Source organism: Archocentrus centrarchus, chromosome 14 (genome assembly GCF_007364275.1).
Source record: "Archocentrus centrarchus isolate MPI-CPG fArcCen1 chromosome 14, fArcCen1, whole genome shotgun sequence".
NCBI classification, from domain to species: Eukaryota; Metazoa; Chordata; class Actinopteri; order Cichliformes; family Cichlidae; genus Archocentrus; species Archocentrus centrarchus.
The window spans coordinates 14,740,640-15,028,997 of record NC_044359.1 but is presented as its reverse complement, the minus strand read 5'-3'; the positions used below and the strand labels follow the sequence as shown (position 1 = coordinate 15,028,997).

General features: G+C 39.9%; 4 protein-coding genes across 11 annotated transcripts; 1 reads left to right on the top strand and 3 right to left on the bottom strand.

Annotated features, from left to right (window-relative positions):
* Positions 1-24,538: 24,538 nt before the first annotated feature.
* Positions 24,539-29,444, bottom strand: spry4 (sprouty homolog 4 (Drosophila)). The gene is made up of 2 exons (XM_030747232.1): positions 29,200-29,444; positions 24,539-26,915 (listed from the first exon to the last, which is right to left on the bottom strand). Exon 2 carries the CDS (start codon positions 26,866-26,868, stop codon positions 25,720-25,722), a length of 1,149 nt encoding a protein of 382 aa, XP_030603092.1. The 5' UTR covers positions 26,869-26,915; positions 29,200-29,444; the 3' UTR covers positions 24,539-25,719.
* Positions 29,445-88,549: 59,105 nt separating this feature from the next.
* Positions 88,550-92,231, bottom strand: LOC115792305 (putative fibroblast growth factor 1). Of its 6 annotated transcripts, none has more exons than XM_030746781.1 (4): positions 92,097-92,231; positions 90,517-90,733; positions 89,920-90,023; positions 88,550-89,448 (listed from the first exon to the last, which is right to left on the bottom strand). In XM_030746781.1, the coding sequence occupies exons 1-4, from the start codon at positions 92,136-92,138 to the stop codon at positions 89,263-89,265; spliced, it is 549 nt and encodes a 182-aa protein (XP_030602641.1). In that variant the 5' UTR covers positions 92,139-92,231; the 3' UTR covers positions 88,550-89,262. The 6 variants fall into 6 exon arrangements, with proteins under 6 accessions (XP_030602641.1, XP_030602642.1, XP_030602645.1 ...); XM_030746782.1 differs by having other exon boundaries at positions 90,517-90,788; positions 92,097-92,210; XM_030746785.1 differs by lacking the exon at positions 92,097-92,231 and adding an exon at positions 91,749-91,832.
* Positions 92,232-96,848: 4,617 nt separating this feature from the next.
* On the top strand, positions 96,849-178,412 carry LOC115791739 (rho GTPase-activating protein 26). 2 transcript variants are annotated; one of them, XM_030745968.1, is made up of 24 exons: positions 96,849-97,553; positions 139,937-140,032; positions 142,866-142,927; positions 143,198-143,269; positions 147,075-147,176; positions 147,291-147,401; positions 147,959-148,063; positions 148,741-148,870; positions 149,314-149,414; positions 151,147-151,241; positions 153,078-153,156; positions 154,088-154,124; positions 154,350-154,415; positions 156,822-156,896; positions 157,043-157,127; positions 158,207-158,265; positions 163,584-163,689; positions 165,080-165,239; positions 166,204-166,342; positions 166,541-166,724; positions 174,776-174,811; positions 174,989-175,099; positions 176,145-176,236; positions 178,079-178,412. In XM_030745968.1, the coding sequence occupies exons 1-24, from the start codon at positions 97,400-97,402 to the stop codon at positions 178,165-178,167; spliced, it is 2,346 nt and encodes a 781-aa protein (XP_030601828.1). In that variant the 5' UTR covers positions 96,849-97,399; the 3' UTR covers positions 178,168-178,412. The 2 variants fall into 2 exon arrangements, with proteins under 2 accessions (XP_030601828.1, XP_030601829.1); XM_030745969.1 differs by lacking the exons at positions 174,776-174,811; positions 174,989-175,099 and having other exon boundaries at positions 97,400-97,553.
* Positions 178,413-182,641: 4,229 nt separating this feature from the next.
* Positions 182,642-261,718, bottom strand: LOC115792458 (glucocorticoid receptor). Of its 2 annotated transcripts, XM_030746992.1 has the most exons (10): positions 261,250-261,718; positions 258,190-259,439; positions 216,263-216,432; positions 214,418-214,444; positions 209,937-210,053; positions 202,698-202,973; positions 200,166-200,310; positions 193,902-194,032; positions 187,895-188,052; positions 182,642-187,550 (listed from the first exon to the last, which is right to left on the bottom strand). In XM_030746992.1, the coding sequence occupies exons 2-10, from the start codon at positions 259,428-259,430 to the stop codon at positions 187,398-187,400; spliced, it is 2,418 nt and encodes an 805-aa protein (XP_030602852.1). In that variant the 5' UTR covers positions 259,431-259,439; positions 261,250-261,718; the 3' UTR covers positions 182,642-187,397. The 2 variants fall into 2 exon arrangements, with proteins under 2 accessions (XP_030602852.1, XP_030602853.1); XM_030746993.1 differs by lacking the exon at positions 214,418-214,444.
* Positions 261,719-288,358: the final 26,640 nt, after the last annotated feature.

Genomic DNA, 288,358 nt, shown 5'->3' with positions numbered 1-288,358 from the left:
CATCATTATTTATCTGATGGTTTTTTTTTGGATCAAGTTTATGACATCAATGTATATATAATACATTCACTGATGACTTCATTAGGTGCACCTTACTGGTACATGGTTGGCAGCATAAGCATGATATGAATCTCCTGTTCCACCACACAACCAGTTGGAGATGATTTCAGCTTTGTGACATGACACATTATCCAGCTGGAAGCAGCCATCAGAAAATGGGTACACTGTGGGAATAAAGGGATCAGCAACAGTACTCAGTACAGTACACCCCCCCCCCCCCCCCCCACACACACACACACCATTGCACTGGCACCAGCAGCCCGAACCATCAATACAAGGCAGGATGGGTCTATGCTTTCATGTTGTTTACATCAAACTCTGACCCTACCAGAGGAGCTAAAATGACTTGAAATGACCTGAGGGTGTATACTGAGGCCCAGTAAAAGATAAATAAGGATGATTTTGAATGTTAAATCCTGGAAAGCTACTCCAGTAGGCCTCCTTTAAGAAAACATTGTGGTCTACATTAAGTTTATAAATTGTTCAGAGAGTCTTGAAGCTCAGTACTTGAAGTGGTTACTTCATTAACATTTGACCCAGCTAAAAGTTTTTAATTAAGTTAAAGCGCCATAATGATGTAATTTTTATTTATGTAAATAAATGCAGCGCAAGCAACGATGGACTTTTCCCTTATTAAACCAGAGCACATGCTGTGAGTGTTTGAGCATAAACCCAAAAAAGCATAAACCCAAAAAAAGTTGCGGTCATATTGCTGCCACTATAGATATAACTAGTACAGTCAACATAACTGTGATATGAAAAACAAGGAAGATGTTTAAGTCTTACATTGTATGTAATTTTTCTAGTTGATAGCGATACAAATAAGAATGATTTATATTAATAACATTTATTTTATGTTATACATCATACAACAACAATCCTCACCCGTTTAATAATAGATCCTCATGAATATGACCAATGAATTGTTTAGAGACACAACTTTAGACACAACTAAGATTTGTTGATTAAAAGTATTTTTTTAAGTGTTCCCATTGGGTAGTCCTTTTGCCGTCCGTACAGTTCAATTTACAAAACTGTATCAAGACCAAGGCGCAGTCATCAGAAGTCTGTTTTGTTTTTGCATTTGAACAATGAAACAGCACGCTTCACAACGAAACCCTCCATTTGGGAGCTGCAGGCAGTTTTTTTTTCTCTGTTCCAGCAGTGAATTGTAAAGCACAGGGTTAGGTTAGGTTAGAGGAGGTCAGGGAACACAAGGACAAATTGTTAAATGAAATGTTTCTTCTTCTTTATGTCCTGGGCTTAAGGAAAGACAGCCAGAGGGTGACAGCCTTTACTTTCTCCAGCATGTCTGCTTGGAGAAACTAATGTTCTATGTCGCTGTGGTCATTTTACTTTTTCAATATTCTCCTTAAGTCCCCTGCTCTATCCTTGCACTTTTGTTGCCTCATTTTGCGTTCTTTTTGCCCCCACTCCTCCACCCCTCGCTCTCTTGGTCCTTCTTTCCCACTGGGATGACAGCCATGTGCTTTGGAGGCCCTCAGAGATGAAACCACACATTGAAGCTGTAGCAGGGGGTAGAAAAAGAAGAAGAAGGCTCCAGAAAAAGCTATGCCAGTGCTCCTGGCCAAGACACCGGCCAGAAACCAAACTGGATGTGGTGAAACTGTCAAATTACTTAAGGAAACTGCAGCAAAACCTCAAGAGGCAAAAAACAGAGAGGGAGAGAAGTTCTTTGGTGTGTTGTGAAACAAGCAAAGCAAATTGTATTTTTTTTTTTTTTTTTAGATAATTTAAAACGATGAATTAAAAGTTGTTATGGAAACCAAATTATTGCACCTTGGCACTGGTTGGTCACACAGAAGAGATGCAGGGAGTGTTTGCATGCTGTTGAGTTTACAGAAAACATATATTTTTCCTGTATTATGCAGAGTTCTGTTTCATGCTTTCGCTTTCAAGTCTTTTAATGAGTAAAATTTGATCCAAAAAATGGTTATCTTCTTTATGATACTGCTACATGATAGTTACAGGGCCTTGGTGATGACCATGAACCACAATGTTCAAGTCAAAGCCAGCAGGAGTTCTTTGTGTGATGCATTCCTTATATCTCTGTTCCCTCATTTCCTGTAAGCTCCTAAATCCAATTCCCCCCAAAATACTTTAAAAATAATTGACCGCAGCACTTTTGACCACAGAAAACAAAACAAAACAAAAAGATGCTTCCCAAAGATGAGAGATTTAAAAGGAAAAGGACTTTCTGTGCATTTTTCTTTAATTCTGTGACCCAAAAGATCCAAATCCTGTCACTGAGTTCATCAGTAAAATGTTAAAAAATGGCATAAATGAATGAAAATGTGACTTCAACACCCATTTCTTATCTGCATTTATCAACATTAGTGGAACAGAAACGATAAATTTTTACTTTAAAATTTTTAATTTTAAAACTGCTGCAAAACTGTCTTATTAAAAGAGTAAACCAAACTTATGAGGAGAAAAACGCAAGACCACATTTGCTCCATTTGCAGTCCTGCTCTTAGCGGTTATAATTATATAATGCAGATCTGATTTTGAAAGAGACATAATTAATGAGTCTGTTTATTGGCAGGATTTCTTTGAATGCACTCTAATGCTATGTTTTTGCACTGCACGGCAGTCGTAGGGAGTTGCCTGGTGTAGATGGAAAGCTTACAAAGACCTTTCAAATGTACTTTGGTAAAAGTTAAGGGACGATGAGGGTTTCCTCATTAAAAATAAACTTTCTGCAATGTGCTTTTGACTTCTTAGTGCTCATCTGGATCAGTGTTTACCTAAACCTCGGCGCTTATGAAATAATCCTGTAACATTTCATTTAAAAACAGGGTTGCCTCTGAAAGCAATCTGAAACTGTGGCTTTCAAAATTTCACAACACTGATCGCTAATTGTTTGCTCATAGGCACACAAAAATGAATTCGCCATATTGCTCCACACAGCAGTGAGACATCCAGTGTTATGTGAAATGTGCATTAGTGTTTCTTTCTTTTGCAGCTGTCAGTGGCATTATTCTCATCCAAATATGCTGCTTGTGGGGTCCCTTCATGGCATGCTCTTACTCTCATAGTGCTACAGCTTGTTTCTTTTTAATTTCCACTTCTGGAAAGTGTACTAACAAAAAAACAAAAAAACAAAAAAAAAAAAAAAGAAAGAAAGAAAAAAGTGGTCTTAAGATCCCATTTGTATAACCTGAGGTGGAGCACTTGGCTTATTTACTGTTTTACGCTGCTGCTGAAATATGCATCATCCCCCTTGACAAAAAGAAGGCTTTTATTTTGACATTACTGCCTGCTGAACTGATGCAGGATTCCACTTTCATGTCATTTATGAGGAAGATGCAACATGAAAACACTGTAAGAGTTGACATAAGGGATGAATCAGCTCAAGGCCTGAGTGGATCATTAGGCTGCTATAAATCACTGGTATATGTTTCAAATAAAGTGTTACCATTTGTGACTCTGCAAGTGTGTGTGTCTATGTGTGTGTGTGTGTGTGTGTGTGTGTGTGTGTGTGTGTGTGTGTGTGTGTGTGTGTGTGTGTGTGTGTGTGTGTGTGTGTGTGTGCACACTTGCACCGTGCTCTGGCTCCACTGAGACTCCATGCCCAGCAGTTACAGACAGCAGAGACGGCTATAACTTCCACTGCGCCTCGCTCTCGCTCTCTCTCTCTCTCTCTCTCTCTCTCTGTCACACGTACACACTCTCTACCTCCTCCATAACAAACAGCAAGAGCCCGGGCCCCCAAGGCTTCCTGTGTCCTACACGCAGCCAGCAAGTAAACACAATCACATTCATTTACCCCTGTACACAAACACACACACACAGAACCACACAAAGGCATTCATTCGTGCACAACCATGCTGCAAACATACCCGAGGACCCACATAAGCATTCAGGCATGTGCAGACACACAAACCGAAAGCCCGAAAGAGGACTTAGACCGAATGGGTAACCACTGCTATTTCTTCCCTCATTAAGCAGCAATATTATGAGCTGACACTCTGAGAGGCCTGTGGGCTTGGACTCAGTGTCCCGAGGTTTCCACTGTTGAGGGGTGAATGTCTCCTTCCGTTACAGGATGAGGGAAGAGAGGAATCGGAGGCGATAACCAGCAATTCCACAAAGATTTAATGCCCATATTTTAGAGGTTAAGTCAAGGAAATTGTCCACTCTGTGATTAGGGTCTCAGAGGAGCAGATGACTTCCTCTTTGAATAACGTTTCCACTCTCTGCAAGTTTTCCTATGTTTCAGTTAAGAGTAGAAACATTTTCAATCAAAATGGATTTATCAAGAAAGTATTTCTTATTTTAAAAAGCTAGCAATTCTTTATAAATCTGTAATTCTATTCCCATCCAACTGTTTGGACATTCCAAGAGTCATAGACTCAAAGCTGACAATTTGCTATGACACCATCTATTTTATATTGTTTATAAACATACAAGTAGCTGGAATATTCTTGCTTGCCAGAGTCAGTCATGGATCACTGAAACTAATTTCAGAAACAAAAGGAAAGTGAGCTACACTAAGATGTGAAAGACCAACAAGAAAACAAATTTTAAGACAGTGATTGCAAACCAAATATTAAGGGTGATTAATCATAAATAAATGATTTGGTAAAATAAATATAGTTTCCCCCTTGCTCATTAAACAAGCCCTGGCAGCTGTACCACTTCGATCTTAGAAAAGTGAATTTAGAAGGATAAAATTATTGTTATTTATTATTTATTTATTTTTTGCTGCAATTAAATTAAACAGTGTTTTAAAGTACTCAAAGTTACTGTGCAATTCTTTTCTTGTGAATAAAAAAACACCACTGCTGTAGTTTAATATATAATTCAATGTATAGGAGCACAGAGAAAAACAAAATACATGTCACTGTCTAACTACTTTTTGGTTTCACTGTATCTATTAAGGGCTTAAAAAAAAAATTCAGCCTAATTTACCACCAGTGAAAAAGCTAAGATTTAATAGGTCTGTGTTGGCTTTAGACTGAAATTGCACAGATAGATGTGATGATTTCTGAGTTTGGATGGTCAGAAGTGGTTTTCTGGTCTCACCATCGCGCGTGCACTCAGCCAAGCTGCAAACCTAGAATATGTCAACTATTCGTTGTGCAAATCTGAGGGTTTTTCATATATATATATATATATATATATATATATATATATATATATAAAAATAAATAAATTAGGATTTGTTAAGGATGGAAAAAGATTGTGTGGTATGACTGATAGTGTACCAACACTGAACATAGAAAAACAACGAAAAAAAAAACCCCAAACAGTACAAATAGAGAGATTCGTCTCTCTCTCTCTCTATGTGTGTGTATGTGTGTGTGTGTGTGTACAGCTGTACATTTTAATTTGATAAAACGGTAAATATCCTGTTAATGTCATCTTAACACCATTTATAAACTGTATTAAATAGGTGGGATGCTTTTACAACCTGGCAACCTAAAAATATGTTCTTGGGCTCATAACTGATCTACAAAATAGAAGAAAATTCATTAAATATTAACCCAAGGAAGAAATATACATTTCATATTTTGTTAGTTTTCACTTGCTTGCACTTTAAGTGTTATTGCTTCATTTTTCTGTAACCTTTCTCTCAGTGCTGCATAGGAAGTGATCAAGCAATAACTCTTAAAGCCAGCAGGTTTCAACAGCGATTAAGGTGTTTGTATTCATCTACACAAACATCACACCAAAGTGTTTGCTACTTCTTTCCAAACTCATGAACGATAGCTAATTTTTAGTCCCGTCAGTCATATATTTTTGACTCCATGTGTACATACAACATGTGTTTATAGTATCCCTTCCTCTCGCCTCATCCTTCTCTTGAGCGTGTGAAAGGAAGATACCAGGGTAGCAACAGAGGAAACATAGCAACCACATAATTGGTGGCCACTATCAAACTTTAATCACACTGTCCCATCGGTGAGGTTTTGTACCCTGTTCTTTTCCCATATATCTTGAGCCATAATGACAGTGACAGTGCTCTGCTACTACAGGGTTTGGTTTGGTTTGGTTGGAATGTATGTAATCGGTTTACAACAGTTACATTAAAAACACGGTTGTAAATGGAATCACAGGCATGTTTCAAAAGTCGTTTTACTTGCCTTTTAGTGGAGCATATTTGTTGTAACATAAATAATTTGCATTTAGTGTTCAATACATCACACACACACTCCTGTCCATTAATCTGGAAGAATCTGAATGAGTTGGCTGCATGAATGCTTTGGTCACTAATATGGAAAAATTGTGATGCAGTCTTACTTTTAATAGTGTAAAACTCTAAAATGCATTCAGTTGCATCAAGGGATAGAACAGAATAGGATAAAGGCACAAGATTATGAGTCCACTTATTAAAAAGTAACCTATGTCTGAATGATAGAATTCTGAACTTTAATAGACTGATGGAGCCAATAATGCTAAGCCTGAAAAGAGCTTAGTTATAGTTACAGCACACAAAAGCGTTGTTTAGATTGCTTTGCTTTCTGTAAAATACACTGACCTAGCATAACATTATGACCACCTGCTTAATACTGTGTTGGTCCCGCTTTTGCTGCCAAATCAGCCCTGACCCACTAGTTGAGTGGACTCCATTGGAGTGGACTCCACTAAACCCCTGAAGGTGTGCTGTGGTATCTGGGACCAAGATGTTAGGAATAGATCCTTCAACTCCTGTAAGTTGCGAGGTGGAGCCTCCATGGATCGGACTTGTTTGTCCTTCACATCCCACAGATGCTTGATTGGATTGAGATCTGGGGAATTTAAAGGCCAAGTTAACACCTCATTGTTATTCTCCTCAAATGATTCCTGAACCATTTCCGCTTTGTGACAGGGCACATTATCCTGCTGAAAGAGGCCACAGCCTATGTGGTTGTTATGTTTCCTCTGTTGCTACCGTGGTATCTATTGTTTCCACGAAAAGGTGTACATGGTCTGCAACAGAGCTTAGGTAGATGGTACATGTAAAAGAAACATCCACATGGATGGCAGGACCCAAGGTTTCCCCGGAGAACATTGCCCAAAGAATCGCACTACCTCCACTGGCTTGCCTTTTTCTCATAGTGTATCCCAGTACCAGGTGTTCCCCAGGTAAACGATACACATGACCCAGACATGTAAAAGAAAACTTGATTCATCAGCCCAGGCCACCTTCTACCATTGCTCTGTGCTCATGCGCTCATGGTTGGAGCTTTGGGTGGTGGACAGAGGTCATGCAGCCCCATACCCAACAAACTGTGATGCACTGTGTATTCTTTTTTGGGCACATGGCAGATAGCCTCTGTGTTTATTTAGTTTGAGGTGACAGCAGGAAGGAAGGAAGGTTAACGAGCTGCCGGCTCCAGGCACCCAGGGACATGGTGATTACGCAACCTCAGTCAACTCCTCTTTCACAAACATACACACACACACTTAAACACACAGATATAATGCGCTCACCTGTGTGAGGAAAGAGGTTGGATTTCTTTGGCTTGTCTGTTAGGTTGGACCACACGGGCCAGCCTTCACTCCCCATGTACATCAGAAAGCCATGACCCTGTCGCTGGTTCACCACTGCTTCCTGTTTCCTTGGACCACTTTTGAGAGATACTGACCACCGCAGACCGGGAACACCCCACAGGAGTTGCAGTTTTGTAGATGCTCTGACACAGACTTCTAGCCATCACAATTTACACATTAACTTTGAGCACAAACTTGGTCTCTAATGTATATCCCAGTTACCAACAGGTGCCACGATGAAGCGATAATCAGTGTTATTCACATTACCAGTCAGGGGTCGTAATGTTATGGTTGATCGGCCATATTTTATGCACCTATTTTTAATGTAGTGTATGTTTCCATTGCTTATAAAAGTTTTACTGTTTAGCTTGTAGCAAGGGAAGTGGATTGGATTAATGTGCTGATGTGAAGCTCACAAATAAACCCAGGCATCATTTGTGGATGACAAATATCACTTACATATGGTTAAAAAATTACTGTACAAAGGAATAAAACTATTGGTTTACTCACAGGAAACTGTAGGCGAATTTATAAATTAGTTAAATCTGTGGGTGCTGCAGTTACAAAAACTGCGATATATACATTTTAGTGTCTAAAAAAACAATTTTATGCCTTGATTTCCTTTAACTGTGCAACACTCCCAAAACTCCTTTTATCAAAATCGCTACTGGCTCTATGATAAAAGGAGGCAGCGGACAATTATGTAACACTGCGTGTCATGGACCTGTTGCTGAGCTGAAATTTGAGGCCAAAGAAAAGAATGAAATGAAAGGAAAATAAATCCACGGATGTCAGCTTTAATGGAATGTCCCACTTTTGCAGCTTTTTCCTTTTTCTCTCATTTTGACCTCGTACTGGTAACTTGCTGAATTTCAGAAGTTTAGCATCCAATGTTCAGCCCACCCTGGGGAGGGGAGGGGAGGGGGGTGGTGGTGGTGGTTAATGTTTCTGGCACATAATAAATCTAATGTATTAGTTCAGTCCATTAAAAGTACAAACAGGAACCAACAAACTGATCACCTTATTAATTGCTATCAGCTAGGAAACACTTTTTCTTCTGCATGCAGACGACAATGATTTTTTTGTTTTGAGCCCTTTTCCTTGCTTTGTCATTAATTAGATGAAGTTGTCTTGACATTATAATTTAATCTACATTCCTGTTTGAATTCACTACAGACTAAAATCCACGGAGAACCATTTTTGTAATTGAACATGGCTTTTGAGGGTGATTGCTGCCTACTGTGTGTGCGTGCACGTGTGAAAAGTATCAGTCTGCGCAAACAGCTAGCTTGCTGTGCTGTTTGGTCGTCCCACCAGAAGCAGGAAGTCGCAGTGTCCCGGACATCATTGTATTGTGGGACAGAAGTGTCTTTGTCTGGGCCAAGTTTGCAGAGCAGGTGCTCCCTCTCTGTTCCCTCACTGTCTCTTGGTCACGCTGTCTTTTCTTTGCATTTCTGTCAGCCTTTCTCTAACTTACCTTCCATAAAAAATCTCTAACTGCTGCCCCTTTAGAGATTATGCATACTGTACACTTAAAACAGGTAAGGATATCTTATCTGAGCTATGAAGCTCATGAAGTGTACATTTAAGTTCTTAAGTAAACAGCATGAACCTTGAATAATGCTAAAAGGCAATGTTGATGATTCAGATACATAATGTGGAAGTAACACAACAGCATTGGAATTTTTATTCGTGTTAAAATATGGACTGATTGGCTTTTGGCTACAGTTTTAGTGATGACAGTGGGCATATTTACAATGTAGTTAAGCCACTCTTTGTAATTCTGCTAACTTTCGCAAGCACTTTTATATGTCCAACAGCAGTTATAAGCAACAGTGAAACATCCTGCTGTAAACTTTGTGGATGTTTATGCTGTCCACACTCATAATCCAGATCATATTCAGGCTCAAACATGCACAGATGGATTTGAGAAACTGGCCTTTCCAGTAAAAAAAGAGAGAGATTATGTGTTTTTAGTAAATTTTCTTTTTTTGTTTTCAGACTCTTCAAGCGAAGGCAATGCTCAGTAATGCTGGGTACTGTTTTTTGAAGGGGCAGCCAATCAAAAGAAAGTGGGTTTTTAGGAAAATTGGCTTAATACAGAGCTGGACAAGCCAGCTGAATCACTGCAAATTGTTATGATAACAGTGTATTAATTCTAGACATTATTGATTTACAGTATAATCCAGGTTTTACCATTTTTCCCAATTCCGTTGCTGCTCAAAGAAAATGATGAGAATGAAATGAGTACAGAAAGATGCACAGGTCCCCATGACAAAACAACAACCGGGGTGCCACTTGGTTTAACTATTCCTGTAAAACTCATCAATAGTCTTTTAAACTTGCTAGTTTATGTGGCTTAAAACATGCATTGTTTGCTACTGCCTGTCCTGCTGTGATTAAAACCACAAAGTTATGGTACCTCAGCAGGAGGCTTCTTGAGTTTGTTGGTTGCCCTTAAATCATAACTACTGATCAAAGTGATGAAACACTGCCATCCTTTCCTAAAATCCTAAAGCAAGTTACACAAAACAGTGTTTAGAAAGACTCTGTTTTCTAACAACATATTTAAGCTTTTTCTCTAACACATGGCAGCCTGTAGGAGAAAACACTGCATGGAAATATCAAAGATGAAAAGCCCCGTAAGATCAGGCACTCTAACATCAGAAAAGTGCCATAATTAATGGTACAGATCAGAAGATACTTTTAACTACATGGGCTTAGCATAAATGTCAGTTTTTACACTTCAGAACCAAAGCTATTATTTCACTACAGCTATTATACAGAGTATTTTTTTTATCAAGTTATAATAAACTTATACTGAAGAAAATTGCTAAATTCTGATAACAAAAATGCCTACTTCTGGGTTTTACACTGATTTTTTACTGGTTCCGATAACCTTGTGACATTTTCAGTCTATAAATGAAAATATATTTTAATAAAAAAAGTATTGTGTTGGATGTCAAATGTCCCTAATTTTTTTAATGCATTCTATCCATGCCCGCTTCTGCTTACCCGATTCAGGATACATCCTGAACGGGTTGCATATTGAAGGGCTAACATAGAGACAGACCACCATTCTCACTCACATTCACACCTACAACCAATTTAGAATTATGGGAGTAAGCCAGAATACTGGACAAACTCCACACAGAAAGAACCCCAGCTGGCCAGTGGATTCAAACTCAGGACCCTCTTGCTGTGAGACAACAGCGCTAACCACTGCACCTATACATACCTGCAGCTGCAGCAACACAAGAAACCTCACCTGGTCTGGATATTGAAAGTAGTGACTGATTGATAGCTCATCCTTGATTTTGTGGGTGGTGCATGTCCAACCTTAGCAGGTGGAGCCATTTGTTTGTTATACATGCTAAAATAAAAAATATATTTAAAAAAATTGAATTGAAAAAAACAAACGAACAGATATTGTAGTTGCTGTCTTGCAAAAAAAAAAAAAGTGTTTATGTGACCAAAGGATGCACTCACAAAAATGTTTACACTGGCTTTTGTTCTCTTATGTACAGATTCACAGGCCATGAGCAGTAAAGGAAAGAAAGAAGCAGGAAGATGTATGCAACCACACAAAAACACAAACGTTAGGAAAGAGGAACACTGAGAAAAGAACGAGGGGGGGGTGTGTTAACACACTAATCCAATGTCCTATGGTCCTGGAAGGAGGAGCAGCTGGGGAGGGGCAGCTGTTGAATGATGCCCCTTTTCCTCTTTTTTGACAAGCACACACTCACACGTGCAACAAGACACGCATGCAGCATACTATAGATGGGACTCTAAATGATTCGTCTTGTAAGCTTTTCACTGAGCTCAACCACATCCTTGGCTGAGCCACAGACTCAAACACACAGCCACAAGAATAGTATTCATGGCCAGAGGGCTTCACAGGCCAGACCACCTCTCAGACACAGAAAATTTACAGGGCTTGCTTCTAATATTCATTTCTATGACTGTGCATGAACATGTACACATGTGTAAGTATGTGGCTCAGCTAAGCTAGTTTCTGCAGTTCTTAGAGACTCCCTTTCTTGGAAACCATTAACCACATCACTTTTCACAGTGGCTGGCAGGAAGAGAATCCAGAGGATTTATAATTAATTTCCTCATCATCATGCTTTCAGAGGTTCTGTCCTGTGAGACCCATCGACTGGCAGCTGGATTCAGTGCTGTATAGAATAAGATGAAAATTGCGTTCAGGCAGTTTAATATTGAACATAAAACCTTGGCAGTCACAACATGCAAGCTATAACAACCAAGATTCAAAATTTACCTTGTTTTCAGTGATACACATCTCCTTAATAGTGGTGGTCTATCCATCCATCCATCTATTTTAACTGCTTATTCAATTCAAGGTCTCCAGGTAGAGTCTTTCCCAGTTGTCACAGGGCAAGAGGCAGGGTGCACTCTGGACAGGCTGACAATTTATTTTTTATTTTTATTTACAGAGTCATGTGAAGAGGGAAGAGTTCACAAGACTATATGCAGTTTTGTGAAAAACCAAGTACATCCTTGATGTACAGGAATTAAGCCAGATGCTGCTAATCAAATGCACTTGATTTATAGATCATCAGTAAGTATGAGCACCTCAATAAAATGAAAAATTTAGCAGTTTGCTGGTCTGGAACATTCAGGTGTGTGTTATAACACAATGCCACAATCATCCTGGGAATGGACATCCCGATCACCTCAAGGTCAGACTGTGCAATTCCCAGAGAAACTGCAGAAAACCCAAGAGCTACAACTCAGACCCTACAGGCCTCAGTTAGCATGTTGAATTTTAAAGTTCATGACAGCACAGTTAGAAAAAGACTGAACAATCAAGGCTTGTTTGGAAGGGTTGCCAGGAGAAAACCTCTTCTCTCTAAAAAGAACATGGCAGCGTGGCATGGCATGGCATCTGAATGAATCACACTGAACAATGTCCTTTGAACAGACAAGACCAAAGAGGAGATATTTGACCATTATGCACAGTGCCATGTTTGGGAAAACCAAACATCTCATACCAACTGTCAATCACAGTGGTGGAGGGGCAATGATTTGAGCTTGTTTTGCAGCCACAGGACCTGGGCACCTTGCAGTCATTGAGACAGCTGTGAACTCCTCAGTACACCAAAGAGTTCTAGAGTCAAATGTTAGGCCAACTATCCAAGCACAGCAGCAAATCTACAACAGAATAGCTGGAAAAGAAAATAATCAAGGTGTTTCAATGGCCCAAAGTCCAGACCTCAACTTGACTGAAATGCTGTGATTGGACCTTAACAAAGCTGTGCATAAACAAATGCCTGCAAACCTCGATGAACTGAAACAACACTGTATAGAAGAGCGGGCCAAGATTCTTCAATGAGGTGAGGGACTGAAAAAGTCAGACAGAAAACAATTACTTCAAATTATTGCTGGTAAAAGTGGTTCTGCAACCTACTGAAACAGGAAGTGTACTGTGAAATAGAGTCCTGTGAAAACTTTTATTTTTTGCATGACTGAATATTCCATTGTGGCCCACTACATATTGATTTATTGATTTGTACCCATTTCTTTTAAAATATCTCTGCTCATACACTGGCCTCCTGTGCTACTCAGGAGAGAGGGAATTCCTAAATGACTCATGCACAAAACCAATGTTTTTTTCATTCAAACATTCAAATTAGTAAGAAAAGTGACAGTCCTTTTATTTTTTTTCTTCCCACTTTCACCTTGTTGGAATTCAAGAAATACTGATGGGAGCGCTTACAGCAGTTTAAGCCTTGCGGAGCACTGAATGTTTTTGTGCTTCTGTGAATGTGACTGCTGTTTTTGTGCTGTGCTAATATCATAGCTTGCTTAAGCCTGTACGACATCTGAAATGTCAGTGTACCAAGTTTTCTCTGCATGTTGCAGTTTACAACTGAGCAACAGCTGCTGTGGCTATAGAGATGTGGAAATATTGTGGTAGCACTGGGATTCTCTTTTTTCCTCCTGCATTGCTGTGTGACAGGAGTGTGCACTACTCTGAAAACTAGGCTCATGATATTTCAAACATATGCAACAAACTGCAACAATGAGCTTATATAAGCTTATTTATACCCTGTTAGAGGCACCACATGAGGCGGGCATTCAGAAGGCTTGACTTAAGTTAAGTATAGGCACCTGCTTTATGGTATTTATGTACTGTAAATTAGAGATTAGATTAGATTAGATAAAATTTTATTAAACCTTTTAGGAAGGTTCCATTAGTGTCTGTGGTGGCACAGCGCTGGGCCTTTGTATTGGTATGTATATCTGTCTATGGTACACCATGGTATTTTTTGTGGGAATTTAGGATTTTTAAGGTGTAGTGTGCATTTCTATAGTGTATGAAGTTGATTGTACATTTAATTTGCTGTTTCTCAAAGTCTTCTGGTGAGATGGGGTGCTAACTCTGTTGACTTCATTGATTATGTGTCTTGTGGACATTCTATGTTTTTGTTATGTTATAATGTTTTTGCTTAGGATTACATTTTAATCCATTTTTGTAATAAAAAATGAGAAACATTTGCACTAAATAAGCCTCTGGTACATTGGGAAGCAGTAAAGTTGGTCACACAAGATACTGATGAAAACTAATGTTCAGAGGCTCCTCCTGCCATCATCACATGAGGTGGCACTGTCAGACAAACTATAGATATTCTCTGCACTGGTTACTTCTTTTATAAAATCATTTACCCTGTTATAATCTTTATTTAAATAGAACAGACTAATGTGTGTTGCACCAGCCTATGTAAATATATAATATGGAGTAGAATTTTTTCCACTACAATGAATCTTTTTTTTTTTTTAGCTCGTTACTATTAGGTGCAAAAACCTCAGGAATGCCAGTTAACTAAATGCAGCAGTATACACCGACCATGTGTACTAAATATTAAAAAAATAGCCTCTGTTCATGGGATAGTAGAGCTAATATAGCTTTCTTCTGAAGTATATTGTATGGAACAATTGGTTTCACCTTAAAGATCTGTGACCTTCGACTGCAAATGCATGACAGGAACTTCACAGGAAGCGAAAAGGTCAGCCAACAGGAGCTCAACAGTGCCAGCTGAGCTAAAAGGAAACATTAAACTGTGGTGAGACATGCCAAGATACTCCACCCTGAGGTTGAAAACATGCACATGCAAGCACACACACACACACACACACACACATGCACTCTGCCTTGCACGAATGCACAAAACTCTCACTTATCTGAGAAGACATGACTTGACCTCTTTATCTCTGTGTGCTAGTGTGAGAGGTAGCGAGTCTGCTTGTTTCTGATGGGTTGCTCTGGTGATTTTCCTTGTTGTTCATGATATTAGCTAAACAGATGTATGTTAACAGGAAGGTGGGAGGGCATTTCAGGTGAAAACGATGTTAGCAGTTGACTGCAGGAGAAAACTTGACTGTGTTAGATTTACAGTGGGATAGTTTCACAAGAGTGCGGTCCTCTCCTTTCCTCTGCCAGAGAGTGAGTTGGCTGATTCCATGGAGTAACAGATTTGTTACTCCAGTAACTGGCATAACCACTGTTAGATTTGTAATACAACGCTGCCGCAAGTTTATTGGTACACGTCCAGCCTTCACAGCTGAACTCGACAAATCTGCTAGCCTGTGTGCAAATGCAAACATTTCTCTAATAATGTGAGGAATCTCTGTGTGTCTGACTGATGTGCAACCTGGACCTGGTGTCATGTTTGCTGACAGCAGGTTAATCTAGCAAAGTGACTGTGTTGCTGTTTGAACATAAATTTAAAGGCTGAGCACGGACAATTTAGACATATTTCCCTTTATGCTCATAAGCAAATCAAACTGTGTTGGTTGTATGTAAATCCATAAATGAAAACGACATTTTAACCAACAAAAATAATTTCGGGCTAGTAAAGAAGCACAGATGGACAAGAATAATCTTTAATATATTAGTGGAAACCTAAAAATGAGAAAAACACCATGCACGTGGGATTTGGATATGACTTCTGATCAGTCTAACAGTTCCCACACAGAACTGAAATCCAAGTGCCAAAGCGGACACTGAGTAGTCCTCCTGTGTCCTCCCCACTTCACTGTGGACCATGAAGCTAGCGCGCGCGCGCGCACACACACACACACACACACACACACACACACACACACACACACACACACACTCTTTGTCGTTGACTTCCTGTGAAGTCATGCTTGTTACATAAGAGTGTGTTTGGCTCCTTTTGTGTTTGTCCTGACAGAGCAGATACTGCAAACACAGACGGACAAGCAGACACATGAATAAAGCAGATTGAACCATGTGAATCACAATGAATAATGGAGGGGGGGGCTAATGCAAGCCATTGATGTATGTAAATACTGTATATGCACTGAGAGTTTTATTTAGTAATTTATTTATTCAACATTATGTTGATTATTTTTTGATTATACTTTTTTGTTGATTTTAATTGAGGCAGCAAAATTTATTTCCCTTTGGGACAATAAAATCCTATAATCATAATCCATCTCAGAAATTCAAGCTTTAGTTGAAGTTTGATTTGAATCCAGCCAGTTTTGTGACTTAACTTCACTTGAGCAAAACTTCCAGACATTTGCTGATTAAACATGTGACTGCTCCTTGGTGTTTGACTTACATTGAGGATAACAGATTTCCCTCTTTTACTGACAAAGAAATGAACTGATTAATGAGGAAAATAGTTGAGGAAGTTAATTAACTTCTCCTGTTTTTGCTTGCATTTTTGCTACAAGCAATAAGCCAAATGTCAAACATTTCCTTGGAAAGAGTTGCTGGAAAGAGTCAAGAGTTATTTTTTAACTTAAAAAAAATCAAACGATGCAACAATCCTACTTTGCTTTTTTTTTTTTTTAATATTTCAAAAGTTTTGGGAGTCTGTGTAAAGAGACCTATGAGTCTATAGAGGATAGAATATCAGCTCTATCCCATAACATTTGGAGGTCAGGATGAGGACGATGTTATTTGCAATCTGGTGAATATCATACAAGGAAAGAGTCAGTGCAGCAGCTTAGAAAAAGAAAAAGGTTAGAAAAAGAACATAGATAGGAACACTTGGACTGAGAGGAGGAAAGGGAGTGATATGGGAGCAAAGATAGGAATCAAAACAGTGTTTTGCAATACTGTCGTACATCATACATGCATGTGCACACACATCCTTTCTTGTGTGTGTGTGTGTGTGTGTGTGTGTGTGTGTGTGTGTGTGTGTGTGTGTGTGTGTGTGTGCATGTTGTTTGTGACTCAAGCCAGCAAATAAATGTATAAAATGTTATTGTGGTGGGGCTGGCCATTCTCCAGAGGAAGTGCTTGTCTTTGACAATGCTCTCACCAGGAATGCACTGCAGGCATCCGCCAAGTGGGCGTGTCGCTGCTCCGGGGTTGGAAGCCAAGTTTGGTCGGTTCAGTTTTGGCCCCTCTGACACCTCGGGGGACCGTCTTGCTCTGCTGTTGTTCAGAAAGAGAGGGAAAGGAGAACGAAAAAGGGGAGAGAAGGAGTGGGTTTGTGTGTTCTTGTAAGCTTAGTTTGTATAAATCTGAATGTGTGTGTATGTGTTTTCCCTTTGAGAGAAGGATCTGAAAGGAATGCAACTGTTCCTTTACACATGTCGACCTCCCCTTAGGCAGCCACAGGGCCTGTTGAAAACAGACACGCACCCATGACACACACACACACACACACACACACACACACACACACACACACACACACACACACACACACACACACACACACACACAGAGGTTGAGGAGTGGAAGGAAGTATCAAACTACACCGGCAGAATACTTATCAAGACAGAGGAGCAAAGCTGCCCATTAAGATTCCAGACTTTCACTCCTTAACTTCTGCAATAAGAAAATAATAGGATCACAGTACAGACCAGTCTAGAACACAATGGAAAGGAATGGAACGGGATAAAAAATAAAAATCAAAAATAAAAGAGACTAGAAGAGAATAAGAAAACAACTTTTCTTCTGCTGTGGTAAATCATGCAATCAGTGCTGCTGTCTTAAAGTCAGAGTCCAGTGATGGGATGAAATCTGACTTTTGCGTTCCCTGTTGCTCATCTAAACTCCACAAACACCATGCAGCATCACTTGTTATATTCTTACAACTGCAAAGTGATGCATGTTCCTGAAGAGGAAAACGTGAAGCACAGGCCACATGAAATTCAGTTAATACTGTTGCTCGATGGGTTTAATTTGTTTTTCTTTTTATGTGCTGCCCCTTTCGCTGACACTCTTGAAAGCTGAAATCAAACCCTCCCCTTGGGTACAGGGTTAGTATAATGGGAGAAGGCTGTAAGAGAAAGCGGTAAAGAGGCCGGTGTGGTGGAGGCCTTGGTGTGCTTTAGAGTGGCAGTGCCTGGTGATAAGAGGCTGCAGCCTGGTTGGCCTCTCTGAGGGGAAGTGATGCAAGACAGTAGCTCTTTGTTTAGTGACATTACTTGGTCCCATGCCAGTGGTCCCACTGAATGAAATGGACCGGTTGGCTTGTTTGCTGGCTGGGTAACTGGCTTCATGGTGGACAGGCTGACTGCCTGGTTGACTTGCTGGTAGGCAGGCAACTGCGGCATTAAAAATTGTGGCTAATCTCTCTTTTCTCTTCTTCTTTCTCTCTTTTTTTCCCCCTCTGTCATTGGCCTATTTTGGGCTCAAAAGAACACTTAAGCCATGAATCTGGAAATTTTCCATTAAAAAAAAAGCATCACAACCACTTTGGGTTTTTGGCACACTAGAATTAAAAACTATTTTGTTTTTTTACAATATCTGTCAAGTTGGAGGATGCTATTAAAAATCAGTGTTTTTTAAATTTATTATATTATATCTTGCAAGGCCTTTATTGAGCATTTTGGTCAAGTGGACATTAAGTCAGGCAAGCTTCTCAGAATCTTAAATAACCTTTTTTTCCCTGTTCTCCTCCTAAGTCTCTCCCATCAGTTCCCAATCCCTATCCCTATCCCTGTCCCTGTCCCTATCTCTATCCCTGCTACTTCCCAAGGTTAGAAATGTGTGTTTTTCTTCAGCTGCAGTCACACTTAAGATAATTTTATTATCAAATTCCACAAAAGAAAGAAAAAAAATGGAGTGGATGGGACAGAGGAATCCACACGGTGTGTGTTTGATAGGGGAAACATCATTTTGCTGTTTAAAATGTTTCTGTTTTCGGACAGAAATGCACTTGTCATTTCTGCAATCTCCTAAATTTTCCATAGCAACACATAAATAAAACCTTATGAATAATGATCTAAAAGTGGCTGAAAAAACAACTAACAATACTACAAGTTCCCACTCACTCACTTGATTGTCCTGCATTAACTTGGATGAGAAATCAATCACTGCAAAGTGAGGTGACAGAAAACTCAGTGCCACAGAGTCATGGAGAACACTTGTTTTTGTGCCTTGAGACCCATACAGTGCAAGCTATTTTCCACAATGAACTACTGCTCGGGATATAATGACCATTGTGTCTGATGATCTCATCATCAAAACTCTGAATGCTCCTCCTGGGTCATTTCTTGACTGACAATGATACAGGTTTTAGCATCAATTTTGTTGCACAAGGAGGCTATCCCATGGTATACACCAAAACAGCATTAAATACATAAAAGATTATAACAATTTCTTTTTGTGTTTAAAGACTTTATTTTATAAAACAGAAAATGAGGGGAGGGAAGAAACAGGCTGTATGGAAGAGAAAGAGAGGAATGTGTGTATCTGGGGGTTGTCAGTGGTGCGAGGGGGTCTGCTTGAGCGCTACACCAGATGTGAAAATGGCTTTTGCAATATGTCATCTAAACAGCAAACTGCAGGGGATTTACTTGAGGTAACTTGAAGCACATAAGTGCAGGAGAGTCAAAATTACAGCTAGCTTCTTGAAAATCTCAAACAGATTCGGAGACCAGCTGAGGGGAAACATCATTCATAGCAGGAAACTGGCATGTGGTTTTCCCCACGGCCTTAAATAATTAGTCTAACATATGTTACCTAAATGCAGATTCACACTGAAAAAAAAAAAAAAAAGTTGGTTTATCCCTTTAAGTGGTATCTCAGGTCACATCAATGTATGCTGATACAATGACTTAGCAAGTTCTGCCGGTTGTGAAATGCAGCAGATAAGAAGACAAACGCGGGATTGTTCAAGTCAGATTATACCGCTTGGATGTTACACCTGATGATCCCTTTGTCCTGTGTTATTGCAGCGCAGCTTCTCCTTTCAGTGATGGTCTAAACCAGCACACACACACTTGATCATGTGACTAGCTGGAACAAAGTCCCTTGCAGCCTGAGGGCCATGAGCACATTTTTTGCAGAATTAAAAAAAAAAAAAAAAAGAAAAAGAAAAGAAAAAACAAATAGAATCCCTCTGTTACAATTTACTCTTCTTTTATTTAATAACAAGAATTACATTTGGCAATGAAATGTATTTTCTGTTTTAGTACACTGTCATATTTTGATTAGTCTGCATGTGTAAGAAATTAGCCACACAACAGAACTACTTCACCAGATGATGTGTTTGTGCGTGCTGGGTGTGACGGCCTTATTCTTGACATTGAACAATAATATTGCGAATGAGGCAGAGCACAAGGACTTGACTGTCATACTTGTTTCTCAGACTTGCATGGCTTCGCAACTTTAAAAAAAAAAAAAAATGCAGTGTAAACATTCAAAAACTCAAAAAAAATATTAGTTTCAACCAGTTTCTGGCTGCTGTCCTTGCATTGTCTACTGTGGTAAACCCAACCTTTTTGCAGCACAGCAAGCCAAACCGCAGCACAAATAATTATTTGCATGCACAGTTTCTGACCCGGGACTGGTTCCTCAGTGAATCCAGGCTGTCATAGTACTAGCTGATAATAAATGCTTTCTTTTCCACTTGCCTGTGCTGAAGCTTCCTGTGTTGATAATATGTGTGTGACCTGGTGGGGTGGAGATGACAATGTAGGTGTGGAGGAAGTCAAATGCAGGTGTTTGCGAGTGTGTGTGCGTGTGTGCTGTCCCAGGTGGGTGCTGACAGACCGGCAGGTAAACAGGCAGTTTGGTCTCTGATCTCACCTGTTGGAGCAGACACAGCAGCGCCTGCAGGGCTTTCCCAGAAACATGTTCTTTATGTGATGCTGGAAGGCCAGGCCTCCTCTTCTCTTCTCTTCTCTTCTCTTCTCTTCTCTTCTCTTCTCTTCTCTTCTCTTCTCTTCTCTTCTCTTCTCTTCTCTTCTCTTCTCATGGGTGCACCCAGGTGAACACCCAGCATACACAGAGAAGAAATGGTGGGGGTTGGGGGTGCATAAAGGAAGAACACTTAAAGGTAACAGCAGCACAGGTGGGCTGGGGGTGGGGGATGACAACAATCTTTGTGTGTGCATATGTGTGCGTGTGTGTGTGTGTGTGTGTGGCAGGAAGAAGCTGTCTGTGCTCTGGCTTTATAAGGTGGTGCTTTTGAGAGAAAGGAATGTTACACATCCAGATTATAACAGACCACCCCTTCAAACTAAAAGGAAGTGAGTTTAACCTACAAGTCAAACACACACACACACACACACACACACACACACACACACACACACACACACACACACACACGCACACACACACACACACACACACACACACTGCAGTCATCAGCTTTAAGCTCTGATATGAATTAAGCATCTGACTGGTTCCTGTCTCGTGTTACGTCATCCAGAAGGGTCTGTGGATTATTTCCTGTTCTTTATGTAATGGTTTCTTTCTGTTTAAGGTCACACAGATTTATTCGGCCTTTGCTGCCCTACCAGTGTTTTATAGAGAGCAGCCCACTCAGGCACAGGAAGGGGGACCTCGGGAATTTGAAGTGTTGCTATAAAGCAACTGAAGCACCTAGCTGTTCTTTTACAGAATGATTGATGTTAAACTATCTTCAAGCTTATAAGTGAGTGGCCGCTATTGTAAGGTGTTAAAAACACATGCAAACATATTTTCTTTCTAGAAATCTCTATCAAAAGATATTTGCATATGAATATACAGGTGTCTGTATTCAAGCACCAAGCTGTCTGGTAGCAGATACTTTCTGGTTTTATTTGTAGTCCACTTGTAGCTTGAGTTCTGTTGACTAGTGACATTTGAGCAGACTTTGGTTGTAATCTGACTGCATTTGTTGAAATGCTAACAGATATGCCAAACCAATGACTATCTCCTGATTTAGAGTTTCATAGCTTTTTAAAATTCATCTTAAGTTTGTTTGGGTGGAAGGCTTTTGGCCTGCACAAGCAGAAGTCCCAAAATTTTGTCCACTGCCCCAAAGCCTAAATCAACAGATGAACAAACTGGTTCCCAGATTGTAATGTGATGCACATATGCAGCGTTACTCACAACTGAAGGTCATACTCAGCATGATGGGACTTTTTAATCAATACTAACTTTGAGTAATAGGGTTGGTGTGATAGAGGAGGATGCTAGGGATAGGGTGAGATGGAGCCAGATGATCTGCTGCGGCGACCCCTGAAGGGAGCAACCAAAAGAAGAAGATTCATTTTGACTTGCAGAAACTTTGGGGCATGTGTGAAGAAATACATTTTTACATTAAGTTAAAGTAGTAGGTCTCAAACTGTGGGGCAGACCCCATTGAAGGGGACTGGAGCAACTGAATGAAGGGGGCAGATAAAATGAGAGTTTGCTGACCTTTATTTCATCATAACTTTGATCTTTTTTAAATGGTAATAATTCATATAAGTTGTGGGCTGTGGACTTCTTTTTGCCTTTTTAAGAGGGACATGCTCTTGCCTTGAATTCGACTTGATGTCCCTCTAGGCTTATGGTCATTATAAAGGAATGATATATAAGTATGTGTCTGTGTTATGTAGTTGACAATGCAAAAGTAACAACACAAACAGCTCAGTATATTTAACAATATATATTTCCATTGTCAATGTACATTCCATTTCGACATAAGCTTTCTTCACAAACAAAAAGTTGGCATCTAAATAAATACTATATAAAATAGAACTTCAAAATAAATATATCTATAAAGGGAACCTTTTATATGAGATTTTTGTCTTTTGTTATATCTACACAAAACAAAAGCACAGATCTTGTTTCTTAATACCCAGCAATGACATTGCAAAGGTATAAAGGAATGGAGTAGCATCACCCAACTGTGTGAGATGTTTCCTCTTGTTTGGGATTAAATAAAAAAAAAAACAAAACAAAACAAAATTTTTTAAAATGTGTTCACAAATGAGTGGCACACAGGGGTATTGGTGTGTAAAAGTCACAGCGTTGCAGTAAAAATAGAAGAATACAAAATAACGTAATGAAAAGGTTTTAATGTTTGAGATGTTGGTGATTATTCCACACCTTAAACAGGATAGCGAGCATGTGATCGTATAAAGCTAACGTGAAGTTAGGAACATTAGCAACAAAGAGAGAGAGAGAGAGAGCAACTATTGAAAATAGATGCCCACTGGTGAAAAGCGATGGAACACAACTAAAGAGAAAACCAAAGATGGGAGGGAAAACTGAGAAAAGGAGAGAAAGAGAGACCGACATATCTTTCCATGTCTCTGTGGTGTGACAAGTTTATGCACGGCAGCTGTGTTTGTCAATCAAGGAAGGTCAGGGATGTTTGTTGGGCGATTTCTCGGGGCAGGAAAGAGGGGAGCGAGGAAGGAAGAAAAGCAAGAAATAGAAAAAGAGGGAGCTGAAACACCGAGGAGTAACAGCAGGAAATGGGCTGATGGGGGTGGATTGTGTTCCCTGTGTGGATTCAATGAGTCCACAGTCTTTAGGACTCGGAGAGGAACCAGGGAATTAGCTTAGCCTCTCGACTGCTAATGAGCCATGGATAGCATAAACAGCAGGAGTTTTTTTCTTCTTCTTTTTTAATTTATTGCCGGGCACACTTTTCCAAATCAAGTGCTAGTAATAGAAATGTCTGCTATTTCTGTTACCCCTTCCCCAACCTTCTTCTTCAAACTCTCCTTTTTCTTTTTCCTCACAACCTCAAAAACATCTTATTCTTACCCTCAAAATATATATCTAATATATTCTCTATATATTTTGTACTGAATTATAGTTATAATGTACCATGCAATCTTTCAAGGACATTTAAAAGTCTCTTCTAAAGAACACAAATGTTGTGAAACTATTTACAGCAAATAACATTTCACCTGCATAGCTCTATTACTAAATATATTGTCAAAACATTTGTGATTTTTGCTGCCCACCTAGAGTGAATAGGCCTTTGCCCAGTCACACAATCAATCCCATTTTGGCACCTTTCTCTCAGGCTGAATTGCTAGGTTTTTGAAAATATTGCCTCATACATTCAAAACTAAGGACCATGTGTGTCCCCCCCACCCCCACCCCCCATAGCTTTGTGCAATGAGACAAGTACAAGTATAAGCACCCTAATGAAAGTTAAGGGTCCGACATGAAGTAGAGGTGTGTGTTATGGAGCCACAAAGACCATGTGCCCTTATGCCAAATGGAAATGGCCATCCGCATTAAAGGGCAGCCCACCTTTAATTACCGCTGCTGTCAACACCATTTGGCAAGAGTGCACGACAACTGTGATCGTTCTGACTGGAAAAGCATGCTACTGTATAATAGCTTCCTTTGGCAAAGTCCTAAAAATGTCATGCAAGCCACAAAAATAGATTTCAAAAATAAAAAAGAGATTATTCGATGTATGCAGCTATGCAGCATAATGATCTGAATTTAATGAAGACAACGTGTGTGTGTGTGTGGGGGGGGGGGGGGGGGGGGGGGGGGGGGGGGGGGACTAAATGTAGTGTACACCAACATAATGTGAGATAGGTGAGGTGGTTAATACTGTGCTTTAGTACATCCTTTAAGGGGTTTGCTCCTTCCTAAAAAGGTTGTGCAAGTGGCAGGTTGATTCGACAAAGGCTGACTGCATACATACACAACAATGCCTTTGCTATGCCTTCTCTTCCCCTCTTTGCTCTTCATCACTTGCACCCCCCCCACCCCACCCCCTCCCCCACCTCTCCTCTGGAAACATTATTTTCTAGCCAGTTTGTCTTTAGGTTAGCTTACTTGTTTTAAATGATTCACTCTTGGCTTTTTGCCCCTAAATATTTCTTTGCCTTTTTTTTTTTCGCTTTTTGTGCAAAGAAGAAGTAGACCAGTTTAGTAACCAACATGCAGTATAGGCCAAGTTCTAGAGAGGATTACTGCAACTGTCCCTGAGAAGGTTGAGTGTACTTTACTTTTTTTTAAACACATTTCTCTACTACAAATCGACTTCTAGTACAGTGGGTATCCATTAGACTAGAGCATGCAAGTCATGACATGCAGTATGTCAAAGGTGACTGGTGAACAGCATTCAAAATATTTTAGAATGTCTAGGCTTCACCACCTCATAAGAGAAAACACACTGTAAAGTGATTATCTCAACTGCTTATGCACACTACGGAGTGAGAATTAAGGGAAATTACTATTATTTTAAAGTCTAGAAAGGTTTGTTTTTACAGCTCCACTGTGGACATAAAAACTCAAAGGAGATAAAAAGTCAGCAATACCAAGGTAGCATCTTTTAGTTGTAAGAGAAAAAGGGGAAACACTGAAAGATGGCGGCCGTTATAACCTTGGAGAGAGTGAGTAGTTTAAGTGTTAGTTACACTCTTGCAAGTCGTGAACCCACGCTATAATCACTTGTTTTCATGTTTAACACTGGGATGTGCTTTTGGGGGTGGGGGTGGAGGACGGGATAAGTATAGATATTTATCTCCATCAGTAATTTCTATGCATTCTGTGGATCACCAACCAGCTTCTGTTTAGTAAGCATTACAAAATTAGCTGAGAAATATTGAGCAGCAGAGAGGTACAATGACTTTGTGCCTACAGCCATCTTCACGAAACACAAACACCAGTCCCACAAGCTCGTCTCTTGTTCCTTTCTCACTCTTACAAAGAACAAAAACATCTCGGAGGGCCTGTTAGCTATTCCTACTACCCTTGTTTCTCTCATATAAGGCCCATTTTTGATCATCCACCATATTAAACATCTTTGTACCTTTGTTTTACATAAGTCATCTTCCAGCAGTTTAATGGGATAGTTTAATGGGTTGGTGTTGGATTGACTTATCCATCAAGAGCAAACAAGTATGGTGTGGTCCAGTCCACTTTTCAGCAAGGCCACTGCCACACAGTTTGGTCCAGTATCATGACCCCTGCTGCTGCTTGTCTAGAGTGCCAGCTTTTGCTTCTGTGGCTCCATTTTTACACACGGGGACACTCAGGCCGCCCTGTGAGTTCTTGCAGCGGCAGCCAGGTCTGCTAATATTGTCATAACATTTCTGTCCCAGTTTGGCCAGACCCATTGCTGGTAGATAGCAGACCAGGCAAGGCAGGACAAAAGAAAGGGCAGCCATGAAGGACCAGCGTGCACAGCAGTTGGCCTGCGAGCACGAGCAGGGCTTGTCAGCGCAGGAGCCCTCGTCATCCTCGTCTTCGGTGCAATGGTAGAAGATCCCTTTGACCAGGCACATGCAGGTGGCGGTATCTACCATGCTCTGAGCAGAGCACAGGCACTCCTGGTTGCAGACCCAGCAAGAAGGAAGGGTTCGGGGAAGTGTGCACTCTGTGCATCGGCACTTCCCGCAATTCTCGCAAAGAAGGAGATGCTTCTTTTCGGTTGGAGATGAAGGAATCATTGCCAACCCTTGCTGACCTCCAGTGGAGCATACACCTCCTGCAGGCATCTTTGCAGATTTGAGATCAAGGGATTTAGAGGAGGAGGAGCAGGATGAAGCAGAGGAAGAAGATGTAAGGACCTTAGATTCAGAGGAACTGAAGCAGCCTGGAGTTCGGGTAGTGATTGTATTGACAGGGCCCTGGTGAGGGTGCAACTTTATGTGGTGATCCACCGTTGGAGTGGGTGCAGCGTGTTCCAGCAGCCTCTGGTCAGATGAGGTACTGCTGCTGCTGCTGATAGAGCTGGGCCTTCCACTGAAGGAGATCCAAGGGTGGGTGGTGGTGTCCTGATGAAGGTGGGGCTCGCACCTGCTCTGCTGGGGAGGCTGATGTTGGTGATTGTGATGATGGTTGTGGTTTGCTCCAAGGAAGGCTTCTTGATTCTGACCTAGCCAGGTGATTCTTCGGTTCAAAGATTTCTGGCTTGGAGGCTGCTGAGAAACAGCGGCGGGGCTGTCGATGTAGTCGTTCTCCACGTGTGATGACTTTATCTGGTCGATGGGGTAAATGGTGACAGGGTGCTGAAGACGACCGTAGGGCACACGACTGTCCAGCAGGGGCTGCGATATGAGGGAGGAGGACACTCCGGGGATGTGGTGGGGAACCCTGGACTCCATGTGTAGGCTGGTGCCTCGACTTCTCTCTAAAGCAGCATTTAGCAGTACTGCAGAAACAGATACAAAAAGAGACCGTTAAGGCCAGCTGTGGTGGCTGATTTCATCTTAAAACATGAAAAAAAAAAAAAAATAGCACTTTGATTGCTTCATAAAAACATACTATATCACAAAACTGTCAGGTTTAAAGAGTATGTATCCCCACATGACATCATTTTCTGTGTAACTGTAATAAACTGGAGGACCGGGAATGGGTAGCTGTCAACTCAACACCTCTAACAGCCTGGAAACCTGACATCTGATATTAGTAGCTTACTTCACTGAAGACAATCATTAAATCTTTTAAACCAACACATTTAAGACTCTCCACAGAAATCTTTTTTCCAGGCTGGATTTTTTGCAATTATTTGAATGTAGAGTTTCTAAACCATGGTGATTTTTAGACTGAATACCAACAGGGTATTCAGTCTAAGTCTCCTCCATTCTAACTTTGACATCAGAACAATAGAAGTTGGGCACTCTCTGCCTCCTCTCCAAAGAGCAGGGAGCACCAGAGAGCAGGGTTTGCATGCAAAAGACTCAAAGATGCAAAACAAGGCAAAGCAAAGTAATAAGAAGGTTGCCAGAAAAGGGACTTCAACAGTGACTAAATGAATGCAAGAGGCAAAGAAAATTAGGTCTTTGTACAGAATCCCAGCTACTTCATGTAATACAAGCTGACCTAATGTGTTTTTATATTTTATCTGTCCATATGCAACCTACATGAACACACATTTGAATAGGAGCTCAGGCCAAGGCTTGGATTTGTGAATGGGGCTGATTTTATGAACTGCAGTTTTTTTGTGAATGAGGCACTGGCTGCACTCGGTGTTGCAAGCATGAATCGAGACGCTCCAATCATGGTGAGACTGAAAGAAATCGGTTTCATCTGTTTCATCAATGAGTGCTCCGCAGATTTATTTTACAGAAAAAGATTATTGGCGACAAGCAGCTTGCCACAAAGATATTTCCACCGACCTACATCTACTGCATCCGTTTGCTTATAGCAACAATATACCAAAAAAAAAAAGCAGTATTCAGACTACAAAAATCATTTTCGTTTGCTTATTATATAATTCAGGATCTATCTAAATGTTCGTGTTGTGATTTATTAGGCTCCCGCACATTAACCTGCTGATTAATGAACGATTTATTTCCCCCGAAAATCAGTCAGCGCTCGACACAGCCCCTGTAATTCTCCTTTTCCTCAGATTTTCAGAAGCCCGGTTGAGACAAAAAACCTGTTGCGACATTGCTGGCATCGACACAAGCGCTTGTGATCGTCAAATCTAGACTATTATAAGCTCCAAGCCGGAACTATGTGTGTGCAAGTGCGAATGTGTGCGTTTGTGTCTCTGCGTGTGCGCGTCCCTCCCTTCATGTGAATGACTGAGTCATAAAAAACCGGAGGCGGGCGCTCGACATACTCAAATAGCATGTTTATATAGGCGTTATAAGCACGTATTTAACACACAACCCGCAATATCTGTAAAATGTCGAAAAAAACATAACGTTAATAAAGGAAATGGTACATTGCGTGCCACCAGACAAGGATGTCGGGTCGTTTTGGTAGGCGGCAGTTCGGTGCGTAGTTGTACGTGTAAAGCTGGACATTATACGTTCGTGGCAATCAAAAAACTGATTGCAGAAAATTAATAGAAGATTTGTAGGAGCTAGTGGGATAAAATGAAGAAGCCAGTGGCATAAACACCTGACACCATCGACAGTGTGCCTGCCAGGCAGTCGCTGCAGAGCAAGAAGGACACACGCCACCGAACCGCCCGAAAGATAAATGTTCCTACAGATTTTGGATAGGAGACGGAAAATTAGGTAAAGACTGAAAGTTGCGTCTGCTCCACTGCCTTTTATCGTGTCTTAAAATAAATACGTAAATAAATAATAATAATAATGATGATAATAAACCCTACATAGCGATGCGACAGTTGCTGAAATGCGTATTTGCTGTCAAAAAAAAAAAAGAAAAAAAAAAAGAAAGAAAAAAAGGTGGAAAAAAGCGGCTGTACGGACAAAACGTACCTTAACCTTGCTTTTGGTTCCAAATCGCTTGTTAAATATTGACCTAACCTGCAAAAACTCGGAAACAGCTTGTTGCAAAATAGAGTTTGCAGGAGCGTTTTCGTGCACGCGATCGAGTGGACTGAGAGGACCAGTCAAGTGAAGGCAACACAGGCACTGAACAGTTGCTTTGTACAGTGACACACTTACTAGTCACAAACATTTAGCGAGGAAAAAAAGAGAAAAAAAAAAAAAAAAACACGAGAGGTGATCACTTACTGTTGTTTCAGGATATAATTTTCATCTCCTCGTTGCGCACGACGTTTACGCACAGGCTTTAGTCCAAAGCAGCGAGTAGCTCCACGAATATTGGATAACGATAAGTCCAAACTTTAGAGGATAATATGAACGAGGTAGGCGGACAGCGAACTGGTCCCCCGCACTATTCTCCACTCGCTGGTGCATAAAAGGCGACTGCGGTTGTGGACGCAGAGCTTTGGATATGATGTTGCAACCACCGAGGGGGAGGGAAGTGAGTTTTTATGAATGGGAGGGTAGAGGAAAGGAAAGGGACGGCACTGCGCAGATGCCTCAGTTTTTTTCTCTGTTTTTTTGTGAATGGCAGGGCAGAGCGACTGGGGAGGGCTGAAATGCGGAGGTTACATTTTTATGAATGGGGAGGACTCCGAATAGCATTGCGCAGGCGCCATACCTACATTTTTATGAATGGGAAGAAATGGCGAATGAGGCGTGTGTGTAAAAAAAAAAAAAAAAAAAGGAGGGGGGCGAGGAAATGAGAAGGAGGTGGGTTTTTTTTTTTGGTCACAAGGGCAATGTCAGGCCTGATTTACATAGAGTCGGGTATGATGCCCTCTTTTTTAACCTGCTAGTTTATTTATATACGAACCCAGCGGTGCTACATGCTATTATGATTATAATATGTAACAGATAGGGGGCAAAGGGAAATGTGAGTGGGCTAAATCTGCAATGTATTAATTATTTTTTTTTATTGCTGGTAGATCTGATCTCGGATATTGATTCTGATGAATGGATGACGAAGTGTGTCTAATGGAAAACATGCAGATCCAGTCATAAAAGAACAATACAGCCTAGAATCAGCGAGAATATAAAACTTGATGGTTTAATAAATATAGTGGAAGTCTGAGGCTTATTTTTCACCTCATTCAGTGGATTCTCAACAAGGATATCAAGATACCGGAGGTCACATGTCTCTGCTCGATTAGACTTAATAATAGCCGCTCCCCTTGTGTTCCTGTTCCAACTAAAGACATTTATTGCGAACAAGGACGTGCCCTTCCTTCCTCGGCAACAATGTGAGGTATGACTACAGCCTCTATGGCAATGTTTAAAAAAAAAAAAAAACAGGAGAAGATGAGGAGGAGAAGGAGGAGGGGTAGGAGAACGGTGGGGGGTTTAACGCCTACTCTGAAACACAAACCAGCATGAGGGCAGGCAGGATTCACAAAAGGACAGGATGTTGTTGATTTGTACCGAAACCACACGGAGGAAATGAGTGCGAATTTCCTTTCTCACTGTCATCTGTGTGTGTGTGTGTGTGTGTGTGTGTGTGTGTGTGTGTGTGTGTGTGTGTGTGTTTCCTTGCAACCTCCCCACCACCATCCTACCTCCCCTCCCTCAGCTTGGGGCTTTTAACCAGTCAAAGGTTAACAGTTGCCCCATTATTCATTTGCACCCATCTCCATGGAAACCACTACATCTCCAAATTGGGATTATTGTTTTGAATAGAAAGAGGGAAGAAAAAAAAAAAGGAGAATGAAGTAAGCATTACATTTTTGAATTTTTGTTTGGATGGACTGGCATGTTAGTGTGACGTCATTTCAAATGTCATTTCAAATGTTCGGGTATGACAGTAGAAAACATACAAAAATAATCACATTTGCACAGAACACCTTATTAGTTAATTTACGTTGCATAAACAAATAAGTTTAAGTGAACTTTCATAGTGTGCCACCTCCTGTTGTTCTGCTGTATTCCTCTGTCTGTAACATTTATAGGCCTTTATAAATTTAAAGTACAATTTCATGAGATTAACATACTTGGACCACGAGTTTTGTAGTTTTGTCTCTTGAATTAAAGTTGAAAGTCTGCATTTCATTCACATCTTTTTTTTTTTTTTTCACATATTGATTTAAAATCCACTGTCATGGTTTACGAAATTACAAAAAATGTGCCACTGTCCAAATACTTATGGATCTAACCATATAAATGAGTCCATAAATCCATGAATTGCCACCTTATTGTGGTGAAGGTGTTTGCAAGCCCGTGTGATCACAGGATTTATGCTGTTGGGAGCATTTTACCTCTGGTAGGGCCTCCCAAGGCAAGAGGTAGGGTCCCTAGGTGAGATGCTAGCTAGACTAAGTGCAATTCACAAGACCCCTATGAAAAAGAAAACAATGGTCCTCTGTACCTCTCGGGGAAAAGGTTGTTGGGACCACACTCTGGATCCACATCCAGAGGAGGGGCTTATCCCATGTGATCTAGCCCAAATGAGGCACATGGGCCAACACTCATGTGGGCAGAAAAGGCCACGGGGGTCTGTGCTACGTGGACTGGACAGCAGTCAGAGGTAGAGGCCATGGGGGTCTGAGCCCCAGTTGCCAAAACTGGTTCTGGTGGGGAAAGAGCCCAAGCTAGTACATGAGGTTGAGAAATACCAGCTAAATATAGCTGGGCTTAGCCAATAAACAGCTTGGGTTCTGAAACCAGACTCTTTAAGCTGGACTCTGTTCCATGAGTTGCCCTTGGTACACTGGGGTTTTCACCAGTTGATGACAGTGTTGCTTTCCTGTGCCTTTGGGTAAAGGAATTGGCCCTGACTGCTGGTTGTGCTTATGTGCCAAATGGTGGAGCGCTCTAGGGTGCCTTATTTGGAAATACCATTGCCCTGCTAGGGGACTTCAACACTCCTGTGGGACATGAAAAGGGGATGATTGGCCTGCGCAATCTCAGTCTGGCTGGTATTATGTTAATGGACCTCTGCTGGTCACAGGTTATTCATAATGAGCATAAAGGTGTTCATAAGTGCACTTGGCACCAAGAGCTACACTTGGCACCAAGAGCTGAACAGTCAACTTGGTATTAGGTGATGAGGGAGAATGGCAGACAGGCCAAGCATGTTGGTGAGAGAGTACTGGGGCTGTCTGGCAGAGACCCCGGAATCTTCAATTCACACTTCACACACACTTCTGGCATAATTTTGACAGAGAGGGAAGGGGCTTGGTTTGCTTGTGGAACTTTGGAAGAGTGTGGATGTGACAGTAGCTGAAGTAAAAACTTGGGTGTGATAGGAGTTTACTGAGACTATGGAGCGAGACTTCTGGTTGGTGTCGAGGTGATTCTGGCAAACTATCAGGTGACTCAGGAGTGGGAACCAGTTTCCTACCCATCTATGATGGAGATCAGGTGCTGCTGACCTCAACCTAGGATATAGTCAGATGGTGGAAAGAATAATTTGAGGGGCTCCTGAACCCCACTGGCACACCTTCCAAAGGGGTCATAAATTGCCCATCACTGTAGCTGAGGTCACCAAGATAATTAAAAACTCCTCAGTGGCCAGGCCACTGGGGTGGGTCTGATTCACCTGCACTGGATGTTTTGCAGTTGTCCTGTTTGTAGCGCAGTGGCTCAGCTCTTTAACCTCTGAAGGATATTAAAGGGTGCATGGGAGTTTGCCATGTGTTTTGTGGACTTTGAAGGTTCATTCATGTTATGTGGGCGGTGCTTTGGAAGTATAGAGTATGAGACCCATTGTTATGGGCTATTCAGCCCCTGTACAACTGCAGTGAGAGCTTGTTTTGCATTGCTGGCAATAAAACAGACTTATTCCCAGTGGCAGCTAGACTCCGCCAGGATTATCCTTTATCACCAATTCTGTTCAGGAGCTAGTTTAGGTGATTAAGGCATCTGATTAGGATGCAACCTGGGTGAGTTTTTAAGATCATGACTGGCTAGTAGGAGGCCTCAGAGTAGACCTAGGATATGCTGAAATGACTTTTAGCTGGCTTGGGAATACTCCTCCAGAAAATCTGGAGGAGGTGGCTGAGGAGAGGGAAGTCTAGGCATCCTGTCTGGAGTGCTCCCTCCTCTGACCCAGACCTGAACAAGAGCTATGAAATGAAATGGATGGATCATGACAATGTACTGGTTTGTTAGTTTGCAGGGACATTTTCAGTGTAAATCTTTCTTAAACAAGTATTGTGAAAGAATGGAAGCATAAAACAATAGGAAATGGCATCGTCTCTTTTCTTTTGCTCACATTTCTGTGCCCTTCTTCTTGTCTCTATCTTGCGCACACAGATGTGCTGAGATGCACAAAGACACACACTGTGGATACTTGCAGATTTCTGTCTGCAGCTGTGTGGTTTCCAGGCATGGCCCACATGAAGTGCTCGTTGAATTGTAGATTTCTCATCGGTGTGATCATCCAGGCATACATGCACAGAAGGAAAGGCCCAGATTTCTCTCCAGAGTCTTCCCTCCCTGCTTTTCTTCCTGCCACATCTGCTGGCTACTGCTGTGAGTTTGAGATTATAATGGACAGCCCCATCTGCTTCACGAGCAGTTTGACATACTTAATGTTAAAAGTATTTTCTATCATGCCATTTAGCAAACTTAGGAAAGTCTTCATTATTTGGAATGTAAAATACTTCTATTTATTTATTTATTGTGTGGACCGTTATCCTCAGCTCTGTTTTAGATGCGCTCCAATCACCAGATAGCTCAGTCTAAATCAAATTACAGCATCAGTACCCCTTTGATTTATCACTTAGGTCTGTCTGTGTTTGTTTTTCACTAATCTGTTCCTGTTTGTCTGCCTAATATTTCCTGATTCTGTCTGTCTTTGTCAGTCTTAGCATGTTAGCAGTGTTAGGTGACAGTCCTTCAATGCAAATCACAGTGACAGCTCTACAGAGTATTCACAGCTTAAATCTAAAGCTTCCTCTCACAGGTAAGCCACCATTTATTGTTGCAACCCTCCCCTCCCCAGCTTCACATTTCAAAATCTCTCACCAATTAACACCAGTTGTGTGGGGCTCGGGCAGAGCACAAACTAAAGCGTTTAAATGCCTTTCACACCAGGTCACCGTGTCTGTGTGCTCACAGCTTTCCCAGGGGGGAAAAAAAAAATCATCCTTTGAAAATAGATTTTTAACCAGTTGCCCAAAATGTACCCATCAGAAGTTTGAAGTAGATTACACAATACCAGCAGGAAAAAGGCTGCATTTTAAAATTACATAGAAATGTCAATAAAAACTGCAGCTCCACATAAATCCCCAGCTCACTTTAGAATTCTGTCACTTAGTTGGCAACTTTCCTCTGGCTACTTCCTGTAAATATTTGAGTTGTTAAGGAGCACTCAGCAGTTCCTAGTTGTAAGCAGGGGGGGGCCTCTGGTGCATTCAGAAAGGTGACTGTTTCTTACATATCACAGCAACTCTGTTTGCTCATTATGGTATTGTGCCTGGTTGTGGAGCAGAATGTTTGTTAGTCAAATTTACAAAATCCTGTTGATGCAAAAATACTCTGTCCACAGATCTTCATGTTAACTAAAGTCTGTATGTGATTTTTAAATGTTTGCATCAATACCTGAGTGTTGCCAGGAGTAATCCTGCTTTATAGAAAGCTCAATATTAAGATATTCTTATAGCTTAGCACAGCTAAGACTGGCAAAACACACTGAATGACCAATTTAAAAAAAAGGAAAAGACAGAGTAATAAATAAACAGATTCAATAAATAAAAAAATAAAATGTATACAATTTAGACACTGAGGTAAATCAAAAAACAAACAACTTAGCCAATGGACAGGCTTAATAGTGACAATACTGACTTGTGAGCCTTGTACACATTAAACTTTTTAATAGATTTAAGATATTTAGAAAATATTGGGTGGTGTCAGTAATGGTGCATTTGAAGGTGCTGTGTGGGAATGCCAGGCAAAAAAAGACTGGAAATCCCTGCCGCAGAGTACATAACCAGTATGTGTTTTTGTAAAGTCTTACTGTGAGGGTGGATTTCTCTTAAACAGTAAGGCAGCATTCGGGCCAAGGCTGACAGAATTAGCAAATATAACGACGCGTTAACCTACAGTAACACTCGAGCCGAGAAAGCCGAGAGCTGCATTGTAGGAAACTCTATAGTTTGCCCACAGTCAGATCTTGACCATGAGGCCAGGTAGCCCAACTCCTCAAATATTGACTTCCTTCCTCGCTGCCCGCCTGCTCAGGAGGTGTGTTTGTGTGCTTTGGAGTCAGGAGAGGTGTGTGGTAAGAGAGGTAGGAAAGGGTGGTGAAGGAGCATGTATGCATGGTTGTGTGAGTCTGTGTGTCCACATCCATCAAAATAAAGAGTCTGATGACTTTGGCCTGCCCTCATTGCACCATAATAGGATACATTAGACCTAATTCACTTAGTGCCATTAGAGAGCTCAAAAATTCCTGTAAAGGAAAAACAACACACAGGCCAAATGAGCTGCACTGGGTCCACTGCCTCAGGAATTTTACAACAGGTTGATTTGTAACGGCATCCTATTGTATTACCTTTAATCAAATGTATTTGTAGAGTAATGCTCTTGTTCATTTTTACACTTGTTTTTGCTTCACTAGCTTATGTATTATAAGTCTAAATCTTCCTTAATTCCAATTTACACTAAATAAATTGATAGTAAAACAGCTGACCAGGTGAATCATGTTGCAAAAATTATTAATTCATTTCTGCTTTTGCCTCCTTCCGTATGACACCTGGACTATTTTCACTTGTAACATCTTGTTCATGTTATTACATAATATTGTTTAACTTTGGAATATTTAATCTAACATTGCACCATGAGCACTTTAGTCTGACTTATTTTTACTTTAAAAAATATATTTTCTGTCTTTCGTAGTTATATTTCAATTAGACATCTGTAACAAAACCATTAGACCCTATGCTATGATCAGTTAATTTATGCTATCATGTGAAGAATTGGACACCAAATAAATGGAAGTTTAAAATCAGCCAGCCTCATTTTGCTGATGACTCTCAGCAACCCTTGACGATCCCTGACCTTGAGGTCGGGTAGACTGTATTTTTACTGACTTGGTTTCCATATTGACAAGCACCTCCTCTTCCGAAATGCTCACATACAAGACCCTGATTTCATGTCAGCTGCAGGGGGACTGTACTTTTGCTGACCCCAACCTGTGAACTTCCTGGGCTGGTGGAAAAGCAATAAAAATTCTCTATAGGGATCAATGAAACCATCTAATTAAAACACTGTGATACATTTGTAGCATGGATTTCTGCAAGGATTTCCATATCATCAGTTTGCATTCTAATAAACAAGGGCAATAGGTGAAACCAGCAGTGTCAACCCACAGCATTTAAAGGCAAACAATGATACAAGTAATTTAAGACTACATTAAAAATATTTGAGCATCTTCTTATCTTCTTATGACCCTTCTGGACATACAGAGAAAGTGAAATTACTGATGTGCTCCATTTGAACTGGGAAGTTGGAATATGTGAGTTCCCAGTAGGAAATATCCAATTGGAAAACCCAAGTCAGAATTATTATTTAGGAAGTCAGAAGAACCATCCGAGATCTTAAACTCCATAAACAACGGTGAGCCAACTGAGCCATAACATCATATAGTTCTGTCCATAATTTGTTGCACAAAGACACATTTTGTGTACTTTTGCCTCTGCACATGACCACAGTTTATGGTGATTAAGTAAAACAACTTCACAACATCTAACCAAGTCAAGAACACCTATGAGGAGGCAGGTGTATCATTGTTAAGGTCTACAGTCAAGCGATGCATTCATGAATGTAAATCGATCAAATGATGATCTTAAGTTAGCGGAGTGGATTTTTAATCAGTTTCACATGTCTCTAAAATGAAAATGTGATTTTTGCTTCCTTGTTCTGTATGGAACGCCTTTCATTGTTGGGTTTGAAAACAAAGTGTTCACATCCTTTCCACACTTTCCTGCCTCAGCCCTGCACTATAACAAACACTGGAGAAGCTGTTTTTGAACAGGGGCATCATTTAAGCCATTGTAATAATTTTTAACCCTTTTGTATTATTGAAGAAAAAATGCAACAGACAATGTGACATCACCGACCAACGTCTGCGTTAAGCCAACTAGAATATTATTTTTAGCACTTTTTGACCTGCTTTCGTCCGACCCTGCTGTTTCTACATTTGATTCCTGAAACACAACAACGTCCTTTACATAGTGTGTTTTCTGCATATCTAAACATTGTAGCCATCCATGAAACTCTATGAAAAGCGAGTACAAGCAGAAATCACACACACATGAACCCACATCCTTGACTTGGCCCTCCAACACTGTTTCCACAGTCAACTGTTTGACTGATATTATGTCTAATTTCAGGCATGTAATTAGTGTGTAGCCTGCTTTGGTTCTGTCTGGGTTAGTGTCGAGACTGTGTGTGTGTGTGTGTGTGTGTGTGTGTGTGTGTGTGTGTGTGTGTGTGTGTGTGTGTGTAAGGGTGGTGTGCGCTTGTACTATATATGTGTATGAGTGGTGTGTGTGTGTGTATAAATCTGATGTTAGCCAACACCACTACACCGCTTAAAGCTGAAAAAACACTTTACTGAGCTGAATGCGCGCGCACACACACACACACACACACACACACACACACACACACACACACACACACACACACACACGCACACACATGCACACACGCATCAATCCTTGGTACCCTTGTGCCAGGGATATGCAAGTAGTAATACACAAATAGCAAAGAACAACCAAATAGAGTGATGTGTTTTACCAGACAGCCACAAAACATCCTCATATTAAACTCATGAATCTGCCAAACAAGGGGCAGACAGTGGAAACGTCTTACTCTTATCAGACTTGTTCTCACAAATTTGAGAGAGTGTTTCGAAATTAAAGGTTTTGTCATGCCCCTTGGTGTCATGCTCTGTGGGTTTTTTTATGGAATTTTGAGGTTTTTGGGGGGGGGGTATTGATATTGATATCCTCAGTGCTTTTTTTTTTTTTCTTCTTCTTCATTTTTGGCCACAGCGGCTTTTTGTGACAGTGGAGAGAGACAGGAAATGGGGGAAAGATACAGGGAAGACACGCGGGCAAATCGGCGCCGGGCCGGGATGCGGACCCGCGCCGCCCGCACCGCAACGCGGCGTGTGTATGTGGTCGCCGGCTTCACCACTAAGCCACCCAGGCGCCGATATCCTCACTTCTGTGTATTGTTTGGTTTTGGCATCCCATTTGTTCCTAGCATCCTGATTCTTCTCATTTTGGTATTCTTTGTGTTTGTCCCTTCAGTGTTTCCTGTCTCCTCCTGTGTCACAAACTCAGCGTTAAGTTTATTATTTATTATTTAATAATTATGTGTCTGCATTTGCTTGCATGGTTACTTGCCTGCATGGAGTCTTACTTCCTGCTTTATTTTGGTAGTCATTTGTCTACCGTGCATTGTGTTTAGTTTTACTTCCCCTCCTGAGTCTTTGTTTTAACTCATCATCACCTGCATCTTGTTACCCTCCTATGTCCAATTCCCTGATTGCCCCTAGCCCTGTCTTTCTGTCTGACTTTGTCATGGTGTTTGCTAACTCTAACTCTCCTGTGTGTTCCCTAGTTTCACTGTGTGTGTGTGTGCGCGTGTGTGTGTGTGTGTGTGTGTGTGTGTGTGTGTGTGTGTGTGTGTGTGTGTGTGTGTGTGTGTGTGTGTGTGTGTGTGAGCGTATGGGTTAACAGCAACTTTTAGTAACTTAGTCATTATTTGATGTTTTTTAGGTTATAAACTCATTTCAGTTTTGCAATGTGAAATTCAAAACAAGAACATTTGACTTGTGGACTGAGTTTTTTATTTGTAAAGGTCTATTTTCATAAACTGATAACCAACTGATAAATCATAAAATAAATGCAGTTGGGTATGACTGTGTGTGGTATATGTATGTATGTGTGTAAATGACCTCAGGGTGCCTGGATGATATGTGTATACACTGACACTTGGAATGTCCAGAATGTGAGGTGTGGTGAGGAGGAAGCCCCGCCCCTGACGGCAGGTCATGCTACAGTAATTGGTTGGTCCCCAGGGGTCAGAGTGCAGTTGGGGTCCTGTCGCTCCATTGAAGAAAGGTTGAAGGTCACTTTCCACTGGAGCTCTCCTTTGCTCCTCTCGCTCAGCAGGGCTCTTCCAGCTCAAAGCTGAACTGTTTTCAGAACTTTTAAAAAGAACCGAATGAAAGCCTTTCTCTGCATGCAGGCAAGGAGCTGATAATCATTAGTGTAAAAATATCACTGTTGTTTGACTTTAAGGCTTAAAAAATTATGAATAAAAACGTCCTTTATTCTGGCAGGATGAAATTATTTTTGTATAGTCATTTGATTAGTATGGTTTTAGTGCCATATTCCCACGGAGTAGGTCTTACTGAAGCACGCATACTTTTAAGGAAAGGTGGAAAATTAGTACATGGCCACAGCTGACAAAATAAACAACTAATGAGAAAACACTGAATCTTTTAAGCAACTTTATAACAACTTGTGTAAGACAGACTAGTGACTGCCAAGGGCAGGATATGTTTGTTAATCCAGAATGTTTTCTGAGAAATTACATATATTACTTATGTGATTTACCAGTTACATGGTTGCAATTAATGTTATTATTGGCTCAGTTATGATTTGGATTAATGAAGTGTTCTACATGAAAGAAGCTCAAGCAGAACCCATTTTTCCCCATAATGGATATCATGGTAAAGGGTAATTGAAATGCTTTCCATCCAACCTCTGTTTTTGCTCATTAACTACTTCAAACTAATGCAGAGTTTACAGTTTCACTTTTCTAATTGATCTCGCAACTCTGCCACTGATATTTCAAAGTCTCAATGTCTCATGACTAACAGCTACCATCTGCTTAATTTGTAAAACAGGTGACTCACACTATTATACATAATTACATAATACAAAATTCCATTTATTTTCCAACAGCTTCCCCCATCGCCGGCATGTCACATTAATTTTCTTGCAGTCTTAATTGAAAGAAAGTACACCCTCTTTAAATTCTAAGGTTTTACACATCAGGACATGATAAAAAATAATTTGGTCCATATCCGGTCTTAAAATTAGGTACAGTAAATACAACCTCGGATGAACTACAAAACATGACATATTACACAGGGTCATTTTTTATTTTTTATTTTATTTAGTTTTTTCTATTTGAATTTTATTTATTTATTTTTACAAAAATTGTCTGTGAAAAATTAAGTACGCCTGTACTCCTTCCACAGGAGTTAAGAGGGATCAAATGTGCCAGATTAAATTGATCAACAGCAGGTGTGAGCGCCAAAATAAAAGCAGGGGTTTTGGCAGTTTGCTGGACTGGAGCATTCATGAGCGTGTTAACAAAATGCCAGGAAGGAAAGACATCAACAATGATCTTAGAGAAGAAATTGCTGCTGCCCATCAATCTGGCAAAGGTTTTAAGGCCATTTCCAAACAAACTGAAATCCATCATTCTACAGTGAGATCATTCACAAGAGGAAAACATTCAAGATAGATGCCCATCTTCCCAGGAGTGGATATCCCAGGAAATTCACCCCAAGGTCAGTGCAATGCTCAGAGAAACTATAAAAAAATCCAAGTGTTATATCTCAGATCCTGCATGCCTTAGTGCTCTTGTTAAATGGTAAAGTTAATTTCAGTACAGTTAGAAAAGACTGAACATTACAGCTTGTTTGCCAGGAGAAATCCTCTCCTCTCTAAAAAGAACATGGATGCACAGATTAGGTTTGCAAAGTTGCATCTGAATAAACCACAAGACTTTTGGAACAATGTCCTTTGGAGAGTCAAGACCATAACAGAGATGTTTGGTCCTACTGCAGAGTGCCACGTTGGAAGAAAACTGAGCACAGCATCAGCACAAATACCTCACACCAACGGTCAAGCATGGCGGTGGAGGGGTGAAGATTGCGCTTGTTTTGCAGTCACAAGATCTGGGCACCTTGCAGTGATTGAGTCAACCATGAACTCCTTTGGATACCAAAATATTCTAGAGTCAAATGTGAGGCTGTTTGTGCAACAGCTAAAGCTCGGCTGAAACTGGGTTATGCAACAGGACATTTGCACAGGAGCAAATCTACAATAAAATGACTGAAAAAGAGATCATAACCTGATAATCTAGGCCTGCATGTCCTGATATGTAAAATTTGGAACTGAGAAAGAGGGCGCACTTTATTTTTTTTTTACAATGACTGTACTTAATGACTTAACAAAAAAAATTTTTGTGGGAAGTCAAAAGCCACTGGTCTTTCACAGTTACTCACACGATGTCTTTTGGTGTTGGTGCAGTGACTAACCAACTTACAGCAATAGTGAAACACACTGGGTAAACAGCACTTTCTGGGCAGTGGAGTATTTTGGTCCAAGCCACCCCATTCTACTGACATAAAAACAAAAAAATCAAATGCAGTTATACTGGAAAACAGGATAAATATAGACAAAAAAATAACACCAGGCTTCTTCTAAGGCCAGACACACACATGCACGCACGCACCTGAAACTCATAAAACCTACAACCTTTCCTGTAAAACTGTGCGTTAACCACATTCATTTTAGCTTCTCTTTTCCTTTTCCTTTACATTTACTCACTTGAGATGAGTTTTTCATGTTACACAGCCAGGAATGGACACCAAACTTTTGGCAGAAGAATCAGCAGTATCCAACCTCAGCTCACACACATACACTCTGACAAGCTTAAATTAAGTCGTCAGACGAGAAACAGGAAGACAAGAGGAGACCAAAGGAGTGGTGGAGAGAAGGAAAGACAAGAGGACCAGATGAGTGGAGAAGGAAGCAAATAGGAGCGTACAGGAGAATGGATGAGAGAGAAAAGAAAAGCGGAAAGTTAAAAGGGATTAGGAGATCAAAGGAAAGGAAAAAGTGAAGGAGGTGAGAGGACGATAAGGAGGAGATGAGTATAAAATGATCACAGGGGAAAACATGTGTTTGGAAGAAGGGAGAGCAGGAGGAGAGGAGATGGTGAACAGTAACTTCCTGTGAGCCATCAGTCTGGAGAGGAACATGAAGCAAATGAAGTGGGCGGCAGACAAAGGAAAATTAGTTCCATGTTAAGAACATACCAGTAAAGATTTCCCAGTCTGGAATGCTGTAAACTGCAGATGAAGGCCTATAAATGAAGGGAACAGGATAACATTTGACACACCGGGGCAGTGTTGGGATTTTGTTGAATACCTGATGACTCTTGAGTAGATCTTGATAGATGTTGGTATAAAAGAGAAATGATAAAAAAGATATAAAAAAGAAATGATAGTGACCTTTTTCTGTCACCTTTGTTTAGAAAAGGTCACATTATGTTCAAGTAGTCTAAACAAGCTACCTGCTGCACTGTAAACCCAGATTTTGATTCGACTTAGTAGTAGACTGTACTTTTTGATTGTCTATCTTATTGTAATTATGTGTTTGAGTTCAAACAAGTTAATATCGTCAGGTTTTGCACCTGCTAAAAATATAGTCGATACCAGTTTTATACAGCCTCTCGCTGTGTGGAGTTTGAAAGAGTAGATATTTGGTATTTTTGTTTGTTTTCTGTTCACCCTCTGGTTCCGGTTAGTACTGCTGGGTTCAAATAATCTGGGTTCAAATCCGCCTTGGCCCGGGCCTCTTGCTGTGTGGAGTTTGCATGTTCTCGCCATGTCTGTGTGGGTTTCCTCCCACAATCTGAAGACATGCAATTACTGGGATTAGGTTAATTGCTCACAGGTGTGAATTGTTTCTCTCTCTGTGTTAGCCCTGCAACAGGCTGGTGACCTGTATGAGGTGTACCCTGCATCTTACTGCCTTGTCAGCTGGGATAGCCCCCCCCCCCCCCACCCCCCCCACCCCCCATGACCATGAAGGATGACCAAGGATAGGGGGATTGAGTAAAAGACATTTTAATTTTTCACAAACTATAAAAGATAAGTTTGGTCAATTAGAACATACAATTTAGTTCAATTGGTAATGGAGTAGTGCTTACTTAAGAAGCTGAGTTAAATAAATGGGTGGTGAATGGTGATGAAACTAAGTATCTTCAGTTACTGAAACTCTGTTATTAGTACATTCAACTTAGATCTTCCATTCCAAAAGGGCCTCAAGTACATTGAACATAGTCCACTGCACTTATTCAACTGTTTCATTACTTAAAAAATTTAAGGCAAAGAGTTACTTTGTTTTTTTTTAAGTAGATTCAACTTATCCAGGTTTACAGTGTGCTTTTAATAGTACTCAATAGGAAAGCATTTTTCTGAAATCTATAACTATTCTGTTTTAGAAGCTTCACCTCTTTAATTGGACTGCCAGAAGCTTTGAAACCAAAAGAAAATCAAACAATCTGTTAAATCAGTATAGGAAATATTTAATAAAAATCTTCTTTACCCGAGATCTCATTCTGTGTGTGTGTGTGTGTGTTAGGGTTGACTGTCCAGACCAAATGAATGCTGGCGGGTGTCTGCCCAGCACATAGTCAGAATTAAAGATGGACGTAGCTTCTTGGTCTGAAAAGTTTTGTCTATATGGAAATGCCCTAAACCTGCATTCTTTTAATGACCACCAGGGGGCAATACCTGTAGTTGCAAGAACAGGCTTCCAGTCCTTTAGAAGTCTATGGGAAAATGTCTTTCCTTCTCGCCCTCTGGAAACACTTTCTTGATCAGTCTATGGTCTCAGTCACTCAAGGCTTCAAAATGGGACTTCAGAAACCTGTAGGTGACATCACTGTAGCTACGTCTATTGTTTATAATGAAGTTTATGCATAACTTCAATGAGGAAGATCTGTAATCACTCATCTGCCAGCTTTCCTGGATATTTGGCTGCTAGTCTCTTCTTTACATCACTTCCACTTTCCCACGCTGTCAAACTCACTGCTGACATCATTGGTCTAGTCCAATCATCTTCTTTTCCTCCTTCTCTGAGCCATTCAGCCTCCATTCTGCGTGTTTTAAATCTCAGCGCTCTTCTGTCATTTTGCCTTTCAGGCTCTCATTCGTGCAACCCACCTCGGGGAGTCCATTCTGCTTTGATGGTTCCCAGGAGTCAACCACCAAATAACTTAATTGACTTCTATATCCATTAAATCATATTCAATTCTTCCAGATGATCTCTCCTTATTGAATTGCCTATGGTACAGCTGTAAAGTGGGAGGAGCTACAGAACTCCTCTTTACAACAGAAGACCTGTTCATATTTTCCTGTAGGCAAAATGAGTTGACTGATGCTTGGAGCACCTTTACAGTTTGAATCAGCATTAAACTGGCCCAGCTCAGTCATTTGTCTAGATTATTACCAAATCCAGCAACTATTGTCCCACACTTTCTGAGCAAGAGCAGCAATGTTGACTGATGCTCATGGGTATCGAAGAATTTAGACCTGTCCTGACCCCACCTGCTCAAGTAACAAAAAAAAAAAAAAAAAAAAATCTAGTCGTCATAAACTTCTGCGCCTTTATGTTCAATGAGATTAAAGAAAAACTGATAACAGTGCACCCTCAAATATCACAGCACAGTATCCTCTCTCTTGGGTTTTATCAGTTTACCATCTACAAGGTGTATGTAAATCAGATAGAAGTCCTCACAGCTGGTGTGCGTTTGTGTGTATCATGTGCATAGTGAATGTGTTTCACAAGACTCTGATTAAAATAACAAGATCTCCTCCTGAGCTGAGAGGATGTGGCTCAAGAGGGATGCTTTGACTCATCAGCTCTTTTGTTGTGATGGATGATGAGGTGGTCAATTTCTGAACGCAGCCCCAGTCAATACAGGATATGAATCAGGATCAGTTTCAATATGAAAAGAAAATAAACAGCAGCTTTTCACTATGAGGTCTATTTTTACAGTTCTCACTAAAATGAATCATTCCAACTTCAGGAGCTGAGTCAGTGGCAATGATTATATCTTAACAGTAGCTAACTTCCACCATAGGTTACAAAGAACATGTGTTTGCCTTGGATGAAAATGTCACTTGGTGCATTTACCTGTAATAAAGTAATCTGGTTACTATCAGCTGTCACAAGTAACCTTATGGCGCTGCCCAGGGTTTTAAGTTTTGGATTACTGTCTTGATTTCATTATAATTCTAGCAATGTTTAGCTTCAGTATGCATTTGATTTTTGAGTTCTGATTGTTTGCTCCTCCCTGTTTTCACCTGCCCTTAATTTACTTTTCCTGTTCTGTCCTTATATGTGTCCTGTTTCTCAATTATGCCTGGCTTATGGTCATCTCATTGGTTGTGTTGCATGCCGAATGTAATAGCACCACGGACAAATCATCATTTATACTGATAATTAAGGGTATGTGAACTCAATGCAGTATTTCTGACTGACGATAGGTTCCATCAGTCAGACGAAGCCTCCTCATCAGCGCTGGCACAGAGACAGAAAACGTTGAAGTAGGAAGCAAAGAAATCACTGAGTTTTCTCCTTATGGAAAGCTTTGCAAACATCTGCAAAAATTTCATACATATTACAATTGTTTTTAAAAAATACACTTACTAAACAGTTTATAACAGAGCAAAATGTAGTTGCTTTTTATGATGCTTGCACTTCCGTGACCTTTGTAAAAGCAAACTCACTGATAAACTTGCAAGACTGATGTAAGTGGCCTTTTCCTTTTTCCTCTTTCCACCCCTCTCTTCGTTACCACACCTTCATTACCTTAATTGATCTCTGCATCCTGCATATCAGGCCGATTAGCCTTGGATTAGCCAGGTAAACACAGCAGTGTGTGTGTGTGTGTGTGTGTGTGTGTGTGCATGTGTTAAACCTGAGGGGAAGTGGAGTCTTTGATCAGGCTAATGAGCTGCCAGAGTCCCTTCAGGGCCTGCTGGTTGTCTGGGGGTGTATGGACACCTGAAACAACATGGAGACCTTGCATAGCCTCAGGTGCCACTCACACACACTTAGACGCGAACACACTCTCAGCACACACCTTTGTCAATGCAGCACACCCGCATCCTGCCACCATTATTCTCTCCCTGGCACCTCCTACCACCGCCTGCTATTCATCTCTATCCATGTGTCAGTCACACCCACACTTCACTTCCCATCTTGTCTGCAGCTCCCACGTGACTAAACAGTATCTTAACCTTTCACACCTCCGACCCATTGCCTTGCTCCCCACCTGTCCTCTGTTCTTCAATCTAGCACTCTTTCCCCGCTGGTCACCATCCCGTCATTCACCTTCATACAGTTCTTCCTTTAATGAAGCTAAAGAGCCCGTTTACTTTGTCTTGTGTAACAGCTTCAGAGACCCCCACCCACATACTAACTAGACTTTTCTGTCCTTTTTCCTTATTCTGAAACAATGTTTACACACAACTGCTAACAAGTCTACCTCATTTCTTCTTGTATCCACCCATCAGTGCTGACCAGCTGAATCTAAAACTTTTTCCATGTCCTTTAGTTCACTGCTATTCCACTACATTTTTATAGCATTGTTATAGCATAGGCTCCTGAGCTGGACCAATATATTTTCCATTTAAATTAAAAAAACAAATTAAAATGATAAACTCGTGGAAATTTACAATGTTACCACCTTAAAATGGGAATGAATAGTAGGAATGACTCAATTACAGTAATTTATCCTATTCACTACTACAAAACTAACATTTTTTTTTTAAAGAAAGAAGTTCAGGCACTGTTTTGTGGTGCTCAAAAATTGGGTTTAAAAAAACAAAATAGACTGTAGGACAACAAGACATTTGTGGACGTCATGTCCTGAGTAACCATCTTTGTGTGACCGTATTTAGACTAGAGGAAAGAACTGGTGTGTTATTAGTCAACACTATTGCTGGCCAGCTGTCTAGCAAAGCACACTTTTGGCTCTTTACACACACACACATCACAGTTCCTCAACCCTGCTGACCCCTCAACCCTGATGTGTGTCACTCAAGGTGGTGACAGCCAGAGATGGTGCTGCCGACACAAAAGGCATTCAAGCGATAAGCAATTGGCTTTGCCCTCCTGCTTTTTCTTGTGTGTGTGTGTGTGTGTGTGTGTGTGTCTTTTCCTCTGTGGCATTTGCAGCATTTTGCTATGTGACCCAGCAGGTCTTGATGTATTTGGTCTTTTGAAAGCCACCCAAGCACTTTGTTCTTTCACAGTGAGAGCTACAGGGGAATATAATGTAAGTTTAAAATACTTAGAATACTTAGAATATCTAAGTTCCAACTAAAGAGTAGTGTGGTATTTTGACTTCATTTGGGCCTCTAAAGCTATAACTTCAGAATTATTTTCATGCTCCCATTATGTACTTTTCTCTGTGTTTGTTATGTTATATGGCCAACAAAATTTCTTAATCCATCATAACTCAAATTACAGGTATATAATGATCGGTAGCAGAAACTTAATATTAAGGTTCAAAATTCCTGAACTTTCAGTCCAGTGCTTCTTCAAATAAAGCCATGTCCCCTGAATATACTTAACTCACTCACTAACCTCTTTATAAGCCATCTTACACTAGCTGCAAAGCTCACATTTTCACAGCCAACCTCTCTCCAAAGCGCTTATCTGCATGATTTAAAAACCCGTCCCACCACAGATGTCTCTGTGTTATATTTAGCTCTCTAGGGCAGCAGCGCTTTTAGCTCTCTGACACACAAAAAAAAGTTTCCGAGGTGAGAAAAATGGAAACAGACCGCTGATCCGCCGCTTCTGTGACCAGATTTGCTGGTGAAATATGGTGTCATGACATGGGCAGATGCAAAGATGTTAGGATAAGCTGAATCTTAAAGGTTATCTGTCTATTTTCATTTTAGTTGTGGTTTGCTGATGCGTACTTTGCCATGCTGACAAAACATGAGAAGTACCGTTTGACTCATCCATTCACTGCATGCACATCTAGATTGACTGGACAGATATACAGTGCATGTTGAAAAGGAAATACATATATAGTTATATGTATGTTTATTTATAAATGTTTTGCTTCTCTTATGACATCAGCTGAGTTATTACTCACCTCATATAAACACTTCTTGTATTTTTGAGTGTGTTTGTGTCAGCACGTGCTCGGGGTGTTTTCACAGCATTCACTTTTGACAGGGTGATTTACATCCTCTTAAACATTCTTACTGAGGAGGCAATAGACACACACACACACACACACACACACACACACACACACACACACACACACACACACACACACACACACACACACACACAGAATTACTCCAACCTTGACCACAACTACATCATGCCTAACCCTCACCTTACCCCAACCTTAGCTTTTACCATAAAAATTTAATGGCTAAAAATATGGCAACTTGTTTTTCACCCCCATTTTGCCTTTCCCATAAATGTGACTGTATAAATTGTGTTAGGTCCCACAACAGGAGTAACGCACACACAAAGACACGCACAAAAGCCGCATTGCACAGGCCAAAGAGCAGAAGACGTGCTCAGCAAGAAAACAGGTTGATGATCAAACTGGTTTAACAGAGGCCTCAAGATGTTTGTATAGAGCTATTGTCCCACAAAATCTGTTTCACATACTCAACCCTGACAGCATTTCCGCTGAACTCTGAATGTGAGCGTGATGGATATTTCAGAAGTGAGCAGAGTCCTGTCACACATACATTCTGTTTCTTTAAAGACTGGATTCTTGGCACAGGTTTAAGACTGGGCCTGAAGCCATAATTCACTTTGAGAGTGTTTTTAAGTAACACCTTCTATCATGAGTAATAAACTGCTGAGTTCTTTTGGTTTGTTTCAGCAGCATTTCACCATGACAGATGCAAATGTTAATGCTTAATAAGTTAATTGACTGAGCAAGTTTTATATGTTGTAATTTCCTCCTCCAGTTCAACTGCTGACAGGAAACAGTAGGCAGTATGTATACAAAGAAGGTAATAAGTGTCGCTAAGATTAATTCATACATTAAATGCCTCTGGCCTATCAACACATTTTCAAGCTAAATCAAATAGTGAACTGTGAAGTGGTCATATGAATCAGTCATGTTGCAGCATTGTGTTTTCAGTGACACTGAGGGGAGCACTTGATGCATTTTAATTAAAATTTGTAATGAAAAATTTTCAAATGTGTTATTTTATGCACATACCTGTATGATTGATTAAAATATACTAAAACATTGTTAAAATACACCATTTTGTAAATTTTCTATTCGATTAAGTTGAGAAGCACTGATTACAGAACTGACACATTTTTAGAAAGATTTTTAAAAGTCTGTGGTGAAACATGTAGGTTTTAATCATAATCAATGCTACATTTACTTTTAATGTAAATGTTGCAGTATGATTGTAGATACCAAAGGCTGATTTATACTCTCTCGTTTGCCTTAATTATACTTTCTACATCCATGAGTCCACTGGGGTCCGCTCAGGTCTGCTTAGGTCCGAGCAGAGGTGGACAGTAACGAAGTACAAATACTTCGTTACTGTACTTAAGTAGATTTTTCAGGTATCTGTACTTTACTTGAGTATTTACTTTTCTGACAACTTTTTACTTTTACTCCAGACATTTTTACACAAGTATCTGTACTTTCTACTTCTTACATTTTCAAAACAAGCTCGTTACTTTAGGTTTAATGTGTCTGAGAAATGTTTGCATTTCCGGTCAGTGCGTAAAGGACAAAAAAAAGTGTGTGCAGTTTGTCACACAGTGTGTCTGCTAGCTAAAAGAACAGCTGCTGTATTTTAAGGGAGGGCAAAGAATGAGCAATAACTTCACTCAGATGGAGGAAGATGTAAAAAAGAGGTAGAAACGTCCTCCAAGGAGCTACTTTTACTTTCTTGCTTTGAGTAGATTTCAGAGCCTGTACTTTTTTACTTTTACTTGAGTACAGAAGTTGAACCGGTACTTCAACTTTTACCAGAGTAGTTTTTAACACAAGTACTTGTACTTCTACTTAAGTACAGAATCTCAGTACTTTGGCCACCTCTGGGTCCGAGTGTCATCAGACGGTGAGCGCGAGGGTCCGTGTGGACGCCCATGTGAATGCCTGTTTTATGTGACCACATGAACTTGTCCACAGAGAATTTACACTACCCAAATATGCATGCACCCCAGGCAGTGAACTTCAAAGAAGTATAACAGGAGCAACTATTCAGCAGCTTCCTGTAGACTGAGAGCACTGAGATCTCAGTTGGCGCTGTCACTTGGTGTTGGCTCTCACTGCGGTATTGTATCACTTTCTGTTCCTGTTTCGGAGCACAGTGTTTTGCTGTCTATTAGCTGTTATATCTGTATAACTCGATTTATCTGTATAATAACATATTTTAGTGTAATCTTCACCTTTAAATAGCATACTCTTTGCTGAATCACCTGTATTCACATTACTCACTTTATTTGTTTTTAGAAATTCGCTAGCTTAGCTCAGCTAGTAGCTTAGCCCTTAGCCGACTCACTACCAGCATGGCTTCTTCTCCTGTCTCTCCTGCACTTTCCTGCTCTGGGTGTCACATGTTTAGTTACTCCTCGGCCTCCTTTAGCAGTAACGGTACTTGTAATAAATGTAGTCTGTTTGTAGCTCTGGAGGCCAGGCTTTCTGAATTGGAGACTCGGCTCCGCACCCTGGAAAATCCTGCATCTAGCCAGGCCCCTGTAGCGGGTGCGGACCATGGTAGCTTAGCCGCCGTTAGCTCCCCCCCAGCAGATCCCGAGCAGCAGGGAAAACAGGCCGGCTGGGTGACGGTGAGGAGGAAGCGTAGTCCTAAGCAGAAGCCCCGGGTACACCACCAACCTGTTCACGTCTCTAACCATTTTTCTCCACTCGGCGACACACCCGCCGAGGAACAAACTCTGGTTATTGGCGACTCTGTTTTGAGAAACGTGAAGCTAGAGACACCGGCGACCATAGTCAAATGTCTTCCAGGGGCCAGAGCAGGCGACATTCATGGAAATTTGAAACTGCTGGCTAAGGCTAATCGTAGATTTGGTAAGATCGTTATTCACGTCGGCAGTAATGACACCCGGTTACGCCAATCGGAGGTCACTAAAATTAATATTGACTCGGTGTGTAACTTTGCAAAAACCATGTCGGACTCTATAGTTTTCTCTGGGCCCCTCCCCAATCAGACCAGGAGCGACATGTTTAGCCGCATGTTCTCCTTGAATCGCTGGCTGTCTGAGTGGTGTCCAAAAAATGACGTGGGCTTCATAGATAATTGGCAAAGTTTCTGGGGAAAACCTGGTCTTGTTAGGAGAGACGGCATCCATCCCACTTTGGATGGAGCAGCTCTCATTTCTAGAAATCTGGCCAAATTTATTAACCCTCCTAAAACCTGACTACCCAGGGTTGAGACCAGGAAGCAGAGTTGCAGTCTTACACTCCTCTCTGCAGCTTCTCTCCTCCTGCCATCCCCCCAAAACCCCATCCCCATAGAGTCGGTGCCTGCTCCCAGACCACCAAAAACCAAAGCTAAAATCAGCAAAAAGCTATTTAAGCATAAAAATTCAAAAACGATAAATAATACAGCTTCATCAACTGCACCAAAAAATAAAACAATTAAATGTGGATTGTTAAACATTAGGTCTCTCTCTTCCAAGTCCCTATTAGTAAATGATTTAATAATTGATCAACGTATTGATTTATTCTGCCTTACAGAAACCTGGTTACAGAAGGATGAATATGTTAGTTTAAATGAATCAACACCCCCGAGTCACAGTAACTGTCAGAATGCTCGAAGCACAGGTCGAGGAGGAGGATTAGCTGCAATCTTCAATTCCAGCTTATTAATTAATCAAAGTTTCCATTCTTTTGAAAGCCTGACTCTTAGTCTTGTCCATCCTAATTGGGAAAATCAAATCTCTCCCTTAGAGATAAGGTGAGGAGTGCGGCCATCCAGGAGGGGCTCAGAGTAGAGCCGCTGCTCCTCCACATCGAAAGGAGCCAGTTGAGGTGGCTCGGGCATCTGATTAGGATGCCTCCTGGCCGCCTCCTGGGTGAGGTGTTCCGGGCATGTCCCACCGGGAAGAGGCCCCGTGGTAGACCCAGGACACGCTGGAGAGATTATGTATCTCGGCTGGCCTGGGAACGCCTTGGGGTCCCTCCGGATGAGCTGGAGGAGGTGGCTGGGGAGAGGGAAGCCTGGGCTTCTCTGCTTAGGCTTCTGCCCCCGCGACCCGGCCCCGGATAAGAAAATGGATGGATGGATGGAGGAAGTCTTTCTGAAAGTGCTGTAACTAAGTTTAAGGATCTAATTCCTTCATTGTTATGCTCTTCAGTGCCATGTGCCAACACAGTGCAGAGCAGCTACCTAAACTCTGCTCCCAGTGAGGTCGATTATCTCGTCAATAGTTTTACATCCTCACTGCGTATAACTTTGGATACTGTGGCTCCCCTGAAAAGGAAAGCTTCAAATCAGAAGTGCCTGACTCCGTGGTATAATTCACAAACGCACAGCTTAAAGCAGATAACCCGAAAGCTGGAGAGGGAATGGCGTCTCACTAAATTAGAAGATGCTCATTTAGCCTGGAAAAAGAGTTTGTTGCTCTATAAAAAAGCCCTCCGTAAAGCTAGGACATCTTACTATTCATCATTAATTGAAGAAAATAAGAACAACCCCAGGTTTCTTTTCAGCACTGTAGCCAGGCTGACAAAAAGTCAGAGCTCTGTAGAGCCGAGTATTCCTTTCATTTTAACTAGTAGTGACTTCATGGATTTCTTTACAAATTAAATTTTAGACATTAGAGAAGAAATTATTCATAACCATCTCAAAGATTATTCTTCATATTCGGCTGCTTTCAGCACTGCTGGTATTTGTTTAGACTCTTTTGCTCCAGTTGATCTTTCAGAGTTAACTTCAATAGTTACTTCCTCCAAACCAGCAACATGTTTGTTAGATCCCATTCCTACTAGACTGTTCAAAGAAGTCTTTCCAATTATTGATGCTTCAATCTTAAAAATGATCAATCAGTCTTTATTAGTTGGCTATGTACCACAGACCTTCAAGGTGGCTGTAATTAAACCTCTACTTAAAAAGCCATCACTGACCCAGCTGTCTTAGCTAATTATAGGCCAATCTCCAACCTTCCTTTTCTCTCAAAGATTCTTGAAAGAGTAGTTGTAAAACAGCTAACTGATCATCTGCAGAGGAACGGTTTATTTGAAGAGTTTCAGTCAGGTTTCAGAATTCATCACAGTACAGAAACAGCATTAGTGAAGGTTACAAATGATCTTCTTAGAGCCTCTGACAGTGGACTCATCTCTGTTCTTGTCCTGTTGGACCTCAGTGCAGCTTTTGATACTGTTGACCATAACATTCTATTACAGAGATTAGAGCTTGCTATAGGTATTAAAGGTACTGCACTGCAGTGGTTTGAATCATATTTATCTCATAGACTCCAATTTGTTAATGTAAATGGGGAGTCTTCTTCACACACTAAGGTTAATTATGGAGTTCCACAGGATTCTGTGCTAGGACCAATTTTATTTACATTATACATGCTTCCCTTAGGCAGTATTATTAGAAAGCACTGCATCAATTTTCATTGTTATGCAGATGATACTCAGCTTTACCTATCAATGAAGCCAGATGACACACATCAATTAGTTAAACTGCAGGAATGTCTTAAAGATATTAAGGCCTGGATGACCTCTAATTTCCTGCTTCTAAATTCAGATAAAACTGAAATTCTTGTTCTCGGCCCCACAAATCTTAGAAACATGGTGTCTAACCAGATACTTACTCTGGATGGCATTACTTTGGCCTCCAGTAACACTGTGAGAAATCTTGGAGTCATTTTTGACCATGATATGTCCTTCAATGCACATATTAAACAAATATGCAGGACCGCTTTTTTGCATTTGCGCAATATTTCTAAAATTAGAAACATCCTTTCTCAGGTGCCGTTTACACGAAGCCGTTTTCACTGGAAACGGTGTCGTTTTGATGCGTTTCAGCCTTTCGTTTACACGATGGCGTTTCAGAAACGATCCGCGTTTACACGAGGACATGTGAAACGATGAAAACGATGTAGTTCCCATGCCAGGCCACAAGTTGGCGTTGGTTTTCTCTTTGCAGTTTGTTTACGCAAGACGCGCATGCGTGGAGTGACACAGTAGGTAGTGCGGCAAATTGTTCATTACTTACAAAACGGCCAATGTGAGAGGTTTTGTGTGGACCGATGATGAGGTTGGATCGCTGCTGCACACAACGCTGAATTACAAAACGGTAAAAACACAGGGAAAGCATAAGAAGCACTCGTGAATCCGCGAGTACTGTTTATCAGTTTGCGCGTGCGCGAAAAACTGGCCGTTGCAACCATAGTGCGCATGTGCGAGTCGAGCGTTTTCAAATCACCCCGGTTTCAAGTGTTTACACGAAAACACAAGCCGGTGCGTTTCTGAAACGCTCCACTCTGGACCCCGTTTCTGAAACACATCGTTTTCACTCTGTTGTCGTGTAAACAGAAGGGCGAAACGCATCAAAACGACACCGTTGTCGTGTAAACGCAAGGCCGAAACGCATCAAAACGACACCGTTTCAAAATGAAAACGGTCTCGTGTAAACGGCACCTCAGAGTGATGCTGAAAAGCTAATTCATGCATTTATTACTTCTAGGGTGGACTATTGTAATTCATTATTATCAGGCTGTCCTAAAAGCTCCCTGAAAAGCCTTCAGCTGATTCAAAATGCTGCAGCTAGAGTACTGACAGGGACTAGAAAGAGAGAGCATATTTCTCCCATATTGGCTTCTCTTCATTGGCTCCCTGTTAAATCTAGAATAGAATTTAAAATTCTTCTCCTCACACACAAGGTCTTGAATAATCAGGCCCCATATTATCTCAAAGACCTCATAGTAACATATCACCCCAACAGAGCACTTCGCTCTCAGACTGCTGGCTTACTTGTGGTTCCTAGGATACTTAAGAGTAGAATGGGAGGCAGAGCCTTCAGCTTTCAGGCGCCTCTTCTGTGGAACGAGCTTCCAGCTTGGATTCGGGAGACAGACACCTTCTCTATTTTTAAGATTAGGCTTAAAACTTTCCTTAATGATAAAGCTTATAGTTAGGGCTGGATCAGGTGACCCTGAACCATCCCTTGGTTATGCTGCTATAGGCCTAGTCTGCTGGGGGGATCACATAATGCACTGTTTCTCATTCACCTTATTTACTTTGTTTATGCTCCACTCTGCATTTAATCATTAATTGATATTAATCTCTCGCTCTCTTCCACAGCATGTCTTTCTCTCCCCTCAGCCCAACCGGTCGCGGCAGATGACTGCCCCTCCCTGAGCCTGGTTCTGCTGGAGGTTTCTTCCTGTAAAAAGGGAGTTTTTCCTTTCCACTGTCGCCAAGTGCTTGCTCATAGGGGGTCGTTTTGACTGTTGGGTTTTCTCTGTATTATTGTAGGGTCTTTACCCACAATACAAAGCGCCTTGAGGCGACAGTTTGTTGTGATTTGGCGCTATATAAATAAAATTGAATTGAATTGAATTGAATAGACCCATCACCCACAGGAGGCACTGTAGAGGTCGGGTGCAATGTGCGGAGGCCCTGGTGAATCGAGCTGCAGGTATCAAGGCTGGTGACTGAGACATGGAACATCAGCTCTCTGGCGGGGAAGGAGCCCGAATAGTGTGTGAGGTAGAGAGATACTGGCTGGATATAGTTCAGCTCAACTCAATGCACAGCCTGGGCTCTGGAACTAGTCTCCTGAAGAGGGGCTGGACCCTCTTCCAGTCTGGAGTTGCACTCAGTGAGAGGCAGTGGGCTGTATCCCCCTGTATCCCCTTGTGTTGCTGCCTATATGTTGACATTTTCACCAGTTAATGAGAGGATCACTTCCCTGTGTGAAGGCGCAGGGAATGCATCCTGACTGTCATTTGCACTCATGCGCGGAACAGCAGTTCTGAATACCAAGCCTTTTTGTAGTCGCTATAGGGAAGGGTGCTTGAGGGTGCTCCATCCGGTGACTCCATTGTCTTATTGGGAGACTTGAACACTTGTGTGGGCAACGACACTGAGACCTGGAGGAATGTGACTGGGAGAAGTGGCCTGTCTGAGCTGACCCCAAGTGGTATTCTGTTATTGGACTTCCATGCAAATCACAGTTTGCCCATAATGAACACCATATTTGAACATAAGGATGTCTGTAAGTGTATGTAGCACCAGGACAGCAGGTAGATCCAATCTCATTGTACATCCTGTATAATGACAATAAAGGCATTCTATTCTATTCTGTGATGATCGATTTTGTAATCGTATCCTTACTTCTGCAGCTGTATGTTCTGGACACTCAAGCAAAGAGAGGAGCTGACTTGTCGCTGGAAAGGGGAGTTCGTCTATTAGAGAAGTTCAGATTCTGAAGTAACAATCCAGTTTTTGTCCTGGTCTTGGAACGCTGGACCAGCTCTTTATCCTCTCAAGGATATTCGAGTGTGCGTGGGAGTTTGCACACCCAGTCTACATGTGTTTTGTGGACCTGGAGAAGACATTTGACAGTGTTCTTTGGAATATCCTGTGGGGGGGTGCTGTGGGAGTATGGGGTGTCTGGCCCGTTGTTATGGGCCATTCAGTCCCTGTACAACTGCAGTGAGAACTTGGTTCTCTTTGCTGGCAATAAGTTGGACTTGTTTCTGGTGGATGTTGGACTCTGCCAGGGATGTCCTTTGTCACTGACTCTGTTCATAAAAAAAAAAATCTGGGGCCATGGTTCTCAGCCAGAAAAGGGTGGAGTGCCCATAATGGAGCAGGGAGGAGTTGCTGCCCCAAGTGGAGGAATTTAAGTAGTCTTGTTCACGAGTGAGAGAAGAGGGGACTGGAAGATTGACAGATGTATTGGGGCTGCAGCTGTAGTGATGCCTCCTGTGCGCCTCCTGAGCAAGATGTTCTATCATGCTTTAGCAAGTCCTTCCAGGAGGAGGCTCAGGGCAGACCCAGGAAATGCTGGAGAGATCGTATCTCTTGGCTGGCCTGAGATTGCCTTGGTGTTCCCCTGGATAAGCTAGAGGAGGCAGCTGAGGAGAGGGAAGTCTGGTTTTCTCTACTCAGGCTGTTGCCCTCGTGACATGGCCCTGAATAAGCAGAAGAAAATGGGTGGATAAACGGAACCACTCAGCAGTCAGGTCTCCAGCTGTCTGTGTCCATGTCCACAACAGAGCATAATCAAGGTATTAGTTTGCTCTCCACTATAAAAGATTGTTGTGTTCATGAGTGATGATGTCAGGAATCAATGATGGTCAAAATGAATGGTGATAAGTCATCAAGGTGATTTTTTGCAATTTTTATGCATTAAACTAAGATCATTATTATCAGGTTCATAATAAACTCAACCTGCCTTGCTATAATTTAATGTTGCATCACCAGATATAACCGACATTTGTAAAATAGATGTATCTGGGCCTGCACAGGTATAAATAAAAGTATAGTAGAACTATATTTTTAAGGTAAATAAGTAAAGAGCTAGCAGGTGTTATGACTTAATAACATTTTTGGCTGTGCATCTGATGCCTGTCCACTTATATTAACTAATTATGGTAAGTAACAGCATTCACTGTTGTATGTGAATGTATGAATGTTTCTTAATGCTGAAAGTGAGAAATGAACTCCCAGTGTGTGTTTCTCTGTCAGCATGTGCCATATGCCTAATAAATATGTTTTCTTGTTTTGATGACAGGTGGTATAAAAAATTGTTAGACCACTGTATATTTGAATCCTGATTGTTTTAAAAGTTAACTTGAATTAAAAAGGAATGACTACAGCAGAGTTAACCACAAAGAAGAAGAAGAAGAAGCACAAAAAACCACCAAGAGCAGAGAAAGACAGTGGCACAATGGACAATTTTAATCATTTCCAGACTTCCAGACAGATGTCAGCAAAAATATTTTGTTATGTTTGTCAAGGAAAAGCTGCTATGCTGTGAAAAAGTATCAACCCCCTTCCTGATTCCTTAGTTGTTTTTAGTTAGTTGTATAAGCGCTTTGAGTGCTCATACTGAGTAGAAAAGCGCTATATAAGAACTAGTCCATTTACCATTTAGTCCATTTTTGTTTTGTTTTTTTTACATTTCTCACACTTAAATGTTTCAGATCATTAAACACATTCTAATATTAGACAAAAATACAGTAAATACAGAATGCAGTTTTTAAGTTATGATTTATCAGGGGAAAAACAGACACAGATGCAACACAACACTAGGAACAGTGACTCAGTATAAATAAATATAACTAATAACAGGACCTATAACCTATAATGAACTAAGAATCAAGACCATAAGAAAATTTTAACTTAACAACCAACACTCCAAACAATGACCAAACTTAGAAACACAATGAAAACAGAACCTAAAAGGAAAAACACAAAATGCTGGGCATGAGGCCCAGGACCATGACATATACAAAAACCTAAGAAATCAGGAAGGAGGCAGAAAACTTTTCAGACACTGCATAGCTCCTCCCTCTTCCGGACATTTTGAGGGCTTTTTAGGACATTTCTTATCACTGCTATGCAGATGATGTTTAGTTCTATATCTTGTTTAAGCCCGAAGTTATTTCAAAATTACAGATCTTGCATAGGTGGTTAGACTCTGGATGGCTGACAATTTTCTCCTAACTAATGTGAAAACAGAAGTCTGTGTTTGTTCTCCTGGCAGATTTGTGCCTATGGCAATGGAAACTTTAGGTCCCTTTGCAATATTTACTAAATCTTCTCTCAGAAATAACTTTTGACTCAGCTATCACTCTGTCTGCTCCCATTAAATCTCTGGTTTGCTCTCGCTTTTATCACTTAAGAAATATTGCCAAATTGAGTTACTACAGTGTCATGCTCTGCATTGGAAATTGTTATTCATGCATTTATTTCATCACACTGAGATTGCCATTCATTATTCACTTGTCTTAAAGCTTCCTTGGAATGCATGCAACTTGGTCAGAATGTCTCTGCAAGGCTTCTAACTAAGACTTCTGAGTATTCACATGCCACACTGTTGATGATCCAGTTGCACTGGCTCCCCATTAACTTCAGAGGCCACTTTAAGATTCTGGTACAGACGTTTAGAGCCCAGCATGGACAAGCACCAGTGTATATCAGTGAACTTTTACATACATTTCTATCAGGTCCCTGAGGTCATGTGATCAGGACCTGCTGACTGTGCATCATATAAGGCTGAGTAAAGGATACAGGGCTTTTGCAACAGTGGCCCCCAGACTCTGGAACTTTCTCCCACTTGGCCTGAGAACTGTGGACTCAGTGGTCTCTTTTCAAAGCAGCTAAAAAACCTTTGCTTTTATATTCTAGCATTTTTGTTGTATCACAGTGTGATATTTATCTTCAAAGATGCCATTGGAAGAAAAAGATTTGGAACCAGTATTGACTAATCTTTGCAACAAGTTCAGGTGTAATACTGTGTCTGTATGTATGTGTCTATTCACATGTACTCCTGCCCTCAAACAGCTTCCTCTCTGTGTTGCCCCTTTCCCCCCTGTTGTTCTTCTTCTCAGGTGAAAGGGATCCTGGGAACAGCCAGGTTCCAGCTTCCCAAAAGCCTCTCAGTGCTCACATTTTACAATGGAACAAAGATTGTCTCAGTGTTGTAATGCTTCTGGGAAACCAAACCCAAACTATAATGGGCACAGTTTGACAACTGGGAACTAAGAAGAGAATGAATGGAAGCCTGGATCTACTGTATAAGCCTGGGAAATTAGATTTTTACACTTTACTAGTGTTTTAATATCATACATAAATAGTGTGATGGTCAATTTACAAACAGTGCTAAAATTAGAAAAGAAAATACAATTCTATAAATTATGTAACACTATTATTCTTCCTAGTATTAATATTATTGTTGTGATACTTGATATCTGTCTGTGTTATGGTTATTCCCAACATATGTGGCAGTGCTCTAAGCAAGTTCATATAATGCTTCTGTTCAGTAAAATAATTAACATGATCAGATAACATGTTGAAGACATTGAGTCAGGAGATTAGTCTGTGGTTTCCTAGAACTAATTTGTAAAATCTGCCACACTGGAAATCAAGTCCTGTCATTTAGACATGGGAATAAAAGGGCAATCAGTTCCTTTGGGTTTCTTACAACCATCATAAGAAACAAAAAGTTGTTGAGGAGAAGAATCCTTTGCTCTTTTCTCACTAATTATAATGTGAAGTCATTATAGGCACGGGCCCAGTATGAGTCCAAAAGAGGGCAGGGAGCAGATGAGTGGTGACCCAGAGCTACAGTATCAGTCAAAAGTTTGGACACGCTCTCCCATTCATATGAATGGGAGAGCGTGTTCAGTTAAATGCTGAGACAGAAGACTATTTCAGGAGATACTTGTGCCTTTTATTGGAGAGGTAATGGAGAATGACGTGGAGTAAAGGTCTATCTTGCCAGGGATCAAAGTGGTGTTTCACAGTCATGATATGTACCATAACTGCATGGTTACAGTAGCATCCTGAGACTTGCAAGAGAGCCGTGGCACCAAACTATTTTTCCTTTTTTTTTTTTTTTGAAAAGAAACCCTACAATATCAAAGATCATGTGAAGAGAAAACAGATGGCAAAAGTGAACAGGAGACATGGGTGAAAAAAAAACAAACATCCATCCATTTTCTTTCCGCTAAACAGGTGATGAATGATTGAAAGTGCATTATTCGTCGAGTGTGACACCACAACAGAGATTCCAATGGTAAACATGTGTGGTGGTTTGGGGTCTAGTGGCTGCCTCAACTCCCAAACAGGCTAGCTACTTTGGGTTCGAAGCTAGAGGCTTGGCCTGTCTCTCTGTACTCTGTGAGTGGTATGCTCAAAGATTTGAATGTTTTAGTCAATTACCTATTAATGATGTGTATTCCAATCTAAAGTATTGCCACAGGGCTTTTGAGTTTCTGCTTTCAGGCTGTTACTGTTTTCAGCACATTCACATCTAAAATTTGGTTGAACATCTGTAAGAGATGTTGCAGTAACACCCCCCCCCCCCCCCCCCCGCCGCCCCAATGAGAAATGTAAACCTGTTTCATCAAAACCAATCTGCATACTTCAGAATTATTTTTTTAGTTTTTGTGTTTCTTCAAAAATTTGAGTTTGTATGCATAAGATATTTGTCTCTATATATATCTGTATAACTGGGGAAAGCTTTTCACTTTTTTCAGTCAAAACAGAAAATTCTTTGCTCATGGTGCAGTGTTACCTCACAGCAAGAGGGTTGTGGGATCAAACCTCCTGGGCAGCTGGGGCCTTTCTGTGTGGAGTTTCTATGTTTCCTCCCCCACCTGTGTCCAAAAGACATGCAAGTTAGGTTAATTGGTGAATTTAAACTGGCCATAGGTGTCACTGTGAACAATTGCCTGTGATATCCTAACCAGAGTGTACCCTGCCTCTTGTCCTGTCTTGGACAGTAGAAGATACCCACTCTGCAAACCCTGAGCTGGATAAGTGGTTAAGAAAATGGATGGATGGCCAGACCAATCAGTTTAGTGATAAAAGATAATGTTAGCTGCACTGAACAATAAAGAGTTAGAGCTTTAAAATTAGCCTGCAGATAAATTTATGTTTTGGACTCCTCTGAAATGAAACATTATTAGAGCAGCCACATTCTCTGCCAAGTCCAACCTTTATGCTGGCACATTGGACTCAGTGTATTCAGAGGGATGCATTTTTCCTGTTCCAAATGACTTGTACTGGTAAAATACTGGATTTCCAAAACTTGTCACTGGCCATTTATAAATGCATGAAGTACTGGCAGTTTTAGCAAGTTACAATCTAAATCTACAGAGAGAGAGAGAGAGAGAGAGAGAGAGAGAGAGAGAGAGAGAGAGAGAGAGAGAGAGAGAGAGAAAATAAGAGTAAAATCTATGCAGAAGCCCCAAACCTGACAGTCTGCCAGTCATTCATGGGGTCTACCTGCCAGTCTGCCTCGGCGTCTGTGTGGGTGTGGTCATGCCTGTCTGAAGTTTCTGAAGTTCAGAGCAGAGCATTGTACAAAGTGACAACCCCATCAAAGAGACTGGGCCTGCATAAAAGGACATTTTATGACTCTGCCCTTCAAAAGAACAGTTTGAAGAGTTCAAAGCACACACACAGGGAGAGGCAGGCTGTGGATGGAAAGTTCAGGGCAAAACCAACAGTGAGACAGTGAGACAGTGGAAGAGAGAGAGAGAGAGAGAGAGGGGAAAAGTGAGAATGAAACATAAAAGGCAAAGAGAGGAAAACCCTCAAAAGCTATTTGATATCTCTCATCAAAGAACAATACCTGCCTCGCTCTGCATTTCTAGCTTGATGCTAAATCTCCAACATGAGGTTGTCATTCTCCCCGCAGCCGATGCACATCAATCCCAGCCGTGGTGTTTGATCAACCTCACCAGTTTGCACGTGTGCTTTTAGGGCACACACCTTCAAGCCATATGCCAGGGATTTCTTCAGAAGACAGGAAATGTCATTTTGTGATTTACAGTGAGGTATTGATGTTTGGTTGAAGCAGGAACAATGGCCAGTGCTGATGGTTAGCCCTTTGGTACACCTTTCCACTATAGTGCAAAGATTTAAAGCCTCAGCTGAATCATCTGGCACAAAGGCAGACACCTACTGTGCTTTTAATTAATGGCTGCAAATCAAAGGTGGCGAGCCACATTTTCTTTCCAAAATGTTGTAAAACCATGGAGTAATACATAACATAGCCAAGCCTGGATATTAAAAGATAAAGGAAAAAAAATAAATCTGATAAAATGTTTATTTTTTGTAAGTCACACTGAAACAGATGATTTTTGTTCATGAGTTCAATTTTCAGGCGCATTCACCTACTTTCTGGAATTTGGCTTGGGTCCCTTACCAGAGGCCTGGGAGCTTGAGGGTCCTGCGCAGTATCTTAGCTGTTCCTAGGACTGCACCCTTCTGGACAGAGATCTTGGAATCTGCTGGAGCCATTCTCCCAGTTTTGGGGGTCACTGCCCTGAGTGTTCCGATTACCACACGGACCACTGTTACCTTCACCTTTCAGGCCTATGCAGAACAGCAGTGGGGACAGAACATCTCCTTGATAAATCCCACAATTAATGATGACTTGTGCAATGGGCTTGAAGTTGGCCTCTAGTGTTGTTCTCCACATTCCCATTGAGTTCTTGATGAAGGCTCTTAGGGTCCTGTTGATCTTGTATAGTTCTAAGCATTCCAGGATCCATGTGTGTGGCATCGAGTCATAGGCTTTCCTGTTGTCAATCCAGTATCGCGTGACTGCTCTATCAGTAGCTGGTGTTTTGCTCCCCTGGTATCTCTGCCAATTCCTTTCTGGGTCTTTCTGTATTGAGCCATATATTATATATATATATATATATGTCATGTTCAATATGAACATGACAGTGAATTTGCTGTACAGAAATTGCCTCGACAGCCACCAGATCTCAGTCCACTAGAGTCTATATATCATTACAAAGGTGAATCCTCATGTTATACATGTAAAGAATATGGAGTTGGCAGTGGCTGCTGTACTTCACCTTGGTTCTGGTGTTCTTTTCAACAGCTCAGTTGAGTTACTGAAGTTTATCAGTGTATTGTTAGCCTTGTAGTGCCAAGCATTCCAATATCCACTGAGCTGTAGGATTTCTTGTAGTCAGTCCAGGCAGTGATTGGGTTTCCTTCCAAATGTTAAACACAAATGTTTCTCAGTTAACTTTAACAATAACACTGTAGAGAGCCACAATGAGCAACTAAACCAACAAATCAAACCAAGTAAACATGAGTGGGTTTAACATGAAAGTGATATTTGCAAGTGCTAAACTTAAAAATAAAGCCTAGTTCACATCTGTGTGGACATGGCAATTTTTTTTTTTTGTCATTCCAGGTATGTGTGGAGCTGGGTGTGCACTGTTCTGATGCTGATGATTAGTGTGGAGGTGTGGGAAGTATGTTGTTGGAGGTGGCAACCCCACCCTCACCACCTTAACTAATCCCCCCAATAACAAAGGCTTGCTTCTCTGCTCTGCTTGACACTGAACCCTGCTGGACTCTGCCTCAGCCTCCAGGCCTAAAAACCTGCTGTTTACAATTTCCCTGCTCTTGCTTTAAATGTGGCTTTACTTTGAAAAAAAAAAAAGGGTGTGGTGGGGGGCTAGTGAGATGGTTAGAGAAGCAGAGGAGGACACAAAGGTGCTGTTTTGTCCGTCAGAAACAAGGGAGCTATTACATGAGAGATGCAGGGAGGAAGGAAGGGAGAATCTGGGAGGGGGGACGGCTGGAAGAGGAGGAGGAGAAGCAGAAGGGGGAGAAGGCTCCATCAGGGATTAACCAGCCAGCTGCTCCCTCGGGGATCAGACATGAGCGACACTTTTATTCTGAGAGGAAGAGCAACTTGAGAGCAGTGAAGAAGAAACAGGTAGAATAACTGACAAAAATAGAGGAATAACAAAAGGACAAATGGGATGGGATAAAATATAATTTAAGGTGTTCATTTTGCTATATGACTCTTGCAAATAAACTGTGATGTAAAGACTGATTATCAATGTCAGATGAACTACACACCACTATTTGCAGCAAAAAAAGGCACACTATTTTCAAAACAGAAGGACTTTGTGGAGTACGTCCTCCTTCAAAGTCAGTCAGCCTGAGCTAACAATTTTAAAGCTAGTGATGTGAATTCACATCAGATTTCAATAGGCTCTTTCGCCTCACCTTCCTTCTAAATTTCATGAAATTTGGCTTGGTAGTATCTGTAATCTTGCTGACAGACAAGTAGACAAATAAACAAGATTTATGTGCAACCCACAAACACCCAACAACGTGCAAAAATCATACAAATAATCACTTCGCAGCTGTAAAAAGAGACAGTTTCTTACATTTGGATAAGTTTAAAGACTGTATACATAAATATCTAAATATATAATTAAGTTCTTTTGCATTTATTTACAAGTTATTAAATGTGCTTGCACTGATTGCCTGTCGTGGCTGCATCAGGTTTATGTGTGGGAGACTTGTTTTCCCATAAATTGATAAGCATTTATAAATCCTTTAATTAAATTTAGATCATGAAAGATGCATTTGGGACCACTACTGAAACTACAGCCTCTCCGTACAACACTTTATCTCTAACTTTATGTACTATGTTTAGTTTTACTGAAAGTTTCACGTGTGGTGGAGAAACGTGTCCCTATGGCCCACGGAGACAGACTGAATGTGGTCGTGGTTTACAGCCCACAGAAGCTGTACATCTCTTTACAAGGAGCCACTCGTACTGATATCTCCATCAGCTTGATAAGACAGCAGGCAGCTCAGATGCACCCCCCTTTACATGGCACAAGACATGAACCAATGCAACATGAAATATTAACACAGCCCACATAGTGTTGTCAAAAAAAAAAAAAAAAAGAAATTTTAAAACCCTTGAAGAAAACCTTTTTGCAAGACCATAGAATATGAAGTTGCAGCAGAGAGATTTTTTCCTCCCTTCCTTCTTCTCTGCCTTTCTGTCTTTCTTTCTCCATATGGCAGCCATTTGTCTGGAGGAGGTCTGTCAGACATAAATAATAGGTTATGAAAAAACAGACGGAGGGAGGGGGACGCTTGCTTTCTTCCTGAGGGACGGGATCTCTAGAGGCCTGGTGTCCTTCATAGGAAAACAAGGAAAAAAATGAGACAGAGGGAGAGTGAGAGATGGATTGAAGGAGAAACCGAAAGAGACGGAGAAAAAAAGCAAACTTTGGGCAAGGAAAGTGATCAGCGTGCTGACCAGAGAAGTCTTGCATATTTGATGAAAATGAGAGACAGCAGCAGAAGAGCAGAGTGCTTCCCACTTTTCATGTTTACACGAACTGTCTCAAGCTATGAGTTGCTGCAATAAAACACGATGAAGTTTGATTAATTGACCAATCAGTACAGCAGGAAGGAAGACGAAGAGCCAGGAAGAGAGAGAACATGAGGGAAAGACAGAGGAGAGGACGGTGAAAGGGAGATGAAGTGCAAGGCAAAGAACATTAAGGCCTTCTCAAGTTTGTGTGCGCTGATTTTCATCTGAAACCAATTAGTTCCAAACCACGAAGACAACACCAAGCCTAGTTTTTAAAAACATCCTCTCTCTCTCTCCTCATCTTCCCCCTCCTGTCCATTCATGTGTCAGGCTCTGCAGCTCTCTGCTGGGTCTAGACTCCTTTGTGTGTATGCATGCAAGCATATGAGTGTGCGTGCATGAGTGTGTGTGTGTGCGTGCATGAGTGTGTGTGTGTGTGTGTGTGTGTGTGTGTGCACTTAGAGGCATTGTGATTAACATTCGCCCCAATTCGCTGAGGGACACGCATTCTAAGCCCTTCCTTCCTGCTCCGAGTGGAATTCTCATTAGCTGATAACTACTTTTCAAGAGACTGCTGCATTCCTCTGCTTGATACCAGGGGCCTTACAGGACTCCAGAACACACACATACACATGCATGCATACACACACACACACACACACACGCAACAATGAATGTACACCCAAAAATACTGACAAAAATGCACAAGCAAAATCATAGATACAAACAAGCATTCTCACTGACAGGCAAAAACACAAATGGATGCGCTCTGATTTTGGGCTTTTTCTGTTTTCATCTTGAAAAGTTTCATGGCTGCAACAACTCTCATAACTTCACTTGCAGCCCAAAAGTTTCCACAACCACAGACAGGTAGACAGGCAATAAAAATTGCTGATACCTTCCTTCCTGTATTATTCCGTCTTCCTGAGACTGAGAACGAGAGTACTTTCCTTATTAGATTCTAACCAGAAGTTTATGGTATCTGTTACCAAATGTTCTCAAGCATCTTTCATTCACTTCCCAGGACAATGAGGTTGCCAAGCAGACCAGGTGGGGGAAGAGCGAAATATATAAAGAGAGGTGAAAGTGTCTGTTTTTAAGTGGGGGCAGACAGAGGAGAGAGACGGGGACACCTGGTGCTCCGTTTTCTCATCATCATCACACCTCATTTGGATTCATCCTATTGTGAACTTTTGGCAGAGTTGTAGATATTGACTACAGCGGAGGAATCTGACATTTATAGTGCCTTTGGGGGTATGAAACCTGTTAATGGGGAAAAGAAATATTGTTATATGTCATAAGGATATAAAAAATAAACATAATAGAAAGGATGTCTGACCACATCCACGAAAAAAGAGCAAAAAAAAAAAAAGTTATCTGGTCCGCCATGTCTGGCAATACTGTTACTGTGCAAAAGCTAGTCTGTGAGAGATTAGTCAACAAATGACCAGCTGTCTCATATTCTTTTATATCTAAACTCACCTCCTTTGCCTCTCCATCTGCCTCTCTGCTTACATGAACTGGTTTGCTTTACGACATTCAATTCCCTCTGAAAACCTCGCAAATTCTTGTGTGCTTAAAATGCACCGCAAGCTTGATTTTTCACAGGGTTATTAATTTATAATGTGTAATGCAAAGGAGGAGTGTGTATCAGAAGTAATGGAGAAAAAGAGACCCAAGGGAAACGAGAAGAAAATTGCTAAAAAAAAAAAAAAATTAGCGTCAGATCACTGTGGCAACAGTGAACACTATTTAAACATGATGCAAACACGGCAGGGTGCAAGTTCGCAGCAGAAAAAAGACACAAGTGGCACGATATGCTGTGAATCTGAGCATGTTTGTGCTCTCCAGTTCCACATAGATTTAGAAAACCAGATTTTTATTATCACACTTTTAGTTCAAAACTGTTTTATCCTTGAAAATATCTTCTTGTATTTCTTGAGGATTCTGGAGGATGGTCCCTTGTTTCTGAGGATGTGTTGCAAATAGTTTGTTTTGATGCCCCCCTGACTGTTGTCTTGTACCTGCTTGTAACTCCTCTTTTCTGCTTGACAGGTAGATGAAATGTAAAGTTGCAGCATTTATCCTTTTAGTATTTCATCACTTGCAAGTTACAGTTTATCTCTGTGGTTCTTCTTGTCTACCTATTGGACCAGTCTCTGTTATAGGCAAGTGTTGCCACCTACTTAGTCACTCAGCCATTTGTCTGTCTCCTTCCCCTCCCCAGGAACACTTCCCCTTAGCCTGTAAAATGATCACCGGATGGCTACTTGATTTGCCTCTCTTTCTCTCTGTCTGCACTCCTTTCTCCCCCTTCCTCTCATCTCCTCTTATTTTCACTCTCTCTATTGCCCTCCAGCTCACCCACCCCCTATAACCTTAAGTCTCTTAGTCCTTCCTCTCATTTCTCTTCCTCTATCATTTTGTTCTTCTTCCGTTGCTCTTTTCCGCCCTAAAATGGATGCTGTTCCCCAGGGGGTGGTCAGCAGAGAACAGAGGAAGTAGGAGGAACTTACTGTAGAGATAAACACTGATGGTCCTTAAATGGAGGCTGTTAATTCAAGGAGGTATTATGCATTAGCAGTTAGGGATGATGAGACAGGCACTCAAAAGGTCCTAAAAGGATTTCCCGTCTCTTAATTAAAACTGATTAACACGGCTTGTCATATCCAGCTTGATTATCACACTTGGAAAGCTAGATCCCATGTTTCCTTCATTCTTGATTTCTTTTCTTTCTTTAATTTATTTTGCCTTTTCCCTTAACATTACAGACTTATTGTGCAAACAAGTCGGTCTATTTTCAGCTAAAAAATGGAAGAGCATTGAGTTTGTCACCCCGCTGTTGTTGCGTGATCAGACAGTTTCAGAGGCCCCTGGTTGCACTGGCTGACTCCGCTCCTTTTCAATGGGATCTTCCGCTGTCATGGTCACAGCCATGGCCCTGAATTCCCATTCCCGTACACACATACACAGTCCCTAAGACTCCACCCATATGTGCACACATTCTCACAGACATCAGGGGTGGTGGAGGCTGGAGCCGGAGGTGGGGAGCACATGGGGATAGCCCCGACCGGAGGCACGCTTCTAGACTTGTGGATGAGGCAGAAAAGCTATTATGAACTGTTATGGTTGGCTGATCGCTCCCTTTCAGCTGCTGAGCTGCAAACAAAAGCGCCAGGCAGCAGCTAAAATAATGGATCTCTTTTCGGCACGCCCCCTCCGGAGCATATCTGACTTTGTGTGATCACAGATGCATGTTGGGAGGTGGAGGGGAGTGTGCGCTTGTTTGAATTTATAAGTGCATGTTCTCGGAGAAAGCATAAGAAAGTAGAAATGTCATTTTTAGTGATCTATTCAAAGACTGGGGTGTATTTTTGAAAGGGTTCAAAAATAAGACTCTTTCACTGACCATGATCATGAGGGGTGATGTTCAAAAGGTATTAGTATGATTCTCAGGTGTTACCAGGGAAACAAAGTTATTTTTAGTAAAACACAGACACACATGCTGAAACACACAAATACATGCATGCATAAGTGTGGATACAAACTCCCACACAGACATGAAAAGAACCACATCATAATGAATAAGACAGTGTACAACCTTGCTTGCTTCAGTTACAGTTGTGACATTAAATATCATCAGCTACATAAAGAACAAGCTCATCAGTGATGGCTGAACTTCTTGTCACGCTGTTCTTTTACTACCAGGAAGAAATGTGGATTAGAAGATTGTGCAGCTTGTGTGATTTACAGGCAATCCTCAAAAAACATGTTAGCAGTTATCACTGTGTAAACAGCCAGCCTATTTTAAAAGGGTATTACTAACAACACAATGGCTGTGGCACATCAGCTCCTGTTATGTCACTGCCTTCGGTGACATTGAGGGGAGTTACAGCTATCTATTCATCCACTGATCTATAAATAGACTTGGAGCCATTTATACACCAATGCCACACTGTGATGCCTTAATGCTGCCTTTTTGCAACAGGATTATGCCTCAGTGCTGTTCTTTTATGTTTCTTTACATAACCCTTTTACAGAGATATACAAGATTAGTATTTTATTTACATTTTTTTTGGCAAAAGCAGGTGACACCAGCACTCAGAGTCACATTGTACCATATAGTGACTATGAGTTTTTTTCAAATTGTAGGCACATGTTGAAGCACCGTCACCCATTGTTTTCTTCATGGATGTCATCTTGCTGGAATATGGTCGTATTCTGTTTTCCTGAGTGCGCGCAAGTCAGCTCTCTGTGAGCGGAGAAAACACATGACTTCTCAACTCAGACTTGATGCATGTGAAATTCTGTGTGTTGCACAATTACTAAGCAAACAGCTGCTTCCTGAGTGAGGTTTGAACCAAAACATTCAAACACTAAAAAAAAAAGGGAAGTCAGAGAATGGACTCTTCACCACAGCCAGTCCCCAATATTTAAGTGATTTGGAGCTGTACTGAAGTTTAATCTGATCTTTCCTTGCACATACTCTACCTCACCAACAAAATTTCATGAAATTTGGCCTGTTGGTTGTTGTATTGTCTTGCTGACACACAGACAGGTGGATTGATGGAATGACTGCATATTTTTACACAGTATATTGTCTGCAGACTGGATTTATAGTAGCATGAAAGAGCCAATCTACTGTATAGTGATTACAAGTGTTGGCTACACTTCATTACTGCATTATGGGTTATATCTGCACATGGGTGCAATGCAGTCTGACTTCACCTGGACTTTGTATTAGGGAGCTGGCAGGTTAAAGGCCATTTAATGTCTGATCTGACTCCACTGGAGATTTTCTATGTAGAAATGTCCAGGGGGCCAAGTTCAGTAGTGAAACGCTTTTTCTTTGCAACTGATTCTCCCAATCAAAAAGTGCTTGTCTTAATCAGGTATGACATTTAGTTTGGTCGATGTCATGTTATATGTGCAAAATTTCCCAGTTTCAAGAAATGATGTATGTTGTGTGAGTGTAAGTAGGCATTCCTTCCCCTCTTTTATGCATTAACATAACCATTTGTTTAATTTCCAAAAAGATGCTTAAGTATCACAACTTTTATCTTAATGGAAACATCAGAGGTGTTGTTGGTACTGTTTATGATTACACCACAGTTACAGAACACAGTGAATCAAACCCATAAATCTATGTGGTTTCTAAAACTTTCCTGTCAGCTAGATTTCTTTTTACTCACACGATAAACTGAATTTCAACAATGAGATCACAATGGTCGAGGTTTTTTGTTTGTTTGTTTGTTTTTTGTGAAATTACAGCTGAATAACATTTTGTTACATTTAAAACACAAATTTCAGGGTAGAGTTGACAGACGCCTTTGTTATCTGGGTTGTTTGGACTTGGGTGATATTATAGCACAGACTAAGCTCTTCAACTTTTTCCCACCCAGTATGATAAGAAAGCTGCACTGACTCAGTGTTCAAACTGTTATTTCCTCTCATTGTGTCTGATTCAAACAGAGTCACTCACACACAATTGACTGTTTCTGATGAATTTTCCAGTGATCTATTTCTACCCAAATGACGTTAATCAAAGATATTTTTATCCTTTTAATGTTTTCCGAGGGTTAGGTGTGTATATACAGTACCAGTCAAAAATCTGGACCCACTCACCCATTCATATGAATGGGTCATATGAATTGTTCATTTATCCTCAGGAATCTGCTTATCTAAAAAATGGTAAATAAGATGAGGTGTCTTTACACTTTCCATAGTTTGTCACTCTTAATTTTTCCTTATTGCTTTCTTAAAGCTTTTTGTTTTTGTATTTATTTACTGTTTAACCTCTGTTTAACCTGTTTAACCTCTACTAGAGATGTCCACAGCAGTATGAAAATACAAAAAATATCTTTTCAACAAAAAAAAAAAATTCAAATTTCTCTGCTTTGAGGAAAAAAATTTGAACTGTCTAAAAGAAATCTTTTTCAGGTTGAAGGCAAAGGGAAATGCTAAAAATCTGTTTTTACAGGACTTACAAGACTGGCAGTAAAGACAGATCCTGTTGACACACAGCACAGGGAAATCTGCTGCAGTATTTGTCGACATTAGGCAACGTAACGACACATCATACTGGGAATTAAACACAGCAAGCTGAGCAGTTCTATGTTATACTGTTCTCACTCTTAACCACACTCAAAAACCTCAAAAATATTTCATCCTTTTCTGTCCAGTTGCATACTGGATCATAACCCAATTTTTTAAATTTTTTTCTTTTTTTTGTATCGTGAGGAAAACGCTGAAAAGCTGTAGCGAGAATATTTGGAGCAAGGTTGAGGATTCAGTAAAGTCAAGACTGCAGTTATTTTTGAGGCGCAGCTGTAGTCTGAGGTGCCATATTTGGGTGGCCTTTTGGACTATTTGGGTGGGCAAAAACAAAAATGTTGGCTATTTGGGCATGAGGCCTAGTATGAGTTTGAGAAAGGAGGAAAGGGATGGGTGAGGGATGGGAAGAAAGAATACAATTACAGCTTCTGATCTTAGAAGGCAGATCCGGATCCATTAGTTCACTAATCACTAAATCAATAACCACCAAAGGAGCTGGTAGTTCACTTAACCACGTCTGAATCACATGTGTAAGTGTTGCAGCTTTCAAGAGGAGCACTGACTAAGCACACCCACATCTTCAACATGGCCAATGGGAAAACAATACACTTTTGATGGCCATAATAGAATAAAATAGCTATGGAGATTGTTCTGTAGATGGGCAAAATATTCCTTTTGCCCACCCATAGAAATGCCCCTTGCATTTGTCTTGTTGCAATGCATACAAAATTAATACATGAAAATGCTGAAACTTTGTTGACCTTTTGTTTTTAAAAAGACTATGCAAGAAAAGATTATGCTAATAAGATATATATTAACTAAATATAGAGGGTGATGAAAAAAAATATAATTATAGGAGAAGAGAAAAATAGTTGAATGTGTAAGATGCTGCCATCCACTGGACACAGTGACATATTCTGATTGCCCAAGGGTAGAGTTAGGGTTAGGGTTAAAGCTGAGGTTGTCACCAATGATGTCTTAGAGCTCAGAAGGTTCAACAGTAGGAGAAGATGAGCTCAAACATGGTCCAGTTAGCATTTAAGGAATCTAACATAAATGTTATAGGGAGTAACATCAGTAATATTTTAACTGGTCTCCATGATATTTCTTCTTCTTTTCACATATTTACGAGGGTCAAACCTGACGCACCAGAAAAAGAGAGAGAAATTGGCTTCCAGGCTTAAGACCAACAGCCAGCTTAGCATTCCCACTTCCATTTAATAAAAAAGCAGCCAGTTGTGATCCTGACTTGACAAATTCAAGTCAGGATCACAGTTACTAAGAATGCAAAGTTATCACTTTGCATTCTCACATGCACTTCTGTTGATTAATGCCTTCAAACGTTTTGAGAGCTTCAGTGTATTTATGAAAACAGCTAAAAGGACACGGGCTTTTTAGAAAAGCTCACAAATTATGCAAAGTTTTTTTGTCTATGTTTTGAAACAGATAAACAAGATAAACAATTTCTCTGAAATTTGGTAAAAGTCTAATAGATGAGGGATAAACTACATTTTATGCATAATATTAATAATAGTAATAATATCAATATAGTTTCATAATAAAATACTACACATAATGTATCCCCAAATGGTTATTTTTAATTTTTTTTGTAAAAGGAAAGCACTGGCTCCCAGTGTGCTGTCAGTCCTTATAATGAGTGATTCTTGGTCATGTGTGAGTAATAAAGCTCAGCACACTATTTCCTCAACTTGACCTCTTTTCAGAACATTCATAACAAGGATTATTACTTTTATTACAACTACAGTGACTGATTTCAATGGTTTCAGTTTTAACATAGCAAGTATAAGGTAAGTGCGTGTGTGTGTGTGTGTGTGTGTGTGTGTGTGTGTGTGTGTGTGTGTGTGTGTGTGTGTGTGAGAGATAGAGAGAGAGACTTAATGGTTTTAATGCAGAATTCATATGAGAGGAAAACAGTCCATTCATCATATTTTGCTGCATTTGACACATCAACAAACATTTCACTTCTTTTTGCTGTTTAACCCTTTCCCCTCCCCTCCACTCCCCTCCCCCCTCTTATCTCTCTTACTCTGCTTCCATTTGACTATTCTGCTCTCCCCCTCTCTCTCTAAGTCTCTTCCCCCTCCGGTCTTCCCATGGGCCCACAGGAGATGATAAGGTGATGTCATACCTCCGCTTCCTGGCGATGTGAGTAACTGTACACTGTGTGCCTTGGGCCATGGCTGTGTGTGCGTGTGTGTGTGTGTGTGTGTGTGTGTGTGTGTGTGTGTGTGTGTGTGTGTGTGTGTGTGTGTGTGTGTGTGTGTGTGTGTGTGTGCATGCTTGCAAATAACAAGTAGGTTGTCTTTTTGAATGAGAGACACAAATGGAAAGAAGAGGAGGAGAGAGACAGTAATGGAATGATTGTGAAAGCTGCACACACAAAGTTTAATTTAAAGTGTAATGTATCAACAAGACCCCCAGCCTAATCATCCATATACTGACCTGTAGAACTCTTTCCTGTCCTTTGCTGTATCTGTACAGAAGGCGTAGCTTAAACAGCATTTTAGTAGCACAGTTACAGAATCAGCTCTCCCCCTCAGTACTGAGCCATAGGACACCTTTGTTTTGGCAGTGCTCAGTCTAATCACTTATATATAGATATACCTTAGCACTGAAAATAGACCTGAAGAATGAAAATCCACTATGACTAACATTTAATTTGGGCATATAGCATTAGTAAATTCCTGTGCCATCAGCAGTAATTTGAACATACATACCTTATATATGTTTGGTTTGGTTTCGCCACAAAGCATTTGGTTAGGTTCAAGGAAAGATCAGAGTTTGCCTTAAAAAAGAAAAAAACTGTAGTCATGGTTTCCATTAATACATACAAATGATCAGAATTACTGACTCTCATTTAAAGAAATGCTGACTCTCAGTTTGGAACCTCCCATGTTCAAATCTAATATTTTTTCAACCCATCCATCTACCCTGACCTCCTCCGTTTGCAGCTGAACATCTTCACCTACATCTTTATTATAATTTACTAAGACCACTCAGAAGATTTTATTGGATCTATTCTATTCTATTCTATTCTATTCTATTCTATTCTATTCTATTCTATTCTACAGGGCACTTAGAGTTTTCTCATAGATGTGATATGTGGTCAACATGAGTAGAGATCAGCCTAATTTAAATCTGAGAATGTAAAGCTGTATAAATGACATTAAAGTACATAGTGTAGTTACATGTATTTATCTATCATTATGGCATTGCTCGTTCAGGAAGCAGCTTATTAAATGTTATTATTTTTTGGGGCACGTTGGGAATGCCAAAACTTAGTACAGTTAGTGTGCCCTGTATGCACCAATATGTTGTAATTGTCTATTATCTTCTGTTGCAGAAAAGAACTCACTATTACTATTTTATAATTGCCTATTCCTGTCCAAACCTGCTGCCATGCTAAAATAATATTTTTTTTTGTGTGCTGATTTTTCTTTATTGTCCCTAGGGGACAAATCGCACAGACTCCATAATGACTTTGATTTACTCACAAGTTTTTCTCACTGGTTTTTATGCTTACATGTACAACACAGCATCTCATTAGAATTTCCAGTGCTTTCAACAGCTGCAACTTATTATTATTTGAATGTTATTTGCAATAATGAAGATTTTGGTGGCTGAATGTCTCTTTTAGATGTCCAGTAAGCCAGTTTGTTCCTGGTTATTTCCCAAAATAATGGGGGAAAATGCATTTTATTACAAGATTTAAGTTTGTGTAAACTGATTTCTGTACAAAACTGACATGAATGGAAATTGTTAATAAACAATACTTTATGTTTTTAACTGGATATGTTTAATTATAAAGACATATAAACAGCTTTCTGATGTTACTGAGCTCTTACTAAAAGTACGTAACCATAACTGATTTTCTTGTGACTTTGACAACTTTTACTTTAAATTACACAAATCCTCAAGGTACTTGTGTTATGTAGAGCAACAAGTTCTTGGTATTTATTTTAAACAAAATTATACTGTAAAAATCTCCGAGACAAGAGCAGAGAGAAAAGACTGGATCAAAGGGACTCTGACAATAACTAAAGCACTGAGAAAAGTGAGATCCCCCCCTCCTTTTACCTGTAAGCTCTACTTGTGCCCTGAGCCTAGGGCAATAACACTGGATAGCAGCATGAAGCTGTAAAACAATGTTGAGATTGTGCCTGAAGCAGTTCCCTTATAAATCAAACATAAAACCATGCTGGCGCTGCAGTCCACCTTGGCCCACAGCAGTACTTTGAACAGACATCACGTGGTGCTTTCACCTAAGCAAGAATTGCTCGCAGCTCCAATGCACTTACAGTAAATGGATAGTACCATTTAAAAAAAACAAAACAAAAAAAAACGTTGTTCTATTATTGCTTAAACTCTTACCCACTTTCAGCTGGGATGAGGGAGATGTTTTCAGGCATTTTTCACCAAGTTCTGCAGATTCGACAACGGTAAAAGATAATTCTGACATGTCTTTTGAAATAGTGGGCAAAGGCTGAAAGTCTGACAGCACTAGCTGCATTTAAAGGTATAGCTGTAACTCACACCATCAAGGACGCATTGGAACAGTCCCAGATTCAACTAGAAACATACTGAGGCACCCTGTTTAATGTGCTCCATACCAGTGTTGCATTTTTCATGAGTTTCTAAGGGTCTGGTTGGGTTAGAGTGAAATCTCGTCATCTGTGCGAACATGAGGCAGACGTGTGGACAAAGCAGTAAATGCATACATGCAGAGGGTTACCTACACAGCTGGAGCGTGGAATGTCTACTAGTTACTGATTGTCAGCTAAGCAATGTGAAACAAGTGAATTGCTCCGTATATGGACAGGACCTTAATCTGCTCTCTGCCTGTTATAGTTTTTGTGACTACCTAGCTTTGTCACTGAGGCACTACTCTGTAATGCAACAACTATACAAGCGTCCTTCAGGTAGACTCCGCCTATTGAATCCTTGTCCATTGTGTCCATAGCTTTCAAGAAGTGCTTCTGCAAGCGAGCTTCAGTTTGCACATAGGTGATGTTGAATCTAAAAGCTACCCAAGTTAAATGTAGGGTAATAACAAAACCGTCAACCTGTTCAACTGCTTGTTAAAACAAATATCTAATCACTCACATGGCAGCAACTCAAACAATTTAAGCATCTAGACATGGTCAAGATAACCTGCTGAAGTTCAAGGTGGTCACCAGAAGGGGGATGAACGTCAGTTTAAACTACCTACCATAGAACAAGCCTGCCAGACCTTATCTTTACATTTTTACATGCTGTGGTGCCATTTTTTTTTAGAATATTTCAACTTGCTATATATCAATACAATCTTTATAGCCCAGATTTAAATAATATGTAATAATATGTATGTAAAAGGCCCATAGTAACTAAAGACAGTAGCTAAAAGTGCACTAACCCACATATTTTTTTTTCATATTTTTCTAGAGCCAGAAATGCAATAGCTGTATCCCTCAAAATTGTTAATGATAAAAAGTTGCGCAAAAGCCTTTCAAACCACAGAAAATGTATTTTGAGTGTGTTTATAACTTCATTTTTGAGATACACTAATTTCTATAAACTGTAGGAAAAATGAAAAATGCCTGTTGTGCATTTCAGAAACTGCTGATCTACTGGGATTTTCCCCACACAGCCATCTCTCGGCTTTACAGAGGAAGGATCCAAAAAACTGAAAATATCCAGGGGCAGTGGTGCTGGTGGTGTGATGATGTGGAGGACATTTTCTTGGCACACTTTGGGCCCCTTATCAACTGAGTATTGTTTAAAGGCCACAGCCTCCCTGAGTACTGTTGCTGACCATTTCCATCCCTTTATGACCACAGTGTACCCGTCTTCTAATGGCTGCTCCCAGCTGGATAACGAACCACGTGAACTAAGTTCAAACTGGTTTCTTGAACATGACACTGAGTTCATTGCACTCAAATGGCCTCCACAGTCACCAGATCTCAACCCAGCAGAGCACCTTTGGGGTGTGGTGTAGTTGGAGATTGGCCTCATGGATATGTAGCTGACAATTCTGAGGCAACTGTGTGAACTGTGTGCCATGTCAAAATGGACCAAAGTCTCTGAGAAATGTTTCCAGCACCTTGTTGAATATATGCTATGAAGAATTAAGGTAGTTCTTAAGGCAAAAGGGGGTCTGGTGAGTGTATTTAAGTTGTTCTCAGTGTGACATATGAAACAGTTATATTTTAATGTCATATTTAAGCCACTCAGAGCACAGTTTACTTTTCAATATTCAATAAAGTCTCCCTTAACTTGAACCAGTATAATGCAATTACAGCGCAGACTGCTAATAATGTGTATTTTCTAACTCAGTCTTTCCTTCCCTTCTACTTCTGTCCTACTTGTTCATCTTTCCAATAATCCCCTCTTCCCACCTCCCCCTCATTCCCCACCCCTTCTCCACCTCTTCACCTACTGAAGTCAGCAGACAATGAACCACTTCAAAAGGCTGGTTTGCTTTAGACATTCCTTTTTGGAGAATGAGAGAACAATTATAGCTACTCCTCTGGTCTGGGAACACGCAAAAGGGATGTTACCTAAAAACAGAAAGGAAAGGAAGTGGCAACAGGATAAAATAGGGAGTGAGTAAGACATAAAGAAAGAGAGAGAGGAAGCCACAGTATCCTGCAATGACATGGTCGCAGCCGCAGCCAAAGCACTGTGAGTTATCTGGGATGTGTGGTATTTAAGATATTTGCCATAAATAGGGCCCAGCTGTTTGTTCAGAACTCTATTTTTCCTTTAGTCTGACAAGTTTTTTTCCCCCTTTTTTATTTTTGTGTCCTGAATGAAAGGAAAGGGAAGAGGAAAAGATAAGAGGTTAAACTCGGACATTTCTTTCCCAGACAGGAGACTGGGCAGCAGCGCAGAGAAGAGTGGGAGTAATGGCTTTGCTTACGCATTTAGTGCCAGAATAAGAACTATTCCATGACGACTTCCAGGGAAATGAAAAGAGGATACTGTAATGGCTTTTTCATCATGTTCTTGACATTTGTGAAGTCATGGCTTTACTTAGAGGAGTAGGCTTTCTGTTCCCATTGGTACATAAAAAAAAACATAATAGATACTATACTTGCTTGAAAAAACAAATTCACTAATTAAAAAAGGAACAAAAAAAAAATCATAATTTTATTACTACAGAAGGTTTCTTAGAGTGGTTCTCGCTGGTTCCTGATGTTCAGGTTTCCATTTTGAATTTTGAATGGGTTGGAAGTGAATAATGCATAAACAATTGAATAGCAAGCCCTTTCCTATGTTCTGAACCATGAATCATTAGACGTCACTCATACTTGGAAAAAATGCAGTAATAAAAGCTGTTTTCAGTGGAAGGGACCTTAACTCAGTTTCCTGTATAGGATACTGAGTGGCAGGCTGCAGGCAGCGACTTGAGGAAGCGTCAGTGGTGTAAAATGTCCGGGTGTTAAAAAGATTCAAGAAAACAAAAAGCAATGTGACTTTACTGCTAATTATTTCATTCAGGATATTTTTGATCATTCGCAGGCGTCATCGCTGCAGTTGGTCTAAGTGTGACTGTATTTGTGTATTTGAGACAACACAGATGAGAAGACAGGCCAGCTTCCGGTCTTGATAAAATGTGTGCATGCGTGTGTGTGTGTGTATGTGTGTGTCCGCGTGCATGCGTGCGTGTGTGTGTACGCGCGCGTGTGTGTGTGTGTGCGTGCGTGCGTGTGTACGCGCGCGCGTGTGTGTGTGTGTGTGTCTATACAAGTCATGCTGAGTGCAGGTATGAGAGAGTAAACAATCAGCTATTAAATTTCTCACTATTTTTAGGAAATTTGCAGGATATTATTGAATCTTTAAAAAGCATTGATTTGCAATATCTGTTAATTGTGGTTATGTTACAGTTTTGTCTGCACTTGATTTTGGAGATATTGTTCATATCCATCCATTCATTCATCCATCCAGTTTCTTCCACTTATCCTTTTCAGGATCATGGTGCGTTGGTGTGAGTATGTGTGTGCGTGCTACCCCAGCTGTCACTGGGCGAGGGGCGAGGTACACGAAGCGAGAGAAAGACAATTCATCATTGTATCTTACGTTAAAAAAAATTGCGGGGGGGGTTCGACTTTCTAATAAATTAGAAGAGAGCAGCGCTACATGATGTTAATTTCTAAGACACCGCTTCAAAAATTGCCCAACTGCCTCTACTCCCTTGTTACACAGTGCTTACTATGTCAGATTACAGGACATTTTAACATTAACTGTTCTGCTTATTCACACTGAACTCATTAAAAGTGGATTTAAATACTGCTGCTGCCTACTGTGAAGTTACATTCCCTTATTTCATTGGAACCCTTTAAAAGGTTACATCATCTTCTTTCAGCAGCTCCCTTTAGTGGTCGTCGCAGTGGCTCATCTGCCTTTTTAAAAGGTTATATCGGTATATCACTATTCACTCTTGCATGCATTTTTAAAAAAAATTTATGAGCATACTATATAATGTATATGTTATATATATATACTGTGTTTTCATATTGAATGTCTGTAAGATTGTCTGCATTGTTGTATACATTTTTTGCACATAGGTATCTCATGAAAATACCAATCAAGACCTCAATGAGGGTACCTAAATAAAAAAAGATTAAATAATAAAAATAATGCTAAAGGTTATGATGAATGATTATGATTAATTAATAGTGAGCAATCATAACTTGCAAGTTTGTAATTGTGAATTAACAGTGAGAAATCAATCTCTTTAATAGGGGCAATGTGTCAAAAATACAAATAGTTCAAGTCATGCAGATACACCAACAATGCCATGCTGTCCGCGTTGCCTTCATCAGGGTCATGAAAAGAAAAATTAATAACTAATATACTATAATAGTTTTGCACCTCTGTAGCACACTTTGCATGCAGTGATCAGTAGTTGTGCTTTTGATTTATTACATGAAAATTTACCTCAACATACAGTATATTACAATGAAGGTTAAAAATTCCTGTTTTTCCTGTTTTATTTACAGCAGCGGTCCCCAGCTCTGGGATAAATTGAGCATCCTCTGCGCGTCGTGTGTGCTTCGTTAACTCTTCATGTACTGTAGATTTTACAACTGCTAAAAACTCTGACTTGAGCAATTTGGACTTTTGCTCGAGCTTGAGTACTGAGGACTTCACTAACTATTTTATATCTACTTGCACTGCTTTACTGGACTGTATTGCCCCTTTTACAACCAAACGCACCAAACCTTCCTCCCAGCCCTGGCCGGATGAGACAACCCGCGCTCTCAGACGTGAGTGCAGACATGCTGAGGGAAAGTGGAAAAATGATAAGCTCCATGTCTCCTTGTTTGTTGAAATATCAGAAAGCAGTCAAATATGAAAAGTCTGCTTACTTCACTAACATTATTTCAAGTAACAGTCACAGGCCTCATTTTCTTTTTACTGTTTTTAATTCACTAGCTAATCCCCACTGTGATGTAAACCAAGCAAAGGTCTGTCCTGCGCTGTGCGAAAACTTTAAGAAATTTTTTGTGGAAAAAAATTTCTGCTCTCAGACCTTCATCACCTCAGGCCGAAACAGACCCATCTGTACCTCCATCCAGCAGAGCTGTCTTTGAGCAGTTTGAGCCTATCAGACTCTCCACACTAAAGGAGGTGATTCAAAATATGAGACCTGTAAACTCTCCCACAGACTTTGCTCCCTCTCGCCTTTTTAAAGAGGTTTTTGATTCAGTGTGACCAACCAACCTCGCTCTGAATAACAGTTCTCTTGCATCTGGTTGTGTTCCAGCTGCCTTTACATGCAGTTGTACAGCCTCTAATCAAGAAGAAGAAGAACCTTGACCCTCATGTTCTCTCAAACTACAGGCCAATATCTAAATTGCCATTTTTATCCAAGGTTCTTGAAAAAGATGTTTTAAAGCAACTTCAGGCATTTTTAAGTGGACATGGAATGTGGGAAAAGTTTCAGTCAGGTTTTAGATTGTGTCACAGCACAGAGACGGCTCTTTTAAAAGTTTTTAATGATCTGCTTTTAACTGTTGACTCTGGTAGCCCCGCAGTTTTAGTACTTCTAGATCTGTCAGCTGCCTTTGACACTGTGGACCACGAGATCCTTCTATCTCGCCTAGAACATGAAATCGGAGGCACGGTTCTGACTTGGTTCAGATCTTCTCTTACTGATAGGAGTTTCTCTGTCCATCTAAGAGACTGTTTTTCTACTGCAGCAAAGCTTTCTTGTGGAGTGCCTCAAGGGTCCATTCTGGGCCCAATTCTTTTCTCATTGTATATGTAGGGTCTATTTTTAGGAAACACAATATTTCTTTTCACTGTTTTGCTGATGACATCCAGGTGTATATGCCCATCAAACTGAACAGCAGAGATCCATGGGAGCCCTGTTGTTTTAAATGTGCTATATAAATAAACTTGACTTGACTTGACTTAAATATTCAATTTAATATTTGGATGGAGAAAATAAAGCAGGACCATCTTGCTTGAATTAGAAGGTTCACTCCAAGCCTGAGACCTAGCATATATGAGCTTTGTACTTCGGTGTCAGCATGTCAACTAAGGTGTTATTGGAATTTGCACAACTAACTATTTCAAAACCTCTGCATATAAAAAAATCTGCAGTGATACCAGAAGAAGTAACATTTTTGAATACTGCAGTTCATACAGTTACTTACATATCCTACAACAAAAATAACTTCATACCTTTGAAAGAAGACTGCAGCAATGGGCTGCTCTGTTGTGTAGAAGTGAGAGCTGAGTGTGAAAGCAAAGCTGTTGATTTATTGGTTGAGCCTTGTTCCCACCCTCACCTGTGGCCACCAGCTGTGGGTAGTGACTGAAAGAATGGCATTACTGATAACAGCAGTGGAAATGAGCTTCCTCCAAAAGTGCTGGGTTCTCCGTTTGCAATAAGGTGAGAAGTTCAGTCATTCGGGAGGGCTCAGACTGCAGCCCCTACTCATCCATATTGAGAGGTGCCAGTTGGGGTGGTTGGGAATCTGACTAAGATGCCTCCTCGACACCTCTTAGGTGAGGTGTTTCAGGCATGTCCAACTGGTGAAGAGCCCAGGGTAAACCCAGGGCACGCTGGAGAGATTATGACTCTCACCTGGCTTGGAAAGGCCTCTGTGTACCACCAGAAGAACTAAAGGAGGCAGTCTGAGCATCCTTGCATAGACTGTTGCCCCAACCCCGACCCAGATAAGCTTCAGAAAATGGGTGGATGGGAAATACGCTCATTTGCTTTCTTTTCAGTAGTTAAACTGAAAGATTAATACTACTCTTGTGGTTGTATGGCTGTTTTTACACATGAACTTGATAAACTTGATGCTGGATAATGTTGCGAGAATAAAGTCTGGATATTGTTCTTTCTAGCGGAAAGACAGTTCAGTTTAGGGCTGGGTGCTGCCTTGGGAGTGCGAGCAGGAGGCAGGACAAAATGCCAACTCGTGAATTCTCCCACTGGAAATTCTCCAGGCAGTTAGCTGCACTGTTCTCACATGTGCCCAGTCAGGCATTATAAGGACTTTGCAGTAGGGAGCTGGCATTTTTGTTCTCATATGCAGTTCTGCTGTGTAATGTATAGCAAAGTTTAGCATACTATTTCATGTGTGAAAACAGCCTTTTTGATAGGAGGTTAGATCCACTCAGGCTTAGCATAAAACTGGGAACAGGAGGTAACAACAAGCCTCACTTTGTCCAAAGAGAATAAAAAGGAATAGCCACGTGTCAGCACATGTTAAGCTAAGCAAGGTAAGCTAAGACATTTAATATGCTTTTATTAACCATTCCTTCCCCTGAAAAGTTAAGCAACCAAAGAATATTAGCAGTTACGCTAGTTTATGATACAGTGTTAGCAAATATTATGACTGACCTAATAAAACCTTTCATTGTGTTGGTGTTACATCTGCAGGTAGGGTCTGCACTTGCTTTTATATTTAAAAAGGGTCTTTGATTATATCATTCAAGTCAAGTATTATAAAAAAAACCCCACAAGTACATCCATAAGTATATCCAGTACTTGAGTTACATGTACAGCTCTGGCCACCAGTGTGCAGCTTTGATAATCTTATCTTGTATTCATGTAGGGAGCTTAAAACTCTGCTGAACATGCATCTAGTTGCTTTTAGCTCATTGCTTTGTTTTGCTTTGTTTATCCAAGATTGTGCAAGAGCTCCCAGCTTATATGAGGGCTGAAAAGTTCATAGGCTGACCACGATGCAATGGTCGAACTTGACCAAATGTGTTTTATTTGTCGACATCGTCTCCCCTGCAGTCCACGCACTTCTTCCATCTGTGTTGCAGCACATGGATTCCCGTGATATAGAAACTCTCATCCTGACGCTCAAAGAAGTCCTCAACAGCAGAGATGACCTCATCATCGGTCCGATACTGCTTCTCAGCCAAGTGCTTTTTCATGTTGGGGAACATTAGCATTATGGTGTCAGAGGCATTGCGCTCAACTGGTTCAGAAGCTATCTATTTGAAAGTGAGCACTACGTACAAATACACAGTAGCAAATCACAACTAAAAACAATTAAATGTGGTGTACCACAGGGAATATATCTATATATGTATATATATATATATATATATATATATATATATATATATATATATATATATATATATATATATATATATATATATATATATATATATATACCTATATTAGGTTCTCTTCTTTTTATTATTTACTTTAATGACTTAACAAATTCATCAGATATACTACACAAAATTATTTTTGCAGATGACACAAACTTTTTCTCATAAAAATCTGGATTATCCCTAAAATATAATTAATGAAGAATTAACTAAAGTAGATATCTGGCTTAAATGCAATAAATTATCTTTAAACATTAATAAAACCCACTGCATTATATTCCATTCTATAAAAAATCTTAAAAATGTATGTATCAAGATCAATCAGCATATGCTATAAATTAATGTAAATCCATTATCATTTAATAATTATATCTAATATAATGTCTTCATAATATCTGGATAGAAAGTATAAGGATGAATTTGTCAGTTTGAATAATCTGATTTTTTTTTTTTGTTGGTGCTTTGTGAATATGGCTGTAAAAAGTATGAAACTAATCAATGTGAAAAGGTTTGATAAGTGCAATATCATGTTCAAACAATAACAATGTGTGATACTAGGTAAGGGAATGTACGAGTGTATGTGGAAGATGTGAAATAAGAATAATGTTTTGACTAGATGTTGGTTTGGGGGGTATGAATTAACTGTATTGTTCTTGTAAATGTTATGGGGTTTTTTTGTTTGTTTTTGGGGTCCCAGTATAAGCTAAAGCAGCTTCTTGGGAGTTCTCCCCTTTTTACAAAATCTTACAAAAGTAATGTACCTGTCTTAAAATATTTTTTAAATTCTGTAAAATTTTGTAAATAAAGAGGTAAAGAAAAAATAGTCAGATGGTGCCAAATCAGGAGAATATGGAGGGTAATCAACCGGCTCAAAGCCACAGTCACACAAAGCAGCCATTGCAACTACAGAGTTGTGTGCAGGAGCATTGTCCTGGTGAAACAGTCAGTTTTCCAGGGTGTTTTGACTTGATTGCCTTTTGCAACTGCCTCAGCAAGTTGGCATAGTATTCTCTATTGATAGTATGGCTTTTTTGAAGGTAGTCAATGAACATGATGCCCTTTGTATCCCAGAAGACTGAGACCAGCACCTTCCCTGCCGATGACACCACCTTGGCCTTCTTTGGTGGGGAGAAGACGAGTGTTTCCACTGCATGGACTGCCGTTTGGTCTCTGGCTCAAAGTGGAACCCAACATTCATCTTAGGTGAGGAAACGTTCAATAAAACTGTCTGGATTTGCTTCAAAAAGTGCCAAGTTTGCCTGCAACATGACCAGCCTGGTGTGCTTTTGATCAGGCGTCAAAAGTCGTGGCACCCACTGAGCGGAAACCTTTGACATGCCAAGTTTGTTATGCAGAATGTTCTCAACTCATTCATGTGAGACGCCTACAGCATTAGCTATTTGATTAACAGCTAAACGTCTGTCATCCATCACCATATGGTGAACACAGTCAATGTTTTCTTGGGTGGTGGCTGTGGCAGGATGTCCAGACTATATCTGGAAAGAGAACCTGCCATTAGCATCAGTAGAGGTTGAATTTAAGGCATGTCAAATTTAATTACTGTATGATAACTCCTTCTTAGCCAGCCTATGAACTTTTCAGCCCACCCTCGTACTTTGAAGGATGTCGTATGCCACCTTGAACTGTCAGTGAGACAATCTAAATCAGTGCCATGTTAAAAAAACAAACAAAAAAACACGTAGCACACTATGGAGGCATGTTTAGAACTTCTCAGAATTTTTTCTTTTCTTTTCTTTTCTTTTCTTTTCTTTTCTTTTCTTTTCTTTTCTTTTCTTTTCTTTTCTTTTCTTTTCTTTTCTTTTCTTTTCTTTTCAGATGTATGTTTGCAGCCCTGCAGAAAGGATCTATCCAGCAGAAATCATCTGTTAGGAAAACAGTTGCAGTAGGGCAAACCACAATCATCCGGGTGATTCTGTGAGTTGTCAAAATGCTCCTTCTTGCTTTCTCTGCCCCCCCCCCCCCCCCCCCCCCCCCCCGTCTCCCTTCCTCCCCCTTTGTCTCAGAGTGCAGTAACAGATGGGGAGACAAGTGTCAGCATTTCCAGTTGGATCAGCTGACGGATATACATCCCCTGCTTCCGTTCCTGTTAGTGTGTCAATGTTTGCTTGTGTGGAGGAGAAAGGTGAAGGGAGAAGCATGCACGCAGTTATTATGAATTATTATTGCCTTGGCATCCCTTAAAAAAACATTAGGCCGTTTATTGGGATTGATTATTAAGATAGCGGTTTGTCCAAATCTACATCTGTCTAATAAGAAAATGCAATGCAAACATTCTGGAGTTTTCTTAACAAGCATCATCTTTCCTTTGAAAACTTTGGAAACTTATCTAAAAGGAGGGAGGGCACAACCTAAAGAAAGAAAAGACAAAAGAGAACCAGGTGAAGTAAATAAGGAAGAAAATGATGAGGGAATGTATTAAGATAGAGAAGGAGATTAAAGGAGGCTGGAAACTGAGAGACAGGCAGGAAGGGAGAGTAAAAAAAGATGGAATTGAGGAAAGAGAGACGAGTAACAGATGAGAGAATGTGTCCCAGTTCCAGGGTGTGTACGTGCTGATTGCTGTGTGTGTGTGTGTGTGTGTGTGTGTGTGTGTGTGTGTGTGTGTGCGTGCGTGTGTGTGTGTGTGCACTTGCGTGCGTGCGTGTGCATGCGTGTGTGTGTGTGTGCGTGTGTGTGTGTGTCTGCTAGAGTGGTTTGTGTTGCAGAGATCTTGGCTGCTGTCAGGCTAGGGGACTCCCAGAGGAAGCCAGTCCTTGTTCAGTTTACAGTGAATGATTCCCTTCCTGCCCTGCACAGCCCTGCAGGCCAATGGCCAACCAGGTTTGTGTTTATACTGTATGTGTGTGCCTGTGTGTGTGTGTGTGTGTGTGTGTGTGTGTGTGTGTGTGTGTGTGTGTGTGTGTGTGTGTGTGTGTGTGTGTGTGTGTACTGAGCTGCTTCATAGGGTGCAAGTTGTGTAACAGTCAGTGTTTGTCCACAAACAGCCATTCGTCTGATCAGGGTCATCAAGTAAGACAGGCCTACCTGGTATTTCTTTTTCCTTCTGCCCAACAAATGTCTTTAAAACACTTTTGTGAAAGAAAAATTATACAGGATAAAATCAAATGTTCTCAATTTACTTTAAGTCAGAAGGTTATATATTGTAGTTAGTGATAAGTGACTCATACAAAAAGCAAAGGCACTTGTTATTCAGAATTGCCCTTTACAGAGAGCTTTCCATCTAAATCTACTTGGAGAATGGACTGCTGTTATATTATTATCATTTTGTTTTAGTTTTATTTAGCGGAAACTGATAATTCCAGTAGGAAATCACAGACCTATTGCTCAACTTGAAACAGTAATTTGTCACACTCATGGTGCTTGGATAAGTAATAATCCTACTGTAACGTTCCTTGCCAACTCTGTTTAAATCCCACAATAATATGGGACTTGTTGGAGACATGAATCAGCTCCAGTCCTCCCAAACATTTTAAACCACGTTCCAGTGTTTCCTCCAGGATCTTTTTCCTGGCACGGTCGCCTCTGAAACAGCGTTTCAGGCCATGTTCTGTTTCAGCCGTTACACATTAAGTGTGGATTAGATGAAGAATGCCACTGCTTCCAAAAATGTGGTGAAAAATACTTGATCGGGGTGAATGGAGGTCTTTCTGTGTCTTGAGCTGGTAACATCTGTCACAGCTTTGCGGTTACAATTATTTCAACTGGAGTGGAGAAAGTCTTCACTAAAACTAGTGCAGATGGGGTTTCCTTTAAGAAGAGCACAGTTTTCAGAAATTAGCTGAAAGTGCTCGTTGTGAAATGTGTACATGGCGCACATATTGTGTCTAAGAATGAAACTCTATCAACAGCAGGAAATTGGCACTGAATGTTTGACATCTGAAGGGAAGTTCAGCTTTTTCACATATTTTAGTGGCGGAATAACATTTTAAGAGCATGAAGTTATTTTAGGTAAACATTTAAACAATTGTGCTACTTCAAATCTTAGATTTTTTATATAAACAGTTGCCTAACACATGCTATTGCCTGTCATATACATGAATTATTTTTCCTTGGATTCAGTGGGACTTGCATGTGTATGGATTATAAACCTGTGTAGGGACGTTTAGACAATGCCTCCATCTTGTGGCCAAACCTTTTTCTTTTTTTTTATGTTGGAGTCACAAAAAGTAAAAATCTGCAAGAGTGTAATTTTTTTTAATAAAAACACAGGTGTTCACATTGGATGGCAGAGACAGAGATTAGATTAGAAACAGACTGAATACAAAATTACTGAACATGAGATACATGAATGTTAAAAATGTGTTTTTACACTTTCTTGAAACTTTTGTAAATCACAGCTACAATAACTATCATAAATAGAGCAAATCAAAGATAGTATTTATTTATTCACGTATAATAACATAGGTTTATTTATTAGAATTAAATAGACTGAATACAATATGTATTACTTTGTGAAAAGGTGATCAACCTTTTTACGCCTTCGCTGTAAGCATAAATTATTTTGAAAATGTCTGTTACAGACCCGTCCAGGGTGTACCCCGCCTCTCGCCCTGTGGCAGCTGTGATAGGCCCACATAAACACACACCTATTTACACACATATTTAACACAAAACAAAGAATACAAGTATTTAATCTGTTATTTCAGACTAATTATATAAGACATTTTAAGATTGTTATCCATATGATGCTCATGAATAAACTGTTTAGTCAGATTCCTAGTATAAAAAGATGCATTCAGCCCATTAAGATCAAGATAGCACTTAAAAAAAAACAGCCAAACAATAGTTGCCTGTCTTTGCCTCAGGCTTTACCAGAAATAACCAATTTTAAGTGACCCCATGATAGTTTGTCAAGCATAATTTTCCACTAATAGTGTGCATTAAGAAAAACTTTAGTGAATGTACAGTGCCTGCTGACATCTTGATTACATGTTGCCTGCAGGCCTTGGCAGGAAAAAGATGGCCTTTTGACCCTGGTGGGTGTCTGGTCCTGCTTTCGGCTGGCCATTCCTCTTCAAGGCGACATACCAGCTGTACTTCTGAGAGCGATATGTGTTGTGGTGGTTCTCTTCATACTTCTCCAGGAAGTAACACTCATCATTCACTGCTTGCTGAGGCAAGAAAATGAGGGGGTGCGGGTGGGGGTGGGGGTAATATATGAATAATACAGAGGTGGGAATAGTGAAACACACTGAATCACCAAAATAAAAATCTACACAACAAATCTCTGAAGTCGGTTTTCTGTTTGTTTCGTTTTTTTCTTTTTTTATAAACATCCCAGTGACAAATTATTACTCACAGCAATTTACTAATTGCGTTGAAACTTTCCACTGTTTTGCACTCTGGGTTGTTTTGCACAACCTAGACTGTTACAAAACTGTAGACAATCAGCGAGTTTAACCTTACGCTGAGAAATGAATAAGGATTATGTGGTTGTAATGAAAATAGCTTTGAATACAAAAGGTTTTTAAACAATTAGATAGAAAGATAAACATGGCCAGTAGTTGTGCAGTGATTTGCAAATGTTCAGTCTTTCCATCCAAAGTTAAATTTTAATTCAAACTGCAACATGAAACACTCACTGCTCCATAGAGGCGTCCATTTTTGTTCATGGCCAGGTACCTTCCTGTGGTCTCGCCTTTGATGACCACCACTCCTGCACTCACGGCCTTCAGCCTCAGGATGTCTGCAGCACACATTATGCAACACAGCATGGCAGCGTTATTATTACTACTGTTATCATCATTATTATTATTTGCCTTTTCAAGGTTAAAGTGAAGATAAACTCATGTTAAAACAATGTAACTGTGATAACCCGAAACAAATGTTTAGCAAGCACTTTTCCAGGAAACTAGGCCCTGCTGTCCAAATGTGTACAGAGGGTAAGAATTTATGATTGCAAAATCAAATCACTGAGCAGCTTTACCAGCAGCCTAATTACTAACTAAACTCCTCATTCGTGAGTATACTGAAGTCGAAACATGTCGAAACTTTTCATTATACCCTGATAACCATTTACTTTTAATTAAAAAAGTGTGAGTTACATGTACAGAACCTCCCGTTAATCCTGTATTTTAATAGTTAAAGCCTCACCTCCTTATCTCACATCTACTTTCTGGCACCTGATTTCAAAGTAGAGCCAGCAATCACAAATCAAACAGTTTTTTTTTCTTCCTCACCATAGGGGTCATCTTCTTGCCTCCCACCATTCACAGTTCCGTCTGATAAAATCCTGAGGTGATAGCCCCCGTTCATACTGTACAGCTTGGTCAGTGTCCGGGGTTCCTGCTTGGACAGGTCCAGGGATGAAGGTCCAAAAGGCAGCACTGTAATGTCTCCCTCAGACATCACACAGAGAGTTTGAGGTATGGAAGAAGCAGAGTGATGCCCCCGTGTCTGCAATGACAGAGAAGATCCACTGTGTTCACTGCTCGTGTCACCTGGACTGCGTCTGAGACACAAAAGGAAACAGGAAAGGGAGGACAACGCCGCCTTCATGATATGATTACAGGAAATGCTGCCCTTTCCTACCCTCCCCAAACCACTTTCTCCATCTGTCTGGCTCTCTGTTACTTTCTGTCAGCCTTTTAAGGCACACATTTGATTGTGAAGTGATAAAACCACCCAGCGATCAGTTCTGGATGGAGGCCAGGAAGAGCAGGCATATGTCCGGACTTGTTTTGGAACTGAGCATCACTTTGATTTGTTCTTGGGAAAATAATTTCCAGATGGTGGGTGATGCAATGTCACACCTGAAATCAGTAAGAGGCTAGACAACAAAATAGCCAACACATGGACACAAGAACGAAGAGAGAAATTCGCAGTAATGGTTTAAAGCTTCTGCTGGAAGTTTTGCATCTGCCAACAATAGTCTTACAAACAGGTGTTAACACGCAACACTGAAATCTACCAGTGGGATAGCGGAGATATGACACTCTCCACGCACACTCTGAGGCAACATTTTGTATTAACAATCATCTATCATTCAGCTGCATTTAACAGACATTTTAACAGTCCAAAAAATCACCAGCAACATGAGAAATTCGAACCCAGCCAAGGGCTCTTTGTCTTACCCCTGGATCGCCTGCTTCCTCATGAGCGTTTCCAAATAACAATCAAGCTCATTTTAAAGTCACACTCTCAGGGTAGTTTTTATTTCCTGGATGCTTGAGATCCCAAAGCAGCAGTAGCTGTCATAAAGTCTATCCAGTCAAATGAAAAAGCAGTGGCGGACCGAGCCAGCCGGTGATACTCTAACAAACTCTGGTCTTTGTTATCATTTGAGACCAGAGGTATAGCTGCTGTGGAGCCAAGTTAGCCCATATGTGGAATGTCTTGGAAGAAGCAGAGAGAAGAGGGGGGAAAAGAGAGGGAAAGTGAAAGCCACAAGAGGAATGTAAGGCCTACCCACTGGCAGTCTGTTTTTCCTACGAACAAGATCTGGAAAAGAGGATTACTGGATATGAGAGTTTGTGCCAGACTGGTCCGGGGACCTTCGGACAGAGAGGCAGGTGGGAATGACGTCAAAAGTCCAACCAATGACCGAGTCAAGAGTGCAGATGTGTGGGAGGAGAGCTTGAACATGTGTGTATGTCAGTGTTGGAGGTACAGATGAAGAGGACAAGGCTGAGCTAAAGTAAATTTGAAAACTAGATTAATGCATACAAATATATGTGTACACGCACATACACACACACACAGACCAGATTCTCAAAAAGAACAAAAAAAAAGAGGCTCCTCTCTCTATTCAGTCACCTACCTGTGAGAAGATCATGTGACAGTGCCCCTGATGAGCCAGCATGTCCTATTTTTTCCTCGTCTTAACTGAGGCTTGAGTGAAACAAGGTTTCGGTGCCTCTTGTGCCAAACTGTCTCCACCAGTGAAGTGTCTGGACTTTATATGGGCTTCTTAAGTATGAATTTGAACGCCGTCTACCCCTCCTTCACCTCACCGCCCTTCTAACAACGTCAGAGGACGCATTTTAACAGGCCAACGTCAGGTCTAAAATTACCATCCACCACTGGAGAGGGAGAAAGGGGACAAGCCTGGAAATGAGCGAGGCCGCCTGTCTGACTGAGCACTGATACATTCTTGTGTCCTCCTGGAGACACTGGTGAGCAACACAATATAAACATTCATAAAAGGCACAAAGGGAATGACTTCAGTTCCCAGAATTAACATAACGCCGGTACTTCTGAATTCCAAGTTCTGCTTCCCATATTAGAAGATCACAGGATTCCATAAAATTCCTGCAAACATGTAATGCTTAGGTTTTAAAAAATTGCATTAGACAGTAGATGATCTCATATACAGCAAAGATATGTGGCACATAATCGCAGGTAAATTGCAGTTAAATAAAGCGTGAAGGAAAAATAAAGTTTTATTTTCAATGAAATACCCCATATCCAAGTTTTGTGCCTACATCATTCCAGCTTTGGCACTCTCTCCTAAAAATTTAAACAAAAGATATCAGACTGATTTTAGCCTGGCAGTAACACAGAAACAGCTCTGACAGGAAAACAAATAAAACAAACAGAAAGAAGGCAAGCAGAGAACACAGCAAAATAAAGCTTGACAGCCTCACGTTAGCTCGTACATGAGGTTAATGTTTGGATTCAAGATATTGCAGACATGTTAAAAGCATTTCCCAAAGCCCTGCCATCTACAATGCCTATGAAAACAGACATATTCGGACACGCACTGTGAGGCGCTGACATTTCTAAAAATGATGGAAATGGCTTCTAAGAGACGGCACTCTCAGTATCTCAGTATCTAGCGGCCATTCGCTGGGTGATTTATTCACAGGGCCTGCTTTGTCTCTGTTGTCTTCTAATGGATTTTTCTCTCTCTCATCCATCCTCTGCAGTACATCTAAATGTTAAAATTGGCAGTTTGAAGTCAAGTAATAATGAGACACAAGACTTCGCAAAGAATGTGCAGGAAAAAAAGAGTGATTACCAAACACTGGGGAGTCTGACCTACTTTTCTCTCACCTGTTCATCAGTCCTGAGGGTCTTCTACTTTTTTCTTTACTTCTATTTACCACAAGATGGCAGAATAGGTTAACTTTGATGGTGCTTCACTGCAAAAATGAAATCTAGTTCTTTTATCATTGTTATGGAGCTGATGATGCAACAAGGTGCTGGAAACATTCCTCAGAGATCCAGAGGCCCATATCGGCACGACTGCATCACGCAGTTGCTGCAGATTTATCAGCTGCACATCCATGATTTGAATCTCTTGTTCTACCGCATCTCAAAGGCATTCTGTTGGTGATCTGGTGACTGTGGAGGCCATTTGAGTACAATGAGCTCATTGTCATGTTCAAGAAACCAGTTTGAGCTTTTCGATTTGATTTGATTTGAGCTTTATGACATGGTACATTATCCCGCTGGAAGCAGCCATCCAAAGATGGGTACACTGTGGTCATAAACGGATCAGCATGGTCAGCAACAATACTCGAATAGGCCGAGTGTTATACTCAGTTGGTACTCAAGTGTGCCAAGAAAATTTTACACCAAACCTAGCCTGAAACAAGGCAGGATGGCTCCATGCTTTCTTGTTGTTTACGACAAATTCTGACCCTTGCAGCAGAACTCGAGACCCATCAGGCCAGGTAACATTTCTCAAGTCTTCTATTACCCAATTTTGGTGAACCTATGTGAACTCTAGCCTCAGTTTCCTGTCCTTAGCCAACAGGAGTGGCACCCAGCGCGGTCTTCTGCTGCTGTAGCCTCAGGTTTCTCTATGTTGTGCATTCTGAGGTGCTCGTATGCATAATTTGGTTGCAATTCGATTTGATACTCAGACAAGCCTATCTGACACCATCAAAAATGCCACCTTCAAAGTCACTTAAATCACCTTTCTTTCCCATTTTAATGCTCGGTTTGAACTTCAGCAGGTCGTCCTGACCATGTCTACATGCCTAAATAGACTGAGTTGCTGTCATATGACCGGCTGATTAGATATTTGCATTTACAAGCAGTTGAACGGGTATACTTAATGAAATGGCCGGTTAAGTGTGCATAATTGTACTTATATGGACAGAGCAAAACAGAAATACAAAGGTTGCAATGGAAGCCATTCATATCTGTTTCCTGCATGTATCTCACTGGTTAAATCTGGTTCCTGAACTAGCCTCATGCAAATTAGAATGTATGCATAAACAACAGGTGACTTCCTGTAAATTGCTGTCTGTGTACACCAGGCTGTGAAAAATGAGCAAGCGATCAGATGCAGTGCTCTGGTTTGGCAGGGGAAGTAGCACTTCTGAATATGAGCTGTTTTCACACAAGAACCACATACACTGGTTGTGCAAATGCGTTTTTAAGACAGCAATCAGTGGTAAAACTGCCTTAGGTCTTGCCAAATTATGGTTGTGTCAAACTTCACTGAGGCGTTTCTTTAAAAGTGGATAATTCTATTGTCTTATTGAGAAAAAATTGCATCCAAGTTAAAATTCTAAGAGATTATATGTGACTTGTTAAATAAGGCTCAATACAGGACACAAACAGGAAGGGCAGGCTTAATAAATAGCATTCAGCTATATTCAGGTGTCCCAGTAGACTGTGACAGTGAGGTCCTGTGCTCACAGTCAGACCTATGTATCTCAGATCACCACACGAAGGACATCCCCTCTCATTATACAGAGCCTCTGAAACTGAGCATTTAGGTCAACCTGGAGCCATATTTGTTACAGCCTAATATATTTTTATGATGAAAAGATGTATTCCTACATTCTATTTAAAAGTATCACAGCTCACTATATATTTTAATGTGAATAACAACAGTAAATGATATACAGTACTTAAACAAGAAATTGTTGCGATGCAGCATCTTATCAACAGAGGGCGCCAGAGATGATAGTGGTGGAGCCTTCGTGGGTACCTCTCCTCTCCACAGAAATTCCCCGCTCTGGTTGAAATGACATCACCGTCTCCTCCCACCAACCAGACTCAAGAGGCGCTGCATGCACAGATCGTTTATACATGGGAGGATGCTATCCTCAACCTTTGACAGGTTTTTACCTATAATATGCTTATACGTTAAAACAGTCTTCATTCATGAAAATGTGATGAATGAAAAATCGTTCATACATGTGACCCAGTAATTAGTTCTCGACTGCAGGGTTTGGCTACTTTCTGTGAACCCACATTTGACTGTTTTTACTCCTAGAGATTGTAAGTTTTACTATTAAATTCACACCTTTTATTCAGTGGAAACGTTGCACGGTTATTAACAGGACAATAGTGCTTAGCTACATATGTTTGACTGACACGCCTCTGCCAATACATTTCACTTATTCTGCTACATGTATAAAGCAAAGGACTCTGCACGCTCTGCAGGCCCATCCAGACTATCCTGACCTCTAGCGACCTCTAGCTCTAGTATTGAGACATGCTAACCATTTGCTTCTTCCAATGTAAACATATGCTTTCCCTAGTTTTATACAATAGCAACCAAAAATGTTGGGGGTTTGACAAGCCGAGCCAATTTGATTAAAAAAAATGAACCGACTCATCATTTTTCATTGAAAATAATAGCTGATACAGACTTTACCTTCCTGCACATTTACTGTAATGGTACTAAACTGCATGTTGATTGACTCAGCATATGAAGCAGTGTGAGTTTTCATTAATCTTATTAACCTACTGTTAATGGAACACACTGGATTGCATAGTAGCCCACCAGTAACAGACAGACAGACAGACGTCTGTCTGAAGGCAACCACTTGGTTGCTTTATGTGTAATTTAGATTGCACAGATGCCCCAGACTTGTAGATTTGTAAACTAGTGGATCTTGGGATGTATAAGTGGATGGATTGGGTGAATAAACGGGGGTGGTGGTTTGTGATCTTCAGAATTTGGTCCATAGCTATCAGATGGATTGGAATAAAATGTTGCACATACATTTATAGGTCTCAGGAGATTAAATACATACTGGCTTTGGTAATTCTCTGACTTTTCTTCCAGTGATTTTTTTTCTTTACTCTGTTTTTTTTTTTTTTTTTGAGTGTAGTATGCAGATATTGGTTTAATCAGGCCAAAATTTCTTACATTTCTTAATTTCTTTTAAAGTATCAAAAAGTTAGACTTTAACAATCTAAAAAATAACCCTACCTGCTAAATATCAACCTTTCATTTAATTATTTATTATCGCTACATATAGATTTGTGCTTGTAAATATAATCTTGCTGGGGTTGCTGGATGCAGCTACATCTATTTTCTTCTGACATGACTAAATTCAGCCGTCATAGTAGAACTTTGGCCTGATGAGATGCAGCAATTTGCGGGCAAACGCTTTCCGTTCACAGCACGGATCATGTTTCTGGAAATATGATCAGAGTAAGCCCTCCTTATTTTTCCTACCTATCCCTGCTCGAGTGGCGCACTGCTCAACCCGCCCCGCCCCCCCTCAACCCCACAGGCTTGCCATCTCATTGGCCAAGACAGACGTCAGTCAGCGGATTATCCTCGTCGGGGTAGGTTGATTACGGTCGGCGGCGCTGAGCTGAGCGGGGCTGGGAGAAAACAGTGCATTTAAAACCGCCCAGGGAAGACACCGCATTTACGAGCGGAGTTTTGTTTTTTTGCTGCCTCCCTCCCTCCTCGCTCCTGTTTGAATCTCTCCGGTCCAGAATGAGTCGGTCGAGAGGAATGCAGCACCGGCTTACCTGAGCAAGTGGACACCTTTTCTTTGAAAGCCCGTCAGATACTTATTCCGCTCTGTCTTTTTTTTTTTTACATTTAATTTTAATTGGATGCCGTGTTGGGCTGCTCCTGCGCTGGCTCTCTGACAGAAACAGGAGCACTGCTGCTGGTGTCTGCCTGAGTTCACCTTTACAAAAAAAAAAAAGGTTATGTGGGTAGGGATTTCTCTCGGATCCATCTCCGCCCTGTTGTTTACATGTTGTAATTGGATTTTCCATCATTTACAACAGCAGCACCAATAGCACAGGTTTTCTCCCTCCTCCTCCGCCTCCTGCTCATCTCATCTTGTTCCTTCTTCCTCCTCCTGTTCGGAGCTGCTCTTTTTTTTTTGCCGGGTGGTGGAGCAGAAGATGGGACTACCTGCCCTGGAGTTCAGTGACTGCTACCTGGACAGCCCACAGTTCAGGGACAGACTGAAGTCTCACGAACTAGAGCTGGACAAAACCAACAAGTTCATCAAAGAGCTGATTAAAGATGGCAAGGCTCTGATCCAGGCTTTGAAAAGTAAGTGGAGGTTGGAAGGGGCGTGAGTGTGTGAGACAGATAAAGGTGTGTGAAGAGGCTGCAGATGATTGGCAGACATCTGCCGTCCATAACGATTGAAATAAGGTGAAAGAAAAAAAAAAATCAGGTCTGGTTTATGTAGGGTAGAAAGATGGAAAGAGTCACCGGATCCTCCAGGTGTGAAAGTCTCAGTTTCATTGGAGTCATGTGAAAAAGCCTTACACTCTGCTGTGTGTGTGTATGTGTGTGTGTGTGTTACTGATAAGGCATGCTGAGAGGCAAGGCGGGTGACAGTGCATAGTGTCCTCAAGTTGTCAGTACATTTGTTCACATTAGCTTACAGTGTGAGGCGTTCAGAGGGAGAGAGGGGGTGCACACTGTACGTTTCATCCACACTCATATCTGCTGCCATTCATCTGATGGGATTTCAGGCTGTGATAGGCTTTAAAAAACTGCCAGATGCTGTGAAATAATTAAGTTCCATTGTAGTAAGTAATCCATTGTTTTACATTAAAAGCATATTTCTTTTTTGATGTGTGACTTTTATGGGCGGGGGGGGGGGGGGGGGGGGGGGGGGGGGGGGGGGCTACTAGAGTGGGACCAGAGAGCAATTAAATGGAATATGAGGTTTAGGTGTGGCCGTAAAATATTTCTATTTCTCTAAAGGTCAAACTTGGAGTCACAGTCAGCATTACAGGACAAGTGTGTTTACACATGCAAGGAAATGGACTCAATGGCTCTCACACGCAGTTACAAGAACAATAATAAGGAAAAAGCAAACATTCAATACGTAACTTGTATAACCAAGAAGGCTGGAAAAATACATGCACAAATTTCATAGCAAGGTTTATGTAATGTTCATTCATCACAAACTGGAAAATATGTATTTGAATAAAAACAAATGTCCGACATTCAAATGCTAATCTTATCAGCCTAATCAGGGCAGTTACTATCACATAACACTGGCTGAGCTATGACAACTAACCTTAAACAAAATATTAATGTGTAACTTTTATGCGTAGCCTCACTTCAGTGAACCACAGTTCAGCCAAGGATAAGCATAACCACCCCCCTCTCCAGAAAGCCCAAGCTAATAGTTTTTTGATGTAATAAATATGAAAATGTAGGGAGGTCCGAGTGCCTCAGAGAATGTGACGTCACTTCCTGCTGCAGCAATGCAAAGTTCATTCCCGTGTGTACAGTTTTCATCAGCACGCACAAAGGTAAACAACTAAGATTTGATGCCTGTCAGTGCCATTGAAGTCTACCTTTTTAACTGCACCTTTTAGGTCTGTATTGGTAAACACAGAGCTGCTTAGTTCGGTGAATACCTGGAAGCCCTGGAGCCAGAGAAACCTGCAGATAGGTAGAAGGAAAGAGAGAACAGAGAGAGAGAGGACAAAGTGAAAGCCTGGCTGGAATTCTTCTGGGATTTAATTTTCACCAGGAAAGGAATTTATTAAAAGCAAAACAACTAAAGAAGAAAATATAAATGATTTATATATATATTTTCACTTTAGCCCTATTGTTATTACTAAGTTCAGAGTATTAGTCTGCTAAACAGTCTACTCTCCTTTCCTGTGAACTGATATAATGAACTGAAAGTTATAATTTGCCATAGAGATGACTTAAGTACTTTATCACTGTTGCTGCGCCAGCAGTGTAAGGTGTCAGTGATAAGGGTGAAGGGTCATTTCATTTGTACAGCTCAATGGATTCTGTGATGGGCAGGGAAACTGCTGCTGAGAACTGATCATTTTTACAAGACGTGATTTGACTTAAGTACCTTTTTTAATATTTGATGATTCTGGTTTTCAGAAGTGATTTAGAATGCTGAAACTATGACTGGTAGCACTGCAAAAGTTGAAATTGGGCCAGAAATTATATATTTAATCATATATGAAATCATCTCTAACTTAACTTTAACTTAAAAGTTTGACTAACATTTTATAGATTGTCTGTCTGAGTTTGATCCCAGCATATTCAGGGACGTTTGGATGGTACGATGACAGACAACAACGATCTCAACAATATCTGTTATGCTGGCGCTGGAAAAAACGCTCCCAGATTCCCGTTGGGTTAGGTTACTGAATTACCAGTCAAGAGGCGCTCAAGCATACTACAGCTGCTTTTGTGCGTGACCAAACTGGAAGGTGTGTCACTTGGAAGGTGTTGTGGAGACTGGAACACAGGTCTGTTTCCTCCTAGGAGATTTAGCTGGAGAACTGTTGATTAAGCAGAAAGATGGCATGTTTGTCCATCGTGCCTTCCATGGGGAACATCCTCATTGCTTATTAAAGAGAGGCGGAGAGACCATATGACTGTATTTGACAACAGTGTCACAAGCAGTACATCCATTGCACTCTGCTGCTGTGAGCCAAGTTGAACCTGTCTCCGGAGATGTTCATTGATAAATTGTCAGAAGTTCTTGGCTACCACTTAACACCACAACGGACATCATGATGAACCTTCCTGCTCAGTTAGGTAAACTGTTTGGATTAGTTGGCCTAGCTGCAAGCCACAAACGGGGCCAAGGCTGCGTAAAGCTTCTGTGTTCTCGCTTGCTTATTATTTACACTGTTCAGACAGGACGGATCCTGGAAAGTCTGAGAAGTTCAGGGCAGATCAGCCTTCCGGCTAAAATGTTCCACTCTGCTAAGTCTACCTTTTTTAAAAGCAAACTGGCTCAATTCTCTTTCACAACAAAGCTCTGGTCAGCTGATGTGCGGCTATGAAGACAATTCTGCTTTTGTCCATTCGTGAGATCCAGAAATCAAACGGCATGGCCTGATTCGCTGAGGCCGGGATGAGACAGGGAGAGATTGTTGCGTGTTCTGTGCCATTGCAGCAGGGCACTGCCAAACAAAGAGCAAGTCAGCAAATATTTTGAGTTAATCTTTTTATACCTGTGCTGCGCGCCGCTGCGTCGTGTGCTTTTGAATCTGTTGCAACAGGTCTGTAATATCTAACAGCAATTTGGAGTTCTTTTTTTGCAGTTGCACCGTAAATCTTGAGCACGCACCTCCACCTCCCCAGCCTTTCTGTAAACACTGAGGGGGGGGTGTGTGTGTGACTGTCCTGGGAAGCCCCTAAGGTTTGGCTGGTTACAGTTTGCAGCTGGCTAAGGTTGCCTGAAGTAGTCTGACAGCTTTCACTTGTGGTTTTCTTGTTACATATTTTACTGTGGGCTTACTGTAAATTATACCTGTTCCTGTCATGTTTTGATTTTCAGTTGAGTGTTTGTGATGTGATAAGACTGGTGAGACATTTTAAAATGGGACTGTTGTCAAAGAGGTTTCCGTGATATTTATGTCGAGGCATCTTTCTTTTCACTTCAACAATAGTTACAGTGAAACAGGATTTTTTTTTTTCTCCCTACGTTCCCAAATCCCCCTGACTGCACAGTCCATTTTCTCACATTTGTCCAGATAAAAAGTCGGTGACACAAATTTTCAGTGCCCAAATAGAAACTACTGTGGTTTTATTTAACTTCCTCTGCTTAGTGACACGCTCCTGTTTTAGAATTTGAAGCACTGTCTACCGTCATGCCACAGCTTTATGTTCTGTAAGGATTGGCTTTATTCCCCACGCATGTGAGCACATATGAGGGATGTTACTGTATTTTTATTTTTTGTCCTACTCAATAAATTTACACACGAATAAAGTAGACGTAGAGCTCGAACAAAGTTGTCACAGTTTTATTTATATATCTCTAAATTGCAGATATTAATTGGATTGGAATGACAGCGCTGGTTGTGTCTGAACGATCAATCTATATTTTGTTTTCTCCTTATTCATTTATTTATTTACTTTTTTTTTTTCTTAAAAAGATTCCCAAATTGTTTTGTTTTTAACGCAGCCTTCATAGTTGATATGTAATTGCTCATTAGTGATATTTTTTTTTAAAGAGCAACATTGCTTGCAGAGGTGGTATCGCCACTGCTGCAAATTAACAGCAGCTCCATCCTGTTTGAGGGTGACAGACTGGCAGATGGAGCATTTACAGATGTCGATATGTTCAGCCCGAAGCCTGTACACATGCAAACACGCACAAACTTTGGTTTAGCATGGACTCTGACAGCCACAAGCCCTCACTTGAATACGTAATTTTGGTGCACAAACGTGAGATGCGAGATGCAAGTGCACACAAGCAGATGGTCGTGTGCGCGCACACAGACGTAGACGCGAATGTGTGTGTGTGTGTGTGTGTGTGTGTTAACCAGATGTCATTTTAGGGTCGACCTAGCTTGTTATTACAGAGGCTGCAGAAATGTTTGGCTCTGTGCTCCACCTCTAACATGACACGGCTCAATCAGCCAAACAAACCCTAACTACCAGCTAAGCATTCGCTGGAGGAAACGAGGCAACGCGTTCAAACGCTTTACATGACGGCAACACATGCTGTTGCCACGTTTTCAGCAGTAAATGTGTCTCAAGATTCACAGCGGTGACTTCTGTCATCTGTGGTGATGCGTTTTCTTTTTTTTTTTTTTTTGTCTGTTCTGTATTATTATCAGTCTCTAATGTTAAAGAGATGTTGCTGAACACTGGACTAGATTTCCAGATTTTAAATGTGTAAATATAACTCAGTAATTTGATTGAATTCTGGTATAAACAGTATTGATAAAAACATACTATACAAGTGTTTTTAATCTGTAATAGTCTGATCTCGCTGCTTTTGATGTGTTAAAAGGTCCTGTCTGAGACACATTATGGGTAAAACTTTCTACTGTAATTCTTCTAAACATGAAAACGGCCACAAGAACAATTCACCATTGTTATATTTTAACCAGTAACAGTTCAGTCAAAAGTGCTATTTATAATTTCTTCATGATTTCAGTTATTTAAACAATACTTCAGCCTATTATTATATCCCAGTTTAGAATCTCTGAGCTCAACTGTCATGGACAAGTTTTTATTATAGAATCTGGCTTAAAACTTTGCAGATTCACCACAAAACATATGCTTTTTTTTCCCCAGGAAAAAAAACAGAATTATGAATGGGTACAATATTATTTTCTTAAATTTAGAAAGCCCCACAGGTTGTTTGCCTGTTTAGCAACTTGTCTAGAGTATATCCCAACTTCCGCTCAGTGTTATGGCTTAATTAGACTTCTGCAGTGACTCTCTGTAGAGCCTGTGATGTAACCTACACAAGTGGCCAACATCGCTGCCGACATTAATCTTGTGCATGGTGCATTATGTGTTCATTATGTTGTACCGGTGTTTTAAATGTGGTGCCAGCAATGATGGTAACAAATAAAATGCTGGGACTTCATATTTGTTCATATTAAACATATTGAACACTAATTCATCCAACTACTTGCTAAGCAGTACTGAAACTTGAGAAAGTGTGTTGCAAACCAGAAATGGAGAATGTTCATCTTCAAAGTCCAAACTGTGCCTTATCACTGCAACCAACACATTTCCAAAGATACAGCTTTTACTTTGGAGGGGAATGGTCTATGTCATATGTTCCACAGTACTACTACCACTCTGCGAGTAGTTGGTGAGTGCTTACAGATGAATTGGTGTCCTCCGTGCAAATATAGGCGACTGCAGCAGTCTTCTAGTGACCAAATTTCAACTAGTGAGTCATTAAAAATCTAAAAATAAGTTTCTAAATGAATATTTGTTTGGCATTTTGCAGGATGATTTAGAATACGGGCAGCATGGTGGCATGGTGGTTAGCACAGCAAGAAGGTCCTGGGTTTGAATTGCATGTTCTCCCCATGTTTGCGTGGGTTTTCTCCGGGTGCTCCGGTTTCCTCCCACAGTCCCCCGCGACCCTGAATAGGATAAGTGAAAGAAGATGGATGGATGGATTTAGACTACAAAATAAACTGCGACATTTTATTATAAGGTCTTATTTCTTAATGAACAACATAAGGTAACTCCTGCAGATATCTGAAGAGTTATATGTGAGGTGTCAACATTCTTGTTTTATAAACAAAATCATTTTTCATGACTACTCATTGATTATATATAATTTTTTTTAGTCTGATTGCTTCTGATTATGAGACGTTAAAGTCATACTGTCATGCATGCATAGGTGTGCACAGGACAGCGTGACCAAGAATTTCATTCATAACCATGCATGCCAGGTTGTGCATGCTGAGAATATGGACATAGTAAATTTTCTGAAAGTATGAGGTCTGTGTGCAATGTATATTGTTAACAGCATGCAGTCTCAGAGCTTGGATATTACCTTTGATGGGATGATGCTACCAGATGGAGGGTAGGGATTCCAGGAGGAATGGATGTACTGTGTTCCTTTAAGCTCTAGATAGAAGGGACAAACAAGTGAATGGTGGATGACTTGGTAGAAGAGTATGACTTTTCATGTAATTTTTTTTAGTAATTGACCATCACTGATGAATAACTTTGTTTTGTTTTTTTGTTTTTTTGCGTGAGTCTTAATAAAACTTTTGATGACCACAGTATTTTAACTTCCTGTTATGGTCATGGTGGACAGAGCAGATTCAGTCAATAAAACAATGCCAGAGTCGGGTCTTTAGAAGAAATAGTTGATGCCTAAACTTTAATATATGCAGCCCTAAAATAAATTTATTCTCTAAGAACTACAGCTTCATGAACATGATGTAGTAACCCTATAATACTTGCTGGCTAAAAAAAAAAAAAATGCAGTGTGTGTATATTAAAGTCTAGCTAAAAGCACACATATTGTTCAGGCATGCGTGCTTTGGCTGCATGCTGCCTGTTACTGGTTAAAACAGACCTTCCACCCATTAGGACCATCTTGATAATGGCTTTCTTTTCAAGCATTTACTATGACTTCAAATTGATCTTTAACTGTTGTTGGCAACCTCACAAACAGGCTGCTGGCTAACTAAGTGTGTTAATGTCCCAGAGGAGAAGAAGCAGGAGTTCCCTGTTCACCGTTGCAGTACATCCCTCACAAGTTCTGTGACAAGGCGGTAATATTATGCTTCTATTCCATGTTGCTGTTCTCTATAAAAAGCCTTTAAGCCAGCAGCCAGTGTGGTGACAGAGCCAGCCCACATCTGTGTAAAAGGCACAACTCCCACTGTGGCGCGTGGATGCTGTTGCATTTGGTGTCACACCCCTCTGGTTCTTTAACACCGGCATGCTACGTGAAATCACATACTTTGGCACATTATGCTGGCTTGGTGTGTTTAAGTGTAAATATGCAACTGCGCTATAAAGAGAGGCCTTCTTAAAGGCAAAAATCTGTGAGTGACAAAGGCTTCAGTCTTCTTATTTTACCTTCTGTCTTTGTTTTTCTGTAGCCACCCACTGTGTTGCTGGTTAGTAACAACAGGGGTAATAGCAGTCTTTCAGTAGTTCAGCTGTCAACTATGCTGATGGATGAGGTTTATACACACACAAGTGCACACCACACCATAACTAATTCTCAATTATGGCACGACTGAACCTTATTCTTAAAACAGAGCAAAAGAGGAATATACGCTGGGAGGCAAATGAAAGAACCAGTATGTAAGAGAGAAAGGAGGTGTGGAGGGTGGGGTCCTGTTGTGTTTCACAGTGTTTAAAAGCTAACATGACCTTATTTTTTTTTTTTAACTGCCTATAGAGAATCTATCTGGGTTGGTGAAACAAAGGGAGTAGCAGGAAAAATGTGCAGAGAAGTAAAGAATTGGGGATGGAGAAGGGAGGTGTGTCACAGTGTGAAGGCATTCCTCTGCATATGGTGCATAGGAACAAAGATGAGACAGCTGTGTGTATGCATGCAGTTCTTAGTGTGCACACTGTATGTCATGTGTGTTTCCTATTACAAGGACATTTCTGCTTGCAGAAAATTTGTATGCATACAGTAAGAGTGTGTGTGTGTGTGTGTGTTGCCACTGCAGTGCAGCACAGTGGGGGCTGGGGGTCTTCCTCTAGCTGTGACGTAGCATGGGTGAAAAGGAAATTAGGGCACGACATAACCCAGCTCTTTTATCTATTGTTGTCTTGCTTTTGTCACTGGAGACATTCTGAGACACACACACACACACACACACACACACACTGATCAACAAGGATTTTGTGTAAGGGGTACACCATGCCATTAGAACAGTGTTTTACAAAATAACCAAAGTATATAAACACAACACAAAACCTTTATTTTGTAAAAAACATATATATATATATATATATATATATATATATATATATATATATATATATATATCTATATCTATGTGTGTATATATATGTGTGTATATATATGTGTATATATATATATATATATATATATATATATATATATATATATATATATATATATCTATATCTATGTGTGTATATATATGTGTGTATATATATGTGTATATATATATATATATAATATATATATATATATATATATATATATATATATATATATATATATATATATATTATGTGTAAATATATATTATGTGTAAATATATATTATGTGTAAATATATATAATGTGTAAATATATATAATGTGTAAATATATATGTATGTATGTGTGTATATGTATATGTACAGCAGTTTAGAATACAAAGATTTATTGACTCATCCATTCTTAACTGTGTCAGTTACTAACTAACTTATAATGGATATTTGTTTGTGGTTTGAAAATTGGTCAGTAATTTGTGATTGAGATCTTTAGTTGCACATTACACAAGTACATTTCAACTTTACAGTTACTAAGTAACTGTGTGCATCATAAACATTCATGTTACCAAGAACATCCATCCATTCGCTTCTGCTTCTGCTCATCCTGTTCAGGGTCACGGGGTGTGTGTGTGTGTGTGTGTGTGTGTGTGTGTGTGTGTGTGTGTGCTGGAGCCTATACCAGCAGTCATAGGGCGAGAGGCAGGGTACACCCTGAACAGGTCGGCAGCCTGTCACAGGGCCAACACCTATGGGCAGTTTAGTGTAGCCACTTAACCTAACCCCAGTGCATGTCTTTAGAATGTGGGAGGAAACCGGAGTACCTGGAGAAAACCCATGCAAGCACGGGGAGAACATGCAAACTCCACACAGAGAAAGGGAGAGGCCTGGGCCAAGGTGGAATCGAACCTTCCAGAGGTTATTGTAACTGTGAGGCAGCAGTGCTAACCAATGCGCCACCGTGCTGCCCCGTTACCGAGAACATCTGTGATGAATATCCTCATTAAAAATCTGTTAGGGTCATATCAGGTCATTAGATGTTTCATTAATGTATGTGACAAAGATAAGAGATTTGGAGCAGAAATGGCGTGTTCATATCAATTTCAAACTGGTGTTGCTGCTCATATCCTGTCATCTGATTAGTTGAATCTTTGATGTGGAGTGTTGGACTCCAGCTGGACTAAGGCTGGTAAATATTTTAGCTGGGGCATATTCAGTTACATTGCCTGGCAACAATAAAGTGACTCAACCCCGTGATGTACTGTGGAGCACTTGTGTGTTTGTTCTCGTGATAAGTATGACAGTTTTTTTGGTTTGTCTGTCACAGTCCAGTATAGGCCCTGTAGATGCATGTAGACCAGGTGACGTATTTCCTTTTTTTCTCAGCACATTTTGCAGTTGCACCTATTCACACATTTGAAGCTATACTAATGGTCAGGAAATCTTCAAAAGGTGTGAAATGCATGCATTAAAATGCACTGTTTGTCTTTTTCTATATATGTGTAGTGCTCCGAGCCTGAAATGATTTGAGTAATGTAACAATTTTTAGATATAAAGAGAAGTCACTCAAGGAACTGGAAAAAGGAACTGCAAAAGCAACAATTTTGTCTGTTCTCATTGCTTGGTTATAAATGCATATGAACCATCACACTTTAATTATAGTTCAACACTTGATGGTGCATGAAACTATAAAGAAGGAAGTGGAATCCACACACAAATGTCAATATGTTTAAATTTACACTCCTGCACTCCACACAGCCACTACATCACTTGTTTATTGCAGAGCTAGAACATGTGGTGAGGCTTTGCACGCTCTGAATTTTAATGTACCTAATTCTGATTTGCAACATAGTTTGACTGAAATACACTTAGCCCAAGTTGTCCAGTAGAATGTTACTTTGCTAAATGAGTTAGTTGTACTGTATGTAATGTCCCAGCTTTATAAGCTTAACTTTAGAAGGTGTAGCAATTGAGGCCATCATCTACAGTCCTGTGAAAAACACCCTTACTGCTTCCATAGGACTGTAAGAGGGTAAATAGCAGCACCTTGCTGCTAATCAAATGCACTTCATTAACTAATCATAGCAGATGTGACCTTCTATATAACAGCAGATGTTTTGGCAGTTTGGTGCTCTGGAGCATTCAGGTATGTGTCAACACAATGCCCCAAAATTCCCAGGAATGAAAGTCTCAACAGATTCATCCCAAGGTCAGACTGTGCAATGCTTAGAGAAATTATTTAAAAAAAACCCCAAAAAAACAAGACCTACATTTCAGCATGTTAAATGTTAACATTTATGACAGTACAATTAGAAAAATGCTAAATAAGTATGCCTTGTTTGGAAGGGTTGCAAGGAGCAAGATGTTTGAGCGTAATGCACAGTGCCACGTTTAGCAAAAAACAATCACATCTTAAACACCTCATACTGTCAAGCATGGTGGCGGAGGGGTAATTATTTCAGCTTGTTTTGTAGCCACAGGACCTGAGCACTTTGCACCTTGAGCTGACCATGAACTCCTCTTTATACCTCTGTATATGAGGCCATCTGTCGGACAGCTAAAGCTTGGCTGTATACCAGCAAATCTCCAACAGAACGGCCGAAATAGAAAAGAATCAAGGTGTTGCAATCACTCAGTAACAGTCCAGATCTCAACCAGGCTGAAATGCTATAGCAGCAAATTGAGCATAAATGAATACCCTGAAACCTTAACGAGCTGAAGTGATGTTTTAACGAAGAGCAGACCAAAATTCTTCCACAACAATTTCAGACATTGATAGAGTCATGAACAGTTACTTCAAGTCATTGCTAGTGGTTCTATGAAGTAGTTTTATAATGGGGTGTACTTAGTTTTTCACATGACTGTAAATTGGTATTATTTAAGCAAATTCAATAATTTATCCTTCCACAAACTGAATACCTACTTGGATAAGCAAAGCTGATATATTTTTTTTTGTTTGAATTTAATTTTATATAATAAACAGTAGGAAACCATGGAAATAAAATGTGCAGATCACTTGCAGCTTTTTGCTGACTACAAAGTGTTCGTCCTGACTGTACTTTGGATCTTTTCAGCTGCATGGAAGAAATGTCATTTTTAACAAGCGAGGGCGATATGTTCATTAACCTCAGAACTCGTTTCTCTTCATAAAGCAAATGAAGCCAGCAGCTATTAGTGGAAAACTGTCACTTGCAATCCAATGAAAACCAGCTTGATTAAAGAATCTGGTTTCAGTCTTTTCACACTGCTGCTGCAGCTGTCTGCCCTTTTCTCCCTTAAAGATAGTAAGGGTTCTGTCAACTTTAAGCAACATGTTGCTTCAAGGGTAAATGTGATGTGTAAGGACGAGTGCATTTTAACTGGCTGCACATTCATGTTTTCACATTGCTGTGCTTTATAGTTTATAAATCATGGGATCGAGCAGGAAGCGAGGAGGGAAGCTGCACTCTCAGGAATGCTCTTTTACTTTCTGCGCTTGGCTACCTGATTGCTGCTGTTCAGTCATAAAAGAGACAGCTGCAGTTTTTGCAGCTGTTTAAAAATGTGCTTTTACTGCAGGTGGTTATGGGAGCAGATTGTTTAATTTCAACTCTTGAGGGTTGTGTGTGTGTGTGTGCGTGTGTGTGTGTGTGTGTGTGAGTGAGTGATACTGCACAGTCAGCTAAAGGATTCACGTTAAATGTCAGGTTTGCTTTGGAAAACCTGGACAGAGGAGCAGGATTTTATAGTTGATCAGTACCCAGCGAAAATGTCAACATACCGCATACCTCTGGCTACAAGTCTGAAGTCTTTACTTAGAAATGGTGTGTGTTTGTGTTGTGTGTGCTGATTCTGGCTGTTATTGTCTATAAAGTGTCACAAGACCTGGATGACTGCAACATTTTATGGTTTTTGAGTTGGAAAATGTCCTTCAGTGCAGTAATTTCCAGGTACTTCATATTAGAAAGTTCATTAGTGAATGAAATGGGTGTCTGCTACCCTAAAGGAAAATCTCTTTAAAGTACATTTTCAGCTTAAGGTTTTAATTTCTTAGCCTGCAGTGTTGAAGCTGTCATAAACAAATTCACCCTGTCTGTGATAATGACCCAGGAACTCTCAGCCTGCGGTGGAGAAAAGGTGTTGCTCAGAGTCGCTACACCTTTCAATAAGAAACCCCAGGCCTCTGGAGCACTTGCTGCCCAGACTTGCATATTTATATTTTTTTTTTAGCTCTGACATATTAAAATCTTTCTGGGAACACATGCAGAAGTAAGAAGACAGATGCGGCTTAAATCAGATAAATGCACAAATGCATCAGCATACACTCCTCTTGCTGACACATGTTGCTAATAAAATGTCCATTTTTTTTTCTTTCACATCAAAGCCCTCGAAATGAGTCAGAACAAAAGGAGAGACAAGCCTTTGTTGCATGTCACAGCTGGCAAGTTGTTGGCGTCTGCCCTCTTTTTTCCAGGGAACTGCGAGTCTGGTGGTTGTAGGGTTAAAGCAGGTGGTTGTTGTGTCCAGAAGTGCAGATGCTGCCTTTTATACCAGAGAGAACGCTTCCTCTTTCTTGTGTGTAGCGTGGAGTCTGTCTCAGGTGAATCAGGTTTCTCTTGAAAGCCTCCTTGTCCAGCTGCCACCTTAATTTAGGAACAGCGGTTATTTTACTGAGGTATAAATTTGACTGACTTTCTGAATCTTTTCATTCTGTGGCCACGTTAGTTTTCCGTTTTCCTACAATTCAGAAGTGGATACTGCACTCTATGACTGTCAAATTGAACATTTTGTACAAAAATGGGTTTTAATATACCAGAATGCAACAAGCCTCAGGAAGTACTGGCGAAACTGTTTCTCTTCTCCTAGTGGTGAAACTGTTATTGCTGTCATTCCTGTATGAATGTAGCAAGTTGGGGCATGTGTCTAATGCTGTAAAAAGACATCTCTACTGTAGTTAATTTAAGTGATCTAGAAGAAGACAAAAAGGCTTGAGGGCCATACCAAGATAAGATAAGATAACTATTGAACTAGTGAAGATTGCCTTTCCACAACCACATTTGTTCCTTGTAGTATTTCTCCTCATTGAGCTCTTAGTGTTTTAAACTCACTTCTGTCTCTTCCAAAGAGTTGTGATTATGAAGGAGGATTCACATTTCACTGGGTTTTTATACATATGATGTATGACTACTTATCTAGAAGGCTGACGTTTCATTTTGGCCTATTTTCACAGAATGGTGAATTCAGAATTTAACCTTTTCAACTTTATATCCTCAGCGGCTTCCTTACAGACACAGAAATCACGCCCTTCCTTCCCCTTGTGGCGTCTTTTACCAGAGTGAGATTTATCAGCTCTCTCATGTCACACATTCTTGGTTTTCATAAAGGAATTGAAATGTTGTTGAAGCAGGCAGCGGTTAACTTGTGTCATGTCAACATCCAACTCTCCACGTTCAAAAATGTTCTTTATTGTTGCTTTATCTGCTATAAGATGCAATAAGTAAAGAAAAATGAATGTAACATTCAAAGAAGACCTTCCAAAACAATGATTTTTCCTTCTTCTTTCTCCTCCTCCTGCTTTATGTTTTTTAAGGTGAACTTTTCGATCCTTGTATTCTTAATATATTAATCCCATCCTTCTTCACCCTCTTCTTATTCACATCCTCCTGTCCTTCCTCATTTCCTTTCATCAGTTTTACTTGAAAATGCCTATTAGCCTTTTTCCTTCCTCCACTGTCTCTCACTCTGCTTCCCTCTGTGTAGCAACTCTGTTTTGTGTTATTACAATAACAGAAAACAGAGAAACCTGAGTTGGAAGTTATTGAAAATGTCATGGCGGATGAGTGAAGGAGTGTGTTTTAAATGAGGTGCAGGAGGCTCTAAGTGTCTCCAACATTCCCATTGTTTCATTTTATACCACAACAGCAATGTCTGCTTTCCTGGCCAGGCCTTCCAGTGCCAGTTTGCCAGAGGTTGTGCTATTTTTATAAAAACTAGACATGAGCAAACCCCCACTGTGCTGAAGTAATCACGCTGGGCATCAGTCCGAAGCACACACAGTAGACTTGTGTAATGTTGTGACTACTAGAAGTTGGTAGCAGTTTTGATTCTTAAAAAAACACATACTGAAATCTATAGAGTACAGTGCAAAAGTTTTGCATCACCCTTCATTTCTTTATGTTCTTGCTACTAAGATGGAAAAATGGTGCAGATTTATTGAAATGTGCAAACATGCATGGAAATATAGTATAGAAGGCAAGAACATAGTTTGTTCAATTCTAATGAGCTTTAAATTAAATAATTGGTATGACCACCTTTTGTTCTTCAGCATAGTTTGTACTAGAGAGTTCGGGCTTTCTTGTAATTTCTTTAGTCTTCAGGGTCTTCAGGAATAGTTCTCCAAGTTTTTGAAGGACATTCAAAGCTCTTCTTTGGATGTTGGCTGTCTTTTGTTTTGTTCTCTGTTCGCGCTCTCTAGAGGCCAATCCATGACTGATGGTGTTCCATTGTGTGTTTTTTCTCTCCAAGTATGCTTTTATTGCATTGACAGTGTGTTTGAAACTGCCAATCAGATTCTTTCCAGAGGATATTGCATGGTGGATGAAAATCTGACAGCGCTCTTTCACGAAGAGCAGAAATTCCATAATTTTGACAAGATCTCCCAGAACCACTGGCTGAAATGCATCCCCAAACCCTGACAGAGCCGCCACCGTGTTTTACAGATGGCTGTACACACTCACTGTTGTACCTCTCTTCTGACCTCCTCCAAGCATACTGATGATAATTTGAGCCAGAAATATAAAATTTGGATTCATCACTCCATAAGGCCTGTTGCCACTGATTTGTTTTTTTTTTTTTCTTCAGTCCAGGTCTTGGACTGAAAAAAAAATTTGGCATTCCTCAGTCTTGTCTTCTTGCTTCCTCCTTTAAGAATGGCTTCTTGACAGCCACCCTTCCATTGAGATCCTTTCTGATGAGGCTTCAACAAACAGTAGATTGATCAACTGAAGGGCCAGATGCAGCTCTCAGGTCCTGTATCAGGTTTTTGCCGGATAGCAAAAACACTATTTTTATCCCTGTCACACTGTATTAACTTTGGCATTTGTCATAGAGTCATCTAAAGAAATGGGAATAAATTATCTGTTTTTGTGACAGGCTGCTGGTAACAAAGTGCCTTAAGATGCAGTTTAAACAGGTTCTTTGCTAATTTGGCTGTTATGTGTACACATGCAACACTTAACAACACTGAAAATGGTCAGGTACAGAGACTGGACTGGAAATAAGTGAAAAAGCAGCCAATGTCCAAAGGAAAACTTTGAAAGACCTGACCTGAAATCCTGGAGAACTATTGCTGAAGACCACTTAAAAAAGAAAGTCTGGCTCCTTGGCAGCAAAATGTAAAGAAGCGAGTGGTTGCTCAAGACTTTTGCACAATCCTGTATGCATAAAACTGTGCCTAGAACAACTAATGTCTAATCATATGTATCCGGACATTTTCTGTTACAGTAATGCTCACAGGAACAGGCTAAATGTGTGCGTGAACTAACAGATTAGGTTGGTCTTTTGAGTTTAGTGGCACTTACTTGTCCACATGTAGGTGGATATCTGAACAGCAGTAGGTGGGAATTGAACCAGCAAACCTATGATTAGTGGACTGTACTTTGTGAATCCCAATCCCCCAAAGTTTCCTTGAGATGAATGCAAAACAGTCTTAAAAAGGAACAGATGCACTGACTTATTCTGAACACAATGCAGTGATTCGAGCTGAGGTGTGGCTTTCTGTAACTCTTGCCATGCTGTCTTCTTACATAAGAAATCAGAATAAAAAAAGAGATTTACAGTAAGTTTTGCAGTAAGACCTACATTTTTCATGGTGAAAGAGATGGTTTACATGTTTAGAGTCAGCGTAGTTGTTGCACTGTATGTTCAGAAGGAATTCAGGAAAATAGCCAGTGTGTGCATAAGCATGCACAGTCAGTGGAAGAAGCCAAAGGTTCAGATTTCAAGGCAGTCAGATAGACCCATCGTAGTGCAAACAAAGATACAGATGTGTTGACTTGAGTTTTTAAAAAAGCCACTGTGTACCATATCCTTGCGCTCTTATGGTCTGTGAAACAAAAGAGTGTTTGTGTTGCCTTGAAAGATGCTTTTGACCAGGAGAAGGGGCCACCTGTTGTGATGAGCTGTTGGCTATTTTTCTTTTTCTTTTTTTTTTGTTTGTTATATCCTCATTCTTTTGTGGTTTAATCACATTAGTCTCACCAAGCCTAGTAGGTTTTCCAGTAAATCTGATACACAGCATCTTCCGAACACATGACTCCAGCTGACAGCTGTTTAACAAAATAATAGAAGACAGTGTGTCAGGTTGATGTAAAAAAATTGCATAACCTTTATGTGATTTTTATTACATTACATTATAACATTAAATGAAGAAATACAGGCCGATGGAACTCCAGGACATGCATCCTGTGCTTGTTTAGAGCATCGCTTTCAGGTTTAAGGAAGTGTGCTGTGGCTCACGTTCCACTGCTTTTTCCCAAGTAGTTAAGGCAGTTTAAGCTTGCATTGCAGCAAACCTAATATATATCTCACTCACCCACTTTACTGCTTAATGGTGTTTAGCATGCAGCATGCTTTTGCTAGAAGACCAAAAGCCCACATTTTAATTTCACTTTGACTGTGTATTGTATGAGTGTGCGAGACAAGAGCGTGTGCAGGGGTGGGCTGAGACTACCCAGAACCAACCCAAACAAACCACAGTCCCCTTGGCATGATGAGAGAGGATGTGTGTTTGTGTGTTTAACTGAGTGTGTGTCTGTGTTCAGCTCTTGTCTGTTTTGTCGTGGCTGCTCCAGAAATAACCTCCCGCTAAGAATATTTAATCCCCAGGTTACCGCTCTCTTTCTTCCCCGTCTTGCTCTTTATCTCACCCTCACATATTTGATAGACATATTTTTTACACAGTGACACACACACACACATGCAGGGCTAAATGGGCTGGGGGGCCCGCTGGTGTACAGCCAGCCAAAACTCTTTGGCTTAGTCGGGGTAATCTGGTTGATGAGTGTTGCTTTACTCTGTGTTCATGTGTCTGGGTGTAAAGTGGTATTAGCTTAATTTAATGTCTGGCTCTCGCTCTGGAGGAGAATAAGATTACACTATTTGATATATAAATATTTTATTCGAGATTTATTTAAATCTTTCTTAGGGTTTTTGAGCAGTTGCTTCGTTTTAGCTGAATTTTAGATGGTCAGAGTCTGCCTTTTGGTTTTAAACAGATCCTGTGAGGCTGAATTGTGGCTCTGATGGGACTCGGGATCAGGATGCTAAGATTAATACTCAGACAGTGAAGGGATAGGGTGATGCAGGTGGAAAAGGATTGAGTATGACAGGCTGGGATTAATGTCCATCTCAGCAGGAAATTGCAGTAAACACAGCCTTTTGGGTAGTTTGTGGTTGATGCTAATGGCAGAGGACGCTGGTCTAAGCTGGAGCACCAACGGTGGTTTGAGTACTTAAAAAAAAAAAATCCATGTATTTTGTTTAAGACATAATTTGAATAGGAATTCTTTTTTTTTTCACTTTCAGATGAAGTGATGTGCAGTGGACTGATGGCAAACTCGATACTTAGTTTGTGAGAAGAGATTTTGAAAAAGTGGTTAATGTGCTAAGATAATGAGATTTGACATTAGTTTGGCTATCTGGGATTTATTTATTCGTAGATGGTGGGCTTATGAAGTTTGACATGTTGCAGTATCCATCCAAGGCCACACTTCAAGTGGGCGACTCACAGGGTTCAAGGTGATCTTTGCACTGTTAGCGCTACTTAATTTGAAACAGGAAGTTGAAATGCAGGCACATTAAAAAATATGAAACAAACAAACAAAAAAACCATGTGAGTGTACCATATTTAAAGTGTGTGTGTGTGTGTGTGTGTGTGTGTGTGTGTGTGTGTGTGTGTGTGTGTGTGTGTGTGTGTGTGTGTGTGTGTGTTTTAACCCTTACAGTAACTGATTACGGTAGTACAGATGAATACAAATTCTATCGAATTCAGGTTTATTTATATAGTGGCTAATCACAACAACAGTCACCTTAAGGCCCTTTATTCTTAGGGTAAAGACCCCAGAGAATTCTGGAGGAAACCCCAACAGTCAAACGACCCCCTATGACCAAGGACTCGGTGACAGTGGGAAGGAAAAACTCACTTTCAACAGCAAGAAACTTCTGGCAGAGCCAGGCTTGGGGAGGGGCAGGCATGTGGCAGGGTGAGGGGACGGAGAAGAAAAAAAAGAAGAGAAAATAAAAAGAGAGCACAGGGAGACAGCACAAATCACAAATGGCTTTTTCTAGCTATTGAATGATTTTCCTCATTCAAACTGTGGATCGGAAATATGCTGCGCAAGTTGTACTTGATTTTATTTGTAATTTTGGCCTTTATGAATAAACTGACTACTTGGCTAGTGTTTTTAATTTAAAGGAAAAAAAAAATCTGCATTTCTTCCCTTTTATGATAAATATCAATTTGAACGGCTTTTAGTTGAATTTAATCTTGAGTTAGGCCTGTGTGTGACTATGGCTGTGTACGTGGCATTTAAAGCTCATCTTGACTAGGGCTGCAACGATTAGTCGACATTGTCGACAATAATCGACAATAAAAGTAGTTGTCGACGAATTTAATTGTCGATAATAGTCGTTTATTATTACTGGTGATTTTTTTTTTTTTTTTTTTAACGTAGTGAGACATCTGTTTAGTGATGGGGGATACTGGTGAAACTGTGCCAACAGGGATGAAAAAGAACTATATAATTTTTTTTATGGTTGGAAAAATGGAGCGTTAAAGTTATATCAGCAGCAAACCTGATTAAAAGTTTTGAATGAAGTATGTCTTTACTACCACATTTTAAATAACCTTATGCAAAATGTAAAAGCTAATAGCTACAGTAAATAAGTGCCATTTCATAATTATGTGATTTATGATCCGATTAATCGACTAATCGTTTCAATAGTCTATGACTAATTGACTATCAAAATAGTCGTTAGTTGCAGCCCTAATCTTGACTTGAGGTCAAAGAAGAATCTCATTAGATGATAGGCATGTTGCCTTTTGACCAAGTGTTCAGCACCATACCAACACTTTTGAACACTAAAAACATCTGTGCGGCTTATTCCAGTGGTCAGAATATTAGTGCACAAAGAAAAGCTTTATTTTTTCATATTTTTACTGCTCTGCTTAGTATATAACTTGCATGACCTAAGAGAACATGTCTGTTTAATTGAATTTTACTAGTCTCAAAGGAAAATTTACTATTTAACTTTACACAAATGCAGTGTCTTGCAGCTATACTTTTATTGTGGCTTCAACCTTCCAAAATATTATAATGATACAGAATCAAAATATTTTGGGGCTCAAATTTAAGTGCAATAAAGATATTATTGTGTCACCATCTCTGCTGACTCAGAACGCTAAGTAGACTTGCCTGTCTTTCATTGTTATGACAGAGGAGTTGCCTAATCCAATTAGACATTCGTTTTGAAGGCAAAATTCTTTCTTCTAAATTTAGACCCTTGTATAACCAGATACAGTCTTTCCAAATGTGATTTGTTTTGTTGTGCCTTCTACTTGAAGAGGAAAATGAGGGCAAATGTCAACAAATCTCTGACCAAAAGTAAACAAATAGAATGGTGGTGGGGGGGGTGGGTGTTACATTTTTGTAACTACAATAAAAGGGAAAACCCTTTAAATGATTCAGCAATTTAACTTTTTTGCTTTGCTTCATGCATCTGGCAATGAAACCAATCAAAAAACGAATAAGTCAACATTCAAACAAAATATCTAACGCTGAGAGATGTTCTGCGAAAATGAAAAGCTGACCACAGGAATGCTGTGGAGGATCATATGGTGATAAAAGCAAATTTTCTGGCCCAGTTCTGAAACACAAAAACCACAATAATGTAAAGCTCATTTGTCTCTCTGTGTGCTGTTGGGTCCACCAAGACAGTTTCCCATCTAGTGTCAACAGACCATCACATGTAGAATTCTGTATGCGATCAGCTAATTGGAGGTTTTCCAGTTTCTTTCAGTGGCCATTGATCAGATGGTTAACCCTAAACTAAGCGAACAACTTGTTAAGATGGTAAATTAGGTGGAAATCCCCTTTCAGTTTGTCTGTAAACCATTACTCTGTCTTTTTCGTGCCTTGTCCGCTATCATTTTCCACACTGATGCTGAAATCTTAAACTGGGATATCAGCCTTCATTTAAAATACTCTGAATTCCTTCCCTGCTCGTTTAGTTTAGGTCCTTTCATTGTGGTTTCATTATAATGTGCTTCCACCACTGTGTGCACCATTTTTACACAGTTCAGTGAATTTTATGTCAGTAATTGATGTTGTGGGTAGAAGTAAAGCAATCTGTATCTTTTATATTTATTGAGGTTTTTCAGACTTGTGACTGCTAACCATGTGATCTTAACTTCTTGGCCATTTTTGATGTGTGACAATTATCGGTCGCAGTCACACAGGCCCAGAGGCTGATCCGCGACAATCTGACAACCACCAGTCATAAGGGAAAAATGAGCATTCCCCATCTGGGATGCTGGAGGTTGATGGCAGTTGCTGGGAAAATGATAGCTAAAGCCCCAGTCACACAGTCCTAGAGACTGGTCAGTGACACCCCCAGGCAACCACATGTTGCTAGGGGAAAAATGTGTATTCCCAACCAGCAGAAACCTCTTTGTGATTGCTTTGCTCGCTAGCATATACTTGCGGTCATAATTTGGATGAAGTTGACAGACTTGCCTACAAACACTGTCCTTCTGCTCTGCAAGCTATAGTGAAACAGAAAAGCGCAACGCAAACTGGAAATGTAGATCATTTGCCTTCAAAGTAGAAGTCGGGCCTTATGAAACATGTTGGCTGCAGCGCTGAGGCACAGCTTTTACTTTGAACCTTCTCCATTGCCTATTTGTATCACACTTTTTCAAGTTGTACTACTGCTAGGCTAATAGTTAGCTAATATTTGCAGACAAACATGAGAAGCTACATCCAAAATTGTCAATCTGCTCGCAACCAAAGCAATCACTAGGAGGTTTTTGGTGCAGCACCTTCTTTGCCTTTGAGTTTACCCAGCATGAGTGAGCAACATCCAGGAACCACTGCCAGGCAGTTGCTGGCAGCCGGTGGTTGTATCACGTCTAATGTGTGCTTGATATTGTGTGAAAAACTTCAGTACAGAGATTGTGCTTAAGTTTTTAAGGTTGCAGTATTTAATTCGTAAATGTAGATTTTTAGGTGATCTGTGAGCTGAAATTGAGAAGGTGTGTGTGTGTGTGTGTGTGTGTGTGTGTGTGTGTGTGTGTGTGTGACTGGATTCACTCCCTAAATTAAGTTCCACAAAACTGTGGGCACTCTGTTTGTGTGTGTTGTAGGCAGGGGTGAAAGTAGTTTTTCTTGGCAGTACTATGACAAACTATGTATGTATGTATGTATGTATGTAGCCTGCCTGGATAGGGCAGAAATTAGAATGAGTTGACAATGTGAAAAATATTTTTGTTAAGGAACTGAGATGTTTGCACACAATACACACTTAACACAACTGATGACCACCTCCATGCATTCTGGCTCTGTCCACCAATACAAAACTTCTGGACAGAAATAACCACCAAACTTTTGCAAACCTCAGTCCTCTTGGCATCCACTGTGTTTTGGAGCTGAATGCGCTCTCATGTAGCGTAAATGAAATCTCCGGTCATAAGCAGTGTTTTTGAGCTGTGCTGTGTTGTTGAAAGTGAGCAGAATAACATGAAACACAATTAGTTAATCTCTATTTGCTTTTAATTGAGAGAGTTTGTAACAAGCAGACCGACATTAAACGTAGCGGTGAACGTTTTAACCTGTTAATTGGCCGAACCAAAATCACCGGAAAAAACTACGCCCTCTGGTTATTATTGGCTCTGAAAAACCGATGCTCGTTAACTGGCTGGGTATGTCGTGCATTTTATATGAAAGGCTAGACCCTCCCATTTTGATTGACACCTCATTCGGCCAATCATATTAAGAAATGGGTTTTCCAGAGCCAGTAATAACCAGGGGGTGTCACGTAGCTTTTTGGTTGATTTTGGTGCAGCCAGGTACATGATTGGTCGAACGAGGTGTCAATCAAAATAGGAGGGTCCCGCTGACGGGACGTGGTTGTCTTCGATCTCTGAGGGGAGAGAAGCTAGAGATTTGAGGCGTCAGCATAGCACAGGGGTAGGGAACTCCAGGCCTCGAGAGCCGGTGTCCTGCAGGTTTTAGATGTGTCCCTGATCCAGCACACGTGACTCAAATGACTGAATTACCTCCTCGGACTGCAGTCAAGTTCTCCAGAGTCCTGCTAATGACTTCTATATGTGATTCAGGTGTGCTGGATCAGGGACACACCTAAAACCTGCAGGACACCAGCTCTCGAGGCCTGGAGTTCCCTACCCCTGGCATAGCACAAACAGTTCAGAAACAATTTGAAATGAGAAAAAAGAAGCAATTTATTAACTGATTAAGTTGTGTTTTAGACTGATTATTGCTAGCAGATTTATTCTGACCCAAAGTACAGCCGTAACCGGTTCTGAATGACGGCTTTACAGCAGACAGCCACTCCAACTTTTGCCGGTACTGCGTACCGGCGCAGAATCTTTTAGTGGTAGCAGTACCGGACCGTACCGGCTTACTTTCACCCCTGCTTGTAGGACAACAGTGTAATATCCTGTCAGGATTTATGGTCAAAATATCTCATTATCCTTAATTTCCATCTTGGTACCACTAATTATTTGCTTATTAGTGTACTGTGGCACAGCATCATTTGATGCTACTGACATTTTGAAGCAGTTTCCTAGGAAATACAAAATAACCTGACAGTAGTTAAAGGCAGTTTGCTGTATTTGTCCCCATGCTTTAAATATGTCAGTTTTAATCTGTCAGTTTATAAAGATGAAATGGACGTTTGCAGGGCATGAACCTGCCACATTACCCTCATAGGAGGAATTTAAGCAGACAAGCCACTCAGCCGCACATCCCCCGGGCTGCTGATTCATACTGACAGAGACAACGCGAGAGAACCAGGGCGAGAGAGAGGCAGTAATGGCTACACTAACAAAAGAGTTGGAGGGCAGAACATGTACTGTCTCTTTATTTCTGTTATCTGTGTAATAGGCAATGAACAGAAAAGAATGCTATGCCTGTGCATGCAGTTGGTAATAAAGAACATGAAGGTTTCTTCAGGGCTGCTTTTAGTCTTCTTCTGAAAGAGAGTTTTTTTTTGTTTGTTTTTTTTAAGGAAGGAAGTTCAGCTTCTGAGTTTTCAGAAATAAGTACTGTTTAACTATACCTCATCGGTAGTGTTTCTGTTTCGGTCTAAAGTTGGCTGATCTGAGGTTACAGCTAGTCATTGTTAGTTGGATTATTTTAAAGTGCTTATCGTCAAATTTTTTCAGATTCAAGATTTCATAAAGACATTGTGGCACACATCGCTCAGAAATCTTTTTCTGGAAATCCAACGCAAGTTAACCTGTGCTGAATGTGAAGAACGTTGACAGGCTGGATACCTGTACAGAGTGTACCCTGCCTCTGCCATATATATATATATATATATATATATATATATATATATATATATATATATATATATATATATATATATATATATATATAAATAGGTTCACTAACAGACTGAGTTATGTTTGTTTTGTTGTTACACAAACATCCCCATCATTGTCTTTTTCCAACCTTTATGTAATATCAGTTATCATAATCATGGATCTGCTCTGCGCCTTTCTTAACCTCACAGCCTCTTGCCCAGGGCTGCAGCAAGTGTCAGGGACAGCTTGTTCACACATGCATGCATACGCATATCAGCACATACTGAGACACACACACCCCGTTAATTATCATTTTAGTTTGCCTTGTAGTAATGGTAATACAATATTCAGAACATTAACAAATTTGCAAGTGACACTCTTCATTCTTCTGCAAGCTGCATACTAAGAAATGAGAGCGTAAGGGGTTGAATGCAACACTAAAATCATGGTGATTTAATAGGATTGGCCTGATGACCTAGTAACATCTTGACAGGAAAGGACTGAATGGGAGAGCAAAGGATTAATGAGAAAAGCAGAGAGGAGAGGGAAGGGAGATTATAGCTTTGAGGTGCTTGGTCTGCGTGGGGTTTGGCTCACTATAGGTTGAGGTTTCAGTGCTGGAGATGGTGGGGGTTGGTTGGGGGTTGGGTATTGATGGGACAGACATTGAGGCCCATTCATGGAGCCAAAAGAATATTAATTTAAATGCATTTTTCTCTGACTCTAGGGAGACAGAGAGAGGTTTTATAAAAACGTTGCTTATATTTAAAGGTAGTGGGCCAGTGTTCATATCCAGATAAAGATCAATGTGCAATTTCTTTTTTTATTCCTGCTCTCAGATTCTTTTTGAAGCTAGATTCCTCTGATCCCTTGAAAATTTCTGCTGCAATTTTTTTTCTTTTTTTTGCTGTCAAAGCATATGAAAGGCATTGAGGTTTAAGGAGGGGGGCTTGGTTGTGTTATCCTGGTTGGTGAATGTCAGACGGCATTGGATACAGCATTTGAATGATCTGTTGATGTGTGATTTGTCACAAAATCATGAAATAGCTGGCCAGTGATTTTAAAAACTCAACACATTCAGTTAATTTTTTTATGTATGACCAAGAAGCAGTAAATTTTTATGCTTAAAATGCTGTAATTTTTTTTTGGCCTTTATTAGATAGTGTACAGTGGAGAGAGACCGATGGGGTCTCGTGCAGCAAAGGGCCACGGGTTGGATGGAAACCCGGACCACCTGCACCACAGCCATGTGGAGCACATGATCGCTTGCTCACCCACTGAATCACCCTGGTGCCCAAATGCTTTACATTTTTATGATTGTTTTCACTTAAACAAAAAGGTCAAACAATAAATATATGAAAACTGCCCATTTCAGTTCAGTTGATGTTACCAACTAGCTTTATTTCAAGCTTTTTATTGCATCCTTTCCCCCATCCTCATCTTCTCTGTCTTCAGTAGTAAATGAAGACTGCTCCATTATAATTAAGTGATCCAAGTTTGGATCATTTATTGCTTCAACTGATGAAGTAATAATAAAAAAAACACATAAAAAAATAACAGATTAACAGATTGGCTTGCACACCAAAGGTTCCCAATTCGAGCCTGGGAGGAGACACAAGCTCAGCCTGAGGGGGTTGCAAGCTAGTGTGCTTGTGCCGGTACCAACCCTGGGTAAATGGGAGACTTTGTTAGAAAGGGCATCTATGCCAGATCAAATATGCAGCCCATCTGCTGTGGTGACCCCTAAGGAAATAAGGGAGTAGCTACAAGTACCTTTCTAAGTACATGGTCCACAGCTTTGTAGGGTCTCAGGATCTTACCAAGTGGTACAAGAAAAGCAGAATTATATTTTATGACTGCAAGCCAGCCAGCCATTCATCCATCCACTTACTGACTGCTTATTCAAGTCAGTGCTGCAGCCTCTTCCAGGTTTCACAGAGACAGGGTACACCATGGACAGGTCACTGGTCTATTGCACGGCAATACACAGAGAAACAGACAACCCCTCACACTTGCATTCACTCCTACAGTCAATGTGGAACGTGCAGGTCTTTGGACTGTGGTAGAAAGAGTATCTGGACAGAAATCTGACTGGCACATGCAAATTCCACACAGAAAAGCCCTAGCCGGCTGGCGGATTCGAACCCAGGACCTTCAGTGAGGCAAAAGTGCTAACCATTGCACTACTGTGCCACTGACCACAAGCCACACTGCAAATTCTTAGTTCACTGCTAGTTTTCACTGCTTTACAGAGCAATATATAGTGGAATTAAAAAAAACAAACAAATGTTTTAATGCATTGCTCAGTCAGACAAAACTATCCTTTTGTTCCCTTCTATTGTGCTTCATTTGTGAGTTTCATGTTTGGTTTCTCTCTTTATTCTTTCCTTCATCTGTCTCATAAGAGCTGATGGAATGAGGTCAGAGAGGATTTCACCCAGGCCTGTTGGAGACCACTGATTTATTTCCTGGTTAATGTCACACAGAGTCTTTGCTTTGAGCTGCTGTCCCGTGTTGTCTCTGTTGTCTTGGATAGAGAACGCTGGCAGTTTTACAAACACCTTCAGTATAGTCAGCACTGGCACTCTTGCTTTATGTTGGCAGCCAATTCACAGGCAAGTATTTAGCTGTTAGTGAGTTTGGCTTCCCTGCCATAGAAGGCATGTTGCCATGCTGTATGACATGTAAAGATTTTTATTAACTATTTAATGTGTTTAAGACTGCTATGGCAGATGTAATGGGTATATTAGCCTAAATTCTGCTTATTTAAGACTTGTTAAAGCCATAATGTCTTCAGTGTAGGTCCTCCATTCAAGCAAATTTTGAGGCTATTATTAAAACTTTAAGTCTTAGCATATTTTTTGTTTGACCTCATGCTGACAGAAACTGCAAAGTCAGGTCTTGCAGTAGTTGTTGTGGCGTTTAGTGTAGATGAATGCTGAACAGTCCATTATACTTAATGCATTTTAGTAAATAATTACTAATGCACCGGATAGAATTATACAGAAGGTAAATCGGAGGCATTAAAATACCCACCCCCACCCCCCGCCATTTAGATGGTACTAAAAAGCCTCACCATTTATGTTTGCATGAAATAATAAAATACACAATGGTTTAGATTGCCTTTTAAAAAAAAACTTTAAGCCATTTTATTGTGTAATTGTTCCTGATATGAAACACTCCAGATCCAAGCTAGATTAGGTTTAGCCTTACGTTAAGCAGTGCAGCATGAGTAGGACTTACATAATCTGTCAAACTTTAGACAATTAAATATACTTCTCAGTGCTAATAAAAAAAAAAAAAAATGTCCTAGCTGTTTAACCAGCAGTAAAGAGTAATAACTTCAGTATAACTAAGTTCATTAGGTGATGTTCAGCTCTCAGGGAGAGTTGCAGGCATTGTTTTGCTGCATGTTTGTGTTGCTGTCTGGAACAGAGGTCCGGTTTGCGTCGGGCGTAGTGGAGGAAGTGGACGAAGGCTATTTGGAGACTGGCACTAATCTGGTTAGTGTGGTTTCCACCCTCTCTTTTCTTTCGTATCACCGCTGCTGCCTTTCTGGTCTGATCTGTAATGCGTCCAACAGGCCTTTAAACTGCAGACTGCTGCTTGGATGTTGTATAACTCAAGGGAAAAGTACTTTCAGGATGTGTTTCTTACTGTTGTGTAGTAACTGCATTAAAAGCCACAAGTTAGGCTCCAGGCAGTGTCTTGCTTCATCATTTGAGAACATCGCATTATGAAGAGGAAGTTTTTGGACAAAACTGATGGGGAAAAAATGTGTGAAAGATTTCCTCACCGTTGTTGCCTAATGTGATTTATTCACAAATTCTTGAAATGCTAATGAAGTCTAATTATTCTTTTCCCATTGTTTGTGTTGGAGCAATATTTAGTGCATCTTGTACTAGCGATGACCTCAAATGGGACAAGTCTCTTAGGCAGCTCAGTAAAGCTGTGCACAACAGAAGGAAAACTACTCTTGTCATCCTTGTTTTCTTCTCTGTCTTTCTTACCTTTTGTATGATGGGCTGCTTTTCCCTGCTCTGTCACTCTGCGTCTGTATCTATCATCCCCTGCACTCCCTGTGAGCTCTGTGTAAAGGGAAAGTCATATATTCACTTACATTTCCTGTTAGGAAAATGGCTCTTGGGCTCCAAGTAAGTCATGGTTGTCATATACTCTAATTGGATGCCGTTAGAGGAGATGTCTTCAGCTTGCTATTAAGTTCAGAGCCAAAGTTCTTCTGTCAGTCTCTTGCTTTTTTTTTTTTTTTAATGAATGCAACATTTATAAATTGTAAGAAAATTGTGAAATAAAAGTTTAAAAGTTCCCAGAAGATAAACTGCATTGCTGTCCAAAATGTAAACTTATTCTGTTTAAAGCAAATCTCTGCAGACCAAAAATTGAGCACAAGTTTAAAATCATGGTGAAGGGTCAGTTATTTTTAACAGGAAACAAGTGGCCTAAGTGGTGACTGTCTTTTGCTCAAAATGTTACAGAGTTTTCTTTTTTTTCTAATGCTTGTTGCAGATGGTCTCAACATTGTATAGGGCTCCAGGGCAAATGATCCTGGGGACACTCAGATACTTGTGGTGTCTGTGTTCTCCCCATTTCACAAGAATGTTATAAAACTGGCTGAAAACTTGGTGTTTTCCTTTAAATTACGAGGTAAGTTTTAGCCAGAGCAGGGCATTTCTGGCCCCAATTCCTCCACTCGGATTCCAGCTCAGATTGTCCCACATTCCTGCTGCGGATTTTTCCAGCGGCAGCCGGCGGTGCGCAGGATGATTTCACCCCGCAGATGCTCTTTTTTGTTTTTTTTGTTTTTTTTTTTAAAAAAAAAGGAGAGGAAAACCTCCCTGGTTGTCTCTGTTTGCTGTGTCAGCAGCAGGCGTGGCAATGCCAAAATGAGAGTGGGAGAGGGCGAGTTTGAAAGGGGATTACAGAGAGCGTGTGAGGCAGGGAGGGGACAGAGTGTGATTGAGTATAAAACTAAGAGAAGCTGATGGGGACCGAAGGAAAAAAGCGTAAAAACGACAAAAGAGTGAAATGTAAAAGGTAAGGCTGGAAAGGCAAAGAGAAAAATAAAGATGAAAGAGAAAGCTGTACTGTAAGGGAGACACAACAGACGCACACAGAAACTGAACTTGCTGCTCGTTGTCGTGGTCTGGCTTCTTTGTGCCCGTTGCTAGGATACAATAGCTATGTGGCCTGGGACAAGAGGAGGGAGAGCGTGAAAGCCTCGATGATGTTTTTACAACTGTTTAATTTACTATGAAAATAGAGTCTCACGTGTCTCATTTTGATGCCGTTGTGATAGCAAAATGCCACTTGATTCAGTTTTGATATTTATCAATAAAGTAGTTCAGCTGTCAAATGTTCTTGAGGATTTTGAGGAGTTATTGCTTTTCTATTTTTTTTTTTTCTTAGCCATACGAGTGATTAAAAAAATATCTTTGGCTTTTGAACAACCAGTGAGACAAAATAGCAGCTCTGAAGCTGTTATCTTAGAACCTGGGATATTATTAGCAAGACTGTGGACTGGATTTGTACTTATTTCTACTCTAGCCGAGCACTTAAAGCGCTTTGTACTACAAGCCACCCAATCTCTCACAAATATTCATGTTTTATTCTAAGCCCAAGTTCCTAATCTAACACACTGAAGTGAATGCATCACAGGCGACTTGGGATTCAGTATCTTTCCCGAGGATACTTCAGCATGCAGACTGGAGGAACCACTGACACTCTGGACGACCTGTTCTACCTCCTGAGCCACTAGCAGGACGATATGACAAGGAAATTGCTTATAAATCCACATTAGACAAGACTTTTAAATCTTATTTAATTATGGAATATATGCCATTTATTAATTACTAGTTTTTTAATATGCCTTCATCCCTAAAGTCTTTTTGATTCCACTTCCGCCGAGTCCTTAATCTGTTAAGAAACACTTCACATTTCCTTCTCTTACAGCTGTTTCTCAGCTTAGTTCCCCACTTTCGTTCACTAAAGCTATGATTTTCTTCCTCTTGTGCCTCTGTGTTTCCACTGACCCTTCCTGTCCCCACTCCACCATATGACTCTCAGTTCATTCTAGTTGGGACTTTGTCATTGTTAGTCCTTTTTTTGTTCCCAGGCTTTATTTAGCCATTGTTCCTCACTTTGTTGGCCTCTGACCACCATTGAAACAGTTTCTGATGAGCAAAGTGCTATTGCAGTGAGAAGAAAAGCGACCATAAACTAGCACAGCGCTTCACTGACTTTACAATGTTTGTTATATTCAGAGGATTTTAAAAAGCGCTTTCAACTTGTTCCTTCTTCGAATACTTTCCATGGGATTCTTCCTTGGGATGGGCAGTTTGACACTCATTAAACAGGAATGAAGATGCATGTTTGGGTGTGTACGACATGTGTGTATTTGTTTTGTTTTGTTTTTTTCAATTTGAGGTATGGGAAAAAGAAAAGGATCTAACTGTTCCCATCTAAATACAATGAACTCTTATAGTGCACACACAACACTTGTACCCTCAGTCACTGCACTGACACATTCAGATGTGATGAAAGCCATCTGCTGAGATAGACAATGCGAGTGTTTCCACTGTGTGTGTGTATGTGTGTGTCCATGATGGGTCTGCTTTGTCAACCCCAATGCTGTGTCATGTGTTAGCCTGTCTTTGCTTTTATAAGTGGTTCCAAATGCAGGCCAACAAGAGCTCATGGAGCTTTGTGTGTGTGTGTGTGTGTGTGTGTGTGTGTGTGTGTGTGTGTGTGTGTGTGTGTGTGTGTGTACTGTCATGACTCCCACATGGAAGGGTCCAAGGATCTGCTGTTAGCACATACAAAGTTTTTTACATTATTGTAATAAATGTAAAGACAAATTTTCCTAATCTGCTCATGTAAACAAAACACATTAGTTTCCACATTACTGATTTTGGGATTTATGATTTTAGAGGTTTGATGAAAAACATAAATAATGCAGTTCGGATAATCAAAAAGACAAAAGGGTTGTACAGCTTTAGAGCAAATTTAATTCAGTGTTATTAAATGTAGAAAAACCTTCCGACCATTTTAAGTAATGTATTGTAGCTTTAAAATCACCTTTTACTTAATCATTGCTCTCTTTGGTTAAACACCTGTTTAAAATAAAACTGACAGTGAATGGCTGCTGTTGGTGGCTGTGTGTGTGTGTGTGTGTGTGTGTGTGTGTGTGTGTCTGGGAGGGGGGGGTGTGACTGACATATTGGACCTCATGCCTGTGTATCAGCCTGTAGTTAAACCACCAGCAGGGATATTTATACAAGTGGCAGCAATTACTGTATGATTGAGAGGTATGCAGAAACTGTGTATGTGAATGTGCACCTGTGGGCGTCTGTATTTGGTAGTTGATTTGGTATAAAAGGTTTTGATTTGCTCTGGAGCACACACATGCCATCGCCATGCTGTAGAAGGTGAAGGCCAGTACATGACTGTGCGGTGTCCGAAACCACTTTGCTCCTCTGATAAATTCCAGTACAATACAAAGAGTGATTCTGTGTAATTTAACAAAGTTGAAAGAAGTGCTTAAAGGTCAGAAGCTGATAAATTAATTGTATCCCATGATTGAATAGCTTGCAGAGCCACTTTTAGCAGCAATAAATTAAAGTAATAGTTTCTGTATGACTTTATCAGTCTCTCACATCGTTGTGGAGGAATTTTGGCCCACTCTTCTTTACAACGTTGCTTCAGTTCATTGAGGTTTGCGGGCATTCACTTATGCACAGCTCTCTTAAGGTCCACCACAGCATTTCAATTGACTTGAGGTTTAGAAATGTGGTCACACCTGCTGATGATCAGTTAATCAAGTAATTAGTGATTTACAGCACCTGACTGCTATTTACCCTCCTAAGTCCTATGGAAGCAGTAAAAGTATATGCAGTTTTTTTACAGGACTGTATAATGTGATAAATGTTCTTTCATTTGAAACACATTGTTTCCATAAATTCATTTGTATAACATAACATACCTCTACATACAGTCTCAGTACAACATAAACTTCTAATATAATAAAAATAAGATATTTATGACCGGCAACAGTTTTTAACCAAAATTTTGGAATAATGAGTTGAATAATTCTTGAGTGGACTGTTTCAGTTCTAGTTTCTGGATTTCATTTGGCTTTTTTCTTTATTTTATCCATCATTGCCCTTTAATGCTTTCCTTTTTGAATGGTATCACACATTTCAGTCAACCGCTCTGGCTCCAGACTGAAATATCTCAAAAACTGAAATTTTACACAGATGTTCAGATATTCTCCCTTCAGGGTCTTGACAGCCATTGATATGATAGATACTAGCAATACAGCTTTTTCATGGTCGATACTACTGCATATTATTAGAGGGGCTAATCTTCCTGTTATGGCAGATTGTTAAAGATAGACAGTAGTTTAACTGCAAGCCTCTTAGCATAATCTTAGCCTAGCCTTAACTGTGTATCACTGCAGCATAGGGTATTTTTCATGGATTTTAGTGGGAAGCGATGCATGTTGGTCACCAATGAAATGGATCCTAATCGTGGTCACACAGCTTCAGCAGAAAGAATATCGACCAGACCAAGAATTGGATGATTCCTGACAGATACTGTGATGATTGGCACAGGTATTGACAGTCTCATTACGATGAGGTGTAATAACTTTGGTTATCCCCTGACTTTTCATCTAGAGCCATCATCAGTTCTAAAATGTATGTTTAATCATTTTTGTTTATAACTGCTAATCTACTAACCTTAGCTGTATTTTATCTTTACTTTGCATCCTGGCATTAACATTTGTCTCAAGGGTGGTTTCATGGACCACTAGTCTTGCTCTAGATTTTTAGTTGTATTGTTATATACAACATCCTAATAACAAAAAAATGTAACTTGCATGTGTGTGCGTGCTTGCGTTCATGTAAACTGTGTGAGTAGGCTATGCATGTGTCTCCTGCATGTGTGGGTATGTTTGCGTAAAGAGTCCAAGACACAGCCTGGAGGTTGTTTCATGCATCTTGGCAGCAGCTTGTCTTGATGACATATTTACTGTAAAGGCAGCCAGGTTAGTCCTTGGAAGGGAATGACACAAAATATAACTCTAAGCAGTTTTTTTCTCTTTCTCCGCATTTCTCTGCCAATCTCTGACTCTTTCTTTCGATGTCTAAGGTGACGTTATTGTTGTTGCATCCAACTCAAATTTTCTCTCGTGCCATAACAAAGCTCTAAACTTTAACTTTTTTTGTTCTCATACTTGTGCGCTGTTTTTCAAGCCAAATGCAAATTACCATCACTCATGCAGCAATATTTTAATCACTGAAGAGTCTGAATTTGATTCCACTGCTATTAATAACCTGCCTTAACTTCTAAACCTTAACCCACTCTACAAAGTCCACAGGGAGTGCATGGCAGGGTATTAGATGGTATGGACTTAATATTACCGGACAGCAGTGGGCTTTTTTTCCGTTGTCCTCCAGCTGTGATTGTGGATTGTATTACAAGCGGATGACGGATATGAAATTTGGATGTGTAACAGGATCTACACTCAGGGCCAGATTTGACCTCAGTCACCCATATATGCTTCAAAATGATAGCGATGAGCAAGTATATGTTGTGCAACAATGAGTGCCTACCCAGTTAGCTTCCAATAAAGCTGGCTGAGCAGAGTGGACAGACACAAGGTGACCTATGACCCTTGCTTTCCCCCCCAACCTGCGCTCACCATGGTAACGGCTGAAAACAGCCATCTCCGCTTCCTTGCCTTTTTACACGCTCACACTTTCCCTGCTTCTGTGGCTTATTGTTGCTGTGAAAGTAGTGCTTCCTCTCCACCAAACATCAGACTGACCTTGTGTGCTGCCTCTGACGGGAAAGTCCGACCATATACAGATGGTCATGCTCAGCTTGATGATGTTTACTTTTTGCAGGCATTTTTCATTTTTGATTCTTGACCCATTTCTGCTTTACTGCTGAGCTATATAAGGGACTGACAGATATTACTTTAGCTCTGATTAAAATGTAGGTTGTGTTAGTCCTAATAAAAAACTATAATAAAATTGCTTAACATGAGTATCACTTATAAAAGAAAAACGTAAAATTAGGAAAAATACGGTCCCAGATGCCGTAGACAGTCTATCCTTCAGTAGTGGCAGTATAGAGCACTAATAATTATTACGATTAATCCAGATATGTTTCGACAGGCGTAATTTAATAGTCAGTCAAATGTAACAATCATATTTACTTCAAAGGTAAGCCATGTTTAAGGCCATCGTCATGTTTCCAACCCTTTAGAGGACTTTACATTGACTTCTATTTATTTCCTAGAGATGAACTTTAACACTAACCATAATGACTACTTCTCAAATGACAACTTTGACGTAAATCTAACCTTAACCTAATCTTAAATCTAGTCTTCAGTACAATGATTTCTGAATAAGGAGGCAAGGCCCAGAAGGATTTTTGTGTCTTTTTCATGAAGAACACAAAGTCTTTAAGTTTTCTAGACAAAAAACTATTTGGACAAGGGAGCTTTAGTTGAAAAACTGAGTTAGATGGATTTGACAGCAGATTTGACATTATCTAGTAGCCAGCTTAGGTTATTCTCTGGATATGAAACTGGTGATCTTTCTCTTAGGCCTCAGTCACACAGGCCTAGAGACCTGTTGGTGACCATCTGGCAACCACCAGTTGCAAGGGAAAAATTTGTATTCCCCAACTGGTTGTGAGTGGTTGCTGGTAGTTACTGTGAAATCAATTGCTAAAGCCCTATTCATGCAGGCCTAAAGACCGGTCCAGTGATCCCTGGTTGCTAGGAAAAAGTGTGTATTCCGTGACTGGTTGCGGGAGGTTGCTGGCAGTCAGTAAAATGAAACTTGTCACCAGGAAGTTTATAGTGTTACACCAAAAATCATCCTCATGATTGCTTTGTCTCTAGCAGGTAGCAGGGTTGCCAGTAGTTTGCATGATCCTGTTGTCTGCAGACACTCGCATACTACTCATCAGCAGTGAAACTGTGAAAAGTGCGACCCAAACCGGAAACAGAGAACAATCACCTTCAAAGTAAAAGCTGTGCCTTGTGGTGCAACACATGCATTTCAAAAGGGGAAACTTTGAAGGCGAATGCTCTTCATTTCCAGTTTACAGTTTTTTTGAGTTTTACTAACGTGCAGTGGTTTGTTAGTGTGTGTTTGCAAGTTTAGAAGATCCTGCTTTGTCTATAAACTATTTAGTGACTTCTAGTGACAGACAGCAAACTCTAGCAAACACTAGCCAACTGGTTGAGGAATGCATATTTTTTTCCCCTAGCAACTGGAGATTGCCAGGGGGTTGCCAACCAGTATTTAGGCCTGTGTGACTGAGTGTTAAACGGAAAGAATTTACATTTAAATGGTTGTTAGAGAATTTAATTTGACCTCCAACATAAAAGTTATAGCAAATTCCTATCAAACACAGAACTGGCAGTCAGCCATTGTGAGTTGTAGCTAACTGCTGTATTTACATGGATTTTTTTTTGGTTTTTTTGGTTTTTTTAGAGCTTCGTGTAGAAATAAACATAAAGTAATGATGGCCCATATTTGGAACAATTAACCATGAAGCAACGTTTACACTGTGATTAATTTCTTGAAAATAAAAGTGTCCCAAGTTAAACTCTCACACGGTGTCCTGTACACTGTCTGATGGTTTTTACATTCCTTCCGCTATAATTGAGTCCATCAGTTCCGCGCCTTGCTTGGCTGCTGGGTCATATAAAGAATTAGATGAGGGGACTGAAATCTGCCTTTGTCTCCACAGATGAATTGTGTGTGTGTGTGTGTGTGTGTGTGTGTGTGTCCGTGTGCTTCTCACTTGATGAATAAGGTTGCTATTCACATACTCATGGAACAAAGCTACTGTTGGATATCCTGTTGATATCACACAGGCCCATTCTTTTGACTCTGTATGTGTGTGTTTGTGACACACATAGCAGCCGTTGTAGTGCTGCTGCATGGTTGTGGTTAATTACAGATTCCTCTTGTCTAGCTTACAGTGCTCTGTGTGTGTGTTTCCCTGTGTTTTTTTTTTTTTTGAGTAAGATGCAACATCCTAGCAGTATCCGAGGCACTGTCCTATAGATATCGTTAAAATGCAGCCTGAACTTGTGACAGGCATACAGTATTCACTCCTTTTGCATGAAATCGTTTTCCATTATTTTTATCAGACCACATCTCTATAACTCAAAGAACTGTCTTTAAGTGATTTAACCAATTTTGACATAATTGCATATGTCCAAAACGCTTCCTTTTTACACTGCAGTTCCTGAAATAAAGTGAATACTCAGATTGTACTGTATTCTTAGGTGGGTCAGCTCACATATTTCTCTTTTCCTTGTTGATTGCAATCAGCCTATTGGCAAATACGATTACCCTTTTCAATGGCAGCGGGCGATGCTTTGTGTGTCACATCGGTTTTCACATCCGTGTAAATTAGAACCTTCAAGTTCAAGGCCTCGGTCCTTAAATGAAAAGTGCTCAAGGTTGGAGATGAGTTGCTGCCTCAGAGGAGGAGTTAAAAAAATGGAAATGGAGCTGGAGATTGACAGATGCAGTGTTTGCAGTGACATGGCTGCCTTACCGATCTGCTGTAGTGAAGGTGAAGCTGCCAGATTACTGGTGTGTCTTGTTTTCCTTGTTTTCACCCTTGTTCTTCAGCTGCGATTAGTGCCTGAATGGAAAAGCTAAGGGTGTCTTGGCTTACTCTTAATTACAGGGTGACAGTCATTCGGGAGGACCTCAGAACAGAGCTAGTTGAGATGGTTCAAGAGTTTGATGAGGATGCGCTGTAGGTGAGGTAGTTTAGGCATGTCCAGCTGAGAGGAAACTTGGAGGCAGACTCTAGGCATGTTTTGGGCTGGTGAGTGGAGTTTTGAGGCCATGTCTTTATGATGTTCATCAAGCTCTTCTTGGGGAGTTTTGTTGCAGCTGGGTTCAATGTCCTATAGGGACATGCTACTGTCTTGGCACTTTTTAATTTGTGGGTCTCCTTCTGGTTGATGTCCTGAGCTCAGAATTAAAGAAGAAGCTTGGCAGGAATTCTTTCGTTTGAGTGTGAGAGAAAAGCGGGAGAGGGCAGTGAGGCAAGTGTCAACAGGGTCATCTATTATTAGTTGTCCCTGTCCTTTGCTGTCCTTCCTGCTTGGACACAGACACACAAGCGCGCACACACACACACAGACGCAGACACACATACACACATTCTGACTGCAGGGCATCGGCACATCCTGCATCGTAGCTCCTAACAGTGTTTTTCTTTTAGCTTCTAATCTGATATAGCTCATTGAAAATAGTTTACATATTTTCTGCTTGAATTGGATTTTTTTTTTTTATCATATTGACAACAGACCTACGCATTAATACCAGTGATCGAACATTGTTGTAGTGGCAGGTCCAACTTGCAGTTCAGTTCTGTTAGGCGGTTAAAAGTAGTTGCAAGTAGCCAATGTGATATGTAGCACACAGTCTGCTATTACGTTAATATTTTTTTACTAAAGTTCTACAAAATTCTTCTTTTACCTTTCTTTTTTAGTTTCTAGCCAAAAATGGGCATAAGGGACTCTTTAAAAATGTGTATACATAACATATATAACAATATACATAAGTGACAAGTTAAATTGGATACCTTAAGTGGCAAGCACCATTGCCTGTTACTTCTTTAAGTAGACTTTCTTTTTTGCGTAAAGAATTCAGGACAATGCACTTATTGTGGTGTGTGTGATTCATTTTTTTGTTTTATAGTAATTCCTTTGTGTTGGCAAGATTTTACAGAATCACATCGGCCAACAATGTGGTTTTGATTTGAAAACATGGTTCATTTAAGCTGAGAACCCTTCTTGGGGCTTGTGTGTGTGTGTGTATGTGTGTGTGTGTGTGTGTGTGTGTTCGCAGATGTATGAATATATATGTGCAATTGTGTGTGTGAGATGTTGTGTCACACACCTGATGCGTATCTACATGTATGAGGCAGAGAAAAAGTGTTACCTCATCATGCTGTTTGCCAAAATGTAAAGTGTACCCTTTCCAAGGGAAAGTAGGTTAAACAGAATTTCACACTTTCAGATTTGTGTTTCATCACATTTTTAAGTGATGCAAGCAAAAATAATTTCTTCTATACAAAAATGCTATGATGGTGTGTAAAATGCAATTTAAAAAAAATGCAACTATTTGTAAATAAATTAGGTCCTGTGTTTTGTTGAAAATAGTACAAAGCCAACATATCAGCTATTAAAAAAGAGAAGTTGCATTTTTTTTTCTGATTATGTGCTTGTTTTGAATTGAATTAAACACAAAATTGACACATTGAAATGCACAAACATACATATTTTCAGCACACATGGTGGATGGTCGGACAAATCAGCTTTTTGTATAACAGATAATATTGTAGAATATAATGCAGGTAGACGCCCCAAAAAATACTGTATAAACAATCTCCAAAATATACTGGCTTATTAAAATAAACCTACAAGGACTGGATATGGTGGATGTCCAGCTGACAGTGGTCTGCCCTAGTTGGAGAATTCCTGTGGGCCAGGATAGTTTTACAACTTTTAAACTTTAGTGTACATTTAATTTTTCTCTTATATAGAATATTAGCTTTCTGGGAAAATTCTTTTTAAGGCTTGTAATATTACTTTTTAGATATCCATCCATCCATCCATCCTGTTCAGGATTCAGGGTAAAATTTTTTACAATTTTTCAAAATTTATCAAAAAGAAAACCGCAAAATCAGCTCAATGATGGTTGACCTACAGCCAAATTAGTGTCTGTACCACTATACCACACGTTATACAAGTAAAATATTTGACAGCGGAGCTCTATAGACCAACAGTGGTTAGCACTGTTGCCTCACAGTTAGAGTACCATCTGGGAGGCCTGGGTTCGATTCCACCTTGGCCCGGGCCTCTCTCTCTCTCTCTGTGTGGAGTTTGCATGTTCTCCCCATGTCTGCGTCGGTTTTCTCCAGGTACTCCAGTTTCCTCCCACAGTCCAAAGACATGCACTTACTGTTAAGTTAGGTTAACTGGCCACTCTAAATTGCCCATAGGTGTGAATGAGAGCGTGAGTGTGGATGGTTGATGATCTCTCTGTGTTGGCCCTGCGACAGGCTGGCGGTCTGTACAGGGTGTACCCTGCCTTTCGCCCTATGTCAGCTGGGATAGGCTTCAGCCCCCCGCGACCCTGAACAGGATAAGTGAATGGATGGATTTAAAATAGCTTAAAAAAAAAAACTTTTTTTTTTTTTTTAAAAAGCGGCATAACGCTTTGTGAACCAAAAACTAAAGTTGCAGAGGCTTTCTCTGCACTATAGCCTGCAAACATTTCTTTCGCTCATCAAACAACATTCTGGTAAAATGGTAATATGGTGTATACAGTGCCATCTTCCCCCTTCTTGATTTCTTTATTTGTCACACTTACATGTTTCATCAAACAGATTTTAATATTAGACAAAGATAACCTGAGTAAATACAACTGCAGTTTTTAAATGGTGACTTTATTAAGGGGAAAAACTATCCAAACCAACCTGGCATTATGTGAAAAAGTAATTGCCTCTTAAATCTAATAACTGGTTGTGCCACCCTTGGCGGCAACAACTGCAATCAAGCGTTTGTGATAACTGGCAATGAGTCTTTCACATGGCTGTGGAGGAATTTTGGCCCACTCTTCTCTGTAGAATTGTTTTAATTCAGCCACATTGAAAGGTTTTTGAGCATGAACGGCCTGTTTAAGGTCATATCAAAACCATCGTTTTTTTTATTATTATTACTTTTTTTTTTGAGCCATTCATTGGTGGGCTTGCTGGTGTGTTTCAGATAATTTTCCTGCTGTATAACTTTAGGGCACGAACTGATGACTGGACATTCTCCTTCAGGATTTTCTGGTAGATTCATGGTTCCCTTAAATATGGCAAGTTGTCCTGAAGCAACAAAGCAGGCCCAGACCATCACGCTACCACCGCCATGTTTGACTTTTGGCATGATGTTCTTTTTATGCTAGTTTTACGACAGATGTAACAGGACTCAGACCTTGCAGAATGTTCAGTTGTTGTCTCCTCAGTCCACAGAATATTTTCCCAAAAGTCTTGGATCATCAAAATGTTTTTTTGCCTTTGTGTTCTTTTTGGTCAGCAGTGGTTTTCGCCTTGGAACTCTCCCATCTATGCTAGTTTTACCCAGCCTTACTTATTGTTGAATCATGAACTCTGACCTTAACTGAGGCAAGTGAGGCTTGCAGTTCTTTACATGTTGTTCTGGGTTCTTTTGTGACCTCCTGGATGAGTCGTTGATACACACTTGGAGTAATCTTGGTAGGCCAGCCACTCCTGGGGAGGTTCACCACTGTTCCAGGTTTTCCCCATTTATCTCACTGTGGTTCTCTGGAGTCCCAAAGTTTTAGAAATGACTTTGTAACCCTTTCCAGGCTGATGGATGTCAATGACTTTGTTTCTCAGCTGTTTACTTTTTCACATAGGGCCAGTTGGGTTTGGACAGCCTTTTTTCTCCCTTAATAAATGAAATCATAATTTAAAAACTGCATTTTGCAAATACGTTTTCATGGCACTATATATAAAAATGCCCTTCTGTTTTCCTACTCTTCGGTCTGTGGTTAGTTTTCATATTTATGAAGGAGAGCACATGGAGTATGGTTGGAACCAGATCGGAGAAATGAACGACGGGCACGTTTCACTCACAAGGTGCTGAGAAGAACCCTCAGTGGCAATAAAAGGGGGGAAGAAGAAGCAGTCAAAAAGGAGATGGAGGGGAGGTGGAGGCCAAAAATAAGAGAGCAGAGAAGTAAGAATGAAAGTGTAGGAAGAGATATAGTTTTATGCGGCTCAGTGGATGTGACATCGCTGCTGCCAGGACTGGATGTGTTTCCCCGCTGAGGCCACTCGTGCTGAAAATAAATCGCACACGCTACCACACAAAACAAATGAAAATCTATAGAAATAAGTTTAGTGACATGCGTGATAGAAAGGAGGCACCTCAGTTACCTGAGATCTGGCTCGGATCACTCAGTACAGCCTCATTTGCCAGTAATGCTGCTGATTATAAACCCTGAGAAAAGTGTGTTTAATCATTTAAACCTAAAAACATCTAGAAATGTTTAAGAGCTGAGACTGCTGGCTTTAAAAATGATTGAACAATTATACTATTAAGGTATACTACTTTATATTATATTAATAGTTGGGAAATCAATATCTGTATTTCCTATTGCACAAAAAAACCATTTGTTTCACTATTTAGATTCTATGAACCTTGTATTTTTTTATTTTATTAGAATAAGTCACAGGATTTCTGTTGTGTATGTAATTGTGTTTAAAATACAGGAAGTGGGGGAACTACTGCAAAAGTTTTTTTGTTTTTTTTAAATACTGAGCACTGACTGGCACTGTAAAACCGCAGTTTATCCTTCAAGTTTGGAGTGTGGTCTCATTTTGGTCATACTTTAGTTATTTTGATGACACAGAGCCACTGTGACTCACTGCTCACTGACATCCTACAATGTTTTTTTGAGTCAGTCCCAAGAGAGAAAGTGGTCGATGTGCGTTTCTTTGTGCCAGCTTGTGTGTTTTTCTGGCCGCACATGCGAGAGGAGCTCCTGGGCCTGAGTTTCAGTTCTCTGACTGGCAAGCTGCACCGATCTACATGGAGGATCAGCGGTATTTACTTGAACACGGCCAATTACTCTCTGTCTTTCTTCCGTCTACGCTTGCTGTCCTTTCCCTGACTCCCATTCGCATTTTCTCGAGACTCTTGGTCTGCCCTCTCGTTTCTGTCTCTTCCTCTGCTTCCTTGCCTGGATTTAATTATAATTTCTATCTTTATTTTACAAAATGCCACAAATACATATTCGCTTGTGTAGCTTTTGTATAAATTTTGTCCTCCTCCCTATTGACGTGGGGTTTCCCTGCTGAAGCTGACCACATCATACTGTTGCTCTTATTATTATTATAAGTTTTTAAAGGAACTGTTTGTTCAATTAAAATCATTATTTTAATTTATTCCTTCAGGCTCAGTGTCAGAATGGCAAGCGAGATCTTGCTGCAGTGTGTTGTTCCACAGCATGTGAATGTATTTCTTTTTTTGTCTTCCTCTTCATTCTTCCACTCTTCCACCCTGATCCTTTGAATGCTGCTGACCTCAGCCAGCCAAGCAAGAGGAAATGTTGTAGTGAAGGTGACCCTGCCTTGAGTTTAAATGCAAGGGAAGCCAAGCTCGCTGTAAGTGTCAGTCTCCTAGGAGCTCTTAGCGTCTCATGTATTATTTGAAAGGCATCCAGCTGTCTAAGGCTTTTCAGTGCCTCACTTAAGTCAAATGGAACTTTTTTTTTTTTTTTTGCACTTTTCAGCACGAACACACATGTCCACACACACAAATACAGTACAAGAGCTGTCGACCTCCATCACTGACGACACGGGGACCCACTCGCAGTATCTGCCTTTCCACTCACTCTCACTATTAGTACCTGCATTAAAATTATAATCAGGACAAAATGTGTATTTTCATCCATAATTGGATTACATTATTTAGTACCAGGTTAGCTAGAGGTCAAAGCAAGATGGTTTCTGTCTCAATAAGGTGGACCGAGCATAAAATATGACTGTAACATCTTTATTTTCTGCTTTCTGTTCTCTCAGGTTTGTCGACGGCGAAGAGGAAGTTTGCTGACTCTCTCAATGACTTTAAATTCCAGTGCATTGGAGATGCTGAGACGGATGATGAAATATGCATAGGTGAGTGTGCGGATGTGAAATCCAATACATTTGGTGTACCAAAAGAGGAAAGCCTCTAAATAGACATCAGACAATGTTGTGTCATGTATAGTCACTAAAATAGAATAGCCAAATCAGCGCTGACGTCAAGGTCAGCCTGATTTTCATTTCTTTGCCACTGTACAGGAAGCTGATGAGTCTCAGATTAGGCATCTACCTGAATATGTTATCTTTTCTTATATCAAAGCTTATTTTGTTATTAATAAATCCACTGGCACATTTTTTTGAAAACAAGCATAATTTTTAACTTTCGAGCCATCTTCTGACTTTGTTGCCCAAAATAGACCCAAAGGTTTAAATCTTTTCTAGCTACTGTTAAAGACCAAAGGTAACACTGCAGAAAAGGTTAAACTTACTGTACACTGGCTATAATCAAATTTCGCAGCCTTAGTGATAATGTTTTATTACTGTCAGTAGCCACAATTAATCTTCATAAATCTAGTAATTTCATAAAATAAAATGCCATTTCGTAGAGCATACTATTACACTAAATTGTGTGATGATGTGATATGTGTGTAAAATATGAACTCATCTGGGCCGTTTGTGCTCAAACAGCCTGCTGTGTGAGAGGTGTGAAGTCACCACACCCTCGTTGTGTGTGCAGGCTGCAGCTCTTCACTGCTTTGATTTGGACCTACCCACTGCTATTGTTTGACTATTGCTGGCTATCTTTCCTGAACAGCTTGGTGCTCAGCTGGATTTCAGCACAGTTTTTTTTTTTTAGGCTATTCATGGTGATACTCATGTCAAACCCCATTTTCATCTTTCTGATACTCTTCCGATACTACTCCTCTGACTCCTCTTAGTACAATGTGTAAAAAAAAAAGCTACTGATTAACATCAGTGTGTCAGTGTAGCATTGTTGTTACTATTCATGATTAATCTATGTATGATTGGCCTTACTGAAAGCATTGATTACATAAAATATGAGCTACATTACAAATTCATGCTATTCTTGAGACATGAGGGTTTATTTGTACAACTGCATTCCCGGCAATAAGTCGGACTCATTCCCGGTGGGTGTTGTACTCCGGGCTGCCTTTTGTCACTGATTCTGTTCATAATTTTTATGGACAGAATTTCTAGGTGCAGCCAAGGGGTGGAGGGTGTCAGGTTTGGTGGTCTCAGTATCTCGTCTCTGTTTTTTGCAGATGATGCCATTCTGTTGGCTTCACTGAGTGATGACCTCCAGCTTGTACTGGGGTGGTTTGCAGTTAAATGTGAAGTGGCAGGGAAGAGAATCAACCCCTCCAAGTCTGAGGTCATGGTTCTCAGCTTGAAAAGGGGGACATGCCCCCTTTGGGTTGGGAATGACTTTTGCTGCCCCATGTGCAGGAGTTAAAGTATTTTGGGGTCGTGTTCACAAGTGAGGGAAGAAGAGGGTGGGAAAGTGACCAGTGGATTAGTGTGGCATCTACAGTAATCGAGATGTTTTGCTTGCCTGCTGTGAAGAGAAAGCTGAATGTGAAAGCAAAGCTGTCCGTTTACTAGTCGAGCTACATTCCTACCCTCACCTTTGGCCACGAGCTGTAGGCAGTGACCAGAAGAATGAGATTGCAGGAATAAGTGGCAGAAAGAACTTCGTCTGACGGGTGTCTGGGTGAGGAGCTCGGTCATTCGGGAGGGGAAAGAGTAGAGCTGCTACTCTTTTTACCTCCACGGTAAAAGGTGCTAGTTGAGGTGGCTTGGGCATCTGATTGGGATGCCTCCTAGGTGAGGTGTTTCTGAAGTGTTCCAGTGGGAGGAGACACCAAGACAGACCCGGGACACACTGGAGAGATTATGTGTCTCGGCTGGCTTGGGAATACTTTGGTGTCCCCTTGGAAGATCTAAAGTATGTGACAGGGAAGAGGGAGGTCTGGTCATGTCTGCTTAGATTGCTGCTCCCTGTAGTGGCAGAAGATGATAGATGGACAGGCAGATGGATTTTTTTTTTTAATAATGTATGCAGATTGCAGCCAAATTGATATCTGTATTCTGTCACTTTTCAAGTAGGTGGGAGATCCTACAAAACAGAAAAGGCCTTCTGTATGGTTTGTCCATTCTGGGCAGCATGGCAGACTGCTTGTAAGAGTTCCTCCACCCTCCACCCTGTAGATATAGAGCTCAGGTTTAGATTCCATCAAACCCTGAATCTTTAAGACCTGCAGCTCCTTTATAATACCTGGATTCTAATCCTATAACTTCCAGAAACCTGAAGTTTGATGTTGATGAGGATAAAATGGACTTCCTTTGTCTTTCACAATGAACGTGTGATTTCTGCAAGCCAATGCATAAAGCACACATGTTCACATGCACACTCATCAAGAAGTGTCAAGAAGCATTGAGGTGCACTCGGTGTGTCTGAAGTACAAGCCTGTGTGTGTTTGTGTGTGAAGTGTTGGACAGGGTCTGAGGCAACTGAAGTGGAAACTCTGACCCAAACAATGTAGCTCTGCCTTGCTTGCCAGTGAATGGGGGAACCAAGCACTGAGCCGTGCTGACTGTGAAAGCACCATAGAAACAAACCCTTTAAATTGCGGTTTCATTTCCAGTTAATTACTCTGCTGTGTCACCAGTTTAGAAAAATTTCGAAATCTTCAAATAAGCGGTCCAGAAGAGGAAACAAAGAATCTTTAACGCCTTTACATCCTGCCAGCCGTATTCTCTCTGATGCTTTTCCCCTCCATTTTTGTGTCTCTCATCATCACCATTTAAAATAACAGTACTTTGTCTTTTTGCCTCTTGGTTCATTTTCAATTACCTTTTGTTTTTCTTTTTCCTTCACCCCATCTACCAACATGACTGTCCTTAGCCAAGTCACTTCAGGAGTTTGCAGCAGTTTTACAGAACCTGGAGGATGAAAGGACACGAATGGTGAGTGACCTAACAAACTATAATGTGCATATTATTATAGGTTATTGTTAATGAGAGCGGACCTTTGCTGTTTTATAACCACCATTAGTCCTCTCCAGAAAATGATTGTCAGCTGTGATACAGCATCAAAGTTATATGTTGAATTTTTGCTGATGTTGACTGTTGGTTTTCAATACAATAAATTATACAAGTATTCATATGATATAAAGGCTCCAAGTATAAATGCACACTAGTTGTTTTTTTTTTTTTTGTGTGTGTGTGTATCCCTAGATCGAGAATGCCAATGATGTGTTGATTTTGCCACTGGAGCGATTCAGGAAAGAACAGATCAGTGCAGCCAAGGTAAGAAGAGTGACAGCGCATGAAATGACTTTCAGTGTCCATGAGCTGTGGGCTTGTATTGATACATGTATGCTGCCATGAAGCATAAATCAATAATACCCTTTAGTGCTACTGCAGCTATTGGAGGGTCTGCAGCAGACAGCACCCTCTCACAACTTACAGTTCAGTGCTGGTGAAAAACATTTTATGGTTCTTTTTTTTTCTACCCTTTACTGGTTGCCAGGACTCATGTACACAGGTTAATATTAACTTGTGTAAGCAGGCTTTATTCATCCAATTAGATGTTGAAACTTTACAGTAAACTATGTATGGGACTGTGCTACTGTATTGTTTGGCCTCTTCGTCCTGTTGGCAAACTGACATACGTAATTACATTGAGAAAAGGAAATGGGGGGGGGGGGGGGGGGGGGGGGGGGGGTGGGGGGGGTGATGGATGTTGTTTATATGCTGAAAATGGGTCATTTTAGCCCATTGCTAGGTAGTAGCTTGGCAGCATGATGGCATCTTAATAAACATGCATAATTCCCCTTTTGTGGAATTAAATGAAATATTACTGTCATGAAATTAAAACAATTGTTATTATATAAAATAATTATTTAAAATGCCATGATTGAAGTGATCCTGCTTAAATATTTTATTTTGATGACAAAATACTGTATATTTAATGGAACTCAAACTCATATTTATTAGCAGCAATATTTGCAGTCATATTAATAATAGAAGATATACGAAGCAGAAGCATTAGATAAAAGAGTTTCAGTGAATTTCAGTTGTGTGAATGGTACTGCTACTCGGTGGCCTTAAAATTACAGGTGCTTTTGATGTATGCTTGTAATAAAAGGCTCTTTTATAAGGTCAAAGACAGCAATGTTCCTACAGGTCTCAGGGTCTCCCTCCCCTTCTGTGATGGGTGTTAAGGTCTGAACCATTACTAAATGACCTGGATAGGAGATTAGAGGAATACACAAATGATGCCATAAATCTCTGATTCCCTCTTGGGGGCTCTTACATGCCGGCTGGGCTCCCTCTTGGCCTGCCTGGGGTTGTTTAAGCGTGCTTAAATCTCGTGTACGGTTATTACAGAAATGTATGACCTTAAAAAGTAAGCATGCAAACAGCTTGGGTTGTTCTCAAGTTTTTTGATATTAGGTGCTTGTGATACTTTTTATTTGTGGTATTTGTGATATTTTTTCACTCTCCAACCACAAATTATATAAAAAATTAAAGGAGGAACACTAAACTGTACATTTTTTTGGGTAATCCCTTCCCCTGTGTAGTAAATATGCCATGCTTCATGTCTTTAATCTCCTTACAGCAGGCCATGGCATGCTTGCTCCATGCTATCATGGACCTAGATGAGTAGCGGCAGGGGGTTCTCTTGATACATTTAGTATTAAACATGTTTTATCAGTACATAGTCTATTAATACTTCCCCTTGTTGCAGGTCATTGTCTGATTCTGACATTATGGTCAGATTAAAGTGTGAAGCATAATCAGTTCAGTTAAGTCACCGTGAGTGATGTACTAATCCTAGTTTAGCCCCAAAAGAGCCGATAATGTCTTTGCCTGGCACAGTTTCACCTTATCCTAAAGCTGCAGAACTGGCAGCCCTCCTGCACTGGACCAGTTTTACCAGAATTACACCAAGTGGCTAACAGATGAGAGAAATATGTTTAAAATGCGCAGGGGTTACACATGACAGTTTGTGTTAGGAGAACTCAACATCCTGATTCTAATCTTATTCACCAAGAAATTCACACCAATCAGATTCCTGCAGCAAACAGGAAACACCGCACAAGAAAATTCTGCGTATAGTTCGAGTATAGTTAGACCAAAGGAAATGCTAATTTATCACTCATGCAACAAGTGATGAATTATTTCTCTAAAAATATCAACAGCTGCAGTGATTCCAGGAAATGGTCAAGTTTGAGAATTACAGCAAATCATGGCGGAGTAACAACTGGATGCTGTCAGTTATTCAGTTTAAAGCCAATGCAAGGCACCGCAGGTGTCAGCAGGTGCTGCTTCTCTTATAAAGATGTGTTTTAGTAAACATCTCTTAGTAAACAAGGGAATGATGTTGGTCGGCTTTAGCGTCAACTGGGACCTCCGTGTAGCTGTTACAATGGAAGAGAAGAAAGACTCAAACTTGATTTTATCTGTGATGAATCAGTGATGGTAGGATATGATCTTGCATCAAAACATTTTTGGTTATCTTGTGCTTTGGGGGGGGGGGGGGGGATAAAAAAAAAAAAAGGAGCAAAATCAACATTTATCATGCTGTGAAGACACTGCCACCTGCTGGCTGAGAATTGGGGTGACCTAAAGTAGGTGAAGTTAAATGCATCTAACTTTTTTAGTTAGGGGAAACAAATAATTATGTATTGTTATAAAATGTTTTTGATATTTAGGAATGCTGGATAATTTTTGTTTGCAAACTAATTCCTTTCACAAAGGAAGCCTATATATATGTGTGTGTGTGTGTATGCATGTATGTTTATATATATATATATATATATATATATATATATATATATATATATATATATATATATATATATATAAACATACATGCATACACACACACATATATATATATATATAGGCTTCCTTTGTGAAAGGAATTAGTTTATAATATAATATGATTATTTATTTTTTTTTTGTTTTCAGTTTTAAATTCTTCAGCAGACTGTAGTGAGATCTCTAATAATGAACACATGTGAGAAGGCCGCAGCAGCACTCATTTCAGACATGATTTCCACAGAGAGTATGACAAATCAGAGAGGCAGATTTTAAACAGAGGCCTTGTTGTTTAGAGAGGCGTTCATCATTTCTGATGCGTTCCACAGCTGCTGTCTATTCCTCCTCTGGCCAAGAAGGACTCTGCTTGTTGTTGAAACCAGCTTGGCAGTGAACAGGAATCATCTCGCAGTACACACAGTGTTATTTTAGTGCCAGGTCTAGCATCATTAAAATAAATATAAAGACAAAATGTAATCAGTAAATGGACATTTGTCTCAGTGACATGCACTTCCAGAAATCTCTCTTGGGCTCCTACAGGAGTCCTTTGAATGAAGTCCAAGTTATGTTAGTGCCTGATGATCAATCAAATTTATTTTGTTTAGTACTGTATATATCCTGTATCAAATATTCACATTCTGTAAGCACTTCTCTTGTGCTCCAGGCTGGTCATGTTATGCTTACAGGTAAAGAAATAATATTAACAGTCTGGATCAGATGCACTTTGATGAAATAGTTTCCCTTTAAGTGTCTTTCTATACTGATAACCTTATCTCCCAGCTGAACTGGCATGAATTTAAGCTTAATGACCCTAATGTGATCGTTACAGCACCGCCTGGGTCTTTTGGAGCCTTTTCAGGTTCTCTCTGTTGTTTTCATTCCAGAAATACACACCCTGAGCTTTCTGTCCCTGGTTTATCGTCCATTAGAACATCACTGTCTGTTGATGATCTCACTTCTGATGAAACAGTCTGTTGTTTAATAACCAGCTGTGCTCCCTGGAGATAAATATTAATACTAGACTCCCTGGAAAATTGAATATGTTATTACAAAGCTAAGAAAAACCCCAAACTGCATTATATGAAGTTTGATGCGCTCCCCGTTCCCAAATCTTGACTGTAAATAACAGATAAATTTACAGACCACAGCATTATGAAGAGGATTCAATTATATGTTTGGTTTATTAAAAGTAGATAAAAATTCCCCAGTACAAGAGTTGGGATGGTTTCATTAAGCTCAACTGAAGGTATGTATTTTATTTTATTTTATTTTTTCCCTGTGATAGGAAGCCAAGAAAAAGTATGACAAAGAGACAGAGAAGTATTGTGCAGTACTGGAAAAGCACCTTAGCCTCTCAGCAAAGAAGAAGGAGTCACATCTACTTGAGGTAAGATGCTTTGTCTGAGTTTAGATCTCTGTACTGTCTCTGATTGAGCAGGTTTTCTATATTGGCCCTTGAATATCAGTCTGTCAGCTTTCTTAACTTTCTTCTCTGTTGTAGGCGGACAACCAGGTAGATAACGTAAGGCAGCATTTCTACGAGGTTTCTTTGGAGTACGTCTTCAAAGTGCAGGAAGTCCAAGAGAGGAAGATGTTTGACTTTGTGGAGCCTGTAAGATGATACTTTTTTGCTCTCATATACCATTTTATTTATTTATTTTTTTTTTACTTTTATTCATCCTTAAAAACGCTCCACACACAGTTTTTTTTCTGTAGCAGTAGTATGTGTTATAGTCACACTTTAAGATGACCGAGCACATTAGCTAATCGGTACAGTCGCGGTCTTTTGTTGGAGGTGCTGACATTGCTTTAGGGGTTTCAGGGCTTTGCTCTCGAGTGTACCTCAGCTGTAGATCCTGAGGATATAGAGATCATTACACACACACACACACCATACAAACATACCATACAAACATGACTTTTTACACCTTTGGTTTGTTTCAAGCCTTTTACAACATTTGATTTTCTCTCTTTTTTTTTATATCAATGTTTTACGTCACATTTGATCAGTTATCTCACGTTTTCCAAATTGTCAGTGTTTTGCTCTGTCTTCCTCTTATATTTACTTCTGTCCTCCTCACACATCTGCATTTATTCCCCATATTTCTGATGAACCATGTTGTTCGTCTTCTTCTGATCTTCACTTTCTCTCGTGTTTCTTTCCTGTAGCTGTTGGCATTTCTTCAAGGACTTTTCACCTACTATCACCATGGCTACGAGTTGGCAAAGGACTTTAATCACTTCAAGACTGATCTCACCATCAGCATACAGAATGTAAGAACACACACACACACACACACACACACACACACACACACACACACACACACACACACACACACACACACACACACACACACACACACACACAGAGAGTAATGTATCCCTGACTTCTAGTGTTAAGCGTATTTACTACTTGCCTAACCATAACCTTAACCATGACCCAAACTTAACCTTATCCTAACCTTCACCTGAAGAGGACTTGCTTTTTGCTCCTATAGCAAAGATGGATGCAGGGTCCAGATCTGAAAAGTGGAGCCTATCTGGAAGGCTCCACTTAAACCTACATTCTTTTTAATGACCAGCAGGGGGCGTCACCTCTACCCGTGTAAAGGAAATTGCATCTGAGAACTTGACCCCACAGTTAATTTAATTTAATACCACAATAAAGACTTTATGATGCGCTAATGGCCTTGTGTAATACATAATGATATTCATTTAGCATTTTATGGTCTGGTTAGAGTAAAATTGATTAATGAAGCAGGGTATGCCTTAGGACCTTGCTTGTGATGTGTGTTTTTAAAAGAAAGATCCAAAATGCTCAATTTGAGGTCTCAAAATTTGGGCCTTCAGACCTCACATAATGTTTTTTTATGAAAACTGAATACTTTCCCAGCTACAAGTTGAATTTCTGAGGAAAGATCTGCACTCCTCTGTGCTTATGTTGGCAGACGAGGAACCGTTTTGAGAGCACGCGGTCAGAGGTTGAGAGTTTGATGAGGAAGATGAAGGAGAATCCACACGAACACAAGAGTGTGAGCCAGCACACCATGGAGGGCTACCTGTTTGTGCAGGAAAAGCGTAAGTATCTGAGCGTGTGTGAGAACATGTTTAATGTTACAATGAGGATGCAAACCAGCGAGCCACTTACAGCAGTGAATGAGTGTGTCTGCAGTGGGTGTGTGTGCGTGCGTGCAGCTGGGTATAGCGTGTGCATGTTAGTGGCATCTTGTTTGGCTCGCACAGTGTCAGAGCAGCACAACAAACGAGCCATAATGAACCAATGGCTGACAAACTCAAGTCCAATCTGTTGGAGACGTGACAGCAGCTCTGTCCACGTGCAGTAGCCATGGTAACATATCTAGCACTAAAAGAGGTCTGACCGAAACTTGTCCTTTTTTTTTTTTTCCCTTCTTCTTGTTTTAACCCTGTCTCCTCCTCACCTATTTTCTTTTTTTCCTCTCCTTTCCTGTGTTTTTATTTTAACTGCTCTTCATCTCTTTTTCATTTTCTGTCTACTTCAGGCTCATTTGTATCTACATGGGTGAAGTACTACTGTACGTACTACCGTGAGCCCAAGAAGGTCACCATGGTCCTGTTTGACCCTAAATCTGGAGGTAAAATGGTGAGTAGCCTTTGCAATTTTAATATACAGATTAAATCGCATGTTCACTAAAAAAAAAGCCAGGCTTGGACTTGCAAAGATTTTCATTGAACATTATTCTCCATGCAGGGGTGGGCGGGACTACAGGGAAGCTTTGACATTAGAAAACTTTACAGCTGTTTTCAGCAATCAGGAGAAAAAGCTGCACGTCTTCATACGGGTGCACAGTCACAGAGGGATTTATGAGTGAGCGTTAACGGCTTCTTCCACGTCGTCACCTTTTATAGCTGAGAGTGGAGTGTTGGCGAATAACGTTCTGAGTAAGCAGTATGTTGTCTCCAACTGTTTTCTCAAAGTGCCACCTCTTATCGCTCTCCATCTCCAAACCAAATAAGCCAAAGTTGATCGAAGTGTGAAGTTTATCAGAATTTTCTGAAAGTTGCCACAGTTGCATTTTGAGTAACTGAAGGAAACTTAGAAACATTGAAAGTCACAGAAAGCTCCAACACAGCGAGGCAGGAAAAAAAAAATGCAAACTGTGAAATCCAAAATGGCAAATAACGAGTAGGTGGACTGGACTGAAAAAAATAGCTCACTATGATGACAGCAAACCTGGGCCCATCTGTGCTTTATTTTACAGTATGGCAATAAAAGCTGTACTTTGAATCCTGAGTGTGTAGCCATCTGTAGATGTGCTTTATTATATTCACCCACCCATCCATTTTCTTAACTGCCTTTGGCCATTTTAGAATCACCAGTAAAAGTAACAAGATGGACTGTGGGAAGAAGCAGGAGTATCCGGAGTGAACCGGCACGGGCACAGAAAGATCCCAGGAAGGCCCCAGGAGGCTGCCAGATTCAAACCCAGTATCCCAGTATACCTAAACCATCAACATGTGTTTTTGTAGAGTAGCATAAGCTGGGATATGTCGCTTAAGTTATATACTGTTGCTACTGATTGTTTGGTAGCAGCATTGTCTGCCTTTGTTTTTTTTTTTTTACCTTTTAAGCAAATCTTGCTTTTGAAATGCAAACAAGTTGATTGTCTCATGATTAATTTGTGAAATGAAAATAATAATGCTGAAATATATTGATTATAAAACTGCTAGTTGGTTTTGCCAACTTGTTAGTCTTAAGTGTGTGTTTTTCTAATATTGTTCTTTTTAACTCCCATGTGATTCATTGCCCACAGCATACTGCAAATGTGTGTGTTAGTCCTAAACTGGAAGTCCAGCAGATATAAAATACTAAATCTTCATTCTTCAACATGAGATATATTTCAAACACTGACCTATTTCTCAGTAATAATAATAACAACTGCATTTTACATGCTCCATTTCCAAACTGTTTTTCCTGTCATTAACTCTGTATAATATTAATGAGAGCAGCACAGATAGGACAGAAGAAACTGTTCAAATCTTCTGTTTGCGAGGGGCAGCCAATAAGAAGAAAATTGGGGAAGGGAGCTAAAAGTGTTCATTACAGACAGGATGAATTGAGGGCCTGCAACAACCCCATTAAAAACAAGTACAGCCTTTTCTTTTTTAACAGTGAATCTTGCAGAGCTACTCTAGTATGGACCTAAAAATCATGGGTATCCCATTAAATTCTGCTAATGGTCACTCTATCATATCAGTTTTTTGCTTTAAATTAAATGCATCTTTGCATTTTGATATCCTAAATACTTTTCTGTATGTATTAACGTGTTATTAATGTACCATAATGCTTCTTTCTCTTACTGTATGCTTGTCAGGGTGACGAGGAGAGCTTTATCCTCAAGTCATGCACTAGAAGGAAGACAGACTCGATAGAAAAGCGGTTCTGTTTTGATGTGGAGGCTGTGGACAGGTTAGTGATTATTCAACCGGCTCATTTTCACCATATTTTACTTTATGTCTTATCAATATAACTGTTTGGTTAAATGTGATTTAGTCCCAGCTCATAATCTCAGTATTAGCATGGACTGTTTTTGCAGGGTGTAATTACAGCTAACAGGCACATGAGGGTGCTGCACAGTTGATGTGAACCTGAAGATTGAGGCTCTTTTTCCTGTCTGACTCAGCCCCCTGTGGCATTTCCCCTCCTATACCGCCCTCCACTTTTCCTCCACCGTTCCTCCACTGTTCCTGTCCACTTACCGACAACTTCAACCCCATCTATCACACTTTGCCTTTGCCTGATTTTATTGGCATCAGTTTATCTTTAAAGTGGTATAAACATACATTTTGTCTTTTTGTTATACAGACTCTAAAAAATACAGCACATTTCAGTTTTTGTAACCATTTTTGTCACTTTCCCTATATTTGTGTGTGTTTTCCGTGTCCGGGGGCCTGTTTCGTGTACCAAGATAGGTCTGTTAACCAAGCATCTTTAAGCTTAACTGCAGCTCTTTAGGAACGCAAACCGGTCACACTCTTAATTAGGACAGATCACTCTGGTACAGTAACTCATGCTCTGCGAAGCAGGTTTTCTTTAGAGAGTCAGATCTAAAACACAAGTCTTCAAAATCATCAAAACAACCGGACTCATGCCTGCAGGATCCTGACAGGAAAAGAAGCAAATTATCAAGAGCAATAATGTCTTGAATTGTTTGAATTGTGTACCATTACAGCGCTTTTAAGCTTTTAACAAATTAGAGGGGGTGGGGGGGTTATAACACAATGAGAAGAGTGGCTACATTTTTATGGACAAAGACTCTTTTATTCCTGACAGAGTTACAGACTGCGTCAGTGCTTATTCATTCCTTTTTCATCACGGCGGCTCGGAGTAACACGAGGAAAGTGTGATCATCTCTGTGATGAGTTTCACATGCAAACCTAGAATTTAAAGCAATACAAATGAAAAACAAAGCACAAAAGAAGATAGAAATAAGAGCAATATGTATATTTAACAGAAATACAGAACAATAATTACATATTACTTATATACATATTACATATATAGCCTAATTTACCACACAGTTTCACATTCTCGCTGTGCAATTAACAGAGCCAGCTCTGTTATCTTGGATTACAGTTTTCAGGTTCGGTGAAACCAGATATCCCCAAAGAAGCTACAATAAGTTTAAACCATTGTGTGTTTCTGGCCCCACAATGTGTTTCCACACTTGCATCTGAGTGAGTCTGCATCAGTGTGTACTCTGTGTGTGATAATGTGTCAGGATTAAAGGATGGTGTGTATAGAGATGGAGAGATGTGGTTAATGAGGCTGTGTGTGAGTGCACGTAGTGAGTACGTGTGTACTAAACGTTGCCTCTGTGGTGTGTGCTTAGTGTAATGAATTCCTGTTAGATGGTGAATTTTCATGCTGTGTTTGTCATCTTTTTATTATCCTTTTAAGGGGAAAAATCTGATCTGAGCTGCCAATCATGTGATTTACTGGAAAGCAGTAGTATAGTCAGAGCTCCGGCACCCATAAATGAATATGTTTGGCTATAAAAAGAACAAGATTTGCAAGAGCAGAAAGTCACATCCATGGAGTATTTTTAATTAAATGAAACAAGCTGACTGACCTGGATGATTACAGCTGTTGTTGTTTTTTTTTCTGTAGATATACCTCATTGCTTCAGGTATTGTGTGGATTTTTTAGGTTTGATGATCTACCCCAATCCAGCACTTACTGTTTGCCACTCACCTGTATGTTTGTAAGCTTATGTGCCTTTTCTGTTATTGCTTGTGTGTGAAGGCCAGGAGTCATCACCATGCAGGCTCTGTCAGAAGAAGACCGTAGATTGTGGATGGAGGCCATGGATGGGAGAGAACCGGTAGGTTGCCATGGCTACCACTTTGTTCTCATGCGACAAACAGGAGAGTGACGGCCGAGGCAGAAAAGGAGACAAAATGAGGGCTAAACAAACCGCGAGGTTTAATTAGAAAACTGTTTGTTTTTTTTTGTTTTTTTTGTACCACTGGCTCAAATTCCGTATCTTCTCAGCACACACTGTCCATATCTGGACACATTTAAGACAGTCACCACATCAGTCTGAGGAAGACAATTTGGTGTTTATGTCCCACAACAGTCAGCGCAACAGTTAACTGCTAACCAATTTCCTCAGCACTCGGTTTCTGGCTCCTCAGTGCACAGCAGCATTTTTTTGCTCCTTGGCTGAAAGTGTATTTTAACACTCTTATTCAGACTTGTTCATGCTCCAACACCTCCCTCATGTCTACATTCATGTGTGCAAAGGTAATCCACATTCAGGAGCTCACCACAAGTTTCAACAAGCAGTTGCTGAGTTCAAGTGAATGAGAATAAAATAAGAAATGCTCGCGATCCTATTCTCTCACTTCATTACAAGCTCAGCACAGATCATGACTATGAAGAGCGGACAAAAGGATGGATGTGAGCATGAAGACATGCTTTTTAAAAATTTTTTATTTAATGCATCATTTGATGGAAATAATAAGTAGATATGCTCTCATAATGTGTATTTCTTTAATAACCTGAGGAGGAAAATGTGTTCTATGATCCCCGATATTGACAAAATGTTAGATGTTTATTTATTATTTATTTAGGTTATTTATTTGCACAAGCCAATTATAAAACATTCCTCAACACCATGATGAATTTGTCAGCTCTTAGCCTGAGTGAAATAAAGTCCAGGGGTATATAACATGTGAAGCATGAATAATGTACATATATTTCCTTCCCTAATTAGGAATAATTGTGAAGTGTCCTGTTCTTTATTTTTGCAGGTGTACAACCTCAATAAAGATAACCAGACTGAAGGCAGTAAGTGTCTTTAATTTGGATTTAGATACTGTTTATTTAAGGCTACAGTGATGATTACTGTATCGTTGCCATCCTCAATTAAATAGCACAAATTTGTATATGAAAATTAAAAATGCTGGTGCCCAAAGAAGTGTAACCTTTTAGGTTGGAGCACAGTGCTTCAGCGGTGCTAAAACACTCTGATAGTTGGCTCAAGTTCCTTCTTTTCGCTTCTCTCTCCATCAGTGGCCCAGCTGGATGTCATCGGGTTCAATGTGATGAAAAAATTCATCTATGCAGTGGAAACGCGAGGTACAATGTCAACCCATGTTTTTATCTTTTTTTTCTGCTCTGTAGATTTTCCTTCCTCATTATGATGCACTGTACTAAGTGTAAGTGCACAGTATAGATTACTGGCTGCCACATTCAAGTCACTGACAAACGTTTCAGCAAACATCAGGATAATTCTTTGTTCTTCATAGTTTTGTGTAATTAACTAATTCAATTATTTATTTTAATATTTCACTTGCACTGTAATATACAAAGACTTGGAATATGTATATAGACTTAAAAATATTTATACTTAATCTTTTGCATACAAAAAGCAGTAACACCCCCTTAGATTTTTATACATAGTAATAATTGTACATAAGCCTTAATATATCTTGTGCAGTTCATATTTATACTTGATACTTCATTTATCTTTCTTTCCTATTTCTTATAATCTCATAGTTTTTTTAAAATTTTTACTTTATCTGTTCTATTTATTTATTTTAATTGTGTACATTTTACACACACACACACACACACACACACACACACACACACACACACACACACACACACACACACACACACACACACACACACACACACACAGCCAAAAGTATTTGCTCACCTGCCTTCATACTTAATCCATAGGGTTTAATACGATGTCGGCCCAGCCTTTGCAGCTATAACTGGTTCAGCTCTTCTGGGAAGACTTTCCACAAGGTTTAGGAGTGTTTATGGTAATTTTTGACCATTCTTCCAGAAGTATATTTGTGAAGTCAGACACTGATGTTGGACGAGAAGGCCTGGCTCAGGCCAGTCAAGTTCTTCCACACCAAACCGACTCATTCATGTCTTTATGGTCCTTGCTTTGTGCGCTGGTGTGCAGTCATGTTGGAACAGGAAGGGGCCATCCCCAAACTGTTCCCACAAAGTTGGGAGCATAAAATTGTCCAAAATGTCTTGATACGCTGAAGCATTAAGAGTTCTTTTCACTAAGGGGCTGAGCCCAACTCCTGAGAAACGATACCACAACATAATCCCCCCCTCCACCAAACTTTACACTTGGCACAATGCAGTCAGACAAGTACGGTTCTCCTGGCAACTTCCAAACCCAGACTCATCCATCAGATTGCCAGATGGAGAAGTGTGATTCATCCCTCCAGAGAACACGTCTCCACTGCTCTAGAGTCGAGTGGCAGCGTGCTTTACACCACTGCATCCAACACTTTGCATTGCACTTGGTGATGTAAGGCAGCTGCATGGCCATGGAAACCCATCCCCAGAAGCTCTCTATGCACTGTTCTTGAGCTAATCTGAAGGCCACATGAAATTTGGAGGTCTGTAGTGACTGACTGCAGAAAGTTGGCGACCTCTGTTTGCTATGTGCCTCAGCATCTGCTGACCCCGCTCTGTCATTTTACGTGGCCTTCCACTTTGTGGCTGAGTTACTGTCGTTCTCGGTCACTTCCATTATGTTAGAATACCACTAACAGCTGAGTGGAATATTTAGTTGTGAGGAAATTGCTTAACTGGACTTGTTGTATCCTATCACGGTACCACGCTGGAATTCACTGAGCGCCTGAGAGCGACCCATGTTTGTAGGAGCAGTCTGCATGCTTAGGTGCTTGATTTTATACACATGTGGCCATAGAAGTGATTGGAACAACTGAACTCAGTGATTTGGATGGGTGAGCGAATACTTTAGGCAATATAGTGTATGTGTTACTTTACTTGCTTAAAGTCTTTTCATGAAGGCTCTTTAAAATATGCAGTACATACAGTGTTGTTGACATGTAAGAGCTTTGCCTTGTGCACTGAACAGCAAACTGGCAGTGACAGTAAAGCTTTCTTTGCTGTCATGTTAAAAAAAAAAGATTTATCTTGGTAGAACCGAAGTGGTTCTCACCTTCTGTGCTACTAAATTTATCACGTTTTATCATTTGCACCAAAGGTATCGCATCTGAGGAACCTAAAGAATAAATAAATATATTTAAAAAAAAAAAAACATGCAATGCATTGGTCTGCACTAATTGAAATTCAGTTTAGATGTTATGAGCGTGATTTAAACATTTCTGTGTGTTATTTTCTGATGTGCCTGGACGTCTCTCTCCACAGATTTTCTGCCCCTGTATGCGTTCACGGATCTATAATATCAAAGCCTCCTTTCATCTGTCGCACTAGAGCGGTTATTTCTGCCCACTGTACCTTTTCATTGCTTGACAGATGCATATCTATTTAGCTTGCATATGAAGATGGCCTTAAATTTCTTCGCTGGGAGATGTTTGAAATGGGACAAATAAAAATGGGTGTTTATAATTTATATCTTGAGGCCAATCTACATACACTGGCTAAAATGACATGAATATGGGAATGCTTTTTTTTTTTTTGGGTGGTATAAAGTTATTTATCAAACAAGTACAGGTGTTCTCTTGTCTTCTCCTCCAGGCATTGATGAACAGGGCTTGTACAGAATCGCTGGGGTTAACTCCAAAGTACAGAAACTACTGAGCCTGGCTATGGGTAAACACTGAAGCACACATTTAAAAAAAAAAGCACATGAATACTGACAGACATATAAATTGTATCAAAACAATAATTAAAATCTATATATATTTTAATTGATCTCTTTTGTATTTTCTTTTTCTCTTTATATTTTTGTTCATCAGATCCAAAGACATGTGCTGACGTGGAGCTCGAAAGCCCAGAGTGGGAGATTAAGACGATAACAAGCGCTATCAAGCACTATCTCAGGTTTGTGTGAAAAGTAAAACTCTTCCATAAATGCATACGAACAGTAATTTTATTGCTGCCCCTATTAAGAATCATTTGTCAAAAATGTTCCCGTATGAGTGTGTTTTAACCTCGGTGACTCGGTGTTACTTCTCTTATTCTGAATTAGACTTTTCTCCACTTATTGTTTAATAAATGACATTTTTTAAACAGATGTCTGATCTCAATAGATTTTGAATCAATATCCTTTTTTATGTTTTATGCACTTTATTTACCCAAAGATGATGCTGTGTCAAAACTTTCCAGTATTCTGGCCAGTATAGAGTATGTCATGGTTAAATTACCTGCTCAGCAGCATTACAGCAATGACAGAATGATTGTGATTGTGTGAAGCCCGGGGTGGGAAGCTAAAACGGAAGAAAAATTTAAGAAAGGAATGAGAGTAGCAGTGCTGTTCATGCTGTGCTCAATCTGCTGTACCTAAATGAATCGACACTGTTCACAACACAAATCCGCATATAAAGATTCACATTCATTCACTTGTGCACACATGCACTGCAGTAGTACATAAATGGCCAGATTTATAGAAACAGCTGCCTTCCATTCTCTTGTACATGTACCAGTTTATACCATCAAGACCTCAGGTCAGACCTCATTGAGAACCAGCAGGAGCCATTATTCGCATCAGGGAGCAGCGAGCAGCTCATGTCCAGCTGCGGAAGCTGGCGTTTTAGAGAACGTGTTGAAAACGTGTTCCACCTGAACACCTAGGACAGAGCTTGGTCCAATCTATTCGACCGCGCTCTCCTCCGCTATCGTCAAAAGAAGGAAGATCTTTTGTAAGAAAAGTCTTTCCTTCCTCCAGTGGAGTTCCAGACTTGCAGAATGACCGCCAAGGCAGATTAGAGCTGTTCTGGCTGCACATGGTGACACTTCATACCGGTGTTTCCTTTAATTCCTCTCCAAGCTATAGTGAGATGAGTGCTCATAGAGAACTCTTCAGATTTAGTCTTTTTTTCCAGAGCAGCCAACCCCGACTTCTTGTTCCATTTTCCGTGCTGGTAATCTTCAGCTGACATCTCTGTCTTTTATGTTTCCAGAATGCTACCTGCACCTCTCATGACATACCAGTACCAGAGGAGCTTTATCAAAGCTGCCAGTGAGTAGTCTTCTTTTATATGTCTGATTTTCTTTTAATTCCAGCCTTGATTCAGAACATTGCAAAATTTCTGTTCAAGATCAACTTGGATTCAAAAATCACTGGAGTGGATAATCCTTAAGTAACTTTTGGTTTGTTTTTGATTTAAGTAAATTCTATTGATTCATTGCATGATGATAAATCCAGTTTATGAATGGATTAAAGATTGATTGGAGTTACTGAAATATTGCACTATGCTTGTTCCGAGAATAAAAAGGCTTAGTTTGAAACAGGGTGGTATAGGAGGGATGAAAATATATTGTTATCCCCACTTGACATGTAGTAAGACTTTTAGTGCTGCATCTTGAAATAGTCTACAGTGCAAACAGAAATTCACTTCCAATGCTCGCGATCCTGTGACAGCAGAGACACATAGATGGGTGGGTGATGGTGGGGGTGTTACAGAGAATCAGTTTTTACAGGAGACTCACAAAAAAAACCAAAGTATTCCCACTGAGTATTAACACACTGATCATTTAGAGACCTGCAGCCTCTTATGTCAACTGATGTCTCACAGTCAGAGAGCCTGGCTGTGAAGTGGTCTCTAATTAAATGTTGCGCACACGTTTTGTTGACTTTGCAGCTGATGGTGGGCTGATAGAGAGGAGCAGCCACACTGCTCATCTCTAATCTGACTCTCATTCACTGCATGATTCGGGACCTGCGGTGCACTGAGGTGTGAAACATGTTACAGAGCTGAGTCATTTTCACATATTTATTGACTCTCAAGCTCAGAATGTCTGCCGTTGATCTCGGTACACGGGCAGGCCTCCTTTCCTGTCTGCAGATTTCCAGATGTGGGTAAAAGAGGGTGACATGCTGCAGGTGACGATCTGCAGGAAAGCAGAAAAAAGTCTGTCATAAAAGCAGACTGTTGTCTTTGGAACCGTTAAATGGCGCAGCTATCCAAAAAGCATTAAGTGGATGGGAGATTTAATTCTGGCATCTTGAACCATTTCTGTTGTTAGATATGATCACCCATGTCTGAAGTTGAAGACCGACAATTGAAGGTATTAGTGTAAAGGCTGTGGTTATATGTTTAATTCCTAAATTTGTTTAGTTGAAGTTCATAATTATTCCATAAATACAATGAAAGCTGTAATAAATACTCCCACAGGCTTCAGAGTGTCTCGGACCACTCTGACGTTTTTTCCTTCACAAATCACACCCTGGTTTTAATACAATGTTGCACCATTTTTAATTAGAGATAGAGTTTAATTAGTTTAATTGGCCGTCCTCTTTATTTAAATTAAATTTCAATATATTCTCTAAAATATTCTCTTTACTCTCTGAATATGGTGTTACATGGTGTTCATAACTTTTCTTGAAACAGTTTGCAAATAAACAGTTCACATGCTTACACACTGCATCACTGGCTATGCCACGTGGAAATCCTGTCTATCCAGTGAGGGTTATGCAACATTATAAGAGAGCTTATCAGAAAGGGAAAACCTATTAAAAGTTTATTTTGAGTTTTTTTGGATCGGACAGCAGCTGCAAAATGTTGCTTTTTTTGTAACGGCACCTGATGGGTGTGATTTATTGAGGCAGGAAAAAAGAGAAAAGAACAAAAAAACACTCAGTTGTCTGGAAGACAGATTGCCTGAACTCTCCAACTGCCAGTGCAATCATTTCAGTGTATTAGATCCTTCTCATGAGGCTGCTAGGCTACAAAATATACTTGTGCAAGCACCAACTGTTTTGAGCATGAAACAGAAACTTTGCACAAGCTCTCCTCTGCTAAATCTGATCGTTTGGATTCCTTTGTTTTTTCTGAAGCTGTTTGACATAGTTTAGCTTGTTTGGGCCTGTTTACCCTGCCTTTATATGTGCTTTATGCTCTATTTCCATGTAGCTGCCTTCTTTTTACTGAATATTTGAAAAATCTGATTCACTCAAGCTAGCTCAGGGGTAGTTTAGTCTAATCCAGTCCAGTCTCATCTTGAAGAATGTTTTAGTGACCTGTTTTCTTTGTTTGGCAGTAGCTAATCCTATAGGACGCTGAGCTGACATGGGAAGGAACTCCAGGAAATGATCATCTGTTTCTGGCCACAGTTACAGGAAAGGCTGCATAGTGAAGCCAATGAAGTTTTCTTTTTTTTTTCTTTCCTGAGAAAGGAAGAGAGCACGGTAGATAAGTCTACCAAGATAGCTGGGTTGAAACCAAAGTGGACCACCCGTGTGATAATGCAAGTGATTATGGTTTTGTAGTAATCATTAAAAAATACTGTGGTTGTCTGCATTTGCATGTCAAAAATGCATTTGAGAATGCACATGTGCAAAAATGAGTCTGTCTGTGTGACTTCGATTTTGTATTTTTTTTTCCAAGGCGGAAATTTGCAGAAGCAGCAGGGTGTTTTAAGGACAGCGTCCTCGTTTGAACGCACTCTTTCAGATCCTCCCTTTTTTTTTCTTCCTCTCGTTTACATGCTTTCACCGACTCCGCCCACAGCCAAGTTCAGAAACTTCAGTCCTCTTTCTCAGATTTGATCTCTTTTACGTCTCATCCAGTGTTAAATATCTCATTTATTTGTTTATGAATATTATTATTAGTCAAATTTTTGATATTTTATTTGCAGTGGTCTTACTTTGTTGGGGCCCATCTCCTATCTAATATTTTCATTTGTATACATTGCCAGAATTCCTTTCAGTTGCTCTTCATGGGGCTTAATTTATCACTTTTGCAAGGAGGATTGTTATTCTGTAAGGTGTCTGAGACATACCAGACTTCATTCACTTGTATTACTTCAGTTTTGTTCTTAACCTACTGCATAAAAAAGACATGATACACTGAGAAAAGATGATGACCATGAGTTGATTTGGATCTCGCCGCCGTGCAACATGTTACAGATTAATTTTTCAGCTAATTTATCAAGTACTGTTTTTTTTTCCTGTTTAATAAGTATTAATTGATATTAATCTTCTAAAGCACTGATTATGTCTGATAAAAGAGGTTGTTTGCCTCCTTCTCCACAAACGTGTCAGATAGTCTTTAGTCTGAATATGCAAGTTTCAAAGAAAAGATCAGGAAATACCCGGACCTTCTCGTTATAAACACATTTAATTATGTTTCTGTTTGTTTTTTTTTTTGTCGTATCCATTCATTTTCTATTATTTAGATCTTATTTTGGTCATAGTACACTATACATATCAGGATTCATTAAACTAAGTTGTGGGTCATAGAAGAAGGTCAGCAAACCACTTCATGCTGAGAGCTACCAAAATTTTTTTTTGCTGTTTTGCATCACTGTTTGTACATCAAAGAATGAGATCCGTTACATGCAGGGATGTGCGGCATTACTCCCACGTGGGTTCAGACATTTAAGTCTGTTCACTCGTTTTAGATGACTGACTCATCTGGCATCCTGGCTGAAAAGCAATATGTCCCGCGAGCCCCAGTGGAGGATTAATGATTAGCACTGCCATAGGCAAAACACACATGCTGTGCATAAAGCTTCCAGTTTTAATGCTAAGCTTAACTAACTGCTGTCTGGCTTTAATCATCACTGTATTACTGTGCTTATCAAAGTCTTTTCAGCTAAATGTTTGACAAAACAGAATGACATTTGAAAATGAGTGTTTGTGCCATTTGACATGTTTGTTAGGAAAGGATTTGTTTTTGCTTGACCAAACATCGAATGTATATAAGCATCTTAAACCATCGATGTAAATAACTGCTTCCCAGTCCCAGTTACAGTCCTAAAAGCACCCAAAACCCAACTTGAATCACATTAGCAGCTTCCGCTGTAATGAGAAAGCAGGTTATTGGTGAATCATGTGTAATTTTCTTGTTTATCTCCCCCCTGGGATGTGGTTGACGTTGGCTGGATTCCTGCTGTCATTAAATTCAGTTCAACTGTTCAACCCCAGTACTGTAGAACTGAATGAGTATGCATACTGTGATGTGCCTACACATGTTTGGGGTTTATAGGAAGATAAAAGATTGTTTGTTGTGTGTGTGTGCGTGCGTGCGTGCGTGCACGTGAAGTCATGGATGCCATAATAGGGAAGCATGCATTTGTTTGGAGATGTATAAAGGTATAGTTGTTGTTTACATGTATGGCTTGTTTTTGTTTTTGTTTTTGTGTGTGTGTGTGTGTGTGTGTGTGTGTGTGTGTGTGTGTGTGTGTGTGTGTGTGTGTGTGTGTGTGTGTGTGTGTGTGTGTGTGTGTGTGTGTGTGTGTGTGTGCTGGAGCTCGGCCCAGTTATGTAAGAAAATAATCAAATTATGGTTGTCTGTGTATAAGGTGCTCTGTCAGTTGTGGGTGTGTTTCTCGATGCCACGGCCTGAAGGTTGATACAGTGTGAGTCTGCTGTCATCTCTTTATTGACTAGCCCTGCAGGCTCGACTTATTATAGTTATTCATCAGCAACAGGCCGGTCTGTCCTGCTTGCCACAGAGCTTTTCCACTTTGTAACAGTATTGAAACACACAGTGCCAATAAATACCCACATGTATCTTCTGCTCTGTTTCTGCGTCTTGTGGGAATAAACACTTTAATATGTGCATCATAAATAGTTTGGCAGTGGTACACAGAAACTCAAGTATAAGGCTAGTGTTATTCCCTCTGAATTTTTCCCAGCTGCCTAATCTTGTTTGTGACACTCAAGCCCGTTAGGTCAGTTGTTTTCCTAAATCAGCTGGACATTATGTTTTTTGACTAGAGTGGCACTAACAGGAGTTTATTGTGCATTTTTAAAGAGCTGTAGGTTAATACTAACGCTCTAGTGATTATGTAGTGCATTAAGACGGTGTGTGTGGGCCTGACTGGAAATACAGTTCATATAAAAAACATTGTAACACTGTTGCTGCGTATGGGATTTTAATTGTTGTTGGAAAACAATGCCTCACAAATTATAAGTGATTTCTGACTGTGTTAGGATGGTAATTGGTTTTTGTGAAATGAAGATGCAGAACATCGAGACCTGTTATCACCGTTTCACTTTGAGTGACGTGTAAGAGCTCCACCGAGTCTGGGTGTTAATGAACTCTGAAAAAAGATGAGCCTTGAAAAAAGCTCCCATGCTGTTATTTTATTGAAGTCCTGGTATGCTTGTTTCATTTCTTTGCCGATTATTAGAATGACTGCTTGTTAGTGTAATAGCTATTGTTAAAAAAGATACAAATGCTTTGAAAGGTTGTAGGGTTAACTATTTGATGTTTTTTTTTTTTTTTTCGTGTGTGTGTGTGTGTGTGTGTGTGTGTGTGTGTGTGTCAATAAATAAATAATCTGTGACACATTCAAGTGTTTTAAGTCTTAATATCTGTTGTTATCCAGAGATGGACAACCCAGAGGCCAGAGTAACGGAGATCCACGTTCTAGTGCACCGGCTACCAGAGAAGAATAGACAGATGCTGGAGATGCTGATGAAGCACCTGGCCAGGTAAGTGGAGACATTACACACATGGAAAAAAGACATGTAACTGTATTACACACGGCTCAATACTGAAGCAATTCAATACTGTGTAGCGTTATTAGCATTAGTGACTTGTCCCTCTGCTCCTCTCCTCTCGCATTGCTATAATACTCCTTTGCTTAATTGCTGTTGTCATCCAGAAGAATTAGCGCTCAGCGTAATCTCTTGACCACATGCGATAATGCTGTGTGTGTGTACTGAAAATAGAAACCCGTCCAGCAGCCACCATGCTACATCTGTTTTGGACTTATGCCTATAAGAAGAAAGAAGAGCTGGTGGTCAGATGCAGGTATTTCTGTCCACGCCAAGAAGAGTTGGAGCTCCATTAAGTAAAACAGTTAAACTTCAGTCTCAGGTCTAGTTTACAGCTGGGCTAAATGTTTTATACGTGTAAACATTAGCTGTATTGATCTTCTTGAAGGAACCTGTTTTTAATTTTACTGGGTAAGGCTCTCCCATTGACTGACCTGTTTTTGTCCTAGAGGCATTTAGAGACTGATTAGCACTCTTTTGCTTCCCTGTTTGAGACGTTTCTGTACTGTACATAAGCTGTGGTACTGTGTGTCGTACAGAAAGAGAAATTTTGAATGTTGTCTTTCTGCAGGTTACATAATTGCAAGTTGCTACAACACATAAGCAGAGAAAGCATCATATCGCTAGCTTAAGTGTGCTTACTTGTCTAAAGCAGCTGCCTTGCCTTGTGTTTTCAGTCTAAACCTGCATCTAAGCCCCCTGGCTTTATCAGGCTTTTCTTCAACAGCCACAGCACGATACAATCTGTGGTAAAGAGGACGTACTCGTAAGCCATATTTAAACCACATGCAGGTGAGCGCCTTTGCAGGGAGTTCTGAGGACATGTGCATATTTACCTGGGTTTAGTGGATTACACCTGCCAATAGCTATCATCATCACCGGCTTATAGGTAAAAGGCCTGGGATCGGTCCTGTACAGTGTACCTCAGCTCTCATTCTGTTCACACTGGATTGATTACTGCATCGTTCAGTGTATACAGTGAGGAATGTAATGGATGAGATTCAAAGAAGGTGTGAGGCAAATTTATTTATGTCACATTCAGCTCTAAATGCATTCTGTCATGTTATGATTTTCCTGCTTTACTGCCATTTTGTTTGGACTGCCCTCCGGTCTTCTCAGGGAAGGCTCTGACCTATTTTGACCCAGTGTACACAAACAGTTAATGCTCCTTATTCACAGAGCTCACATTTTACCAGATTTGCTTCTGATGAAAATGGGTAAAATAAGCGAAGCAGTATGTTTGATTAATAATTGTATCAAGTTCCATGTTACTAATTTGGATTAAATGTGTTGCCCCTTTCTTTGTGTCTACTACCCTCAATAGGGTGGCCAGTCACCATCAACAAAACCTCATGACCGTTGCCAATCTGGGTGTAGTCTTCGGACCAACTCTGCTCCGCCCACAGGAGGAGACAGTTGCAGCCATCATGGACATTAAGTTTCAGAACATTGTCGTGGAGATCCTCATAGAGCACCACGAGAGGGTAAGATGATGCACGACCACAAAAAATATTAAATTGCAACCCCAGCCCCTACACACACACACACACACAAGTCCATTAACTTTGTTTACAAATCAAAGCTGTGTGTTTATTGGCAGGCCAAGCTGCTTACACGTGTCACCATCACAAGGGGCTGACTGTGTGCGACTTTGGCATTGTGGGTACAGTGCATTCAGTCGGTGGATGAAACAAGCAGTTAAACAGTTGTATGCCACACCTTGTAGCATAGATTTACAGAGAGACAGGAGACGTGTGTTTAAACAAACACACACGACACATGTTGGCACTCTTCAGTCTTTTAACTTCCCAGAAAACAGTTGTCTATTGCATTATGTAAAAATATAGGGAGTCCCAGTTACGTTAGAGAGCTGCTTTAAATATTTAATGCAATCTCACCATAGTGAACAAGCATGTAAGATGTCAGAACAGATTAACACAGCCTGCTGTATAAAACTAAAAAAAAACATCATATTTGAAAAGTAAAGAGGTTTCTGTAATTACAGCTTGTGTGTATTTTTATCACATTGTGGGGCTTTTGCATCCTCACCATCTGTACTTGAAGAAGAAGAAAATTTCAGTAATGTCACAATCATTGCCACAAATTTCAGATTGGAGCCAGAAATGTCCCCTGTTGTTAAATTTCTACATAATTATTTCTAAAAATTTCTATATAATTGCTCTCATTTAAAAGACACTTCACACAAAGCTGAAAGCAGCTTTGTTGCTATGTTTGGTAAAAGCTCAGATGCAAAAATACAGGAACTAATATTCAAGATAAGGCTTCTGCTCACAAATGAATTAATTTTGTCTCTTCAACAATGGGCAAGCGGGGATAATTGTTTCCTTTTTTATTACTTGAATCTAAATTTGGCAAAAGACCATTTAAACATTTACACACTGTACTGTTTTTAATTTGTACTTAAAGCTGATCGTCTTGTTTGTGCAGATTTTCAGGGACATGCCGAATCCTGCTTCATCCAACACGCAGCTGAACATGCCCAGGAGGAGAAGCACAGACAGCAAAACCCCGTCCTGCAGCGAGAGGCCGCTCACTCTTTTCCACACCCCGACACATTCGCAGAAGGGTAAGCTGAAGGGCACGACCTGATGCAAATGATGACATTTTTTTTTGAGTACTTCTTTTTTCAACCGTTTATTTGATTTTATTTAAAAATCATCTTGAGATCTCATGCAAAGCAAATGGAAAGTACAGTTTTTAAAATCATTAATAACAATATTATGGCTGAAAGCACCAAGGGATCACTCACTCTTTATTCTTACAGGTGAGAAGAGGAACAGTGTTGGCAACACCACAGCCGCTGACCTGCAACATCCAGTGTCCTCCTCTGCCAACTGTAACAGCAGCAGCAGCAGCAGTAGCAGCAGCAGCCAAGGCCGAACCCCGAGACACAGCCTGACCAGCAACGATGGAGAGCAGGACAGCCGGCAGAACCGGCCCACCTCACTGTGAGTAGGACGGCATTATGAATCTGGTCAAGTTCTCCAACTTTGTATGCTTCTCCCGAATGAATGAAATTTAAAGTAAAAGGAACTCCAGTTTGCCTGTATACACGCAGAAGTGTAGCTGATGCATGTCCCATATGGAGCAGTTGATGCAGCTTAAATCCAGCCCTTGCTCTTCTAGATGTTCTGGTGTATTATTGAAGATAGATGTTGGTGATTTCTGTTTTCTTCAGTGCACATTGTTTGGAGATAATTGTTCAATTAAAACAATTTATGGCATTAAAACTTAAAGTGCTATATTCACTATATTGCCAGAAGTATTTACTCACCCATCCAGATAATTGAATTGTTAGTGGTATTATAACAAAGTGGAAGTGATTGGGAATGACAGCAACAATGTAGCAGGTCACATTAACTCATAGCCTGGGGCCAGCAGATGCTGAGGCACATAGTGTGCAGAGATCACCAATCACTACAGACCTCCAAACTTCATGTGGCCTTCAGATTAGCTCAAGAACCGTGTGTAGAGAGCTTCATGGAATTAGTTTTCATGGCTGAGGAGCTGCATCCAAACCTTACATCACCCAGCGCAATAGAAAGCGTCAGATGCAGTGGTGTAAAATATGCCACCACTGGAACATGTCTCCACTGCTCTAGAGTGACAAATTATGTGGACGTGTCTGGTTTGGTGGTTGCTAGGAGAACGGTACTTGTCTGACTGCATTGTGCCAAGTGTAAAGTTTGGTGGAGGGGGGATTATGGTGTGGGATTGTTTTTGGAAGAACTTGATCGGCCTGCACAGTGCTGACCTCAACCTAACAGAACACTTTTGGGGTGAATTAGAGCGGCGACTGTGAGCCAGGGCTTCTCATCGAACATCATCTAATAAATGCGCTTCTGCATGGTCAAAGATTCCCATAAACACACTCCTAACCCTTGTGGAAAGCCTTCCCAGAAGAGTCGAAGCTGTTATAGATGTTAAGGGTGGACCGACATCATATTAAACCCTGTGGATTAAGAATGGCACATCACTTGAGGTCATATGCATATGAAGGCAGACAAATACTTCTGGCAATATAGTGCATCTCAGAATCATCTCTCATAGTCTGCTCACTTGTCGGGCTGTCTGGTGTCTGACTGACAGTTTAAGAAGTGAAATCAACCGAGACAAAAATATTATTACAAGTCAGACTGAGCCTGTCTCCTCATGAAAATAACCATGTTTTTATGTAAACACTGAACATGAAATTCACAGAAACAAAGGTTGGGCACACATATGATCTGAGAGACTAATATGTACACACACAACAATATTTTCTCTCTGTCATCCCAAGATTATTTTTTGATATTTGGTGTAAACATACATCTATTTATAAAGACTTGCAGGCAGAGCCCGTCACCACTGATTATTTCTCCTTCTATCTTCCCCTGATCTACTGCTCATTCTTCATTATTATCATCCTGTTTGGAATTAATTATATTTTTCATTTCAGTAACAACTTACTGTTGCACCCAGCCTTTGTTTATTAACTCTATTCTTTGTGTGAGTTCTGTGCCACTTTTATTTATTACTTTTTCTTTAGAACCTCCTTTGTTATATGTTCCCAAATGAGGTACAGTTACACAGTTAATAAGAAACATGGATTCTAAGAGTAATTGTGACACTGTGGGGTTAGAAAATGTGTATTCATATACACATGAGGAACTGCAGCTTTATAATTACGAGCCTGCGAGGCAGCAAAGAGACAAGGAAGTCGGAAGGATGAGGAGAAATAATGTTCAGGAAATAAAATATGATATGATAAGAACTAACAGAAAAATGCGTATCTGTCTTTAATAGTCACAGATGTTATAACTAATGCTCACTACACAGTACTGTAAGGCTTCCTTCACCAAACAAAAACAAAACCTTTAGCTGCTTGAACTGGAACAGAAACTCGTGTGCACAGATCAGGTGGTTTGTACTTTCACGTTGCCCTATGGGAGAGAGAGTGAGGTGAGAGAGTCAACTAATTTGGAAATTAACAATCATTACAACCAAAATTATACTGAGCACAGTTTGTGTTTTCTTCAAGCTAAATCTCAGGTTGGTCTGTGACTGTTGCTCAGAAGCTGCAGCTGATGGTAGATCTGAAGTGGACATGTGTGCTGAGCTATCAATCTCTCACAGAGTCCTGCCTTTGAAGCCATATCCATATCGCTGTCATGTTTCAGTGAAGATGATCCTTGAAGCATAATATCAAACTGAAAATTTATCTCCATGGATGTCAGTCTGGAGTTTTTGCAACCTACACAAACACAACAGTTCATAATGATGAAACAAATCATGAAAATAGAACTACCCCCCAAAAAAAGACATACCCAGTAAATTACAGTCACTGAAACCAACTATTGCCCAGATTATGCATGAACTTTTCAAAGAGTAATTTCCAGGTACAGTACATCTTACTCTTTAATACAGAAAATACGGCGTGACAAAGAGTAGAATACTGTTGTTTTAATTTTATTTCTGTCACGGTCTGGCGGTGCGGGTCGTGTGGCATGGGAAGGTGGAGAGGACTCAAAACGCAGGAGCAGGTAGTGGTGTAAAACAAAAACGAGCCTTTATTGTGGCTAACGCAAGCAAATACAAAAACCAAAAGAAGATAACAAACCTAAAGAAAACCTAAACTGGAAGGAAACTAGGAAAACCAAGAGGCTGGGTAAAGACGGGAACAGAAAAACACTGCCACAAAGACAACAAGACCAGGGGAAAACTCCGACAATAAATACACAGAGGAAACGAGGGGTGAGTGGAAACAGCTGGGGCAAACGGGTGAACAGAATAATGCTAACGAGACTCAGGGACTCAAGACAGGGAACAACTGAACAGGGAAGACACAAACAATGAAGAGCTGACACGGAAGGGATAACAGACACCAGCACACAAGAACACGGGGAGACAGATACACAGAGGAGCACAGACACAGGAGCGCAAGGACACGGGAAGACGAGAACACAGGGAAATCAGAATAACCTATAATTAACAAAAACCAAAAGCAATACAAAACTACAACCAGAAGATACAACAAAACAGAACATCATTAAAAGAACTCAAAACGCAGGGCCGCTGGCCCAGGATCACGACAGTTTCCCTGTTTCTTTTTGTCTTCAGGGCTCTGTATATCATCCCAAATCACAAGAGCCGACTAAATAAAAATACAGAGCACCCGCAGTGGCAGGATTAATATTCTGATTAAATCTTCATAGTGGGGTTTAGAAACATAAAAAAATGCACCATTTTGTCTTCAATACTAATATTACTGAAAATGTTTTTCTAAATGAAAGCCGATGAAACAGTTTGCAGTATAATTTTCTTTCCTCTGACCGTGTGCTGCAGTGATGCAACTGAATTTAAATAAGCTAAGATAAAAAGAAAAATGTTTATATAAACCCTTAAAAAAAAAGAGGTTTTGTCTATCTGATGATACAAAAAAAAATGTCACAGCTGAAGTCATTCATCTTTTAATAAGCTGAGTGATTTGTGCACACAATTTATAGAAAACACACAGTTTATATGTAAGATGTAAGAATGGGTAATTGGATTTAAAAACAGATTACTAATTAGTTACAACATGCATTTGGCATTTTTTAATACTGAGTCCAGGGTCCACATTCTAGAGACGTGTTATTCATGAGATGTGAGGAGAGGGGAGAAATAAAAGAAAAAAAAATCCACAGTAGGGATGGAGGTGGAGGAGATACTTAAGAGTACAGAGAACAGCAGAGAGAAAAGACCTTTTTTTGGAGCGTCTTTGCTTTATGAGTCACATTTAAAAGAGGCATTTAATGACTGTAGTGAGCAACTGGTGGGCTATGACAGCACACCTAATGGTGTATACAGTTATATGTTGAAAGGTTTCTATCCTTATTTTCTTCCTTTTTGTCTCCTTATAGTTATGCTTGTGCAGAATACTGTGCTGCCAAATGTTTCATACTTATGTCCCTTTATGTTTGTACTATATATGTATGCCCAAAGGACAATTTGAACTTCATTAACTTTGCCTTAGCCAAGTTTTGTGCATCAGTTTTTGAGCACAAAGCTGGTGATCTTTGTGCTTTTGATTATGACTGTACATTTTTCATGCATGAAAAATGACCACTATGGACGCTACTGTAGCTCCCTTGGTTTGAACACATGAGCTAAAGGCTACTGCAGGGCCTCGGTCTGAGGTTTGCGTGCCATTCTCCCAGCAATCTCCACGCTTTCCTGTCTACTCTCTTATCTAATCCTCTGAAAATAAAGACTTAAAATGCCAAAAATCTAGAAAGAAAAGGAAAAAATGACCAGCATGTGATCAAAACTCTACCAGCTCAGCGTGAACAGACACACATTAGAGGACTTTAGATTTAGTTATTGAGGGATTTTCAGCTACTTGACAGCCAGCCACAATGAATACACTACACCTTGGGGGAAAGAGAGAGGCTTTCCTGAGCTGCCTGACTGGAGCAGTCAGTGAAGTGTGAATCTCAAAGGAGCTGCCAGGGCAAAGATAGATATGCGTAATTGACTCGGATCCCAGCTCAGATCGTCCTTTCGTAATCTTCCAGAGCCACATTGCAAATTGCCATGAAAAATCAGCCCGCACCCTCATCATAGGTACAAAGGTACCGACCAAGCGTTCGACATGACAACTCTGTCTGTCCCCCAGATGTTTTTGGCTTTACTACTAGTCATGTGCTTTTATAAACCTCATAACTTCACTTACAAACCTGTGACTTTGTCTAGTGGGGTTAAATAAATATTTCAAAGAAAGAAAGAAAGCTAAGTAGACAGTCTGTCATGCACTGGTGCTAGAATTAGGTCAAATCCACAGGGTCACCAGTGGATTGGACCTGATGTACTGAGGTGAAAAATGTAAATGCCAGAACCTCCTTCTGTGCTGCTGTTTTGTCTCTTGGTGAAAATCAGTGGATTTTATGTCTGTATTTTGCCTTTTTGGGGATTTGAAAGAAAAGAAAAGAAATCAAGAACTAATTGTTGGATAGATCGATTAAGATAGAGTGACACACACACACACACACACACACACACACACATACTCACTCACTCACTCTCTCTCTCACACACACTCTCTCTCTCTCACTCATTCTCTCTCTCTCTCTCACTCATTCTCTCTCTCTCTCATATATGCTATTGAAGAGAAGAAGAAAAAAATCTATTAAGGATTTGTAGGCAGGCTGTCATCAGCCTTCTAACAGCATAACACAGTTGCACACACATGCATTACAGGTTACATGTGTCTGCTTTGGCTGCTTTTATTGATAAACAGCTTCTTGATTATTATTTTTTTCTCATTCCCGCTCTTTGATCTACAGATATTATACTGAATACTGCAGTTCTCTAATGAAGGATAAGTTCATGCCATCATTAGCAAAAGTAGACACGTAGGGAAAGAACAGCGTGAACTTTTTCCTTTTCTCTGTACTACTTTAAACTTGCTGTCACTGTGAGAGCGTACAGGTAATGCAGGGCTCTGAGACAAAAGAAGTCAGGAACATTTATGATTCTCATTACTAAAATATACTGAGAGCTTTATTGACCCTTGTGTTTTGGGTCTAGGCTCAACATTTACAGCTGATGGAAGTCACACTGATTTATTTGTCAAACAATAAATACCTATTTAAAGTTAACTGTATTTGTTGCACTGGCAACTTTGAAGCCCAGAGCTGCATGGTGGTGTAGTACCTCAGCAGCATTTAGCAAAACCACTTTTTTTTCTTCTTTTTTTATTCAGACGTCTAAGTCGATGAGTACAGATCGTATAGGTTGCGGACACAATTAAAGATTCCTGTTATTTGTAATTGCATTGTCTAAACATTTAAATTCAAGGCGGCCTTTAAATGCATCTTTGCAGGAAGTTTTCTGATGGATGTTTTTGCCTTTCTGCCATGTTGGAACGCAGTGATCTGTTGGTTGATCTCTGAATGGAGAAAAATGTAGAGATGGGTCGGTTGCTGGAGTCTACTGAGTCTGTTGAGTGAAAAACTGATGAGACCTACAGTGACAAAACCACAGTGAAAATCTCCAAGTGGCTTACTGCGCTGGTTAACCCTTATTTAAACTAAATGTGGCACAGCAGGTCATGTGACAACACTGCTGTCTCACAAGGCCTTCCTTCCTTCCTTCCTTCCTTCCTCTTTAGCTTATCTAATTCCTTGGACAGGTTGCCAGTCTGTCACAGGGTCTCTAAAACAAAACCTCACAAATATAACTTTAAAATATAGCTATCTCACCATGGCAACCATATGTTACATCATCAAAAAAGGGAGAAATTTCTGTATATAAATTAGAGTTGGTTATGAGAGAGACAAGAGGAATAAAATAATCCTCTGACTCACCAGTGTAATGTTATATAAAATGTAAGACATCGATCTGACTGGTAGAAGGTCAACAGTAACAGTCTGCTTTTGCAAGGCAGGTGCAGATTGTTGAAATAAAATAATAAATGAGCCATATCTATACAGCAGCCATTTTCTAGCATCTTTGTATGTTCTGATTACTCTTTATGCTCCATAATAACATAGTGTTACTATGTTAACACTGCTGGCTTTAATATGCTCTCTTAGCTCCATTGTTTTGACAAACTGTCAGTGATTATTGGGGCAGTTGAGCGTTTTATTTTTACCAGTTAAACATGTTCACTTGTTAGATCCTTGGTGATTGAGCCAATTAGAAGAAAGTGGCTCAAGAAGCAGTTTTGAATCCTTTTAACATTGGAGGCAAATTCCCTGCACTATTTAGTTTATGAATAAGAAGGCCTGCACACAAGACGCCCGAGAGAAATTATTATTTTTAGATATAGGTTTATATGAATGTAAGGCTTTTTCAGTATTTAGATCAGATGAGCAATAAAAGTACGAAGAAGCAGAAGCCTCCAAAAGAAAGCCCAAAATAAACATAGACGTAGACGTAGGGGATGATGCACAGCAGCATGGCTGTGTTTTCAGTGCTGTGCTGTGAATGCGCAGTAGTGGGTGTTCTGCTTCTGCACGACTCTGCTGTCTTAGTTTACATGCCTGTTTTCTGTGATCCATTTACGTGCTAATCTCTAAAACAATCTGGTGTTGACTTTTATGTAATTTGTGTGTGTTTTCGGGCAGTTTGAAGTGTGAGGTCATCAGCATCCCGCAGCGTTAGATAGACTGAATGAAAAGTGGAGTGTGAAGACATACAGCTTGCCTAGAAGGATCAATTACATTTAGCAGCACGCTGTTGACTGACCATTTGGAAACTGAATCGATGATGAAGAGGTCACGCTGCCCTTCACATAGAGTCTCACTACAACTGTTTGTAATTTCAATGGATGGATCAATCCCCCCACCCCCCACCCCCATGTTAGTCATGCTGATTAGTTGCTACATGTGAGGATAAATATAATAATATCTTTGGTGATTTTGTTGTTCCTATGGAAATTCATTCTTTCTATTTAGGTATTTGCGGCTGTGGGTAGCGACTACGTAGCACCCAGCAGACAACTACAGATGGACACCAATTTGTTGGTCAAGGGCACCGTGAGAAGAAAGTTAAACCTGTGCAACCACAGGACAAACATGCAAACTCTTATCTGTACCCACAGTGTTTACAGACCACAACCTTCAACAGTTAGTACCTAGAACTGTTTTGTGACTTGAACAAGGGGAAATCCACAGCTTTTACTTGTGTTGACAGTGGAACCCTAGTGTATTATCCTCCGTTATTCTTGTTGTTTGAGCCTGGCCTGCAGTACATTAGGATATTACAGAATTTCTCGTTGTATGTTTTGGGTTTTAGATTCACTGGTTTTGCCAAGCAAGATCGAATATCTGCTTTGCTGACTTGTCATTTATTTGTCATGTGGTGGAAAGCTGATACGTAGAACTATGAGGACATCATTGCCTCTCTTATAATTATAATGTACAAATTCATTTCACAATTTATTTTCACGAGTCCAGAAACATTTCAGTATTAAACCAATAAGAACTGATTTCTTCATCTTGTTTTTTTCGTTTGTTTTTTGATTTTGTGTTTCCAGGCTGAACCCAAAGGGTCGTGGCAGCATACCAGCAAGGTACATTTAAAATTCCTTGAAAGCCGCACTTGCCACTTGTTGCACCTAAATTCCCTGTTCTCCACAGTATGAACATGAGGTTTTTTTTATCCTTTTTTTTTTTTTTTTTTTTTTTTTTGGTATCATTTTACCAACATGTGATGACAGTATGTCATTCTTTGTGAATGTGTCCTTCAGTGCAACATCTTCCAGTCCCACCTCACCACGTTCTCCCTCCTGGCCAATGTTCTCAGCCCCTTCCAGTCCACAGCGAATATCTTCTGCCTCCAGTGACTCCTCCCCTGTTAGGTTAGTGCACAATATTTGTGAAATGTCTCCACTATTGTAGAGTCCTTGAACAACACACTTCCACCAAACCGAGTTCAAGAAGCATTCATGTAGTGGATGTGACTGACCTCCCCTCTTCCCATGAAAGGAGAGTTTCTAGGCTAACTTGCTCCTCGAGGTATCACTGCAACATTTTTGGATCAAGGAAATGCTATTGACTTTTTTTCTTCTTTTCTTTTAAGACACATCAAGCAGCAGTCATTCTGATATAACCCTCTCTATTGAAAGTGTAATAAAAATATACCTTAATTTGATGCAGTTACTCGGCTGGATCCTGGTAGATATGTAGTGTCTGTCAACATTTTAAGCCTTAAGTGTCCTGGTGCTGTTTTAGTAGCTGATAACAGCTAGTATTATTTTCAAGTGCTTTGCACCCTTAAAATATCTGGTCTTTAAAGCAGTGACCTCTGAAAAGCGGATTCAATTGCAGACATTAGAGAGATATAAAAATAACTTGTATGTGAATAAAAAAAAAATTTTACATTACATTTTAAAAGTGCCCTCTGTCTATATGCAGCATCATGCTTTTCCTTATTTTCAGTCATAAAATTTTATTGTGTTGAAATTAAACGTGTCCAAAATTTTAAATAATTTGCACGTCTTAACAGTGACGAATGATTTGTTTTTAAAGACAAATTCACAGTTATGTCACACAGTAAGCAGGCAATGAGTGTATTTTTTAACAAACAGAAATATTGTGGTGGTTAACTTCCATATTAAAGATGAGCTTGAACATGTACAGGTGGTCCTCACAAGCACTGAGTGCTGTTCCTCAGCAGATTTCTCCATATAGACCTGTTTCCATAGAAGAATATAACATATAACAGTCGAACCAGAATGTATCATTTTAGTGTAGGTTGAGCAGGAAAAAGTCTGTGTGTGAATTTAACCACTTGATAATTATTAAGCAGAGCATATACAGTGACCTGCCTGTCATTTGTGTTAACTTGAGGTGCTACTTTGGTGTCTGATTGCTGGCTCAGTGTAACTTTTTTCTTATTTCCAGTTTCACTGGCAGAAAGGCTCGAGCGCTGTATGCCTGCAAGGCAGAGCACAACTCTGAGCTGTCCTTCATCGCTGGGACCATCTTTGAGAATGGTGAGTCAGACTCTGGACTTGCCAGCAGAAAGTTAAAAGGAAAAAATGTGGGTTGGTGTATAGAAACTATTTGTTGTCAAAACAAAAATCCAGCCTTGGGAATTTGCTTGGCCTTGGTGCTGATGCTTAAAAAAAAAAAAAAACCCTCTATGTTTATCCAAATAGTCAGCTGTCCAAAGATTATATATGATAGGCTTATAGCACCACTTTCCCTCGACTAGGACTTCTGGAACTTCTTCTTTATAATATAAGGTAAATATGATGGAGCACAGCGGGAATGCATACTAGAGCTGCATGAAAAAAAAGCCTTTTAATTAATGCTTTGCAGCTAATTACAGAGAGGCTGAACCCACAGGTCATTTGTTTAACATATTTTTATCTGGCACCTGGCAGTAAAATGTGCTGAAATTTTGGAATCTGGCAAACACACTGCATGTGTGCGCTGGACTGCACATGTTACAGGCAGGAGTACTCACTTTCTTTGTTTCGTATAGAAACAGTGTATACTGTATATATGAAAGTTACCCAAAGGCATTCAGAGGATGGAAAAGGGAGATGTTAAAACTAGATTTTCCCATTTTTCCCCCCTTTCTTTACTTTCCCGTTTGCCTATCTTACCTTATGTTACAGTCACAAAAGGGAAGGCAGTGGTTGGAGACCACTGCATGACCCAAATTATTGCAACTGTGTGCAATGAACTTGTGATCTTGTTGCCTTTGAAACAGTTGCTTTGAAGATGGGGAGCAGGTCTGTGACCACTCACACTCAGTTTCTGTCTTCAAAGCAGCTTTGGTGTGTCAGTGCGACAGTAAGATCGAGTTAGCCTCCTATCAGTTTTTGATTGAATGCAGTGTGTTTGTGATAACACAGCGAGTCATATTTGGGACGGTCTTCTTGGTCATGTCAGTCGACATAGTGTTTTCAAACCCTAAATAGCGTTAACTGCATAAAGACTATTTAGACTTATGTAATGCAGTGTTATGTTATCTGAACCCTTTGGGTCAAAATGTGTCCTTGGGGACATCTAATCCTTAAAGTGGTATCTCAACAACGCAGTCTGCTCATGGCTGGTGAAGGATGAAGAATCCCAGCTGTCCATATGGAGCTCATAATCCAACCTCATAGTGTTTTGTTGACACTTATAAGAATACAGCAACAGTATGCTGTAGATTTATCTTCATTGTTGTATTGTATGTCAATGTATTTTTGATATTTTGCTGCACAAACTGAATTAGTCTTTTTTTTTCAGATAAATTAATGAGAATCAAATACACACAAAAAAGTTGTGTGCTCTTATGTTGAATTCACATTTGATTTTTTCTTTCTTTGATGTTAATGTGGTGTGTTGCATATTAGAGTCCTGGTGCAGACACATCCGGTGGGCACACAGTGTCAGACTTCTTATTTGAAGAATTTGTGTGAAAAGTCAATAATAATGTTTGCCAGTCTGAATATGTAGTTAAAAACCAACAATGTATAATCAAAATTGGTTATTAGAAATGTCATTTCAGACGTTAGCATGTTCGCAGCGTCATGTACAGCTGAAAATAGTTGTTGTAGCTGTTGCAGGAAACATCCATGTCTGGAGTTTCAGGCTCATACTGTGTTTCATGCTCACATATAAACAGCTACTGGTCTGTGATGCCAGAGATGTCTGCTCCAAAATATTTAGACATCAAACACTCGATGGGGAACATGTGTTAACTGTCGTCTTAAGCTTGCTTCTCCACTCTCTCTCAATCTGTGTATGTGTTCACTTGTTTAACGGCATCATGATTATGACCGTTTTCCCGTTTATGTAACGTATTTCATCAAAATCGTTGTTTCCCTCTTTCTCTCTAGTTCACTCTTCCAGGGAGCCCGGCTGGTTGGAGGGGACTCTTGATGGCCGAACAGGGCTGATACCAGAAAACTATGTGGAGTTTTTATAGTGTAGGGGCAATGCTGGACCAAACTGGATTTGATTGAACTGTATTTAACTTCAGAAAACTCAACAGATTCAATTACAGACTCAGTCACTTCTGTTGTTCTGGACTGGACCAAAGCTGATAAGTGACTTTTTGTTTTGACCAGACTGGAAACTGAAACTGGACCAAGCAGAACCATATCAAACAGATATAACACAGAAGCAAAGAACAGCAAACTGGGGAGAGAACCCTGAATTGCACTGGGGAATTAAAAAAAAAAAAAAAATATATAAAATATGATGAGACTGCTTTTATTGGTGTGGATGGGCTTCAGTCCTGGTGAAGACTATATGAGAATGAACCTGAAGTGTGTGTGTGTGCGCGTGTGCATGTGAGAGAGTGAGTACAGTGGGAGGAGATGAGACAAAATTACTTGTATAAATGACTTGATATTTTTGAGCAGCAAAGTTTGTGATTTCTTTTTTTTATCCACTGCTTTCATATCTTGAACTGCACCCCCCCTCCCCCTCCCCCAGCCACCCACCTCTTCCACCCACTTCTTTTTATTAGGTAGAAATAGGCAGATCTTCCTGCAGAGATGACAACAGGAAATATTTAACTTTGGACTTGTTAGTTCGCCTGCTCTTTGTGAGATGGGTTGGTAATGCCAAATGGGAAAGTGAAGCTTTTAAAGTTAAATAAGTTAGAGTTAAATGGGTTTGGCTGTACGGCTGTAAATGTGTTTGTGAGCACTTGCTGCGGTAGTCCTATCACTCCCTGGGACAAGACTCAACCTAGCTAATGTTTCAGAGCTCCAGTTAAGCATTAGGAGCCCAGGGCAGGTCAGCACAGGGTGAGGTTGCTTTGGAATTAATTCACTCAAAGTCATCCATGGGTTTCTCTTTATAATATTTTCTCCTGCAGGAACCCTCACATAAAATGTGAAAAAATTTTAAACAATCCCCACAAGCAATTAAGAGTGCAGCAAAGGAGGAACAGCTGATTCCTGTCAGTTAAAACAAGCCCAGCTGTGAGGCATCACTCTGTATGGAGGGCAGAGGCATGTCTGCACTATTTTAGTCCATTCTGGAAATTTTTATGAACCAACAAGAAAAAAATGTGTTTATATAAAGTCTTTTCTTATAGTTTTTACCATTATGCAGATTTTGGATACTGGATTCAAAGTCAAGGCATCGTACAGTCTTCTGTCGTGTTACGTCCTTCATACTTCACAGCTTAAATTTACATATTTTTCAAAAATGTAAAGCTAATAAACTAATAATACAATGTTTCCAAAAAAAAGATTGGATGCCCTGTAAAATGTTTTTTTTTTTTTTTAAATCATTGATCCACAAATCATTGTATCATCCACAAACCCTGTATTTACTGTAATTCATACAAAAGCAACATATAAAATATTGAAACCCATGACATAGAATGGAGGACTTCCATGTGTTCTTTACTTCAGTGATGCTGAATGACGAACAGGCTTTGGGGCAACGTGGTAACAACCAGACATCTTTTTCAGACAATGCAGAAAACCATTCTGCACGTTTTACCACAGCATCGCTCTGTGGTTGAGCAGTCCAGGTGCTAACTGCTAAACATCAGTTCTGCTTTACGCTGAATTTTATCAGGCCTTTCCTGTTTAGGAAGCACAATTGCATAATTATCTAATTCAGCCCTGGCAGACATATTTGAGTTATATTTGAACCCAAAATTTACAGCCAAGTCTGTAATTTGGGATTTTTCTTTTTCAGAATTGTTTTTACATGTGTATAAAAGCTGGTCTGCTTTGTGGCTCCGGGGAATGTTGCCATTTTCCAGAGCGAAAGCTGAACTTATTCCTTGAACCACTTGAGGAGGAATGTGGGTATTTTCTTTTTTTTCCCGCTTTATCCATTTTATAAATTCAACAGAAAATCAAATGGGAGAGTTAAAAAAAATGCTTAAATGTGAAATTAAGACTACTTTCTTCATATCTAAACTTCTTATTTATGAGATTTTGTAAAGGCTGAATCTTGAACTGCTTTCTTTTTTGGGTGTTTTCTTGACTTTGTAAATAAATACACAGCATTTGATAAGGTATACTTTTTTTAATTATGAAATTTTATATTTTGTATTTTTTAGCATACTAATTTAATTCCTTAATTCCATTTTTGTTGCCCAGATTTTTTTTGGATCATTTAAGTCTTTCTACAGCCTTAATTATTCTTTCAGATGTTTTGGTGAAAGATTGTGCAGAATTAAAGACAAATCTCGAACAGCTGTAGTTTGGCGTTTTCTTTCTAGTTTCCAGTTCTGTCAGAATTTTCTTTTCTGGCTTATTATTGTGTATTAACACATCTTGCAATACTTTTCTTTCTTTTTTTTTTTTTTTTATTAAATCACAAAAGCATGTCCAACACTGAAATTTTGGATCAAAATGAGTGTAATTCTAGCAAATGAAAACTTGAAGCTAAGATGACATGAAAATGTAAGCTTTAAGATTTCAGTACTTTCTTTAAAAATTTTCATGACTGTGGCTCATTCATTAGCAGTTGTTAGTAAATGTAGAAATGCACTTACAGTACATGATTTCTTTCTCATAAACAAAGAGACTGATACCAGTGCATTATGTATGGGGCTAGTATCAGGATGTAAATAGCTTAACTTAGCATAACAGCTATTTAGAGGAGGGAAACAGCTGGGCTCGTTCCATGTTTCAGAAGATAATACTATCTGGTCCATACATAGATATCAGATTTTTGGTGCCCATGTGCAAAATGTACATATTTCTTTGTGCTTGTTCTTTCTGCAAAGAGGTCTAGGCACCTTGTTAAATCTGTCGTAGTTCTGAAAACAAAAGGAGCTCCAACCCAGTGCTAGCAAGGTGTATCTAATAAAGTGGCCAGTAAGTGTACCTTTGAACATATATTAAAAATATGTTTAGTGTGACTTTAATGGTACCACTAAAATAATAACAGTAAATAACACTTTTTTTTCCCACAATTTACAATTTAAAGAATAGTTGCGCAAATTTATTAAGGTTTCTACAGTTACTTTATGTAACTTATGCAAGTGATTTTAGGTACAGAAGTCATATTCAAGGACTTTTATTGTGAAACGAAGAACCCATCCATAGTACAAAATATACTGTATACATAAAATCAGAAGTGCTTTTTAAAACTTTCATTAGTTGCATAAAGTATCCGTAAAACCAGCAAACAAACGAAAGTCAGACTAAACATTTTTATCAGGATGTATGTTTAATGACAAAATGCCAATTAAGAACATAAAGTGTGGCTTTAATACATGAAGTCTGTATGTGCGTGAACTTGACTCATGCTACCAAAGCTGGTGCACAGGTACATCTTAGGCCCGTGAAGGTTCTTATCTATCAGATATTATGATGCATCATGTTTCCCAGCAACCACCAACCAACAGGCTAAAATCAACCATTTGTAGTAGTGTTTTGTACCACCTTAGAAGAGCACTGGATGATTTAATTTCATGACAGTAACTCCACAAACTTTCATTATGGATCATATATTATTATGTCATCATGTTGCTTAACAACCACCTAACAACAGACTAAACTTAGAAACCTAACAATAGCATGGGCATGTACTAGTAATACTACTACTACTACAAGTAATATGATGTAAGATGTAAGACAAGTGTTGAGTAAACTTAATGCAGTACCAGCAAGAAAACAATTCCTTTTCTGCTGTTGCTGTGACAGGAAGCATGTACATTTTCGCACATTTCAGTTTCAGTTTTATTTATATAGCGCCAAATCACAACAGTTGCCTTGAGGCACTTTTATTAATAATGCAGAAACCCCCCCCCCCCCCCCCCCAACAATCAGACGACCCTCTATAAGCAATCACTTGGTGACAGCGGGAAGGAAAAACTCCCTTTTAACAGGAAGAAACCTCCAGCAGAACCAGGCTCAGGGAGGGGCAGTCATCTGCTGCAATCAGTTGGGGGTGAGGGGAGAGAGACAGAACAAAAGACACACTGTGGAAGAGAGCCAGAGATTAATATAATAAATCAGTGATGAATAATAAGATGTCCTAGCTATACTGAGGGTTTTTTTTTTAAAAATAGAGAAAAACTTTTTCTAGGCTAAATGAAAATTGTGTAAATTAGCGGCCTATGTGTAGATCAAATCAGGTTTCCAGGCAGTCACACCTGTGTTCATCTAATCTCAGTTCCACAGTACACCTCCACTCATAACATCATAATTGTGATTTTGAGATTGGTGACAATTAGTGAGTCTTTAAGTTGTTGGAACACATCACTTTGAACCTTAAATAACTGTTTTCTCCTCCTTCTGGTCTTTATGTTGAGTTAACTTCATCACCTCCCAAATATATTTAACACGCAGTAGTTCATACATGGATTTCCTCATTGAAGTCTTCCAACCACAAAAATGTTTGAGCATTATTACCCACTAACACAAACCCCACAAAATAAAGTTTAAAGAAGACAAAAAAAAAAAAAGAAACCCATGTAGCTGAGTGTTGAAAAAACAGGAAACTTTATTGTGTAAGATGTTTTAACTAAAGATCAATCAGTTCTTCCAAATTTCCACTCTTAACCAGTGATGACAGAAGGATCATCTAACACGATGCCAAACCCAATGTCAGAGAACGACACATAACAACTTAATTCAACATTTAATCAAATAGGTGAAAATATTGACACTGACTACAGGAAGGGTGTAATACAGATGTAATACAAACTATTGTTTTTTTTTTATGGTTTAGGTTTTTCTTTTACCTTTTTTCTTTTTTTTAAACATTGGATTACATTTACATAACTGAAATACAAACAAAACAGACTTTAGTGAAAGCTATAGCCATATATACCAGTGAAACATGATCTGCCCTTAATCTTTAAAGATAATATTTGCATGTATTTTATACAAAATAGATTATAGCAAACAGTATCAGGGTAGTGCAATTCTGTCAGGCTCTGGTAAATTTTACTTTCATATGGAGAGTCAATTTTTTTTTTTTAATTTTCTTTTTAAAGTGACCGGTAAATCCGCACAGAAATATACATGGGGTCCAAAGCCAAGACCTTTACAAAAGACATCTTTAAAATAAAACAAGAAGTACTAGAAGTTGGATAGTAAGTGCTACTCAAAATGTAACTGCTTGAATACTTCTTTTGTTAATTTTTGTTGTCTCCTCTGCTTTGGTCACTCTTATATAAACAAAAAAAAATCTCCTCCAGTCCTTCTCGTCCCCTCTCCCTCATTTCCTTATCTTTAAAAACACAGTGAACTTTCATGTGGACTTTTTCATGGACTCATAGAATTTACATTTACTTCACAAGACAAACATGTTTAACACTTCCTTATGTATTCAACACGTCTACCTTTATCAAACACAAACCAACAAACAGAAAAATATTTACTTTCTCGACTCATTCAATATACAAAAGCGACTGAGTAAAATTAGTCTTATCAAAGAGGACTAAGCCGATGTAATCAAAATCACAGAAAATATCTTTTTTTTTTTTGTTTTTACAATAGATCAATCTCTAAAAGCATTGATATATGTTAAGGGTTTATCTATTTCCTGATGTGAAATCTTATTTCTATGGCTCTCTGGCTCCCTTTTGCAAGGCCTTTAGTCGAGCATGAAGGTGAACTGTCACACAGAAAAATGTACAGGTGCACAGAGGCTATGTCAAAGCAAAAAAAATGATTTGTCATTATGGATGATGTTTACACTGCGCTAGATATGTCAGCGTTGCTATATGCACTTACAGCCATTCAGAAATGAGCAGGAATATGGTTACATCTACATGTTAAAGCTGGTTTTCTGAAGCGCCACCACCTGGGAACAACTGTAATACGGTCTGCAAGTTACCCAAACAAATAGACCAAATAGACAGTTTAGTCAGAACTTCTCTAGAATAACTAACACAGTGACGTGAGCAGCAACAAGCCCATGTTCTTTACAGCACAAGGCCACACGACATAGTTAGCAGGTGGAGCTGAAAGCCTGCACTGTAAATGAAACAATGCTGAAGCGAGAGACCATTTAAAAAAAAAAAAATGTAAAAAAAGATGGCTCTTATTCAATAGTGGCTTGTATGCTTCCAGGGCCTGCTGTGCAGTTAGCTGTAACTAAAATACAAATGACCAGTCTCTATGGCAACCTGCTTACCTGGTCTCTGCTAATTGGCATTCAGAGTTATGTGCTGCAGAGGGTACAGAGTACTGTTCAGAGTAAACCGCTGAAAATCTCTACAGTTGACATTTTAGGCAGAGAAGCCTGACAGCCACAAGACACACACAGAGGAAAGTAACTGTGCTTCTACAGGAGGTGATGAAGGGCACGTTTAACACTTCCAGCAGAAGCCAGCATACAACTGCACTGCATTTTGCTTTGGCCATCACATAAGCTGGTATGAATACGTTTTCACATTACAAATGTACTTTGAAAATTCAAAAATACAAGATTTTGTGAATCACAAAAGGTCTATCATACACTGGGTTAAATGATAACAATCAGTACTTGTAAGCTGGTGTAGGTGTGACACTGAAAAATCTTTTTTTTTTTTTTTTTTTTTCTTTTCTTTTTATAAATGAGCACCCTGAAGCAAAGTTACAACAATCACTTAATGTCAGATAACAAGTACTCTTTCACATCTCCAGGAAAAGAAACAAACAAAAACATTACATTTGGCACTAGTGGAGCACATGTGAAGTATCTCACATCCTGAGCCTGCATATACAAATCATTTGGACCAATCCGCAGAGCTTTTTCAGCTTTAGAGGGAAAATCATTTTGAAACCAGAGGTTTCATCAATTATGGGTATCTATATTCACATCTAATATATTGAAAGAATATTTTTTAAACATATTTTTCAATGAACTCTTTCACAAAGTTGGCTCAGTAACTCTATAATAAACCCTGTTTTAGCAAGTTTGTTAAGCTACTGAAAGGCATTATGAATTCAAAATGGTATCTTGTATTTTAATTTCATTTCCCATCATGAGTACTACTTTTTTTTTTACCTTTTTTGAGTCAGTTAAACCTCCAAAGACTCATGCTAACTGAGGTCATAGCACTTTATCAAATAGTTTCTATTATGCCCTTGCACTGATTTCTGAAGAGTCTGCTCCTATTTCAAATACACTTGTGTGAAACTACATTATATGGACAAAAGATGTTTTCAGTCCCATTGCCTCAGGTGTATAAAATCCAGCACTTAGACTTGCAGTTTGCTTTTACAAACATTTGGGAGAAAATGTCGTGCTTTACAGAGCTCTCTGAATGAGTGCGGTGCTGTAATAGGACACCACTGATGCAACAACCCACGTTGGGAAATTTCTTCTCTACTTGATATTCCACCATCAACTGTAAGTGGTATTATTGCAAGGTAGAAGTGTTTAGTGGCCACAACAATTCAGCCTTTATGTGGCAGAGCGGGGTACAAACCGCCAACACTCTGCTGCCTTAATAGCATAAGAGTTCCAAACCTCTTATTAAGGTCAGCACAAAAACTGTGCACCGGGAGCTTCACTGGCCAAGCAGCTCCTGCAGGTGTAGACAGGCCAGTACTTTTGTCCATGTTCTTCATTTACTAAACTACCAACCTCAGTATGAATCCAGCTGAAAATGAAAGGATGGTTTAACTGACTCATTGTGACGCTTTTTCAAACAGACACCGGATCTTTTTACGCTTTGGATGGGTTTTTCAAATGCAATTGCAATTAAAACTATTTAAAGATATAAATCTTAAAATTGAAGTCAGTCTGCTCCCAAGTATCACATCACATTGGATATGTCTTTAATTTAAATTTTAAGCAGTATCTGCTTTGAACAAAGTGTGTTGAAGCTTCGTCATGAAAAAAATATTTGTAGGTGTATTCATTGCATATGTTGGGTAATCTGGTTAATAGAACTTTTAACACTATTCAATACTGACTGGGAGAGGCAGTATAATTATCTAATATACTTCACATGGATAAAAAAGACAATTTGTTTTGGGACTTATTATGAAAATCTTTTTTTTTTTTTTTTGCAATATGATAAAACTTAAACTTTTAGCATTACAAATTTTAACATCTAATACTTATCTGTACTATAGTTTGTGTTCCTACATGCAAATCTGGAGATTAGAACAGAAAGGACATTAATAACACCAAAATGGCAGCTCAGAAAAAAGAAAAAAGAAATTACAACGTGGAAATAGAGAAACAGAAGAAACATGTGGAAAGATGTTGACATCAAATTCTTATGCAAAAAAACTACAGCTTTGAGTGGATGGCTATCAAGAGCTTAAAAACTAAAAGGCACTGGTTTTCCCTCAGATACATCCTGTGTAAACATTTGGTTGAGTGAATGTGTGTGTCTGTGTGTGTGTGGCTTCTGCCTGTGATTTGAATTGTGTGCCTAAAACAAATAGAGAATATGTCTCTAGCCAATTAATTTTCCCATTGGTCAGGTGTGGAAATGTGATTTGAATAATTTCTGAACAGGTAACTGATTCACAGGGGAAAAGAGTTTGAGAAGAAAAAAGAGGATTCTTTCATGTGAGTATGTTACCCATTGTTCTGGGTTTTAATTTATCCTCTTCATTGCGAATGGTCTCCTGAAAACCCCAATAAAGTGAACACTCACTACATTCTCTGCACAGTGAAGCTGGGACGGGCGGATAAAGACAAGCTGGGCATGTGAGCAGAGGAACACTAGGCTTGAACTGCTAATCCTTTCAAGTTGGAAAGTATATCAGGTGTCATGTTCTGTTAGGAAGCCGTGTTTGGACTGTAGATGTTAGCTTCTCGGTGAAAACTGCAGTAAAATCCTGGAGACTTGAAAGAATAAGAGGCACATAGCCATTGTAGGTAAGCATTAAAATACAAGGACAGGGCCATGGATGTAGAGTTGGTGGGGGATGGCTTGGGGAAAAAAGACTGCCCAACATGCATCCAGCCCAAGAAACATTTAAAGGTCAAATTCTTGACTACCCAAGAGGAAGGGCTACAAGTCAGTGATAGGATATTCTGGCAGGACTAGGAAGTAGAACTGGGATAGGGGGCTTGAGGCCACAGGTATTGTGCTCCGAGATTAAGCTGAATGGCTGAGCCCTGGAGGGGTGTGGCAGAATTCCTAGAGGAGGCCCAGGAAAATCTAAGAAACTGAACCAGAGTGATGAGGGAGGCAGGATAGGCAAATGCTTGGGGCCCCCAGAGAGGGATATGTGCAGGGCAGGATTTAAGGCATTGATTCACAGTTTAAGGCAGTCATTTCTGATGAAACAGCAGAGCTTTGACACTCCCATCTTTGAATTTTGGTATCTGGTTGGAAATGATCTCTGCCAGCATCTCTGGGAATTCCACACTGAGGGTTTTATTCACAAAGGTGTAGAAACAGATCTGGAGAAGACCCTCGACCATCTGGTTGAGACACAAAGAGATTAGTAAGAGTTGTTTACTTTACTTTAGAGGATTATGCTTAAAGTAGAGTAGGCACTACATGTGAGATATTTTCTTCAACAACAACAACAACAACAACAAGGCTTTACAAATTGGCTTGATTGAAACTTAATGCACATTATAGGAACTGAGTGTATTCTTCAGGTTGAAAAGGCTTCCAAGGAAGCCATTGTACACTACTGTGGACAATGCCTGCATTCAGTCTACTGGATAAATATCAATATATAAAACAAAGAGGCCAAAAACATATAGCATTCAATATATTTTGCTGTAAGCATGTGTGTGTGTGTGTGTGTTCAACTTACCTCCTGCATGGTATCCAATAGCTTAGTTAGCTGGTAGAAGCGTTGCCAGTTCTGACTAGGGTTCTCCTCTCTCTTGACGATGGCTTTTCCCAGCTCCTTGATATATGTCATCCTGATCTCATCAAAAACTGGTTGGCTCTTTAGGCCATCTTTTGGTACTACACACACAAACCAACAGAGAACAAGAAACAGAAAAATATATCAGTGTGATTTTAAAAATGATGAGATTCATTCATTAAAATGTTCATTTGAAGTTGGTAAGCATCAAGGACTGTTCTGTTCTGTTGGGCTGGTGGTTAACACAGAAAGGTGTTCAAGACCTCCAAATAAAGAATCCTTAGAATAAGATCCAAGCTTTGATAAGAGTTTATCCTAATCATGTAACTCTGCTGTTGGTGAGGCAAAAAGAGTTAGGGGAGAAGTTTGCATCCAGCTACATCCACCTTTATCTTCCATTAGTAATGCTGCTTTTTCTCTTTGTTCTGTATCTTGTTCTCTGCCAAAGGAAAAAATAAATAAAATATTGTATCGTCTCCCAAGGCAAATTGGTCCTGGGTGAGGGGCCAGACAAAGAGCGATTCCAACAACCATTATGGCAGAGACACCAAGGGAACAGTTTACCCTGCCTGGGATAGAGTTACCAGGGCCCCACCCTGGAGCCAGGCTTGGGGAGGGTGCTCAAGAGAGAGTGCCTGGCAGCTGGGTGCAGCCCAAAGAGGAGACAAGGGCTTGCCCTCCTGTAGGCCCACCATCCGCAAGAGGCGTCATAGGGGTGGGGTGCAATGTGTGTGGGGCGGCAGCCAAGGGCAGAGGTCCTGGTGGACCAATCTCCAGCTATTAAGGTTGGCTATTGGGATATAGAACGCTGGTGGGGAAGGAGCCTTAGCTAGTGTGTGAGGTTGAGAGATACCAGCTAGATTTAGTCAGGCTAACCCCAAACACACGGCCTGGGTTCTGGAACCAGTGTCCCGAAGAGGGACTGGACTCTGGTCAAGTCTGGAGTTGCTCTCGGTGAGAGGAGGTGGGCTGCGGTAGGTATCCTTGTATCCCCTTGGCTTGATCTCTGTATGTCACAGTTTTCACCAGTGGACAAGAGGGTCACTTCCCTGTGCCTTTATGAACAGGTCCTCACTGGCGTTTGCGTTTACCTGCTGAATGACAGTTCAGAGTACCAAGTTTGCATGGGGTAGTTAAGGTTAAAAAAATTCATCTTTAATTTTTTTTAACCTAACTACCCCTAACTACAGTGCTTAAGATGAGCACCTGGTACAGTGACAAGAGGACAGACGGAGACGAGAGAGTCGGGGCATTGTGGAGCCAGATGCCAGCTCCTAGCCAAAACAGTTCGCTGATAGTGATGGAAGTTCGTCAGCGGCCATGGTACACCAGATCCAGCTCACACAAATCACAGAGAGGGCAGAGGGGAAGAGCGTCCATCACACATTGTCCCGGAGAGATATGATTACCAGCCCCAAGGCCGGCTAGGGAGCCAAATTCCTGATAATGCAGATGTTGTTTTGGAACAGGCTGCTTGTTTTTTCCAACAGCCTTCAGTTTCATTGGGGAACCCATTCAGTAAAAAATCCAATAGCTGCTGTCGTCGCTGTGCAGGAACCGAACTTTATCTCCAGATCTAATCCCTTTCGCCTGCAAGCACGTTCTCAGCTGGACTACACGTCCAGCTTACGGCTCAGGTCCAACAGGCTTTGAGTCTGAGTTTGTACAGCTCTGCACAGCCCATCCATCTGGTTATGCAGCCTTGGCAAATGTCGAACTGCTGCCCAGATTTCCTTAATATCCCAGTAAATCAGGTATCCTCCAAGCCCAAACAGAAGAGATTCCGTCACCAAGTAGCCGAATATGTATACGTCTTCCCCGTCCTCAACCTCCAGAGCTGAGAGTTACAAAGGTCTCCACGAACTCCAAGAAGATGTATCCGACCGGGTCTGTTCCACTCGGACATGCGGGCTCCCCTTTCCCCGATCTCATAGTGGAGAAAATTCGATCAATGGTGTCGAGGGCCCAGTTTGCCAGATCCATGTTGCTTCTTAATCTTATTCTTATTCGGTCAGTGTGTAAGAGACGCTCTTACAGCAAGCAGCAAGCAGGAGAGATGGGGGAGGGCAGGGCAGGGCAGGAGAGAGATAGAATGCGACCGTCCCCGTCAGAGAGCAGGAGATTTTTGTAGGGCTCTGGCACCCTACACAAACGAACAAGGAGGAACAGGAGCAGCAGATACAGGTCCAGCTGATGGGTTAAGGACCTTCTACGGCCCTGTCCAGCTCTCCTAGACTAACTGCCTGTCTCCTGGGATCTCCTCCATGCTCTTGAGACTGTGCTGCGAGACACAGCAAACCTTCTCATAACATAACATTGATGTGCTGTCCTGGAGGGGTTGGCCAACAGTTGCAAACTCCTTAGGGTCCAGGTATGACCTCATGCTACCAGGAGTGACACTGATCATAGCCAAATTCAAAACTAGTGAAAAAACAGTCCGAAAAGACGAGGAGGGAATGTTAGTCACCTCCACCTGTAAAACCATTCCTGTTTTGGGGGTTGTCTCATTGTTGTCCCTGTAGTGCACCTGTTGTTAACTTCATTAACACCAAAGCAGCTGAATCTGATTAACAACCCTCTCTGCTACTTAACTGACCAGATCAATATCCCAGAGGTTTAACTGACTTGATGCTGTACTGTTGATGCTGTGGTTTAGCATTTTCCTGTTGACATATGCAAGGCCTTCCCTGAAAAAGATGTCTGTATGGGAGCATAGCTTGCTGTAACACCTGCATATACCTTTCAGCACTGGTGGTGCCTTTCCAGATGTGCAACCTGCAAATTCCATAGGCAATAATGCCCCCCACCACCACCACGCAAAAGTTTTTAACCAAGTAGTGATAACAGGCCAGATAATCAATCTCCTTATTAGTCCAGAGGACATGGTGTCTGTTATCCAAAAATAATTGGAATTTCTCTGACCACAGAACAATTTTCCAATTTGCCTCAGTCCATTTTAAATGAGCTGTGGCCCAGAGAAGATGACAGCATTTCTGGATCATGTTCACATATGGCTTCTTCTTTGCATGATAGAGCTTTAACCTGCATTGTATGGCAAACTGTGTTTACAGACAGTGATGTCTCAAGGTAATCCTGAGCCCATTCAGTGATTTCCATTACAGAATCATGCTTGTTTTTAATGCAGTGAAGCATGAGGGCCCAAAGATCACAGTCATCCAATATTGATTTTCAGCTTTGTCCCTTGTGCACAGCTTTTCTGGATCATGTTCACTTGCAGAGATCATGCAAGGCTGCAAAGGGCATAACCAGGGTGAAATACTCTCAGATTTACATCATCAGATAAATGGGAGTTGATGCAGTGCCAGGGTTATCTGGGCTCTGAGAGGAATTGCAAAGATTCTTTAAACAGACTGTTTTCTGTTTGTACTGTAGATAATTTAATATAATAAAACTACTGATAAAAAAGATACTATGACTTACTAATTCTTTATTGAGTTATTTATGTTTATGCTGCTGAAGATTCTCTATTTAACAAAATATGATAGTAAATCAAACTGTCTAATAAGTGACTTAAAATTCCATCTAATGTGCTTGAAAATGGATAAAAGAAGCGCAAACCGAAGTTGTCCCATCTAATAGTATTTCCATCCCTGAAGGAAACCGATGGAAACAGCTTTCAGGTACAAACTGCAGCCAGTGCACAGTATGGAAATGTAATTTCCTCTGAACAAGCTAATCGCTTCTGAAGTGCATCCTTTTCCCCGCCGGTCACTGAGAATGAGGCGGAAGGAATAATGCTCTCCGTCACAGATGAGGAAAATTTGAATAAATGAGGAAAGGTTTGATTTAGTGATACTATTTCCTTGTGTAGTGTGTGTGTGTGTTGGGGGGGTGGTTACTGATTGGTGTCCCTCAGCGTTCATTATTTTACCTCTTCACAGACTAAAAGAGAGAGCTGATTTACATTGCATATCTGAGTTTGTCCTTTAACAGCCTTTACTAATTTGCACAAAGCAAATCAAATGCATTCAGCATTTACAATATGAAAATAGTTCTGCTGAATCCAATTTTCACCCAGCAACACTGAAACTGTTAAAAACTGCCAAAAAAAAAAGGTTTTCTTGTAATGAGGAATTTTTTTTTAAATAATGTGATTTATTGGCTAATCTGAGATTGTGAAGATTACACACCAATAAAAAAAAACAAACTGTATTTTATTAAGTGAGATAAGAAACCATAAAAAAGTTATGCTAATTCAACTCTCAGTGGACTTTCTTGTACTGAAATTAAATGGCTCTCTATACAGATAAGATCTGTGAGAAGACTGTACTTTCACAGAAAATCTTTTTTTTTTTTTTCAGGAAACCTTACACAAATAGACGAAGCGATAACATTTTAATAGAAGACCTTTGAAAGAAAATATCACATTGTTAACATCACAGATTGGTGGAGAATGTCAAAAGACTCTTAGTCTTCAACGCAACAGAATTGCATATTTCGACAGTAACAGCGAAACCTGGTCTTTGGTGTCGCTTTCTGAATTGATCCGCCTCTTCTAAAAAGAAATGCCTCCTTGTATGATTGTTGACTTTCAGTGCACGAAGAGACCCTTCAGAAAAACACTTAAGCTACGCTTTAAGCTGAACAATAAAGTTAGAGAAAATGCAAGACAAGTGCTTGTAATAGTTTAGGGTACATTACACCATCTGCAAACTGAAATAAAACCTCAAATGAGCACTGACTGACACCGATAATAATGTGTCTGCAGAACAAAATGTTTACTGTGCTTTATGTCAGCAGATTGAGTTTAAATTATTGCAGGCAGGAATGTACAGCAATTACTGTTCTTCCATTATGCTTCTGTCAGAGGAGACACTTGAGGCATGCAGGTGTGCTGCCACTTCATTAGATACAGCGGTTCATTTGCTTGTTAATGCAAACATCTAATCAGTCAATCAGATGGTGGCAACTGAGTGCATTTAGGGATATGGATGACCTGGTGAAGTTCAAATCAAGCATCAGAGTGGGGAAGAAAGGTGACTGAGACTTTGAACGTGGCATGGTTGTTGGTTCAGATGGGCTGTCTGAATATTTCTGAAACTGGTGATATTCTGGGGTTTTCCCACTCTAGGGTTTACAGAGAATGAAAAAAAAGAGAAACTATTAAGTGAGCAGCAGTTCTCTGGGCAAAAATGGCTTGCTGATGCCAGAGGTCAGAGGAGAATGGCCAGACTGCTGATAGGAAGGCAGCAGTAACTCAAATAACCAGGTGCTACTTCTGTTAGCTAAGAACAGGAAACTGACACTGCAATTCGCATGGGTTCAACAAAACTGGATAACAGAAGATTGGATAACAGAAGACTGGGAAAAACGTTGCCTGGTCTGATGAGTCTTGACTACGTTCCAATGGTAGATACATCCTGTCTTGTATCAATGTTACAAGGTCACGGTGGTGGCATAATGGTGTAGAGGATATTTTCTTGGCACACTTTGACACCTTAGTACCAAATGATCATTTAAACACCACAGCATAACTGAGTATTGTTGCTATGTCCATGAAAATATTTTCACTGTGCTCAAATGGCCACAGTCACAGTCTCAAACCAGTAGAGCACCTTTGGGATGTGGCATAATGGGAGATTTGCTTTGTGGATGTGCAGCTAACAAATCTGCAGCAACTCCATTACGTTATCATGCCAATATGGGCCAGAATCTCTGAGGAATGTTTCCAGCTCCTTGTCAAATCTTTGCAACAAAAGTGATATATTTCTAATAAGTAATACAATTTGTGGCCCTTAGTAGTGGCAATCAAAATCCTGTGCGTATTCAACCAAAGGAACAAAACCAGACCAGCCCTACTGTGACAAATTGTATGGAAATGAAAAAAAAAAAAAACTACTGTATAACACAGTAAATACAATACAAAGTGATTTTTCAGACTTTTGAAAAACACTGCTGTCATTTTTCAATGTGAAATGTGTTCCATTACCTGTACTGAGCAGTAGCAGCACCTTCATGCACAGGTACTCCTCATAGGACACCTGCAGTCTGACAAACTCATTACAGATTTTCAGCATCTGCTCGCACTGGTCAGTCATGAAGGGCAGCTTCATGCGCTCTCTGTGAGAGGAGAGGAAGTGTGGAGCAGGTGGAGATAAGAAACAGAGGAAAACAGAATTAAAAGAGACACACAGGTTAGACTTGGAACTGTTTCACTCATTGGTGTTATTCAATTCCCAATAAACAGCCCCAGCAGGGATGTGCTACATCCTTGCAGGAGAAATCCAGACTCTGAAATCAGTCATGATGGATTTTCACACCTCACTTTCCACTAAAACACAGCCCACATTAGTTTTTACTTAGAAAATCAATACAGCATATTCTCCTGATACGTAGCCTTGGGCTGAGAACTGTCTACTCATTCTGACCAACTGCGGTGCTGCTGGCAATGACTCCTTCACATTTCATATCTATTTTTTACGTCTCTCTGGAGTTTTTGGAAATGACTCTTCACAGCTCAGGCCTTTCTCTCAACCCATTTCCAATAAAGAGGACGAGCTGTTGGCAGGTTGTCACTGTGGTGTGTCAATGTGTTTGTAGCACTGTCTGCAAATTTAGAAAAACTGGATTTCAAAGCCAAATGTTCTATCAGAAATCCAAGCAAGTATTTAGTCAGCTTAATAATTCAGTTCTATTCACCTCAAGGTGTTTTCTATGGTAGGGTAGTACCCTAAATTAGATGATTCCCTACATGCAAGCGTTTGGTGATGGTGGGAAGGAAGAACTCCCTTTTAACAGGAAGAGAGCAGGCTCAGGGAGGGGCACCTGTAGAAAAGGCTGCCTAAAAGGAACTGTCATGCTGGCCCTTTAAGGGGGCGGAGCTTAGATCACCAGTGTGCAGCATGCAGACAAGGAATGGCAGAGAGGGGAGAGGGTCTGCACCGGAGTTTACAGTCCTAAGTTGGTGTAATTATTTGTTGTTTAGAGTTTGCTAGCCACCCCGTTTCGATTTGTGTGCGTGGAAATACAAGTAAGTGATGTTGACAGTTATGTACCTAAGTGAGTTTCTGTGTGTTGTACTTATTTAGAAACAGTGTGTTGAGAAACATTAATGTTGCAGTCATTAGAGTGTAGTACTTAAGTTAGTTATTTTGGCATTATTTAGACACTGTTGTCACATTATTTGTTATCTGTTTTAGCAGTAAATTCACGTTACTGAACCCACAGGAGCGCGACTCCACTCTTTTTTGGAGTTCTAACCGGACTCACCACAGTGATTCGAACCTTCCAAACAGCCCAAGATAGACCCTATTTTACGGCACCCATCTGCTGTGATTAATAAATGGCAACGGGTGTCAAAAAAATGGATAAGTAACAAAAATCAAGCATAGTTCAGGCAGGCCTGGATGTCAAACTCAGCTGTGATACCATCACATCAGCTGATCTCAATACCAACCCACATCAGTTGATTGATCATCAGATACACTTACACACAACAACACTCAATTACTGTGCATCTGCAAGCTTTGTAACCCACCTTCACCTCCAGCACAGCTGTGGCTGAGGTAATCAGTGTCATATCTGTACACCTAAATAGAAATAATTTTAGAAGGACATTTCTATATTTTGATTCTATGGTCCTTACTGAAAATAGCATTAGTATACCTTGAGTGTTAACAGTTTATCCTGGTGTGTTAGGTGATCAAATGTAACTATCCAGGACATGGATGCTTAGTGAAATCACAGATAAAAATTAAACACAATCAATTTTTTTTTGTTACACCGCCCTTAAAGGGGGAAATAGGGTATTGTTTTTGGTATGATTGTTTGTTTGTTAACATTATAGATTAGATTGAACTTTGTCATTGTACACAAGTATACAACGAAAATTGCCGTTCCAGAACACCCATATTACAGCAAAATTACCAGTCAGATTCATACTGGATTTGCATGAAAGGTCATCAGTGACCCATAGATCACCTGATTAAATTTTTGTCAGAACTGGGTCAAGGTAAATGGTAAATGGTAAATGGACTAGTTCTTATATAGCGCTTTTCTACTCAGATATGAGCACTCAAAGCGCTTATACAACACGTTTTACATTTACCCATGCACACCCATTCATACAAGCACTTCCATGATTAATTAATTAAGCTAAGTGCTTTAATTATCTAACATTCACTCACATTCATACTCCGACGGAACGGTCGGAGAGCAACTTGGGGTTAAGTATCTTGCCCAAGGATAGGTCAGAAGTCAAGTTTTTCTGAAAATTATGTGAACGCGATAAGAACGATGTGACTAGCACGTTCAAATTCACAGCACAGATACATCTACTAAACATCCCAGACGACTTAGTTCTTACCATAATAATGCCAATCAGAAAGTGGCAGTATTCTCGGTGGTTTATATTTATTATGATTTCAACATTTCTTATTCCTGGTTCTTACTTAGCCATGTACAAGTCACTAAAGCTCATATGCTCAAAATTATGTGTTCCAGAACTTGTGGTTCCAGAGGATTTGTGCCACCTAAATATTCTCCTGCCGGCTGACAGTATTTTTTTGTTCAGTCACTGAAAGCATCTTTTCATGCTTAAATTTGGTTTAAAAGTGAAACTGATCCAGGGTTTGGTGTGCACGGCTCCACTTGTTTTTTGTTTGTTTTTTTTAAATCTAAAATGTGAGTATAAAAAGCAACCAAGTATTGTATTGCTTACAGAAGACTTATTTTGGTTCCTCAAGGGCAACAAAGATTGTTTTAAGAACAAATTCATCAATCAATTTTCAGTAGACAGTTAAAGTTTAAAGTAATAAGGCTATGTAATTAACATACTGCAGTCTTACCTTAGATCTGCCTCTGCGGCATAGAAATATATTTACTATATAGATTACTATGCAGTTCACACACTCCCTTATTACTCCCAGGTCTGCTGTTGTGCTACAAAGCAATTAAAATGTATTTCACTTCACAACATAAGAGCCAGTTTCATGACATTCTGTGACCTTGGTTTGATTTTTTAACATTTTGTCTCAATTTTCAAGGTTGAACACTGATATGAATCTGTGCTCTAGGTCAGTTGAACAATGAATTACTTTTTTTGTCTTATTTCTAAAGAAATGGTCAGCATTTTTACCTTGTTAATACTGGATTCTTGAGGCTCATACAAAGCTTAAAAAAAAAATACTGAGTGAATGTTTAAAGTTGAAACTTCTTTGATTCTATATTACCTTAAACCTCAGTTTAGCCTGTGTGTACTGCTCCTTTTTGTTACTTATTGGCAGACAAACGTTACTAATTTATCACAAAATGTAAGGAAATTAGTGTTTGGTCAATTATTTCTTTGTTGTAACAATGCTTCACGGTCGCACATCTTATACTGTTGGAAAGCCAGTTTATTTCCCTTTAAATTGTGTCACATTTGTAAGGAAAATGTGGGTTGAGCAGGAGAGTTGAGTATGTGGGTTGCACCCATGAAAAACTTGCCAAAAAAAGAGTCTACCTCAGAAGTCTGCATTTGGGTCTGCACCCTGCAAAATTTGACAGTTATAGCTGATGTATGGGACTTTGTAACCTGTTCTTTGCTCCTGAAAGTTAGCTGAGAATGTCAGTGCTGGGCTCATGTCTTTAAAAGATTAAGAAACTGGATGAAAGGTTAAGCAGTACGGTGGCCCAGAGGTGTCAGGTCAAATACAAAAGCCGCAACACAAATACAAAAGCCGCAACACAAATACAAAAGCCGCAACACAAATACAAAACCTGCAACACAAATACAAAACCTGCAACACAAATACAAAAGCCGCAACACAAATACAAAAGCCGCAACACAAATACAAAAGCCGCAACACAAATACAAAACCTGCAACACAAATACAAAAGCCGCAACACAAATACAAAACCTGCAACACAAATACAAAAGCCACAACACAAATACAAAAGCCGAAACAAAAATACAAAACCTGCAACACAAATACAAAACCTGCAACACAAATACAAAAGCCGCAACACAAATACAAAAGCCGCAACACAAATACAAAAGCCGCAACACAAATACAAATCCGGCAACACAAATACAAAAGCCGCAACACAAATACAAAACCTGCAACACAAATACAAAAGCCACAACACAAATACAAAAGCCGCAACACAAATACAAAAGCCACAACACAAATACAAAAGCCGAAACACAAATACAAAACCTGCAACACAAATACAAAACCTGCAACACAAATACAAAAGCCGCAACACAAATACAAAAGCCGCAACACAAATACAAAACCTGCAACACAAATACAAAAGCCGCAACACAAATACAAAACCTGCAACACAAATACAAAAGCCACAACACAAATACAAAAGCCGCAACACAAATACAAAACCTGCAACACAAATACAAAACCTGCAACACAAATACAAAACCCGCAACACAAATACAAAAGCCGCAACACAAATTCAAAAGCCGCAACACAAATACAAAAGCCGCAACACAAATACAAAAGCCACAACACAAATACAAAACCTGCAGCACAAATACAAAAGCCGCAACACAAATACAAAAGCTGCAACACAAATACAAAAGCCGCAACACAAATACAAAAGCCACAACACAAATACAAAAGCCGCAACACAAATACAAAACCTGCAGCACAAATACAAAAGCCGCAACACAAATACAAAAGCCGCAACACAAATACAAAAGCCGCAACACAAATACAAAAGCCGCAACACAAATACAAAAGCCACAACACAAATACAAAAGCCACAACGGATATAGAAAACCACAACGGAAGTGACGCAACCTGCAACATAAGTAACAGTGCCCGTTGAATGAAACAACACGAAGAGAAGCTTTGCTTGCTGACAGAGACGATAGTCGAGAGACGCAGCAGCTAGAGCACATGTGTCAGGCTCAGTGTCCACGGGCCACATCTGGGTCGCGATACAATTTTATACAGTCCGCAAGATGATTTCATATCGCTATTATTAATGGCTAGCGGGTAACTTGCGCTCCCACCGTATACTACAAATCCCACAATGCACTGAACAGCTGCCGCGCAGGCCAAGACCTGTACACAAACTCATTTTCCATTGCCAATGACACAATGATCAGTTATCAGCTGATAAAAACAACAATCACGTTTTACAGTGACATTTAAGCTAGCCTAACCCCCCCGCAAAAAAAAAAGGCCAAATGAAAAGTGGAGAATGGATCTTTCGAAACAGGAGCAATGCAAAGGACCTGAGTAGAGGACCTGACCTCTTTTACCATCGGAGGTAAACCGTGTGTTTCTTTTCCTCGCCTGCTATGTTCGATATGGGAGAAGAAGCAGAGGGAGACCTGCACAGGTGAGCTGACAGTGCATCACTGCGTCACACAGCAGGAAGCGTGCAGCAAAGTCCTGAAGACAGATCGTGTCATAAGCACCGCAACACAGACAGTGAACTTTTTAAGTGGCAAAGATTTAAATCACTGGCAGTTTCGGATGAAATAGTTTATGAATTTGGTGACGTTCTTTATCACACAGGTGCCATGAGCTACTTGAGGAAATCTGTCAAGTTCATGAAAAGTACAGGCTGAAGTCCCAGCAGGGCTTCGGGATGAAAGGTGGCTGTGGGAGTCGGCATCTCTCTGCGACACAATGAAGCAATTTCAGATAACTTGCGTTGCTTAGCGACAGTACGGTGCAAAAAACGGAGACTTGATCACTCAGAAACTCCCGAATTGGAAGCTACAACTTCAACTATATTCTATTAAATCGTCTCCACAGACTCGAGTTGTTCATTACAATTACCGTCTTTATTGAAAGTTCTGAAAAAACAAACAAAAAAGAACTTATGTTGCGTCACTTCCGTTGTGGTTTTCTATATCCGTTGCAGCATTTGTATTTGTGTTGCGGCTTTTGTATTTGTGTTGCGTCTTTTGTATTTGACCTGACACCTCTGGGCCACTGTAAAGCAGCCTATGCAGCTCAAAGATCACCAAGAAGTAGCTCCTGTATACCCCCCCAAAATAAACAACACATCTTGAGTTTATGTTTCAGCAAACTATAACCACATTATCATTCTTAACCAGCAGATTCTTATTTTCATATGACTTTAACCCCCAGCCTTCTGACCTGACTCTACACTGACTCACAAAGAAATGGTTAAGGTTGTAAGTCAAGTGATGAAGTGAGATTCGACTAACACCCTGAAATGAGCAAACGCTAAACAAAACTGGTCAAATATTAGAACAGCTGTGATTGCTACCCACTTGTTGATGACAAGATCAGGGGCGAAGCAAAGCATGCTGCCATTACACTGCTCGTATGACCTCCAGCCAAGACTGAAAGACATGAGAAAGAGCCAGGAGCACTGCAGCAAAGTCATCTGGTCATCAAGGTGCAGATTGCGGAAACCTAGGGAGGTCAAAAGTTTGTTAGAACAGAGAAAAGCAGATAAAATTCCATAAAACAGCCACAATAACAAATTCAAAGATACAACAGCAAAAAGAGACATCAGATACTACTTAGATTGATGGTCTACAAAACAGACAAGATAAAGGGGTGATTGCATATGTTTAAAGTACTATTTATCTACTGGCTATACTTTTAAAGGAGCAGCGCACAATATTTTCATGTGCTGATTTTAGACACATACAGGCACACCAAACAAAAGAGGAAGTAATAGCTCAACTCATTAAAACTATCACAGACCCAGCTAAGAAATATTGTAAAAGGACCGTGCAGTTCAGTGAATTTTCAAATTCAATTGCAGGTCAGTTGTTTCTTCTCTCAAAACAACAAAAGTGGAAGTTCCTTCATATTCCATTTTCTTAAAATGTGGCGTGCTTTTCCTCTCAATCAACTTCCCGACTCTGGACATTACACACATAAAACGTAACACCAGATTTTCCCTTCATCATACTGTCATTAAGAGAAATTACACAAAGGAAAGCCAATGTTATGGTTTCCTGGGAGGTTTTCTTTGGGAGGAGAAATATGATCTTAGATCTACAGGCAAGTCCTTGGAGTAATTATCAAGTCACATGCTCTCTTTCTCGAGTTGAAACTAGCACGGGTGGTTGGAGTTCCAAATTCATTTAGTTTCCATTTTTGTTTTGTTGGAAAGGAAACTGGGTAGCTGTCAAACACTTAGCAATTATGTTATTTTCTTGACATTTATAACATGAATTTAAGTTATACTGACAACAATAAAATGTATGTATATCCATTTATGAGCTGAATCCCAAAGCTATTTGTTTTGGTGTAGTGTTTTCATCTACTTAGGTGCCGTTTACACGAAGCCGTTTTCACTGGAAACGGTGTCGTTTTGATGCGTTTCAGCCTTTCGTTTACACGATGGCATTTCAGAAACGATCCGCGTTTACACGAGGACATGTGAAACGATGAAAACGATGTAGTTCTCATGCCAGGCCACAAGTTGGCGTTGGTTTTCTCTTTGCAAAGTTTGTTTATGCAAGACGCGCATGCGTGGAGTGACACAGTAGGTAGTGCGGCAAATTGTTCATTACTTACAAAACGGCCAATGTGAGAGGTTTTGTGTGGACCGATGATGAGGTTGGATCGCTGCTGCACACAACGCTGAATTACAAAACGGTAAAAACACAGGAAAAGCATAAGAAGCACTCGTGAATCCGCGAGTACTGTTTATCAGTTTGCGCGTGCGCGAAAAACTGTGGCCGTCGCAACCATAGTGCGCATGTGCGAGTCGAGCGTTTTCAAATCATCCCGGTTTCAAGTGTTTACACGAAAACGCAAGCCGGTGCGTTTCTGAAACGCTCCACTCTGGACCCCGTTTCTGAAACACATCGTTTTCACTCTGTTGTCGTGTAAACAGAAGGGCGAAACACATCAAAACGACACCGTTGTCGTGTAAACGCAAGGCCGAAACGCATCAAAACGACACCGTTTCAAAATGAAAACGGTCTCGTGTAAACGGCACCTTAGAGAGCGTGAATCCCCAAACAAGCAGAATTCTCATTTTGCATACATTCCTAAATCCACACATCAGCAGTATAAAGATATAATCTGTACATGTGTGTATGTGAGATTATACAACAGAGTGGTAGGTTTCTGCCAAAATGCATCTATGTTTATAATCACAATCACTCAGTATATGCTCATTTAAGGCCTCTGTTGTGCAGGCCTAGAGACTACTCAATGACACCCTGGTAACCACCATTCACTAGGGAAAACCGGTTGGTGAGTGGTTGCTGGAGGTAGCCAGCAGTGACTAGTGTGAAATTGGTTGGTGTGTTTGAATCAAACTATTGGCAATCACAGTGTTTACTAGTGACCAAAGCAATTGGAAGGAGGTTTTCAGGGCAGTGCTGTAGACCTCTTTTACCAGTTTTTATGCTAACAATTGGCAACCTCCAGCAACGACTTTGCAACTGGTCACAGAATACACATTTTCTATAGTGACTGGAGGTTGCTATATTGCTGCTGACCAGTTTGTAGGCTTATATGATTGAGGCCCAAGTAAAAGACAAATTTGAAAGCTTTGTCATTGTGTTGGTTATTAAAACTCCGAAGTGCACAAAAAATGTCTTTTTTTTTTTAAATCCAAGATTGAGGCACCTTCCTTAACAGGAAGTATCTATTAAAAGAAACAGATGACTGAAAGTGGATGTTGTTTTTTTAATCAGTGACTTGACCCATTTTACTAGCCGAATAGTTCCATTTTCTAGATGGATTTACTGCCAGTGACATAGTCTGCTTGAGCAGCTTTTTGCATTTAAACCAAACCAAAGGCAATCCATGGTAAAGAGCTTTTCTCTCACCTGGTAGTGACTTGGCCCACTTAACTGCAGAGATGACCTGCTGTCCCCCTAGCCTGTTGAGAGTAGACATGAGCCGTGGGGAAGTATCTGGCAGTGTACTGTCATAGCCCGAATAGATGACCTCTGGTTCGATGGCCTTCAGTATGGACAGCATGGTCGGCACGAGTTGGGGCATGCTCCTGGGTATGACTGGAAGAGGCATGTTGCTAATGTTGAGCTCTGATGACCCAGAGGGACGGTGTACTTTCATCTTGATCAGCTTCTTGTTTTTCCTTGCTGTGAGGTGCGACAGTAAAGGGAAGACAGACACATAAAATAAACCAAAAAATTGTAAGAGTTGCTCAGAAGAAACATGGATTACAGTTATTATAAGAATAAATTTAATGGACAGTTGTGTTTTCTACAAACATTTAGTGTGCAAGGTGCAATAAAAAAAAAGTTGAGCAATTCTGCCCATAAAAAGCAAAAACTCTACCTTATTTAAATCTCATTTTACCTCATTTTTGGCTGATTTGGCCTTTCAAGGTCCATCTCTTTGTTAGGCACTGAGCCATTATTTTTAGATCACTTCCTGAATGACCCTCACTGTGGGCCTCAGACATCAGCTATTTTAGCGGAAGAGTCTGCAGTGTACAAGGCTGAATGGGGTCTATCCGGTCAGGAACCAAATATTCAATGCAAATGTTCTTTGCTGTGTTGTATGCCTTTTGTGTGCCCAATTGCAACATGTTGGAGTATTTTTTGCCTCATCAACAACATTTTTCCCACACCTGCAGTACTCATCAGATTGGACCCCCTGGACCCTTGCCCTTGTAACTAAAAAGTAATTCAAGTTAAAGGGTCATAGCTTTGACAAATTGGAGGAGATCCAGTGTGCATGCCGGATATATTTCTAGGAACAGCAGCATCTCTGGAAGAGATCCAGATGTGCACAAGGAAAAAAGTTGCTTTTCCATGGGCTGGGTCATTGAAATTTTTGATTTAGTCTCATATGGTACAGAGGTTAAGACAGATACCGTATTTTCCGGAGTATAAGTCGCACTTTTTTTCATAGTTTGGCTGGGGGTGCGACCTATACTCCGGAGCGACGTATATGTGACATTTATAACACATGAACCAAAATACTCCAGCCACTTGACATCTCCGTGAACCGGAGCTTTAAGGCAGTCTTGCGTAACCTGTGGGCGCAGTGGATGATGGACGGAGAGCACAGCTTAACGGCAACTGGGAGAATGCGCCACCCAACTTTCCTGGAAGTCATTGGATGGATCAAGAAAACATGGGCTTCAGTGACAACCAACCCATCCTGTTGGGATTCAGAAAGGCTGGAATAATTGGAACTGCAGCTGACGACGAGTCTGACGAAAGCGACACAGAAGAGGAAGCGGCGCTTCGTCTATAACTTAATGTTACGTTAACATACCGAACACGTGTTCGTTGTGCGTCATGTAGCTGAATGTGTTACGTTAGCATAACGTAGGCGTAACCGTGTTCGTCCTGTTCTTTAATCCATTATTATTTTAAATTGCCGTTCAAGATGGAATTTCTGCTCTGGGTCTCGGATTCTATCAATCCCCCCCCCCTTCCCAAAAAAAAAGTGCGACTTATAGTCCAGTGCGACCTATATATGTTTTTTTCTTCTTTATTATGCATTTTTTGGCTGGTGCGACCTATACTCCGCAGCGACGTATAGTCCGAAAAATACGGTACATGTTTTTTTTAGCAAACTCCCTGAAGGTAATTAGGAATGCAAGAAAAAAATAAACTAAAATCATTAGAGCTGGATCACATTATTATTTTTATGAATAACATATATGTCAATTTCCCAGAGCCCAAGTCAGTCTCAAATGAAAATAATTACATCAAAGAAACCAGAGCTGTAGAAAGAGTTGGAGCAAATTAATTTTCTGACCAAATGGTTGCCCACTCTGTCTCAACCCCCACCTTATAATATGGATGGAAAAAATTAACTTGCAATCACAAATTTCTGCAGTTTGAACCTAGTGAGTTAAAAGAAAAAACAGTTAAAAGTCAGGAGAATGCTACATGCTGCTTTCCACCCAGTAGAACACAAAATCACAAAAGGCATCCCATTTGTGAAGACATATGACTTATTTGTAGATTTTTTTTCCTCCATCAGTGTGACATCAGTGAAACGACAGAAATGTCAAATTGCTGTGTTTTTGCCCACAAATGTACATTATCTGGGGCTCATTTGAACATTTTCTGCAACTACATGTACAAAACATCAGATGTTGAGAGGCTACCATGAAAAAACATGTTTTTCCTACTCTACCTTTTTTAATTTCCTCTCTTGGTGTTTCTATGGCAACTAAGAGCCTTACTGCTGGGAGTCTGTCTGCTGATGCGCCGACTTCCATCAAATCCCTCTTTCTGCCTTTGTTTCTCTCACTCTCTGTATGTGAACTTATCTCCACCCCTGTGTGACCAGCACTGCACTTTTAACATGTAATCTCACTCAACGCTGATTCATACAAACTAGTAGCAGCAATTTTGTTCCCCTAAGGGAGCGTCAGCAGAAACAGAACAACCAGGTTCTCGTCACTGAAGCAGTTGTTGTGCACCACCTGTTGCTTCCCATTCACATCTTCCTTAACCTTGGCACAATCTCATTTTTGCACTGTGTCCGAAACATTTATCACTTCAAGTAGAACAAGGTGAAAGATCACCAGGTAACAGAAGCTTGGAGACTTGAAAACCCCAAAAAACAAATTCATCTTTTCTGTGTCTGCTAAATATGATTTAATATCGCCAAAAGAAAGACAAAAAGGCAAAGACCTTTTCAGATAGGAGAAAGTGGCAGTAAGAGAATCTTGATGGCAGTATGTTTCAGTGATGCTCAGAGTGGTTGAGATACAAGACTAAGGATTGAGACTGTATCATCATTGGTACTGCAATGAGTTAATGTGGGTATGTATGTTTCTTTTTTTTTGTTTGTGTTTTTTACAAAATTATTAATCTATTACTGTACTATAAAAAGTCTTTATATAGTTTTATATAGTAATCTGACACTGCTCAGTTTTAAAGCTAAAATAATGACTAAAATTAACAAATTAGTTTTTGCTAGTTTATCCATGTTTGGAGGAAATTTCTAACAGATGGAATTCTAACAGATTTAAAGCTACTGGCTGTAGCTCAGTAGGTAGAGCAGGTCACCTACTGATCGGAAGGTCAGTGGTTCGATTCCTGGCTACTCCAAGCTACATGCCAATGTATCCCTGGGCAAGATACTTAACCCCAAGTTGCTCTCCGACCGTCCCGTCGGAGTATGAATGTGTGTGAATGTTAGTTAATTAAAAGCACTTAGCTTAGTAAACATGGAAGTGCTTGTATGAATGGGAGTGCATGGGTGAATGTAAAACGTGTTGTATAAGCGCTTTGAGTGCTCTGACTGAGTAGAAAAGCGCTATATAAGAACTAGTCCATTACCACTGTGTGTTTTTTCTATCCAGGTATGCTTTCACTATACTGACAGCGTGTTTGGGATTATTGCTTTACTGAAAAATGAAGCTACTGCCAATCAGATGTTTTCTAGATGGTACTGCATGGTGGAACAAAGTCTGATGGTATTTTTCTGTGTTCATATTTCAGTTTTGACAAGATCCCCAATATCACTGGCTGAAATACAGCTCCAAACCATGAAAAAGCCTCCACCACGTTTTATAGATGGCTGCAGACACTCACTGTTATACTGCTCTCTCTGACCGCCTCTGTTGATATTAAAGACAGTTTGAACCAAAAATTTCAAATTTGGATTCATTGCTCCATCAAACCTGTTGCCACTGATTTTCAGTCCAGTTCTTGTGTAATGTGGCATACCTCAGCCTTTTCTCTCTGTTTCCCTTCCTTAAGAATGACTTCTCAACAGCCACCCTTTCACTGAGACATTTCGGATGAGGTTTCAGTGAACAGTAGATGGATCAACTGAACAGCCAGATGCATCTCTCAGGTCTTTGCTGGATTTATGTAAACAGTTTTTTTTTTTTAGACCTGACACTTCTTCTTTTGTCTATCACCTATCCAGATGACACACTGCACACCATGCTGAGATGTGTCCAGTTTTCGGCTAATAGCTATTTGGGAATCAACTTGTTGGTGAAAAAATAATGTTTTACGCTTGTCAAACTGTGTTAACTAAGATTCAACTAGAGAAATGGGAACAAATTTTTGTGACAGGTTGCTAGCAACAAAATGCCTAAAGATACAATTTAAAACTCATTCTTTGCTATGTTGTCTGTTTTCATGTGTAAATGCAAATTTACACATGAAACAAAAAACATTCCCTTGAAAATTCTCAGGTACAAGGACTGGACTGAAATTGATGTCCAAAGAAGAACTTTGAAAGACCTTCAGAAAGTCTGGAGAACTGTTGCTCAACACCACTTTAAAAATATTACAAGAACTTCTGGCACCTTGGAGGCAAAACATAAAGAAATGAAGGTCAAGACTTTTGCAAAGTACTGTAACACATTGATTTTCTAACTTCTGCATGTGTCTTTCTTATCTGTTGTTACAGCACTGTATCAATGGCATCCTTTTACTAGCAATGTGACAGTTTGTTTTTGTAGTCAAAGTTATACAGTATGTGAAAGCTCCTGCTCCTGATTGGTGTTTCCACTTGGCTCCAGTTCATAAGATCACCTGGGATCTCTCACAAACCTGGTGAGAATTATACCACTTTGACATAGGCGTAGGAACCGGGGGGGACGTGTCCCCCGCAATATTGGAGACAGGCACATTTGTTCCACCCAAAAATTACACCGCGGAGGAGAAAAATCTTTAACTTGCGTGCTTTTATTTTGAAGGCGTCATGCCACTGCACTCCCCCACCCCCTCTGAATGACTCCGAGTGTTTGGGAGGTGGAGACAGCGGCAGGAGTCAGGAACTCTTTGAATGAGGTAAAACGGTTTGTTGGGAATGTTACCATGAATATGGTTGTTTGTCAGTTTACTTTCATACATAGGATAAAGTTTACTTAAAGGACAAGAAGTCAATTTGCAATGAATTTCAAATGAGAGGTGGAAAAATTATTTTGGCTCTTCTGCTTAGGCCAATGTTTTTAACCTTTTGTGTACCTGTTTGGCTAAATGCAGGGCTGTAAAGAGGCACACAGCTTGTCTATTAAATGTGAGAGGTATCACTTTTATTTCTTTCTTTTGGTTATTATTATTTTTATTGATATTTATTTTGATTTATTAGATTAGAGTTTCAAACTGAATAGGCATATTTTAATAGCTGTTTTTTAACTTAAGTTTGATATTAAAAAGTGAATAATTTGTTCATTGCATTATCTGTGATGATTCTTTCATGTCAGAATGTTGTTTAATTAAAGAACCAGTTCTGTTGCCAGTCAGCCTTTTGACCATGTATTTTTGACCATTATTAAATGTTTTCGACTAATAAAACATATCAAACTTTGCACTTCTGCGCGTTAATAAATTATTTTTGTGCTGCTGAAATATTTAGCTTGCTAGTATATGAAGGAGTGTGAGGGCCACATTGAGAAAAAAAAAATCATTTTTAGAATTTTGTGCATTTTGAGAATAAAGTCAAAATCGTCGAAGTCGTCATTTCAAGTCAAATAACGGCCACAGCTGCTATACTCTCTACAAAATACCTTGGGTAGAAACAACTTGATCAGCTGTGTTATTGTGTCTTGTGGTTCTACATGTCCCCTCTGTACTGTACGAAGGTGCAGCCATCCTTGCATCCAACCAGTGCCAGTTAAACGTCCTCATACTTATCACTACATCGTGTTTATGTACTAAAAGAAGAATCATTTCCTTGTTACTAAAACAGATTCTAAAGTATAGTTTCACTAACTCAGGGCTCGGCAACCCGCAGCTCCGGAGCCACATGCGGCTCATCCAGGCTTAATCTGCGGCTCTGTGCGGCTCGCAGAAGTAAATTATAAGTATCCAATTGAAGTGCATTTTATTTTTGTCAGTTCGGTTTTTGTTGTAGTTTTAAATTGGAACATTGTTGTGATCTTGAAATATTAAAATAAAATCATTTTATTTATCTATTTATTTATTTTCGTTTCTCAATATATGCGTCACTCGTGGTAGCGGCTACCGGCTTCCGCTAGTATTTACGGCTCTCACTGTTTTGTTTTCCGTGGAACCCGGGTTCAAATGGCTCTTTCTGGATTACAGGTTGCCGACCCCTGCACTAACTCATAATACAAGACATTCTGGAGGGTATAACAGACGTGTCATGGCTGTTGTTTGACTTGAAACAACTTTAATCTGCACATTTTGACTTTTATCTCAATATTTTGAAATTATTCTCAAAATGCACAATTTATTTTTTTCCTCAATGTGGCCCTAATACTCCTTTGTACTAGTACCACTGCGGCCAGCTGATTAAGTAAGCCCTACAGCCTGGAATTACATGGTCATTATGCTTCATAAAAGACTCAAGCCATTTTGTTTGGTGGTTTGTCCACGTCTTATGATTAAAAAACATATATATGTAAATTATACATGCAGTAATATAGGTGTACACAACACTATTTTTCCAAACATTTGAAAAAGAAGAAAGTAAAAGATCAAATAGCATTTTTTATGCTTTGTTCCGAGTATTTACAAATCTGTCAGGTTTCCGATATGTGTCCCCCCCAATAGTAAACTCCTTCCTATGCCCTTGCACTTTGACCAGTGTTTCTTTAACTGAGCCACTGCAAGTAGAGCATGGAGAAGGAGAAAGTGTGACACATTAAGGCCCCGTTTACACTTCAAGCTACAAGTGGGTAGCTTCTGAAGTTGGGTCTTACTGAAAAAGTTTGAGAACCACTCCCCTAAACCAAAGCTGCTTACATTGACTCACAGCTGCCCTGAATGACAAATTGGCTGTACTTTGAAGCAGCTGCAGGAGTTACTGCTGCAGTTTGGCTGCAGCACAGGACTGGGGTACTGGTCTAGTCATGGTGGAAGCCAAGATGAGAGAAGAGCAGCCAAGATTATAGGCTATAAGCCAAGTGGAAGCACCAATCAGCAACAAGCACTTAAACATAAACATGTGAATCCAAGAACAGTAATTCACACTTTAAGGGACGAACAGCCAAATCTACCTTTGAGTGAGCCAATCAAATTCCTGTTTTAACCATAACCAGCAAAGGTACTTTACCCCACAATACCGCAAGGTAAAGATAACCACTTTTCACTGAGCCTTTCAATGTTAGCAGGACTGATTAAAAGATGGGTCGGACTGTTTACCTTCCAGGTTCATTCCAGCTTGAAGACATTTTCTGAAGCGGCAGGCTGGGCAGTTCTTCCTGCGGATCTTATCGATGATGCAGTCATTTCTCCCTGCACAAAGGTAGTTGTGCTGGCCTGTAAAGAGGAAAGAAGGAAGAAGGAGGGGGATAAGAAGACATTAGCTAGCAAAGAATGTTTGACAAGGATTAGCCTGAGCAGTACAGTGGCTTGCAGAAGTTCAAGGGGTATGAATACTTTTGCAAGCCACTGTATCTATGACCACACTAACTGCCTGTTGATTCTGCAGTAAGCCTAACAAGCTTGTGGCATCCCTTTGGTGTTGAAAGCTTCGCTTCCACAACTCTGCTCAAACGTTTAAACGACTAGCAGATTAGCCATCAGGAACCTTCCTACAATATGTACAGTGTATAACCTTACTATTAATTCATAATGGAAGTGCAGGACCCAGAGAAATAAGATATTCAATATCAGTCTTTGGCGGCACAGATAAAACTTCTTAATTGCTTCTTTAGTCTTCTGAAAACTGACAAAAAAAGAATGTTACCAGATATTTTTGCTTTATTTTAATCTATCTTGCATGCATGATATCCATGGCACTTAGCACTCCCTTACTCTCTTACTTTCACTTTCCTTTTTCTTTACCACATAATATTACAAATGTATTTGCAATATAATACTTTAAACAATTATCTTAAATGCTTTCATTTAGCAGTAGTATATCTACTGCTAGAAACTACTGCACCTTTGATTCTCTCAGACATCAAACTGAGCCTTGTTTTCACCTTAGTATTTTTCTGCAAAGCACTTTTTGGACTGTTTGTCACCAGTTTTGTTAACTTCTAATTTTTTTAAGAAAAAACAATATTTAAATCAGAGTTCAAATCCAGATGTGCATGATCTTCAGAGCTGAAGACATTTGCAAGCCTTGAATTCTTTTGGTTATTGTGCTTGCTTTTTGCTGACTAAAATTGCTCTAGAAAACAAGCAAACATGCAAAAAAAAAAGATGCCTCTTGAATACTTACATCACAATCTGCAGCATTCTATCAGTGTAATTTACAGGTCTGTATTTTTTGGCTCTGAAACACCCCACGAGATCTTTTGGCTATTTCTCAGTATTTTATGGTCATCACAATCCCATAGTCATAGTTTAAACTTTCCACTATGACACTTCTCTGAAATCAAAATGTTATGATTAACTAGAATTATCTTTCATTTTCCCATGAGTCACTAGCCCAAAAAAGAATTTCATATGAGTCTTTTCATGCATCTCTGAAAGACAGACCATAGGCTGTTACTTAGAAAAGGTTGCCACTAGTTATCTGCTGGAGCAAAGGATCAACATCATTTTCACCACATCCTTCAGTTATCAGTCACTGTCAATAGAAAGTCAGCAGAGTGAAGCTATGAGAAATTTCTCTGTTCCACTTCCACAGAACTTTTGTTCTTATAGTCAACATTTTATATTATTGTCCTCAATTAGATTGCTTAAACACAAGGCACACTGAAGATGCAACACAAATCACAAATGAGGAGACTTCAGTTCACTCACTGGATGGTTGCTACAAAGCACCAAAAGTCTGACTATTTTCTGGACAAGATCTGCAACACAAAAACATCCCTCCTCTGTGATTTGCGGTGTTCCAATAAAAAGGCTGCCTTATCAAATGAATATGTCCCTTCCGTGTGAGTGAATTTCTTAATTGTAGCTTACTATGGTGGGGTAAGGTGAATAGTCAACTTATTAGTCACTTGTTTTATAATAGCATTACACATCATGGTGTAATGGCTGTAATATGCATTGAGTAGCAAAAGCAGATTATTTAATGAATAGTCTTTTCATGTGAAACTCATAACAGATGATACAACAAACTCTGTAGTACCCATTCATTTATATTTTATACACCTGCTGAAAACCTCACTGACTGTATACAAAGTCACCAACGACAGTATTCCCTATGGAGGGAGGGTTAACACTGATCTAAATGTAATACCTTTGATGCTTTTTGACCGAAAGGGCATTTAATCATACTGCTGGAGCCATATAAGAGTGATACAATGATATTGTGCAGTGTGTGATAACTTAATTTCACGGGCACCTAAATATGAAAGCAGCACTCTATTAAAAAAAAAAAAAATCATACGGCATAATTGATATGCTCATAAAAAATAGCAGATGCGTTTGGATTCAAGAAGGCCTCGACCACCTTTCTGGTCAGTTTTGAACAATGTTCAGCTATATCCAGTGCTGTGGAAAAATATCTGCCTCCTTTATGATTTCTTATCTTTTGAAAATTTGTCACACTTGCATGTTTCAGATTATCAAGGTAATTTTAATATTAGACAAAGATAACCTGAGCACATACAAAATGAAGTTTTTAAATGATGATTTCATTTAATAAGGGAAAATAAGCCGTCCAAATCTACATGGCCCTGGGTGAAAAAGTAATTGCCTCCTAAACCTAATGAACAGCCTGTTTTAATTCATGAATGGTCATACCAAAGAATTTCAAATGGATTGAAGTCCAGATTTTGACTAGGTCACTCGAAAACCTTTGGGTTTTTTTGTTTGTTTTTTTTAGCCATTCAGAGGTAGACTTGTGGGTGTGTTTCAGATAATTGTGCGATTGCGCTTCGGGCCACAAACTGATGGTTGGACATTCTCCTTTTCTGGTAGAGAGCAGAATTCGAGGTTCCATCAATTATGGCAAGTCATCCAGGTCCTGAAGCAGCAAAGCAGGACACTACTACTACCACCACCATGTTTGTTAGTATGATGTTCTTTTTATGAAATGTGTTTTATGCCAGGTGTAACAGGACACAAACCTTCCAAAAGTTCAACTTCTGTCTGGTCAGTCCACAGATTATTTCCCCCAAAGTCTCGGGGATCATTTAAAAACCACATTTTGTATTCGTTCAGATTATCTTTGTCTAATATGAAAATGTATTTGCCACATGTAAGTGTGACAAAATGCAAAATAAAAAAAAAAAGAATAAAGGAAGGGGGCAAATACTTTTTCAAAGCAACTCAATTACCCTGAAAAAGACTTTAAAATAAACTATGGTTAAAAACTGAGAAAAATGAAAACGTGATTTAAATGTCAGAAAGAAATCTGCCACGAACAGATGTGTTCAGTTAGGTCACACTGTATCACTGTCAGCATTTTTTCGACAGCACTGCAAATAAAAGGAAAGCAGTTTAAACGGACCCCTAATGAAGCTCTGCTAACTTTGAGATGACTGCTTTAAACTCTATTTTCAAGTAACTTCTTTACAACAGAAGCATCTGGAAAGTCTTGGTTTTCATTAGCAAGGAATGAACATGGCTGAAAATGACCAGTAAACAGTAAAATATGTTCACAGATCTGATCATACAAACAGGGTCACACACAGCCTCACGCTACAGAGATCCAGGCAGAAGCTGAAAAAGAACTGAAGCTTAAAGTTTTTCCTTTACTGTCCAGGGCATTTTAGGCATTGAGAAAACTAGCACAAAAAGCAGGAATCAGTGCTGCTGTATGATATATTACAGGTGGCAAATGTAATCCAGATATCTTCATAGGAACCACAGAAAGAATGACCTATGAAACTCAAGAGCAATCATATTCTTCATTAAAAATTGATGGTGTAAAGCCAAGATGGCAAGATTGGAGCTGACTGTTGCAGCCATCGCTGATATCACAGAGAGTCACTGCAAACAATGGTGTAAACAGCCATCTGCAGTGTCAAAAATGCCAGATGAATCCCGCTGGAGTCTGGCACGACCCATCAGCAGTGGTTTGTGAAGCCTCTAGCTGAGTTTTTAGCCAATACTAGCACGCAGGGCTAGTGGCTGGTACTGTGAACTCACAGCAAGAAGGTCCTGAGCTTAAACCTGATCAGAAGAAGAAAATCAACTCCTTGATTCTGTGAAGGTATGCCGCCAAATGTTTGGTATTTCTGCTTCAGAATTAACCGAAGCAATATTAAATTACAGTCTGATTAAAATGTGAGAACTGTAAATGTACAGCTTTTAGTTTAGCAGCCCTGAAGAATGCTTGTAAAAGCAGACAAACTCATCAATGGAACAAACACTGTGGGGGTGGGAGTGGGGTGGGGGGTTTCATTTTTGACATCAGATCTCAGGAAGGAATGTGGGCTACATGCAAAAGAACAGGCCTAATAGGAGAAAGCGCGTGATTGCATTTAGGTTTGCAGTGTCAGCTTAGAGGAAGAGAAGATGAGGGGCATTCCAGACAGAAAATGAAGAGTGCAAAAATCATGCTGATTTGAATTACCAAATCAGTGCATTTGCATGCGTTAACAGATAGTTGGCAGAACAGGCTATGCGAGTGTCTAGGCAGATTGGTCAGTGCTGAAGAGGTACAGGGGACATAGGCAAATCATAGATGCTAGAATTTCCATCATTGCCATCACCATCATCATTATCATCATCATCATCATAAAATGCATTATTATTATAAAAGTACATTTATTTACCATCTGTGTTTTGTCGTGCTCTCCATCCTTCCCCATAGAGACAACGACCGGAGAAGGGAGAGGGGGGAAGAAAAACAAAAATGACAGATGTGACTTTCTCAGTGCTACTGTAGGCAGTTATTTTCAAAGTAAAATTGCATTTCATAACGAATGCTTGGCAGTTACACCAGCACCGCATAATAAAAGCTGATATGCTAGATAACCGTTAATCATTATCTTAGTATAATTTGGGAGTAAATATTGTAGCTATCAGGATATAATTCAGCTCATATCAAATGTTCTTGTTTATAATTGCAGTCTATCTGTTGGACATAACTGCTGATGAAATAGTCTAGGAGACCATGAAATGTTTCCATTATAAATTCCATTAACAACCAGACCTGTTTTAATTCTGAAGTGCTGCAGAAGAACAATCCATCTTCACTGTGCCCCCAAATATTCAGAATAATGATTTGCCTAAAGCAAGTCTGGTCACCAGCTATTCTTTCACCAGCAATGTTAGCGACCAATATAGTAAAAACAGACAGAGTGAAAGTATTAAGAAAATGAAAGAAAAGGACGGGGTTATGTTAACTGAGACTTGAAACTTTAGGTGATTAATAGTTTGAGTCATTTCTGTGCATCAATGCCGGGCAAGTGATAAATAGCGAGGCCTTTTTCCAACTATGCTCTACCTTAGTTTAAGAGTGCATGCAATAATCACTTTAAATATGCCTCAGAAAGCCCTTTCTAAGCAACCAATAACACATCTGCAGAGAAGCCTTATAGAAAGACAGGATGGAAAGAAAAACAGAGAGAAGCTCAGAGAGGAATGCATGGCAGAAAAGCCTTTAATGCAAAATACTTTTTGTTAAATGCATTACTGTCCCTCCCTCCAAAGTTTTCAAGACAATTAAATTAAAGACCAAACATTCTGATGCACAAACAATCTATAGAGACGCGTATATGTAAGTTTATGTGTAAACTTACTTTGTATATTTTGCTGGTTGTTTTTGTGCATTTATCAGTATTGGTAGATATAACCACAGCTGAATCTGAGTCCAACTAGCAAGATGTACCTAATAAAGTGTCCAGTGAGTGTGTAAAATGCTTATAAATCTGCATAAAGGTTTGTTTTAATGCTAAGAAGACAACACTCTATGTGGAAATAGAAAGCTGTTTGTTGGTAATTAAAACCACTCGGAAGTGATATCTGATTTGATACATGACAAACAAGAAGGGGAACAAAAGAGGAGGTGGAGAAATACAAGTCATGTATTAAGATTTAAACCCATAAACCCACAAAGGGAAGGCATATATACTCAACGTGCACTCTACTATTCAACTGTGACCCTTAATTTAGAGAAATCATTAAAAAAAACTTTTATGCCTAAAAAAGAGAAGAGATGTTGTGCAGAAGTATCTAGAGTAATAACCTGGTATAAATTTGACCATAATTCATAGTACAAAAGAAAAATATGTTTAAAATGAAAGTTACACACATCTAGTTTTTTTTTTTTTTTTTAATTAAATGAAATTAAATTTTATTTATATAGTACCAAATCACAAACAGTCGCCTCAAGGCACTTTATATTGTAAGGTAAAGACCCTACAATAATTACAGAGAAAACCCAACAACCAAAAGATCCCTATGATCAAGTACTTGGTGACAGTGGGAAGGAAAAACAGCCTTTTAACAGGAAGAAACCTCCAACACAACCAGGCTCAGGAAGAGGCAGTCATCTGCCGCGACCGGTTGGGCAAATATTTTCATATATACAATTATTCAAAGTGAAACTGAGTTTCTAATGTTAATGAGGATAATGTCATGACTGAGGGAGTGGACGCTGATTGTGTGAGACCAACCTTCAACGGCCCTCTTGAAGAAAACCTTGCAGCTGCCACAAGTTACCACCCCATAGTGGCATCCAGAGGCCTCATCTGAACACACCAAACAGATCTTATGAGTCTGCCCGCTGGTCTTGGATTGGCCAGGCACCACGGAGCTGCTGGTCTCTCCTTCTCTGGGTGATGAACTGTAATATGTAGAGAGAGGAAAAGGGGAAAAGATATGTAAAGATCGCTGATCTGCAGTATAGAAATGTTGAGTGCAGATGGCTGGTTCACATCACCTTTTAATGAGTCAAAACTCAGTCATGCAAGTTTCTGAAGATGGATCCCAGATATACATAATATTATGGAGACACAACAAATAAACAAATAAACAAACACTGGCCACTGCTAACAATGAACATTATCTTATTTGCCAATGGGCCTGTGACAGTCAACTTGGAGAACACGAACCAACTCAAATTTTAGAGCGATCAAACAATGCATCCCTTGGCAGAATTTAAACCCTGGTTGTGTTTGCAATGCTCTTCCCAGGCTAACAGGACCAAATGATGATCCAATTAAGCCTATCACTAGCAGCAGCTAGTAGCTACTAGCTCAGTCCAATGCTCTAAATGTGTTACAATACAAACTAAAGAAATGATTAAACTTCTTGGAAAATACACACAGAGACACACACAGAAAGAGCATAAGCTCCAACTAAGAGATTTACAGACGCACCTGAACTGCAATGTGAAGTTTATCTGGTCACCAACACTGATTGCTGTACTGCTGCTGTACTGCAGCTGTACTGCAAACCAAGATTACAGTACCATATTACAGTACCATGTTCGACTGTAATCCACGACAGGAATTTGACCGCATTAAAGGGCTTAAGTCTTCCCTCTGTTGTTTGTTTTGGTAGCACACTGGTTGGAATGTATATGGGTATTATGTAATCTTCTGCTTGCTAAGCCTGATAATGGCTTTGCATTCAGGTCTATAGATATCTTGGCTCTGGTGCTGATGCAGCATCACTCCTCAACTACAACGAAGTGCTTTGCTGCATATTTTCTCCACATGTTCACAAATCAGAACTGGAAAGTGAAGTGGGTTATATAAACGAAACTTGTTTGTGTCCACCTCACAGCTCAGGAGCATCGCCATCCATCTCTCCAAAAAAAGCACAACCCAAATTCACGGTGGCCGGTTCCTCATGGTCACTGGAAAGATGACACTTGCTTATGTAAATTGGACCACAACCAAGGGCAGTAGCACTCATGGATCTTGGAAAACACCCAGCTAAGATGTCTATTCATATCTACGGTGAGCTAGTCAAGATGATTCCCAAGTTCAAATGGCACCAGGATTCAGAATGCAATGCCAGCTTAACCTCTGGTAGCAATCTGAACAAAAATACGCAATCACACAAGTGGGAGTAAAACTAAAAAGAGTATAATATCTTCCCTCGCCAAGTTTTAAATGTTATCACAGATCATACATTTTATTATTTACTGTTCCACTGCACCATGAAAATAAATATGCCGATATATGAGATGCATACCTCAGCCTCAGACCTAGTTGTTTGCATGACTTTAACCTCAATAACTAAGTATGCCTCATTGTGAAACTTAAACCCACAAACTGAAACTCAGCTAAAAGTACAGTAATCGGCTTCAATCATGTAATCAAAATTGGCACGTATATTTTATGTACAGACCAGTATACATACACAACATTGCTTTTCACCTTATTGCTCATTTGATCCTGTACATAGTCCAGATAATGGGCTACATCACAGATTTGGACAGATTATAATAACTGCATGATTACTAATTTTAATTACACGAAATGACAATAGAATGGTTGCTGCCAATGCGGGTTGGCTAACTCCCCAAAGCATTTAACTTTGGGAAATCCCTATATTTATGCCTCAGCTGTGCCAGGGAAACAAAAACCTTCATTATCCCCTTTGGACACAACACAGGAATTTTGGTGGAAAAAATTCATCTTCTGCCTACATAATCTTCTTAGGTAGGAGATGACAGAAAATGAATATTACAGTACAATATATAGCTATAGAAAATGAACTGTTTTAAAATGTCTTTGTGCTTCATCACACTGTCTCTGAACATTTACCAACACACAACTGAAGTGATGAAACAGGTAAACATCTGGCACTGCCATCTAATTTGCTGACAGGTCACTGTCAGTTAGCACAGCATTTAACATCCAACACCAAACATTTCAACAGATACAAACCTGCTCTTTTTTTTTTTAAATGCTGCAGATTTTAATAATGGTACATCTACATAAACTCAAATTAACTTTCTTTCAGTGTGTTTAAACTTTATCTACAACACTGGAGCTCTGCAAATGTTGGCAGACGTCTAGTATGACCTGGCCTTTGGATCCTTAATCTGGAGTAGTAGGCTATATATATATATATAGAATGTTCTCTTTTAACCTCTGTTATGAGGAGTATGACAACCTGCTATGTGCTCAGCTTTCTGTTTCTCTTATTACTTGTCTACTTAAAGCGGCAACTGGCGAAGCTGTGGACATTTATCAGGCAGTGCTTGATCTTTGACTGTGGATTTCTAGGACACTACAATAAAATTTGCCAATGGAGTGGGAGTAGCGATTGACGTTAAACATCAATCTACACTATTTCTTGAAAAAAATTAAAATTTGTAAAAAAAAAAAAAAAGAAAAAAGAAATTCATCTACAGCATTTTACATGGTTTTGCCCAATGAACACTTGTAGCAAGTTTCAAAAGATTCAGACAATAAATGGGGGAATTAATCACTGAAGTTAAACATGAATGCACTGTTTATCTTAAAAAAATTCAAAGATTCATAAAAAAAAAAAAAAACAAGAAGAAAAAAATTGTCTGAAGCATTTTGTAATGTAGAATTGTGTACACTGAATACTCATATCAAGTTGGCTTAGGAATAAGGGAGGAGTAGGGATTAAAGGTAAACACTGATATACAATATTTGTTGAAAATTTCAAAACTTCATTAAAAAATAAATAAAAAAGTCAAAAATCACAAATCTGCCTCCTCTGTTTTACCTAAAGAGTATTCGTGCAAATTTTCAGAAGATTTCAAATATAAATGACCGATGAGTAGCAAATTTAGCAAAAAGCAGACGTACAGACGCTCGGTAACGGCTCAGCTCCACTGACTGTCGTCAAAGACGACAGTAGAGCTAAAAAAAAAAAAAAAAGTTTCTAGAGCAGCAACAGTAATGTTTGCAGTAGCAAAGCTACTAAACAAGTTCAGTTAGGTCATATAAACACAGTGAAGTTTGGAGAACACCGGCATCTCATCCCCCTCCCTCCGCAGCTGAAGTGGATTATCTGCATAAAGACAGTTTAGAGTAGCTACATTTTTTTAAATGATCTTTTTCACTCCTTTGATTCTAAGTTTTAGTATTTAAAAATGTAGTAGACAAAAAAAATGTCACATTCATTCTGGTCTTTCCGGCATGACTCAACTGCTGGTAATGTAAAATGACCACAGGGTGGTGTTTGGATTAAAGATTTATAACTCTCCCCCTACTTGTGCTCCATCTCAGATGCTCCTCCCACAGCTGAGACATCAAGTGTGGCTCTGAGCCATGTAGCAGAGTCAAGCCTCATTAGGAATGCATACTGGACTAGAGCACAGCAGACATATGCACACAGTCAACCACTCTCTCTCTCACACACGCACACACACACACATACACACAGGGTTTGGGGGGGGGGGGTTGAGTAAAAGGCAAGAATAAACACAAAAAGCAGTTGCAGTTCATGGCCCTTTGCTGCGCTTTCATCACCCACATTGCATTTTGTGTGTGTGTGTTTTACTGCATGGACTTTGCTTTATCAGTCTAGGACCTGGTCGTTAAAAAGCAAATGAAAGAAAGAGTAGACTGAGCCATGATGCCATTTTACTTCTGTCTACAACCATCTCTTTGTGTGCACATGTGCGCATGTGTGTGTGTGTGTGTGTACACACGCTAACAATACGTGTCAAAACGGAGAGGCTGTGAGGCAATATTGAGGGCCTTGGCAACAAGGCTAAAAACCACTAACTTAAATTAAAACCTGCTACAACAGAAAGTGTGAGCCAGTAGGATTTTTTTTTTATGAATCCTTAACAATCCTCTCATTCTGTACACCTATTGATGTACAAAGTATTTCAGTACATAACATTTACAAAAATAGCATATGGTGTCCATTGTAAATTATATCCCTTTAAAATGGATGCTGATTTATAAATAATCACATCATATCACATGTTCTTTTAATTTACATCAGTAAAAATAACAATCTTACATGATAAGGCAGTAGAAGACACATAGCAGCATTGGTGACAGTCTTAAGCAAACAAATTGCCCATAGCAACTATGGAGACTGTATGAACTGCACTGACCTGATCTGTCACAGGGGAATCATATAGCAGTAACTACAGTGGGAACTAATGCAAGCCTAGTTTTTCCATTCAGATCAAAGCTTTTTTAGGCTAATGTGTGGGAGCAGAAAGCACGAGGTGCCCATGGGAGAGATGCAGAAAATAAGAGCATCCACAGTGTTGAAGACCGAAGCATATCAAATGTGACTGTAGCTGCTCCCGTTGATAAAATTTCTACATTTTTATGTGGAATTTCCACCTGCAAACAAAAGCTGTTTAGATATAATATAAATAACAAATCCTGAAAAGAATTCTTGACACAAAGCACAGTCAGAATCTGAGATCTGCTGTGTCCCAAAAGCCCCAGGCTCTGGAAAAAAGGAAGTCTGACAGTTTCACATACGGTGGCCTTAAGTTGGTTATAGCAGAAAAGGAAATGTGGCCTGTAGCCCTCGTCTAGGAATCATAAGTCCATGTAGTAAAATAACAAAACAGTAAGTCTGTTCTCCATTTTTTAAGTCATTGTGCAATTTTACCGTTTTACTGTACTCTTCCCCTGCTGCCTCTTGCTACTCTCACTTCCTCACTCTCATCACATCCGTCTCTCACCCACTCCCTCTTCCTTTCTCAATGCTCATCCCCCTACTCGCCCCATCCTCTCACCCTGCCTCATTCGCCAAATTATATAATATTTGTATTACTGCCACTGGGGCAAACGTCTCCCAGCCCCACCCCAACCCGGCCTCGTGGCCAATCCAGAGTCACTACTTGCAGAGAGTGTGGAGGAGGTCAGGCGAGTCATGGGATTATCCAACTCACTTACCCGCAGATGGGAATACATAGCATATGTGTGTGTTTTCAGTGTGTATCATTAATAGGAAACTTGCATGTGTGCACGCCTGTGTGTGTTTGTTAATTTGATCTTCAAATTACTGAGCGGAGTCTTTGGTTGCTAGAGAGGAGCACAGTTGTAAAGTTACCCTTGTTTCCAAAATCGTCATGTGACTGTGTGATTTCTCCCTCTTGTCTTCTCCCCTTTTTCCTCTCGCTAAACACCGCTCACCCACCATTCTCATATTTGAATGTCTACATGTCCTACGCACCGCTGTCATTTCAATCATCATTTCATTGTATCAGTGAACACTTGTTCGCAACTATCCTCACAAAGCGTTTGCCTCTTTGAAGCGGACGTGAAATAGATGTGAGCCTCTAGATGTGAGACTCGCTAGAAAAATGAAAGCATGACCGTTTCTTCAAATGTTGCATTTATACTTCCCTGAAAAGGTCCTTGTGACATCTGGGACTGCAGACTTTAAAAAGCAACGTGTAAAGGTGCCGTAGAGGTACAAAGCTTTTAGAGAAACAGACACTGAAAATATCCCTTCTCACCTTTAACCAAGGACTGTTGGACTATATTCACCTTAATTTCACCCAAAACCACAGAGAATGCCAAGTGAAAATGAAGTCTTAACTATTCTGACATGAACACGACTTTTTCTTAAAACCCTACTCAGCAAATTGTCCATCATTCTGAGGATGGTTTATGAATGAAGTTCAAAGGGAGAGCACAGAAATGACGGTGCAAATAAACAAGTACCTCACGCTAACACTTTGACTTCCTCTCACATGTAGCAACCGCTTGTGCCATCCCATTGCTATTGCGTGTTCTCCTCCACTTCCCTCTATGCTTCCCTGCTCAAAAATACACCAGACACAGCTCATAAAGAATCATTAGCAAAGTGGACACAATGACATCTCATTAGCACTAATTTCCACCGTAGTGGGCAGTGAACCGGGGAATTTTTAATTCAGATTCAGAACTAAATGAGTTACTTCAACCTGTTCTGTCGCCTCTTTTCATCGAGAATGAACACAGTTTATTCCTTTAATATGCACAATGTGATTAGGGCTGCTCATCAGGGATGTAAAGACAATGCAAAGCACTGCACCACAACTTCACACATTAACATAACTTTAGAAAGTGGTTCTTTTTAGAAGCTCTGGAGACAAGCAGACAAGAAGAGATTTAAAGTTATGAATGACCTGATTCAGAGCTGCAAAATACTTTAACGTTGAAGGGTCTTTTTTTTTTCTCTCAGTAGCTTAATGGTTTTGATTTTCTGCAGCTTCAGAAATTTATGATATGCTGTTACATTGGGAAAACAGATAACTGCCCCATCTAAAAGCTGTTTATGAAACCCGATAAGGAATATTCAACATCACGTTTAATGGTAGCTACAAGTTTACTGGTTTAATCCGCTATCTGGCCACTTCATTAGGTCTAACTGCTCAGATATCTAATCAGCCAATCACATGGCAGCGATCCTTTGCGTTTAAGCATGTAGTAATAGTCAAGATGACCTGCTGAAGTTCAGTTTCACAATGAGGAAGAAAGGTGATTTCAGTTACTTTGAATGTGGCACGGTTGTTGGTGCCAGATGAGCTGGGCTGTGCATTTCAGAAACTGCTGATATGCTGGGATTTTCCCACACAGCTATTTCTAGAGATTACAGCAAATGGTCCATCAAAGATAAAATATCCAGTGAGCAGCAGTTCTTTGAGCAAAAAAAGGCCTTGATGATGCCAGAGAAGATTGGCCAGACTGCTTTGAGCTGATAGGAAGGCAATAGTTAGTCAAATAACTACTTAATACAACTAAGGTGCGCAGAAGAGCAGCTCTGAACACTTGAAGCAGATGGGCTACAGCAGCAAAAGAGCACACGAGTTCCACTCCTGTCAGCTAAGAACATGAAACTGAGGCTATAGTTCACAGTAGCTCAACAAAATTGCACAAGACAAAAAGCGTTGCCTGTTCTGATGAGTCTAAACTTCTGTTTCCACATTTTGTTTGTTTGGATTGTAGGATCAGCAGTTGATGCAAACAGCATGAAAGCATGGATGCACCCTGCTTTGTATCAACAGTTCAGGCTGCTGCTAGTGCTGTAATGGTATGGAAATATTTTCTTGGCACATTTTGGGCCAGCCTGTACAGCCTACCTGTTTATTGATGCTGCCCATGTCCATCCCTTAATGACCACAGTATATCCATCTTCCAGCAGGATAACATACCATGTCACAAAGCTCATATCATCTCAAACTTGCTTCTTGAACATGACAATGAGTTCTCTGTACTCAAATGGCCTCCACAGTCACCAGATCTCAATCCAACAGAGCACCTCTGGGATGTGGTGGAACAGGAAATTCACATCATGGATGCACAAATCTGCAGGAACTGTGTGATGCTATCATGTCAGTATGGACCAAAATGTGTGAGGAATGTTTCCAGTAACTTGTTGAATCTGTGCCACGAAGAATTAAAGCAATTCTGAAGGCAAAAGGGGGCTCGACCCACTACTAGCCAAGTGTAACTAATAAAGTGGACTGTGAATTTATAATGACAGCAGCTTACACGTATCAATATTGGGGATACTTGTTTATTGCAGATTCTTGGCTTGATTGAGACAATGTGTTATTTAGGGTTGATTTGAGTTTTATTCCATTTTTATGAGACCTCTAATGGGGGCTATTCTTTCCATATTTCTGCTAATCCATGCATCCCAGCAACTAATCCCTGCTAAATGGTTAAAAAAAAAAATCTCAAACTTAAAACATAATAAAATTAATCTTGTTAATTTCAAATTCTTTTCACCATTTCTCTTGTACTTTATCAGCCACAGATACTGATGCAGGAGGCAGTGCCCCACTTCCGTTACACAGTTAGCAAAGACAAGTGTAGCTAATCAAAGCTAAGAGTCAAACTGCAAAGTGTGTTGACAGTAAGACCCAAAGTAAGGCCCTTTATCACTTTGATGTACAAGATAATTTGCAGAACAGAGGAGAGCAGCTGAAAGCAGTCAGACGAGAGACAAAACTTCTACTGTTCCTCTCTGAAAAGGGCATGGTTTAGGCTAGATGAGGTCACATGCTAAATCCCTGGAGAGAAGTTATGCTGTATTGGAATGTGGAGCTTTACAGGAAATTGGGCCACTTGGTGTGGACCACAGGGAGCAAAATGAAGGGCAATGGCACAATCTTCCAAGTTTATTCCAGTTTGAAATCCAGATGATCCACTTTGTCAGACCAGTGGCGTGTTAGAAAAGGAATATTCACATTTTTGTAAATACATACAAATATTCAGATATTTTAAAATATTGCCAGAAAAAGAATAGTGACTGATTTGCTGATAAGCATAAATTCCAACTAGAATGGAATATCTTAACTACAACCACTCACTCTTCTCCTTTTCCCATGTCTTTAGCTGCTCTAGTTTATTCATTTCAAAGTATTATAAACGTCTTTACAATGAATTATAATAAAGTACATTTTCTAGCCATCAGAACTAAAATGTTCTCACCTTTGCTGAGGCCAAATGGTCTGCTCTAAAGTCTCAACAATAAATGCTCGTCGTTTTTTGAAGCACACCTTTGACCAAAACCTGATTAATAAAATAATGAGGATGACAGGATGATTTTAACACTACTGGAATAAATCCTGTGTGTTGCACAGCCTTATCACAACACAAGTGTGCGTGTGTGTGTGTGTGTGTGTACGTGTACATGTGTGTGTGTGTGTGTGTGTGTGCACGCACGCAGAGACCCTCCAATTGCTCCCTGCAGATTCAATTTACCGCTGACACATTGTGTGTCTTAAATCAGATAGATGGCCAAGGCCTCAGGGTGCACAGCATTTCCCCTCGTCCTCTTATGTAATTAGCCTTCATTTAGGACTTTACCGCTTCGGCCTCAGAAGAAAGCCTTCTCTCTCCTTTCACACACCTTTTCCTCTTTCTCACTCGCAACAGCAGTTTGACAGGAAAGACACTTTTCCTCTCACCGATTCATGACTCATTACCATGATTAACACTATTTTTAACAATTATGTCAGAAGTGCAGACAAAAAAAATATGAAAAGGGCAACAGTACGTGTTTCCTTATTATACCACTTTTCCTTTTAAAACATAAGCAGCATTAAGAAATCAGCAGTTATGTAAAAGAATATTTATAGCAAATAAATATTTATTACTGCATAAACATGAAGGCCTACAGAATGATGCAAGCATTCTACTGATTCCTTGAATTGGCCGGGACAATGTTTTTCTCTTTACAACAAAAGAAATAATAATAATGTTGGAATAAAAAAAAAAACCCAAACACATTTTCTCAGAATATTACTTTAGTATTAAAAATAAAGAATAGGTGGACTAAGCATGAGATTACAACATATTCCAAGATGACAATGCCAGGATTCATCACGTTCACACTGAGAAAGAGCGCCTCAGGGAATATGACACATCGTTTTCTTTTTCTTTTTTAACTATTTCATTATGGAACACAGTACTAAAAAAACAAGGCAAAGTGTGGAGATGAAGCACTGAAACAGAGACAAGGAAGGAAACAAAAGAAAAAGAACAAAATACATATTTGTATGCTTCGCATTGTGTGGTTTTGTAGCCACGTGAGGCTCTAGTCATGACAAACAGTGATATAATTGAGAGGAAAAATAAATTAATAATAATAACACATTTGCTTGGCAAGCACAAGGTTGCTGCTTTGGGCTTTTGGTCAGGAAGCTGGCAAATAAAACATGCGGCGCTACCTGCTGTAGCGCCCCCTTGTGACAAGGGAGCAGCTGACAGTAGTTTTCTTTATGTGCACTTATAGAAGAGAAATAGAAATAATGAAGGAAGGTACTGTAGTGGGAGCTGGGAAACTGTCTGTCACGACCTTCTGACACCAGGGATGGCTCGGGATGAACCTCATTAGGAGCACTCGGGGGGGGGGCATGCTGGGGTAGACTTTACTCAGCGGTCCGACTCTCTCATCATCAATTCAAGACCTTGGTGAAAAATGCAACTCTGGATGAAAATAAATGTTGTAGCACTGCATAAGCTTAGAAACAACCCTGAACCCATCATCAAAAGTAAAGGTGGTCCAATGAAATACTAGAGTGTTTTTTGGCCAGACAGTGCATATAAATGCAGCAGAAGTTGAAAGTCCAATATCACTTCAGTGTCTGTCCTGGCACACCACATTAAAATAGGTTTATGCTTCTAAAACCAAAGAAAGAGATGGCAATAAGAATACTGACTGACTCTTCTTTGATTTATATTATTGCCTGCTAACAACCAAAGACTGCTGACAGTGGCAATTAACAGGAAGTATGGCAGTGAAATTGAGCATTTTCCCTGACATGCATCCTAGTTGAGATTATACAGGTCAACGCTGTTACATTTTCAGTATAGCCTAAACTGTTTTGGTGAACTTTATTATCATTTTAAATCAAACTCTGAGGTCTCTGCTTCTAAAAGACTAAGAGATGCTGGAAGAAAAAACATGCATGCAGTCTTGCAAGAAGGCAGGAGGCCAAGCCAGCAGAGCTAGGCCAGAATTCAGAGAAAATGTCTACAGCTGCATTAGCAGCATTAGCAAAGGAGAGTGGTGATGGCTTTGGCTGACTAATGGAGGGTTACATTTACATACGCCCACCATCTCTGTCTGCAAAAAGATTAATGAAGTTGAAGATGCAATGTGAATTATGTTGTCGTAGAGCAAGAAAACTATGGGGAGCACAGAAGGAAGGCTGTGTTTTTGCACCAGTTCTAAATCAAAAGAATGGGTCTCAAATTTACAAGAAGCTCGAATTTGTAGCTGAAATTAGAACTCTCTCAAGTGCTAATAAGGGGTTCATGATTTAGCCATACAATTTCTTTCTAACACTGAAATTTATCCCTCATTAATAGCAGAGCAGTGGAAAGTGGAAATAAGGCTGATGTGATGTGCATCAGACTGCAGTTTATTGCTCAATTCAAAATAATTCTACTGGAAAATATAGTTACAAGATTAAGTGATAAGCCTACTAAAGACCTGTTAGTCTCCTTTGGTCTGGAAACTTTACTTTCATCCAGCAGCGCTTCCTTTCCATTCGGTAATCTGTTAAAATGGAACAGCAGTTCTACAAAGTCTCAAATAACGATTTTAAACAGTACATTAAGTTACGCACAGTGTTGCTGGATTTTTTCCCCAGAAAGAAATTACATTATATGTCATCACTCAAGTTCTCCTTTCTCGGGACAACACTGCATGCCATGCCCACTCATGAGTTTATCACTGTCTTTTCAGAGTGAACTCATTTAAAGCTGACATTAATATAGGGGAAAGTACCTAATGAGCTGAAACATAACAGAGATAAAACAAAACAGCACAACAAAATGTTTGTGAGAAAATCAGGTGAGGTCATGCTTAAAAACACACGCAGTTTTCTCATCTCTTCAAATTACATAACCCGTCCTGGACAAAAATGCATGCAAATTAAAGCATGCATGGGTATTTAATAGGGCTGCAACTAACGACTATTTTGATAGTCGATTAGTCGATTAGTCAACTAGTCGGATTATGAATTGCATAATTATGAAATGGCACTTATTTAGCTATCAGCTTTTACATTTAGCATTAGGTTATTTAAAATGTGGTAGTAACACATACTTCATTCAAAACCTTTAATCGGGTTTGCTGCTGATATGACTAACGGTCCATTTTTCCAACCATAAAAAAAATATATATAGTACTTTTTTGTCCCTGTAAAACAAAGTTTGCACAGTTTTACCAGTATCCCCCATCACTAAACGTGCGGCTGAATGCTATCCGATCTTTAACTCTGACGTCGTTTCTGAGTCCAAATGATTCTAAATAAACAGCAACGGTATAACCCAGGGGTCGGCAACCTGCGACTCCGGAGCCGTATGCGGCTCATCCAGGCTTAATGTGCGGCTCTGCGGGTCGTGGAAGTAAATTATCAGTATCCAGTTGAAGTGCATTTTGTTTTTCTCAGTTCGGTTTTTGTTGTAGTTTTAAATTGGAACATTAGTGTGATCTTGAAATATTAAAATAAAATCATTTTACTTATTTATTTTAGTTTCTCAATATATGCGTCACTTGCGGTAACCTATACCGGCTTCCGGTAGTGGCTACCGGTGTTACACCAAATTCTGCGACCCATCATATTCTGCGACCACAGGGGGCGATAGCGTACATCCCTCTGCATGTACGTGCTGAATACCAGCGAGAAGGAGACTATTTACGTAAACTGCGTAAGCACCAAACCAGGAGATTGTAAACCTTACGGAATATTATTTCGTTCGCATTGACGAAGGAAATGCGTTTTTTTTATTTGACATTGAACACAGCTGGACGGACCGTTGCATTGAATGCTTTTATTCTATCGTTTGAAATACATAAACCCACTACTACCCATCCTTCAATAAATTGGTAAACGATAAATAAATGTTGCAGTTTACGTAAATAGTCTTCTTCTCGCTGGTATTCAGCACGTACATGCAGAGGGATGTACGCTATCGCCCCCTGTGGTCGCAGAATATGATGGGTCGCAGAATTTGGTGTAACACCGGCTTCCGCTATTATTTGCGGCTTTTCCGTGTAAACCGGGTTCAAATGGCTCTTTCCGGATTACGGGTTGCCGACCCCTGGTATAACCAATGACTGGTCACTATTAAAGATGATTCTAACATACCTTATCAACTGCAGCTATTTCCGCTTCTCTTTTTATCATCAGTAAAATCACACCTGAGTGTGTTTTTTTCGAGGTATAGCAACCAGGGACACAGCATTGCGGAAACTTGATCACGTGACAGTTTGGACCAGGAAATGGAATTCTACGTCATCACTTAACAGCCGGATTGCGCATGTGTGAAGCTCGCCAGAGAAAGATGGACAGGAAGTCTCTGGAGCTTGAAAAAGGCGACTGGACTTCTTTTTGTTTCTTGAAGACGTTTCACCTCTCATCCGAAAGGCTTCTTCAGTTCTCAACCAAAAGGTGGAGAGACCCAGGTATTTAAACCCCTGTGGGCGTAGTCCCCTGGAGGTGGTTATGACCCTCTATTGATCATGTGCGTGAACACATGTGCCCAGGTGTGAAGGGGGCGTGGGTCATATTTAATCAGTGGTTTCAGTTGAAACCAATTTAGGACTCCGCTCCATTGTTTCCTGTGGCCTATTGAGGTCACTGGAACAAAGGTGTGAATGGGGGTTGAGACGTCTGGGAAGGGAGCTCAGGACAGCACTGTAAGCGGGGGAAAGTTGGTGACGTAATCCACCTCCTCTGTTCAATGATGGTTGTTCACAGTGGACATAGATGGCTTCTTTCCCTCCTCTTTCAAACCATCTGTTTTCCCTGTCCAAAATGTGAACATTGGCATCCTCAAAAGAGTGCCCTTTTTCCTTCAGATGCAGATGTACTGCTGAATCTTGTCCTGTCGAGGTGGCTCTTCTATGTTGTGCCATTCGTTTGTGAAGAGGCTGTTTGGTTTCACCAATGTAGAGGTCCGAGCACTCTTCACTGCACTGAACAGCATACACTACATCGCTGATCTTGTGTTTGGCGGGTTTGTCCTTGGGATGAACCAGTTTTTGTCTTAGGGTGTGACTTGGTTTGAAGTATACTGAGATGTCATGCTTGGAGAAAATTCTTCTGAGTTTCTCTGACAAGCCTGACACATATGGGATGACAATGTTGTTCCTCTTGTCCTTCCTATTCTCTGTAGTTTGTGTTTGGCCTTCATTCCTGTGCATCTTAGCTGATTTGATGAAGGCCCAGTTGGGGTAACCACAAACAAAAAGAAGTCCAGTCGCCTTTTTCAAGCTCCAGAGACTACTATGACCTGGATGACTGAGAATCTACACAGACATGGACAGGAAGATGTCTCACTACGTAAAAAAAAAAATCACCAGTAATAATAAACGACTATTGTCGACAATTAAATTCGTCGTCGACTATTTTTATTGTCGATTATTGTCGACTATGTCGACTAATCGTTGCAGCCCTAGTATTTAATTGCACTCCACTTTAGCCCAAGGATCACTGCAAACAGTACAGTACAATCTGGAGTATAATGACCAAGTTCAATTAAACATTTACCGTCTATTAGAAAACTGAGACCTTGTCTGTTCAGCTGTCAAAGTGCAAGAGTGGTCTTCCTGGCCTGAATGGAACTCATTGAAAGGTAATAAACTATGGCAGTTCTGATATATAACATACAGTATAATAACAACAGAGCTAAAAAAGACAATTTGATCAGCTTACACAAAAATACACACAAGCAAGCACATGCACAGTCCAGTACCTTAATAAAAGACAATTGCCTCAGAATTTATTTCTAAAAATAATACACTTTTACCTCCATCAAGGAGGTTATGTTTTTGGTAGCATCTGCGCGTCATTCTGTTTGTAAACATTCTGAATTCTGATAAAACTTTGTAGGGCTGTAGAAAGAGTCATGTTAACAATCCATTAAAATCTGGCTTACATCCACCAGGGTCTTAGTCAAAAACTGACAAAAAATAACTTAGAAACTACGATTCCTGAAAGTGCAACGATTCTTCTTCAAGATCAAATAAGGTCAAACTTTCAAAAAAAACATCTTTTATTTTTAAAACTCTGCTTAAAGCTCTACTGCCTTTGTTTGTATTGGCAACATCACATTTGACCTCTGACCCAGTGTTAATTTAGCTGACGAACTATTTTCGTCATAGTTTTCGTCAACGACCCTTATTTTCATGATGAAAACAAGACGATAACTAAATAAAAACTACCTAAAAGGATAAAAACGATGACGAAATTAATCGACACTTTCGTCAACGAATGAAAACGAGACAAAAATGCTTGGCGGGGACGTCATCCAATCAGAACATATTTAATTCTGTTACAGGGCGGGACAAGTTAGGAAAACATCCAATCAAATGCGCAGTTGCACAAATTTGATCTAAACCCGGGAAGGCCGCACTAGCCTGTGAACTGTAGTTCTGATCGAACTAATTTATGTAAACAATGTCAGCAGCGAGAAAGAGAAGAGCCGATGTATGGACACATTTCTCCTTTGACGTCTTACTTAATAATTAATACATTAGCAGTTTTGTTATGTTTGTTGTTTATTTTTGCACTAATGGCACTGCTGCTTTTATGGTACTCAGGTTTATAAAGAACGTAATATGCACTTTGTTATGAACAATGCAATATTTTTCAGGCAGAGCAAGCCTACTCATCAATGTTTTATTGTTCAAGGGAAGTGAAGAAAAAGTATTTACATTTTATACCCTTTATATTTTAGTCGAGTGAATCGACTGTAGATTTAGTCGACTATATTCTTATGATAATTCGTTGACTAAAACTAAAACTATTCAGATAACTAAATTATTAAATTATGACTAAAACTAAATTACATTTTCATCAAAAGAGTATGACAAAAATAAATCAAAATTTGCTGTCAAAATTAACCCTGCTCTGACCTCACGTTTGCATTTCCCATCTGCTTTTCTGTCAAGTTGACCCCAAAATGTGTTCTGTTCAAAGAAAGTATTGTCAAGAGAAAGAGAATGAGCTGCCCAATTTTAGAAATATACTTTAGTACAATATTATATAAGTGCAAGTTATTCATGTCCAGTTATTAATACCCATTATCCGCTATCTCCTCCTACATAATGTTTGTGTAATCAAAGTAAATTCTGTCATGTTATGTACCTTCATCTGATTTTCTTAGCTGGTGTCTTAATTAGACATTATCAGTATAGTTAAAGGCACTATAGCAGCTTGGGCAGCTAGCCAGCCAGTTTGAAGCTACTGCCTGTAGCTAGCACAGTCTGTCACAGAGAATCATGAAGCAGTAGACTTTTCTTTAAAGCTGTAAATTTTGCTGAAAAATGACAACAGGTTTTCAGTTTAACAACAACATGTTGGCACGGGATACCTTTTGAGTATAGTTGATTAATTTTATTATGACTTTGTTATGTACATTACAGTAACAGGTTATAATGATTTAATTAATAATATAATAAATAAATATTTAAATCATTTCCTGAGTACGTTTTTTTTTCTGTTTTGAAAACAAAATAAAATTGTAATAAAAACATTTTTTTTAACTTCATACTTATTACTAAACATTTAAAAAGAATTTTTACTAAACAATGAAATGTGCACATGTACTTCATCAATATAAATAAAAAATTAATTATACTCAAAATGATGTCAAGTATATAAAGACAGGTCTCAATGGGACAAATAATGAAAGCCTGCACTTTGCTCTTGTTTTTACTGCATGACAAATGTCTTAAAGTATGTTTAAAAGAACAAGGAAAACAAAATGAATATATTCAAAATACAATAATCTTTGCTTAAAAGTCAATACTGCCCAGAGAGTGAGCTGACTTGGTGGAGGCTTGCACTCTCATAGTGCTTTATTCTTTTCACCTTTAGTCCCTGCTGGTGCAGCTTTACTCTCCTGCTATGTTTCTGTGGGTGGCATCAAAGAAGCAAAGTAGACTTTTACCTTGAGTCCATTTGGACATCATGATTTTAATTCACCGAAGGCGGCAGGCCTCCTCTCTCTCTCTCTCTCTCTCTCTCACACACACACACACACACACACACACAAGACACACCCATGCATGCACAAACACACCCACGTGATGAAAGAGGGCAATCATTAACTCACTGACGTGCGCTTAAAAAAACAGTCATGAAGCCCCTTAACCTAAAAAGGAGAGAAAATACAAGAAAAGAGACTTGCTTAACTAAAATTTGATTAAAAAAAAATTTGGGGAGAACACCATTACATTGTAAGCATTTTTTCCCAGATTTCAAAACCCAGATGATATTACTGGAAGACAGATAAGCAAGTTATGAAAGAAGGAAACAGAAAAGCGGGATAAGGATGATATCCCAAAAAGCGATGAAATGCAGTTTTTAACAGGGGCCACTGTAAAAACCCCTGGGAAGAAGGCTGGATGGGTTGGTCCTGGTTTGAGTTTGGATCCCTGAAGGCACCACCCTCACTACCCCACATTTCTGTTTCCTCTGAGAAGGCGTGTGGAATATGAGCCTCTGTGTCAATTTTGGGCTCAGGCTGAGGGAGGAGAGAAGCCTCCATATGTTAGCTTTCACTCAGGCAAACTCACTGACTTTAGATGAAAAAGAGCAAATAAGATAAGAGAGAAGAGTTTAGAGACAGTGTGTCTGATAATCCTGCTTCTATTACTGTCAACAACCACGGTTATAGCTCTCAGTGTGTAAGGGGGTAATTACAGCTTCTTTTGTTAACAGTGCGGAAAGTAACTGAAAGCACAACAGGTTTGATATTACATTCCCAGTGGTTGGTGTTGGCTTGAAAAACTAATAATTTTTTTAAAGCTATTAATATTAATGAAGCCATATGGTTTCTAACTTGTTCAGAAACACAACCAGGGGATAGGCAGCTTATACATTATATATATATATATATATATATATATATATATACCGTATTTTTCGGACTATAAGCCGCTACTTTTTTCCCACGTTTTGAACCATGCGGCTTATAGCCCGGTGCGGCGTTTCTGTGGATTTTTCTTTAACCACCAGGGGGCTCTTTAGCAGGATATGAATCATGGGACGTCAAAGTTGGAAATCAAAGAAGAAAGCGCCAACAAGTGCTAGCCTCTAATTCAGTTAGTTTTAATTAGTTTTCAGAGAGGTTTTGCTCGTTTTATTAGTTTTTATTTTTGGTTTCATGCTTAGTTTTAGTTAGTTTCAGTATTAGTTTTAGTATTTTCATACCTGATCAGGTGCAAGATTCAAGGCGCAAAAGTGACTATTGTGTAATGAAAACTTGACAAAAGATACAGTTTAAAGAAATATAGTCAACAACCAACTGTTCACAAGACATGCTAAATTTGTGTAATATAAGGACACACATGAACATCAACAGGGAGAAACAAAGAAAAAACATGAACTCCCAAACTCAATAAATTCTACAATAAACTCACAATAAACTTCAGCATCAGTGCAGCAGATTAATAACGCCTACATGTGGTGTAAACAAAAACAAACTCTTTGAAGGAGTCAAAGGTCAAATCCATCTGCATCCTGATGTTCTCACCACCTGAAGCTGCTTCTGTTTTGGAGCTAGCTTGGTTAGATGCTCGCTTAATTAAACCTGCAGGGTCTTTGCGGCCTCTGTACACAAGCTACAGAAGTTGCCGACCTCATGTCCGCATTTATGCTTGTGTAGCTGGATTGTGTGTGTTAATTACCTTGTGGTCGTGTCAGGTGTTTGTACTCAAAGAACCTCCATACGGGACTCTGCCGCTTTCTCGGCAGACCGCAGCCATTACTTTGCGGACCAGCGCGGCGAGCGCACGCACATGCGCACTCACACAGTTGTCCTGTGGCGCTCCCAGCTTAAACTCGGAGAGCGGAAACAATGATTTCATATCAATCCACAAGGCTTAAAAAACCCCCCAAAAAAACAAGTAAATGAAAGTCAGTTTATCGATAATTTCAGTTAGTTTTAGTTAGTTTTGTAAACTCACAATTCAGTTTTAATTAGTTATCGTTTTTTCCTTTTAATTATAGTTTTTATTTATTTCAGTTAACGACAATGTTTTTCAATTTCAGTTTTCGTTATTTCGTTCGTTTTCGTTAACTATAATAACCCTATATATATATACAATATACATATACATATATATATATATATATATATATATATATATATATATATATATATATATATATATATATATATATATAAATAAAAGAAGGAAATGAAAGCCACAAGTACACAAGTAAACAATGAATCCCTCCAAATTGTCTCCTTCCCATCTGGAGCATTGATTTAATAGAAGTAAACAAAACCATTAATGGCAAAAGTAGCATTTTTCACTGTGGGTCAACCTTAATTGAGCAACCACAGTAGAGCATAGACTTCAAAATAAATGCATCAGAGGTAAGCTGGAGAGCATGTGTGTTGTAACTGAACACACACACACACACACACAGACTTACCTAATTTTATCTGAGCGCGCCCATCCTGCAGTCTTTTCATGTCAGTCCACAGTAAACCTAAAGTCAGACCTCCCACTCCTTATTTCACCCCAACTAGGTTTTTATGATCTTTTTTACTTAACAAGTGGGCTGAAATGTTTTACACACTGCATTCGATGCTGCATCTTATTTTCTGATGTCAGATGATATAAGTGAATGCTAGTGTGTAATAAGACTGCTTTTACAGTGCAGTGAGTATACCATTAAAATATATCACAATGCAGTTACACAGGAGTCTAATGCAGGATAAAATACTGATTATGTCTTTCTCTCAATGACACAGTAGAATCCATTTTTTAAATTAAAACACACAAGCTTTCTAAGCTAGACTGACATCTGAATATTTGAGTATAAAGTGGAGTCAAACTAGAAAGACATTAAATTAAATGATTTATTATACAGTAAATTAAGTCTCTAGACAGTATATACTAAGATAAATAAAACCAGTTCTAGCTCAGTTACCTCCAATCTTTAAATGCTCCATGCATGGTAATGTATATAATACAATAATAGAGCATATGCAAATAGGATAGAGCCTATTTTGGTGTTTGGCACTTCTACTTATAGGTTCAAGCCTCAGTCGAGACCTTTGCTGATTCCTGATCAATTTTCTGTGTAGGAAAACAGTCGGCCTGCATCAGTGCAACTGCTTCATTATCTTTGTGTCTGAACACAAGCATCCCTGTGGCTCAGGCATGAAAAAGCTCCACTGTCAAATTTTATTTTAACATCACTGATCTAGTACAGTAGCTCATCTGGCTTATGATCCACCACAGATTACACATTACACAGGTTACTGTAATGTGTGAAGGACAGAAAGCTATAAGCTTGGTGACACTGATAGGCTGTATTGCACAAACTAATCCACTGAGAAGTCGAGGAGGCTCTCAAACAGCCATAGCCTGCACAAATGTCGTAATGTTGTTCACCACCCAATGAAAGTGCTCGAGTTCAGGAGTGTAATGACTAAATGGTCAGGAGTAACCATGGCCATAAAAAGCACAAAAAAGTCCCTGTAAAATGACAAACATGACCTTGACCTTAAGCATAATTTGAATGAAAGCCCATTAGGTGATCATTGTGTGTGCAAGACTCACTAAAACCTGACCAATGACTCTAAGGGGAGTAGCAATTACTGTGAACTGTGGAAGGGAGGGACAGATGACAGATGCCTTTCCACAGCATGAGCTCATCAGTCCTTCAGCCAGATGAACTAACAACATGACAGCCCTGACAGGAGGAACTGATAAGTTTGGACAGACAGTTTAACTGGTTTTCAACTTCCACTGCTAGCCATGAGTCATAATTCAATATGAATACTTTATAAGCATACAGGTTTCCAGATAATGTTATTCGGTAGACATCTATTTCTTTATGATGAGCTGTCACTGTCACAGTTTCACCTTGCTGTCCAGAAAATGGTTGCGTCTGCAGTCCATGAGGCAGAGCGTCGTTCAGCAGTGTGCTACAGCTGCATATCTGCTACATCATATAATGCCGCCTTCATCTGAGCTCCAAACAAGACCCCATTCATAATGCAGACATATGACCGATTTCAGTCGCTGACCTTCACCAGCAGCACCAGAAAGCCTCCTCAGCATTAAGAAAAACACACAACTGTCTACTGTGGATGGCACGATGCTCACTTCAACTCAAAAAACATCCTATTTCATAGTTATTAAACACACACACACACACACACACACACACACACACACACACACACACACACACACACACACACAAACTTGAACCTGAAGTTCAGCTCCATAGCAACAGCACTGAAAGAACAACATGACTAAGTGCAGTGAAGCAGCCTCACTCACACTGCTATGTTTTTTAGCACTAGCCTGCAGACATCCAGCAATCGTAAGCAAGACAATCTTTCCTAATAATACCTGTCTCGTGCCCATGAACTTGTGAGCGTTTCACTCGATTAGGTTTTATAAATCTCTGGCACCTGACTGCAGGATTTCTTCGGGGGGAGACTGGTAGAGAGCATGTGTAAGAGAACAAAAATGTAGTGTCTTTCTTAAATGTTCAAAGACACATTTATTGAGGGGTTAATCTAAAATTACGCAGAACATTACTACTTGATTATGTGATACAGATCATTATCCGGGGCTTGAAAAGACTTTTTCCTAAAATAAAACAGGAATACCAAAAATGATCTTGAACTGTAATGTCCACAATTTTATTTTTTACTGACAAGATAAATTAAACACATTTTCTCTGTAATAGGCAATAATAATGTTATTAACTAAAATCATGCAGATGATAGATGAGCTGGAGCGGTAAAGCTAATGTATTCTGACAAACACCATTTATCCCTTTTTTGTGCAAGAGGGGGTGGACTGAGAGTAAAGAGTGATGAATCAGTGGTGAGAGAGCACGGATACAGCGAAAAGGGAGAGTACAGCGAAGAGCAGATTGAGGAAAATGGATGGAACATCAGTGGTAATTAATGGCTGAAAGGCTGATAGACCATGCAGCGAGGAGGGAAATGTGCAGGGAAAAAGAACAGCAGACATGACGAGGCCTCGGACTGTTGCTGTACAAGCCAAATTTATTTAATGTACAAAAGCAGCAGTGAGCACAGAGCAGCTGAGCAGGAGCTGCGTCAATCATGCAAGACATTAAATGGCAAAATCTAGACTTATAAAAGTGAAACAGGCCTGAGGAGGTGTGTGATGTACCTGGGCACATAGCATGCCCTTATTCTTAAGTGACAGGAAGAGCGAAGGCATTTCTGCAGTGGCTTCACATTTCAGACTCAGAAGTTATGTCTAGCTTTCATCATTTATACTGTATGTGCATATGCAAAGAAGACAGCAATACATTTTTTTCAATAGTATGCTTCAAAAAACACTGCCTTCAAGTATGTATTCCAATTTTAATATGCAGTAATAAGCCAAAGCATAACGGCAACATACGGCTGACTGATATAAAAATCAATATGACTTCTAAAAGTTATATTAAAGGATTATTAATAAGCTGACTGCCTGTATGAAAGAATTTGTTTACTTCATGTACTGATATAAGTAAAACTGGTAAAGGGTGTTGGTCCTTAGTGTGCTGCCAAAATAGCTGTGACAAACCGAGGCACGAACTCAAGAGGACCTCAAAAGGTGCAAGGTCTGGCTGTCTCACACCAGAGCGTTAGCAGCTGGTGTGAGTCCTGAGTCCTTCGAGTCCTGCGATGTGCAAGTTGGAGCAGCCCAAAAAAGCTAAAATTGTTGATGTTTGATGGTTTACCCCGTCTAGGACCATTGGCAATGGTTACTACACACCACTGCTGTCCTGAAACTCTTTGTGTCAACTGTTTGAATAGAATAGAATAGAATGCCTTTATTGTCATTATACAGGATGTACAATGAGATTGGAGGGCCACTCCTGTTCAGTGCCATGCAACAGAAAATCAAACTCTCTAAAATAAAAATAAAAATATTATAATCTAGTATAATCAAGAAATATACAGAAAATAAACAATGTATAAAATATACAAAAATAGAATGTATAAAAATATATACATACATTGGTGCATCTGTACATTGTAAGAAAAGTAAATAAGTGTATACATATAATAATGAAGATGATGAATATTGCACTTGGTGAATGAATACTGGATATTACACAATATAGGAATGTTAGATATTGTTCAGTATGAATAATATAATATTGCACAGAGATGTGGGTGTTGCACAGTTACAGTGGGTGAGTGTGTGAGTTCAGGGTGGTGATTGCTCTGGCGAAGAAACTGTTCTTGAGTCTGTTTGTTCTGGCTTTGATGCACCTGTAGCGCCTGCCAGAGGGCAGCAGGTCAAACAGGTCAAAGCCAGGGTGTGAGCTGTCCTTGATGATGTTCCTGGCTCTGCTGATGCAGCGGGAGGTGTAGATGTCCATCAGGGAGGGGAGAGGGCAGCCAACGATTCTTTGTGCTGTTTTGACTACCCTCTGAAGCCTGACCCTGTCTGCCTCAGTGCAGCTGCCGTACCATACTGTGATACAGTAGGTCAGCAGGCTCTCAATGAATGAGCGGTAGAAGGTCAGCAGCAGGTTTGAGTCCAAGTTGTTCTTCCTGAGGACCCTCAGGAAGTGAAGTCGCTGCTGAGCCTTCTTGATAACAGCTGTGATGTTATCTGACCAAGAGAGATCAGCAGAGATGAGGACACCAAGAAACCTGAAGGTGTGGACCCTCTCCACACGCTCGCCGTTGATGTAGAGGGGAGCTGGGTCAGTCCTGTGCTTCCTGAAGTCGATGATGATCTCTTTGGTTTTCATGGTGTTCAGTACCAGGTTGTTCTCTGAACACCAGGCTGTCAACTTCAGGACCTCCTCTCTGTAGGCTGCCTCATCTCCCTTTGAGATGAGTCCGACCACTGTGGTGTCGTCAGCAAATTTGACGATGAGGTTGTTATTGTGGGCCGGACTGCAGTCATGGGTGTAGAGGCAGTACAAGAGGGGGCTCAGCACACAGCCCTGTGGGGAGCCAGTGCTCAGTGTGCGGGTGGAGGAGAGATGGGGGCCAAGTCTCATAGTCTGGGGCCGGCTGGTTAAGAAGTCCTTGATCCAGAAACATGTGAGAGGGGGGAGGCCCAGGGTGTGCAGTTTGGTGGTGAGAATGTCCGGGATGATTGTGTTGAACGCTGAGCTGTAATCCACAAAGAGCATGCGAGCGTAGCTCTGCTGCTGCTCCAAGTGGCTCAACACAGAGTGGAGAGCTACAGCGATGGCGTCCTCTGTGGATCTGTTTGCACGATATGCAAACTGATGGGTGTCGAAAGTGGGGGGGCAGATGGTCTTTGATGTGCTGGAGAACCAGCCTCTCAAAGCACTTCATGATTACCAGTGTGAGGGCCACAGGGCGGTAATCATTTAGGCTGGTGATGGATGACCTTTTGGGCACGGGGATGATTGTGGCTGTTTTTAGGCAGGGGGGATGACTGCTTGGGCCAGGGAGAGGTTGAAAATCCTGGTGAGAATCAGGGTGAGCTGGTGGGCACACGCTCTGATCACCTTGCCAGGTACTCCGTCTGGTCTGGCAGCCTTCCTGGGGTTCACTGCCAGGAGCACGCGCCGTACCTCATGCTCCTGGACAGTGAGTGGGGTGCAGCCTGGTGGGGGGGGGGGGGGGGCAGGACTGGAGCAGATGGGTGGTCCTGAGGTGTCTCAAAGTGAGCAAAGAAACAGTTAAGTTCCTCTGCTAGTGACACACTCAGGTCTCCTGCAGTCACATCACAGCCTCTGAAGTTTGTGATGTTCTGAATGCCCTGCCACACCTCCCGTGTGTTATTGCTGGACAGATGGGACTCTATTCTCCTCCTGTAGTCCGTCTTGGCTTTTTTAATTCCTCTTTTCAGGTCATCTCGAGCAGCACTGTACAGAGCTGTGTCGCCTGACCTGAAGGCAGCATCACGGGTTTTGAGGAGTGAACGGACCTGGCTGTTCATCCAGGGTTTCTGGTTAGGGAAAACCCGGATGTTTTTGCTAACAGTCACATTTCCGATACAGAACTTAATGTAGTCCAGTACCGTCCCTGTGAATGTTTCTAGGTCCTCGTGTTCGAATAAGTCCCAGTCTGTGTATGCAAAGCAGTCCTGTAGGTCGGAGAGTGCGTTTTACAGTAGGCCTGGCTCTCCGTCTGAGGGGGGGTGTATGCTGGGGTGAGCAGCAGGGAAAGATGGTCGGACTGGCCGAGGTGGGGGAGGGGTTTGGCTCTGTAAGCGTGCTTAATGTTGGAGTAAACATGGTCAAGAGTGTTCTCCCCTCTTGTAGAACATTTGACATGTTGGTGGAATTTCGGGAGTACAGTCTTTAAGTTGGCCTTGTTAAAGTCTCCCGCGATAATAAGAACACCGTCGGGGTGGACCCGCTGCTGTTCGTTAATGCCGTTCATGGGATTGATCACCTGAGAATATGCACCTGAAGTCAACCTTGTTTCCAAGAAGACAGGAAGAAACAGTGTGCATTATGTGAGAAATGGAAAGCTTGTCAGGAATTTCAGTAAAGAGCGGCCCTGGTCTACTGTTTCAGAACAATAACAATGTTGGAGAAAGCGCTCAATGAACATGAAAGTACAGTACACAAACAAAGCTGAGCCCTGTTAGGCAGCTTTCATCTACTAAGAAAACACAGTGTTGAAAGTAGGATGGAAGAAGAATGGTAGCCCTGAGAAAGTAACACTAGCTTAAAGCAAACTGAAATGAGGTGAGAAATATATATAAAAAAGGGAAGTTCAAGTGTGCCAGAATGTGAGAAAAACAGAAGGGCAAAGACGAGGAAAGAGTGAGAAAGAGAAAAGTGAGAAAATCCATGGGAGAGAAAGCTGCAGTCAGATATAGAGACAGCGTTTGGCCCAGCTGGATAATGGCCCATTTACAGTAGAGCTGGACTCCTCCCCTTCTTCATCACCCAGCTCCCATGCTGATGACAGTTAAAGGAGGAACTAAGTAGAATTACGGAGATTTGTGTTTACAGGCAGACAAAAAAGGAGGAAAAAAAATGTTAGTCACAAGACAAGACAATTAGTCAGTGTTTGTCTTAATTATTACTGCCAAGCAAGTGGAAATACAACTGCTATACTAGTAGATCTGATACCATGTAGCTCTAAGCCAAGGGATGATTAATTTAAACCAGCCATGCTTGTTACATCTCATTCGAACTCGTCCTTTTTCACAGAGGCTGAATAGTCAAGGTTACTGGCAGATGTGGCAGTTTTATCTGCAACCAGGGAAGCATCCTCCAACCTGCAGCCATCATAAACATGGCAGTTTGCGCTAGATTCCTTTTTACACACTGTACTTGTTAAGATTAGTTAAACCAGGTTATAGACTTGGCTCTACTGCACTATGTAATGTGCCTTTACATTCAGAATGAGCTAAGCAGTGAGCTACTTAGATAGAACTTGTTAAATCTCTGGAAATAATGATACTATTAATCATGCTAAGTCATCATTAGGCAGCAAATTCATAACTGTTAATCACCTGCAGTCAACTAACACTGGAAGAACTGATTGATGGCATTTCATGCTTAAAGAAAAATGTCTTTCAAGGTATGCATAAGAGGCTAGTACCAGACCAATAATTCCCTGCAACTGTCTGCTGTAAAAAGCAGTTACATAAAACTGCTGGATGCTTTCCAAGTCTCAGCAAAAGAACTTGAAAAACCAGATATTGAAGGGGTTAAAATTACGCAAGAACAAATTCAAACAGATCGAAACTACAAGCAAGGAAGGCAAAATGCCAATATTTTAATTATCCTAATTAATGGTTACAAGAGCATTCTTTCAGTGTGTTTCAGCCACAGCAGATAAATACATGTTTCACTTCATGTCTGAATGTACACATACAGTGTATTACAAAAGTGAGTACACCCCTCACATTTCTGCAGTTATTTAAGTATATCTTAAAAGACGAATTGTTGCGCTACATGAAGACTGTTATATAAACTGCACTACTTTTCATTGTGTCACAGTGTCATTTTGTCAGTGTTGTTCCATGACAAGATATACTTACATATATGCAGACATGTGAGGGGTGTACTCACTTTTGTGATACACTGTATGCACATATTTGCCACAGCATTTGCTTTCCGTTACAAGTGATGGCACTAAAATGAGATCAAAACTAAGCCTAGACGTTCTTCAAAAGAATTCAGAATCAGAATCAAAGTGGTGCAGTGCACATTTGCAGCACTTATCAGCATGCGAGGTACAAAAGCAAAAGCATTCAAGTCAAGTACTTGTACTTGTCATGCAACTGCTCTTTGGTAGGATGGGGATACAAAAGCAAGGCATTTTATCAAGATCTGTCACATAACATTACATGCGACAAACATGCGGCTTTGAACAAGCATAACTGAGAGGATAACTGTCATTCTAGATGATTCAAAATCCAGCTTTGGTGGAGTGAGGTCCTTTAATGTTAGCAGCTATGGGCTAAGCGGGAATACTGTACCAGTCTAGCTGCTGCTGGACAGCTGAATTACTTAGGATTTCCAAACGCAAGCAGTCCAAACTGGGATACTTTTCTCAAAATGCCTGTGACAGCTTTCAGAGTTGATGCACTGCTGTTATGTTATGATGGAATAACTTGAATCACTGTGCCTGAGAAACCAAGGCCACTATTCTAAATATAGAGCTGATGACTGATCTATAGAGAAGAGTGATGACCGCAGTAATGTATGATTCTTCCTGCTGCAGTGGCCTAGCACCACTTCAAAGCAGCAAAGGATACATGTACTTTCATTCAAATCATTCACAGAACAACCTCTACTTTGGCAGTACAAACAGAAAATGTAAAATTTTGTAACAAATAAAAAGGGATTAGGTGATGGAAACATATTAGCCGGGAAATTAGGCTACTGTTGGAGCCCAATTCAGTAGGTATCTGACCCAAAAATCTCATTTTTAGTTGTGTCCTATTTAGGGACTGTAGTATAACCTTCACTTACACAAGCCCACCATCTTCTTCTAACAGTATAAGATAGTAGGTGACAGTAAATGGCCCGTACCTTATTGTTGCAGTAAATGTCACGTAGGTGATTTATTGTTGGCAATCCATTAACCTGCTCAGCATGTCTGACAGTGTGAGTAATGGATAAAGTAGTCTTTGCTACTTCATTCCCTCCTGCAGAGAATCAAATTCTTGTTTTCAAGGGTGCTTTGGCATGCAGTAACCACCATTTTCATACCTTTGAAATTACTGCTACAGTACTGAAGGCAAGTAATCTGCTTAATGTTTTCTGCTGTTGACTAAGTGCAATGGAGAATTTGAAGTCAAACATCCGGGCAGAGCAGAGAGAAACTTGAAGGGTCAAAGGAAACCTTTATAAAAGAAGACAAAGTAGTAGATGTCAAAGGAAAGAGAGAGGCTGGAGGAAAAGAAGGGGGGTAAGATGTGTGGGCTGGTGTTGGTTCCACAGCCCAAAATGTTTGTTAATCATTCTGTGTTTTTAAAAGGCACAAAACCAAAAAAAATAATTACCTTGAGAGTACGTGTGGAGGATGTGGCAAGTAATAAAAAAGCACTCGTGTATAATAGGGGTATTTATTCTAATACAAACTACTAATGGAAAAAAAAAATAACAACCTAAAACTTGGAGCAGAGGTAGAAAGTTTTTTAATTCAGAGACAAAGCCTTTGAATTCATCAGTTATTTTAAAATTCAAATTAAAGATTGAATGTACAGTGCTTCACAAATTTAGTTGACTACCACCCAATGTAAGGTTTATGCCACAACAGTCCCAAACAGTATTGGTAATTACCAATAATTTTTTCTGTTTCTGTAATGGTTAATCCACCAGTGTGTGTGAGCTCTTTAACTGAAATGATATTTTTAATTCTAAAATATAAGTATTGTTGTTATCCATAAATTTTCAAATTTACTGTTTTACAAAAAAGCTGAAAAAATGCAAATTACAGTGATACTACTACTACTACTACTACTACTACTACTACTACTAATAATAATAATAATACTAATAATAATATTAATAATAATACTAATAATCAATAGAATCTCCCAGTAGCTCTGCAACAAGAACTATGTGGGATGAGCACTCTGAAGAGCTGCAGGGTAGAGTTTAAGCTGTGGCTCACAGCTTTGAGGGCCACCATCCACTCGGAGGCTGGATCCTGATAACATCACTCCCTGGCATTCTAAATAAATTAACACTCGTAACGGCAACTATAACGGTTGCAGCAGGTGCAAAATAAGGCTTGCTTTTTTTTCCAGCAATAAGTTTGACACAATTTTTTTATTAAACTAGCTGCAGCTAAACTTCTACAAATGCATATGCAGTTAGGCCAAGCACCAAAAAAAAACAAAAAAAAAAAACCCTTCTGGGCTTTCAGTCATTACACCTCATTGGTAAATAATTAGTAAATCCCAAAACTGCTAAACTGTTTCTAAGAATGTTCAGTCTTACTAGTGGGTCCTTGAGATTTAGGCACAGCAATGTTTTGATCTAATTGTAAGCATAAAACTGTTAGCATACTGTAAAGTTCATTATGTTTATCACCTTAGGACTCAGTCACACAGGCCAGGAGCTCAGACAGTGATCCCCTGTTAACCCCCTAGCAACCAGAGCAATTCCAAGGAGGTTTTTGGTGCATCACCAATTTCACACTAGCAACTTCCAGCAACCACTCCTCAACCAGTTGCAGAATACACACACTTTTCTTTAACAACCCGTGATTGCCAGCTGGTCACCAACAGGGCTCCAGGCCTGTCTAACTGAGCATGCTAACGTTCATAAACCAAATCACTGGTGATTACAACATGCCCTGAGAGCAAACTAATGCTGTTAATTTTCCACAAAACCACAAATGCCACAGTTCTATTTGCTCGTTAGTGATTCAGGAACAACTTAAAAAAAGCACGAGTTTTGAAAATCTTGTGTGCGGTTGACAAATATGACCGATGGCCAACTCATACCAATAAAGACACAATAAACAGCATGGCTGGCATGCTTCTTTCACCCCTCAGGTCTATTTCTAACATTGCTTTGGCAACACAAAACTGGCACAATGTAACATCATCATCACAAGCTAAAGCACCTTTAAAAATAGTAGATTGGCCTCAGCAGTAGCTGTGCTGAAAATACAAAACCTCCAGACACATGGGGGCTTCTATTTTAAATGATGACATAAGAGTGGTTGAAAGGTAGGTCAATATCCACAGATATTGTTTTAAGAAAAATGACTGATATCTGGAACAGTGTATCAATAATTGTATTGCAATAGGCAGAGAAATATTATATTGCAGTATGGATATTTTGCCCCATCCTCATCCTCAGAAAGCCCGTTAATCTACTGCTGTTGTTAGTATGTGGATTATAGATTCTTTTTTTCAAGTGTTTTAGCTCAGTTCAAATAGAGCAGATCTGGTTATAGGAGAAAAAAAAATGAAAAAAATAGCAGAGAAATAGAAAACGGTTGAAACAGATAGATCTACCATTGTGTCATCCCCCCCATGTGCACAAACACCAGTCAGTGATAAACAGTCACCAACCAGCCGTTCAATCAGCTGCTTGTTTAGTCAGGATGATAAACAAAGTCTACGCCTGTTCGCTTCGGCCAGTGCTGATACCAATGCTGGATCAGCATAACTCTATCCATTCAGGACAGTTTTACTATCACAAGCTGCTGTTTCATCCACACTTGAGTGTTGCCTTATCAGACAACCTGTGGTCAGAGTCGAACTGTCTTCAAAACATGCTCATTTAGTGGTTACAAAAAAAAAAATTACGGCTCTTACAAAATACTTTGTTTGTTCAGAAACTGTGCAAATAACCACAATCCAATAATGGATTGGGTCTGTAACTCTAAAAGAAGTTGCAGCAGGTAGTGCACGTATGACACTATAATCATAACTTGTATAAATCTAGAGGAAGCATTATTTTCCTGTCTGGTGCACTGGAATGCTCAACAGATTTTAATATCAGTGCATCAATTTCTAGCTAAAACTTCAGTATTTCAGCAAATATACAACAACAAGTGAGTCACCAGGAGCAACTTACTTAATTTCCTTAATGGTGCACTTTAAGCAAGTCAAAATTAGGCCACTATCAAGTTTTTCCTCAAAGCTGTAATGAAAGGTGAGACTACACAAGTGAAAGTCTGAACAGTGGATTCGGAGAGTGAATGTTTGCCTCCACATGTACAGTAACCTCAGTTAGGTAAATAATTGACTGGCTTACAGGACAAGGTCCTTGGCCTTGACAACCTAACATATTCAACGATATACGCATACGTCAAACAAAGCTGCAAATATGCCAAACATGTAAATGTACTATTTAGTAAATAGTGAAGATGAAGGAAACTGCATTAGCAAAATAAACTCAAATAGCCGGATCACTTAAGGGTTAATAGGGATTTACGTTTGCCCTTTTCCCACCTCTCTGATAAGTTTCAGGAAATCTGTCTTGGTAGTTTATTTGCATACGATAAGATAAGATGAGGTAAGGTAAGATTAAACTGCCATCATTGGCCCATCATTAGAGAATACCTTTCTTACACCAGTTAAAATTAAGTTAAACACAACAACAAATAACTTATGTAAGTAGAATGTTATGCTGTTCAATAAAACAGAATACAATATGTCCCCAAAATTAAATAAATTAAAACAATTACAAGTTGTGATTTTTCAAGCAGTTTTCAATTCAGCTCAACTTTTCAGCCATGGCTGTCATATACTTCTCCTTTGGTGTCTACATTTAACTCAACCCATGTAAAATTTAATGATCTCTAACATCCTTTCTTATCTTGGCTGTCACATATTCCTACTGTAGTCACATCGTCATGAGAGTTTCTCAGCAATATGGCACTGGGCTGTGGAGGGAACGGGGCATGCAACACGGAAAAAGGAACTGTGACTTGAGACCGTTTATGTTAATAATAATTTTTATATTATATTGTAATATACTGCTAATTATTAAATAAAGAACTGAGAACCATAGCTAGGATTAAAAAAAAAAATTATATACATGAATATGAAAATTAACACTGTGTTTAAAGTTTTCCTCATCTTGGAAAAATGTCAACTTATTTCTTGTATTATATTATTATAAGCAATTAGCTACAATTAAAAGATTATCAACATACCAAAGAACGGCATCCCTGTGGCTGCCGGGTACTCCATTTTCTCAAATCTAAATAGTGAAGACAACTGCTACCAAAGGGGTCTTAATTTATTTATATACCATTCTTGAAAAGTGACCCTCACAGAGAGGCAAAAGAAATTTGTATAATTCAGTTTTTAAATCCACACTTGATCTAATCAAATACAATTTTAAACTTAAGCCTATTCTCAGTGAAATATGCATTGTAAATTGACCTTAAATTTTAACAAGGCAAGATAATCTTTAAAGCCAAGTCACAGGCATAATGAGTCCAGTCCAGACAGAAAAAAGCTGACCCAGCTGAAACCAGACCTCAGTGGTGGTACCGTACACCTTTTGCTTTTGCTGTAAAAAATTAACAGAAATTTGGCAGTTAAACTGTGTTGCACCTTGGCGAGTTTTGATTTAATCCAAGCAGTAACACTGAAAAAGCAACTAATGTGTGGACACAGCAGACCTCTGGATTCCCGCTACAGTTTAACAGTTTAACGGCCTCTTGCTGAATCAGGAAGGCTGGATTAAAGGTTATCGCAGACTAGATTATCCAAATTTAGGCCGACAGGCAGCACAAAAGAAATATAGCTACAAAAATATCTCACAAACACAAAATCTGATAGCTTTCAGTACCGAAAGAGCACACCGTGGCACAGTGCCCACGCTGCTCTGAGAATCGTTTTTTTCAGCAACGGGCAGGAAATTCCTCCAACTCAACTGAATAATTAAGAAAACAAGTTATGACATGTTGGAGAATTTACAGTGCCTACAAAGTCCAAGTTTAATTTTTACGCATAAGTTTTCTGTTGGCCTCCAAAATTCCTGAATTTTTTTATGTGTGTTTCTGATTTTGAAAGGGAAAAAATCATGCAAAGAGAGAAACGCACAAAGGTGGTAGAGGGAGTCTGATTCTCTGAGTAACAGAAGACGTAGAATGGGATGATAATAATGTTTAACACATTTTATGAGAACACTGGTTTGTCACCATTCAAGATGAGTCACATATACAGAAAAAAAATTGCATGTAGTTAAAGGGGGTGTTAAAAAACTGTTATCGAATGCTGAGATTTTAGGAGCATACAGTCAACAGGTGAAGTTCCCCCTTTAATGAGAAAAAACATAACATAACATAACATAACATAACATAACATAATGTCACTGAGATATGTATTCATGTGTAATTAATCTGATTTTGAGAAATATATGAGGAAATGCACCAGGATCTATGTAATTCATCCTCTCAACAACAGATTAATGCTATGTTTCAGTTCTGCTCACAGTCAATTAAAGTCAGTTGACAACTAAAAAATTAGGATCATCCTTGAGGACCATAAAAATGAAGTAAAATGATCTAATCTGACATTTCAAGTCACCTTAAAAGAGTCAGCATTATGTCAGACACCGTCATTAACACTAAGATAGCTGATCTGCTTCTTTCTCTAACCTGTTGCTGAAATGCATGCTCACATGCTAGGGGACATTTTCAGCATGCAGGTGACGGGGGCGTATAGTGGTTGGACTTCGCACACCACCTTCACTAACCAATTTCCTGTGGAAAACCTTAAGATTCTATTTGCAGTATGTAGCCATTTCCAGGACCTATAGCCTTTTCATTTGGTTTTCTCATTCAGGTTACCAGAAGCTGCTGCTTTCACATGTTAGGATTTTTTAAAGTTTGCAAGAGCACTGACGAGAAGGATGTAGACTGTAAACCGGCCCCATTACCACCCTCCTCCAGTTCTCGATTCAGCTAGTTTGCATTGGTAGGTTAGTCATCAAATGAAGGGAGAGGTCAGACATGAGACACACACACACAGATATGCACTCTCAGGAACTTTAAATCATAGTGCTGATAGTCATTACATTATTCAGAAGGTTATTGAGAATACAACAAAGATCTTGTATTCTTTTCTGTGTACAGCTACTCTATGCCAAGAATTGGCCCCCAGCTAGCTCTGCTGACAATAAACAATCATCTCACAATGAGTAACGAGGCATTTCTGAGTGTGTTTCTGGTCATTTAAATATGTTGTGGGTGTTATGGCTATAAAGCTTCTTAGATTTAAAAATAAATCTAAGAAGTCACCAAATAAGTGTCCAATCCCCCAAAAAACAAGCAGCCAAATTTATATTAAAATTTGAAAGAACGCAGATATTTATCCAGCTAAAAGTGGCTGAAAGAAAAGCGCTGGTTTTTGCAATTGCTGAAAATGTAAAAGTACAGAAAGAGAAGGAGGTAACCAAAGAAAAAAAAAAAAAAAAAAAAAAAAAAAGGAATTTCCCAGGTTAGAACAGTAATTATAAATGTTCCTGGTGTAAATTCCCATTAAAAATTGGTTCAAGCCATGTCAAGATCTATGTAGACAATGATAAGTTCACAACAGTAGCATAAATAAGCTGGCAGATACCAAAATAGCCTTCAAAAAGGAAACAGCTTGTCTGCAACAGGACTACACCTCAGTTTAGCTCTCTGCACTACTGCTTCAAAGACTCACAACAACAGGGCCCAGAACAAAAAAAAAGGTAAGACAGGCAGAAAAAAAGAGAAGCAAGAAGAGTAAACACAAAAGTGTCTTGTTCATAAATGTAAAACATTAAAGTACATTAATATGCATCACAGAACATTTCAACACACTCAATATCACTTAGCCTGGATATCTGGATCCCCCCATGAGCTGATACTAAGAGCATAAAATCAATTAACCAGTAAGATGCAGTGAAATGCAATGTTTTTTATACAGCTATTCAAACAGTAAATGGCTATCTGTACGCATGTTAAGTAACCTGAACTCAAACAAAGTCGACTGAGGGTGGCATAATCTCAGAGATTGGAAATACAGGAAACTGAGACAACAGATGTGAAGTTGACCTAGTTTTTGTCTTGGTTTAGCACCTTTTGTCTGTTCCCATTTTTAAAATCATAGAGGCTTTCGGTTTGACTTGAATTTCCCAGCCTGCCGTTTATATAACAAGCATGTCTTTGGTCTGTGGGAGGAATCCCACACAGGCACATGGAAAACATGAAAACTCAACACAGAAAAGCCTCAGATAAAACTTTTGCAGTGAGGTGAGTGCTAAGTACGGCACTACAAAGTAACCCTTGCAATATATGCTTTGTTTACATAACATAATATACGAGAAAAACCAGGTGTCAACTCATCATCATATTTACGTCAATCATACTCTAACTACTTTAGGTATTAGAGATTTCTTTCAAACGATAACGATAATTATTGTTATTCAGACACAAGCTACAACAGTTAGCTAACACATCTTATTACTCGCTTGTTACACGTAAAAAAAAGGAAAGAAAATATGAGGCCAGTGGTATGATTTAAAACCTTTTTTCTTTCAGTTGTTTGGCTGACATCCATATATTTAAGTTCACTAATTATAGTAGGATAAGTCAGTAATCACTGTATTTGAACAAGGTTAACTATGATTTAGTGTTTCCCCAGCTGCTACTTTCTCTTTATGCTGGAGGTCATGTCACACTGACCTATGAGTCATTTTAGCATAGAAAACGCACCTAACTCAAGAACCAATTTTAAATTGGCACTTTGTTAGTAGCAGCCTTTTGCAAAAATGTATCATTTGTTCAAATTTCTTTAACTTAATCTATAAATAAGTTGACAGGCATAAAATAGTATTTTTGCACCAACAAGGCAATAGCCTAAGAACTATTGGCAGAAAACTGGAGATGGTGTGCATTAACTAACAAATGGAGGGCAAAAGGAGATGTGGCAGGCCTGCAAAAACTATTTACAGTAGATGAACAGTATCTAAAAATGATGTCATAAAGAAGGAAGAAAAAAAATCCAGGACCAGAGGTATGCATCCCCGAAGCCTCTGAAATAGTCTCAGTGGAAGGGTGGCTGTCAAGGAGCCATTCTTAAGGAAAGGAAACTGTGAGAAAAGGCCGGAGTATGCCTAATTACACAAGAACTGGGCTGAAAATCAGTGGCAACAGGTCTTATGGAGCAATGAATCCAAATTTGAAATTTGTGGTTCAAATTGTCAGCATGCACAGAGGAGGTAAGGAGAGAGGTACAACAGTGATTGTCTACAGCCATTTTTAAATCACAGTGGAGGCTCCGTCATGGTGTGGGGTTGCATTTCAGCCAGTGAGGCTGGAGGATCTTGGATATATGAATGCCAGAAAGTATTGTCAGATTCTGATGCACCATGCAATCCCATCTGGACATCGTCTGATTCTAACAGCTTTTTCTCTCAGCATGCCAATGATCCCAAACACACTGCTAATGCAGTAAAAGTCTCCCTAAAAAATTAAAAGAACACTTTGAAAACAAATCAGATTTCAATGGGGGAAAAAAGTCATGCTGGATATCTATACCAATATTCAATTCAATTCAGTTTTATTTATATAGCGCCAAATCACAACAAGCAGTCAGTCAAAGGCACTTTATGTTGTAAGGTAAAAACCCTACAATAATTACAGAAGAAACCAAACAATCAAAATAATCTCCTCTGAACAAGCACTGGGCGACAGTGGGAAGGAAAAAACTCCAGGAAGAAACCTCCAGCAGAACCAGGCTCAGGGAGGGGCAGTCATCTGCCACGACTGGCTGGAGGTGAGGGGAGAGAGGCAGATAGACAAAGAACATGGTTATGGACTGGGTAATGTGTTAAAAATGAAATGATGCCACATCCCAGTTATTTCATCACGATATCTAATAGCAGTCAGGGCGTCGTTCCCTCTATGGGTATACCTCCCCAGGTCATGCTGAACAATGTTACAGGCAGCATAACTTTCTCCACGGCTTCTCCAGACCCTTTCTTGTCTGTCACATGTACTCAGGGTGCACCTGCTCTCATCTGTGAAAAGCACAGGGTGCCAGTAGTAGACCTGCTAATTCTGGTAATCTCTGGCAAATGCCAATCAGCCTCCACTGTGCCAGGCGGTGAGCACAGGGCCCACTAGAGGACATCGGGCCCTCAGGCCACCCTCATGAAGTCTGTTTTTGGTTGTTTGGTCAAAAGCATTCACACCAGTGGCCTGTTCCTCCTTGCACAAAGGAGCAGATACCCATCCTGCTGATGGGTTAAACACATTCTACGACCCTGTCCAGCTTTCCTGGAGTAATTGTCTGTCTCCTGGAATCTCCTCTATGTTCTTGAGACTGTGCTGGGAGACACAGCAAAGTTTCTGGCAATGGCACGTACTAATGTGCCATCCTGGAGAAGTTGGTCTACCTGCACAACCTCTGTAGGGTCCAAGTACTGCCTCGTGCTACCAGTGGTGACCCTAGCTTAATGCAAAACTAGTGAAAAAACAGTCAGAAAAGTTGAGGGGGGAAAAAAACTATCTGTTGCCTCCACCTGTGAAACCATTCCTGTTTTGAAGGTTGTCCCATTGTTGCCCCTCTAGTGCATCTATTGTTAATTTCACTAACCCCGAAGCAGCTGAAACCAAACCTGTTCTGCTACCGAACAACCAGATCAACATCCCAGAAGTTTAACTGACTTGATGCTATGCTCTGATTAAAAACTTTAATTTTTTTGAGCAGTGTGCTTTAAAAAGAAAGATACAGTATTAGTCATGGAGCCCAAAGCCTGGACCTCAATATTATAGAAGCAGTATAGGGTCAACTTAACAGAGAATGCTGTGTCTTATATTCTGTATTTTCATGGATGTTTGCATGTTTCAGTAAATAGATGCATCTGTTTCCCATTTGCCTAGCAAAATATAAAGAAATAAGGAATGGTTTGAGACTTTTACATAACATTGTATATTATATACTATATAGTGCTTTTCTGTGTCTAACAACCTTTCTAGCACTTCAGAACTGTGTACAAGGCATTGGTGCTGAACCTGTTGTGGCTTCTTTAATATTTCGTCTTAAAATTTACATCATAAAATAAGTTGCAATGGCTCCATAAATATTTTCTACAAGCAATGGAAATAACTGTCTGTGACATATGCTGACTTTTTTTTTTTTAAAGGAGCTCTAAGTCCACTCAACAATAAAACAAAGCAACTCTTACGATGCAATCTGTAACACACCTCAATTGTCAAACAAAAGCTTAATTTTCCTGTTAAAACAAAACAAAACAAAACAAAAACTGTCTGCTTTACCACAATTGATATTTCTAAAACCAGTGTGGGTTGTGTGCGTGTTGGTGTGTGTGTTTATGTGACAACTGTGTGTGTACAGCTTTTGCATGCCTCTGTTAAATAAAGAGCTCTGAGGGGCCCATCGAGGGTAAGTAGGTGAGGAGAAAAAAAGGGACTGACAGTCTATGAAGAGTGAGACAGCAACAACCATAGCAGATATGCACACGTGGCTTCCCAGTTTCCCTGTGTACACTGCACACACACACAAAGCACTTGCTATCCTCAGCCATGCTCTTACACACATTGACGCAGGCAACACAGCAACAGAGACAAGTTGACATCAGCTTTTTAACCCTTTTTACTCTGTATGATTCAGAACATTTTATGAAGAGTTTAATTCAGAACCACACAGATGAGGTTAAAGCAAAAGTGAAAACAAATATCTCCGTAATAAGAGGGGTGTCCTGCTATTTCTAGAATTGATATGAATCTTGCAAGGGCCTCATTTCACCCTGGGCATGTAGCAACAAACATTTGTCTATTTGATTATCACTTATGTAACACAAAGCTTGAGCCAAGCAATGTGGTCGAGCCAAATCACATTCAAACTGTGTTGAAAATTCCCATAAATCCACTAAATGTTCTAAATGATATGCAGGATGTAGTTGGATTAGATGGTATTTGATATAGGAACAGTCACTGTATTTATCCTTCCTTTAAGATATGGCAGGCATCATTTATACAGTGGGGAAATAATACAACATATTGTGATCTAATGCAAAAGAACTGCAATATAGAGTAACACTGCATATTTAATTATCTTCAGTTCTAGTGACGCATCGATCGACTAGCCAGCATTCTCGGCCCTTTAGATATATCCAGTAACCAGCTGATCTGTTTCATGCATGCACAGCACATGCACAGCTGCACAAGCAAACAGTTATTGCCTCCCTCACAGTGACTGTGGCTGTTACCAAGTTCTCAACTCTAAGTGAGGTAGACAAAGTAAACCCAGGGGGGGACCACAACGAAAACGTGAGACGCTTAAAACACCGTGACCTGGTTGAGCATGCCCAGTCTGAAGAAGCTAACAAAGGCTGAAGCTATCCTGAGCTTAGAGTCAGACATACTGGAAAATAATAAGTACCTACAGTATAAATCTGTTGCACCTGCTTTTGTTTGGTAAGGTAAAACATGTCAGGTAAAAGAGGAAGTACAGCAACTCATTTTCAGTGAATTATCTGTACCTTTTTCCAGAGCACTTTACTTTCATGTTTAAGTGAGAGAAGAGCCTGTAACTTACTACAGTTTAGTGAAAATTCTAAAGTTTAACAGCTTATTATGAAAATAAAATGTTTGCACTGTAGAAAAGTTGAATTTTGTTTTTATATTCTGTCAATTATAGCTCTTAGAGAGAAAATCAGAATCAGTAAAAACAGTAGGTCACTCCCACAAAGAAGCCAGAAACTCCCAAGAAAACTGCAATCGGTGCATCTCTATTCAGTTCCAAGATATTGAATCACACACAGATGAATCACAATGACCTGTTGCTTTCCTGGTTTTTATGAAATGCAAGAACATTAATTCTATTCTTCAATTTTTTTCTGATGTTATTGTTTGTTATGTTATATTAAGTTTCATGTTTTTCATTTATTATTTATAGACATTTATTGCAGTTTTTATTATTCAATGTGCAATTCCCTAAAGAAATGACTATAATAAAACCCAATGTAATTAGAAGCACTGTAACACAAGAACAGTTACACAGTAAACCTCATAGTCTGTAGCTGAAAGATACCCTTAAAAAGAAATTAGTATGATGTAGAAAAATAAATCAGTCAGAATTTCCCGCTGTTCTTTGTTCTAGCTTCTAACTGTGAAAATGTAAATGTAATGCTTTCTTTGGTTCTTTGTAACCAAAACAAATTTAACACTCTGAAGCATTTTTAAAAAATATTTAATGATTTCACAGGCAAAATTATTATTAGTTGCACCCTTTGTATAATTTAAAAGTTTTATTTTGAAATAATCTTCCATTCATGCAAAATTACATTCAACATAGTCAGCTTAGTGTTATTCAAAGTGAGGCCTTGCAAAGGTGTCTAACTTTGTCGGACATTTAAATTATTTATGCATGGTGAGAATCGCTTAACTGCTGAATACAAATACATAAGCGTGGTCCAGTTATACTTGTTTGGTCAGTGTACTGGTAGGTCAGTTTGTTTTTGTCATTTGTTCATACAATAAGCTGTTTGCACTAACAGAGGTTTTGCTTTGCAGTGTTCAGGTCTTGCAGAGCATCAGTGCTGTGCATCTGAGAAACACAGTACCTCATCACACTTCATGCTGGTGCAGCAAAGCTCAGCACAGCAGGAAGTCAGTTACAAAAGCACCTTGTCCGCATTTAGCAATAAAGTTAACTACAGTTTATTATAAAGGGGAAAGACTGGGTTGGGAAGACTGAGGTGTGCATTTATTTACTACGACAGAGAGATGTCATCAACAGTAAAACAACCTCAGAGTAAATCAGTCTGACACCAAGGAGACAGCAATAGCTGAAACTCGTGGTCATATATCACTTACTTACAGCTGGCCTGCGCTAAATACCTCAATGGCTCTTTAAGAAGGCTAGTACTGACTCACATTATTACCATACATTAATCAAATACTATCTTTTCACTTTCACATAAAACCACATAGACTCTTGTAAAACTAAAAATTAAACCTCTTTCAACGTCACACTCTGAGTTGGTTCAGTTATCAGATAGTGCTTCCAAGCTGAAGCGAGGCGTGTCAGCCAGACACTTTTCATGCTCACCGTGCTGCACGTACGCAACTTTGTCACAGCACTAATTTTCTTCACGTCAAACGGGAGCACACACTGCATCTTTAGCGATGCTAATAACACTTTTTTACTAATGAATCATTTCCTGTGGGATCACACGTTTACATAACTTTTTGATAGCTTCCTAATAAGCACCGTTTTACAGCACAATAGTGGAAAATACTAGATGAGCAGAGCTTGGACAACGTTTTGATGCGCTACTGTGTACGAGAACATTTTAGCAATTCAGCCTAAAAATATAAATATTCAATGTCTGAGTCTGAGAAACCAAAATATGAACAAAAAAGCTCAGGGCTACAGAATCCACAAAGCTTTGACACTGGAAAATATAAGGTCTGCTTTGGGTGACGGTTCTCAGTCATTCCCTCATATCACGTCTTCAATCAGCACCATTTATTTTCTCTTCTGTCACCTCATCAAAAACATTAGTCTCCTTTTCTTGCACACATATTATGAGAACTATTTTTTCTTAATTTACTTTTGATGCATTCCTAAAATGTGCTGCAATGTGGATATATTAGAGGAACGTATACCCTGCAGTGTTTGCAGATGTGATGACACCCTCCATTCAACTGCCTTTAAGGCTGCCCTCACCAAGAATGTCACAGGGAAGTATTCAGCAGGTCCTGAGCATCTTTTTTGACTTTCTCAAGTGATTGTGTGATAAAAATCACAGTGGAGGACTCTGTGCTAAAGGTTGTAACACAACAGACTGAGCTGTCAAGTTGTCCTGTAGGAAACTGAGTTACCTCACACATATTACATTTAGCATTTCAGTAGCATCAAAAGAGAACAGCGTGGAAATTTCTATTTGGGAGGAGTAGCGGAAAAGGAAGTGCTATACTGCAATCACTGTATTTATGTCTAATATTAATCAACCACCGAATGGCATCAAAAGCAGTAGTGAGTCTGCACAGCTCATCACAGGCTACACAGTAGATCACAGTTTGCACTCAGAGATTTCACACCCAAGACTGCAACACATGATACATCGTTGTCAACTTCTCTTTTCCTTACGATGAAACTTCTTTTTTTTTTGTGAGCCGTAGCCATACCCTTCTAGAACAATACAAAGCCAATCAAACCGTGACTGAGAATAAACACAGAATCTGCAACAAAGTCAAACGCAAACAGAACAGGATAAATTTCAGCCTACCTGGAGAAGCCAACAGAAAAAGGTGCCAAGGATGGGACGGAGGTGAGCCTATCATCACCGAGCTGAATCCCAGATGACTCTCCATAACTTTTCCCCCGGGCCCAGCTATCCCCCATCAGAGGCAAGTTTGAGTACATGTCAAAAGGCTTCTGGTCTTGCATGCCCATTGTTGAAGCTGAAGTCGGGTTGGCTCTGTAGTGGTAGCCAGGTCCTGCACCGACACCCACAGGAGAGGACATGGGACCTGGTCCTCCTCCATGGAGAGAGCTGATGCTGCTCTGGAGACACTGAGACTGACAGAAACCAGCACTATCCTGCTTCTCCTGTTTTACCACACCAGGGGTACAGATTTGGATGAAAGAGTCGTCAGGATTCTTCTCTTCCTTGATGATGAGAGTGGAGAGAAGGGCCTGAGGCTGGTGATGTTGTGGCTGATGTTGCTGGTGATGTACTGGGTGGTGGTGGTGATGCTGCTGCTGCTGTTGTTGATGGGGGTGTAGGGGATGGTGTTGCTGCTCTGTGCCATTCACACCGGTACAGTTTTCTCCATTACCCATGAGAGACTTTGTTTCCTTTGGCAAGCCGCTGACAGGACAGCCACCACCGGTGCTCTCTTGTAGAATGTTATCCAAGTGTGCCACTTCTGAATCCAACTCAAAAGCACTGATTTCTGGCAGTGAGCTTGGAAGGTCCAGATCTTGCCAAATCTCTGTATCCTCAATAAGACGAACAGTGTTCCCATCCAAATCGCATGGACCAGTGCCTGTGTGCCCACTATAAGCTCCCAAGTCCTTGTCCAGAGAAAGAATGCTCTCCGTCTTTATAGGCTGGGAAAAAAGGTCAGGCAGAGGAAGGTTGCCTAGGACGGAAGTGTCTGAGGTGTTGATGACAGACGTGGGTGTATCAGAAATACACTGGTTAAACAATGGCAAGCTATCCCCCATGCTGAATATACCAATATCCTGCTGTTGTTGTTTCTGCATTCTAATCATTTTACCCTCCTTCATTTCTATCCCCTCACCCAGACCATGATGCTGACGGGACTCAAAGAGGCCACCGAGCTCCCCCTGGCCTTTGGTTCCACCCTGTCCATTGGGGGGCACTGTGGCAGGGGGCAGAGACCCAGCCAGATGCATTGCAGGCTGGAACAGTGAACCAGGTGTGTCACCGGTACCTCCTATCTCTGCAAATGTCAGGCTGTCGTCTCGATTACCATTGCACTTCAGTCCACCCTGATCCATTTCTTTTTCCTGTGGGTAACAGTGAGGACAGCGAGAGTGAATCAAAGAAGACACAACACACACACAAACACACATATACACAAAAGAGACAAAATCTGAGCTTAGCTTGAATAAATAGACACGTACAGTAGATGGTAGACAGAAGAAACAAAGAGAAAGCTTCCTGAAATACTGACACTAACAGGTGTTTTAAAACATCTGCATTATAAAGTGTTTTGGTGCTCTTTAAAAGCAGTGTTCTGCTTCTGTGCTTCTGCCCACGCTTGTCTGTTATTATTTTTTTTTTCAAATCTTTATATAAATGACAGCAGCTGAATGAAACAGGCTATCTCCCCCCCCCCCCCCCCCCCCCCACTAACACCCACACTCCAGCAATGTGGCAGACACACAAACGATACACACCAGGCACAGTTAAAGCAGACTTGCAAAATGAGACCAAGACTATTAGCCTTGTAGCACGAATGACTACAATATTGGTGTCATTTCTTCGAAGTGCCCCTTCCCCTCAATACAAGAGCAAAGAAGTGCACGACATGCCCGGGCATAACTTGTGTTACTGGTAGCCGCACTGTCAGTTCCTTGTGCAACATGCATCTGTCGGAAGACGTTAACCGACAGTGGGCGTCTGGACATGTCCCGGTGTTGTGCCAAAAAGCGACCCCCTGCTAAAAACTGATTTCCGATGTTTCTGTATGGATTGTTTATTTTTTTTTTTTATGAGTATCTGTGCTTGGATTGGTAAATAGACTGTAGTCAACAGGATTTATGAAGGGCTTGTATACCACAAATACCCAATACCACAAATCACTTTTTGGCACAACACCGGTGGCACCTGTCTATGCCCATTTGCAAGAAAGCGCAAGTTAATAATCAACTCACTTAATAAGTAAGTGCTACTGAATATACTATATATTAAAAATAAAAACAGGAACACAAATAGGCCAGCATAATTAGCTCGTAAACTTGGTCGACAACTTGATACGCTGTAAATGTCAGAACCTTAAAATAACGCACTGCCAAATCGTCCGTGACGACTAGATAATTTCCGGTGATGTTTTGATCGATGCAACTCTCTGGGCCTTTTCTGCTAAATATTTTCTTGCCCGTAAGCTGCAGTGGTAACTTTCCTCCTCCAGAACACTTTAGATAACAAATGTGTAGCATTTGAAACAGCTACAGCCACGCAGCACTGTGCTTGAAGTCCAAGGATTTGTGAGTTTTTTGGTGGCTGTCATAAGTAGCTTTTTTTTTTTCCTCTCCCAGAGCATCTGACAGAAAAGGAAAAGAATTTCTATTTTTGCCATAGGTTCCACAACTTTTCCATACCTACAATGCATTATTGCCAGCTCTATAGGCTTCAACATGCACAGCATTTCAAAAGTGAAGTTACTGAGAAAATGTATTTGTCATTAAAGTATATATATATATATATATATATATATATATATATATATATATATATATATATATATATATACTTTGGAGTTTCCTGACTTTGTAAATGGTACTCCCACCGAGCATTAGTGCAACCTGTTGGTTATGGCTGGAAACTGCACAGATCACACGCTTACAGCCGCGCAGCAAGATAAGCAGCTGGTGGGCTGAAGTTTGTGCAACATTTTTCCTTTCTTACACAAATTCCTCCCCTCGCAGAGGGACGCTATCTTCTCTAGCTGGTGGCGATCTGTCAAACTGAACTGTCAGCGCGCACGAACCTCACCGTCGGCCTCTGCCTCGGTGCAACCAGTTTCAATTCTGTCAACATTTCTACAGTCATAAAACGAGAAGACAAGTGTTTCCACCTGAAAAGATTTCATACCTGTAGTGAAACAAGATGCACTCCACCGGTTAGGTCATCTTTTATTAGTCCAACTTGGGAAAAGTGTGAAAAATGCCGCAGCGTCCTCAAGATGAAGCGCTTAAATAAAGCCCCCTCGTCGCAGTAATGTTGTGTGGCGAAGTATCAGCTGTATCTGTTGCCGCCTCTGTGGCCGTATGGCAAGAAAACATTCTCCGCAATATTTCTAACAGTAAAATCAACAGCCGACGCAGACCCAGCTCGAGCTGGCGAGATCCGCCGTCTGCGCCGTTTCACGGATCAGTCGATAACTTTTTAATGCTCAACGCCGGCAGGAGGAAAAAAGTGATCGATCGCGCACAGAACTCGAGATAAATCCGCAGGAAATTGACATATTAGTGGCGCAATGTTCTGCTAATGCGCCATTAAAAGCGCGAGAATTCTAAAGTTATATAATAGAGCCGCGAGCCCTGGCTCACTCAACTGCAAACTCAGGCGCAGGGCAGGGCGATCAGTAAGTGAAATGTGACAAGCTGAACAGAAGGCGATCTGCACTTCCTTTAACGCTCAAAAATAAAAGCCTTTTCTCTGGGAAACGTCTTTATGAGCATTAGACGAAAATGTGTTGGCCTATATATTACATAAAAATCTAAAAAAAAAAAATCTAGGTTAAAGTGCATCCGTTTTCGTTCTTCTCATATTATCCTGTTAACGTTTTTCCACATCGAGCCTTTTTTGCTTTTAATTTAAGGCATCTCCTCCTGTTTGTCTGTGACGCCTTAACACCGTTGGTTTGACACTTGGTGAACGCCCCTTTACCCACCGAAACTGCAGGAAAATCTGTCAAAACGTGTCTTCATCGGCCGCTTATAACCTCCAGGCACAGGATTAAGTAGACAGTTCTAAGCCGCAACCTGTGTTCTGCTGTAGCTCCTTGGACATCAGATCGAGGTTGGCAATGCAAATCACTTGAGCTTGGGGTTCTATTTAGGGTTGGATCTGAAAATAAAAAGGAGAAAAATCTCAGATCAAATCATGTAGTAGCCTAGTTATGATTACTTAGTTATTAAAACACTCGCCTTTCACAGTTCAAGACAGAGATAGATTAAAATATCACAAAGTCTTTGCTCTTATGTGAGGCCTTGAAACAGATTCCTGAGGGTGCTTACTGTATGGAATGTAGATAAAACATATGAAAGCTGATTATGACAGCTTCTGTCACGCTTTACACATTGTTGACTTCTTGAAGTCTTGCCTGCAGCATCAGAAAATCTGGGTAGGGGCAGACAATTAACCTACAGGAGCTGTTACAGAAGAGGAAAAAACAGACCTGAAAGGCACAATAAAACCACACCCCTTTATGCCTGCATTAGATTAGAGACAAGAGAAACCCTCCAAAACTAACTTTCAGCACTTCCATACACACATACTGTAAGCATGTTTGTATTTGTGGCATTTATTAACGTCAATATTCCATCCCTAATTTTGTTTTTTTTATCACTATGTTATTAGAACTCAAACAGATTCTCACAGAAATAGCTGGATAAAAGTCACACTGTATTGCTTTATGCTTTTATTTTGCCTATTTTAATTTAATTTAATTTTTTTTAATTCTTTGGTTTCCTGTTATAAATGACTTCAGCCACTCACTCATATTGTTTGGACAAGTGTTTCTTGAGAAGGCCGCAACATACAATCTGTCTGTTCTGCAGAGGCACATATTGAACAGACACAATCTCTATGTCTGTGGGTGAGTGTGCGCGCATATTCAGTGACTGCTCGTGGTTGTCTACGATGCGATGCGTTTAGGGGACGTCTGTAAATGGCAGCTATAGAATAAATAAATAAGTAAGTGAATAGATAATAAATTGGGTCAAACTCTACCTGAGCAGGCATTGCAGCAGTATTTGAAAATGAGCACAGCTTCACTGACTCCCTGTTCAAGGGTGGGGCTGGAGCAGAATAGCTGCATATTAAATATAATTCTCATGATACTGATATGTGCCAAATAGTTGACTGTATCTCAGCAACTTGAAGGAGTCAGCAGAGTTAAAACTTTTTCTTGAGCAATTTCCAGACTGTGTTAAACCAGTTGTGTCATAGCACTGAAGCTCAGTCATTTAGTTTACAGTTTAAAACGCATATCCCACCAGAAGATTAAACTGGCAGTGTATTTTTTGTCACTCAAATAAGTCCCGGTGGCAGCGGGTTTTTTTTGTTTTGTTTTGTTTTTTACAGACAGACTTAGTTCAGTACTTATGGCAATAGTTCAGACAGCCTGGCTGAGTTAAGTGTAGGAGTGACTCTACAGTTAAATGCACGATTCTCCTGATGACTTCTACCAGAGCAAGTTTTTATTTTGAAATTTATTTTCCTCAAATCGGTGGACTACAACAATGACTGTCCAGTGAGACATATATTTGCAACGAGGAGGAGAAAGGGGAGGGAGGAGAATTGAGTCTGTGCAGACAGGTGGAGACACTCAAAATAATTTAGGATGGGCTGATCCAAACCAACAGCCTAAAGAAGAAAGACAGAAAAGTTAAAGTGGCGGGAGGATAACGGGAAGATGTAGCAGGCGTGGCCCTCCATGCATGTGGCTCTATTAGAAGGAGCAGAGTGTGTCCTGTGCATGCGGCTGTCTCGTTAACAGCCGTGAGGCTGGAGAGATGCAGAAGCTCCCCAGGGCCTGAGAAAACCACACTGTTCTCAAAACATCACAGGGAACACAGTGAGTTTTTAATGCCGGGTAACAATGGGTGATCCTATTTACCAATAAATAATAAAAACAGTGGACGTGCCGTGCTCCAAGTGAATGTATGTACAGCTGGGAATACATGGAGAAGTATGCTGTTGTGGTTGTGTAATGCAGCTTGCTCTGTCTTGCTAGTTTCCAGTGCATGTGTTGCTGCAGAGCGAATTGCTTGCAATACCAAATGGAGACTGAAGCTTGGGTTTAATGTGTTCTTCACCTTTGAAAAATAAAACACTCCCATGGACTAGACTTTTGGTTCAAGAGTCACAATTGCATGCATGAATGTTGTTACCCTTTGGTTTAATCTGCAGAGCTTTATTATATCAGCTGCTGGGATATGAAAAGATTTTTATCTGTACTGGTAGCAATCTTAAAAAAAAAAAAAAAAAAAAAAAAAAGTCCTTAAAAAAACCTAAACAGCAATGCGTTTTATTAAAAAAAAATTTCCCATTTACTCCTGAAATTTCACTTAGCATCAAACTTTATCTTTGTGAATTATTTAACAAAGAGAAAAGTTAACAAAGTGTGATGGTATCTACCTAACTACCTACCCACCTAATTTGTCATTTGTAATTTCTGTTTAAATAAAACTAATTTGAATGAAGCATAAATGTCTCATAGGGAAACATTTTGAAAATCTCTTTGATTAACTGGCATTAATGCCACTGAAGGCTAATTTGCAGGTGAGTTCATCATGTTAAAGACTACATTTGATTTTACGTCTTCTGCTGCCCAAATCTCACAACCCGCTGATCACTTTTCCAAACTGTCCAAGCCACGAGGCCATTCTGTTCAAAGCCTGTTTTGTTATGGACAACAGGAGATTTTGAACACACTCATTTTCACTTTGGAATAAGTAAACAATGCTACATTATATACTAGAATTATTGTTGTTGTTACTAGTTTTTGTGTGTTGTTATTTGTTGACGTCTTCCCTTATTTATTTATTATTTATTACACTGATTAAAGCCGGCTGTGCTACGGTTTAATTATCTAACATTCCATCAGAAGTGTTTGCATTCATTATTCTATGAATGAGTTCAGTGTCTCTTTTACCACCCTTTTGTCTTTTTCTTTCTGCTTTGTTAATCATTTAGGTCTCCTGTGCTGTTAGATTGTGCAAAAGCCCAATAAATATCTGCCCTGTAATGTAATTGTCCCTTGGGGTCCATTATGACCAACATGAAGGACACAACAAAAGACACCTTTCAAATCAAAGTTCAGGGGAAAGGAAAAAGTTAAAAAGCAATCACAACAAAATCAGTCTAATAAGTTCATTAAGTGGTGAGACTTTAATGAACTGATTAGACCTCGTAAAACCCATTAGGACTTTTAGAACACGGTCAAGAACTGACATCAAGTATTTCAGCTGATGATCGTGCCTGAGCTTGAACAATTCTTATGTGGTAACAACAAGTAGGGCTAGTCTGAGCATCTGACTGATGATCTAATAATGACAACAACTGATGCCTACAAAGCTAGAGAAGACTATAGAAACATGTCAAAGCACCCCCACAAGTTAATTACGTCAGTCCAAAATACTATTAAGAAATGGAAGTTTGGAAATTGAGAAAGAAAACTGATAAATGAAACTGACAAAGCACCATCACATGACTGGAAAAGACCTTCAGAACAGTTGAGCTGACACAGGAGTGGCAGTATATTTTTTTTCACAGGATAACCATGATCACAAACTTGGGAAAGCTGCATCTGATGGAGTCAGAGTTTTCTCGGGAAAAAAATGACAGGAGCAGTATTTGATTAAAGGAAAATGTTGCCAACTTGTAATACATCAAAGCTGAAAATGTTCTGTTTTGGTCTGAGTTAGTGACACAGGAAACATTGGAAAGGAAGAGGGAAGATATTAGTCAATTTCAGATGCAAAGTTATGAAGTCAGTTAATAAAATGCTACTGGAAAGATTCTGGTGTTCACATCAGAACTCTAAAGCATACCTCAAAGTCCACCAAGAACTACTTATGTTCTACTCATATTTGTCTTATTCATCATCTATGATTTACCGTCTTTACTGCATACAATTCTGGGACTGTCCTAAGATTTGATATGCAGGCCTGACTAATTCTTTATTTAAACACAAACAAAAATCAACTTAAAAATGACACAGTTTTAACCCTTAAAATGAACAGTCCCCAGCCATTTCACTGCGTATACTTGTTCAACTGCTTGTTAACACAATTATCTAATCAGTCAATCACATGGGAGCAGTTTAATGCATTTAGGAATTCAGGCAATAAAGGTGATTTAACTTACTTTCACTTTCGCTGTGGGTCCAGGTGTGGGGGATATTTTCTTGGCACACTTTGGGCCCCTTAGTACCAACTGAGCAGCCTTTAAACGCCACAGGCTTTAAACCACCTACATGAGTATTGCTGCTGACCACGTCCATCCCTTTATGACCACAGTGTGCTTCCAGCAGGATAACATGCCGTGTCACAAAGCTCAGATCATCTCAAATTGGTTTCTTGAACATGACAATGAGTTCACTTGTTGCTATTGTGTTTCATATTAATCTATAGCTGTGGAACTACCATGCTGCAAAAAACAACAGCAATAAACACAGTACGTGCTCTTTATCCTCATCTGTGAACATTATACTATCCAGATAAGCTACTGTTAACTCATCACTTAATTATCGTTTATCGTTTGAACATTTTTCATTGCAACAAAAATAACTTCAGAAGCTAAACTTTGGAATAGGACACCTTGTTTGACTTTATTCCATCCTGCTCAGTTGTTTCTTTTGTTGTTGCATTCTCACATCCACTCTCACACTCCCCCAGAAACAGAAATGTAACAGCACAAATCTCCAGTATGTCCAACAAACAAATCTTCTTCTTTTGTGATTAGCTTTACTAAAGCCAAAATCTACTGAGTTTCTCAGTACATTATTTGCTTTTCATAAAGCAATTCAGGATCAATGGGGGGCTGGAGCCTAACCCAGTTGCTATAGCCCCACACAAGGCCAACACAGAGAGACAGACAACCATTCACACTCTCATTCACACCTATGGGCAATTCTGAATTACCCCGGTAACTGCATGTCTTTGGATTGTGGGAGGAAACCCGAGTACCTAGAGAGAACCCACGCAGACACAGGGAGAACATACAAACTCCACACAGAAAGGCCCTGGTGGATTCGAACCATGCTAACAGTGCTAACCATCACACCACCGTGCTGCCCCGTTCTCAATGTTTTAATTTTATGAATTAAAACTATGAGAAAATGGTGATATGGATTATAAAAACTTTATAAATATTACAACATTTAATGTGTTATATGTACAAGTTGTATTTAACACGCAAACATGTGGGAACTGATGTTGCATTCAAATCAAATCAGTGTAATTGCTTCTAGAGTATACAGAGAATACAACACATGCTGTTCTTGGATGAATAAACTAAAAGGGAACACTGCATGAAACCTCAGGAAGAATAAGAGAGGTGACATGCCTTTTCCAGAACAGACAGACAACCATGAAATGGATTTTGTGTACAAAGAATAGGCAAAAATGATGATAAAATGGATGATAAAATTACATATTTACTGTATATATGTATACAGTACTGTATGAAAACATGGAGGACCTCAAGAACATGACCACAATGGAGATCTTGAGAGAGAACAGACTACAAAAAAATAAGAATTGAAACTGATCATTTTACAAACACACTGAAGAAAGGTTGACAAAATGCACACAAGGGAGAAAAATCTGAATTTCCTGGAGGACAAAGATCCAGACCCAATGTACCGTATCTGTAATAAGAAACTGACAAGAGGAAAGAGAGAGGTCTCAAGAGAAGACAGAATGGAAAATGCAGGTTGTAGTTGTTCAAGCTGCAAATTTGTTCTTTAAGTGCTCTATCTGGACACCTAGTTGCTGAGTTCTGTGCAACTAGGGAATGAGGTTAGCTCTGTTTGCAAACTACAAATTTCAACTTTGGTTCTTACATATTAGATGTATTGTGTGGGCAAAACCAGAAAGAGACGTATAAAAAAGGACAAAAGGGCAGCCATACAGGAAGGAAGAAAGAAGAGTTTCGCTTTGGTGTGCCAGCCATCTTCCATCACACATGATGCCAGTACCAGTTAGTGGCATCAAAGTGAGATCTATTGTTGCTGGCATTCCCGGTAAGAACTCAAAAGTAATGAGCAAATGTTTATTTAACCTAGTCCAGGAAGCCAGCTTTTTGAGGGTTTGTAATAAATGAAAGATCAGAACAGGCCGTTCTTTTTATTTTGTTCCTAGACCAGAAAACTCAATTTGGATTTCTGGATATCTGATGTTAAAATGGAAACTGTATGGGTTCTAAGTAACTGAGCATGCTGCTCAGATTCAGAACAGCAAATTCTGACAGCTGGAACTCCGTGCCCACCACTTAGACTTGCACTTTGCACAAGCTGTGGCCTGCATCTAGTCCAATCATTTCTAAACTCCATATTCCCCACATTCTCTCTCTCTCCCTCTCTCTCTCTCTCTCTCTCTCTCTCTCTCACACACACACACACACACACACACACACACACACACACACACACACACACACACACACACACACGCACAAAGATGCAAATGTGACACATGGCTTTTGTACAGACTGACAGTCAAGATGACACAGAACAGTAAATGTGCAAGCTTATAAACAGGACATAAGACCGAGGAATGAGTCTGCTGTGCTTATTGTACTATTACAAACATCCGGAAGGGGAAAAAAACAATCAACTGCCACTGCTGCCATACATTCAAAACAGTTGAGACAGTTGAGTGAAGGACTATTACTGTAGTTTCCCCAAAGGATTGTGTTGTGGTGAAGTCAGACTGAGAATCAATGCCTTCAGTGGGCTCTATTAGTGCATGTTTTCTTGTTGCATATAACAGTAAAAACCTGAGTACATACATGATGTATTAACAGTAAACATTATTTTAAAAAAAGCCTTTAAAGATGGGACCATCCTGTTCTACAGAGGCACGGTCATTAACAGAGGAATGCAGGCCTTACTGTAAAGGCTTGCCTGTATTTGTTCCAACAGAATCAGACAAGCCAACCCTTAACATCACTAAATAACGTAGTCACTTTAATTATGCAAGAGCAATAGTTACAGCTCCTTTACATCTTTTTCCCTTTTCATGTTGACAAATAAACCTATAAAAAGTCAAATAAAATGCTCTAAATGGTGAAAATAGTATTTTTTTAAAAGGCCAGGGATAACTAAGTCTAAAAAAAAATCCTTACTATCATTAATTAGGCCTCCAATCCATTAAGATTAGATATTATATTATATTACGTAACACTATTACGGACATGTTTTTTAAGATCTTACAGTATATTCAGACCAGCAGAAATTAAAGCTGGATTAAAAATCCCGATAAATAAATATATATACTCCTAGGCTTCACACGGTTCAGTGTTTTGCAGTTTGCTCATTTTAAACATCTACACACTTTTAAGGCATGTGCTTCATTTCATTAGATCTAAATGATAGACAGATCTTTTGATGGCATGCGTGCTGGTTTTATAAACTGTCGCCATTGTAGGGCAGTTTAAAACATGAGTGCACATGTTGTTCAGGCTGATTTTCTGGCCTCCTAATTTGTAGCTTACAGCTCACCCTGAGCAGCAGTGAATGAAGCAATGAAACCTGATGTCACCCTAATCCTGTTTGAATTTCTGGCTCATTGAAAGCTTCTGTAACTTTATATTCCCAGTTGTTTTCCTCATCTGATAACCTGTTTGGACCAGACTAGAACATTTTTCACTGTGTTTAGTTTTACATTTGTTTTTTTCTGCCGCCGTAGTGCATTTATATTTTGGTTCATGTTTTGATCAGCACACATTTAGCTAACCAAAATCCTTTGAGTTATCTAAGATTATGTGGTTGCTTCACAAATCTCACAGCCAGTATTATCGTGAAGGTTTTAGTGCAGAGATGCAGGAATAATCCCTTCAAAGAAAAACAAATAATCGGCTGAAGAAAAATAAATCCATGGTGTGAATTCAGTAATCCTTAAATAAAGATTTTTTTTTTTCCTATTCTACACCCACGTGCAGTTATTGTAAAGTAGATCAATTCTTGTCTAAACACAGTCAGCGTCTGATTCTAGTTTCATGCTTTAGATTGCCCAGATTACCATAACGAAGCCGGAAAATGAAACTAAATGTGGGCTGTAACATTCTGGCAACTGACATAGCAGCCAGTATAGCCCAAATCAAACCATGCTTGAAATGTCAAAGGTCAGTTTAAGTGCTGTGCAGCCCTGTTCTCTCACTAATATTCGATTATCAGACATAACATTATGACTGCCTAATATTGTGTTGTCCCCCTTTTGCTGCCAAAATAGCCCTGACCCATCGAGGCATGGACTCCTTAGACCCCTGAAGGTGTGCTGTGGTATCTGGCACCAAGATGTTATGGATTTTTTAAGTTCTGTAAATTGTGAGGTGGGGCCTCCATGGATCGGACTTGTTTGTCCAGCACATCCCACAGATGCTATATTGGATTGAGATCTGGGGAATTTGGAGGCCAAGTCAACACCTCAGACTTGTTGTTGTTGTGCTCCTCAAACCATTCTTGAATCATTTTTGTTTTGTGGCAGGGTGCATTATCCTGCTGAAAGAGGCCACAGTCATCAGGGAATACTGTTTCCTTGAATTGCTTTGGTAGGTGGTACATGTCAAAGTAACATCTACATGGATGGCAGGACTCAAGGTTTTTCAGAAGAACATTTCACAAAGCAACACACTGCCTCCAACAGCTTGCCTTCTTCCCATAGTGCATCCTGGTTCAATTCTGAATTTTAACAGGGAGCCAGTGAGGAGAAGCCAATATCCTTAGCCAACAGTTTTAAGGTTCCTTCTATGTCGCCTCCTCTGATCTCTGGAAGACAATGAACAATGGTTGCTGCTGTCTCTAGCTTCACGTTTCTCAAAACAAAGTTGCCAATAACCATAGTTTGTTCCTCGACGGGTGTGTTGCCAAATGGGAAAAAACTATTTGAATGTGAATGGGTTGGTGGTGTACCAGGGGCTTTTGTTTAGGCCTACGCATCATCTTCACAGTCACCCAGCCAGTCTGATTTCCAGGCTGCTCTGGACAGTTTGCTGGGGGAGAGCTAACCAGACTGCAGCATCCTGTTAGCTGTAGGATTTTCAAGGGTTTGGCCCCAACACTCCAATTCACTGAGCCTGGCATCCAAGGCTATAAATAAGCTACATTTGTTACAAGTATCATTATTACTAAAGAAGGCTGAGGAGTAGCTAAACATATGATACACTGAGCAGGAAAGTGCGGGAGGCACAGGTGAAGAAGCCATGCTGTTAGTAACTCAGCTGAGAGCTAAGCTATTAGCTATGTGAATCTACCAAATGTCTAAAGGCACACCAGTGCCTCTTTTCCAGTAGTACCTACTCAGCTCGACTTGACTCAGTTTTTAGAAATTTCTGTTAGGTGGTAGTACTTTTTTAGGACCTACTGGGGTTCTAAGTGAGCTGAGTTGAGCCAACAGAATATATGCCACTGATTGGCCAGGGAGTGACGTCACTAGATCAGACATGAGAGCGACTCCTAGACAAGAATCAAACTCGCTGTTTTTGAAACCTGGCAACAAGGGAAATGGCTACACACTAACCAACAACACAGACACTTTTGTGCATGGAAAGTGCTGGATCGAGTGACTGTTTGTGTTTGTGATTGTGTTGCATACAAATGACGTCTGATATGAAGTGATTTATGCTTTGTATCTGGACAGATTGATATGCTTGAAGTTTAACTGACTTTGGGTTATATTTTAATAATCAAGTGTTAATATTTTTGCAGTGTATATTCCCTCATTTGGTGTTTTGATGATGCTGTCTAATGCAATTGTTCAATGTAATTGTTCCATAGGTGTTCATGCTAAAGGGAAAAATTGATTCAAACTGTGTCAGGTAAATGCAGAGCCACCACTCTGGCAAGTATTAACATTTTTCCTTTAATTTGTCATCAGTCTATATCAACATAATATGTGTGAATATATGGACAGGATGGCCCAGTTTTTGAAATATGACTATTCTTTCTCATGTGTGCAATTCTCATTGGGTTCTTCACTTTTTTGTTTTTAGGGTTTAGCCAGCTGTTGTTTTCACAGCTGACACGTGGTAAACAGATGTTCTATTTAACAGGGTGACTTACTCACCTGGCAATCAGAGTGGCGGAGAGGCATACAGAGACAGATCCCATTCTCTTATTCTTTTATGGAAGAGAGAAAGAGAGTGAAACATGATCAGGTAACAAATCCCCAGTTTTGTAAATGGATTTCAGAGATTTAACAGCCAGTGCATCTAAAAAAAGAACCCCTCAAAACACCCACCTCATAAAACAAAGAGATATTATTTTTTAAACAAAGCAGAAACATCATTTTGCATATTACTTAGAAGATAAACTGTTAAATAAAAGCATCTTGTGCGACTTCTCACTGTTAAACCACATGCATAACAAGGGATTGGTTTGCTCCTGTTGTAGGAGGATTTTGTTGGTGTGAGGTGACAACAAAGCAAATACTTCCTGTGTGAGATTATGTACCAATACAGCTTTTTTTTTTTGTTGTTAGCATTAATAGAGGTAACACCCTCCAGCGAATGTGAAGGGGTTAATTAATATGAGTTTAAACTCAGTGAGAGGAGCAGGGTTTCATGTTGTTGTGTGTTATGACTAATAAGCTACAGTGAAACCAACGTTAAATATTTCCAAAGAAAACTCATAGGAGTGCATATCTTCTATATTCCTTTATTTAGAGCATACAGTACAGCTTAAACTGTCGTGAATGCAAACATAGCCATTTTACAGTAGTTTTACTGTAGTTGTACTAATTTCAAAATATCTCTGGATTAAAGGTGAACATCTAAAGTCACAGATTAATCACACAAGTCTACCCATCATGGTTTTACGTGATCTGCGGTCATTGCAAAGTAGCCTTGAAAAGTCTGCTTAGTCCGCTTTCTCTTTTTGTCTCAGCAACCATCGATCTGGACTGTCTGCTAAGCTCAACCAGCTGCTGAGACCACCTGAGGAATAGTAAAATCTTTTCTGAATAGAAAGCTTTTTTGGAAAGAGCTGGCATGCCTTTCCAATCACCAAGCCTATTAAAAAGAAATAAATAAAATGCACACTTGTGAAATGAGCACATCTGTAGTCCTTCTGTTTTCTGCAGCTCAGTAAGGATAAAAGTGAAGAATGAATAGAACATCTCAGCTAGCGTTTAAGTTTAAACTGTAATTTGTCATGCTGCTCCTCCCTCATTTGCAACATCCTTTTCTCTTGAACACAATTTCCTTGTGTGTGTGTGGACATATAGTTTGTGTGTTTATTTGATGGTACACCCTGATTTTTAGGCCAATTTAGTTTCTTTTTGTAGCTCATAAACCCCAGTTTATGTTATTTCTTTTACTGGCAAAGCTGTCACCATGACTACATGCTATGCTGCGACCTTCTGGAGTGCCTGATATACTCTGTGCACCAAGAACATGGATGTGTGGGGTTGTAGGAACACACTCACAAGCACACTCTTGGTTACACAACCAAAAGTGTGCTTGTGAGCGCTAGCCCTGCACACATGCACAGACACATCGGGCCTCAGCCTTTGTGGTCTTTTAGCAGTCATGACAAGTTTAAATCATGAAACACGTAAAATAATATGCACCTGCAGGAGTCTTGAATGGATTGCCCAGTGTCTACTGGTTTTAGGCATCCAGTAAACATGTTCTAATGTTGACATAATAATGCAGTAATGTGCTATCATTGGTAAGGTGTTACTGCAATGTCAATTTATAAATGCTTCTCTGTGAATGGTGTACCATGGTCTCTTGAATGGGAAGTTTAATTTTCCTAACTTTGCTAGCTAATAATAACACTGACATTGCCAGCCCTGGTAATACATGCAGACCATGCACGCTAGTGTTTGGTGGTAAACGATGGACAAATAAACCTCCAGGAAATAAAGAGTATCATTTGCGAGATGGAGAGCAACAGCATGCAGGCTGATTTGCATAGTTGAGGAGGAAGTCCTGCGCGACACAATTTAGATTGCCTACAATGACTCAACAGTGAGTTGCCCGTCAGAGTCACAGGTGTCAACCCTATACAAGAGCTGTATAAAACAGAAAGGGCAAAATTAAAGAGTTGGACTTTACTGGTGACTGGTACACAGCTACTTATCACTTACAGCCTGTTGGAAACTACTTCATATACTTTGACTGCCATGAAAAGAAACATCTGGCTCAGGTGCGCAAAATATTTTATGGTGGAACATTTAAAACAGTCAGCACAGTCATCACGCGCACTGCTGTTCTTGCTATAATACCAATGCATTTCACTAAAAGTTTCAAGAGTTTAAAAAATTAATTCATGACCACAATCAATTACAGACATTTATGTGATAAATTTGTTTTTTTTTTATTTAATTTTATTTAAAAATTAATTATAATTATATAAATTAATTAATTAATTGACTTGCTCTTAATTAATAACACATCCATGACGTGGCCCTGGAACTTCTAACTGCATGACTGCAGCAACTATATATTGTGATAATACATTAAATACATGTTTACAGTGTGTTATGCTTCTTCTTCTTCTTCCTTTGGCTGCTTTCTTTAGCGGTTGCCACAGCAGTCATCTGATCCATTTCACCCTGTTCCTGGGATCCTCTCCAGTCACACCAACCCCCTGCATGTCCTTCTTCACTAAATCCATCCCTCTTCCCTGAGGTCTTCCTCTCCTTTGTCTGATATATTCACTATCGCTCCTCCTGACCTCATCTGTCAGCCTGTTCATCACCACTGCAACCAGGAAGAGTCTTAGAGTCGATTCCTGATGTAATCCCACCCCCACCCTGAACCTCTTTTAGTCTTTTAGTCATATCTCACCACTGTCCTCATACATGTCCTGCACCACCCTCACATACTTCCTCATGCAGTACTACAGTTCCTCTCTTGGCACCCTATCACATGCTTTCTCTAGATTTACAAACACACAGCTTCTTCTGACCTTCTCTATACGTCTCCATCAATACTCTCAAAGCCAACATCACAGCTGTAGTGCTCTTGCTCAGCAGAAAGCCATACTGCTGCTCACTGACCATCACCTCTCTTATTAACCTAGCTTCAACAACTCTTTCCCACAGCTGAACTTTAAAAAGGATGTTATCATTATTATTATTTTAACTTTTGCAAATTAAGTTAAGCCCTTGTAGACCTGTAACATTATGTTATAATTCCTCCATTGGGTTTTTATGGTCATTCAGTCAGGCTTGTTCTTCTACCCCCTATTGTATTCTTCACCACATAACTGCCTACATCTGATACTAAGAGGATTAGAGGCAGCTGAAAGAGTTCAGTGCATTTGAAAAATCTAACTAAAGAAAAAAGGTGGGTGGTCACGTGCTTCAAAAAGGTATAACTCAACTGTGATTCATGTTTTGATGATTCAGCCTTCATCACAGTGGTATAAAAGTTTGAAAAAAAAAAAAAAACAGTGAGAAACAGAGGAAGCTTTTTTGGTTCTTTAGAAATGCATACATTTCTTACTAGTTATTTTATGATTATTCACTAATGAGCCACTGAAACAAAAGCCACCAAAATAACTCTGATCAGGGCATGAATACAGTATGTGACCTCTACAGGTGTCCTGTGGTGTCAGGCATCTGGATGTTGGCAGCGGATCCTTTGGGTCCTGTGGGTTGTGGTTTAGGGCTGGTTCTGGCACATACATGTTTTATTAAAATGGCTTTTTGTTGTATTTTCTGTTCCTTAGCAGTTTTTGCACTGTAATGGTCTGTATTATCCTGGGGGAGGCTGCTGCAACAACATAATACAATTGGCTGTGAAGGGGTGTGCTTCATCTGGATCCAAAGTTTCCCAGCAAAAACTGTAGCTATTTTATTCACTTCACTTACAGTATCAGTGCTTTTCTGTTGTTGCTCATCATGTGCAGTTTTTAGAAGTGCTTTTCTTGGTCTTATGACTCTGCAGAAAGTGAACTTGGACATCTGCAGAAATTGATGCGATCTGTTCCTCCATGAATGCGCATATCTCATATATTAGTCATCAAAGACTAAACAAGATTCATGCTGGGAGGAAGGGGTTGGTGGTGGTGTTTGGCAGATCAACTCATGCACACACCCAAATCATGCACATTTGTGTGGTCTGAGGGTGATCTGATGTGATGAGTCACACAGTAGTAAAATCACTCCAACTGAAACATTAAACAATTTCCATCATGGATCAGAATGCTTCACATACTCTTCTAAAATCATCTGCACATTTTTTTCATCTGATTCATCTTTCAGTCTTCCTTTGGCACGCTCTTTTCAATCCATCTTTGTCGTTTTTCCTTGCTTTGGTTCTGTGTGGGCACTTTGTTGTTTTGTTTCTTCATTCCAAAGAGCTTAAAAACAATTGCACACACGTTAACTGCAAGTTAGCTACTGTAGCAATTTATAGACCACAAGATAAAAGTATATCTGAGTGTGTTCATGATTTAGCTTGCTCAGAACCTCCAGTTTTTCTGTAAGCCACTTCATATTTTTTTTTTATTTTTAAATGAATTAAACAAGTAAAACCTGGAGTTAAACACAACATTTTTTGACTTGAGTTTTTGGATGGACTTCATATGCAAAGTGTTGTCTAGGCTTTGTTTAAAGTACAGTCTGCACACACCTTGACTATCCCAAGGGTGGGTTCGTCCATCTGTCTGTCCATCCATCATTCACTCCATTTTCTTCCATTTGTCCAATTCAGGGTCATGGTTGGGCTAAAGCCTACAGTATTCCACCTGTCACAGGGTGAGAGATGTTATTAAATGAGAAACCACAGAATAAAAGCCACCTTTTCAAAACAACACTCTCAAGGTTTCTCATGCAGTCATTGTACAAAAAATGTCCCTGTTTCCTAAACATTTTATCTTGATCTTTCCCTTCTTGTTTTATCATTTATAACATTGAGAAGTCATCCAAAACAAGGGTTTCATTACCTTGGTAATTGTTGCACTAATGAGAAGCTTGTTTATCTAGGAGGAGTAATCAAATGTGTCATTAAGCATCAATTAGACCCACGGTGTTTTAATCTGGCATTAGGATGCAGCCAGAAAGAATGTTCCCATGCCTACTCCAGGTTGGGCACAGCTTTTATGAAGGATGCTTTGCACAATTTGCCCCAAGACAGAGGAAGATGAGTGCTTGTAATCTGACTACTCAGAGAACAGAAAATATATTTTGGTGCTTAGTCGAAATAAGAGAGTGTCTCGATAGCAGTATATGAATACAGAATATAACCTGTACTTTATTGAGTCCAGACAGAGCTTTTATCAAGGAATGAACCATTTATTGAAAATAGTTATACAATTGTGAAAAAGAAACTACTCCTAGCAGTCCTGCGGGTCAGTCATTTTCTGTCTGACTTTATGAATCTCTCACATTGTTGTGGAGGAAATTTTGCTGCTGTGCTTGGGATCATTGTCCTGTTGCATGACCCAGTTTTGGTCAAGCTTTAGCTTTCAGACAGACAGCTTTACACTTGACTCTAGAACACTTTGGTATACAGTGGAGTTCATGGTTGACTCAATGAGTCAACCATGAACTTCACTCAATGACTGCAAACTCCCCAGTTCCCATGACTGTGAAATAAGCCCAAATCATCACCCCTCCCCCACCATGCTTGACAGTTGGTATGAGGTGTTTGTGCTGATATACTGTGTCTGTTTTTTGTTGTGTATTATGATAGAAATATCCACTTTGGTTTTGTCGCTTCAAAGGACAAACCACAAAACGTCAAAGGAAGTCTTGTGGCTTGCTCAGGTGCAACTTTGCAAACCTAAGTCGTGCTGCGGTGTTCTTTTTAGAGAGAGGAGGCTCTTTCCTTGCAAGCCCTCCAAACAAACCACAGTTGTTCAGTTTTTTTCTAATTGTCCTATCATGAACTTTAACATTTACATTAACATGTTAACTGAGCCATGTAGAATCTGAGATATAGCTCTTAGGTTTTTGCAGTTCCTCTGAGCAATACCTGGAACTGACCTTGGAATGAATTTGCTGGGACATCCCCCTCTTGGGGAGATTGTGCCATTGTGTTAACACATATTTGGCTTCAGACCAGCAAACTGACAAAAATGTATACTTTTATACAGGTGGTCACACTTGTTGATGATCGGTTCATCAAGTGCATTAGATTAGTAGTTCTTATGGAACCAGTAAAGGTGCACTTAGTTTCTCACAGGATTGCATTGTTTTACTGGAAAAGGCTTTGCTGTTTGTGGGAACCCTCAGTGAATCCAACTAGTTATAAGAATTTTACTGAGAACGAATACCCAAAATAAACACATATATTAACAGAAAACCTTAATTTATAGTTAACTTGACTTCATAAAACAGAAACAGTGTTGGCATGCGTATGATTGTAACCAGTTATAAATTCTGCCCTGGGCACCTGAATGAATATGATAGGAGGTTATTAGCCACACAGTGATAAATAATTCAGTCATTGTGAAGCAAACTGCAAACAGATGGCGTGAAGGAGCCCCAAAAACAAAGTATAACTTCAGTGAACTAACACAATGCTTTCATTTAATACTTAACACATGTGTCCTGGTGTCCCTCCAAACATATGCACAAGATTAGAAACTTACCATAACTTACCACTCTAACACTCACAGTGAACACTAAATTCTGCAATTGCGTAAAATCTGGGCTCTTCTGTGGGATAAGCCATCTGCTAGTTCAGTAAAGCATCTTTAAGAATGACAGGGGATTAAAAGCACTGTGCAAATATTTTGGCCAATAAAAATAAAGTGAAGTTGCAAAAGTTTCAAAAAGAATGCAGTGAAGCTTCACACTAGAAGGGGACTCAGTAGAGTGCATACCTCCGACACTGCAGTAGATACCACCTAATGTTGTCATTATAAATTACTAGATAACAGAGACTAGAAATGTATTTTACTGGCTTTTAAAAACTGTAAAATATGATTTTATATTTTTATTTTAAAAATGAGATCCACATGAACAGATAATGGCAGATATAGTTTGGATATATTTTATTCAGTTTATATAGTATAACAGCATCCTCTAAAGAAACTTCACTGAGATGCAAATTTAAAAAATTCACCAGTGATGACAGAAAGGGTTTTTGAAAATTTTTGTTGATGATCTTGACCTTTGACTATATTCATGGGCTCCTAAGGAATATTTCCACAAAGTTTAATCAATTTTGGTTTAAAACCTTTTGAGTTATATTGCTAAAAGACAGACAGACAGACAGGAGTGAAACTATAACCTCCCTCCACGTATAAGTGGGCGAAGTAATTATCAGTCAGCATACACAGTGAACAGAAAACATTTATTATGCCTATTATTATTATTGTTGTTGTTCCCATGTTGCAGAGCAAATTTGGTGCCAATAAGATGTATGTGTTTGCATGATGAAAGCAGAAGCATAGCTGCAGTGTTGCATGACAGAGCTTGAAAAAAAAAAAACTCAGTGCATTAAACAGGATTTGTCAAATATGAATGCAGCTCACACAGTTACCTTTCTTAACATAACGTTAAAAGTCTAGTTTTTACTGCTAAAGCTTGGCGATGCAGGGATAGCTATCCACTGAGCCTACTTTCCATTCCCTGATATCAGTGTACATGCAAAAGCCTACTTTTCTCATACAGAAGCTCATTAGTGCTCTAACAAACAGAGCACAATGATCTAATTGGCTTTTTTGTTGTGCATCATGCATGAACAGCTGAAGACAAAAAAGTACTTCCTGTACAGTACAGTGAAAAGAGGCTAAAGAGATAGACAGGGATGATGGAGAGGAAGTGATATAGTCAAATGATTAAACTGCTCATCAAATTTTATTTCATATTTAAACCTCACACTGAGTCTTCAAACAACAGTATGATATATAATGTCTTTATATTTTCTTTCTGCATGAAGTGTGCATGTTCTCTTCTGTGTGGGCTTCCTCTGGTGTTATCAGTGTCCTCCCATAGCACAAAGACATGCTTGTTTTGTGAAGTGATGATTCTAAATTGTCCCTAGCTGAGAATGTGAGAGTTTGTTTCCCTGTGTTTGCCCTGTGATATACTGGCAAACTGCCCAGTGCATACTCCCCTCTTGCCTGGATAGACTCCAGCCTCTTGCATCCTAAGCTGGATGAGCTATTAAAAAACTGAATCATTTTACATGATTAGATATTTACCTAAAAACCTGTAAAGTTCTGAATTTTAAGAGAAAACGATGTGCGTTAAAATTAGAGCAAATTTCCCTGGAAGATGCAATTAGGTCCATAGGTTTTTGGGTAATGACAGATTTTGCTGTCTTGCCTTTGAGCAACGCTACAGCGGATTTTAAATAAATCAAGATGTGACTGAAGCGAATTGAATTTCCACTCAAGAGGTTTAACAAACTGTTACATTAACTGTTTAGGAATTACAGCTATTTTTATACATAGTTCACAATTTTCAGAGACTCAAAAGTTATTTGAATGAATAACATAATTTAAATACAAAGCCTATTTTTAATACTTGGATGAAAATCATTTGAAATGCCTGCCTAAGCCTAGAACCCATTGGTATCACCAAATTCAATTCAGTTCAATTACAATTCAATTTTATTTGTATAGCGCCAAATCACAACAAACAGTCACCTCAAGGCACAAATGCTGCACTTCCTCTCTTTTTTCAGTCTAATGATAGCCTCCAACATTTGCATTAACATCTCTTTGGACCTCATATTGAAAGTTCCAGTGAACAGCTACCAAATGCAAGTGCAACACTAAGAAGCTTTCCAGTTTGGAAATTGTTCTTTAACTGAGTGGTGTGTTGAGCCACACAACACATGCATTAAATAGTTGTCATATTTAAAAGCTTAACATTCTTTGTAATTCTACAAATATATGACTAATGTGAACTGGGGACTCATTTCACTATTAGGTTTCCTGGAATTTAAAAGGGCAAACATTAGTTTGTCAGATTTAAATAAGCTATAATTGATATTTACTCAGATCATATCGTATCATGATAGATTTGGGACTTAGGGCCAGATTGCAATGACTAATCACATAAGCCTTTATTACAATGGTAAATGGACTGTTACTTATATAGTGCTTTTCTCGTCTGACCACACAAAGTGCCTTTTACGACAAACTACATTCACTCACTGACACACACATTCATACAGGGCTTGATTCTTTGCTTTTAAGTGGTTTCTATCATCCACACACTAAGCTGGATGCATCAGGGGCAATTTGGTGTTCAATATCTTGCCCAAGAACAAGGACAGGAGAATCTTCTAATTGGCAGATAACACGCTTTACCTCCTGAGCCACAGCTGCCCTGTAAAACTACACTGCTTAAAAAAAATAAATAAATCAAAGGAAGACTTTTTAATCAGAGAATAGCTTTAAGTTAATTAAACCTCTTGGATATTGATGTGGTCAGTTAAATAGCAGATGAGGTTGTTATTTAGTTTCAGCTGCTTTGATGTTAATGCAATTACCGTATTTTTCGGACTATACGTCGCTCCGGAGTATAGGTCGCACCAGCCAAAAAATGCATAATAAAGAAGAAAAAAACATATATAGGTCGCACTGGACTATAAGTCGCACTTTTTTTGGGGGGGGGGGGGGGGGGGGGGGGGGGGGGGTTGATAGAATCCGAGACCCAGAGCAGAAATTCCATCTTGAACGGCAATTTAAAATAATAATGGATTAAAGAACAGGACGAACACGGTTATGCCTACGTTATGCTAACGTAGCACATTCAGCTACATGACGCACAACGAACACGTGTTCGGTATGTTAACGTAACATTAAGTTATTCAGATAACCATAGCATAAAGAACATACTAACTAGTTAACCAAACCATCAATCCATTGAATTCTTCATCCTCGGTGTCACTTCTAAACAATTCCGTACACTCCGTAGACGAAGCGCCGCTTCCTCTTCTGTGTCGCGTTAGTCAGCCTCGTCGTCAGCTGCAGTTCCAATTATTCCAGCCTTTCTGAATCCCAACAGGATGGTTTGTCACTGAAGCCCATGTTTTCTTGATCCATCCAATGACTTCCAGGAAAGTTGGGTGGCGCATTCTCCCAGTTGCCGTTAAGCTGTGCTCTCCATCCATCATCCACTGCGCCCACAGGTTACGCAAGACTGCCTTAAAGCTGCAGTTCACGGAGATGTCAAGTGGCTGGAGTATTTTGGTTCATGTGTTATAAATGTCACATATACGTCGCTCCGGAGTATAGGTCGCACCCCCAGCCAAACTATGAAAAAAAGTGCGACTTATACTCCGGAAAATACGGTAACAACAGGTGCACTAGAAGAGCAAGAATGAGAAGATCCCCAAAACAGGAATGGTTTAACCAGGTGAAACTGGGTTAACAGATGATAACATTATACTGTGAGCCTAAATGAGACTGTACAACACTTTCCCATTTGTCTAAAATTGCACTAAAATTGTGGGTGGGATTATTCAAAGCCCTCTTGTGGGCTCACCACAATCAGGAAGCATCGTAGGGATGTGTGTCAGGTGGCAGTCAAAGACAGAGGCCCTGGGGGTCCGATCATGGAACATCACCTCTCTGGTGGGGAAGGAACCTAAGCAAGTGTGTGAGGTTGAGAGATACTGGCTATATATAGTTGGGCTCACCTCAGTTGCTCTCAGTGAGAGGCAGTGGGCATGGGTGTGTATTCTTGTATCTCCCTGGTTTTCTGCCTGTACGTTGGGGTTTTTTCTTTTAGACAAGAGGGTTGCTTCTCTGTGCCTTTGGGTTGGGAATGGGTCCCGACTGTTGTTTGTGCTCATGCAGTGGATGACAGTTAAGATTACCCAGCTTCCTTGGAGTCACTGGGTGGGGTGCTAAAGGATGCCCAAGCAGATCTGTGATCTGCTGCCTGCAACATCCTTCAGCATGACCGATTTGGCAGTGGGTCAGTAATGGTGTGGGGTGGCATTTCTTTGGAGGGCCGCACAGCCCTTCATGTGCTCGCCAGAGGTAGCATGACTGCCATTAGGTACCGAGATGAGATCCTCAGACCCCTTGTGAGACCATATGCTGGTGCTGTTGGCCCTGGGTTCCTCCTAATGCAGGCCAATGCTAGACCTCATGTGGCTGGAGTGTGTCAGCAGTTCCTGCAAGATGAAGGCATTGAAGCTATGGACTGGCCCGCCGGGTCCCCAGAACTGGACCCGATTGAGCACATCTGGGACATCATGTCTCGCTCCATCCACCAACATCATGTTGCACCACAGACTGTCCAGGAGTTGGTGGATGCTTTAGTCCAGGTCTGGGAGGAGATCCCTCAGGAGACCATCTGCCACCTCATCAGGAGCATGCCCAGGCATTGTAGGGAGGTCATACAGGCACATGGAGGCCACACACACAATACTGAGCCTCATTTTGACTTGTTTTAAAGACATTACATCAAAGTTGGATCAGCCTGTAGTGTGTTTTTCCACTTTAATTTTGTGTGTGACTCCAAATCCAGGCCTCCATTGGTTAATAAATTTGATTTCCATTGATGATTTTTGTGTGATTTTGTTGTCAGCACATTCAACTTTGTACAGAACAAAGTATTCAATGAGAATATTTCATTCATTCAGATCTAGAATATGTTATTTGAGTGTTCCCTTTATTTTTTTGAGCAGTGTATGTACATATATAGGCACTAATCATGGCAGCACAGGAACAAGCTCTGAGCACATGATCGATAGAGGCTGGGGTCTACCACACAAGTCAAGACCCCGGGTGCAGGCTGTGCAGAGATGCCCCTGAGACAACCTAGCACATAATAACAGCAGGGTGCAAGATGCTAGCAGGCAGGGCATACATGGAACGCCATAACCAAGTGGCCGGCATAGTATACAGGAACATCTGTGCCGAGTATGACCTGGAAGTCCTGACAAACAAAGCATTTATTACTTCTAGGGTGGACTATTGTAATTCGTTATTATCAGACTGTCCTAAAAGCTCCCTGAAAAGCCTTCAGCTGATCCAAAATGCTGCAGCTAGAGTACTGACAGGGACTAGAAAGAGAGAGCAGATTTCTCCCATATTGGATTCTCTTCATTGGCTCCCTGTTAAATCTAGAATAAAATTAAAAATCCTTCTCATCACCTACAAGGTCTTGAATAATCAGGCCCCATCTTATCTCAAAGACCTCATAGTCCCATATCACCCCAATAGAGCACATCTCTCTCAGACTGCTGGCTTACTTGTGGTTCCTAGGATACTTAAGAGGACAATGGGAGGCAGAGCCTTCAGCTTTCAGGCCCCTCTTCTGTGGAACTAGTTCCCAGCTTGGATTCGGGAGACAGACACCCTCTCTATTTTTAAGATTAGGCTTAAAACTTTCCTTTTTGATCAAGCTTATAGTTAGGGCTGGAGCAGGTGACCCTGAACCATCCCTTAGTTATGCTGCTATGGGCCTAGTCTGCTGGGGGGATCCCATAACGCACTGTTTCTTTTCATTCACCTTATTTACTTTGTTTATACTCCACTCTGCATTTAATCATTAATTGTTATTAATCTCTGGCTCTCTTCCACAGCATGTCTTTTTTCTCTCCCCTCAGCCCAACCGGTCGCGGCAGATGACTGCCCCTCCCTGAGCCTGGTTCTGCTGGAGGTTTCTTCCTGTTAAAAGGGAGTTTTTCCTTCCCACTGTCGCCAAGTGCTGCTCATAGGGGGTCGTTTTGACTGTTGGGTTTTCTCTGTATTATTGTAGGGTCTTTACCCACAATACAAAGCGCCTTGAATTGAATTGAAGAAGTCCGTAGTGATAGACATTGCAATACCATGTGAGAGCAACATCAAGAAGAAGGAACACGAGAAGTTCGAGAAGACCTAGAAAGGATGTGGAAGGTGAAGGTAACAGTGGTCCCCGTGGTAATCGGATCACTCAGGGCAGTGACCCCCAAACTGGGAGAATGGCTCCAACAGATTTTGTATATATATATATATATATATATATATATATATATATATATATATATATATATATATATATATATAACAACATATATATATATATATATAACAACATATATATATATATATATATATATATATATATATATATATATATATATATACAGTGGCTTGTGAAAGTATTCATACCCGTTGAACTTTTCCATATTTTGTCACATTACAACCACAAACAAATATATTTCACTGGAATTTAATGTGAAAGACCAACACAAAGTGGTATACAATTGTGATGTGAAAAGAAATTATACATGATTCAAAACATTTTTTACAAATAAAAAAGTGCAGTGTGCAAAAGTATTCAGCCCCCTTTTCTCTGAGTGCAACAATTGCATTCAGAAGTTCCTGATGACTGCTAATGACTAAAAAGAGTCCACCTGTGTGTAATCTAATCTCAGTACAAATACAGCTGCTCTGTGACGGCCTCAGAGGTTGGTTAAGAGAATATTGGGGAGTAAACAGCATCATGAAGTCTAAAGAACACACCAGACAGGTCAGGAATAAGGTTGTGGAGAAGTTTAAAGCAGGCTAAGGCTATAAAAAGATTTCCCAAGCTTTGAACATCTAACGGAGCACTGTTCAATCCATTATCCTGAAATGGAAAGAGTATGGCACAACTGTAAACCTACCAAGACAAGGCCGTCCACCTAAACTTACAGGCCGAACAAGGAGAGCACTGATCAGAGATGCAGCCAAGAGGCCCATGGTGACTCTGGATGAAATGCAGAGATCCACAGCTCAGGTGGGGGAATCTATCCACCGGACAACTATTAGTGCACTGCACAAATGTGGTCTTTATGGAAAAGTGGCAAGAAGAAAGCCATTGTTAAAAGAAAATCATAAAAAGTCCAGTTTGCCAGAAGCCATGTTGGGGACACAGCAAACATGTGGAACAAGGTGCTTTGGTCACATGAGACCAAAATTGAACTTTTTGGCCAAAATGCAAAATGCTATGTGTGGCAGAGAATTAACACTGCACATCACTCTGAACACACCATCCCCACTGTCAAATATGGTGGTGGCAGCATCATGCTCTGGGGCTGCTTCTCTTCAGCAGGGACAGGGAAGTTGGTCAGAGTTGATGGGAAGATGGATGGAGCCAAATACAGGGCAATCTTGGAAGAAAACCTGTTGGAGTCTGCAAAAGACTTAAGACTGGGGCGGAGGTTCACCTTCCAGCAGGACAACGACCCTAAATATAAAGCCAGGGCTACAATGGAATGGTTTAAAACAAAACATATTCATGTGTTAGAACGGCCCAGTCAAAGTCCAGACCTAAACCCAATCGAGAATTTGTGGCAAGATCTGAAAACTGCTGTTCACAAATGCTCTCCATCTAATCTGACTGAGCTTGAGCTGTTTTGCAAAGAAGAATGGGCAAAAACTTCAGTCACTAGCTGTACAAAGCTGGTGGAGACATACCCTAAAAGACTTGCAGCTGTAATTGCAGCAAAAGGTGGTTCCACAAAGTATTGACTCAGGGGGGCTCAATACTTTTGCACACCACACTTTTCAGTTTTTTATTTGTAAAAAATGTTTAGAATCATGTATAATTTTCTTTCCACTTCACAATTGTATACCACCTTGTGTTGGTCTTTCACATTAAATTCCAGTGAAATATATTTATGTTTGTGGTTGTAATGTGACAAAATATGGAAAAGTTCAAGGGGTATGAATACTTTTGCAAGCCACTGTACATATATATATATATATATATATATATATATATATATATATATATATATATATATATATATATATATATATTAGGGGTGGGACTCGAAACGTACCACGGTGCAAAGTGCGATTAAAATGCGTTAAAATTTTTAACGCGTTAATTTCCGCGTAATTAATTAATCGAAATTAACGCGTTAAAGTCCCACCCCTAATATATATATATATATATATATAATACACATACCCAGAAATCAGTCTCAGTATTCATTTGAATCCATGAGTTGTTACTTAAGCTGTGTGATCAAACTTTTTGCTCTTCACTGTTTATAAGATAAAAAAAAAATGTTGGTTTATATCTTGCTGCATTGTGCTATGTAGTGAATTTGATTAAATGTAAACCTAAATATAAAAAAAGAAATTAGCTTTCTCCAAAGGGTGGCTGGTCTCTCACTTGGAGATAGGGTGAAGAATGCAGTCAGTCAAGAGGGGCTCAGAGTAGAGCCGCTACTCCTCCACACTGAAAGGAGTCACCTGAGCATCTGACTAGGATGGCTCCTGGGTGAAGTGTTCAAGGCATGTCCTACTGGAAGGAGGACATGGGGTAGACCTAGGACACGCTGGTGAGATTATGTCCCCAATTAGCTGGAGGAGGTGGCTGGGAGAGGGAGGTCTGGGCTTCTCTGGCTAGGCTGTCGTCCCACGACCCAGCCCCAGATGTGTCACAAAGTGGATGGATGGATTAATCAAAGCTAGACACCAAACATGATGGTGGACTGTATATTTTATAGCTTTTTAATGTTTTTTTTTTTTTTTTTGCTGCATTTTTCCATCTTTCTTTTATTTATATAGCTTGTTTTTTTTTTTTTTTTACTCCACCTCTTGGTCTAGCATTTGAAACCCAACATGGTCAGTTTATAAATTCATAACTTTATAAATAATTAAGGCCACAAGGTTATTCAAGACCCTGTCAAGATTTTTTTTTCTTCTGCTTGAGCTCTTCCCTTCAGAGTTGCAATAAGGTCCATAACTGTTTGCAGTTCCAGTATGCTGCAAATTACTTCCACCTTCCTGAATGGAAACAGTAGTTCAAGATACTGCTGCTGACACAGCACATGCTACTGAACTTAAAAAACATAAAATCATGGACGGACATGATGTTATCCATACTCCACCTGACAGTAAAGAATAAATCCAACTGATAGCCAGGCTATGGCAAAAACTACACAACAGAAAAAAGTCACTAAAATGATAGTGTAATAAAAAGAGCACTTTTTGTTCTCTATTCTACTAAACACCGTGTGCAGCTTACATTACACTGCACACAGTGTTTACACTGAATATTTGTGCTTTACACATATTCGCTTATGGTTCAAGCATTATAATTAAAAAAGGTTCCACCATTAAATAACATACACTATATAAGGATATTGTCAGGGCTGGCGTTGTGGCAGGCAGAATTAGGGCCCAACTGCAGGACTCCAAACACTGCAGAGATCAAAAGGAAAGTACAAAAATCTTCCCAAAAGCAGAACCGGAGGCATAAATCAAAACTGAGACCCTTCGAGGCAAAACAGGGAATAAACAGGCACACCACTGAGAGAGGACGATGCAACAAAAAGCAGAGGGAAACTACGGCAATATATACACACACCAGGTAATGACAATAGGAAACAGCTGGGA

Excerpts from the sequence above, each read along its gene's own strand:
- spry4 (XM_030747232.1), bottom strand. The coding sequence starts at position 26,868 with ATGGAGTCCAGGGTTCCCCACCACATCCCCGGAGTGTCCTCCTCCCTC.
- LOC115792305 (XM_030746780.1), bottom strand. The coding sequence starts at position 90,835 with ATGAAGGCGGCGTTGTCCTCCCTTTCCTGTTTCCTTTTGTGTCTCAGA. Across the intron at positions 90,024-90,516 it reads GCAAGAAGATGACCCCTATG|ACATCCTGAGGCTGAAGGCC; the intron begins GTGAGGAAGAAA and ends TGTGTGCTGCAG. Across the intron at positions 89,449-89,919 it reads ATGGACGCCTCTATGGAGCA|CAAGCAGTGAATGATGAGTG; the intron begins GTGAGTGTTTCA and ends TTCTTGCCTCAG.
- LOC115791739 (XM_030745968.1), top strand. The coding sequence starts at position 97,400 with ATGGGACTACCTGCCCTGGAGTTCAGTGACTGCTACCTGGACAGCCCA. Across the intron at positions 147,177-147,290 it reads AGGAGTCACATCTACTTGAG|GCGGACAACCAGGTAGATAA; the intron begins GTAAGATGCTTT and ends TCTCTGTTGTAG. Across the intron at positions 163,690-165,079 it reads CTGATGAAGCACCTGGCCAG|GGTGGCCAGTCACCATCAAC; the intron begins GTAAGTGGAGAC and ends TACCCTCAATAG.
- LOC115792458 (XM_030746992.1), bottom strand. The coding sequence starts at position 259,430 with ATGGATCAGGGTGGACTGAAGTGCAATGGTAATCGAGACGACAGCCTG. Across the intron at positions 214,445-216,262 it reads CTTCAAGAGGGCCGTTGAAG|GATGGAGAGCACGACAAAAC; the intron begins GTTGGTCTCACA and ends TCTATGGGGAAG. Across the intron at positions 187,551-187,894 it reads TATTGGATACCATGCAGGAG|ATGGTCGAGGGTCTTCTCCA; the intron begins GTAAGTTGAACA and ends TGTCTCAACCAG.